This window comes from Ylistrum balloti, unplaced genomic scaffold (assembly GCF_031769215.1).
Source record: "Ylistrum balloti isolate Yb309-2 unplaced genomic scaffold, AGI_CSIRO_Ybal_v1 Utg370126, whole genome shotgun sequence".
Lineage (NCBI taxonomy): Eukaryota > Metazoa > Mollusca > Bivalvia > Pectinida > Pectinidae > Ylistrum > Ylistrum balloti.
Window position 1 is genome coordinate 757,494 of NW_026782140.1, and position 242,739 is coordinate 1,000,232.

Genomic DNA, 242,739 nt, shown 5'->3' on the forward strand with positions numbered 1-242,739 from the left:
ACATAACACAGTCAATCCAAGCAGACACCAAATTACTGGCACAATATGGAAGACAGACATCAGGGCGTGGTCCGATGTGCGCCCTTTAGTCAGATCACAAATAGGATCCATAGCTAAGTGCGTAACTACTTTCCTCTTGCTGAACCAGTTGTCACCAACTTTTGTGGCACCACACAATTTGGGACCACTTGTGGAGACAGAGACATAGGTATATTGCAATGTATGATTATCCTATAGTGCGCCAATCAAGCTCCAACAAAATATGGCAGGGTCTACAGCATCCCCTTACTGGCAAGTCGGTCTTTCTGAAATATACAAACATATCTCTTACATTAGACATATCATAAAGTCATACACATCAGAAAATACACATGTAGTATATATGAACACAATGAGAATGGTCAAAGGTGTCAGTGTTGATCCCTTAACCACAACCCATCACAGGGTTATTCCTGGGGCCTCTGTGGTGAAAATCATGATAACAATTTCTTCATCCAATTATTATACAAAATACATTCAATTTACTCCAGAAAATTTACTGCTATAGCTTAATTTGCCTTTCCATACAGGCCATGAAAGCCCCAGTAAAACTGAAGGATTTATAAATTGCTTTTGCTTTGAAAGTGATATCTTTATCTCTGGTCAGATGCCACAAAACCTGCACACAACTAGAGTGTTCAAATGCAAAATAACCAGGTAGTCAATCATGGAAAATCTGTGCACACACCTGTAGTCAGGTATTATATTACCAGGTAATAAACACACCTGTAGTCAGGTATTATATTACCAGGTAATACACACACCTGTAGTCAGGTATTATATTACCAGGTAATACACACACCTGTAGTCAGGTATTATATTACCAGGTAATAAACACACCTGTAGTCAGGTATTATATTACCAGGTAATACACACACCTGTAGTTAGGTATTATATTACCAGGTAATACACACACCTGTAGTCAGGTATTATATTACCAGGTAATACACACACCTGTAGTCAGGTATTATATTACCAGGTAATACACACACCTGGAGTCAGGTATTATATTACCTTGTAATACACAAACTTGTAGTCAGGTATTATATTACCAGGGAAAACACACACCTGTAGTCAGGTATTATATTACCAGGTAATACACACACCTGTAGTCAGTTATTATATTACCAGGTAATACATACACCTGTAGTCAATTATTATATTACCAGGTAATACACACACCTGTAGTCAGGTATCATATTACCAGGTAATACACACACCTGTAGTTAGGTATTATATTACCTTGTAATACACACACCTGTAGTTAGGTATCATATCACCAGGTAATACACACACCTGTAGTTAGGTATCATATTACCAGGTAATAAACACACCTGTAGTTAGGTATTATATCACCAGGTACTACACACATCTGTAGTCAGTTATTATATTACCAGGTAATACATACACCTGTAGTCAATTATTATGTTACCAGGTAATACACACACCTGTAGTCAGGTATCATATTACCAGGTAATACACACACCTGTAGTTAGGTATTATATTACCTTGTAATACACACACCTGTAGTTAGGTATTATATTACCAGGTAATACACACACCTGTAGTCAGTTATTATATTACCAGATGATACACACACCTGTAGTTAGGTATTATATTACCAGGTAATACACACACCTGTAGTTAGGTATTATATTACCAGGTAATACACACACCTGTAGTCAAATATTATATTACCAGCTAACTATTAATGTTGATGGAAATGATAAGCATGTTAGAAAGTGTTACAACAGCATATTACGTCATCCTAGGCTTCTGTGAATGTGTATGTCTGATTGGATTTATAGGTATAACCCTGGTATTTAATTATAACTAATATCTACTTCTGAGTCTGGCAGCTCAATATGGTTTACTAAGTAACTACAAGAACAAAAACCAGTTACCATTTCAAAATTTTGATTCCTGTCTTAATACTTAGTTTCAGGTGATACAGTTTATCTCAAATAAAGACAGATTTTTAAGGTTTACAACTCGAGATGAGAGGAAATATCATTTATCAGCACAATTCTACAATTCACACTGTTATAACCAAACTAATTACAAGTTGTGTCACTAAAATCAAATAGTAAAAACCATGGCTTTAATTTCTAGACTATCTATACTGATGAAAACATAATTGAAGTATTCCTATTTCATCAACAAGTAATCCTACAGATTAGTTTTAAGGGTTAATGGATGAAAAATTGGAGAAATATTGGCAATAAAAATCTTGTAGAGAAGTGATTACAAACAGCAGGAATACTTCAGTGTTTCCATATGTGTTTAAATGTATCTACAGTAATCAAAAGGCCTGGTTCCGTGGAGGTATGTAGCATTTCCTACGGTGGTACTACATCAAAGCAAGGATTGGCGGCGATATCTGGCCACCAAGTCAACCCATCAGAGAACTAGGTACATTGTGTTGGTGTACTATCCATATTATCACCGCCACGTACAAGTCGGTATGACAGGTATGGTGTGTACCCAGCGAGCCACACAGACACTACACCAGGCAACACTGACAGTAACATTTAAGTCATTAGCTATAATATCTCTTAACATATCTACAACAAACTCTTTGACTCAGGTAAAATTATAAAAGTTGTCTACATCTTTATCTACACTGCCCACCCGGTAAATAGGACAACCCACACAGGGGGCATACTGGTACACTGGAAGTAAACGGACAAGTGGGTATATGTAGAGAATAAACAACACAGAGTACATACTTATACATCTACCCCCCACGGTCTTCATTCTAGTCTTCTTCCCAGTCCCTTCACATCTCACAAACAATTCCTACTGTCTCCAATTATATATCTTACATAGAAAAAACAATCCCTACTGTCTCCATATATATCTTACATAGAAAAAACAAACCCTACTGTCTCCATATATATCTTACAAAGAAAAAACAATCCCTATTGTCTCCATATATATCTTACATAGATAAATCTTACATAGATAAATCCTTACTGTCTCCATATATATCTTACATAGATAAATCCTTACTGTCTCCATATATATCTTACATAGAAAAACAATCCCTACTGTCTCCATATATATCTTACATAGATAAATCCCTACTGTCTCCATATATATCTTACATAGGAAAAACAATCCCTACTGTCTCCATATATATCTTACATAGAAAAAACAATCCCTACTGTCTCCATATATATCTTACATAGAAAAAACAATCAATCCCTACTGTCTCCATATATATCTTACATAGAAAAAACAATCCCTACTGTCTCCATATATATCTTACATAGATAAATCCTTACTGTCTCCATATATATCTTACATAGAAAAACAATCCCTACTGTCTCCATATATATCTTACATAGATAAATCCTTACTGTCTCCATATATATCTTACATAGAAAAAACAATCCCTACTGTCTCCATATATATCTTACATAGAAAAAACAATCCCTACTGTCTCAATATAAATCTTACATAGAAAAACAATCCCTACTGTCTCCATATATATCTTACATAGAAAAAACAATCCCTACTGTCTCCATATATATCTTACATAGATAAATCCTTACTGTCTCCATATATATCTTACATAGAAAAAACAATCCTTACTGTCTCCATATATATCTTACATAGAAAAAACAATCCCTACTGTCTCCATATATATCTTACAAAGAAAAAACAATCCCTATTGTCTCCATATATATCTTACATAGATAAAACCTTACTGTCTCCATATATATCTTACATAGATAAATCCTTACTGTCTCCATATATATCTTACATAGAAAAACTGTCTCCCTATATATATCTTACATAGATAAATCCTTACTGTCTCCATATATATCTTACATAGAAAAAACAATCCTTACTGTCTCCATATATATCTTACATAGAAAAAACAATCCTTACTGTCTCCATATATATCTTACATAGAAAAACAATCCCTACTGTCTCCATATATATTTTACATAGATAAATCCTTACTGTCTCCATATATATCTTACATAGAAAAAACAATCCCTACTGTCTCCATATATATCTTACATAGAAAAAACAATCCTTACTGTCTCCATATATATCTTACATAGAAAAACAATCCCTACTGTCTCCATATATATCTTACATAGATAAATCCTTACTGTCTCCATATATATCTTACATAGAAAAAACAATCCCAATCTGGTACTTTTTACCTAACCCTATACCTCTAACACACAAAACATCAACCCAACTATCACCCTCCTAATACGATATCCCCATACCTCTTATGGACAGAATTGATCCCTACCACTAGTCCTACCCCTCCCCTGTATGTTGTAACCCTTTCTCTATATTTTGGTATTTTCCCCACTCTTGTACACTGATTATTATGTCCTGACCTTTTACCCCCACTCTTGTACACTGATTATTATCCCCTGGCCTTTTACTAAGGAAATTTCTTACTTCATTCTCCTTCTAGCTTATCTCCCTGCCTTTGTCATAAATATGATGTATCCAGGAGATGAAATCTTTTGAGCTATGTTACTTGTAAACATAATGTAGATATGATACAAACCAGAAGTCCAATAGGCCTTATTCCTTCTCACTTACACAATGTAACTCCTTCACCCCAAAAATACTCATTCTTTATCAATTCTGATCACTTACACAAAGAGAAACTAAAAACAACTTCTTTGTAACATACCTTTACCTATTTTTTTATGGCAGTATGACGATTCATCACTTGTATCTATATTACGTGAAGTTCACTCTTCATACAGTGGCTGGTTTGTATATATACAGTTTAACTACAATGTACTAACATCTAAGTGAAGTTCACTCTTCATACAGTGGCTGGTTTGTATATATACAGTTTAACTACAATGTACTAACATCTAAGATGCCACAATCACTACACAGTACCAGCCTGTAAACATTATATACATACCCTCACCAACACACCGCTCACTTGATATGTAACATTATATACATACCCTCACCAACACACTGCTCACTTGATATGTAACATTATATACATACCCTCACCAACACACTGCTCACTTGATATATAACATTATATACATATCCTCACCAACACACTGCTCACTTGATATGTAACATTATATACATACCCTCACCAACACACTGCTCACTTGATATGTAACATTATATACATACCCTCACCAACACACTGCTCACTTGATATATAACATTATATACATACCCTCACCAACACACTGCTCACTTGATATGTAACATTATATACATACCCTCACCAACACACTGCTCACTTGATATATAACATTATATACATACCCTCACCAACACACTGCTCACTTGATATGTAACTCAAAATAGTACAAAAACAACACTCTATGTAGCAAATTTTTATAGAAAATTTCATTGAACTATGCTACCTGTGTGTGACCAGTTGTTTACTTTTGTTATGATATACAAGGTTTAAGATTATACAAATCTACCAAACCATTTCCCAAATGTTCTCTTTTCTTACATTAAATATGATACCCCATCCCATCTTCCTGACATCAATCATGTAGACAAAACCTTGTTTCAAAGAATGGAAAAAGCACTTCCATTATAGATCTTTGTCGTCAATAAAAACTCATTCTTCATGTAGAGACCAAACCAGACTTATAATGCTTATAGATAAGACTAACAGAGAAGGACTCCTCAATATATCCTTAGCAGAAAACACAAAATTTAATTGTTTTCATCTCAAAAAGTCAAAACATTTATCATGTTGACAGCATATTTTCAAGTCTAGCTGATCACCTACATCTGCCTTAAACCACTTGATTGCAACCTGTTAAAGTGTGTATACAATAATTAAGGCTCCATCCCTATCTGCTAGGTGTGGAGGCAATGGTCACATATATTACAATCCTAGCGGACAGGGGAAAATGTTAATCTTGGCGAGAAGGCAGACACTTGCAGAACCCATTGGAAGTGTGTCTGAGATAAACTCTTCAATTTTAAAATGATAGCTATAATGTTAATAGTTTAATCTAAAATTTAAACATGCTGAGACATTAAACACTTAGAATGCAATAAATGTCAAGTGGGGTATAATTATAGAGCCAAAAACTTTCCAAAATATTCTCTCAGTGAACGTAGCCACACTATCAGAACTGTGGCACCGCACAAGGAAATATAGAACAGCCTATAGATAGATTTCTCAGGAACTGCTTCTATTCCTGAGATTTTATGAAGTTTTAATTCTATTTGAAGTTCTCCGTGCAAAGGAAAAGTACAAAAATTCAGCAAACGAAAAGAAAGGTTATCATGAAATAGCATTAATGTACAGTGAGTTGTCTTTTATATCAGATGGAAATAGATGTCTGTTGTGTTGAACATGTACAAAAAATGTAAAATCCCTTCGCTCTAAAGTAAACATAATACCCAATTAATCTGGTCATTACTCTTACACTTGCTAAAACAAGTGCCAGCCTCAGATTTAGTAGAAATGAAAGGTGCGGAGTGATACCATTGGAGCCAGACTGACTGGTCAGGGCCAGCCACTAAAAATTTACTCATTCCTTAACATGGTTAGGGCATGAGTGTATATCTGACGGAGCCCATAGCCCCAGTGTCTGTCCCTTCATTAGGACAAGACAGAGGGTGTAGCCCCATCGGTCCAGCTCCTTACCATCCCTTTGCCAATAAGATTATACTTAAAGTACTCCTGTCTGTAGAGAGGAAGCAACCCAATCAGTTCAACCAGGTAAAGACTCCTGACACCAAATGTAACTAAGTTTGGAGAATGTCTCACAGAGTCACTATGTTTATAAAATACATAATTTAGTCTACATTTGGAGAAGGTCTCACTGAGTCACTATGTTTATAAATACATAATTTAGTCTACATTTGGAGAAGGTCTCACTGAGTCACTATGTTTATAAATACATAATTTAGTCTACATTTGGAGAAGGTCTCACTGAGTCACTATGTTTATAAATACATAATTTAGTCTACGTTTGGAGAAGGTCTCACTGAGTCACTATGTTTATAAATACATAATTTAGTCTACATTTGGAGAAGGTCTCACTGAGTTAAGATTTTCTTATTTCAGTCAATATTTGAAGCGTGTCAAGCTGAAGTTAAGTGTACTTACTAATCCTCCAGGTTTCTTTGAGCGTGTCCTAATTTGTGTGGAGATGGCCACCTTTTTACCCTCCTGCAACTGTCTAACTCTCATCTGGGCATCCTTGATTCTGCAGAAACAAAACAACAATTTGTTGTCATTAACTCTAAAACACAAAGCTCTGGTTCATCTATCTACCTCAATATTTCCTGATTAGCTGTATGTATGTGTTACCTCTCTTTTTGACAGTAAAGTTGCAGCTCAATCCAACTGGTTAAACTTGCGAAGTTTGAAATAGATCTTGCATAGGAAAACCATGCTTGCGCAATCATGTTACAAAATGGCCTCTCTGGCTGCTATATTAAAGTCTAGACACAGTCGAAAAATAACCCTTCGTTTGCTACCTTTCCTTAACATTCTAAACAATTTGTAGCTCAATGGCACCAGCAGAACTTGAAAAGAAGTTTAAAATGTTTTTCAAGATGGTGGCCATGGCAGCCATCTTAGATTTCAGACATGCTCGAAAAATGACAACACTAGATCAGGACCATCCCAGGATAGTTTCATGCAAATTTGAGCTCAATCCCACTGGCAGAACTTGAGGAGAAAGAGAAGTAAAATGGAGTTGTAGTGAAAACAGGACAATGAAGAAAGACCTGTGGTCATCTTCAACTGGATGACCACAGATACAGACAGGGCTATTTGTTAAGTGGGAATTGAATAAATTGGCATTGAAGTCACTTACAAAATTTCTTAACTGTCTCCATTAATTTTCAAAAACAAAATGCACTGGTGTTTGGCAACTGTAAAAAGTTGAAATAAGACATTTTTTTTAATTGCACTAAATGATGACACTGTGGGACAAGAAATGTCATTCCATTCAGACAAAATTTTTGGGGAAATGCTGGTAATATATATTTGAGTTCTTGCTAGTGGAACATCAACAAGAAATCCCAGAGGGATCTTGGCACCCACCATTGTTTGATCTTGGCACCCACCATTGTTTGATCTTGGCACCCATCATTGTTAGATCTTGGCACCCACCATTGTAAGATCTTGGCACCCACCATGGTTAGATCTTGGCACCCACCATTGTTAGATCTTGGCACCCAACATTGTTTGATCTTGGCACCCACCATTGTTAGATCTTGGCACCCACCATGGTTAGATCTTGGCACCCCACCATTGTTTGATCTTGGCACCCACCATTGTTTGATCTTGGCACCCACCATTGTTAGATCTTGGCACCCACCATTGTTTGATCTTGGCACCCACCATTGTTTGATCTTGGCACCCACCATTGTTAGATCTTGGCACCCACCATTGTTAGATCTTGGCACCCACCATGGTTAGATCTTGGCACCCACCATGGTTAGATCTTGGCACCCACCATTGTTAGATCTTGGCACCCACCATTGTTTGATCTTGGCACCCACCATTGTTTGATCTTGGCACCCCACCATTGTTTGATCTTGGCACCCACCATTGTTTGATCTTGGCACCCACCATTGTTAGATCTTGGCACCCACCATTGTTAGATCTTGGCACCCACCATGGTTAGATCTTGGCACCCCACCATGGTTAGATCTTGGCACCCACCATTGTTAGATCTTGGCACCCACCATTGTTTGATCTTGGCACCCACCATTGTTTGATCTTGGCACCCACCATTGTTTGATCTTGGCACCCACCATTGTTTGATCTTGGCACCCAACATTGTTTGATCTTGGCACCCAACATTGTTTGAGCTTGGCACCCAACATTGTTTGATCTTGGCACCCACCATTGTTTGATCTTGGCACCCAACATTGTTTGATCTTGGCACCCACCATTGTTTGATCTTGGTACCCAACATTGTTTGATCTTGGCACCCACCATTGTTTGATCTTGGCACCCAACATTGTTTGATCTTGGCACCCAACATTGTTTGATCTTGGCACCCACCATTGTTTGATCTTGGCACCCACCATTGTTTGATCTTGGCACCCACCATTGTTTGATCTTGGCACCCACCATTGTTTGATCTTGGTACCCACCATTGTTAGATCTTGGCACCCAACATTGTTTGATCTTGGCACCTAACATTGTTTGATCTTGGCACCCACCATTGTTTGATCTTGGCACCCACCATTGTTTGATCTTGGCACCCACCATTGTTTGATCTTGGTACCCACCATTGTTAGATCTTGGCACCCACCATTGTTTGATCTTGGCATCCACCATTGTTTGATCTTGGCACCCACCATTGTTAGATCTTGGCACCCACCATGGTTAGATCTTGGCACCCACCATGGTTAGATCTTGGCACCCACCATTGTTTGATCTTGGCACCCACCATTGTTTGATCTTGGCACCCACCATTGTTAGATCTTGGCACCCAACATTGTTTGATCTTGGTACCCACCATTGTTTGATCTTGGCACCCACCATTGTTTGATCTTGGTACCCACCATTGTTTGATCTTGGTACCCACCATTGTTTGATCTTGGCACCCACCATGGTTAGATCTTGGCACCCACCATTGTTTGATCTTGGCACCCACCATTGTTTGATCTTGGCACCCACCATTGTTTGATCTTGGCACCCACCATTGTTTGATCTTGGTACCCACCATTGTTTGATCTTGGTACCCACCATTGTTAGATCTTGGTACCCACCATTGTTTGACTTTTATTTGCTCTGATTTTGCTCCTAATGATAAGACATCTGAACATTCTATTACAGAAATTGTGATGATAATCTTTACCTGCCAAATCAAAAAGGCCACCTGGAGGCCATTCTGTTTCTTTTGATCAGTCCCAAAATCAAAAGGACACAAGCAGAGACCAAAGGGAATACAGGTATGAAATTTGAGAAATATCCATTTAGTACTTCTTAAGAAATAGGAATAACAATCTTTAGTAGGCGAAATCCAAAATGGGTGTCTGTTGGCCATTTTGTTTTTCTGATCAGTCCTAAATTCAAACAGGCACAACTGGTAACCAAGAGGAACCTATACGTGAAATCTGAGAAAGATCTATACTGTGTTTTTTAAGAAATAGCATTAAGAAACTTTCAAAGTAAAGATCCAAAATGGCTGCTTTTGGGCCCTTTGTTTTTTCTGATCAGTACCAAAATCAAACAGGATCAAGGGAAACATAAACATGAAATTTGAGAAAGATTAATGACAATAAGGACAACATCTTAGAACCTTGGTTAGGAGGTATACTGTTGGAAGTGAAAATCTACTATCTGGCTCTTTGTATTCACTCTATTTTACTTTAATCTTTTAAAATGTTTTGATGCACTGACCCTTATGGGTTTGTTTTAAATCCATTCACAATTCAATTAATTTTTACAGATCTCTTGAAACCTGAAAAATATTTTAACTTTAAGTAAATTTTTTGTTTCAAAGATAACTCGTCAAACATTAGCCTACATCTCAACGTAGTTTGAATTCCTACCACTGTAAAGCTGCAAGAATACCTTAGAAAGCCTTGGTGACATATCACATACTAGAAGCCTTGGTTACATACTCAAAGAATACCTTAGAAAGCCTTGGTTACATACTCAACACTGAAGAATACCTTAGAAAGCCTTGGTTACATACTCAACACTGAAGAATACCTTAGAAAGCCTTGGTTACATACTCAACACTGAAGAATACCTTAGAAAGCCTTGGTTACATACTCAACACTGAAGAATACGTTAGAAAGCCTTGGTTACATACTCAACACTGAAGAATACCTTAGAAAGCCTTGGTTACATACTCAACACTGAAGAATACCTTAGAAAGCCTTGGTTACATACTCAACACTGAAGAATACCTTAGAAAGCCTTGGTGACATACTCAACACTGAAGAATACCTTAGAAGCCTTGGTTACATACTCAACACTGAAGAATACCTTAGAAAGCCTTGGTTACATACTCAACACTGAAGAATACCTTAGAAAGCCTTGGTTACATACTCAACACTGAAGAATACCTTAGAAGCCTTGGTTACATACTCAACACTGAAGAATACATTAGAAAGCCTTGGTCACATACTCAACACTGAAGAATACCTTAGAAAGCCTTGGCTACATACTCAACACTGAAGAATACCTTAGAAGCCTTGGTTACATACTCAACACTGAAGAATACCTTAGAAAGCCTTGGTTACATACTCAACACTGAAGAATACCTTAGAAAGCCAAGGTCACATACTCAACACTGAAGAATACCTTAGAAGCCTTGGTTACATACTCAACACTGAAGAATACTTTAGAAGCCTTGGTTACATACTCAACACTGAAGAATACCTTAGAAAGCCTTGGTTACATACTCAACACTGAAGAATACCTTAGAAAGCCTTGGTTACATACTCAACACTGAAGAATATCTTAGAAAGCCTTGGTTACATACTCAACACTGAAGAATACTTTAAAAAGTCTTGGTTACATACTCAACACTGAAGAATACCTTAGAAAGCCTTGGTTACATACTCAACACTGAAGAATACCTTAGAAAGCCTAGGTCACATACTCAACACTGAAGAATACCTTAGAAGCCTTGGTGACATACTCAACACTGAAGAATACCTTAGAAGCCTTGGTGACATACTCAACACTGAAGAATATCTTAGAAAGCCTTGGTTACATACTCAACACTGAAGAATACCTTAGAAAGCCTTGGTTACATACTCAACACTGAAGAATACCTTAGAAAGCCTTGGTTACATACTCAACACTGAAGAATACTTTAGAAAGTCTTGGTTACATACTCAACACTGAAGAATACGTTAGAAAGCCTTGGTTACATACTCAACAATGAAGAATACCTTAGAAAGCCTTGGTTACATACTCAACACTGAAGAATACCTTAGAAAGCCTAGGTCACATACTCAACACTGAAGAATACCTTAGAAAGTCTTGGTGACATACTCAACACTGAAGAATACCTTAGAAAGCCTTGGTTACATACTCAACACTGAAGAATACCTTAGAAAGCCTTGGTTACATACTCAACACTGAAGAATACCTTAGAAAGCCTTGGTTACATACTCAACACTGAAGAATACCTTAGAAAGCCAAGGTCACATACTCAACACTGAAGAATACCTTAGAAGCCTTGGTTACATACTCAACACTGAAGAATACTTTAGAAGTCTTGGTTACATACTCAACACTGAAGAATACGTTAGAAAGCCTTGGTTACATACTCAACAATGAAGAATACCTTAGAAAGCCTTGGTTACATACTCAACACTGAAGAATACCTTAGAAAGCCTTGGTTAGATACTCAACACAACACTGAAGAATACTTAGAAAGCCTTGGTTACATACTCAACAATGAAGAATACCTTAGAAAGCCTTGGTTACATACTCAACACTGAAGAATACCTTAGAAAGCCTTGGTTACATACTCAACACTGAAGAATACCTTAGAAAGCCTTGGTTACATACTCAACACTGAAGAATACCTTAGAAGCCTTGGTTACATACTCAACACTGAAGAATACCTTAGAAGCCTTGGTTACATACTCAACACTGAAGAATACCTTAGAAAGCCTTGGTTACATACTCAACACTGAAGAATACGTTAGAAAGCCTTGGTTACATACTCAACACTGAAGAATACCTTAGAAAGCCTTGGTTACATACTCAACACTGAAGAATACCTTAGAAGCCTTGGTTACATACTCAACACTGAAGAATACCTTAGAAAGCCTAGGTTACATACTCAACACTGAAGAATACCTTAGAAGCCTTGGTTACATACTCAACACTGAAGAATACCTTAGAAAGCCTTGGTTACATACTCAACACTGAAGAATACCTTAGAAAGCCTTGGTTACATACTCAACACTGAAGAATACCTTAGAAGCCTTGGTTACATACTCAACACTGAAGAATACCTTAGAAAGCCTTGGTTACATACTCAACACTGAAGAATACGTTAGAAAGCCTTGGTTACATAATCAACACTGAAGAATACCTTAGAAAGTCTTGGTTACATACTCAACACTGAAGAATACCTTAGAAAGCCTTGGTTACATACTCAACACTGAAGAATACCTTAGAAAGTCTTGGTGACATACTCAACACTGAAGAATACCTTAGAAGCCTTGGTGACATACTCAACACTGAAGAATACTTTAGAAGCCTTGGTTACATACTCAACACTGAAGAATACCTTAGAAAGCCTTGGTTACATACTCAACACTGAAGAATACCTTAGAAAGCCTTGGTTACATACTCAACACTGAAGAATACCTTAGAAAGCCTTGGTTACATACTCAACACTGAAGAATACCTTAGAAAGCCTTGGTTACATACTCAACACTGAAGAATACCTTAGAAAGCCTTGGTTACATACTCAACACTGAAGAATACCTTAGAAAGCCTAGGTCACATACTCAACACTGAAGAATACCTTAGAAGCCTTGGTTACATACTCAACACTGAAGAATACCTTAGAAAGTCTTGGTTACATACTCAACACTGAAGAATACCTTAGAAAGCCTTGGTTACATACTCAACACTGAAGAATACCTTAGAAAGCCTTGGTTACATACTCAACACTGAAGAATACCTTAGAAAGTCTTGGTTACATACTCAACACTGAAGAATACCTTAGAAAGCCTAGGTTACATACTCAACACTGAAGAATACTTTAGAAGCCTTGGTTACATACTCAACACTGAAGAATACCTTAGAAAGCCTTGGTTACATACTCAACACTGAAGAATACCTTAGAAGCCTTGGTTACATACTCAACACTGAAGAATACCTTAGAAAGTCTTGGTTACATACTCAACACTGAAGAATACCTTAGAAGCCTTGGTTACATACTCAACACTGAAGAATATCTTAGAAGCCTTGGTTACATACTCAACACTGAAGAATACCTTAGAAAGTCTTGGTTACATACTCAACACTGAAGAATACCTTAGAAAGTCTTGGTTACATACTCAACACTGAAGAATACCTTAGAAAGCCTAGGTTACATACTCAACACTGAAGAATACCTTAGAAGCCTTGGTTACATACTCAACACTGAAGAATACCTTAGAAAGCCTTGGTTACATACTCAACACTGAAGAATACCTTAGAAAGCCTTGGTTACATACTCAACACTGAAGAATACCTTAGAAGCCTTGGTTACATACTCAACACTGAAGAATACGTTAGAAAGCCTTGGTTACATACTCAACACTGAAGAATACCTTAGAAAGCCTTGGTTACATACTCAACACTGAAGAAAACCTTAGAAAGCCTTGGTTACATACTCAACACTGAAGAATACCTTAGAAAGCCTTGGTTACATACTCAACACTGAAGAATACCTTAGAAGCCTTGGTTACATACTCAACACTGAAAAATACGTTAGAAGACTTGGTTACATACTCAACACTGAAGAATACGTTAGAAAGCCTTGGTTACATACTCAACACTGAAGAATACCTTAGAAAGCCTTGGTTACATACTCAACACTGAAGAATACCTTAGAAAGCCTTGGTGACATACTCCACACTGAAGAATACCTTAGAAGAATTGGTTAGATACTCAACACTAAAGAATACCTTAGAAAGCCTTGGTTACATACTCAACACTGAAGAATACCTTAGAAAGTCTTGGTTACATACTCAACACTGAAGAATACCTTAGAAGCCTTGGTTACATACTCAACACTGAAGAATACCTTAGAAAGCCTTGGTTACATACTCAACACTGAAGAATACCTTAGAAAGCCTTGGTTACATACTCAACACTGAAGAATACCTTAGAAGCCTTGGTTACATACTCAACACTGAAGAATACCTTAGAAAGCCTTGGTTACATACTCAACACTGAAGAATACCTTAGAAAGCCTTGGTTACATACTCAACACTGAAGAATACCTTAGAAACCTTGGAGACATACGCAACACTGAAGACTACTATAGAAGCCTTGGGTACATACTCAACACTGAAGAATACCTTAGAAGCCTTGGTTACATACTCAACACTGAAGAATACCTTAGAAGCCTTGGTTACATACTCAACACTGAAGAATACCTTAGAAAGCCTTGGTTACATACTCAACACTGAAGAATACCTTAGAAAGCCTTGGTTACATACTCAACACTGAAGAATACCTTAGAAAGCCTTGGTTACATACTCAACACTGAAGAATACTTTAGAAGCCTTGGTTACATACTCAACACTGAAGAATACCTTAGAAAGCCTTGGTTACATACTCAACACTGAAGAATACTTTAGAAGCCTTGGTTACATACTCAACACTGAAGAATACCTTAGAAAGCCTTGGTTACATACTCAACACTGAAGAATACCTTAGAAAGCCTAGGTCACATACTCAACACTGAAGAATACCTTAGAAAGTCTTGGTGACATACTCAACACTGAAGAATACCTTAGAAAGCCTTGGTGATATACTCAACACTGAAGAATACCTTAGAAGCCTTGGTTACATACTCAACACTGAAGAATACCTTAGAAAGCCTTGGTTACATACTCAACACTGAAGAATACCTTAGAAAGCCTAGGTTACATACTCAACACTGAAGAATACCTTAGAAGCCTTGGTTACATACTCAACACTGAAGAATATCTTAGAAAGCCTTGGTTACATACTCAACACTGAAGAATACCTTAGAAGCCTTGGTTACATACTCAACACTGAAGAATACCTTAGAAAGCCTTGGTTACATACTCAACACTGAAGAATACCTTAGAAAGCCTTGGTTACATACTCAACACTGAAGAATACCTTAGAAAGCCTTGGTTACATACTCAACACTGAAGAATACCTTAGAAGCCTTGGTTACATACTCAACACTGAAGAATACCTTAGAAAGCCTTGGTTACATACTCAACACTGAAGAATACCTTAGAAAGCCTTGGTTACATACTCAACACTGAAGAATACCTTAGAAGCCTTGGTGACATACTCAACACTGAAGAATACGTTAGAAAGCCTTGGTTACATACTCAACACTGAAGAATACCTTAGAAAGCCTTGGTTACATACTCAACACTGAAGAATACCTTAGAAGCCTTGGTTACATACTCAACACTGAAGAATACCTTAGAAAGCCTTGGTTACATACTCAACACTGAAGAATATCTTAGAAAGCCTTGGTTACATACTCAACACTGAAGAATACCTTAGAAAGCCTTGGTTACATACTCAACACTGAAGAATACTTTAGAAGCCTTGGTTACATACTCAACACTGAAGAATACCTTAGAAAGCCTTGGTTACATACTCAACACTGAAGAATACCTTAGAAGCCTTGGTTACATACTCAACACTGAAGAATACCTTAGAAAGCCTTGGTTACATACTCAACACTGAAGAATACCTTAGAAAGCCTTGGTTACATACTCAACACTGAAGAATACCTTAGAAGCCTTGGTTACATACTCAACACTGAAGAATACCTTAGAAAGCCTTGGTTACATACTCAACACTGAAGAATACCTTAGAAAGCCTTGGTCACATACTCAACACTGAAGAATACCTTAGAAAGCCTTGGTTACATACTCAACACTGAAGAATACCTTAGAAAGCCTTGGTGACATACTCAACACTGAAGAATACCTTAGAAAGCCTTGGTTACATACTCAACACTGAAGAATACGTTAGAAGACTTGGTTACATACTCAACACTGAAGACCTTCCTTTACATACTCAACACTGTAATGACACTCATGCTTTTTACATACTCAACATGAAGAATACCTTAGTATGATATACTTTACACAGCCTTGGTTACATACTCAACATATCAAATTTAATAGGGTCTCCATTCAAATAATAGGGTGTAACCAGATTGAAAAGACCGTTTAAAAACATCAGCTGTTTAAAATTTTAATTAAAATTCACTGATGGTTTCATATATCTACAAGTGGAACTTAATGATATACATAATTTGGAACAAAAATGTTCAACTTGCCCTTACACTTATACACAAACACAATTTTGATTTTGTATACCTACATTGATAAAATAGTTTATCATATACCTGAAATTCCTTACAGTATATTAAAGAAATTTTACAGGTAATTAAAAGTATCAATCTTTATTTGTTTCTACTTTCAAATCTATCATTCTTAAAGTTGACAAAACAAAAACATAACAAATATAACATCAATATCGAGGTATTCTCCAGATACAGTTATATCTAAAAATCTCTTAAACATGTAGTTGTATTAATGTCATCTCCTAATACTGGTTGATGATTCTCTATAAATAGTCATCAATATGGTGACCTTGACCTTTGAACACTGAACAATTCAGATTAAGTGCCTTGCCCAAACACAAAACCAGGTCAGCACAGACTGGGTATTAATACTATAAATTGGCATATAGCAGTATGGCCGAACAACAAACACATATTTGTCGATGATTGCAAAAATCCCTATCAATTCAATCTCAGACTGATTTTACTGACAGTAGTGAGAGATCTTTTATCTGTGCTAAGTGTTTTTCTGTCTTCCCTACAACATAATACTGCAAGATATGACAAATTATTTGATATGGCCATGATTCCAGCAGACACACTACTTACCACCTACATACTGGCCTGGTACCAACTATAATGAATGAAACTGAACCAACTTTAATCACGGGCGTTTATCTAAATACCTCACACTTGTTGGTGAGAAGTAGCCATGTTTGATGTGAATTTTATCAGGAACTACCCACAGACAGGAAAGAAAATAACTTGCTATCTATTACACCATCCGGGACTCCCTCTACCACACAAAAACACAGGTTAATGCCTTAAAGTGTTCTACTAATTTTACAGAGAACCTTTTTGGCGGTTGAATGAAAGATGTATTAAAAGAAGTATGATATTTGGAACAGAATGATAATGAAGCACTTATACTTACACAGAGGTGCCAGGAAAGACTGTTTACAGATATCTCCTGTGTGTCACCCTGTGGTGGGTCAATCAAAATATCTCCTGAGTGTCACCCTGTGGTGGGTCAGTCCAGATATCCCATGTGTCACCCTGTGGTGGGTCAGTCCAGATATCTCATGTGTCACCCTGTGGTGGGTCAGTCCAGATATCTCATGTGTCACCCTGTGATGGGTTTGTCCAGATATCTTCTGTGTTGAGATTTAGAGAGATGTCTAGATATTATCTGTGTCACACTGTGTTGAGATTTAGAGGGATGTCTAGATACTATCTGTGTCACACTGTTATGGAGATTTAGAGAGATATCTAGATATTATCTGTGTCACTCTGTTGTGGAGATTTAGAGAGATGTCTAGATATTATCTGTGTCACTCTGTTGTGGAGATTTAGAGAGATGTCTAGATATTATCTGAGTCACTCTGTTGTGGAGATTTAGGGGACTGTCTATATATCACCCTGGTTGTCCTGGTTTAACTATAGAGGACTGTCTAGATATGCTGTGCCACCCTGTAATGGAGATTTAGGGGACTGTCTATATATCACCCTGGTTGTCCTGGTTTAACTATAGAGGACTGTCTAGATATGCTGTGCCACCCTGTAATGGAGATTTAGGGGACTGTCTATATATCACCCTTGTTGTCCTGGTTTAACTATAGAGGACTGTCTAGATATGCTGTGCCACCTTGTAATGGAGATTTAGGGGACTGTCTATATATCACCCTTGTTGTCCTGGTTTAACTATAGAGGACTGTCTAGATAACCTGTGCCACCCTGTAATGGAGATTTAGGGGACTGTCTATATATCACCCTGGTTGTCCTGGTTTAACTTTAGAGGACTGTCTATATATCACCCTGGTTGTCCTGGTTTAACTTTAGAGGACTGTCTATATATCACCCTGGTTGTCCTGGTTTAACTTTAGAGGACTGTCTATATATCACCCTGGTTGTCCTGGTGAACTATAGAGGACTGTCTAGATATCCTGTGCCACCCTGTAATGGAGATTTAGGGGACTGTCTATAGATCACCCTTGTTGTCCTGGTTAAACTATAGAGGACTGTCTAGATATGCTGTGCCACCCTGTAATGGAGATTTAGGGGACTGTCTATATATCACCCTTGTTGTCCTGGTTTAACTATAGAGGACTGTCTAGATATCCTGTGCCACCCTGTAATGGAGATTTAGGGGACTGTCTATATATCACCCTGGTTGTCCTGGTTTAACTTTAGAGGACTGTCTATATATCACCCTGGTTGTCCTGGTTTAACTTTAGAGGACTGTCTATATATCACCCTGGTTGTCCTGGTTTAACTTTAGAGGACTGTCTATATATCACCCTGGTTGTCCTGGTGAACTATAGAGGACTGTCTAGATATCCTGTGCCACCCTGTAATGGAGATTTAGGGGACTGTCTATATATCACCCTGGTTGTCCTGGTTTAACTTTAGAGGACTGTCTATATATCACCCTTGTTGTCCTGGTTTAACTATAGAGGACTGTCTAGATATCCTGTGCCACCCTGTAATGGAGATTTAGGGGACTGTCTATATATCACCCTGGTTGTCCTGGTTTAACTTTAGAGGACTGTCTATATATCACCCTGGATGTCCTGGTTTAACTTTAGAGGACTGTCTATATATCACCCTGGTTGTCCTGGTTTAACCTTAGAGGACTGTCTATATATCACCCTGGTTGTCCTGGTGAACTATAGAGGACTGTCTATATATCACCCTGGTTGTCCTGGTGAACTATAGAGGAATGTATTGGACAAAAGGTTCAAGTAACAATACTGGCCATCTGCCAGCACAGGTCAAAATTTGTAATATTTCTTTTGTCCCTAATCAATTGGACTGCCTTAATACCTGGGTTCCTGATTAGAAACTCCCTAATCCTGATTGGTACTGTCTGTCTGTAAACCTGGGTTCCTTATTGGACCCTCCATCCTCCTCCCCCTTAATCCATCTTCCTGTCTGTAAACCTAGATTCCTGATTCCCCCCACTCCCTTAATCCATCTTCCTGTCTGTAAACCTAGGTTCCTGATTTGCCCTCCTCCCCCTCACTCCCTTAATCCATCTTCCTGTCTGTAAACCTGTGTTCCTGATTGGACCATCCACCCACCTCCCCCTCCCCCTTAATCCATCTTCCTGTCTGTTAACCTGTGTTCCTGATTGGACCATCCACCCACCTCCCCCTCCCCCTTAATCCATCTTCCGGTCTGTTAACCTGTGTTCCTGATTGGACCCTTCCCCTCCCTAATTCCAGCTCCATCAATGCGGTAAATGATATTGGACAAGCTAATCTGATGGGAGAAAGGAGAAGGTAGACGACATACTGAGTTGAGTCTTAGCAGCATCCCTCAGAAAATCGGAATAACTCTAAAACTCTGACCCATATCTCATCTGTTTCCTGTATTATGATAAAATTTCAGGATGAAAAATCATACAACTTAACCAAATCAAACACTTAAAATTCTCAGATATTGGAATTCTTACTTCATCCCAATAAAACAAAATAAAATCTCTTTGAACATTTTTATTATCAATGTCATTAAACAAAATAGACACAATTTTGACTTGAAATTAGATAAAATTTGAATTGGATTGAAAAACTAGTGAGAAATATGTTTTAAGAGTGATATTAAGCAGTGTGAGGTAGTGAGATTGACGACAAACAGGAAGCTCCATCAATATACCAACAGCTGTTACCGTGTTCATAAACAACAAAAACAAATCTACATACTTATTATCGTATACATTATTACGTACTCTGAATTAAAGTGTTTCCTGCACTATATCAGGTAAAAAGGGTTCAGTTTCAAACCTTTAAAGCAAACTGATTATACAATACTGATTCTGAGTTAACACTTGGATCGCGTATTAGAGTATTAACACATATACTTGTGATATATACACCTCCTTCACATACATCACTTTCCTGGACTAACCCTAAACATCATGTCTTGTTTCATAACTAGAGTGAATCAAATATTTTTTCTCCTGTGCATTAAGGAGTGCAATGCCCTAATTACAAGTGTCTTACATACATGCATTTCATACATTGTAATCTATACAATACAATGAACCTATTTGATGTAAAACAATGTTGTGAATAACTCTTACCTGGGTAACTACTAACATACGCTATGAATACATATAACAAATGAAGACTGAAGACAGAATATTGCTACAAGTCCTTTACAAAAACAAGCTGACTAGAAACAGGTTTTCCTTCCTCCACAATCAGCTGTAACACACAGACTCATGTTTATTGCATAATAATTCTAACACCTAATATCTGAAAAGTACCTGTGAAATATCAGCATTTATTAGTCACCACACCTGGGCACACATGAAAGTAATTACCGACAGGAGATTAAAACACCTGCCCTATTACACAACAACTAAATCTTATTTCACTTATTCAGATTCAAAAGGATGCAAATCGCTCTACACACAACCTATATTAAATATAGTGTTTCCAGCTGAAAATTTCTTCATCATAAAATGTTATGAGAGCTGGGATTAATTACAGTCAGCATCCCTGAAAGACTTGCTTCATATCCCTGCATCGTGCACAAATCCAAACAACATTATTATTACAGAACAATTCCGCACACTTGATAGCATTAATGGTACACAGTTTATTTTATGTAATGCCTAGTAAGTTAATCCACATCATCACCAAACAGATCTCTTTTTTTTTCACACATTTTATCATCAGAAGCTTTTTCATCTTGCACATAAAAGCCGAAAGCAAAAGTGTGTACTTTGGGGAGAAATGTTATTAAAATGACTACTTAAGTAACGATATCAACTTGGAAGGCACGTTAAAAGTCTAACATTCCCCTCCCCATCCCTGAGAATTACTGACAGAGAAAACTATTTTGATGGAATACCAGGTCATATATACAGCGGTCGTCATTGAAGGCAGTTAAATTCAGCTCACTTATGAAAAGAAATATATCAACATTTAAAATGCTGCTCCAACACATATCTTGCGTCACAAGAGATTTTCTCCAATGGCAAGTAATTCTGTAAGTTAAGTTTTTTGATGAGCTGTAAATTAGAAATGAACTCTAAACAGGACAAGTGTGATGATAATGACTGGCAAATGACCAACACATGGATTTTCTTACGGAGGTATACCCACAACTACTATATAACACACAAAACATTCTCTCAACTCATAAACAACATTTTCACTTACTTATGAATTTTAAAGACACTCAAAATAGCCAGAAATTCCCATACCTGCTTCTTTGAATTCTTACCCATATGTATTTTATTTCATCTTAATTCAAGATAATACAGGAAGTGAAGAAAAAAAAAATGTGGCCACTAATCTCAGTCTGTAGATTCCGTTTCCTTTTCTGAATTAATTTGTAGGGATAGGAACGATTTCTGGCACAGACACAGAACTGATGACGTGAAAAGTGTGAGGTTATTTTTAAAGAAATCCAGTGTAAGATTCAGCTAATTCCTGCTAGTACAGCTCATATACCTGTATATCATATCATCTTCATAGTACATCAGGTATTGGCCTACAAGACTCCTCTATAGTATACCCTATACATAGATTGTCAATTTTGCTGCCCTTCTCACATCAAAATCAAAATTTTTTTTTTTCCAAAAAGGGTTTAGATTTCTTTCTTTTTTAATTTCAATAACCAGGCACTTAAGATTTTTTTACATTCAATGACTAAACAAGAGAACAATTCAGTCTATGGTATTGTGTCAGTACAAATAATCTGTTTTTTAGTTCATTACTTAAAGATCATTCTAAAGGATGAAAGCTAAATTAGTTAAACATAAGAGGAACACAGCAAAAACTGACATAAAAACCAAACTTACCTCTACACCTATATCTGACATTGTTCTTTTGTGAGAGACTGGTTATCATTCCAAAAAGACACATACAGTATGCTCTCAGTTTGTAAATAAAAATTTGGTCACGAACAGCACATGTTTTAATGGGATCTCTGGGATTGTGTATCTTACAGCTTCTTTATTCATAAAATTAGTGTGTCACTCGTGACATCTTTATCTATTCTCGGTTTTTTTTTAACCATCTATGTTTTCCCAAGTACATCTAAATAATGAACAGTACATAGATTTCAAATTTTTAGACTTTGTGATGCTGCAAATTATCAACAGATTGCACAGGCCTCAACACCAGGATTATCTTCCCTTGCATATGATTAACTAAAAATCAATTATATAAATATATATTAACTCAAAACACAATTCTAATTCCACATTTAATGTTTAGTAGTCATCTCAGTCAATAATTCATATTTAGATCTGAATTCACTCTCAGTCAATAATTGATATTAAGTAGTTCTGAATTCACTCTCAGTCAATAATTGATATTAAGTAGTTCTGAATTCACTCTCAGTCAATAATTGATATCAAGTATTTTTGTATTCACCCTAAATTTAAACAATACAGACTGGCCAATACAGAGTGAATACAAAGTCTTGATCATCAACCTGTACACCTCAACGACCTGTCCTACCAAAACAATTCTCAGTGATTTTGTAAATCCTAATATTACTGCCAGTTCACAGATGAAGTCTAACCAACCATAAGTTGTTATGGATAAATGTCCAGATTGACGGTAAAAGTAACGACTTCATTCACCGAACTTTCCTGTCCCCAAAATGCTCGGAGGGCAAACAAGAATCAACATCTTTGCAAATTAAATTCACAGCTATTTAGGAAAATTGTTCAATTTCATTTTCCAATGTTTGACTTCTAAGACGAAAATACAGACTTCAAAATTTTTACACTCGTCGGGTAAAGATTAATGTACATATTGTCCCAGTGGTAGAACAGTGTCTCTGATTGTGAGAACTTCTCACCTAAAAACTGGCTTTACGTCTATCACTTCCATATAATGACAAGTTGATGTTTCTTGTACATCTGATGTTCGGAATTAAACTGTATTGAAAGTAACCCAACAACTCACAAGTATACACTTTCCCTGTAATAACCACAAGGGTCGAACGTCCTTCAACCTCTTATTGCACAACACAAGACCAAACAGATGTTTGCATGCTGAGAATATTTGTCAGTCCTGTCTTGTTGTGTTATGGTTAGAAAATGTTTATATTGATCACTTTCACAATGTCTATAATGCATTTTACATTTTACTCTTAAATTTTGTGAAAGAGAAATACTGGTACGCTCTGCATTAGTTGTGCTAAATTCAGTTACCATGCAGGTAGTATGAAAAGTGAAATCCTATACCAAACTAAGCATTTATTATAACGAGATTTTAGTTCCATCTGCTAACAACAAGGTACATTTTTTTGTTATGTCAGAGAAGCAGGGAACACACTGATCTTGAATCTGTCCATTGATGTTAAACGTACTACCTTATAACTTACTGACAAGGAACCATTGCTACAGAATTCAATGACGAAATGTAAAAGCATTAAGTTCACAAGAGTTTCTCCCCCTTAATGGAATTCTCACCTGAAGGACACTTTTCACTGAGAATAAACACACTAAGTCCAGCTTTATTATTTGCAAGAAAACCTATTCTTTAAACTTTTTTTCAGTAAGATAATAACCAGATTTACTTCCCATGACTAAAAACAGTGAGTCAAAATCTTTTATTTTCTTTCAGATTTATATCCTCTCAACCAAACGTTGCTGCTATCATGCATTTCTCTACAGAGTTATTCCCCCTGAACAAAACCATGCACTTGCTGCACAAAGTCATATACTGACTGAAGAGAACTTACCTTTGTTTTATAACTCGCTGCTGCTCTTTTTTCCAGAAATCTTTGAAATCTTTACAAAACACCAACCACAATGAAAAGAAATAGTCTGGAGTCACTTCTTTCTCCCCACTCTTTGGTTTAACACAGAAAAACATGACAACCTCCTGAAACCTACAAAGAATAAGTCAGGACATTAAAACATGATAACCTCCTGAAACCTACAAAGAATAAGTCAGGACATTAAAACATGATAACCTCCTGAAACCTACAAAGAATAAGTCAGGACATTAAAACATGATAACCTCCTGAAACCTACAAAGAATAAGTCAGGACATTAAAACATGATAACCTCCTGAAACCTACAAAGAATAAGTCAGGACATTAAAACATGATAACCTCCTGAAACCTACAAAGAATAAGTCAGGACATTAAAACATGATAACCTCCTGAAACCTACAAAGAGTAAGTCAGGACATTAAAACATGATAACCTCCTGAAACCTACAAAGAATAAGTCAGGGCATTAAAACATGATAACCTCCTGAAACCTACAAAGAGTAAGTCTACAGAGGTCCACTGTCATTGATAGACTTTTTCTTTGACTTAACAACCTAAACCTTTAGTAAAAACACATTCAGCTTGATGATCAGTCCAATATCACTTTGATTTAGTATTTTTTGTTTTTATATCTTTTAAACTTTATTTTCACTACTCAAAACTCAGTCCCCAAAAAAGATGTAGATGAACTATAGTCAACCAATTAAGGTAAAATTCTATTTCTCAATATATGGATTAATGAGAGTATCTGACTTGACTGATTAAAGACATTTTCCTTTTATTTTCAACTTCAACTTGCTAAGCAAAATTTATAACTAAATACCACATTTATTTTCTTATTTGATTTCTTTTAAAAATGATAAAACGTCTCCATTTTAGGAAGTTACACACTAAAAAAAATAATTTGTTAAACTAAACACTAAATGCTACACTACCACATCATACTTACTTTGCACGACTTTCTTTCAAATTCTCTTCTTGTTCTTTGTATTCACGGCGTCCTATAACATCACACAACCAAAGGCTGAATAAGTCATAGTGACCATAGCAACCAGATAACACAAAAAGAATGAAGAAATCAAATGGCTGAAAAATTTATAACTGAAACTGAAAGTGGTTTGGAGTCATTATTAAGTTTGCCCCTAAATATCATTTATGTTCTGACATTCAATTAGTACAAGAGGCCCATATGTCTTACCACCTGAGCTCTTCAGGTCTTTGGACAGTTTTAGCACCTGAGCTCTTCAGGTCTTTGGACGGTTTTAGCACCTGAGCTCTTCCGGTCTTGCTCTTCAGGTCTTTGGACAGTTTTAGCACCTGAACTCTTCAGGTCTTTGGACAGTTTTAGCACCTGAGCTCTTCAGGTCTTTGGACAGTTTTAGCACCTGAGCTCTTCATGTCTTTGGACGGTTTTAGCACCTGAGCTCTTCAGGTCTTTGGACGGTTTTAGCACCTGAGCTCTTCAGGTCTTTGGATAGTTTTAGCACCTGAGCTCTTCAGGTCTTTGGAGAGTTTTAGCACCTGTGCATAAATCCCAGCATTGGGGCAAGCAGAAAAGAACTGATATATGCATACTTACAAAGTTTTTATTGTTTCTAAGTTTGAGGGCTTCATTTTCAAACAGAACTGATAACATACTCTGTTGTTGTGGTTTAGCATATTTGACCCCTGTGATAAAAGTCAAGGTCATTCATTTCAAAAACTTGATTGCCCTTCCTCCCATCATGTTACAGACCCGAAATCAGCTCTCTTGGTCTTTGGTGTTGAGAAGTCATTTAAAGATTTTGACATATTTTACGCCTGTGACCTTGAAAGAATGTCAAAGTCAATAATATGAAAAAAATTGGAATGGCTGCACATTCATCTTTACAAAGCTGGTAGCCCTTCATCCCAGCATGCTACAGGTCCAATATCAGAACTCTGGGCCTTTTGGTTATTAAGAAGAAGACAAAAAAGTCAATTTTTCACGAATTATGACAATGGACAAAAGGCAATCACAAGTTTCACTTGAGACTTCGTCTCAGGTGACCTAAAAAACAGAGCTGACCTAATCTGAATAAGAGTATATGTCAAGGAAACAAAATCCAACACATACCTCTTTCGAAGAATTCTGTCATGATGTCCTGGAATGGCTGCACACACTCTTGACTAGCTTTAGATTTCATTATTTTCTCAGCACATTTCTCTGCCGCTGAAATCAGTAAAATTCACACAAACATTACAATTCCAGTCTTTGTAATGACAGCTTCAATATGAAACAAAGCTTTTTGTAAAATGGAAGATATTTGGTTTCTATTGATTTACTAGTTTGTTTTTCTATTTCACCTTCAAATGAAAACATAAGGAAAACAAAAATTTGTACCACTAAATCAAAGTTTTGAAAGTCCTCCAAACACAGGTCTGACAGTAGTTTGCAGTGTTTTTGTCCAGTATATTGCAAGGTATTTTTAAAGGAACATTGACCTCCAGTCTGCTACTGAGAAAATATGAAGATCTGACGGCCAACATCTCCAAAATCTAACTTTGGTTGTGGTAACAATTCTTTAAAAGGTTTGTATGTTAAAAAATGTGTGGTATGAATTAACCTATTTTAATTTATCATTCTTATTTTACCTGAAAAGAGGCATTTTCAAAAATAAATCTGCACTGACATGAAAAGTTACTACAAAGATACTAGGATGTTTAAAAAATTTTAGAGGAATATTTTAGCACATTCTCAAAGTTAACTTTTTTAAGACAATAATTTGATAGAAAAATATCAAAGAATACTTTTCCTGATTCAAAAGGAGGGGATTTCATAGTTGGCATTATGTAAAGGCCTTAAGTGATATATTTTGACAGTAAATTACAGCTCCTGTTTAGAGTAACAGTGACCTTCAGTTTGATAACATTTTAACCTTGGATCTATATAGCCTTGTTAGGTCATCTAACCCAAATATAGCCTTGTTAGGTCACCTGACACAAAGAATAGCCTTGTTAGGTCATCTGACACAAATACAGCCTTGTTAGGTCATCTGACACAAATTATAGCCTTGTTAGGTCATCTGACACAAAGAATAGCCTTGTTAGGTCATCTGACACAAAGTATAGTCTTGTTAGGTCATCTGACACAAATATAGCCTTGTTAGGTCATCTGACACAAATATAGCCTTGTTAGGTCATCTGACACAAAGTATAGTCTTGTTAGGTCATCTGACACAAATATAGCCTTGTTAGGTCATCTGACACAAATATAGCCTTGTTAGGCCATCTGAGCCAAATATAGCCTTGTTAGGTCATCTGACACAAAGTATAGTCTTGTTAGGTCATCTGACACAAATACAGCCTTGTTAGGTCATCGGACACAAAGTATAGCCTTGTTAGGTCACCTGATACAAAGTATAGCCTTGTTAGGTCATCTGACACAAATATAGCCTTGTTAGGTCATCTGACACAAAGTATAGCCTTGTTAGGTCACCTGATACAAAGTATAGCCTTGTTAGGTCATCTGACACAAAGTATAGTCTTGTTAGGTCATCTGACACAAATATAGCCTGGTTAGGTCATCTGACACAAATATAGCCTTGTTAGGTCACCTGATACAAAGTATAGTCTTGTTAGGTCATCTGACACAAATATAGCCCTTTTAGGTCATCTGACACAATTATAGCCTTGTTAGGTCATCTGACCCAAATATAGCCCTTTTAGGTCATCTGACCCAAAGTATAGCCTTGTTAGGTCATCTGACCCAAAGTATAGTCTTGTTAGGTCATCTGACACAAAGTACAGTCTTGTTAGGTCATTTGACACAAAGTATAGCCTTGTTAGGTCATCTGACACAAATATAGCCTTGTTAGGTCATCTGACACAAAGCATAGCCTTGTTAGGTCAAAGGGCCAGGATGGTCTTATAGCCATCGTACTTTGTCTGTCAATGTGCGTTAACTCTTCATATTTCAAAATTTCTCTCAAGTTCTATAGGTGGGAAAATTTGCCCAGAGTAATAATGAGATTGTCCTCGTGTGTTGTTATTTTTAGAGTCAATCTGAAATTCGATTTGATCACAATCTTGAAAAACAGAATTAAAATTTCTTCTTAAGATCCACTGGTGCCACCAAGCTGAGAATTTGTGTGGAAGCTGACGTGATGTTATTTTTCGGTCTTGTTTATAAATTTCATATTGTTGATGTTAAACATATCTAACTTTGACGATTAGTTTTGCTTTAGAAAGTTACAAATAACAAAAGAAAGATATGATGGGCTTGATTCTGTTCCTGTTGGCTTTTATGAGTTATTTACATGTGTTATATTCATGCAGAAGCAGCTTACTTCACAAGTCTAGCGTCACTGATCCAACGAAATGAAGGAAAGTAAATCTAATATATCATTATGTCCCCAATAGAAGGCATATATGTTGTTAGCACATTTCTTCACACGACTCCTTAGACACATAGAATACACCTGTGTCAATAAACAACATACCATCAAAATCCTTTTTGATTTTTTTCATTTCCTTTTCGATTTCATCAAATGCCACCAGTTTGGCCTGATTCAGATCACTTGTGTCAGGAATAGGGGCAGTCAGACGGTCGGAGCTGGTGACATCTCTCTCATACATCTTCACATACAAGGTTACAATGTAAGATAGCAAACTTGATCTGTTGTCCTAAAAAAACAAACAAGATATTTACCAATCAAACCTCACATACATAAACAGAAATATCATTGACCTACTTGACAAATCTCAGACCATCTTCGTAAGAACATTCTCCATTACATTTTAATTTGTCTATTTCCTGAATACACTGATATGCTAAGATGCTACATAAAACTGGTTCTGTTCTATGACACAAGTTCCTGCAGACTTTTGACCTCTGACCCTGAAAATCAAAGTGTTTCACATGCTCCTGTTATGAAGAGAACTGTTTCACTGAATTTTGCTGATATATAGAACTTGTTTAGTTAAATACAGCAAATCAACCTTGACCTTTAACATCTGACTCAGGAAATCATTGAGTGAAGGTCAGAACATAACACAAGTTTGAATAACCTCTATGGCAGTTTTCTCCAAATTATGATAACATGTTATGCTCAGCCAAATGGATTTGGCAGAGATGCTTTCAGGGAATATTAAGGAGGGGAAAAAATGTCTTGTAAATCTTGACAGCTATGAAGATACTACATAATCCACTTTTGAAATAATAAAAATCTTTGGGCCTACCTTAGTTTTAACATCCTTTAGATTAGGTAGTATCTCTATACTGAAACCATCAGCTTGTCCCCGATTTCGATTCCCTGTAACAAATAGAAAATTTCTTTAAAATTTTGATTTATGTTCTACAGCAAACAACAGGTACCAATTAATACCAATTAGGAAGTCATGTAATTTTTTAACTGAAAAACATGATCTATTACCCCAAATAAAACAGGTAGAAAGTTACTGTACAGTAATCAAGGAGTACCCAACAAGTGCTTACTCAGGTTTAAACATAACTCAATCTAATCATCATCTAGATACAACCCGTCTTAACCTCATCTAACTTTCAGTCTTAACCTCATCTAACTTTCAGCCTTAACTCATCTAACTTTCAGCCTTAACTCATCTAACTTTCAGCCTTAACTCATCTAACTTTTAGGCTTACCCCCATCTAACTTTCAGTCTTAACTCATCAAACTTTCAGCCTTAACTCATCTAACTTTTAGGCTTACCCCCATCTAACTTTTAGGCTTACCCCCATCTAACTTTTAGGCTTACCCCCATCTAACTTTTAGGCTAACCCCATCTAACTTTTAGGCTTACTCCCATCTAACTTTCAGACTTACCCTCATCTAACTTTCAGCCTTACCCTCATTTAACTTTCAGCCTTATTCCCATCTCACTTTCAGCCTTACCCTCATTTAACTTTCAGCCTTACCCTCATTTAACTTTCAGCCTTACCCTCATCTAACTTTCAGACTTGCCCTCATCTAACTTTCAGCCTTACCCTCATCTCACTTTCAGCCTTACCCTCATTTAACTTTCATCCTTACCCTCATTTAACTTTCAGCCTTACCCTCATCTAACTTTCAGACTTGCCCTCATCTAACTTTCACCCTTAACCCATCTAACTTTCAGCCTTACCCTCATTTAACTTTCAGCCTTACCCTCATTTAACTTTCAGCCTTACCCTCATCTAACTTTCAGACTTGCCCTCATCTAACTTTCAGCCTTAACCTATCTTAACTTTCAGCCTTAACCCCACCTAACCATACCTATTTTCTTACTTCATCCATATAACAATCAGATTTATACCACAAAACTTTCATCAATTAACCTGTCTGAATTAATCTTATAAACTCTCAGAAATAATCACTTTATTGTAAATTTTCAGACTTGCAAAGTGTAAACCTACATACTGACCCCCATTCATATAGTTTCCTATAGCCAAGACAAGACCTCAGTGTATACCTACATACTTACCCCCATTCATATAGTTTCCTATAGCCAAGACAAGACCTAAGTGTATACCTACATACTTACCCCCATTCATATAGTTTCCTATAGCCAAGACAAGACCTAAGTGTAAACCTACATACTTACCCCCATTCATATAGTTTCCTATAGCCAAGACTAGACCTAAGTGTAAACCTACATACTTACCCCCATTCATATAGTTTCCTATAGCCAAGACAAGACCTAAGTGTAAACCTACATACTTACCCCCATTCATATAGTTTCCTATAGCCAAGACAAGACCTAAGTGTAAACCTACATATTTACCCCCATTCATATAGTTTCCTATAGCCAAGACTAGACCTAAGTGTACACCTACATACTTACCCCCATTCATATAGTTTCCTATAGCCAAGACAAGACCTAAGTGTAAACCTACATACTTACCCCCATTCATATAGTTTCCTATAGCCAAGACAAGACCTAAGTGTAAACCTACATACTTACCCCCATTCATATAGTTTCCTATAGCCAAGACTAGACCTAAGTGTAAACCTACATACTTACCCCCATTCATATAGTTTCCTATAGCCAAGACTAGACCTAAGTGTAAACCTACATACTTACCCCCATTCACATAGTTTCCTATAGCCAAGACTAGACCTAAGTGTAAACCTACATACTTACCCCCATTCACATAGTTTCCTATAGCCAAGACTAGACCTAAGTGTAAACCTACATACTTACCCCCATTCATATAGTTTCCTATAGCCAAGACTAGACCTAAGATATTTCGTATTCCTTCATCTCGCATCAGCAGCTGTAAATAAAGCAACAACATAAATAACTAAAATCTTATCCCAAATTTCTTCTTCAGACCTTTTTTCCATTTACAACTCAAAATCAGACCGTTCACTGCTTTCTCCCCATGGAACATATTGTTTCTATAGTAAAAGAAGTGTGAGATGGAGAGTACTGCTAACTACTTAGATATTAGATATTGTAGGTATATTTTGAATCATGTGTATCAAGTAATAGTGAATATAGCTAACAACTCCCAATATTTGAGATATCATGTGATAGTGACTATTGTTAACTAGAAGTAGTTTGGAATAGTTAGCTATAAGTCAGAGAGATTGGGGTCCAATTTACATCAGCAGTAGTAGAGGAGAGCTAGGAGTCTGAGAGAGAGTTAAGTGTCAAACTTACATCAGCAGTAGTAGAAGAGAGCTAGGAGTCTGAGAGAGATTTAAGTGTCAAACTTACATCAGCAGTAGTAGAGGAGAGCTAGGAGTCTGAGAGAGAGTTAAGTGTCTAACTTACATCAGCAGTAGTAGAGGAGAGCTAGAAGTCTGAGAGAGAGTTAAGTGTCAAACTCACATCAGCAGTAGTAGAGGAGAGCTAGAAGTCTGAGAGAGAGTTAAGTGTCAAACTTACATCAGCAGTAGTAGAGGAGAGCTAGAAGTCTGAGAGAGAGTTAAGTGTCAAACTCACATCAGCAGTAGTAGAGGAGAGCTAGAAGTCTGAGAGAGAGTTAAGTGTCAAACTTACATCAGCAGTAGTAGAGGAGAGCTAGGAGTCTGAGAGAAAAGTGTAATACTTACAATCAGCAGTAGTAGAGGAGAGCTAGGAGTCTGAGAGAGAGTTAAGTGTCTAACTTACATCAGCAGTAGTAGAGGAGAGCTAGGAGTCTGAGAGAGGTGTCAAACTTAAATCAGCAGTAGTAGAGGAGAGCTAGGAGTCTGAGAGAGAGTTAAGTGTCAAACTTACATCAGCAGTAGTATAGGAGGAGAGCTAGGAGTCTGAGAGAGAGTTAAGTGTCAAACTTACATCAGCAGTAGTAGAAGAGAGCTAGGAGTCTGAGAGAGATTTAAGTGTCAAACTTACATCAGCAGTAGTAGAGGAGAGCTAGAAGTCTGAGAGAGAGTTAAGTGTCAAACTTACATCAGCAGTAGTAGAGGAGAGCTAGAAGTCTGAGAGAGAGTTAAGTGTCAAACTCACATCAGCAGTAGTAGAGGAGAGCTCGCAGTCTGAGAGAGAGTTAAGTGTCAAACTTACATCAGCAGTAGTAGAGGAGAGCTAGAAGTCTGAGAGAGAGTTAAGTGTCAAACTCACATCAGCAGTAGTAGAGGAGAGCTAGAAGTCTGAGAGAGAGTTAAGTGTCAAACTTACATCAGCAGTAGTAGAGGAGAGCTAGGAGTCTGAGAGAGGTGTCAAACTTAAATCAGCAGTAGTAGAGGAGAGCTAGGAGTCTGAGAGAGAGTTAAGTGTCTAACTTACATCAGCAGTAGTAGAGGAGAGCTAGGAGTCTGAGAGAGGTGTCAAACTTAAATCAGCAGTAGTAGAGGAGAGCTAGAAGTCTGAGAGAGAGTTAAGTGTCAAACTTACATCAGCAGTAGTAGAGGAGAGCTAGGAGTCTGAGAGAGAGTTAAGTGTCAAACTTACATCAGCAGTAGTAGAGGAGAGCTAGGAGTCTGAGAGAGAGTTAAGTGTCTAACTTACATCAGCAGTAGCAGAGGAGAGCTAGGAGTCTGAGAGAGAGTTAAGTGTCTAACTTACATCAGCAGTAGCAGAGGAGAGCTAGGAGTCTGAGAGAGAGTTAAGTGTCAAACTTACATCAGCAGTAGTAGAGGAGAGCTAGGAGTCTGAGAGAGAGTTAAGTGCCAAACTTACATCAGCAGTAGCAGAGGAGAGCTAGGAGTCTGAGAGAGAGTTAAGTGTCTAACTTACATCAGCAGTAGCAGAGGAGAGCTAGGAGTCTGAGAGAGAGTTAAGTGTCAAACTTACATCAGCAGTAGTAGAGGAGAGCTAGGAGTCTGAGAGAGATAAGTGCCAAACTTACATCAGCAGTAGCAGAGGAGAGCTAGGAGTCTGAGAGAGGAGTCAAACTTACATCAGCAGTCATCTTGAGATTGTTGAATTTGTTTTCTATCACAGACATGCACTCCAGGAATGTTTGTTGAAAAATAAAGCAGTGTATTCTATCTACGAAGTCCGGAATCAACGTCAAATCGTACAAAAATCTGAAAACAGATCAGTGTCAGAATCAGGAACATGCTTACAATGTTAATGTTGATATATCACTTATTATGTCACCTGAAACAGGCTTGGGCTGGGTGATATGTTGTCCTAATTACATAACATAACTTATATGTTCAATGAAGCATACAGATATTAGCAAGCACTAGCTCAGATTAAAAAATATCGACAAGGTACTGGACATCAGAGAGCTCTGGACAAGGTACTGGACATCAGAGAGCTCTGGACAAGGTACTGGACATCAGAGAGCTCTGGACAAGGTACTGGACAAAGACAGGTCTGGACACTTACTTGTCTTTATCTACTGGTACATAACTTACTGGTCAAGTTTATCTAGTGGTACATAACTTACTGGTCTGGAATATCTAGTGGTACATAACTAACTGATCAGGTTTATCTAATGGTACATAACTTACTGGTCAGGTTTATCTATTGGTACATAACTTACTGGTCAGGTTTATCCAACGGTACATAACTTACTGGTCTGCAATATCTAGTGGTACATAACTAACTGATCAGGTTTATCTAGTGGTACATATCTAACTGATCAGGTTTATCTAATGGTACATAACTAACTGATCAGGTTTATCTAATGGTACATAACTTACTGGTCAGGTTTATCAAGTGGTACATAACTAACTGATCAGGTTTATCTAATGGTACATAACTTACTGGTCATGTTTATCTAATGGTACATAACTTACTGGTCATGTTTATCTAATGGTACATAACTAACTGATCAGGTTTATCTAATGGTACATAACTTACTGGTCAGGTTTATCTAGTGGTACATAACTTACTGGTCAGGTTTATCTAATGGTACATAACTTACTGGTCAGGTTTATCTAGTGGTACATAACTTACTGGTCAGGTTTATCTAGTGGTACATAACTTACTGATCAGGTTTATCAAGTGGTACATCTGGGTGTTTATCCACATGCTTTTTCAGTTTTTTTATTTCATCTGGTTCTCCTCGCTGTAATATAAAGGTACTGTATGTCACATGAGAAATTCCAACATGATTTCCACCAGTACAGTACTATCTAGTGGTGATAAGAGAACTATTCGCAATAAAATAATAAAACAAGAGGCCCATGGGCCTTAACGGTCATCTGACAAAAAGCAAGCCAAACTCGAACAACAGTGAGTCTGCCGTTAAAACAGTGGGCTTTATTCATTTGAATAAACTTGGTAGCCCTTCCTCCCAGCATCCAACAGGCCCAATATCAGCACTCCGAGCCTTTTGGTTACTGAGAAGAAGTTGTTTACAGATTTTAACATATTTGAACCCTAAGACCTTGAAAGTGGGTCAAGGTCATTCATTTGAACAAATTTAGTAGCATGTCATCCCAGCATCCTACAGGTCCATTATCAGCACTCTTGGACTTTAGCTTATTGAAGAGAAGTTGTTTGTATATTTTAACATATTTGACCCCTGTGACCTAGAAATTGGGTCGAGGTCATTCATTTGAACAAACTTGGTAGCCCTTCATCCGAGCATCCTACAGACCCAATATCAGCATTCTGAGCCTTTTGGTTGTTGAGAAGAAGTTGTTTAAAATTTTTAACATATTTGACCCCTGTGACCTAGAAAGTGGGTCGAGGTCATTTATTTGAACAAACTTTGTAGCCCTTCCTCCAAGCATCCAACAGGCCCAATATCAGCACTCTTGGACTTTTGCTTATCGAGAAGAAGTCGTTTGTATATTTTAACATATTTGACACCTGTGACCTTGAAAGTGGGTCAAGGTCATTCATTTGAACAATCTTGGTAGCCCTTCACCCCAGCATGCTACAGACCCAATATCATCATTCATGGACTTTTGCATATTGAGAAGAAGTCGTTTGTATATTTTAACATATTTGACCCCTGTGACCTTGAAAGTGGGTCAAGGTAATTAATTTGAACAAACTTTGTAGGGCTCCATGCCAGCATGCTATGGGCCAAGTATTAGCCCCCTAGGCCTTTTAGTATTTTTTTGAATGAAAAGTTTATGGACGACGCATGGCGGACGGCGCACGACGGACGAAGACGGACGAAGCACGATGGCTATAGGTCATCTCGACCCTTCGGGAGAATTAAGAGAGTCTCACAGTCAAACAATTATTCTTTTATTTATCAATGTGTATATATAGAAATTTATTTTCAATAACATGTATTTATTCTAATTTTATTCTAACCTGCCACTTCCACTCTGTGGCTTCAGGACTGTAGACTGAGTGTATTCACCATAATTCCATCAACTATGTTTATGTACACAATGAAATCTGTGTACTATCTATGTCAAATCAAAATGTAAACAACATGTGTAATTGCAAGGCAGAGACACTAATATTAAGTCTTATGTTTCTGAATTGTTACACTACAATTATCCTGGTAGATAACATACTTACACTGTCATATATTGCCCTGAGCTTCTCTGCATTCACTACTGAGGTGTCAAAGGTTAAAATTGCTGAAAAAAATCAGATAGAAGTATAGAGAAAATGTATGTTTACAGGCATGTTAAGATTTAAAAAATGTTTTCTTTTTGTTTTTTTGATAAGACTATCTGAGTGAGTAATTATGAAGGGTTCAGAATTGAGAGGGATCAGAGTTGAGTTCAGAATTGAGAGGGGTCAGAGTTAGAAGGGTTCAGAATTGAGAGGGATCAGAGTTGAGTTCAGGGTCAGAGTTAGAAGGGTTCAGAATTGAGAGGGATCAGAGTTGAGTTCAGAATTGAGAGGGGTCAGAGTTGGAAGGGTTCAGAATTGAGAGGGATCAGAGTTGAGTTCAGAATTGAGAGGGATCAGAGTTGAGTTCAGAATTGAGAGGGATCAGAGTTGGGTTCAGAATTGAAAGGGATCGGAAATGGAAGGGTTCAGAATGGAGAGGGATCAGAGTTGTGTTCAGAATGGGGAGGGATCAGAGTTGGAAGGGTTCAGAATTGAGAGGGATCAGAGATGGAAGGGTTCAGAATTGAGAGGGATCAGAGTTGGAAGGGTTCAGAATTGAGAGGGATCAGAGATGGAAGGGTTCAGAATTGAGAGGGATCAGAGATGGAAGGGTTCAGAATTGAGAGGGATTGGAGATGGAAGCGTTCAGAATTGAGAGGGGTCAGAGTTGGAAGGGTTCAGAATTGAGAGGGATCAGAGATGGAAGCGTTCAGAATTGAAAGGGATCGGAAATGGAAGGGTTCAGAATTGAGAGGGATCAGAGTTGGAAGGGTTTAGAATTGAGAGGGGTCAGAGTTGGAAGGGTTGTTATTACTTTAAGAAAGAAGACTCTGTTCTGTACATTGCCATTTTGTTTGATTTCTAGAGGTGATCAGTACTGAGAAGGTTTGGAGAACACACTGTTAGACTAAGTTGAGAATATGTACCATGTTCTATTTCGGTCATTTCCATCCTCAGACTGGACAGAAGGATGCCCACCACCTGTGCTCGCTTGGGCTCAATCACCTTAGCTGCCTGTAAAATGAAACAGTGTAGACAATAAATAACAAAACAACAAACCTTACTGCAATCTTCCTATAAATGTAGGAATTTACAATCCTCTCACAGTCAAAAATCTACAACCCATATACTCAAATTATAGCTTACATACATTCAGTGAGGTACCTAGTAATTAAATCATGTCAACATATCCTTAAATTTTACTACAGTTATAAGTAAACATACTTACTATATACCTATAGTTTTACTTACTATATACCTACAGTTTTACTTGCTATATACCTACAGTTTTACTTACTATATACCTATAGTTTTACTTACTATATACCTATAGTTTTACTTACTATATACCTACAGTTTTACTTACTATATACCTACAGTTTTACTTACTATATACCTATAGTCTTACTTACTATATACCTACATACTTACTATATACCTATAGTTTTACTTACTATATACCTATAGTTTTACTTACTATATACCTACAGTTATATACTTACTATATACCTACAGTTTTACTTACTATATACCTATAGTTTTACTTACTATATACCTATAGTTTTACTTACTATATACCTACAGTTTTACTTACTATATATCTACAGTTTTACTTTCTATTACATACAGTTTTACCTAACCCTATATGGACTGTCAACAGAGAGGTATTCTTTACCTGTTAATTAAAGATCTGTGATGATAATTAAATGCTGTTTACCTGTTGTTGTATGGATTTTCTGCGATGAAGATTGGTTCGATGGTTGGTGTTGAGCTGCTGTTTGGAGAAGAGAGAATCCACTTCCATGAAGTCCAACCCACTGGCCTCATTCAACTCATCCCACACTAGACGTGCGTTTGCCAGACTGTAACAACAGGATTACAACCGACTTTTTCTTATTTCATATTTCCTTTTCATTACAAAAACAGTTTTTACCACAATTGGAATTCTGTTACTGACACAATTTTTATTACAGGACAACTTCTACATCAGTGAAATTAAACCTTTATACTATGTTGTTTTTAAGTTTTTTTACAAGACCACTGATGAAGTAAAATCTTGTTTTGTGTTTGGAGAAAACCAATGTGTTATCAGTGGGGTAACAATTAATCAGACATCACCCGAATAGGTCACACATCATCTCCTGTCACAAGTGTGTCTTGATCCCATGTTCTAGGGGAAACAACTCATCAGGACACACAGACCACAACAGACCACAACACAACAGACCACAGCAGACCACAACAGGCCACAACAGACCATACAGACCATACAGACCACAACAGGCCACAACAGACCATACAGACCATACAGACCACACAGACCACAACAGACCACATAGACCATACAGACCATACAGACCACAACAGACCACAACAGACCACATAGACCATACAGACCACACAGACCACAACAGACCACAACAGACCACATAGACCATACAGACCACAACAGACCAAACAGACCACAACAGGCCACAAAAGACCATACAGACCACAACAGACCATACAGACCACAACAGACCACAACAGACCATACAGAACACAACAGACCATACAGAACATACAGACCACAACAGACCACACAGACCACAACAGACCACATAGACCACAACAGACCACACAGACCATACAGACCACAACAGACCACATAGACCACAACAGACCACACAGAACATACAGACCACAACAGACCACACAGACCATACAGACCACAACAGACCATACAGAACATACAGACCACAACAGACCACACAGACCACAACAGACCACATAGACCACAACAGATCACACAGACGATACAGAACATACAGACCACAACAGACCACACAGACCACAACAGACCATACAGACCACAACAGACCACACAGACCATACAGAACACAACAGACCATACAGACGATACAGACCACAACAGACCATACAGACCACAACAGACCACACAGACAGCAACAGACCACACAGAACATACAGACCACAACAGACCACACAGACCACAACAGACCATACAGACCACAACAGACCACACAGACAGCAACAGACCACACAGACCACAACAGAAAGGTGCTACTTACTCTTTATTTTTTGAATGTTTGATATCATGTAACTGGATCCTCTGCCAAAACAATGGTTTCATGGGGGACTTGGGATTGATGGGAGATTTGGAGGGTCCTGAAACAGCCAATATGTGTATCTTAAAGCTGGACTCAAAGTAAAATAAGCTTAAAACCTCAAACTTAATCAATGATGAAGAAGTTCAACAGGTATATAACTAATTAACAAAATATCAATTTCTACCAGAGCTGTCCTTCCTTAACAGTTACAACACACCCTGGCTTCAATTAAGTTGTTGATAAAGCTAGAATGGAATGACTAATACTTACTTCTACTGCTCTGTAGTCCCAGCATGCCTGGAGCAGGAGGAGGTGGAGGAGGTGGGGGTCCACCCATAAAAGGGGGAGGTGGAGGAGGTGGGGGCCCACCCATAAAAGGGGGAGGCGGTGGTGGAGGTGGAGGAGGGGGAGCTGGGGGGTCTGGCCGGAGCTCTGCAGGCACAGCCGGCGTGCCCATACTATCTCCATTCTCTCGTAGAATGTTCACAGGGAACTTGCCTGTCACACATTCAGGTGTGACAGCAGGTGTGTGATACTCTGAGTTAGACGGTGTGGACTGTGGTGTTGCAGTGACTGCAATGATTCTTGACCCGTCTGGTGCATAAATATGTCCATTAATTAGATCCTTGCCAGCAGCCTCTGCTTCAGCTAGAGCCTCCTGGGTATATTCTTCAATGCCTGCTAAAGCCTTGTACTTTTCTACTTCTCTCTGCAGGTTTGCGATACGCTCAGCATACTGTTGAACACTTTTTTCATGCTCCTCACGGAACTTGTTCAGCACAGCCTGATGCTCATCCTGAAGCAAAGTACAAAATTACCATAATCTAAACTTTTTAACTTAATTAAAGTTTAGGTATTTTCCAACATGAATTTAACAGAAAGAAGAACCTACAGTAACATGGTGATATTGCATTTTAATGTTGATACCTACTTTTTAACTTAATTAAAGTTTAGGTACTTTCCAACATGAATTTAACAGAAAGAAGAACCTACAGTAACATGGTGATATTGCATTTTAATGTTGATATTCCAAGCATGGCCTTACATGCATTCAATTACACCTCAGTAAAAATATGAATATCACACTTCAAAAGGAAGAGGTTCAGGAGACCTGTACCACTCATTCATATTTCCATTTTTGGGGTTTATATTCTCTTACTACCTATAAGTTATAACAAGATTTCCCAAAAAACTAGGCCTTCCTTTGTCCCACGAGGATAATCAAGTCAACTGTTATGAAACAGTTTATGAGAAGTCATGACAAGTATACAGAGGATGGAGGCTACACCATGGTATATCATCTACCACTGAGACAGGTGAGTAAACATACCTTCAGTTTTCTTACATCCTCTTGATACTCATGTCGTAAAGTGACCATAGCTGCCTGGTGATCTGAAAACATATGTAGTATATCAATGAATATTGGAACCTGATTTATACATAACGACAATATTTGAAACCATACAGTGTGGGTGTATATTGAGGTAGTTTATGTAACAAAGAGGTCTGGCCATGAAACCATATACAGTGTGGGTGTATATTGAGATAGTTTATGTAACAAAGAGGTCTGGCCATGAAACCATATACAGTGTGGGTGTATATTGAGGTAGTTTATGTAACAAAGAGGTCTGGCCATGAAACCATATACAGTGTGGGTGTATATTGAGGTAGTTTATGTAACAAAGAGGTCTGGCCATGAAACCATATACAGTGTGGGTGTATATTGAGGTAGTTTATGTAACAAAGAGGTCTGGCCATGAAACCATATACAGTGTGGGTGTATATTGAGGTAGTTTATGTAACAAAGAGGTCTGGCCATGAAACCATATACAGTGTGGGTGTATATTGAGGTAGTTTATGTAACAAAGAGGTCTGGCCATGAAACCATATACAGTGTGGGTGTATATTGAGGTAGTTTATGTAACAAAGAGGTCTGGCCATGAAACCATATACAGTGTGGGTGTATATTGAGGTAGTTTATGTAACAAAGAGGTCTGGCCATAATCAATATTACTACCTAAAACAATATCACTACCTGTACAGGTGAATAGTATAAACAGTAATACAGGGCTGGCCTTAATCATTACTACCACCTCCATTATTAAACTTTTGTCAGATTTTACATCATTCTTCCGAAACCTGTTGCTATGGCACATGTAAACATAGTAAGTCAGTCTACACACTCTCTAACTTTAATCAATACTTTTAAGATATTTTAAAATTTAGAAAAAAATAATGCTTTTCTTTTGAAAGTTGAATGATGTCAAGACATTTTACATTGGTATTAAATTGTCTTATACACACATCAAGTTATTTCATCATGATGATGTGGGTTTGATTATTAGGATAACCTTCAACATGAAACCTTTATACATTGTTATTATGACATCAAAAGTTCACAATCTTCTCAGAATATAAAGTCAAACAGAAGGTCATAATCTTATAATTAAATAAATGTCATCATGTCCTCTTAATGTCATCATGTTAACTGAATGTCATTGTATGTTAACTGAATGTCATTATCTACACTAAATGTCATTGAATGTCATTATCTACACTGAATGTCAGTATGTTAATTCAATGTCAGTGTGTTAACCCAATGTCATTGTGTTAAATAAATGTCAGTGTGTTAACTGAATGTCAGTGTGTTAACTGAATGTCTTTGTGTTAACTAAATGTATTTGTGTTAACTAAATGTCATTGTGTTAACTGAATTTCATTATGTTAACTAAATGTCATTGTGTTAAATGTTACCTCAATGTCATTGTGTTAATGTTACCTCAATGTCATTGTGTTAATGTTACCTCAATGTCATTGTGTTAATGTTACCTCCATGTCATTGTGTTAATGTTACCTCAATGTCATTGTGTTAAATGTTACCTCGATGTCATTGTGTTAATGTTACCTCAATGTCATTGTGTTAAATGTTACCTCAATGTCATTGTGTTAATGTTACCTCAATGTCATTGTGTTAATGTTACCTCAATGTCATTGTGTTAATGTTACCTCAATGTCATTGTGTTAATGTTACCTCCATGTCATTGTGTTAATGTTACCTCAATGTCATTGTGTTAAATGTTACCTCAATGTCATTGTGTTAATGTTACCTCCATGTCATTGTGTTAATGTTACCTCAATGTCATTGTGTTAAATGTTACCTCAATGTCATTGTGTTAAATGTTACCTCAATGTCATTGTGTTAATGTTACCTCAATGTCATTGTGTTAATGTTACCTCAATGTCATTGTGTTAAATGTTACCTCAATGTCATTGTGTTAATGTTACCTCGATGTCATTGTGTTAATGTTACCTCGATGTCATTGTGTTAATGTTACCTCCATGTCATTGTGTTAATGTTACCTCCATGTCATTGTGTTAATGTTACCTCAATGTCATTGTGTTAAATGTTACCTCAATGTCATTGTGTTAATGTTACCTCCATGTCATTGTGTAAATGTTACCTCAATGTCATTGTGTTAATGTTACCTCAATGTCATTGTGTTAATGTTACCTCGATGTCATTGTGTTAATGTTACCTCAATGTCATTGTGTTAATGTTACCTCAATGTCATTGTGTTAATGTTACCTCAATGTCATTGTGTTAATGTTACCTCCATGTCATTGTGTTAAATGTTACCTCCATGTCATTGTGTTAATGTTACCTCAATGTCATTGTGTTAATGTTACCTCCATGTCATTGTGTTAATGTTACCTCGATGTCATTGTGTTAATGTTACCTCAATGTCATTGTGTTAATGTTACCTCAATGTCATTGTGTTAATGTTACCTCAATGTCATTGTATGTTAACTGAACATGAATGGTCACTAGAAAGGTGTATACAAAGCAAAAAAACAGAGACTGAGATGATATAAATGACTTTGTTTTGGCACAACAAAGCAGGTGATGATGAAATGATTGAAACTATCCACTACAGAATTTCTAGTATAAAATATCCTTCTTATTGTGCTCTTAATTTGACTGCTGTGTCGGTCCATTGTGGAGTAAGAATGTGAAGGACTTTAACAGTAGTTATAGTTGTTTATTTCATTATAACCAAGTACTTACCAACATCATGCTACCTTTCTAATGTCTACATAACCAGATTTATACCACTGTGTATAAAGGTTAGTTCATAGTTCAGTTTTATTTGTAGAATATCCTTAATTGCATGACGATACTGTAACATTCAAAATCCAAACTTAAATGGAAGTTGTCATCATTTTTTTTAATCAAAATTTCTACAATGTGAATATGAGACAACACACTGCAGCTGTAAATGTATGAGGTAAAATAAACATATACAAAAATGTATATATTTACAACTGTTAGAGGTCAAAAGATATATACACTGAAAAAATGTTTCAGTTTAACAAACCCAAACTCATCTCTAAATCACGCAAGCAAAATTAGACACTTGTCTCCCTAACATCATTAAAACATACATCATATAAACACCTCCAACCCAAACTACCCAGTTAGATACTTGTCTCCCTAACATCATATAAACACCTCCAACCCAAACTACCAAGTTAGATACTTGTCTCCCTAACATCATTAACTACCAAGTTAGATACTTGTCTCCCTAACATCATTAACTACCAAGTTAGATACTTGTCTCCCTAACATCATATAAACACCTCCAACCCAAACTACCAAGTTAGATACTTGTCTCCCTAACATCATATAAACACCTCCAACCCAAACTACCAAGTTAGATACTTGTCTCCCTAACATCATATAAACACCTCCAACCCAAACTACCAAGTTAGATACTTGTCTCCCTAACATCATATAAACACCTATAGATACCTAACATCATATAAACACCTCCAACCCAAACTACCAAGTTAGATACTTGTCTCCCTAACATCATATAAACACCTCCAACCCAAACTACCAAGTTAGATACTTGTCTCCCTAACATCATATAAACCAACTTAGATACCAGTTAGAAACATACCATAAAATCATATACTACCAAGTTAGATACTTGTCTCCCTAACATCATATAAACACCTCCAACCCAAACTACCAAGTTAGATACTTGTCTCCCTAACATCATTAACTACCAAGTTAGATACTTGTCTCCCTAACATCATATAAACACCTCCAACGCAAACTACCAAGTTAGATACTTGTCTCCCTAACATCATATAAACACTTCCAACCCAAACTACCAAGTTAGATACTTGTCTCCCTAACATCATATAAACACCTCCAACCCAAACTACCAAGTTAGATACTTGTCTCCCTAACATCAAACACCTCCAACCCAAACTACCACACCTAACTACCAAGTTAGATACTTGTCTCCCCATATAACATCAAACTACCAAGTTAGATACTTGTCTCCCTAACATCATATAAACACCTCCAACCCAAACTACCCAGTTAGATACTTGTCTCTCTAACATCATATAAACACCTCCAACCCAAACTACCAAGTTAGATACTTGTCTCCCTAACATCATTAACTACCAAGTTAGATACTTGTCTCCCTAACATCATATAAACACCTCCAACCCCTCCAACCCAAACTACCAAGTTAGATACTTGTCTCCCTAACATCATTAACTACCAAGTTAGATACTTGTCTCCCTAACATCATATAAACACCTCCAACCCAAACTACCAAGTTAGATACTTGTCTCCCTAACATCATTAACTACCAAGTTAGATACTTGTCTCCCTAATATCATTAACTACCAAGTTAGATACTTGTCTCCCTAACATCATATAAACACCTCCAACCCAAACTACCAAGTTAGATACTTGTCTCCTTAACATCATATAAACACCTCCAACCCAAACTACCCAGTTAGATACTTGTCTCTCTAACATCATATAAACACCTCCAATGCAAACTACCAAGTTAGATACTTGTCTCCCTAACATCATTAACTACCAAGTTAGATACTTGTCTCCCTAACATCATTAACTACCAAGTTAGATACTTGTCTCCCTAACATCATTAACTACCAAGTTAGATACTTGTCTCCCTAACATCATATAAACACCTCCAACCCAAACTACCAAGTTAGATACTTGTCTCCCTAACATCATTAACTACCAAGTTAGATACTTGTCTCCCTAACATCATTAACTACCAAGTTAGATACTTGTCTCCCTAACATCATATAAACACCTCCAACCCAAACTACCAAGTTAGATACTTGTCTCCCTAACATCATTAAAACACACATCATATAAACACCTCCAACCCAAACTACCAAGTTAGATACTTGTCTCCCTAACATCATATAAACACCTCCAACCCAAACTACCAAGTTAGATACTTGTCTCCCTAACATCATTAAAACACACATCATATAAACACCTCCAACCCAAACTACCAAGTTAGATACTTGTCTCCCTAACATCATATAAACACCTCCAACCCAAACTACCAAGTTAGATACTTGTCTCCCTAACATCATATAAACACCTCCAACCCAAACTACCAAGTTAGATACTTGTCTCCCTAACATCATATAAACACCTCCAACGCAAACTACCAAGTTAGATACTTGTCTCCCTAACATCATATAAACACCTCCAACCCAAACTACCAAGTTAGATACTTGTCTCCCTAACATCATATAAACACCTCCAACCCAAACTACCCAGTTAGATACTTGTCTCCCTAACATCATTAACTACCAAGTTAGATACTTGTCTCCCTAACATCATTGATCAAGATTAAAAATCTCCAAACAAAACAAAATTTTTTAAAAAGTCAGATTTTAAATCCATGCTCTATTTCTAATTTTTATCAATAATTCAATCTGAAATTTTCTCTCCAGGTAAACAATAGAATGTAAGTGAACAAAGGGCCATTACTCTGTTTTTGTTTTGGCCTTAAGACCATTGCTAATTCACACTATGAATTCCTAACATTTACTAACATATGTCTATAACCACTTGTGTCTTGTTTGGTATGGAATACAAACTACATATATCCCTCTGTAGTAATTAGGGACACTACGCAGTACAATAATACAGACATGCTAATTACGTAATAAACCATTATAAATATGATTAATATTGTATGTTGGTTTGGTTACATACACAGTAAGTAAAAGCAAGCTTATGATGAAGCAAAGACTGAACTATTCAATGTTTTTACTGTATGACACAAGGGTTATTATGGCTGATGGTAATTATAATGTACAGACTTGTATCTCACAAAACTATTACAACACTTACGCATATGATTTTTATGTTTGCCATGTAATCGTGCTGAAAAAACACCAAACAATAGTGTAGAAACACTCAAGTTTTGTAAAGTACCACATTTTTCTGCTTTTGACACTTATCTGAACTTAATTAATAAAACCTCAATCTAAAATTTAAAATCCAATAGATACGATATGAATAGAAAATGACTAGAAATATGCCATGAACATGGTCGTTTAATAGACTACCCTAAGTCTGCAATGTGTTAATGGTATTTTAACGCATCATTGGTCCAATGACTCATCTTAAATAGTAAGGTCATGACCTTTAGAAATCATCATTTACACTTGGAAATGGCCTAGGCAGGGCAGACACATTATACAGGAATGTGTATTGGTGTGGGGGAGTGGATCATTCACTCTGGATATATAGACAAACTGCTCTGATTTCACACCGGATATGGCCAACATGCTTTCATTCATCATCCTTAGAGTAAATCAGCCTCATTTCTATAATCTTCTTATTCTGACTGACATACAGTATGTACCCTTGTAATGACCCAGCATTGTATAAAGGATACAGAGTCAGGTTAAGTATACACAGTCGTACATGCCAGGAAAAACATTGTCTCCTCAAATAGAGAGTCAAATTAAGTTTAGACAGTCGTACACACCAGGTAAACTTTGTCTCCTCAAAAAGAGAGTCAAATTAAGTTTAGACAGAGTCGTACACACCAGGTAAACTTTGTCTCCTCAAAAAGAGAGTCAAATTAAGTTTAGACAGAGTCGTACACACCAGGTAAACTTTGTCTCCTCAAATAGAGAGTCAAATTAAGTTTAGACAGAGTCGTACACACCAGGTAAACTTTGTCTCCTCAAATAGAGAGTCAAATTAAGTTTAGACAGAGTCGTACACACCAGGTAAACTTTGTCTCCTCAAATAGAGAGTCAAATTAAGTTTAGACAGAGTCGTACACACCAGGTAAACTTTGTCTCCTCAAATAGAGAGTCAAATTAAGTTTAGACAGAGTCGTACACACCAGGTAAACTTTGTCTCCTCAAATAGAGAGTCAAATTAAGTTTAGACAGAGTCGTACACACCAGGTAAACTTTGTCTCCTCAAATAGAGAGTCAAATTAAGTTTAGACAGAGTCGTACACACCAGGTAAACTTTGTCTCCTCAAATAGAAAGTCAAATTAAGTTCAGAGTCGTACACACCAGGTAAACTTTACTTCCCATCAATGTCAGTATTTGTACATTCTGTCTTGGCTGTAATGATATTCCAAATCAACTGTTTATCAGAGTCTGTAGATAATCTTCATAATCTAAATATCAGATCCTTAACAGTGAACAACTCTGCAATGCTCTGGCATTTATACAGTAATGACTGACATGAGAACACTGAGCGGCATTTCCTACTTGGACAACAGCAATCTGAAATCAGGTCTTTGACATTCATTAATACAATATACAGATAAGCAGAACATGGCAGTCTTATCAGGGTAGTTGTACCTGCTTCTGTGTACTTAAGTCCATGTTGACTGTCCTGATTGGGCAGGTTGGGTGGCCACATGGGCGTCAGCTTGCCAATATCAGCATTTTGTTTGGCCACTGGGTTCTCGGTGTGGGTCCAGTAGTACATACAATCCGTCTACAACATACAAAGCCCTTGTTAGTCTTGCTACTAAACAGGTATATACATCTTGTCTGATAGTTTCTGTACTGACACATTTAATGTCTGATATTAATACACATCTTGATGGTGATTACCTTACACCTCACTAACACGTCAATGTAACAAAATAAGTGTCATCATGCAATATATAATTCACAAAGAACATCTTCAATTTATATTTACCGTGTAATTTTAGATCAGTCATTGTGTTTATCATGATCTTTCTTATACTTGTTCGTATGTAGGGTTTTTCTTGCTCACATATAAGATAGACCTCAGGATTCCTCAATCACAAATCAAAAATATTTTCTAGTACTGGAGTGGAGTGCAAGTTCAAATTGCAAGACTGAATAAGAACAAACTGACTGCCAACCAGTAAGATTTGTATCCCAGTAGTACATTTTTACACCTCACAAGATGTCCTATCTAGATGATATGTGACATTTCACACAACATAATCATTTTAAACATATCATTTATGGCTCATGTCACAACAGTATATAAGTTAATGTTTACAATAACTTGTTCAGTTCCAATCTAAAAACTGGCATCAAGAAAGCAGAGTCATTCAGGTCAATAATCTGCCAAACATTTGTTTTTACCTGTTGCACGGATGGACTGCTGTTTATGGCAGAAAAATTTTCACTGAAGTTTTCAGTAAAATCCAACATAAGGAATTGTTTTACAGATTCCACCACAAAAAGTACATGTATATCCGATAGGGTGATTGTACACACATCCAGAAGTTATCAGAGATTTCTACTCCTAATATACTGCAGGAGTTATCCCTAATTCAGGCTAACACATGGATCACACAGAGCACACGGAGACAGTAACCGTGGCAAAGAGCTTCCCTGTCACGTTTACCGTAAATGTCACACTACATAATATCGTCCTACAAATCTGGGCAAGTCTCCAGCACCAAATATTTCCACTTTTATGAATGAAATTTAAATACTTTGACACAAGATGTAAATATGACTGGAATTTCATTTTAAATACCAATGCCAGTCTGTACAGAAAATGACTGTACACAATGATTACTATGATTATATCTGTGTAAGATGGCCCTAAGGCATCAGTCTTTCTTTGTGACAGTGTCTATTTGTATTTCATGCTTGGCCAATATGAAAATGATTGATTTAATCATCACCAGTAATGTTACCCTCGTGTGTATTATACCGTATCACGATCTTAACTCTCCTACCGTTATTTATACGGTGAATTCATCAACCTCATTTTTCATTTTTAAAAAGACCCTGCACACCTATGTACACATATAGTATGCTACTTCATCAGAAACAGTAGATAAATTGTTTACACAACATATATAAAATATCTAATGTATGAGAGGATAAATCCTATTCATTTTGTATAGACTGTATAAATTATACCGGAGAGAGATAAGAATTCCACAACCTGTATCAGTAGTATTAATTACCTTATACATGTGTAAGTGAAATCGAGGTACATGAAAGCAGAAATGTTGTTCCTTATATTTCAACAAAGCTGAAGTCTTGTTAGCCTAAAAATGTTGATGTGACGGTCAGATGCTGTTTTGAGGAATAAATACTTGGTTGATTTAAAGGTGAAAAGTTTACATCTACTGGTGATATTGTTCTTTAATCCCTTCAAACGATGAAAAATTATGACACAATTGCTGATAATTAATAACTTCAATCCACAATAAAATCTAATAAACAAGCTTTAATAAAGGATGTGTGTTTAAGAGATACAGGCATAGAACAGTACTTATTAAAGGATTTCACTGTTACAAGTGTTGAGGAGATTTATAACTTAGGTAGAGATATAACAGGTAAGGTGTTTTATAACATTTTTCATTCATGATTAATGAATTACTGTCTGAGATATAGATACATAATTGTATTTAATTAAGTTGGATATGATACACCTGTATGCTATAAAAGTATCAGACAATCTGGTGATTCAACTTACTGCACTCTTACAGGGTACTGAATATGAAGTCATCAAGCTAAATAGCACTATCACCTGCTTCAAAATCATCTATCTAATCTGTTTCTAAATTTGCTGTCAATAATCAATAAACTTAACAGAAAGTATCAATATTTTTCTATGTCAATTTTTTTTCAAATGAAGATGATAAAATTCTCCACTACTCATCAGGACAATCATTTGTACATACCTTGATACTTCAACACTAGGAACAGGTATAAAACATGTTTCTGTAACCCTCTAATGATCTCCGTGGACCTCATCATACGACAACCTCCATTAAACCACAGCCTCAACAGAACTGATTCTCACCCCTTCCATAATGGGCTGTGTATACTATATATAGATAATCTATAACTACCTGACCAACAATCTTAAACGTGGTCAAATAATTTCTGTTTCTACCTGTAGGTATAGAGAGATCAAACGGCCGCTTGGTCGTATGTGGATACATGTTAATCCTGTGGTCTGTATCTATCCTATGAGATGACAGAAGACTGTGGCCAAGACCAATACACATACTAGGACTGTATCAGGACCATCAATTTTACTGTAGGTTGACAAGTTTTGGAACTTTATCTTTGCCCGTAAAGAAATCTAAAGTCTTGGTAGAATCAGCAAGCAGTATAATGATGAAAGCACACATCTAAGCTGGTAAGTGATATTTGTAAATTGTTAAATGAGTTCTGTCTTCAAATTTCTAACCTTCAACCTAGTAATCTTCTTTTTTTCAGATCTTAGTGACTTTTTGAAATAGTTTTATACAAAGATCTTAGTAATACTGCAGACAGATCTTTATAACATTGTTAAATAATTCTACAGACAGATCTTTGTCACATTGTTAAATAATTCTACAGACAGATCTTTGTCACATTGTTAAATAATTCTACAGACAGATCTTTGTAATATTGTTAAATAATTCTACAGACAGATCTTTGTAATATTGTTAAATAATTCTACAGACAGATCTTTGTAATATTGTTAAATAATTCTACAGACAGATCTTTGTAATATTGTTAAATAATTCTACAGACAGATCTTTGTAATATTGTTAAATAATTCTACAGACAGATCTTTGTAATATTGTTAAATAATTCTACAGACAGATCTTTGTAATATTGTTAAATAATTCTACAGACAGATCTTTGTCACATTGTTAAATAATTCTACAGACAGATCTTTGTAATATTGTTAAATAATTCTACAGACAGATCTTTGTCACATTGTTAAATAATTCTACAGACAGATCTTTGTAATATTGTTAAATAATTCTACAGACAGATCTTTGTAACATTGTTAAATAATTCTACAGACAGATCTTTGTCACATTTTGAAATAATTCTACGGACAGATCTTTGTCACATTGTGAAATAATTCTACGGACAGATCTTTGTAACATTGTTAAATTGTGTCACATTGTTAAATAATTCTACAGACAGATCTTTGTAACATTGTTAAATAATTCTACAGACAGATCTTTGTAATATTGTTAAATAATTCTACAGACAGATCTTTGTCACATTGTTAAATAATACAGACAGATCTTTGTCACATTGTTAAATAATTCTACAGACAGATCTTTGTCACATTGTTAAATAATTCTACAGACAGATCTTTGTCACATTGTTAAATAATTCTACAGACAGATCTTTGTCATATTGTTAAATAATTCTACAGACAGATCTTTGTCACATTGTTAAATAATTCTACATTGTTAAATAACAGATCTTTGTCACATTGTTAAATAATTCTACAGACAGATCTTTGTCACATTGTTAAATAACATTGTTAAATAATTCTACAGACAGATCTTTGTCACATTGTTAAATAATTCTACAGACAGATCTTTGTCACATTGTTAAATAATTCTACAGACAGATCTTTGTCACATTGTTAAATATCTTTGTCACATTGTTAAATAATTCTACAGACAGATCTTTGTCACATTTGTAATATTGTTAAATAAATAATTCTACAGACAGATCTTTGTAATATTGTTAAATAATTCTACAGACAGATCTTTGTCACATTGTTAAATAATTCTACAGACAGATCTTTGTCACATTGTTAAATAATTCTACAGACAGATCTTTGTCACATTGTTAAATAATTCTACAGACAGATCTTTGTCACATTGTTAAATAATTCTACAGACAGATCTTTGTAACATTGTTAAATAATTCTACAGACAGATCTTTGTCACATTGTTAAATAATTCTACAGACAGATCTTTGTCACATTGTTAAATAATTCTACAGACAGATCTTTGTCACATTGTTAAATAATTCTACAGACAGATCTTTGTCACATTGTTAAATAATTCTACAGACAGATCTTTGTCACATTGTTAAATAATTCTACAGACAGATCTTTGTCACATTGTTAAATAATTCTACAGACAGATCTTTGTAACATTGTTAAATAATTCTACAGACAGATCTTTGTCACATTGTTAAATAATTCTACAGACAGATCTTTGTAACATTGTTAAATAATTCTACAGACAGATCTTTGTAATATTGTGAAATAATTCTACAGACAGATCTTTGTAATATTGTTAAATAATTCTACAGACAGATCTTTGTAATATTGTTAAATAATTCTACAGACAGATCTTTGTAATATTGTTAAATAATTCTACAGACAGATCTTTGTCACATTGTTAAATAATTCTACAGACAGATCTTTGTCACATTGTTAAATAATTCTACAGACAGATCTTTGTCACATTGTTAAATAATTCTACAGACAGATCTTTGTAATATTGTTAAATAATTCTACAGACAGATCTTTGTAATATTGTTAAATAATTCTACAGACAGATCTTTGTAATATTGTTAAATAATTCTACAGACAGATCTTTGTAATATTGTTAAATAATTCTACAGACAGATCTTTGTCACATTGTTAAATAATTCTACAGACAGATCTTTGTAATATTGTTAAATAATTCTACAGACAGATCTTTGTAATATTGTGAAATATAATTCTACAGACAGATCTTTGTCACATTGTTAAATAATTCTACAGACAGATCTTTGTAATATTGTGAAATAATTCTACAGACAGATCTTTGTAATATTGTTAAATAATTCTACAGACAGATCTTTGTAATATTGTTAAATAATTCTACAGACAGATCTTTGTCACATTGTTAAATAATTCTACAGACAGATCTTTGTCACATTGTTAAATAATTCTACAGACAGATCTTTGTAATATTGTGAAATAATTCTACAGACAGATCTTTGTAATATTGTTAAATAATTCTTGTAATATTGTTAAATAATTCTACAGACAGATCTTTGTCACATTGTTAAATAATTCTACAGACAGATCTTTGTAATATTGTGAAATAATTCTACAGACAGATCTTTGTAATATTGTGAAATAATTCTACAGAAATAATATTGTTAAATAATACAGATCTTTGTAATATTGTGAAATAATTCTACAGACAGATCTTTGTAATATTGTGAAATAATTCTACAGACAGATCTTTGTAATTGTTAAATAATTCTACAGACAGATCTTTGTAATATTGTTAAATAATTCTACAGATCTTTGTAATATTGTGAAATAAAGATCTTTGTAATATTGTGAAATAATTCTACAGACAGATCTTTGTAATATTGTTAAATAATTCTACAGATCTTTGACAGATCTTTGTAATATTGTGAAATAATTCTACAGACAGATCTTTGTAACATTGTTAAATAATTCTACAGACAGATCTTTGTAATATTGTGAAATAATTCTACAGACAGATCTTTGTCACATTGTTAAATAATTCTACAGACAGATCTTTGTCACATTGTTAAATAATTCTACAGACAGATCTTTGTAATATTGTGAAATAATTCTACAGACAGATCTTTGTAATATTGTGAAATAATTCTACAGACAGATCTTTGTAATATTGTGAAATAATTCTACAGACAGATCTTTGTAATATTGTGAAATAATTCTACAGACAGATCTTTGTCACATTGTTAAATAATTCTACAGACAGATCTTTGTAATATTGTGAAATAATTCTACAGACAGATCTTTGTAATATTGTGAATTAATTCTACAGACAGATCTACAGACAGATCTTTGTAATATTGTGAAATAATTCTACAGACAGATCTTTGTAAGATTGTGAAATAATTCTACAGACAGATCTTTGTAATATTGTTAAAAATAACAGACAGATCTTTGTAATATTGTGAAATAATTCACAGACAGATCTTTGTAATATTGTGAAATAATTCTAAGACATTCTTTGTAATATAAATAATTCTACAGACAGATCTTTGTAATATTGTGAAATAATTCTACAGACAGATCTTTGTAATATTGTTAAATAATTCTACAGACAGATCTTTGTCACATTGTTAAATAATTCTACAGACAGATCTTTGTAATATTGTTAAATAATTCTACAGACAGATCTTTGTAATATTGTGAAATAATTCTACAGACAGATCTTTGTAATAGATCTTTGTAACTTTGTGAATAATCTATAAATTATTGTTAAATAATTCCATGTTTTATATCTGATATATTTCTACAGACAAATTATTTCCTCCATGTTTTATCTGAATTCAACATTTAAAAAACACTAATTCTAAGAACCTTTGGCTACAATTAGACTAGAGGGAACATTGACACATTTAAATATTTTATATATTTGTCAATTTCTCATGCAAATAATATTCCAAGCTTTATGTGATTTGTAAATTTTTACATCTTAATTCCAAGCTTTATGAGTAAGTATTTCTTTGAGAATTTGACGATTAATTCTGTTAAACAGTTCCTGGTTTATACATCGAGGTATATTCACTCATTAAAGCTGACTTCTCCTTTACCACACACTTAGTAATGGCTGGTGTTGTTACCCTGGTAAACCATTCCTTACCACACACTAAGTAATGGCTGGTGTTGTTACCCTGGTAAACCATTCCTTACCACACACTAAGTAATGGCTGGTGTTGTTACCCTGGTAAACCATTCCTTACCACACACTAAGTAATGGCTGGTGTTGTTACCCTGGTAAACCATTCCTTACCACACACTTAGTAATGGCTGGTGTTGTTACCCTGGTAAACCATTCCTTACCACACACTAAGTAATGGCTGGTGTTGTTACCCTGGTAAACCATTCCTTACCACACACTAAGTAATGGCTGGTGTTGTTACCCTGGTAAACCATTCCTTACCACACACTAAGTAATGGCTGGTGTTGTTACCCTGGTAAACCATTCCTTACCACACACTTAGTAATGGCTGGTGTTGTTACCCTGATAAACCATTCCTTACCACACACTAAGTAATGGCTGGTGTTGTTACCCTGGTAAACCATTCCTTACCACACACTTAGTAATGGCTGGTGTTGTTACCCTGGTAAACCATTCCTTACCACACACTTAGTAATGGCTGGTGTTGCTACCCTGGTAAACCATTCCTTACCACACACTAAGTAATGGCTGGTGTTGTTACCCTGGTAAACCGTTAATTACCACACACTTAGTAATGGCTGGTGTTGTTACCCTGGTAAACCATTCCTTACCACACACTTAGTAATGGCTGGTGTTGTTACCCTGGTAAACCATTCCTTACCACACACTTAGTAATGGATGGTGTTCTTACCCTGGTAAACCATTCCTTACCACACACTTAGTAATGGCTGGTGTTCTTACCCTAGTAAACGTTCCTTACCACACACTAAGTAATGGCTGGTGTTGTTACCCTGGTAAACCATTCCTTACCACACACTAAGTAATGGCTGGTGTTGTTACCCTGGTAAACCATTCCTTACCACACACTTAGTAATGGCTGGTGTTGTTACCCTGGTAAACCATTCCTTACCACACACTAAGTAATGGCTGGTGTTCTTACTGCGGTAAACCATTCCTTACCACACACTTAGTAATGGCTGGTGTTGTTACCCTGGTAAACCATTCCTTACCACACACTTAGTAATGGCTGGTGTTGTTACCCTGGTAAACCATTCCTTACCACACACTAAGTAATGGCTGGTGTTGTTACCCTGGTAAACCATTCCTTACCACACACTTAGTAATGGCTGGTGTTGTTACCCTGGTAAACCATTCCTTACCACACACTTAGTAATGGCTGGTGTTGTTACCCTGGTAAACCATTCCTTACCACACACTTAGTAATGGCTGGTGTTGTTACCCTGGTAAACCATTCCTTACCACACACTAAGTAATGGCTGGTGTTGTTACCCTGGTAAACCGTTCATTACCACACACTTAGTAATGGCTGGTGTTGTTACCCTGGTAAACCGTTCCTTACCACACACTTAGTAATGGCTGGTGTTGTTACCCTGGTAAACCATTCCTTACCACACACTTAGTAATGGCTGGTGTTCTTACCCTGGTAAACCATCCCTGTGTCATTAAACTTCAAATCTGTACTTTATAACAATATAAATCCCCGATGAAAATAACATTGAACCTTGTAAATGGTTGTTTGTTTAAGTCTGTGATTTAATAAAGTATTGGGATCAAATGCAGCTGCTATATCTATAGGAAATACACTTAACTTATCCTTTCCCTAAAAAGGTAAGATGTGTATGTTTTATTGCCGCAGGAGTGAAATGTGGGTTAGCTGAGATTAATTGTGGAGTATACACCTGATATGACGTAAACAGGGAGGGAGGTACAGTAAGGACATAACCTAGTCTCCCAGGCACCAAACCTTCTAATATACATAACAACATATACACATCTCAACATGCTCATGCACACATACTGATGCTTAGTCACCAAGGCATGAATTGCCCTCATCTCTTCCCAGAGCCTTAATTCAAAGCTTACTGTGATCATCCTCTTTAAAAATAGGCCTAACAGCTTAGAGTGGTCATCACCTCTACCTACAGCCCTCATAGCTTACTGGGGTCACCATCTCTACCTACAGCCCTCACAACTTACAGAGGTCATCACCTCTACCTACAGCCCTCATAGCTTACTGGGGTCACCATCTCTACCCATAGCCCTCACAACTTACAGAGGTCATCACCACTACCCATAGCCTTCACAGCTTACCAGGGTCATCATCTCTAGCTACACTCAGCCCTCACAGTTTACAGATGACATCATCTCTACCCATAGCCTTCACAACTTACAGAGGTCATCACCTCTACCCATAGCCTTCACAGCTTACCGGGGTCATCATCTCTAGCTACACTCAGCCCTCACAGTTTACAGATGACATCATCTCTACCCATAGCCTTCACAACTTACAGAGGTCATCACCTCTACCCATAGCCTTCACAGCTTACCGGGGTCATCATCTCTAGCTACACTCAGCCCTCACAGTTTACAGATGACATCATCTCTACCCACACTCTCACTTCAAACAGAGTTCACTATTTTCCCAGCAATCCAGATAACAGATGCTTCACAGATTTCAAGGGTCATCCTCTCTATACCCATAGCCCTTGTTGCTGATTTTTTCTGGAATTATTTTGTTTACAACTCTGTATATTAGATGAACACCTATTATGTATATATCTGGTGATTTCCAGGTATAATTATATAAAAGGCTAGCTCACAACACCACGAGATGGATGTCAACTCTCACTGATGCTCTAGGACTTGATAGGTATCTAAACAAATTGTCATGACAACAGAAGCCATATATAGACTACAATAGTTCACATTTCCTAGTACTATACATGCCACAGCTTTTGTTTGTTATTAGTCTAAAGGTACACATGACAGTGTGTAATATAACAAGACTGATGTCCATATCAGCCTAGTTAATGTAATATATTCCACAAATAGGTCACTTCTGTACAGTAATTATATCCATGAAAACAAACAAATAGTAATAAATATTGCACAATACTAAGGAATTACATTTCATGACATTGTATGAGAGAATTTGGGACATTTCCTTTGTAAGATGTAATTTGAAGAAAAACAAGAGGCCGTGGGCCTTCAGGGTCATCAGACTATAAACACCTGTATATGAAAGAAGTCAGATAGGCCTAAAATAACTACACTACAGCTTATATAGAAGACACTGGTTGGTTCATCAAGACATTTTCTGCAAACCTGAAATCATATTCTTTATACATGCACTACAAAATGCCATTACTCTGGACATATTGCTTGTTGAAAAAAAAGCAAGCTACAGGCACAGTATCAAGACCCTTAGCTTTTTGGTTATTGAAAAGTTGATTATGCATTTCAACACATTTGACCCCTGTGACTTTGACAGTAGGTCAAGGTGAACAAACTTGGTAGCCCTTCATCCCAGCATGTTAAAGGCCCAGTATCAGTACAATGAAACTTTTGGTTATTGATAAGATTTCATTGAAATTTTTGACATATCTGACATCTTTGACCCCGAAAGTATGTCATGGTCAACACTATTAAAATTAGTAGCCCTTTATCCAAGTATGCTATGGGCCAAATATCAGCAACTTTTGGCTTTTTGGTCAATAAAAAGATTTTGACATATTTGACTCCTGTGATCTTGAAAGTGGACCAAGGTCATTTACATTAACAAACTTGTAGCACTTCATCCCATCACCCTAAAGGGCCAATATATGCACCCTAGGTGTTCAGGTTATTGAGAAGTTGTTTAAACATATTTGATTCCTTTGCCCCCATGCCCTCCCTTTATTTTGGTATTTCCTTGTCATTACCCAATCCTTTCTACATTTTGTGCAATATTTCCTGGTCATGTGAAGTACAGTGAATCATAGTACAAAGATTATATAGAAAGTCATTTAATCTGAACATGTGAAGGTCAAAACAGCTGTAGTGCCACATATAGGCACTAGTTATTATCATCTATAGGGTAAGGAAATCAACCAAAACAACAGTTTATCAGCTAGGATGAAGTACAATAGCACGGTAAGCTATTAATCAATGAGTAAGTCCATTAGACCACTGTCTGAGATACATATCCTCTAACTCCCTCTTTATACAGTAAGACCACTGTCATACGTGTCCTCTAACTCTCCTCTATATACAGTAAGACCACTCACTGTCATACATGTCCTCTAACTCCCCTCTATATACAGTAACACCACTGTCATACATGTCCTCTAACTCCCCTCTATATACAGTAACACCACTGTCATACATGTCCTCTAACTCCTTCTATATACAGTAAGACCACTGTCATACCTGTCCTCTAACTCCTTCTATATACAGTAAGACCACTGTCATACATGTCTTCTAACTCCCCTCTATATACAGTAAGACCACTGTCATACATGTCCTCTAACTCCCCTCTATATACAGTAAGACCACTGTCATACATGTCCTCTAACTCCCCTCTATATACAGTAAGACCACTGTCATACATGTCCTCTAACTCCCCTCTATATACAGTAACACCACTGTCATACATGTCCTCTAACTCCCCTCTATATACAGTAAGACCACTGTCATACGTGTCCTCTAACTCCCCTCTATATACAGTAACACCACTGTCATACGTGTCCTCTAACTCCCTTCTATATACAGTAAGACCACTGTCATACATGTCCTCTAACTCCCTCTATATACAGTAAGACCACTGTCATACATGTCCTCTAACTCCCTCTATATACAGTAACACCGCTGTTATACATGTCCTCTAACTCCTCTCTATATACAGTAACACCGCTGTCATACACGTCCTCTAACTCCCCTCTATATACAGTAACACCACTGTCATACACGTCCTCTAACTCCCCTCTATATACAGTAACACCGCTGTCATACATGTCCTCTAACTCCCCTCTATATACAGTAACACCACTGTCATACACGTCCTCTAACTCCCCTCTATATACAGTAAGACCACTGTCATACATGTCCTCTAACTCCCCTCTATATACAGTAAGACCACTGTCATACACGTCCTCTAACTCCCCTCTATATACAGTAAGACCACTGTCATACATGTCCTCTAACTCCCCTCTATATACAGTAAGACCACTGTCATACATGTCCTCTAACTCCCCTCTATATACAGTAAGACCACTGTCATACATGACCTCTAACTCCCTCTATATACAGTAACACCGCTGTCATACATGTCCTCTAACTCCTCTCTATATACAGTAACACCGCTGTCATACATGTCCTCTAACTCCCCTCTATATACAGTAACACCACTGTCATACACGTCCTCTAACTCCCCTCTATATACAGTAACACCGCTGTCATACATGTCCTCTAACTCCCCTCTATATACAGTAACACCACTGTCATACACGTCCTCTAACTCCCCTCTATATACAGTAAGACCACTGTCATACGTGTCCTCTAACTCCCCTCTATATACAGTAAGACCACTGTCATACATGTCCTCTAACTCCCCTCTATATACAGTAAGACCACTGTCATACATGTCCTCTAACTCCCCTCTATATACAGTAACACCACTGTCATACACGTCCTCTAACTCCTCTCTATATACAGTAACACCGCTGTCATACATGTCCTCTAACTCCCCTCTATATACAGTAACACCACTGTCATACACGTCCTCTAACTCCCCTCTATATACAGTAACACCGCTGTCATACATGTCCTCTAACTCCCCTCTATATACAGTAAGACCACTGTCATACATGACCTCTAACTCCCCTCTATATACAGTAACACCACTGTCATACACGTCCTCTAACTCCCCTCTATATATAGTAAGACCACTGTCATACATGTCCTCTAACTCCCCTCTATATACAGTAAGACCACTGTCATACATGTCCTCTAACTCCCCTCTATATACAGTAAGACCACTGTCATACATGACCTCTAACTCCCTCTATATACAGTAACACCGCTGTCATACATGTCCTCTAACTCCTCTCTATATACAGTAACACCGCTGTCATACATGTCCTCTAACTCCCCTCTATATACAGTAACACCACTGTCATACACGTCCTCTAACTCCCCTCTATATACAGTAAGACCACTGTCATACATGACCTCTAACTCCCCTCTATATACAGTAACACCGCTGTCATACATGTCCTCTAACTCCCCTCTATATACAGTAACACCGCTGTCATACATGTCCTCTAACTCCCCTCTATATACAGTAACACCACTGTCATATATGTCTTCTAACTCCCCTCTATATACAGTAAGACCACTGTCATACATGTCCTCTAACTCCCCTCTATATACAGTAAGACCACTGTCATACGTGTCCTCCTGTATACATTCCCTATTCCTTACTTGTCCTGAGTTTGTATGTAAAGATGACACTGTGACCTTGACATTTAAGTGAATGTCATACAAACATTGCTATTTAAATAGACTATAGTTGTACATACATACGTTATCTTCAAAGTATCAAAGAAGGTTTGAACACATGAATGATTTAACAAAACCTTGACGTTAGGATGAGAAATGGTAATGCTATACAATGTTTCTTTTAAAACATTTAAAATGGTGTGATAAATACATTTTTCAGAAATTGGAGGGAGAACCTGGGTGATACAGGCTAGTCAACCTACCTCTCCCATGGACTGATCTTCCATACATACAAGTGAGATAGTCAAAGATGTCCCCGACTTCACCTTGTATGGCATTTGGAGTCACAGAAGTATGTGCTGTATCAGAATGACCAACCAATACTAGATTTAGCACATATACGGTAGTTGCCTTAGTACTCTATATTTGTGTGTGATGTCTGACTAAAACCAAACTTCCACACCATTGAATTCTGACAGATGACACCACACATTAAATGCCTTATTACAGGCAGTCCAAGGCATTAGTCAGAAAACTCCAAAACACTATTCTGATCTGTATATAATATAGAGGGATACACTGGCAACATTTACTTAATAATTATCATCATCTACTGCCGTAGTGCATTTTAAGCCCAATTATATTGCCACAATTACCACAATAGCAGACAGCCGATTTACAACACGATGCCTGGTGGCAAAATCTCTTGTAGAAAATCCGGTTTAGAAACAGTAGGAGTGACTATCCTCAGGTGTGGAACTTTCCCTGTATCAGAAGATTATTTCTGATAAAGCTTGGTAACCATGGTTTGGGCTTCAGGTGAAATGAGACCTGCGACCAAGGGAATGAACACCAACAATGAAGGAATAGTGAATGTTGATGATGGTGCCCTGTCGTGTAGTGAACCAACAAGGACAGTATATACCTAGGTCATACCTGTGTACCTATATACCTGACAGGTGAGTAGATACAACCAGCCTATCACTCTTGGTTTGGGTGATAATATCTCAGACTTTTGCGTGACAAAGAGATAGCATCATTATATTAGGGTTGATGTGATATTGTTGTAGTATACTGTACTATATCATATCAGATGCAGTAATAACTCTACAATATCTTAGGTATGTCACCATTACCTAGATCACAAATAAGGGCGTAGCTACGTTTATGTCTAAACCAGGTTACTGGTTCAAAATGGGTGTAGACTTTAAAAATGACTATCTAATATAATGTTTTTTCAGTGTATTACAGACACTAGTTTCTCTTTTGACCCAAAGATGATGTAGGCCAAATCTGCTCAGTTGTTAATGAGTAATAGTGATTTTTAGAACAATATAGGCCGAGCGACCTTGATGAACACCAAAGATAAGCAATATCGAATACAAAGGTTATCGGGTAAGTAGCTTTCAGGTGTCAATAAACAAACATTTCGACATTAATGATAGTAAGGCTTCAGTAGTATGTTTTAAGTCCTTGAGGGTCAGCCAGTGTCAATATATGCGTACTGTCATCCTATACTAATAATTCTTAAAAAAGTTATTTCCAATGAAAATAAAAAACTTTATTCTCAAAAATCCAATTTTTCTATGTAAACTAAAGTAAACTTCAATTCCTCTCTACGGGCAAATTCGAGACCCTGGGGTCAGGACATTTCCAATTTCGGTAAAGCGCCTGGACACTCTTCCATCCATGAAGAGCATTTAATGCTGCAATATCTGGGTGTTGAGAAAAGTTTTGAAATTTGAGTCAACATGACTCCTTTTGGCCCCACCTATCAGCCCCCGTGGGTCATCCAGGATACCATCAATCTGTCACCTTTGCTTATAACTTAAACCAAGTTTGAAATAATACCAATAGAAATGTAACAAATTAGGTTCAAAAATCTATTATCCTAAATAACATATAGTAAACTTTACCTCCTCCCCAGGGAAAATGGGAGATCCTAGGGTCATGACATTCACAATTTTGGTAAAGTACCAAAAGACCTTTCCATTCAAGAAAAGCATTTAAATCTACCATCTCTAGATGATGAAAAAGAGCCTTTTTAAATTTGATCCCTTTTGGCTCTGCCCCCCATACTCCTGGGGAATGGGAACTATATCGTTCCTCACAGGCCAGGGAAGGTTTCTGTAAAATTTCATTGAAATTGGTTCAGGAGCTTTTGAGAAGAAGTCGAAAATGTTAAAAGTTTACCGACCCACCGCGCATGAGATTGTGTCCTAGGTGACCTAAAAAGGTTGACAGAGCTATAGATTTCTTGTTCAGAACCAGGCCTCCATGTATTTCTTGTATGTCAGATATATATACAGAAACATCTCAATTTGATACAGATTATTTTATTAACATAGCTATATTTTTTAAAGATGAAAGAGACATAATGACATGGAAAATTGATTTCTTAAATTGAAAACCCACATAAAAGTTAGATTTGGCCTGACTGTTCAGTAACAGTATATAAGACAGATTTATACTGCTCTCAATTGAGTACCTCAAATTTAATATTATTTTTTTGATATGGCAAAATTTATTTGTCAAATCATTACAATAACCTTTTACAGACAAAATTATTGTCCAAAATGTACATCTTGGCTGATGTTGTACTTTTAGTCAGGACTATAACCTGGGTGAGATGGTTACAGACAAAATTATTGTCCGAAATGTACATCTTGGCTGATGTTGTACTTTTAGTCAGGACTATAACCTAGGTGAGATGGTTACAGACAAAATTATTGTCCGAAATGTACATCTTGGCTGATGTTGTACTTTTAATCAGGACTATAACCTGGGTGAGATGGTTACAGACAAAATTATTGTCAGAAATGTACATCTTGGCTGATGTTGTACTTTTAGTCAGGACTCTAACCTGGGTGAGATGGTTACAGACAAAATTATTGTCAGAAATGTACATCTTGGCTGATGTTGTACTTTTAGTCAGGACTCTAACCTGGGTGAGATGGTTACAGACAAGATAAACTATGAGATACATCACAAAAGTGGACAGGGCTAAATACATCTTCATTACACTCAAAATAATGTTCTCATTTATCGCATAACTACATTGCCATCTGAGTAATAACACCCATTACATATTTTTTGTTATGACACACATGTTATATGACCTATTGGAGCATTGATTGGCTAAAATTTCCAGTTATTGTTTTCATAAATTAGTGATGATATACACTGATCCATCACCACAGACGGAGAAAGAATATCATCAATTCTGATTTTGTTTAAGTCTAATAAATTCCTGTTTTCACAAATATTTGCAAAATTATCTGACCTATTAATGAAAATAAACTTACAAGATATTCCATTTCAGATGTGATTCATGAGTCATTTACCTCGCCAGATTATCAGTAAAAATGAACATTTCTAAGACTTGTTTCATTTTTACCAAATATGAATGTAAACTTCTGGAAGATGTTTTATTGTTGATATGGATTAGATACTAAGATGACTAAATAAAAATGTACATATCTACATGTTTATATATACTGTACATGTCCACAAGATGTTGTCTTGATGATGTAACACCAGTATATGTCCACAAGACATTGTCTTTACGATGTAACACCAGTATATGTCCACAAGACATTGTCTTTACGATGTAATACCTCTCCACGTACTAGCATCTGAACTCTAATTTGGCTTCTTTTCAAAGCCATAACTTTTTAACACATTAATTTTAAATCTGCCAAAAGTTTAACTGTCATATATCATGTATTTATGTTTGAAATTTGAACAACTTAAAAAAAATTATAATACCAGATACTTAAGTGAACTTCTGAAAGCAATTATATGATGTATGTATGATATGCTTCATTCCTTCAACCCCAGTAATATATTGATGTTTTCCCCATTAAATGTTAATTTGAATTACCAGTACTATTAAAACTTATATCATTCATGTATTCATAGTTTCAAATAATAATCCGCTATAAAGAATAGCTAATTATGTTGTTTTTAAGGTTGATATAAATTTGTAAGAAATAGGTCAGTTAACATGCCTTGGATTTCTTTGTGTGAAGTCTTGTTCATGGAAATATCAAAGGTTTTTCATATGATTTATGAAGCAAATTAACAAATGTTTCATTAATTAATGAATGGAAAACATGGTAGACTCAGCATTGCTGAAAACTGTTCACATACACTACTTCAACCTAGTCATTGTAAAGCAATCACAGTTGTCTCCCTTCTCACATACAAAAATATAACTGTCCTTGTACCGTCAGAAAAACAGTGTAAGTGATATATCCCATTTTTTTCAGGAGAAACAAAAAAAATGGCATGAAAGATATTTGTTTCCTTCCAAAATTGAAATTGTCCTTTTTAACATTTGTAACTGACCAGAGATCTGTGATTAAAAATTCTTTGTTATACTGCATCCTCTACTTCAGTTAACAATCAAGTGATGTATAAACTATGTTTGTTTATGTCATTGTTTACGCTTAATACAGTTAGTTCACTGTTGCTATCACCAGGATTAGAAAAACTCCATGCAATCATATACATGTAATATTTGTAGTACATACTCTGAAGACAAACTGGCCCTCCCTCTGCTCCAGCTCCTTGATGATACCAGTGGCTATCAGACAGGTCACCACCTGAGAAATGACTACCTGGAGATCATGTGATGTCAGAATCAGACGTAAGTAGTGGTTCTCGTCTATCGAAGAACACAGAAACTGCAGTAGCATCTTCCCTGTGTTAAAGTGAAGTCAGCAATGTTACATGATAAATCAGGTTGGCAGTATTTTCTCTACTATAATGTATTAACTCCAGCCCCAACTTGATTTGGGTCTGAATATATGTTGTCCCCAACAGCTATCACATGATAATTACTGCGATGCACAATTCAGTATATTAAAACGATGTACAATTTTTTAAATTCCTGAACATATATCAATTTAGTAGGGTGAAGGCACTATGTCGCTCAAATTATATATTTGATAAAATTTGTCCAGAATCTGTGACGGATTATAGGGATATACAGAGTCTTCAACTTACTGTACAAATAGATTCTTAGAGTTTTATCTTACCTTCAAATACATCTAAATGCCTGAAGTCTAATCTTTCTGGTACAGATTCGGGCCATTTAACAGCATCATCTAGATTGACTTGTGGTCTGTACGAGTCATCCATAGTTTTCTGTCTTTCCTTCACCTTTTTAATATTTGGTCTCTCCAGTAAAGAGGAGTCCGACCCTGTCCTTTGTCTGTGGGAAGCTACTTTTTCCTGTAATTTTTGATAGTTGTCCCGCAGTGACGTAAGTAGTTTTCCACTTGATGAGGCAGTACTCCCAGTCATTGGTATTGTTGCTTTGGTTGGTGTTCTGTATTTACTGGGGGTCACAGTTTCAGCATCTAAATCTGTCTCCATCACCCCATCATCCCCTTGTGACCCCATTATACCTCCACTCACCTTCTCTATCTTGTCTCCATGTTCTGACTTTCCTTCATTCTTAAACAATCTATGTAGTCTCTCCTGATCCATCTGTTGCATGGCTTTGTCCAGGTCTGTAACAAGTGCTGTCCTTTTTAACGATGAAGAACCTTTAAATGCATTCTGTTCATTAAAGTCCATAGACTTACTAGTTTTAGAGGAAGATGGTGGATCTCTCTTCCTGTCAGACATCTCCTCAGCACTTTGTGACTTAACAGGTGTTGACCCAGACCCATGTCGAGATCTGCCACCCATCTGGACTAGACTAGGACTTTGTCTTGCCTCCCCATCTGATCTGACAGATGGCGAGACTGGTCTAGTATCCTGGCGAGGACTGGAAGGAAAGGAGGATACAGGTTGTACAGTTGTGTTTGTTGGCCAAGGTGAGAATGTTGGAGAAGATCCTTCAGCATCGTGTTTTCCAGGAGGACTATATGGCTTCGGAGAAAGGTTCTGCATCTTGTGTTTGTAGGAAGGACTAAGTGGAGCATTAGATGAGGAAGTATTGCTAGTATCAATTATTTGTCTCTGAAACTCATTTCCTTCCTGACTGTCTCCATTCATATCGTGACTTGACTGATATATTAACGTAACATTTTTCTGACCTGCTTCTAAGGGTAAAGTGTTATCAGCAGTCTGCTTTGAATTTTGAACATGTAAATTATGCTTTGGACTTTGAGAACTTGAAATAGCATCACTCCCTGATAATCGCCTCTCTCTTCTATCTTCCCTGGGTGTCCTCAAAAGTTTATATTTTGTCTGCCCTGAAGACTCATCGTTACTTTGATAACCAGATGATACTGACTGAGCAGTAACAACCTCAGAGTTTTTAATCACAGGAACATGAATATCACCAACACTACTGTCTTGTGAAACACTAGAAGACTGACCATCAGATGAATTAGCTTGCATATTGTTTAAATTGTCACCAAGTTTATTGCCAGTTGGAACAGTTGTGGCCTTGACCTCTGGTAGAATATCTGGCTCTGGAGAGACGAGAGGAGCTGTTCCCATTCTGGCTCTCCGTTCAGCACTAAGTTCACGCCTTCTTTGTCTCCGTCTCTGTAGGTCCTCAGCCTTACTAAGAGATGAAGATGCCACCTCAGGTTGTGGTGTTTTGTCAACTACTTTGACAGGTAATGACACAGGGGGCGATGCTGTTCCCTCTGTATCAGCTGGTTTCCTTATCTGTCGACTCCGAGGAAGTTTAGTGGAATCAAGTACAGGCACAACAACAGGAGGTACAGTGGAGGGTACAGCTGTACTGCTGGTGTTCTCTCCTTCATCAGCATCTCTTGTAATAAACCGTCTTCGTCTGGATTTTTGACTATTTATTTCACTTTCCACTGATTTTGTATCCTCCCCATTGGTTCGTTCTCTGGAGGATTCTCTAGATCTCGCCCTTTCCTGCCTTCGTTGTCGACGTCTTTCCTCTCGAGAAAGCTCCACACCAACTGTCTCAGAGTCAGACTGCACTTGTCCCTGGACAGTACCTTTGCTTGCCCCTTGAGTTCTCCCAAATACATTGCCCTGCTTGTCTTGGTCACTACTGACCTGCTGTTGCTGCACATTTTCAACACAATTGTCGTCACAATCTGCCATTTTGGGATAGTTTAGATTTGTTTATAAATACCTAACAAGCCATCTTTGCAATATCTTCCCTCTATCACCAATGAAGCCTGCGGAGGGAAAAGTTCTGTGTATTATATATGTCACAGATCAATTTGTTATCTCCATCCATTCCACATCATTAACACTAGCTGTGTGTATAGGAAAGCAGTGTGATGATCCTGATCAAACATTACACATGACTGACCACCTGAAATCAAGCAAAACAAAGGTATTTCAACCGGTAACACAATTTATATAATCAATCCTTATCACATCCTGATGAGCTATCAATCCACAAAATAAACAGGACTGACCTCCTTATTCAGGATAATGAATATGTATAATAATAAATGTGAGACAAGAGAATCAGTGAAACTGATGAATGCTCCACACAAGACTTTATTGGACATGAAATTTTAACAAAGGGCAATAAGTCTGTAATTAAGGGGTTGCAGGCCCTATACACTGCACATCCTCTTAGTATGATCAGTGTTTACACCAAATTTCATTATCCTAGTTTTGATGCAAGCAAAGTTATGCTCCTGACAAGAAATTTTTAACAAATCAAAGTTATGCTCCAGACAAGAAATTTTTAACAAAGGAAAATAACTAATACAATTGAGAGGTCAAGGGCTCTACATCTGGTATAATGTACATCATCTTAGTATGATTAATGAATACACCAAGTTTCATTATCCTTATTTAACTATGGGCAAAGTTATGCTCTGGACAGGAAAGGATGGACGGACGGACGGACGGACGGACGGACGGAGGGACAGACAAGGCAGTGACTTCTTGCTCCCAACAAAAAAAATTTTGGGGAGCATAAAAAATGAGGGGGGAAACCCAACAATTTCTCTAAATATTATGTACACTCTACATGGTCATACACCAATATATATAATGTTATTATTTACCTAGATACATAACACTGGTATAACACATGTGACACCTGTAATACTTGAAATTTACTGGACTTAACTATATACAGGTAGTACAAGGATTCATTAGTGTGTACCTGTACAATGAATTATTATTGATGAGCGTTAATTTTGATTTAGAGAAAAACAATAAAAATATTTCAATACATTTGTATTTTTAACAACAGCTATATATATAGCATGTGGTTGAGAGAGGATGTATAGGTCAAAGGCATTGTAACCTACATACCTGTATATCTTACTTCTAATACTGATAATAAAGACAGATAATCCAGACAAGTTTCCATGAAGCACAACTCTATCGTACAATGAAAAACCTAATCATATTAAGCATTATCATTCATCATATACAGGGCTCTCGATCTGCCAGATTTGGGGCCGATATTCCCAATGCAAAATAGTATCTTTTTTTCCCAATTTAGACCCCAAGTTTTCCCAATTCTAAGGAAAACGCCGCTATTTTCCCAATTCTAAGGGCCCCAAGCCCCGGGCCCCAGTCCCAAAATGGGATGTGAGAGCCCTGATATATGTCTGTTGGGATCAATTTTTGTGATATTTTGTTAAAAAATCACTATTTCATTGTTGAAACTTGTTTTTATTGACAACTATAGGTAAATAAATCTATTTACTTTACCAGTTTGTGGACATAACAATAATAGATATAGTTTTATTTCTCTTCTTGGATTATTACTTTTGTAAACGTCTTTGTGCAAAATTTACATTTATCCAAACTGAAATTGTTAAGTTTAAATCTTGTTTCTTTACTTAGTATCAAAATATTACTATCTAATATATTTATAATACATTACTAGTATATTCAATATATTCAAACTGACAATAAGACAGTACCTATTTTGGATTTAAATTTGGTGTACTCAGTATGTCATTGTTCTATCTATAATAATCACTTGATGGTGTACTCTGTATGTCATTGTTCTATCTATAATAATCTCTTGATGGTGTACCCTGTATGTCATTGTTCTATCTATAATAATCACTTGATGGTGTACCCAGTATGTCATTGTTCTATCTATAATAATCACTTGATGGTGTACCCTGTATGTCATTGTTCTATCTATAAGATTCACTTGATGGTGTACCCTGTATGTCATTGTTCTATCTATAATAATCACTTGATGGTGTACCCTGTATGTCATTGTTCTATCTATCTATAATCACTTGATGGTGTACTCAGTATGTCATTGTTCTATCTATAATAATCTCTTGATGGTGTACCCTGTATGTCATTGTTCTATCTATAATAATCACTTGATGGTGTACCCAGTATGTCATTGTTCTATCTATAATAATCTCTTGATGGTGTACCCTGTATGTCATTGTTCTATCTATAATAATCACTTGATGGTGTACCCTGTATGTCATTGTTCTATCTATAATAATCACTTGATGGTGTACCCAGTATGTCATTGTTCTATCTATAATAATCACTTGATGGTGTACCCTGTATGTCATTGTTCTATCTATAATAATCTCTTGATGGTGTACCCTGTATGTCATTGTTCTATCTATAATAATCTCTTGATGGTGTACCCTGTATGTCATTGTTCTATCTATAATAATCACTTGATGGTGTACCCTGTATGTCATTGTTCTATCTATAATAATCACTTGATGGTGTACCCAGTATGTCATTGTTCTATCTTATAATGTCATTGTTCTATCTATAATAATCACTTGATGGTGTACCCTGTATGTCATTGTTCTATCTATAATAATCACTTGATGGTGTACCCTGTATGTCATTGTTCTATCTATAATAATCACTTGATGGTGTACCCTGTATGTCATTGTTCTATCTATAAGATTCACTTGATGGTGTACTCAGTATGTCATTGTTCTATATATAAGATTCACTTGATGGTGTACCCTGTATGTCATTGTTCTATCTATAAGATTCACTTGATGGTGTACCCAGTATGTCATTGTTCTATCTATAATAATTTGATGGTGTATGTCATTGTTCTATCTATAATCACTTGATGGTGTACTCAGTATGTCATTGTTCTATATATAAGATTCACTTGATGGTGTACCCTGTATGTCATTGTTCTATCTATAAGATTCACTTGATGGTGTACCCTGTATGTCATTGTTCTATCTATAATAATCACTTGATGGTGTACTCAGTATGTCATTGTTCTATCTATAATCACTTGATGGTGTACTCAGTATGTCATTGTTCTATCTATAATAATCACTTGATGGTGTACCCTGTATGTCATTGTTCTATTGTTCTATATATAATAATCACTTGATGGTGTACCCTGTATGTCATTGTTCTATCTATAATAATCACTTGATGGTGTACCCTGTATGTCATTGTTCTATCTATAATAATCACTTGATGGTGTACTCAGTATGTCATTGTTCTATCTATAATCACTTGATGGTGTACTCAGTATGTCATTGTTCTATATATAAGATTCACTTGATGGTGTACCCTGTATGTCATTGTTCTATCTATAAGATTCACTTGATGGTGTACCCAGTATGTCATTGTACCCAGTATGTCATTGTTCTATCTATAATCACTTGATGGTGTACTCAGTATGTCATTGTTCTATCTATAATAATCACTTGATGGTGTACCCTGTATGTCATTGTTCTATCTATAATAATCACTTGATGGTGTACCCTGTATGTCATTGTTCTATCTATAAGATTCACTTGATGGTGTACCCTGTATGTCATTGTTCTATCTATAATAATCACTTGATGGTGTACCCAGTATGTCATTGTTCTATCTATAATAATCAATCACTTGATGGTGTACGCTGTATGTCATTGTTCTATCTATAATAATCACTTGATGGTGTACCCTGTATGTCATTGTTCTATCTATAATAATCACTTGATGGTGTACTTGATGGTGTACCCAGTATGTCATTGTTCTATCTATAATAATCACTTGATGGTGTACCCTGTATGTCATTGTTCTATCTATAATAATCACTTGATGGTGTACTCAGTATGTCATTGTTCTATCTATAATAATCACTTGATGGTGTACCCTGTATGGTGTTCTATTGTTCTATATAATCACTTGATGGTGTACCCTGTATGTCATTGTTCTGTATGTATAATAATCACTTGATGGTGTACCCATTGTTCTATCTATGTATGTCATGATGGTTCTGTATGTCATTGTTCTATCTATAAGATTCACTTGATGGTGTACTCAGTATGTCATTGTTCTATCTATAATAATCACTTGATGGTGTACCCTGTATGTCATTGTTCTATCTATAATAATCACTTGATGGTGTACCCAGTATGTCATTGTTCTATCTATAATAATCACTTGATGGTGTACCCTGTATGTCATTGTTCTATCTATAATAATCACTTGATGGTGTACCCTGTATGTCATTGTTCTATCTATAATAATCACTTGATGGTGTACCCAGTATGTCATTGTTCTATCTATAATGATTCACTTGATTGTGTACCCTGTATGTCATTGTTCTATCTATAATAATCACTTGATGGTGTACCCTGTATGTCATTGTTCTATCTATAATAATCACTTGATGGTGTACCCTGTCATTGTGTATGGTGTACCCTGTATGTCATTGTTCTATCTATAATAATCACTGTATGTCATTGTTCTATCTATAATAATCACTTGATGGTGTACCCTGTATGTCATTGTTCTATCTATATAATAATCACTTGATGGTGTACCCTGTATGTCATTGTTCTATCTATATCTATAATCACTTGATGGTGTACCCTGTATGTCATTGTTCTATCTATAATAATCACTTGATGGTGTACCCTGTATGTCATTGTTCTATCTATAATAATCACTTGATGGTGTACCCTGTATGTCATTGTTCTATCTATATAATCACTTGATGGTGTACCCTGTATGTCATTGTTCTATCTATAATAATCACTTGATGGTGTACCCAGTATGTCATTGTTCTATCTATAATAATCACTTGATGGTGTACCCTGTATGTCATTGTTCTATCTATAATAATCACTTGATGGTGTACCCTGTATGTCATTGTTCTATCTATAATAATCACTTGATGGTGTACCCTGTATGTCATTGTTCTATCTATAATAATCACTTGATGGTGTACCCTGTATGTCATTGTTCTATCTATAATAATCACTTGATGGTGTACCCTGTATGTCATTGTTCTATCTATAATAATCACTTGATGGTGTACCCTGTATGTCATTGTTCTATCTATAATAATCACTTGATGGTGTACCTTGATGGTGTACCCTGTATGTCATGTCATTGTTCTATCTATAATAATCACTTGATGGTGTACCCTGTATGTCATTGTTCTATCTATAATAATCACTTGATGGTGTACCCTGTATGTCATTGTTCTATCTATAATAATCACTTGATGGTGTACTCAGTATGTCATTGTTCTATCTATAATAATCACTTGATGGTGTACCCTGTATGTCATTGTTCTATCTATAATAATCACTTGATGGTGTACCCTGTATGTCATTGTTCTATCTATAATAATCACTTGATGGTGTACCCTGTATGTCATTGTTCTATCTATAATAATCACTTGATGGTGTACCCTGTATGTCATTGTTCTATCTATAATAATCACTTGATGGTGTACCCAGTATGTCATTGTTCTATCTATAATAATCACTTGATGGTGTACCCTGTATGTCATTGTTCTATCTATAATAATCACTTGATGGTGTACCCTGTATGTCATTGTTCTATCTATAATAATTTGATGGTGTATGTCAGTGTTCTAGCTATAATAAATATTATGGTGTACTAAGTATGTCATTGTTCTATATATAATAATCACTTGATGGTGTACACTGTATGTCATTTTTCTATATATAATAAACACTTGATGGTGTACCCAGTATGTCATTGTTCTATCTATAATAATCACTTGATGGTGTACCCTGTATGTCATTGTTCTATCTATAATAATCACTTGATGTGTGTCTATAATAATCACTTGATGGTGTACCCTGTATGTCATTGTTCTATCTATAATAATCTCTTGTTGGTGTACCCTGTTTGTCATTGTTCTATCTATAATAATCACTTGATGGTGTACCCTGTATGTCATTGTTCTATCTATAATAATCACTTGATGGTGTACCCTGTATGTCATTGTTCTATCTATAATAATCACTTGATGGTGTACCCTGTATGTCATTGTTCTATCTATAATAATCACTTGATGGTGTACCCTGTATGTAATTGTTCTATCTATAATAATCATTTGATGGTGTACCCTGTATGTCATTGTTCTATCTATAATAATCACTTGATGGTGTACCCAGTATGTCATTGTTCTATCTATAATAATCACTTGATGGTGTACCCTGTATGTCATTGTTCTATCTATAATAATCACTTGATGGTGTACCCTGTATGTCATTGTTCTATCTATAATAATCACTTGATGGTGTACCCTGTATGTCATTGTTCTATCTATAATATCACTTGATGGTGTACTATAATAATCCTCTTGATGGTGTACCCTGTATGTCATTGTTCTATCTATAATAATCACTTGATGGTGTACCCTGTATGTCATTGTTCTATCTATAATAATCACTTGATGGTGTACCCTGTATGTATAATCACTTGATGGTGTACCCTGTATGTCATTGTTCTATCTATAATAATCACTTGATGGTGTACCCTGTATGTCATTGTTCTATCTATAAATAATCACTTGATGGTGTACCCTGTATGTCATTGTTCTATCTATAATAATCACTTGATGGTGTACCCTGTATGTCATTGTTCTATCTATAATAATCACTTGATGGTGTACCCAGTATGTCATTGTTCTATCTATAATAATCACTTGATGGTGTATTGTTCTATCCCTGTATGTCATTGTTCTATCTAATAATCACTTGATGGTGTACCCTGTATGTCATTGTTCTATCTATAATAATCACTTGATGGTGTACCCTGTATGTCATTGTTCTATCTATAATAATCACTTGATGGTGTACTCAGTATGTCATTGTTCTATCTATAATAATCACTTGATGGTGTACCCAGTACTATTATTATTCTATCTTTGAAATATGTAACAGATGCCTAAGCAATATGAATGATAACTTGATGATTTTGCTACAATGTGTTCATATATTTGAGTCACTTAAGAAATGTTTATCACTTAAAATACCACTTTTTTCAAAGTAAAGAGCAAGCTTAACTTATATACAAAGCCTTTCCCTTTAAGCACAAAATAATGTTATTAAATCTCCAATATAAACTTACTAAACCAGTAAAAGGCAGCACATTTAATCATTTAAGTAACACCTAACCCAAAGGCTCAACATGAACAGGCAAATATCTGATAGGAATACTTCTATACTAGTTAATTACAAAAAGTTAATATTATTATATAGAAATTTTAAGACTCACTCAATTCATTATAATATTTACTAAAGCTGACAATTAAAGTAACATGCATGTATTCTAAAAAACATTCTTGGAAGTTAAAAAATGGAAAACTTATGAACATTTTGCAGCTAAATTGTAATAAGCACATATTGATTAAATGTTATAGAAATTCTACTTATCATATAACGAAATACATATCCATTATTTTTTAATCACATATCTATATTTCATACTCTTGTTTACATTATATATAAAATTTGATTTAAAGTGCAATAAATATAAAACTAATTGTTACTGTACCCTACTATAATCCTCAACATAACTACAGATACATGCTCATTATGGTACAACATACAGACAAATGTTTGACACATGACCCCTTTTAAATCGATGTCACTCTTTGTACATGTCACCATAAAACAAGAGCACTACCAACTATACAAAAAACTCACCTCACATTGTTTACCAATAAACCACAACCAAAGCATTATGGGGTGCATTCACCTACTATACCCTAATATACAACATATTGTACACCCTGACTTTTTCTTTTTGAAAAATTTTTTATAAAGACTTTTGGAAGTAATAAATAACATCCCTAGCACACTTAAAAGGAGTTAACTGATGCTTTTCAACACTTGCACCAAAAACTTAACATTTAAAAAACAATGCAAGTCAAGTCAACCCTAATACTGAGGTGTCAACATAAACTCCTGTCTCCGCAAGGTGAGCTAAAATTGTGATACTTAAAAGGATATTCCGCACAAGTTAAAAATTTCAGGCTGTTCTGTACCATTTAAGAACTCATTCCAATGACTTTTGAAACCATTGTTAGCATCAAATATCTCTTCTGTAGTCAGTTTGGACAAGCAAAATTGGTGGGAATATTCCCTGCCAAACTAAGCATCTATAGTGCATCAGGAAATCCACAACTGAATGGTCACTGGAGCAGAGATTTTATGCAGAGTATTGGTTAAATGTTAAAGTGTGTTTGCTGTTCACTGAGATTTATGCTGGGGTTACAATTTTATTACTTCACTGGGTTTATCTTCTTTTGATGTTATGATTTACACAAATTCTCATTCTGTTTGCTTTAATACAGTGCAAACCTGTTACGACACAATCAGGGACCAAATGAACTAAAACACACAATTTCAAAATATGAAATTTTGTCTCTGAGTATGCCGTGGTCAAATTAAATCAAACCCAACCAGTCTATCTCAGAAATGATTTTGAAAGACTTTGGCTGAAAGCAGCCAATGGCAGTTTTATTTTGAACATAGCCATCACATTCACAGATAAGAGAGTTTGTTTTTTATATACATATACAGAGTATAATTTACTTAAAAAAATAGTTTTATCATGTAATTACAATTTATGATCATTGTTCCCATGTTTAGTATATTTGGTAAATTTTGTGTTGTCTTGATTGCCACTGAAATTCCATTATTACTCCTCTCTCTAAGATATAGATATACTGAAAATATGCAAAGTGCAGCATAATGTTTTTATAACAAATTAAAACATAGATTGCACACATTAGCAACAAATGTGCATTTTATACCTATAAATAGTGTATGCAGGGACGTATATATCATACGTCCCTGGTTTATGTAGTTATTTGCTTGTTATATTATACATAAACTCATCAAGTAAAGAAGAGTGTGGTAGCGTCCATCCGGGATAAAAAAATAGTCATGTGCTTCCACAATGATTTCAAATCAAGTGTGCAGGTTAAAATTTCAATTATCTAAACTACACCTGTTTCAGTAGTAAGCCTAGTTTCCGATAAACCAAGTTTCTACACCTGGCTTGGACTAGCTACTGATATTACACCTTAGCTACTTAGGCAATATCAGCAAGGTCCTATTATAATAATCAGCTGATAGTACCATACTACCTTACAATAATTGATACCGGAATAATTTCTAGTAGGATCACAATATTAATCAATTATCATTGGCCTCTTTTCTAGATAAGGGAAATGGAAGTCTTCGATAGAATGCTCTAAATCTGAAACTACAAGAAGTTATAGAATGTATGGAAAGTAAACGACACACTGGTTGATAAAACGATAAGCGGGTAGGTCCTGGTTCCGATTAATTTCTTCCGCGACAAACTAGTAAAACTAAATGAGTGTTTGGGTTCATGTCAAACCCGTACTGTGCCGACATGACTGATGTTCACTGTGTATCACATGTATGGAGTGTGTAAATTAATAATACTTAATGCACTCACCATCCATGTTATCATGCTTAACACTCCGTATCAGAGAATGAAAATCAGAATTTTGGAATGTCAGACATGTCAATTTCGGTAAACCAAACAAACACACTTCCGGTAATATGGCGCCCTCTGGTATCGTGGAAAGATTTATCTATTTCACCAATTTAGTAGCAATTCGTCTTAACGTTTTTGCAAATAGTAGGAGTTATTCCGTATCATAGAACTGTCTTTGGAAGGAAAATGTGACATGAACCGGAAATTAAACCATTTAAAATTATTGTCAGAGTGCCTTTGAATTCTGGCGGGCAGATAAGAGTGCTGATAATTGTCAGAGTGGTCCCCCTTCCTTTGTTTACGGAAGAGTTGCAATGTCAGCGTGTTGACAAGCCCGTCGACAGGTAAATCAAGGTAATTGACAGTTACTGTCTTGTCGAAGAAAGCTGACAGTGGGTGACAAACACAGGTGCTTTCTTGATTCTATACATTCTAACGTGGTATCATTAAGTGTCATTTGCTGCTTAAGTTATAAGAACGGTAAATAATGAAGTTATTTCGTATTGGCTGATCATGACATACTATGGTGTACATATAACAATCAGAATATCGTCAGAACCTGCTGTGCGAACAGATTGTCTGCTTATTGTTGTCATAATGTACAACAAACAGGTGAAACCTCACTATTAAGACCACCGGAGGACCGGATATAAGGAATTAATAGTCTATTTGATAATTACGGAAGTGTATCGGTGATTATGAAAATTCATTTTGATAGTAAATAAGTTTTATAGTTCACATCGTCAGTTTTTGCCTTCTGCATACCAAAGTTAATAAAAAGAAAAAACGATCAATTAATTTCTAACACTGGATAAAGACATAGCAGCACGGATGTAGATATATATTTATTTACATCTAATCAGTGATGGTAGGTATACTTCAATAATTTGCTAAGTAACGAAATGCTGAAAAACAAAATAACAATTTAAACCATTTGCTAAGTATATATGACATACTTTTTGTGGTATGTTGATATTTTGTTAAAATCATATGTGGACATATTCCATGTGTTGTTGCTACCAACAACATCCCATCAAAGTAGAATGACAATTCATGTATATGTTATTTTTGTGCTGGACTTGACGTTATCTTTTGTTATAAGCTAAAAGAAATGAGCTCCTGTGCTTGGATTTACTCTGATGTACTCAACTCAATTACAAAAAAACAAAAACAGCTGTCATGGTTGGATCATCTGTGAAGTATAAAATCATAGTTGAGCTTCCCAAGAGCAACTTGGAGCTACTTAGTTGCTCAGTTTAAAAAATAAACCACCATTGCAGAATGATGAAATTTTAAGAAATTTTTAGCAGTAGTCAAAAAATGTCAAAACAGATCTAAGTACACAAACATCTCTAATTTCAAGGGTGACCAATCATTGAATACCATAAACATGCCTTCTGGTTGAAAATTTTTAACGTATGTGTCACTCATTACATTATGGTGTCATTGTTGGAACTTTAATTTGATATCGTCATTTTTCATAAAAGAAACTCAGATTTATCATGTCTGTCCTCCTGATGCCTCAAATGTCTAGAATGACAACATTATATCATTTTATAAATGTATGTACTTGAGTAATATGGTTTGGTTATCAATACCATCCTGTTAATGTGATTCAACTAAGGTTCAGTTTGGCTTATGTTTTCATGAAGTAAATGGCACGCATATCGCTGGAAATAAATGATTTCCAGTAAGGTTTTATTGACAAATCACAAATATATATATATATATCATGAAAATTTACAGCACAAAGAGCAAAACCAATTAAAACAATCCAAACTTACATGACCTTACACAATGGTAGATATTTAGGGAGTTACAATAAGCTTTCTTGCCTGTCTAAATGGAAAAGTATATCAGCCGCTTAAAAAATTCAATCCTGTTACACAATGGTTAGGTCTGTTATTGTTTGAATTAGTATTAATCTATTTCTTACCAATAAACATAAACATTTATTGTTGTTCCTTTTGTCATTTTTAGAGAAATGGATGAGCTCTCTGACCATGATGACATACCTGCTAAAAAATTACGCCTGAGTGAAGGAGATGAGTTTACCGCAGAAAGTGATCCAATTGGCAAGAACAATGCTGAAAAGAAAACAGAGAGCCAAAGCACAGTGGAGTACAGTATGGGATCTGATTTGGACTCCCTGGGGCTTGACCAAGGTGATGCAAGTCTACTGGAGGTCAGCAAACAGAAAAATGGTACGGTGGAAGTAGATCAGATTAGTGTTCTAGATGACGCAGAATCGCAACAGAAGATACCAACATTGATGAAAATCGAATCTGTCTTTAAAGATGCAAAGTTGATAGCCAGTATCATCCATGATAGAGAAGTTGAAAAGATATATGAAAGTTTGAAGAGGAAAAGAAGAAATCCAAATAGAGTGGATGTTGTAATGAATGAGATTCTTCAAGAGACAAGAAGTGTAGAACAGGAGGACACAAGTTCATTGTTACTGGCAGATTTTGTTAATTTGATAGATAAAGCTATGGCTAACATGGAATCCTTACCATTAACAGCTGAAGAAATTCAAGGCTTACTACGTCAGGAAGGGAACCGACCAGACCGTGTCGACAGAGTATTCACTAAAGTTCTTCGACTGGTTTATCATCCGAAACCATTCTCACTGGAGGAGGATGTAAGGATGGTTATTACACAAATGCCAGAGGCAAATCCCGATGAGGTGAGAAGACTGATGTCAGATGCCCAAGGTCAAGGTCAAGAAGATAGAGTGAAGCATGTTGTAAGCATTCTTAAAAATGATACTAGGGCTTATCTCAAGAAAGATGATTCTATCCCTCAAGACCCCACAGTCAGCAATGATCCATTGTTTAAGGACATGCGAATTGTGAAGAAAGTGCTTCCACATAAGGATCCTAATGAGATCTATGCCTTCTTAGAAGCTCACTATGATAAAAAGAACCGGATTAAAGTAGTAATAGAGGAGCTCATGAATGATATGGCAGACCCTGATGATACCGAGCATGATGGGAGTGAGGTCAGGGACACAGGGTCAAAGATACTTTCCATACCAGGTGTGGGAGAACTGCAGAAGGAATTACAAGAATTGAAAGATATATTCCCAGACTGTGATCCAAACTATCTGTACAGTGCTCTGGAGGACAGGAAGGATGAAAAGGATCGGGTTAAAAATCTGGCAATATCAATGCTTGAGAAAAAAGACTACCCAAAGTTGAAAGAAGTGTTAGATAATGAGAGAAAGCTCAAAAGGAGACAGAATATTGTTACGGCAACATTTGATTTGAAAGAATTTTTGGCAAAGTTTTCAGATCCAGAGTTGTTTTTTTGTGATAAGGAAAAAGTAGTATCAAAAAATTACAAAAATCATGTTTCTGTTCAACTTCAGAATGACTTCAGAGAATTATCTGAGGAATACTTGCAGCAGATACTGGAAGCAAATAACTTTTGTCTGACTCTTTGTAAAAGAACAGTGCTTACCAACATCAGTGACCTTGGAGGTAAGTCGTTCAATGTTACTGATGGTAGCTGTCACCTTATTTATTTATATTGGTGCAATTGATCAATATTAGTGATTGGAGAAAAATTGTGGGCCTAAATGTTTAGGTACGTGTGTACTACTGAAAATGTAAACAATAGAAATATCACACATAAATGTTTGTGACCTTCGTGCAGCTATTTTTGGCCATTGAAACATCATTCACCTTGAAATGAAAACGGTGTATAAATTAATACACATATGTACAGTCTGTGATCTAGCTGGAATATGTTTGATGGAGTGTTCGGCAATTATTATTGTCCTTGAAGATAGTATGATTAAAATGTATGACCTTGATGTGATTAATACCACTGACCGGTATCTGTGATCTTGACGTGAGTATTACCACTGACCAGTATCTGTGACCTTGATGTGAGTATTACCGCTGACCAGTATCTGTGACCTTGATGTGAGTATTACCACTGACCGGTATCTGTGACCTTGATGTATTACCACTGACCGGTATCTGTGACCTTGATATGAGTATTACCACTGACCGGTATCTGTGACCTTGATGTATTACCACTGACTGGTATCTGTGACCTTGATATGAGTATTACCACTGACCGGTATCTGTGACCTTGATGTATTACCACTGACCGGTATCTGTTTTAGGAACTAATGATCGTTGTTCTCATCATTGTTTAAGAAACAATCACTGTTGAGTTGTGGTCTAGTGTTGATTACAGATATTACAGTAAATTCTGACACAGTTAAATTGTTTTGGTTTCAGATTTTATGTCAGAACTGTTCCTTCCAACACAGAGACCTTTACTCCCCCTCCCAGAGGAACCAGAAGAACTCTTCTTCAACGAGATGCTTTACTTACAACACCAAGAAGAAATCCAAAGTACTAACATATTTGTTAGAGTCTTTTGGTGTAGATGTCTGTACTGTAAGGATTTGTTGTGTGGATGTCTGTACTGTAAGGATTTGTAGTGTGGATGTCTGTACTGTGAGGATTTGTAGTGTGGATGTCTGTACTGTAAGGATTTGTTGTGTGGATGTCTGTACTGTAAGGATTTGTTGTGTAGATGTCTGTACTGTGAGGATTTGTAGTGTGGATGTCTGTACTGTAAGGATTTGTTGTGTGGATGTCTGTACTGTAAGGATTTGTTGTGTGGATGTCTGTACTGTGAGGATTTGTTGTGTAGATGTCTGTACTGTGAGGATTTGTAGTGTGGATGTCTGTACTGTAAGGATTTGTTGTGTGGATGTCTGTACTGTAAGGATTTGTAGTGTGGATGTCTGTACTGTGAGGATTTGTAGTGTGGATGTCTGTACTGTAAGGATTTGTTGTGTAGATGTCTGTACTGTAAGGATTTGTAGTGTGGATGTCTGTACTGTGAGGATTTGTAGTGTGGATGTCTGTACTGTAAGGATTTGTTGTGTAGATGTCTGTACTGTGAGGATTTGTTGTGTGGATGTCTGTACTGTAAGGATTTGTTGTGTGGATGTTTGTACTGTAAGGATTTGTTGTGTGGATGTCTGTACTGTAAGGATTTGTAGTGTGGATGTCTGTACTGATTTGTTGTGTGGATGTCTGTACTGTAAGGATTTGTTCTGTGGATGTCGGTATTGATTTGTTGTGTGGATGTCTGTACTGTAAAGATTTGTTGTGTGGATGTCTGTACTGTAAGGATTTGTTGTGTGGATGTCTGTACTGTAAGGATTTGTTGTGTGGATGTCTGTACTGTAAGGATTTGTTGTGTGGATGTCTGTACTGTAAGAATCTGTTGTGTGGATGTCTGTACTGTAAGGATTTGTTGTGTGGATGTCTGTACTGTAAGGATTTGTTGTGTGGATGTCTGTACTGTGAGGATTTGTTGTGTGGATGTCTGTACTGTAAGGATTTGTTGTGTGGATGTCTGTACTGTGAGGATTTGTTGTGTGGATGTCTGTACTGTAAGGATTTGTTGTGTGGATGTCTGTACTGTGAGGATTTGTTGTGTGGATGTCTGTACTGTGAGGATTTGTTGTGTGGATGTCTGTACTGTAAGGATTTGTTGTGTGGATGTCTGTACTGTAAGGATTTGTTGTGTGGATGTCTGTACTGTAGGGATTTGTTGTGTGAATGTCTGTACTGTAAGGATTTGTTGTGTGGATGTCTGTACTGTGAGGATTTGTTGTGTGGATGTCTGTACTGTGAGGATTTGTTGTGTGGATGTCTGTACTGTAAGGATTTGTTGTGTGGATGTTTGTACTGTAAGGATTTGTTGTGTGGATATCTGTACTGTAAGGATTTGTAGTGTGGATGTCTGTACTGATTTGTTGTGTGGATGTCTGTACTGTAAGGATTTGTTGTGTGGATGTCTGTACTGATTTGTTGTGTGAATGTCTGTACTGTAAGGATTTGTTGTGTGGATGTCTGTACTGTGAGGATTTGTTGTGTGGATGTCTGTACTGTGAGGATTTGTTGTGTGGATGTTTGTACTGTAAGAATTTGTTGTGTGGATGTCTGTACTGTAGGGATTTGATGTGTGGATGTCTGTACTGTAAGGATTTGTTGTGTGGATGTCTGTACTGTGAGGATTTGTTGTGTGGATGTCTGTACTGTGAGGATTTGTTGTGTGGATGTCTGTACTGTAAGGATTTGTTGTGTGGATGTCTGTACTGTAAGGATTTGTTGTGTTGATGTCTGTACTGTAGGGATTTGTTGTGTGAATGTCTGTACTGTAAGGATTTGTTGTGTGGATGTCTGTACTGTGAGGATTTGTTGTGTGGATGTCTGTACTGTGAGGATTTGTTGTGTGGATGTCTGTACTGTAAGGATTTGTTGTGTGGATGTTTGTACTGTAAGGATTTGTTGTGTGGATATCTGTACTGTAAGGATTTGTAGTGTGGATGTCTGTACTGATTTGTTGTGTGGATGTCTGTACTGTAAGGATTTGTTGTGTGGATGTCTGTACTGATTTGTTGTGTGAATGTCTGTACTGTAAGGATTTGTTGTGTGGATGTCTGTACTGTGAGGATTTGTTGTGTGGATGTCTGTACTGTGAGGATTTGTTGTGTGGATGTTTGTACTGTAAGAATTTGTTGTGTGGATGTCTGTACTGTAGGGATTTGATGTGTGGATGTCTGTACTGTAAGGATTTGTAGTGTGGATGTCTGTACTGTAAGGATTTGTTGTGTGTATGTCTGTACTGTAAGGATTTGTTGTGTGGATGTCTGTACTGATTTGTTGTGTGGATGTCTGTACTGATTTGTTGTGTGGATGTCTGTACTGTGAGGATTTGTTGTGTGGATGTCTGTACTGTAAGGATTTGTTGTGTGTATGTCTGTACTGTAAGGATTTGTTGTGTGGATGTCTGTACTGTAAGGATTTGTTGTGTGGATGTCTGTACTGATTTGTTGTGTGGATGTCTGTACTGTGAGGATTTGTTGTGTGGATGTCTACTGTGAGGATTTGTTGTGTGGATGTCTGTACTGTAAGGATTTGTTGTGTGTATGTCTGTACTGTAAGGATTTGTTGTGTGGATGTCTGTACTGATTTGTTGTGTGGATGTCTGTACTGTGAGGATTTGTTGTGTGGATGTCTGTACTGTAAGGATTTGTTGTGTGGATGTCTGTACTGTAAGAATCTGTTGTGTGGATGTCTGTACTGATTTGTTGTGTGGATGTCTGTACTGTAAGGATTTGTTGTGTGGATGTCTGTACTGTAAGGATTTGTTGTGTGGATGTCTGTACTGTAAGGATTTGTTGTGTGGATGTCTGTACTGTAAGGATTTGTTGTGTGGATGTCTGTACTGTGAGGATTTGTAGTGTGGATGTCTGTACTGTAAGGATTTGTGTGGATGTCTGTACTGTAAGGATTTGTTGTGTGGATGTTTGTACTGTAAGAATTTGTTGTGTGGATGTCTGTACTGTAAGGATTTGTTGTGTGGATGTCTGTACTGTAAGGATTTGTTGTGTTGATGTCTGTACTGTAAGGATTTGTTGTGTGGATGTTTGTACTGTAAGAATTTGTTGTGTGGATGTCTGTACTGTAAGGATTTGTTGTGTGGATGTCTGTACTGTAAGAATTTGTTGTGTGGATGTCTGTACTGTAAGAATTTGTTGTGTGGTAGTCTAGATGAGGTGAATCTATAAAATACATATGATTTATAACAGTTGATAGTCTTGAGGTGTTTTGAATGGCTTCATCAAGGTTTTATTTTAACTGTTAATTAGTAATTGATATGCTGTTGAATGTAAACTCATATGTCACAATGGTAGTGATTCTCTAATGGTACATTACTATTACAGATCACCTGAAGGAACAGAAGATGTTGAGGGAGTTAAGACTAGAAGAGGCTAAAGCCAATGACGAGCTGCTTTCTTGTGAATGCTGTTTTGATGATGAATGTCTGTTTGAGGACATGACATCTTGTCAGGATGGCCACCTTTTCTGTAAGGAGTGTGTGAGGAGATCATCTGAAGTGGTTATAGGAGATGGGAAATCTTCTTTTCCATGTTTATCAGATAATTGTGTTTATCATTTCCCACTTCCTGTACTACAGGCTGTCATGTCTCCAAACATGTTCTCCATCTTGTTGAGGAGAATGCAGGAAGAGGAGGTCAAACAGGCAGCCATACCAGACCTGGTTAGCTGTCCATTCTGTAGCTTTGCTACTATCATCTCTAATCCTGATGATAAAGTTTTCAAGTGTCTTAATCCAGAGTGTCTAAAGGAATCCTGTAGGTAAGTGTCTTAATTCTAAGTGTCTGAAGTAATCCTGTAGGTGTCTTAATCCAGAATGTCTAAAGGAATCTGTAGGTAAATGTCTTAATTCTAAGTGTCTGAAGAAATCCTGTAGGTGTCTTAACCCGGAATGTCCAAAAGAATCCTGTAGGTAAGTGTCTTAATTCAAAGTGTCTGAAGAAATCCTGTAGATTCAGAATGTTTCAAGAAATTATGTAGTATTGATGTTAAAATTGCCTTTTCTATAGCGTTTCAATGAGATCTGTAGTGTCTTATACCTATGTGGTCTGAAAAATTCCTCAAGCATAATGTTTAATTGTGTATTTCTCAAGCATTTTTTAATTTTGTATATGATTGCCATATCAGTTTCTCGATAATGTTTATAGAAATCTTGCCTCCCAAATTGAGTTACCCTCCCCTTCTTCAGAATTATGGCTGATGTAATGTCCTCTACCACAATAAAGAATGTACTTTCACTTTCCGACCGTTCTGTAAATGCTCTGATGGTTGGATAAATGTATGATACATTTGTATACACAACTAGTAGTTTATGACCTTCCAGTCTTTTGATTGGTTGAGAACTATAACTGATGTCACTAGTCAGTTTTTCCTTAGAACAGCTCTTTTATTGTGGTAGAAGCAGGTCATACAAAGTCATGGTTGTTATATTGGTACTTCTTTTACTCTCTTTAGTTGGTTTTCAAAAATTACAAAAAAACACCCACTGAAGCTCGAATTTTTTGTAAAGTTTGAAAAAAATATTTAGGAGAGTGAAAGAAATACCATTTACATCGACCAATTGTTGTGTTACCTCAATTTATACATGTTATTTTCAGTGATAGAATCAGCATGTGCTCATTTATATATAACTTTTTCTGTAGATTGTGTGGTGAGCCAAGTCATATTCCCCTGCGTTGTAATGAGGTGGAGAAGCAGGGTGAGACTGACATGAGGACATACATCGAGACACGTGTCACAGAGGCAATGCTGAGGAAGTGTCATAGGTGTCACAAGAGGTTCATCAAGGAGGCAGGCTGTAACAAAATGACATGCACCTGTGGTGCCACTCAGTGTTATGTTTGTCGGGCAGAGGATATCGACTACTACCATTTCAACAGAACGTAAGTGGAATTAACTGTGAACCATTAGAAATCTGACAAATGACTTATAGTCTTTATAAACCAAGTGTATGAAGACGAGAAAGGTTGCAGAAATTATCCACACAATATCCATGAAAGAATGCCAACTCCATTCATCCAACCACTTAAAAGCTTAATGAAAGTGGCAAATTTAGGTACCCACACACCCTGGACTACCAGTTTGTGTCTTTCTCTACAGCCCTATGGATGTTTGTCTATACATCATACCAATATATCATTATCCCACAGGTGAGAAATCTTTATTACTGAACATGAAGGGATATAAAATCTCACCACGTTCCTTTTTAGTGACTGTGATAATCATGAAGAGGCTGCAGTACTACATGTTAAGGAAATGGAGGCAGCCGCCAATGAAGCCAGGAAACAGTATCTGAAGGATCATCCTGAGGCCAAGGATATGGTCCTCAAATACGACCCTGTTAAACATATACAGGATGGTAGGTCTCAGTATTACCATATAGAAGTAACATAGATTGTAAAAATACAGTAGTAGATCCTGTCATGTTAGGACTGTTGTATGTTAAAGATCCTTCTATGATTTTTTGATGAAGAGGAGGTGTGATGTCACTGTTACAGAGGTAAGGCTTGTGATTTTTTGATGAAGAGTATGTATGATGTCACTGTTACAAAGGTAAGGCTTGTGTTTATTATGATGAAGAGTACGTGTGATGTCACTGTTACAGAGGTACGACTTGTGAATTTTTGATGAAGAGTAGGTGTGACGTCACTGTTACAGAGGTAAGCCTTGTGATTTTTTGATGAAGAGTATGTATGATGTCACTGTTACAAAGGTAAGGCTTGTGTTTATTATGATGAAGAATACGTGTGATGTCACTGTTACAGAGGTAAGACTTGTGAATTTTTGATGAAGAGTAGGTGTGACGTCACTGTTACAGAGGTAAGCCTTGTGATTTTTTGATGAAGAGTATGTATGATGTCACTGTTACAAAGGTAAGGCTTGTGTTTATTATGATGAAGAATACGTATGATGTCACTGTTACAGAGGTAAGACTTGTGAATTTTTGATGAAGAGTAGGTGTGACGTCACTGTTACAGAGGTAAGCCTTGTGATTTTTTGATGAAGAGTATGTATGATGTCACTGTTACGAAGGTAAGGCTTGTGTTTATTATGATGAAGAGTAGGTGTGACGTCACTGTTACAGAGGTAAGCCTTGTGATTTTTTGATGAAGAGTAGGTGTGACGTCACTGTTACAGAGGTAAGCCTTGTGATTTTTTGATGAAGAGTACGTGTGATGTCACTGTTACAGAGGTAAGACTTATAGAGTCAAGTTAAAAGAAGCTTTATTAGTCTTCATACATACTTCTATATTTTAGGATTTAAGTGTAAAACAAAGTTCCTGGAAGATAGGACATTATATACAGCATCTAAGCTCTTGATAGGATGATTAGGTTTGAGTACCAGAGTATTCAATACACAGACTTCTTTGCAGTTTCGTAGGGCGGTGTCCTCCTCGTGCCACCAGAACACAGATTGTGGTCAGGTCTAGATCTCAGTAACACACAGGATACAGGTACTCCGTAACACACAGGATACAGGTACTCAGTAACACACAGGGTACAGGTACTCTGTAACACACAGGATACAGGTACTCAGTAACACACAGGGTACAGGTACTCTGTAACACACAGGATACAGGTACTCAGTAACACACAGGTACAGGTATTCAGTAACACACAGGATACAGGTACTCAGTAACACACAGGATACAGGTACTCAGTAACACAAAGGGTACAGGTACTCTGTAACACACAGGATACAGGTACTCAGTAACACACAGGGTACAGGTACTCTGTAACACACAGGATACAGGTACTCAGTAACACACAGGGTACAGGTACTCAGTAACACACAGGATACAGGTACTCAGTAACACACAGGATACAGGTACTCAGTAACACACAGGATACAGGTACTCAATAACACACAGGATACAGGTACTCAATAACACACAGGATACATGATCATTTCTCAGGAATTACTTAATGTGGTGTTTGAATGTACTTTTACCAGCTGTATAAAATATAGAGTACATCAGAACTTTTTCTGTTCCAGTGAAGAAAAATCATCTCTACACACCAGGGGATAGCGAGAATGAAAATGAATTCAATGACAGTGACTATGAATACTTCGAGAATGGCAATGAATACACTGATTCAGAGTGATGGTATTACATTAGGACAAGACGCAGGAGAAATACTCTGGGCATTACAAATTTAATATCTCAATAAGTTGGTGTTGATGTTATGGTAGTCAGACGACCCCTGATGTTATGGTGGTCAGACAACCCCTGATGGTTTGGTGGTTAGACGACCCCTGATGTTGTGGTTGTTAGACGACCCCTGATGTTATGGCGGTCAGACAACCCCTGATGTTATGGTGGTCAGACGACCCCTGATGGTTTGGTGGTCAGACAACCCCTGATGTTATGGTTGTTAGACGACCCCTGATGTTATGGCGGTCAGACGACCCCTGATGTTATGGTTGTTAGACGACCCCTGATGTAATGGTTGTTAGACGACCCCTGATGTTATGGTGGTCAGACGACCCCTGATGTTATGGTTGTTAGACGACCCCTGATGTTATAGTGGTCAGTCGACCGCTTATGTTATGGTGGTCAGCTGATGGTGGTTGGCACCGTTGTTTCCTATATATATGAAAATAATGTAGTATGTCTCATGACTGTTGTTGTTTAAATAATTTGAAACTGTTATAAATTTTAAGGGTATAAATGAATGTAATGAGAGATGAAGAAATCTGTGAGAAACAAAGGCAGCAGCTCATTATAATGTTTATTTTAGATTTAGATTTTTTAGATTTTTTAATTTGGTAAAACACAATATTAAAATACATACAAACATGTAAAGTAACAATTTTGTTGAACCAGGATAACACAGTAAAGTCCGAAGACTTATTTCCACTGTGGTCCCTATATATATACGTTTATATACGTCTGTAGAGAAACACTTGTACACATGTATTGTTAACACTTATTATCTTACAGACTTGTTATAATTAAAGTCTAGTGGTTGTAAGATGATTTAAATCTACATGTATTTATTTAATTTATTTTAATTATTTATTTGTGGTTGTGATTTCCATGTGGTAGTCAGTGTAGAAGGATTTGTTCATGAAATGAAAGTGTGTGTAGATCATGATGTCTTGTGAATTTGTAGTGATAAAGTCTCTATGAGAGGGTGAAACACTTTGACAGAATAAACTCAACCAAATCACTTACTGGTAATAATTATGTTTTGAGTAATTCACTTTATCACCAGTAAAAGCGAAACCACTTACTGTTAATAATTATATTTCACTTATAATTCACTCTTCATAGATCATAATTTGTACCTGTCATCACCAGTAAGAGAGATAGCTTGATGTATCAAGAGGAGTTATCAAAATCCATGATTATAAGTCAAAAGCAGGGATTTACAGGGAAATCATTGACAAGATGCCCATAGGGCCTGTATTGCTTACCTAGGAATTTAAAGAATTTGTTCTAATTTTACCTTATTCAGCCAATGCCATCCTTGTAAACTTGGTTTTAGTAAAAATATCTACAACTTTTCAATATTTGAAACTTTAATAAATAAAACACATCAGAGATAAAGGAGACTGTGTTGCTGTATAATTGATTTACATTTTCATATAGATATGTACGACCTCATCATCATCTAGGATATGTACACTCCTCATCATCATCTCAGATATGTACACTCCTCATCATCATCTAGGATATGTAGACTCCTCATCACCATCTAGGATATGTACACTCCTCATCATGATCAAGGATATGTACACTCCTCATCATCATCTAGGATATGTACACTCCTCATCATGATCAAGGATATGTACACTCCTCATCATGATCAAGGATATGTACACTCCTCATCATGATCAAGGATATGTACACTTCTCATCATCAACTAGGATATGTACACTCCTCATCATGATCAAGGATATGTACACTCCTCATCATCATCTAGGATATGTACACTCCTCATCATCATCTAGGATATGTACACTCCTCATCATGATCAAGGATATGTACACTCCTCATCATGATCAAGGATATGTACACTCCTCATCATGATCAAGGATATGTACACTCCTCATCATGATCAAGGATATGTACACTCCTCATCATCATCTAGGATATGTACACCCCTCATCATGATCAAGGATATGTACACTCCTCATCATGATCAAGGATATGTACACTCCTCATCATGATCAAGGATATGTACACTCCTCATCATGATCAAGGATATGTACACTCCTCATCATGATCAAGGATATGTACACTCCTCATCATCATCTAGGATATGTACACTCCTCATCATCATCTAGGATATGTACACTCCTCATGTATAAACATTTGTCTAGAACTCCAAAAGAAGTGATTTGTGGAACAAAGAACTACAAACTGAAGTGTCTCTGTCTGCTATCTTTGATGACCAATAGTCATGTTGTTAGGCTCATTCAAGAAGGTCAATGTTACACATTTCTTAATCTCACAACTTTAAATGAAATTATAAAAAGCAAATAACATTTCCCTTCTTGGCTTTAATAGTTGCATGATTTCTCATACAGTGTTACACAAGAGGTATCTATACAAGATTGATTCTGTAACCAACTTTCCTTAACATACTGTAATAAAGGCACCATTCCAAAAACAACACAAGAAAAAAAACATGAGGCCCAGAGGCTCTGTGCATATGTTCCACATTTAACACATTTGACCCATGTGACCATGACTATGGGTCAAGGTCATTTCTGTTACTTTCTTGGACTTCATAAAGGAATATACTGGCCAAATATAATGATTCTAGGCTTTTCGATATTTCAGAAGAATTTGTTTAAACCTTTTAACATATTTGACTCCTATGACCTTGAAGATTGGTTAAGGTCATTTCTTTTAGCAAACTTTGTAGGACACCATAGAGGAACATAGTAGCCTAATATAATGATTCTAGGCCTTCTGGTATTTTGATAGAAGTCGCTTAAATTTTTAAAAATACATTTGACCTCAGTGACCTTGAATATGGGTCAAGGTTATTTTTTTTCGCAAACTTTGTTAAGCTTCATCAAAGGAACCTTCCAGCCAAATAAAATGATTCTAGGCCTTCTGGTATTTTGGAAGAAGTCGTTTAAAGGTTTTAACACATTTGACCTCTGTGACCTTGAATATGGAACAAGGTCATTTATCTTTGCAAACTTTGTTTGGCTTCATCAAGGGAACATTCCAGCCAAATATGATAACTCTACGCCTTTCGGTATTTCAGAAGAAGTTGTGTAAATGAAAAGTTGACGGACGCCGGACAGACGGACGCCACGCTATTTTTAGAGTAAAATGACTAAATTATTATGCTGAAATATTAACCATGAACGTGTCTTCATGGCCACCGTGGACAATGGATACAAGTTTTTGTTATCAAAAATATAAACTTTCATTAGGGGTTATCATTGACTGGGACTATCAAAGTCCATTGGTTTGTATATTTTCACTACTTGACTGAATTCTAATTTTTAAGTTGACCAAACAAAGTTATTTTTTTTAATCAAAAAGGAAATTATCTGATTTCTGAAATAATTAAAACAATTCAATCTTTAACTTCCAAAAAATTGCTCTGTTGGGTCTGGTGGATTCTGAATACAAAATACAATACACAGCATCGCAGCATTTCTCTTAGTGTAACAAAAGAATATCACATCGCTTTTAATCAAAACTGATTTTATGTACATCACAAACATCTGACATCAAATCAATCAAAATGGTAGGAAAGTAATAAACAAAACATCATATTCCTTCTACATGGAATGTCAAACACGTCACTTACTACTAAAACTCATGGTCCGGGTTTAAAGTGTTACCTTTGCCGTAAGAATCTAACAAGTACAAAATGTAATGTTTCCTGTTCTCTTCCGTTTTCTTGAAAACACTAATTCTGTAAATATATCAATACTCTAGTATGTGTGTTGTTGCATGCTAGAAACACATCACAATGATCAGAACATGCACTAGAGTACCTCAAGCAAACACGAAGTAACCATGTTCTCCTGACTTAATCCTTAATCGTCTCTTGCATTGAGTTTGTGACATCATACTACAACTATCAAGTTCTCTATATCATTATGATAATATCATCTGGCTATGAAGTCCTCCACATCCTGGTGAGGATGTCCTCTATTCACCTCCTCTAGTCATGAAGTCTACCACATCCTAGTGACGATATCCTCTATATATCCTCACTAGCCATGAAATCCTCCACATCCTTGTGACATATCCTCTAAATACCTCCTCTAGCCATGATGTCGTCTACCTTTTCATGATTCAAATCTTTGACCTCCTCTAGCCATGATGTTGTCTACCTCGTCATGATTCAAACCCATCACCTCCTCTAGTCATGATGTCGTCTACCTTTTCATGACTCCAACCGGTGACCTCCTCTAGCCATGATGTCGTCTAGTCGTCTACCTTTTCATGACTCAAACTAGTGACCTCATCTAGCCATGATGTTGTCTACCTTTTCATGATTCAAATCTGTCACCTCCTCTAGCCATGATGTTGTCTACCTCGTCATGATTCAAATCTGTCACCTCCTCTAGCCATGATGCCGTCTACCTCGTCATGATTCAAACCTGTGACATTCATGTATATTTTGATGAGCATCTCTGGCAACATCACTTTCATCACATAATCAAGAAACTGAAACAAAGACAAAATGTCATAAGGATTTGAAAAACTATGGCATGGAAGAGGCACACTACGATGTCAAACTTAATGTAAATGTATTGTATGGCTGTGATGGTGGCCATCTTCCATCTGATGCGTGAACATTTCTGTAGGGCCATCTGTAAACCATACACTCATTAGTGAAAGTTCTGTCTTAAATACAACAATTCTTTTAGCAGAAGAGAAGAATATTTTCAAGATGGCAACCATCTAGAAAATAATGGTATTTAATTGATTTTCTATTAAGTGGTTATGGGCTTGTAAGCGGCGTTAAGGTGACCTTGACTTAAAACGTTAAAAACAAGTTAGTGGTATGTTGGTGATATTCCATTCAGTTTGTCTACTTTTGTCAATAAAATGCCAGGAACTATGATCATCTGATTAATGAAAGTGACCTTGACCTTGTACATGGAGACCTGAGGGTTGTGTAAAACTTTATAATTGGCTGATCTATTGAAGTGACCTTGACCTTTTACTTGGAGACCTGAGGGTTGTGTAAAACTTTATCATTGGCTGACCTATTGAAGTGACCTTGACCTTTTACTTGGAGACCTGAGGGTTGTGTAAAACTTTATCATTGGCTGATCTACTGAAGTGACCTTGACCTTTTACATGGAGACCTGTGATCATTGATGGAGACTTAAACTCCTACTCACCCCATGATCCTTTTTACAAAATATTGACATCAATGCTTCCATGACAATGTCCTGTTGTTCATCTGTGAAGAGACTCAGATAAACTTGGTAGTTGAGACGGACTGTAAACAATAAAATTCTCGATGAGAAGATATACACTGAGTACGGTACTAAACCTTAAATAAACTGAATGAAGTGAATCAATCATTTGTCTTGATGGACCTATACAAACTGCTGGAGTATCTCCAAATGTCGGTCTACAAAGCAGGGAAATCAACAGCATGACACTATATTGAAGATTATGTTACAATTAGAAGAATGACAATTTAAATCAGATTTATAAAATTCCATTGTTTTTATTTGCATTCAGAACAATGTTAATTGGAATCAGCTACTGTATAAAAATCTATGGTTTTTATCTATTATTTTCACCCAGAACACAGTGCTAATTTAAATTGGCTACTGCGTAAAATTGGCCATTTTCTTTAATAAATTCTGTCACTTTCTAAATAGCTTTCTGGTTGGAATCTTATATGTACAAATGTTGTAGCGATACTTTTATCAACTACTGTACAGGAAATTGTGTTCAAAGCATTAAATAAAAAGCAGCATTTTGATTGGTCAATAGCAAAACAGTTACATTATGATATAAGATTTTTTAAATTACCACCACTGATAGGTAGCAGATGTTTAATGATTTCCCATTGAATATAATATCTATGTCACAATCATGACAGAATATCAATATTTTTCACAAAAAGGAAAACCGTTGAATTTTAATGCAGTGAATGGAAAGGATTTTTAGAGTTGGTCACAACAGAAAAAGTATCAGTTGTCATAGAAACAATTTAAGGATTCTGAAATCATCACCACAGAGAGGATTGCTATTTTTTTTTTTTTATCATACTAATAATTTCTTTTTAGTTCTGACAAAAATGTGATAAAAGCTTTATAAAATCTGACAATTTCTGATGAGTTCTACAATAATCACTGATTCTGATACCTACATCTAGCTCTGCCACCTTGCTTGAACTGCTTGTGTCTTTCACAAGGAATCTGTATATAAAGACAAAATCAGCTGTTATCAACATCTTGAGTGAAATACCCTTAGACCTGAGACAAACAAACTGCAGACTATGTGTAATTGACAAGTTTAGAAAATCATCATCTTGACTTCTATTTGATAATGGGACATGATGTTGACATTTAAGACACATTCACCATGTGTTAGGTCCAATTTAAACTTGGTATTCTATTTGAAATGCTCTCACCTTCCCCTCAAAGATGTTTCTCAGGTATTTCTTATTGTCTTGGACAAGGAACCACATGTGCTGTTCATTTAAATCCTTTACGCTTCTGAGAAAAAAACAACAAACAAATTAACATCTCAAAATAAACATCAATTGACATCTATATAGCACCACCACAACACTCCATCAGATAATTATAGAACATCTACATAGCACCAACACAACACTCCATCAGATAATTATACAACATCTACATAGCACCAACACAACACTCCATCAGATAATTATACAACATCTACATAGCACCAACACAACACTCCATCAGATAATTATACAACATCTACATAGCACCAACACAACACTCCAGATAATTATAGAACATCTACATAGCACCAACACAACACTCCATCAGATAATTATAGAACATCTACATAGCACCAACACAACGCTCCATCAGATAATTATACAACATCTACATAGCACCAACACAACACTCCATCAGATAATTATACAACATCTACATAGCACCAACACAACACTCCATCAGATAATTATACAACATCTACATAGCACCAACACAACACTCCATCAGATAATTATACAACATCTACATAGCACCAACACAACACTCCATCAGATAATTATACAACATCTACATAGCACCAACACAACACTCCATCAGATGATTATAGAACATCTACATAGCACCAACACAACGCTCCATCAGATAATTATACAACATCTACATAGCACCAACACAACACTCCATCAGATAATTATACAACATCTACATAGCACCAACACAACACTCCATCAGATAATTATACAACATCTACATAGCACCAACACAACACTCCAGATAATTATACAACATCTACATAGCACCAACACAACACTCCATCAGATAATTATACAACATCTACATAGTACCAACACAACACTCCATCAGATAATTATAGAACATCTACATAGCACCAACACAACACTCCATCAGATAATTATACAACATCTACATAGCACCAACACAACACTCCATCAGATAATTATAGAACATCTACATAGCACCAACACAACACTCCATCAGATAATTATACAACATCTACATAGCACCAACACAACACTCCATCAGATAATTATACAACATCTACATAGCACCAACACAACACTCCATCAGATAATTATAGAACATCTACATAGCACCAACACAACACTCCATCAGATAATTATAGAACATCTAACTTTATAGATATAAAATGTTAAAATACTATCCTGACAGGATAATACAACGTTCTACTACAGTTATACAACATCCCTCAATAATACAACATTCTACTACAGTTGTACAACATCCCTCAATAACACAACATTCTACTACAGTTATACAATATCCCCCAATAATACAACATTCTACTAGTTGTACAACATCCCTCAATAATACAACATCCTACTACAGTTATACAACATCCCTCAATAATACAACATTCTACTACAGTTATACAACATCCCTCAATAATACAACATTCTACTACAGTTATACAACATCCCTCAATAATACAACATTCTACTACAGTTATACAACATCCCTCAATAATACAACATTCTACTACAGTTATACAACATCCCTCAATAATACAATATTCTACTACAGTTATACAACATCCCTCAATAATACAACATTCTACTACAGTTATACAACATCCCTCAATAATACTACATTCTACTTGTTATACAACATCCCTCAATAATACAACATTGTACTACAGTTATACAACATCCCTCAATAATACAACATTCTACTACAGTTATACAGCATCCCTCAATAATACAACATTCTACTACAGTTATACAACATCCCTCAATAATACAACATTCTACTACAGTTATACAACATCCCTCAATAATACAACATTCTACTACAGTTATACAACATCCCTCAATAATACTACATTCTACTTGTTATACAACATCCCTCAATAATACAACATTGTACTACAGTTATACAACATCCCTCAATAATACAACATTGTACTACAGTTATACAACATCCCTCAATAATACAACATTGTACTACAGTTATACAACATCCCTCAATAATACAACATTCTACTACAGTTATACAACATCCCTCAATAATACAACATTGTACTACAGTTATACAACATCCCTCAATAATACAACATTCTACTACAGTTATACAACATCCCTCAATAATACAACATCCTACTACAGTTATACAACATCCCTCAATAATACTACATATAATACTACAACAATAGTTAGAAAATGTATACTCACTCTGCATGTATTATTTCCTGTTTGAGGTCAGATCGTAAATGTTTCAATCCTTCATCATAAATCATCATACATTGCTCCGCCTCCTGTTGAGATAGAGAAGGCTGGGGATCATGTGACTTGGTGATGGACAGACTCCCACCATTTAATTCCAGTGTAGTCTGTTTTAGTTTCTGTGGAGACCTCCTTCTACTACATGACAAAGAGGGTAATTCTATAACTGATGATGATTTAAAAGTATTTGTTGTTTCAGGGTGAAATAATTCCTTTTCTGGTTTTGAAGATTTTCCTCCAGTAATATACTTTTGTTTTTTATGTGGGACTTCTTCATCAGATATATCTTCTTCTGGGAACTTTGGTAGAACTCTTTTTCTACTCATTCGTCGCTTCAAAGCTATGAGACAGTCCTCACTATCTGAATCTATCACAGGTATGTCTAGTATGTCTTCAGTATCCAGCCCCTTAAACACCTTACACGGTGATTTTCTTCTCCATGTACTGGACAATAATGGCAGATTATCATCACTGGCAGAGTCCAAATCACTGACAATGAATCTAAGGTTATCAAAGTCTGGATGTGTAGGACTAAACTGATCACCATCACTGTCTGACATCTTGTCACTATTATACTCCTCACTTTTCTGTTGTATGAAACTACAGGAGGGTAATATACTGTCATTGGAGTCGTCATCCTGTCCAGGATCTTCATCTGAGGGATTGGAGGTAGTTACCAAAGGTTCAGTCCTCTTCACTAGGACGGAGGTATTAGAGAAGGAGTTACATGGTATCACTGTTAAATTGAGCTCTTGTATCTGTTCAGCACTGTCCGCAGTAAGAGAAGGTTCATTGGTAGAAGATGAAGACACATCACAATGTGTAATAGTACCACCAGAACAAGAAGAAGTTATCAGGAGTCCTGAGGATGCTTCTCTCGTCTCTGCTGACGTTGTGAGTTCAGGCTGTTTGTGGTGAGAAGTATCTGACGTTGTGAGTTCAGGCTGTTTGTGGTGAGAAGTATCTGATGTTAAGAGTTCCGACTGTTTGTGGTGAGAAGTATCTGACGTTGTGAGTTCAGGCTGTTTGTGGTGAGAAGTATCTGACGTTGTGAGTTCCAGCTGTTTGTGGTGAGAAGTATCTGATGTTGTGAGTTCTGGCTGTTTGTGGTGAGAAGTATCTGATGTTGTGAGTTCCGGCTGTTTGTGGTGAGAAGTATCTGATGTTGTGAGTTCAGGCTGTTTGTGGTGAGAAGTATCTGATGTTGTGAGTTCCGGCTGTTTGTGGTGAGAAGTATCTGCTGTTATCAGTTCCGGCTGTTTGTGGTGAGAAGTATCTGATGTTATCAGTTCCTGCTGTTTGAGTTTCGACCGTTCCTCTTTCCTTCTGTCCACTGACTTCATTTTCTTTTTGTGTTTTGACATTTTACCACGTTTTATTCTGTCAAAATTAAAGAAATGATTTCAATTATGTACTTAATTTAAGATAAGCATTTTTGAGAACTAAATGAATATATTCAAATCTTTTATAACTAAAAAGACAACAAGCACATTTAAAGGTAAAATTCTAAGACATTGGAAGGATGCTGTGGGCCATCTACACTCTCTATGATCAAACTTAATACAAAGATAAATCTGGCTATTAACACATTATCTAGTGAGGCATACTTCAGTACCAGGTCGATGAAACTCGCACATCCACATACTTCTGTTTAAATAATATTTTACATATTTTAAAGGGGGTTAGTGGATTAGAGTGAAAGTGGGATTATTACAGGTCAGAATGAAATTCTGCTGCAATGTCAAATTTTTATACCAATAGTAAATGTCTGTGGAGACAACTACAGCAGTTAAAATTAGCAAACAATTGACTACAAAAGTATGAACTAAGACGACACTTGACAGACAACAGTATGAACTAAGAAGACAATGGACAGACAGCAGTATGAACTAAGAAGACAATGGACAGACAGCAGTATGAACTAAGAAGACAATCAACAGACAGCAGTATGAACTAAGAAGACAATGGACAAACAGCAGTATGAACTAAGAAGACAATGGACAGACAGCAGTATGAACTAAGAAGACAATGGACAGACAGCAGTATGAACTAAGAAGACAATGGACTACAGCAGTATGAACTAAGAAGACAATGGACAGACAGCAGTATGAACTAAGAAGACAATGGACAGACAGCAGTATGAACTAAGAAGACAATGGACTACAGCAGTATGAACTAAGAAGACCATGGACAGACAGATGTATGAACTAAGAAGACAATGGACAGAAAGCAGTATGAACTAAGAAGACAATGGACAGACAGCAGTATGAACTAAGAAGACAATGGACAGACAGCAGTATGAACTAAGAAGACAATGGACAAACAGCAGTATGAACTAAGAAGACAATGGACAGACAGCAGTATGAACTAAGAAGACAATGGACTACAGCAGTATGAACTAAGAAGACAATCAACAGACAGCAGTATGAACTAAGAAGACAATGGACAGACAGCAGTATGAACTAAGAAGACAATGGACTACAGCAGTATGAACTAAGAAGACAATCAACAGACAGCAGTATGAACTAAGAAGACAATGGACAGACAGCAGTATGAACTAAGAAGACAATGGACTACAGCAGTATGAACTAAGAAGACCATGGACAGACAGCAGTATGAACTAAGAAGACAATGGACAGACAGCAGTATGAACTAAGAAGACAATGGACAGACAGCAGTATGAACTATGAAGACAATGGACTACAGCAGTATGAACTAAGAAGACAATGGACAGACAGCAGTATGAACTAAGAAGACCATGGACTACAGCAGTATGAACTAAGAAGACCATGGACTACAGCAGTATGAACTAAGAAGACAATGGACAGACAGCAGTATGAACTAAGAAGACAATGGACTACAGCAGTATGAACTAAGAAGACCATGGACAGACAGCAGTATGAACTAAGAAGACAATGGACTACAGCAGTATGAACTAAGAAGACAATGGACAGACAGCAGTATGAACTAAGAAGACAATGGACTACAGCAGTATGAACTAAGAAGACAATGGACAGACAGCAGTATGAACTAAGAAGACCATGGACAGACAGCAGTATGAACTAAGAAGACAATGGACTACAGCAGTATGAACTAAGAAGACCATGGACAGACAGCAGTATGAACTAAGAAGACAATGGACAGACAGCAGTATGAACTAAGAAGACAATGGACAGACAGCAGTATGAACTAAGAAGACAATGGACAGACAGCAGTATGAACTAAGAAGACAATGGACTACAGCAGTATGAACTAAGAAGACAATGGACAGACAGCAGTATGAACTAAGAAGACAATGGACAGACAGCAGTATGAACTAAGAAGACAATGGACTACAGCAGTATGAACTAAGAAGACAATGGACAGACAGCAGTATGAACTAAGAAGACAATGGACAGACAGCAGTATGAACTAAGAAGACAATGGACTACAGCAGTATGAACTAAGAAGACCATGGACAGACAGCAGTATGAACTAAGAAGACAATGGACTACAGCAGTATGAACTAAGAAGACAATGGACAGACAGCAGTATGAACTAAGAAGACAATGGACTACAGCAGTATGAACTAAGAAGACCATGGACAGACAGCAGTATGAACTAAGAAGACAATGGACTACAGCAGTATGAACTAAGAAGACCATGGACAGACAGCAGTATGAACTAAGAAGACAATGGACAGACAGCAGTATGAACTAAGAAGACAATCAACAGACAGCAGTATGAACTAAGAAGACAATGGACTACAGCAGTATGAACTAAGAAGACCATGGACAGACAGCAGTATGAACTAAGAAGACAATGGACAGACAGCAGTATGAACTAAGAAGACAATGGACAGACAGCAGTATGAACTAAGAAGACAATGGACAGACAGCAGTATGAACTAAGAAGACAATGGACAAACAGCAGTATCAACTAGGAAGACAATCAACAGCAGCAGTATGAATTAAGAAGACAATGGACAGACAGTAGTATGAACTAAGAAGACAATGGACAGACAGCAGTATGAACTAAGAAGACCATGGACAGACAGCAGTATGAACTAAGAAGACAATGGACAGACAGCAGTATGAACTAAGAAGACAATGGACAGACAGCAGTATGAACTAAGAAGACAATGGACTACAGCAGTATGAACTAAGATGACAATGGACAGACAGCAGTATGAACTAAGAAGACAATCAACAGACAGCAGTATGAACTAAGAAGAAAATTGACTACAGCAGTATGAACTAAGAAGACAATGGACAGACAGCAGTATGAACTAAGAAGACAATCAACAGACAGCAGTATGAACTAAGAAGACAATGGACAGACAGTAGTATGAACTAAGAAGAAAATTGACTACAGCAGTATGAACTAAGAAGACAATGGACAGACAGCAGTATGAACTAAGAAGACAATGGACAGACAGAAGTATGAACTAAGAAGACAATCAACAGACAGCAGTATGAACTAAGAAGACAATCAACAGACAGCAGTATGAACTAAGAAGACAATGGACTACAGCAGTATGAACTAAGAAGACAATGGACTACAGCAGTATGAACTAAGAAGACAATCAACAGACAGCAGTATGAACTAAGAAGACAATGGACAGACAGTAGTATGAACTAAGAAGAAAATTGACTACAGCAGTATGAACTAAGAAGACAATGGACTACAGCAGTATGAACTAAGAAGACAATCAACAGACAGCAGTATGAACTAAGAAGACAATGGACAGACAGTAGTATGAACTAAGAAGACACTTGACTATAGCAGGAAGAACAAACATATTGTCTGTAGCTTTCTTTTAAGAACTAAAAATTAGTCAGTTATTAGAGGGGTCACATATCAATAGAACAGATCTTACATGTTTTTTATGACATCTTTCTGGTTGTGGGATGTGGAGGAAGAGGACGTAGAGGAGGAAGTGGCTCCAGTAGCAAGACCACTGCCAAGAGTGCCACTCCCACCAGTTTTACTGAAGTAAGTGCTGATCTTCACTATCTTACCACTACTGTCTCCACGCGCCATCACTTTGTACAGCTGTAGGGGAAAATATCACATAATTAATATACCTAGCAGTCAGTAACATCACAACCAGTCTCCCCGTGCCATCACTTAGTCTCCCCGCGCCATCACTTTGTACAGCTGTAGGGGAAAATATCACATAATTAATGTCAGTAATATAACAACCAGTCTCCCCGCGCCATCACTTAGTCTCCCCGTGCCATCACTTTGTCTCCCTGTGCCATCACTTTGTCTCCCCGAGCCATCACTTAGTCTCCCCGTGCCATCACTTTGTCTCATGAATCAAAAGTAAATTGTACATGAAATAGAGATAATTGTCAATAAATTTACAGTGGTAATGAGAGTTCTGCTGCAACAATGTGTACTACTTATGAGATATACTATAACAATGTGTACCCCTTATGAGGTGTGCTGCAACAATGTGTACTACTTATGAGATATACTATAACAACGTGAACCCATTATGAGATGTGCTGTAACAATGTGTACCCATTATGAGATGTTATGAGATGTGCTGTAACAATGTGTACTACTAATGAGATGTACTGTAACAATGTGTACCCATTATGAGATGTGCTGTAACAATGTGTACCCCTTATGAGATGTGCTGTACCAATGTGTACCCATTATGAGATATGCTGTAACAATGTGTACCCCTTATGAGATGTGCTGTAACAATGTGTACCCCTTATGAGATATACTATAACAATGTGTACCCCTTATGAGATGTACTGTAACAATGTGTACCCCTCATGAGATGTACTGTAACAATGTGTACCCCTCATGAGTTGTACTGTAACAATGTGTACCCCTTATGAGATGTACTGTAACAATGTGTACCCCTCATGAGTTGTACTGTAACAATGTGTACCCCTTATGAGATGTACTGTAACAATGTGTACCCATTATGAGATGTACTGTAACAATGTGTACCCCTTATGAGATGTGCTGTACCAATGTGTACCCATTATGAGATGTGCTGTAACAATGTGTACCCCTTATGAGATATACTATAACAATGTGTACCCCTTATGAGATGTACTGTAACAATGTGTACCCCTCATGAGATGTACTGTAACAATGTGTACCCCTCATGAGTTGTACTGTAACAATGTGTACCCCTTATGAGATGTACTGTAACAATGTGTACCCCTTATGAGATGTACTGTAACAATGTGTACCCATTATGAGATGTACTGTAACAATGTGTACTACTAATGAGATGTACTGTAACAATGTGTACCCATTATGAGATGTGCTGTAACAACGTGTACCCATCATGAGATGTGCTGTAACAATGTGTACCCCTTATGAGATGTACTGTAACAATGTGTACTACTAATGAGATGTACTGTAACAATGTGTACCCATTATGAGATGTGCTGTAACAACGTGTACCCATTATGAGATGTGCTGTAACAATGTGTACCCCTTATGAGATGTACTGTAACAATGTGTACCCCTTATGAGATGTACTGTAACAATGTGTACCCCTCATGAGATGTACAGTAACAAAGCTTGCCCCTTATGAGAACTACTATGACAATGTGTACCTGTAATATCAATAGTACATAGGACTAACAAGTATGAGCCTTTGTTACCTCGGATCCACTGCTGGGACTGCCTTGTTCGTTAGGACACACATACACTATCAACTTCTGTCCGTATAACGATCGGAACACAGATTCTGGAAAACACAAGGTTACACACCATATTGGTATTCTGAACAAGGTAACTATTAACTTCTAGTGGAACATTAAATCTTTAAATGTTTCTCTACATATGTATAAATACAGAGGTATTTATCAGCTCCGAGACTTAGAGGTATTGATCAGCTCTGAGACGTGTAGAGTTATGTACCGCAGACAGTATACAGAGGTGAACTTACCGGTATTTATCAGGTTAGAGACTTGTAGATTTATGTACCACAGACAGTATACAGGGGTGAACTTAGAGGTACTTATCAGCACCCAGACTTGTATATTTATGTACCACAGACAGTATACAGGGGTGAACTTAGAGGTACTTATCAGCACCCAGACTTGTATATTTATGTACCACAGACAGTATACAGGGGTGAACTTAGAGGTACTTATCAGGGTAGAGACTTATAGATTTATGTACCACAGACAGTATACAAGGGTGAACTTAGAGGTATTCAGACTACAGACAGGTATTAACAGATCTTACATACCACTGGCAGAATAGTCTATAAGGTGTAGTTGTTACCTACCATCATCACTGCCTTCTTTTACGACATATTGAATTACCGTTAATTTCCGTGTATAGTGCGCACTTTTTCAGCTAAAACTGTCATGTCAGAAAGAGGGTGCGCATTACAGCCGAGTGCGCACTATACCTGCAAATTTACGGTATCGTTCCCATCACATATTGAATTATCATTGCTGATTTTACCTGTCTATAAGGTATAGTCGTTACCTACCATCGTCACTGCCTTCTTCTATCAGAAGATCATTGGCATTAGACCTCTGTCTGAACACACATCCTAATAGCACAGTGTTTCCTTAAAATGAACACATGAAACTGAATTATTACTGGCCAAAAAAGTACAAAAAAAAACACAGAAGTAAATCCTTCATTTCAAAACAATTTTAGCATTAACTACAACATAATACAAAAATCCAATTTGTATCGCACACCTGTTGCTCAAATGACTCTAGAGACATCTTATTATGTACTAACATATTGGTAGATTGGTCTTCAGGTTTAGGTAAGTATATGTGCTTCACATACTTCAAAATAAAAAAAACAAAATGTCTACACCTTCACGGAAAAAAAGAAATATAAAAACTCTACATGTAAATGAACACCAACCAAGTGATGAACACATCTCCATCCTAGATACTGACCCTAGTTACTAACAAACACATCCCCATCCTAGATACTGACCCTAGTTACTGATAAACACATCCCCATCCTAGGTACTGACCCTAGTTACTGATAAACACATCCCCATCCTAGGTACTGACCCTAGTTACTGACAAACACATCCCCATCCTAGATACTGACCCTAGTTACTGGCAAACACATCCCCATCCTAGATACAGACCCTAGTTACTGACAAATACATCCCCATCCTAGGTACTGACCATAGTTACTGAGAAATACATCCCCATCCTAGATACTGACCCTCGTTACTGACAAACACACCCCTATCCTAGGTAGTGTCCCTAGTAACTGACAAACATATCCCCATCCTAGATACTGACCCTAGTTACTGACAAACACACCCCTATCCTAGGTAGTGTCCCTAGTAACTGACAAACATATCCCCATCCTAGATACTGACCCTAGTTACTGACAAACATATCCCCATCCTAGATACTGACCCTAGTTACTAACAAACACATCCCCATCCTAGATACTGACCCTAGTTACTGACAAACACATTCCCATCCTAGGTACTGACCCTAGTTACTGACAAATACATCCCCATCCCAGGTACTGACTCTAGTTACTGACAAACACATTCCCATCCTAGGTACTGACCCTAGTTACTAACAAACACATCCCCATCCTAGATACTGACCCTAGTTACTGACAAACACATTCCCATCCTAGGTACTGACCCTAGTTACTGACAAACACATTCCCATCCTAGGTACTGACCCTAGTTACTGACAAATACATCCCTATCCTAGGTACTGACTCTAGTTACTGACAAATACATCCCTATCCTAGGTACTGACTCTAGTTACTGACAAATACATCCCCATCCCAGGTACTGACTCTAGTTACTGACAAACACATTCCCATCCTAGGTACTGACCCTAGTTACTGACAAACACATCCCTATCCTAGATACTGACCCTACTTACTGACAAACACATCCCCATCCTAGATACTGACCCTAGTTACTGACAAACATATCCCCATCCTGGGTACTGACCCTAGTTACTGACAAATAAATCCCCATCCTAGGTACTGACCATAGTAACTGACAAACATATCCCCATCCTAATTACTGACCCTAGTTACTGACAAACACACCCCTATCCTAGGTAGTGTCCCTAGTAACTGACAAACATATCCCCATCCTAGGTACTGACCATAGTAACTGACAAACATATCCCCATCCTAATTACTGACCCTAGTTACTGACAAACACACCCCTATCCTAGGTAGTGTCCCTAGTAACTGACAAACATATCCCCATCCTAGGTACTGACCATAGTAACTGACAAACATATCCCCATCCTAATTACTGACCCTAGTTACTGACAAACACACCCCTATCCTAGGTAGTGTCCCTAGTAACTGACAAACATATCCCCATCCTAGATACTGACCCTAGTTACTGACAAACATATCCCCATCCTAGATACTGACCCTAGTTACTAACAAACATATCCCCATCCTAAATACTGATGTGTATCACTGATTAACACATCTACCTCCTAGCTACTGACCCGAGTAACAGACAAACACCTCCTCCTAGTTACTGATGTGTGTCACTTACTGACACACCTGTCACCCTTGTTACTGACCTGTTATAATCTGATTGGATCTTTTAGATTTCTTCTCCGACTTTCCTATGTCACTCACAAACTGCTTTATTAAATCATGCAATAGATTTTGTATTTCCTGCAAAAAACGAAAGAAACAATATGTCCAGTTTAGCGTGACATCAGTTCAATCAACATTCAAAAGAACAAAAAATTTTGATTCTCAGATCTTAGAATCTCTTCTGTTTTTGCTCTTAATGATAAGAAATTTGAAAATTAATCTTTTGCAGCAATAGTGTAAACTAGAACTGTCACCAGAATGGGTGACTGATACCCCCACTCCCAAATTAGCAATAGTTTATGAGGGATTGTCCGAACAAGATTCATCCAAGAGGTCTTCATTTGGTCGCCATGGCAACCAAATGGAAACAATTTTTTTTTCAATGATTCATTGTATTTTTCATCCCACTAAATCTTTTTATACAAATTTTCTACTTAATCTGATAACATCCATCTGAAGCCTCCAAAGTATTTCCATGATAACGGTTTTGGAACATCTTATATGTCAAATTATAAGTTATAATCAGCTGTAGCATTGATCAAGTTTAAATGAAAAGTGAAAGGTACAACTATATATCATAGGGATGTGGCATGTCGACTATATATCATAGGGATGTGGCATGTCGACTATATATCATAGGGATGTGGCATGTCGACTATATAGCATAGGGATGTAGCATGTCGACTATATATCATAGGGATGTGGCATGTCGACTATATATCATAGGGATGTAGAATGTCAACTATATATCATAGGGATGTAGCATGTCAACTATATATCATAGGGATGTAGAATGTCAACTATATATCATAGGGATGTGGCATGTCAACTATATATCATAGGGATGTGGCATGTTAACTATATATCATAGGGATGTGGCATGTCAACTATATATCATAGGGATGTGGCATGTCAACTAAATATCATAGGGATGTGGCATGTCGACTATACATCATAGGGATGTAGAATGTCAACTATATATCAAAGGGATGTAGAATGTCAACTATATATCATAGGGATGTGGCATGTCAACTATATTTCATAGGATGTGGCATGTCAACTATATATTATAGGGATGTAGAATGTCAACTATATATCATAGGGATGTAGAATGTCAACTATATATCATAGAGATGTAGAATGTCAACTATATATCATAGGGATGTAGAATGTCAATTATATATCATAGAGATGTGGCATGTCGACTATATATCATAGGGATGTAGAATGTCAACTATATATCATAGAGATGTAGAATGTCAACTATATATCATAGGGATGTGGCATGTCAACTATATATTATAGGGATGTAGCATGAATGTGGCATGTTGACTTTATATATATATCTATATATTATAGGGATGTAGAATGTCAACTATATATCATAGGGATGTAGAATGTCAACTATATATCATAGAGATGTAGAATGTCGACTATATATCATAGGGATGTGGCATGTCGACTATATATCATAGGCATGTAGAATGTCAACTATATATCATAGGGATGTGGCATGTCAACTATATATCATAGGGATGTGGCATGTCAACTATATATTATAGGGATGTAGAATGTCAACTATATATCATAGGGATGTAGAATGTCAACTATATATCATAGAGATGTAGAATGTCAACTATATATCATAGGGATGTAGAATGTCAACTATATATCATAGGGATGTGGCATGTCGACTATATATCATAGGGATGTAGAATGTCAATTATATATCATAGGGATGTGGCAAGTTGACTTTATATCATAGGGATGTGGCATGTCAACTATATATCATAGGGATGTAGCATGTCAACTATATATCATAGGGATGTGGCATGTTGACTTTATATCATAGGGATGTAGAATGTCAACTATATATTATAGGGATGTGGCATGTCAACTGTATATCATAGGGATGTAGAATGTCAATTATATATCATAGGGATGTGGCATGTCAACTATATATTATAGGGATGTAAAATGTCAACTATATATCACAGGGATGTAGCATGTCAACTATATATCATAGGGATGTGGCATGTCAACTATATATAATAGGGATGTAGCATGTCGACTATATATCATAGGGATGTAGCATGTCGATTATATATCATAGGGATGTGGCATGTTGACTATACATCATAGGGATGTAGCATGTCGACTATACATCATAGGGATGTGGCATGTCGACTTTATATCATAGAGATGTGGCATGTCGACTATATATCATAGGGATGCAGCATGTCGACTATATATCATAGGGATGCGGCATGTCGACTATATATCATAGGGATGTGGCATGTCGACTATATATCATAGGGATGTAGCATGTCGTGTTGACTTTATATCATAGAGATGTGGCATGTTGACTATATATCATAGGGATGTGGCATGTCGACTATATATCATAGGGATGCAGCATGTCGACTATATATCATAGGGATGTGGCATGTCGACTATATATCATAGGGATGTAGCATGTCGACTATATATCATAGGGATGTGGCATGTTGACTTTATATCATAGAGATGTGGCATGTCGACTATATATCATAGGGATGTGGCATGTCGACTTTATATTATAGAGATGTGGCATGTCGACTATATATCATAGGGATGTGGCATGTCGACTATATATCATAGGGATGTAGAATGTCAACTATATATCATAGGGATGTAGAATGTCAACTATATATCATAGGGATGTGGCATGTCGACTATATATCATAGGGATGTAGCATGTTGACTATATATCATAGGGATGTGGCATGTCAACTATACATCATAGGGATGTAGCATGTCAACTATATATCATAAGGATGTGGCATGTCAACTATATATCATAAGGATGTGGCATGTCAACTATATATCATAGGGATGTAGCATGACCTGGATTTCGGGATGTGAATAGTGGACATGTTTTAGTTTTCATTGCTGCAGTGAGCAATCTCTTGTCAAATTACATCTGGTCAGGACCTTCAAAATCAAGGGTAAGTGGTTGTTTTAAAGGTCATCAAGTCAAAACCTCCTGATCAATTGTATAGTTAGCACATCCTATGTATTCGGATGATGTTCTATGTTACATCTGAACATTATTTTGTATAAATTTGATTTTTAAATACTAATCAAAATTAACAAAACTTCAGGTGAGTCTCCAATTTTTCTGACAAAATCTTTTGAGCCGATTATAAAGATCTTTTTAACACAATTGAAATGTTTCTAAACCTGTGCATCACTTCTTACCAACAATGTATCATTTTGTAACCACTTCTTTGGGCCTGGTTTGATGTTAGAACCTATTGGATGGAAGTCTACCTGAAGGGCTCTTTTCTCATCCAACTGGAAAAACAAGATATCTCCAATTATTGTAGGTATCTATCAAGGTCTCAAATAAGGCCTTACAACATGTATGATCAACAGAGCATTCATAATCAAAACAGAGCTTGAAGAATTTAGTTGTGACACAAAAGTAATAAGGAAAAATCTACAGTAACCCTACATTACTGGTTGTGATGAATGGTAACATTACTACTTTCTGCTGAGCAATTGTTTTGTATATATGTTTCTCTCAACCACACAGTAATGATTATGTGTATAATCTTATTTTATTAAGTTATCATTTAATTATTTACATATGTATCATAAAATAAAACCGATTTTCTCCGAATAAAGGATAAAGTCTGATTATATATTTCTGCTGTCTTGTTTTTTTCTCAAAGAACTAGAAAAAACCGAAAGCATACAATTAGGCTATATAACTGTTCAAGGTGCAGGTTGTTGTGGCTTGAACATACATTTCTGTTACTAACAGAGTTTGCTTCTTTGACTTTGTTGGCAAAACAGATTGATTATCACACCAGGGTTTGATCCCTGGTCAGGGCACTCATCAGGGATAGATATTTTCCAAGCAGTTTCACATATCGTATAGATCTGTAGCAGAACTGGACAGCGAGCACTTAGCTCAGTAGGCAGACCATCCGTCTAGAGTTGGGAAGGTCCAAGGTTCGAACCCTGGTCTGCCGGCACCTCTTTCTGCACCTGTTTCATTTGGTGCCATGACTTAACCTTGTTTCAACTTCAAGCATGATATACAAGAGGATACCTGAACCTTGGTTATTAGATGTGATGTCTTCGGGGGGCGAAGACTAAAGGTAAGGGGGGAGGAGTCTAGCGTAAGTAGAGCACCTGACTAGAGTTCTGAAGGTCGCGGGTTCGAACCGTTCTACTGGTAAACCCGATAAACTAATCCCTTCGTGGATTACTTCTTCTGGGCTCATTGATATATAGATATTAGCTATAAATGTGTACCACGGAGGAATTACGTACGGGATTACCGATAAATATCTACATGTTGATATTAATTGTGCAGTTATTGCACACAGTTGCTTAGGGTTAAATCGACACTAATATTGGGAAAATCGGCGGATCCGTTCCGAGCATTACAAGATCACATAAAATACCTGAAAGAACTTTGTGATTATCCTGTTTAAAACCATAACTTCGAACTGTTCACTTTTGAGTCAAATTTCGGCGGTAACATGTTCGGAATATTTCGGATATCATAATAACGTCAGAGAACCCCGATTACCGATCATGAGCAAACAGACGCTCTATCAGAAAGCCGGACCAAATTAAGCTTCTATGCAACGCAGTAAACATCAAGCGAGTTCGACAGGCGTTCATTCAAGGTGAGAAAACCAAAGAGGTGAAACAAATAACGCCGGGTTTCCTCTTTACTTTGAAGTGAGACAATTGTTTCTCAAGGTTTAAATTTGTACCTATAAAAAAATCTTTGAAAAATTACAGACTTTATCACCTACATTGCTTTTGATGTGCAAAATTAGACATGGATAAATTCATACTCACTTAAAATGCACTGATTGGACTCGTGTGAATAGTTATACAATGTGGTCATTAGACATTGGAGGACAAAGTCAGTGATAGTCATATAAATTGTCATTTTAGCAACTAAGATTGATAAATAACATTTCTAGAAATGCATATCTCTGATGCTAATATACAAATATATACAGTGTCACAATGGCTATTGGGCCATATTAAAAAGATGACACGTTTTTGTTTCACCTGATCTTCGGTCTGCATAAGGTATTTAAGCTTCTAGACCACTTTGATTCTTCAAGTTCATTCTTAATTTCATCGTTGGTTGCACACGACAATATCTGAACTAGTCTGTGTTTTTTTTACAGCATGTATTTGAAAATAAAACTCTTCATTGATGTCAATGTCCGCTTTTAAAATCTATTACATATGTATACTTTCTTGACTCTAATTCTCCTATTAGCTAGCTCCATACCATTAACAATATGCATTTAGCGTTCTTGCACTAATAACTTCATTCAGTAAACGGTTCATGTCTCTGTCGAATGAGTGCCTCCTACAGTGTAGTCTTGAGTGTTTCTGCTGGATTTTGAAGTTATGCCTCCTTGTTCTGTTGTTGTTAATACTTGCAAACATTCCTTTGCCTTTTTCTTCAATTCCATTGAGGAAACTATAGACTTAAATAACAAGGGACATCTTTCTCCTATATTGTAAGGTTGGGAGTCCAAGTTATAGTAGTCTGTCTTTTAAAGATTGAACAAGCTTAGCGGCTCTTCTTTGCATGTTTCAGTTGCTCCAACATCTTTCTTTAACAATGGACTCTACACAGGTACAACATACTCCAGATGTGGTCTAATGAGGGCCAGTGTAATGAACATTTCTTTGTCCAAGGATGTGAATGACCTCTTCAATAGCCCTACCAGTCTATTTGCCTTTTTCACACTACTTGCTACATGTATGCTGAACTACTATTCAGTTTCAAATGTGACTCCTAGATCTTTGTCCTGATCTCCTTGTAGTATTTCCTCACCATTCATAGTGTATCTGTACCATTTGTTGCTGTATCCATAGTAAAAACGTTGTCCTTCTGGAGTTGACCTATTCTGTTATTGTTGTTACTTGTTCCATATATCTTTGTATCATCTGGGAACAATTTTGTGATGGATTTGGTCATTTTGGGTAGGTCATTGATGTATATTGATAATTACACAGGTCCTAGGACACTCCCCTGCGGGACCCCACTGGTTATATTTTCCCAATTTGATGTTTTACCATTGATAAGTACTCGTTGTTCCTGGTTACTTAGGAAAGATGCTATTCAAGTTGACACTTTATTTTGTTACAAATATTTAAAAGAACTAATATGATATTATAATTACAAAGTATTTCCTGTTCGAGTAATAAATTTGTTACTCTAAGCAGATAACTGTCACTTAAATGCAGGACTACTACCCATATATGGGGTTATGCCCAATCTGCTGTGGGCCTAATGAAAGTGTGCAGTAGAACTCTATTGCATCCTCACAAATCCAAGGATGTTCTCTATCAAAGCAAACTGTGTTGGACTTATTTGAAGATTACATAATCTATCTAAATGAAATTATGTTTAGATTACTTTTTAAAAGACTTGTACTAGCTAGAGCATGTATTGAGTGTACGAAATCCGTATAAAAACACAGAAGACATCAATTTCATAGAGAACAGAGGCAAGACACCAAGCTTTTTCTAATAAAGTTATTGACAAATGCTTACAGTAGCTTTCAAAATCATTAGCATATAAGAGGGGATCTGATGAACACTTTAAAAATTGTCACTAAATATAAAGAAATGTAACACTAGCCTGAGTGAGATCTTATCTACCGACTACATTATAGAACAGTATGACTTGTCTAATGTTAAACATTTTGAAACAAGATTAGATGAACACAGAAACATATATATGATAACATTTCAATACTCAGTGAATAGCTTTTATTGAGAGAAAACAGTTCATTAGTACTGTCTAGGACCAGTATTTACTTTCAAGTAACGCAGGATTTCAAATTAATCAATTTCAAATTAAATGAGGTGAAAATACTGACATTTTGATGGGGATTATTTTTTATTTCAAATTAACTAGTTTTTCAATATAACTGAGTTCAAATTAAATAGGTTCGACTGTACATGTATGTAAATCAATACCTTTTTGCTATCACTGTTTTATATTATTTCACTGATATGTATGAATAGAGTTGCTATTTTGTCTAGCAAAGATATATATTTTTTTTATCAGAATGATCACACAACACAACCCCATACGGACACATTTTTATATAATACGGTCAACTGTAACAATAAGACAAGTTGTGCTTGTTAGATCCCTTCAGACTAGTTACACATTTGTGACCAAGTGGCTGATGTTTTTGTGATTATACATTATATAAAGAATACTGTCACTTTGGGGAGTGTCACCTTTAGCTTGATGGGTAGACATACTAATGTGTGGCGACGGGCATGGAATAATGATGGGTAGACATACTAATGTGTGGCGACGGGCATGGAATAATGATGGGTAGACATACTAATGTGTGGCGACGGGCATGGAATAATGATGGGTAGACATACTAATGTGTGGCGACGGGCATGGAATAATAGATCATTAAGACAATCAGGTAACACTGACTAGATGGATACCTATGTAATATTTGCTGTTACTAATTACGGTCGGTTTTGTCTATAATTCTGGCTTTGGGGTTTAGTGTAACATTAACTAAGGAGGTAAAATTGACAACAGAACACATTTAGAAGTCCTGACGATTATCCTATATTTCTATTTCCTTAATTTGCAGAATTGTGGAGACAGATGGTCAGAAGATTCCACTATGACAAAGATACCATTATTTAAACGGATGCTAGATAAGGGAATTCACCCAATGGCAGTATATGGTGTAGTGACAAGTGGATGTCTTTATGTTATGTATCTTAAAGGCGAAGATTGGTTTGGGACGCCAAAAGAATTTCATGAAATAGTAGAATTACAGAAGAGAGTTGATGCTAAAAGAAGGAAAGAACGTCAAGAAGAAGCAGAGCGCAGATTGTAAATAGATGAACGTAGAATTATTGTAAGTAAATTTTCATTTCAGGATGATCAAAGTTGTTGTCACTTGGTTACCATAGACCACTCCTGTTTGGTTAACGAAGAACATCTTTGTTTTGGTTAAACTAAACCATCTTTGTTTTAGTTAACCTGAACCATCATTGCTTTGGTTAACCTAAATCATCATTGCTTTGGTTAACCTAAATCATCATTGCTTTGGTTAACCAAAACCATCTTTGACGATCAAGATGGTTAGATTAACCAAAACAAAGATTGTTTAGGTTAACCAAAACAATCTACACAAAAACCGTCATTGTTTTGGTTAACCAAAACCATCACTGCTTTGGTTAACTTAAACCATCATTGCAAGTGATACAGGATTGTATTTCTCTCATGCTTGTTTTCATAGGTGACATCAGTCTTACTGTTGTCCTACTTTCTCTTTTGACAGGTTACATGAATGAGTGAGAATGTGAGTGACTGAAATCATACACATCTGATCCTGTTTATACGTCACACAGTGGGTAAAGCAGATCAGTCCTTACTGGGATCAGAAATGCAGTCTAATTTGAAGGGAAAGACCCGTTTGGATTCCAAGGCAGAGTCTCCTATAAACTGCCTTACACTGGAGAATGACTGCATATTGAAGGCTTTGATACTGATGGAGCAGATTACGTCTTCTTCACGAGGACCTGGTGGTAAAATTAAAATCGTACAGAACTCACTTGGAGGTCATTTAACCTTGACCTCTACTTCAACAAGGCTACTCAATGCCATGTCATTTACCAACCCAATGGTAAAACTGATTACAAGCTCTGCACAGGGACATTTGAAAAAATTTAATGATGCTGGACATTTGATGATGTCAGTCAGCTTGAATTTGATCTTACAGTCCTTAAAGCTTGGCACAAGTAGAAGGATCCTGACTGATTTATATGAAATCTTCCTGGGGATGTGTGCAGACTATATCCAATGTAAAACAAGCAGTCCTATTAAGATAGATGTCATGTTCTCTGATTTGAAACAAATGTCTTCCATTGTAAAAAGTATACTTATATCTAAACCCCTCTGCCAGTTTGCTGTAAGGAACTTGAAGTTGTGTAGTGATTTGTTACTGGAGACTTTCCTGATGTCACTCCCTAACTGTGAAACTGTGACACGGGTGTCAGACTCTGTCAATGTCGTAGCTTTACAGGGGCAACCAATAGAGAAATCCAACGTTCTTCAGGGACTCCTCCTGCAGTGCCCAGAAATTGTGTCTCATTCCAATCAAATCTTGAATGTTAATACAGTGGAGAATGAAGACAGTACCTTTCACTGCCTAGTTGCCTTGGTAACAGCCTCCATGTCGGGAGATTCAGAAGAAGTAGGCAGTATGCAGTATGAATCAGATATTTCTGTGGACACTGACTACTGTATACTGGGCATTTTAGAGGACTTCTGTGACAAACTGACTGCTGCTAATGTAGGGCTGTTACTTTGTCAACGAGTGGTTCATCCTCGACTCAAATATAGGCTCCAACAACAGTCCATTGTAGTAGTGGAGAGACTGGGAGTTACCATGACACCTTACATCCAGGATGTTTCAGGTAGAAAAGAAGAATTGACACAGTTTAAAACATAGGGATAATGCTCTGCTCACTCAGATAATAAAAAGATATGTGAGCAAAAGTTGCTGAAACCTCATATTTTTCTTCAGTAAATAAGGAAAAAACTGAGCAGAAGTTGATAACAACACTTTTTATTTACATCATCCTTATATTCAAGTCAACAGTAAAATATGATACTATTCAGACTATTCACAACATTGTTAAAGAGATGTTATCTTTGTATGATATTATATGACAGGGCGGTTATCTTTGTATGATATTATATGACAGGGCCTTTATCTTGTTATGTTATTATATGACAGGGCTCTTATCTTTGTATGATATTATATGACAGGGCGGTTATCTTTGTATGATATTATATGACAGGGCGGTTATCTTTGTATGATATTATATGACAGGGCCGTTATCTTTGTATGATATTATATGACAGGGCGGTTATCTTTGTATGATATTATACGACAGGGCTGTTATCTTTGTATGATATTATATGACAGGGCCGTTATCTTTGTATGATATTATATGACAGGGCGGATATCTTTGTATGATATTATACGACAGGGCCGTTATCTTTGTATGATATTATATGACAGGGCGGTTATCTTTGTATGATATTATATGACAGGTCTGTTATCTTTGTATGATATTATATGACAGGGCCGTTATCTTTGTATGATATTATATGACAGGGCCATTATCTTTGTATGATATTATATGACAGGGCCGTTATCTTAGTATATACCATTACAGGGGCTGACTATAATTATAAAATAACCCTGTGGTACATACCATTACATGGGCTGACTATGATTATAAAATAACCCTGTAGTACATACCATTACATGGGCTGACTATAATTATAAAATAACCTGCTAGTATATACCATTACAGGGGCTGACTATAATTATAAAATAACCCTGTGGTACATACCATTACAGGGGATGACTATAATTACAAAATAACCTGCTTGTATATACCATTACAGGGGCTGACTATAATTATAAATAACCCTGTAGTACATACCATTAAAGGGAATGACTATAATTATCAAATATCCCGCTAGTATATACCATTACAGGGACTGTCTAGAGTTGTATTTGTATCCTATTTTGTACTAATCAATGACTGGCTGTGTATCACTTATTCCTATCACCATTTACAGGTGCTGTTCCTATAAGATCTTTTCACAATCTGGATACTGAGGTACTAGGAAAAGTTGCATCAGTTGAACATCAGATTTTTCTTGGAAAGAGTTATATGCTCCTGTCACCATTACAAGACAAGTGTGTTGTAAGTTTGGTCCTGTACAGCCAAGAAGAGGAACAGCTGTCTGAGCTGAAGGTAAGACTACATTCTGTATAGTGGGGAGGAGGAACAGCTGTCTGAGGTGTAGGTTAGACTAGGTCCTGTATAGTGGGGAGGAGGAACAGCTGTCTGAGGTGTAGGTTAGACTAGGTCCTGTATAGTGGGGAGGAGGAACAGCTGTCTGAGGTGTAGGTTAGACTAGGTCCTGTATAGTGGGGAGGAGGAACAGCTGTCAGAACTGTAGGTTAGACTAGGTCCTGTATAGTGGGGAGGAGGAACAGCTGTCAGAACTGTAGGTTAGACTAGATCCTGTATAGTGGGGAGGAGGAACAGCTGTCAGAACTGTAGGTTAGACTAGATCCTGTATAGTGGGGAGGAGGAACAGCTGTCAGAACTGTAGGTTAGACTAGATCCTGTATAGTGGGGAGGAGGAACAGCTGTCAGAACTGTAGGTTAGACTAGATCCTGTATAGTGGGGAGGAGGAACAGCTGTCTGAACTGTAGGTTAGACTAGGTCCTGTATAGTGGGGAGGAGGAACAGCTGTCAGAACTGTAGGTTAGACTAGGTCCTGTATAGTGGGGAGGAGGAACAGCTGTCAGAACTGTAGGTTAGACTAGATCCTGTATAGTGGGGAGGAGGAACAGCTGTCAGAACTGTAGGTTAGACTAGATCCTGTATAGTGGGGAGGAGGAACAGCTGTCTGAGCTGTAGGTTAGACTAGGTCCTGTATAGTGGGGAGGAGGAACAGCTGTCTGAGCTGTAGGTTAGACTAGGTCCTGTATAGTGGGGAGGAGGAACAGCTGTCAGAACTGTAGGTTAGACTAGGTCCTGTATAGTGGGGAGGAGGAACAGCTGTCAGAACTGTAGGTTAGACTAGATCCTGTATAGTGGGGAGGAGGAACAGCTGTCTGAGTAGTAGGTTAGACTAGATCCTGTATAGTGGGGAGGAGGAACAGCTGTCTGAGCTGTAGGTTAGACTAGATCCTGTATAGTGGGGAGGAGGAACAGCTGTCTGAGCTGTAGGTTAGACTAGGTCCTGTATAGTGGGGAGGAGGAACAGCTGTCTGAGGTGTAGGTTAGACTAGGTCCTGTATAGTGGGGAGGAGGAACAGCTGTCTGAACTGTAGGTTAGACTAGGTCCTGTATAGTGGGGAGGAGGAACAGCTGTCTGAACTGTAGGTTAGACTAGGTCCTGTATAGTGGGGAGGAGGAACAGCTGTCTGAGGTGTAGGTTAGACTAGGTCCTGTATAGTGGGGAGGAGGAACAGCTGTCAGAACTGTAGGTTAGACTAGATCCTGTATAGTGGGGAGGAGGAACAGCTGTCAGAACTGTAGGTTAGACTAGGTCCTGTATAGTGGGGAGGAGGAACAGCTGTCTGAGGTGTAGGTTAGACTAGGTCCTGTATAGTGGGGAGGAGGAACAGCTGTCAGAACTGTAGGTTAGACTAGATCCTGTATAGTGGGGAGGAGGAACAGCTGTCAGAACTGTAGGTTAGACTAGATCCTGTATAGTGGGGAGGAGGAACAGCTGTCAGAACTGTAGGTTAGACTAGGTCCTGTATAGTGGGGAGGAGGAACAGCTGTCAGAACTGTAGGTTAGACTAGATCCTGTATAGTGGGGAGGAGGAACAGCTGTCAGAACTGTAGGTTAGACTAGATCCTGTATAGTGGGGAGGAGGAACAGCTGTCAGAACTGTAGGTTAGACTAGATCCTGTATAGTGGGGAGGAGGAACAGCTGTCAGAACTGTAGGTTAGACTAGGTCCTGTATAGTGGGGAGGAGGAACAGCTGTCAGAACTGTAGGTTAGACTAGATCCTGTATAGTGGGGAGGAGGAACAGCTGTCAGAACTGTAGGTTAGACTAGGTCCTGTATAGTGGGGAGGAGGAACAGCTGTCAGAACTGTAGGTTAGACTAGATCCTGTATAGTGGGGAGGAGGAACAGCTGTCTGAACTGTAGGTTAGACTAGATCCTGTATAGTGGGGAGGAGGAACAGCTGTCTGAACTGTAGGTTAGACTAGGTCCTGTATAGTGGGGAGGAGGAACAGCTGTCAGAACTGTAGGTTAGACTAGATCCTGTATAGTGGGGAGGAGGAACAGCTGTCTGAACTGTAGGTTAGACTAGATCCTGTATAGTGGGGAGGAGGAACAGCTGTCAGAACTGTAGGTTAGACTACATTCTGTATAGTGGGGAGGAGGAACAGCTGTCAGAACTGTAGGTTAGACTACATTCTGTATAGTGGGGAGGAGGAACAGCTGTCTGAACTGTAGGTTAGACTAGATCCTGTATAGTGGGGAGGAGGAACAGCTGTCTGAACTGTAGGTTAGACTAGATCCTGTATAGTGGGGAGGAGGAACAGCTGTCTGAACTGTAGGTTAGACTAGATCCTGTATAGTGGGGAGGAGGAAAAGCTGTCAGAACTGTACGTTAGACTAGGTCCTGTATAGTGGGGAGGAGGAACAGCTGTCTGAACTGTAGGTTAGACTAGATCCTGTATAGTGGGGAGGAGGAACAGCTGTCTGAACTGTAGGTTAGACTAGATCCTGTATAGTGGGGAGGAGGAACAGCTGTCTGAACTGTAGGTTAGACTAGATCCTGTATAGTGGGGAGGAGGAACAGCTGTCTGAGGTGTAGGTTAGACTAGATCCTGTATAGTGGGGAGGAGGAACAGCTGTCTGAGCTGTAGGTTAGACTACATTCTGTATAGTGGGGAGGAGGAACAGCTGTCTTAGGTGTAGGTTAGACTAGATCCTGTATAGTGGGGAGGAGGAACAGCTGTCAGAACTGTAGGTTAGACTACATTCTGTATAGTAGGGAGGAGGAACAGCTGTCTTAGGTGTAGGTTAGACTAGATCCTGTATAGTGGGGAGGAGGAACAGCTGTCTGAGCTGTAGGTTAGACTACATTCTGTATAGTAGGGAGGAGGAACAGCTGTCTTAGGTGTAGGTTAGACTAGATCCTGTATAGTGGGGAGGAGGAACAGCTGTCAGAACTGTAGGTTAGACTACATTCTGTATAGTGGGGAGGAGGAACAGCTGTCAGAACTGTAGGTTAGACTAGATCCTGTATAGTGGGGAGGAGGAACAGCTGTCAGAACTGTAGGTTAGACTAGATCCTGTATAGTGGGGAGGAGGAACAGCTGTCAGAACTGTAGGTTAGACTAGATCCTGTATAGTGGGGAGGAGGAACAGCTGTCAGAACTGTAGGTTAGACTAGATCCTGTATAGTGGGGAGGAGGAACAGCTGTCTGAGGTGTAGGTTAGACTAGATCCTGTATAGTGGGGAGTAGGAACAGCTGTCTGAGGTGTAGGTTAGACTAGATCCTGTATAGTGGGGAGTAGGAACAGCTGTCTGAGGTGTAGGTTAGACTAGATCCTGTATAGTGGGGAGGAGGAACAGCTGTCTGAGGTGTAGGTTAGACTAGATCCTGTATAGTGGGGAGTAGGAACAGCTGTCTGAGGTGTAGGTTAGACTAGATCCTGTATAGTGGGGAGTAGGAACAGCTGTCTGAGGTGTAGGTTAGACTAGATCCTGTATAGTGGGGAGGAGGAACAGCTGTCTGAACTGTAGGTTAGACTAGGTCCTGTATAGTGGGGAGGAGGAACAGCTGTCTGAGTAGTAGGTTAGACTAGATCCTGTATAGTGGGGAGGAGGAACAGCTGTCAGAACTGTAGGTTAGACTAGATCCTGTATAGTGGGGAGGAGGAACAGCTGTCTGAACTGTAGGTTAGACTAGATCCTGTATAGTGGGGAGGAGGAACAGCTGTCAGAACTGTAGGTTAGACTAGATCCTGTATAGTGGGGAGGAGGAACAGCTGTCAGAACTGTAGGTTAGACTAGATCCTGTATAGTGGGGAGGAGGAACAGCTGTCTGAACTGTAGGTTAGACTAGATCCTGTATAGTGGGGAGGAGGAACAGCTGTCAGAACTGTAGGTTAGACTAGATCCTGTATAGTGGGGAGGAGGAACAGCTGTCAGAACTGTAGGTTAGACTACATTCTGTATAGTGGGGAGGAGGAACAGCTGTCAGAACTGTAGGTTAGACTAGGTCCTGTATAGTGGGGAGGAGGAACAGCTGTCTGAGGTGTAGGTTAGACTAGATCCTGTATAGTGGGGAGTAGGAACAGCTGTCTGAGGTGTAGGTTAGACTAGATCCTGTATAGTGGGGAGGAGGAACAGCTGTCTGAACTGTAGGTTAGACTAGGTCCTGTATAGTGGGGAGGAGGAACAGCTGTCTGAGTAGTAGGTTAGACTAGATCCTGTATAGTGGGGAGGAGGAACAGCTGTCTGAACTGTAGGTTAGACTAGATCCTGTATAGTGGGGAGGAGGAACAGCTGTCAGAACTGTAGGTTAGACTAGATCCTGTATAGTGGGGAGGAGGAACAGCTGTCTGAACTGTAGGTTAGACTAGGTCCTGTATAGTGGGGAGGAGGAACAGCTGTCTGAGAAGTAGGTTAGACTAGATCCTGTATAGTGGGGAGGAGGAACAGCTGTCTGAGCTGTAGGTTAGACTAGGTCCTGTATAGTGGGGAGGAGGAACAGCTGTCAGAACTGTAGGTTAGACTAGGTCCTGTATAGTGGGGAGGAGGAAAAGCTGTCAGAACTGTAGGTTAGACTAGGTCCTGTATAGTGGGGAGGAGGAACAGCTGTCTGAACTGTAGGTTAGACTAGATCCTGTATAGTGGGGAGGAGGAACAGCTGTCTGAGGTGTAGGTTAGACTAGATCCTGTATAGTGGGGAGTAGGAACAGCTGTCTGAGCTGAAGGTTAGACTAGATCCTGTATAGTGGGGAGTAGGAACAGCTGTCTGAGGTGTAGGTTAGACTAGACTGAGAATATGGTTAGTTTAGCCATTACTAATAAATGTATATCCTTGCCTACAGATGTTGTGTTCTACCTGTCTGTTGTCTCTACGCCAACTGGTCCAGTCACCACATGCCTTGCTAGGAGCTGGCTGCTGGCAAACACACCTTGCTGCCATGCTGAACAGAAAGGTACATTGAACTTAATATTGATATAATACTGGTACAAAAGTTTTGTTCAGTTCTTAATTTAAATGGTCCTTCAGGGTATAACTCATTAAAATGTTTGAAGTCAGCAGAAGAAATACCTCTTATTATGTTGTATCTTGTCAACAAACATAATGAAACCATGTGTCATGACATTTTGTTACCCACTGGATAATGATTTTAATGTGCAAATATTTTGGGCATTCAAAAAAATATATTGGATATTTCTGTAGAAAGCTGAAAATCATTGAGGATAAAATTTGAGATATTGTAATGTCAGAAATACCCATTGTTTATTATTCCTGTTCTCGTATTATCAATACAGGTAAACTGGTAAGAAATGGGCCATGGCCCTTAACGGTCATCTGACAATACATGCATGAATGAACAAACCATAGAACTGCAGAAGATAGTCTGACAAATCTGATGAATTCCCATGATGATATTTCAGGCGTTAGGCAGGAGTAGTGTTATAAAACAAAAGGTTACGGACAACAAACAGCAAACACAATGACGGACAATGATAGCACTAAAAGTGAAAGTATTAAATAATCATTTTTCAAAGGGGAGTGTAAATTGTTGTATCAATTTTATACATATACTAGCAGTAAAAAAGAAATGCAAGTTCAGTTATTGTAATTTAACTTTTAGACACATGGACAAAATTTAATTAAATTTGACACTGAGCTACCTCCATGCACTGTGAAAATGTCCTTCAATTAAAATTTAGCCCATGACCCCACACAATGCTGCTTGCTTTCAGCAGATTTTTCAAGAAAGCATGCATGCAAGACACTTCTGCACTGTATGTGCTGGTAAATCATTACAAATTGAACATTGGAACAGCTGCACAACATTTGAAGTGAAGTCGATTGGGGAAGGGCAATTTCTCTGATAATGCAGGGGTAATCCCAATTTCATGTATCCCAGCAATGTTGTATACGAGAGACAACAATATTCTGTTTAGTTGGGCATCTCAGATCCACAAGGAGATAGGGTGACTGTCAAAGGAGTGGACGCCTGCGGCTTGTGACATGTGGCACATGCCTCTTGCAACTCTGTAACCAATTTCAGACAGTGACAGGACAGCACACCAAGTTGTCAGCACTCATCTCTATACCTAGCGGCAGTTAAAATACCCGCTACCACAACCAGTGGTTATTTAACTCCATGTGAGATTCCTTCCCACACCATAACCGATCCACCTACAAACCTATCCATCTCTATTACACAGCAGTTGACTAAACGTTCTCCACAACGTCAGTATACATAACGTCCAACACCTGCTTGAAACAAGGTGAACGCTGACACATCAGTAAACCAGACCCGCCTCCACTGCCTCATTGGGAATTTTCTGGGGGCAAGTGCCACAACCAAAGCCATACAATGCTAACGACGAGAAGCAGTAAGGGGCAGACCTACAAACAGGTCACGTGCCTGCAGACCAACTTTCCCCAATCGTTTCCTTACAGTTTTGGCATGGATAGAACAGTTATGAATACCTATGGTATGAAGGGCAGTAAGGTGACAATTGCGCAAATGCACGAGACATATAAACCTGCCCTGACATTGTGACATCACAAGCAGATACCTAGACCTAGGTCTGTCAGCAACTGGCCCTGTTTCCCTTAGACGTCTAACGACATTCTTTAGTTCAAATATGGACACTGAATGTCTGGCAACCTGTATTTGCATTTGACTTTGCATAATCACTGCAATGACCTGACCTATGTGAACCTCCATCAGCCGTGCCATTGTTTAAAGCTATCAGAAATTAATGAAAATATCAGAAAATAATGTCTCTATGAAGACAACCTAATGGTATGATGAGCAGTGTAAATCAATGTCACAGCACTGTTTTCCCGTTTCATGCTTTCTCTGGAAGACATTGTCACACAATACACTAATGCAACATTCTATACAGGACCACATACACTATAACCTAGAGAGTTGCTTGACCAATTCTCATTGTTTTTGGCCAACGCTTTCACAAAATATTGTAAATAATCTTAACCTGTGTTTCTTTATTCTTTATATATGATTACATCACAACAAGAGTTCTAATGGGCCTGCATCGCTCACCTGGTAATTAATGATTTCATAAATACAGTAACAATTCACATGATTGGTATTTTAAGTATTGGCTATTATGAGTAAATGCTGTTTGAAATTTAAACTTTTTTGACCTCAGTGACCTTTAAAATGTCATTCATTTCTTTGTTGGGCTTCCTTCTGTATCATTACTCCTTGTCTTGGGTTATTCATGAGAAGTGGTTTAAATAGGAGAGTTGATGTTGGACATATGGGTGAAGGATGCTGCATCAAAGCATGAGCTCTCTTAGCTAGGCGATCTGACACAAAGTATCTATCATTTATGACCAGAATCATCAGTGTCCTAGAAACCATTGGAGTATGGTACCCGTTAGTATTAAATGATTTCATAGATCTTTTATTGTTTTGTCATATTTGGTTTTTTTAGATAAAAATCTATTAAATTAGGATTCTAATTGTGGTGTCTAATATTACTTGTGGTTTTAGGTCAAAGCCAACCAAGTAGACATCATCAGACGGACAGGCTGTACAGTGAAGTGTCTGACTCAAGCTTGTAAAGTCTTCACCAACACTCTACAAAAGATTGCTGCCATGGGAACAGGGCATGACAGACAAGATCATATGTCAGACTTGGAACATGGCCATCTTTGGCGCCTACCAAAGGGCAGTAGGCCTGACCCTGATGCTGTCCTCAGGTGTTCCTGTGGAGCTGTCAAACAAAGGATTTCTAAACTTTTCTATCTAAGTGAAACTCCTGATATTGTTGAACAGAAAAAACTTGACCAAACTGGACATTCCAAACTTCACACAGCAGATACAGATGTGATTTTAGATTTGTCTGCACCATGTGTGGCAGCGCTAACATCAGGTGTTCTTACAGCTAATACTGTCCTGTCCATCGGGCAGTTTATACAGGATATTAACTAGGTATATTTTGTACAATTTACACAGGGTACCAACTAGAAATATTTTGGACAGTTGATGCAGGACTTCAACTGGGTATATTTTGACAGTTTATAAGGGACATTAACTAATCATGGGACATTATCTAATGACATGGATGTTACAGAGAACTACAATTTTCCTACATTCTGTAGATGTCTTAGTCATTCTTCAGTGAAAGTCATTTGGAATTCAGAAATACATAACTAAAATCATTGTGTGCAAAGTAATAAAACCTTGTGTTGTAATCAGTCTTTTGTTTTGTGTTAACATATTATGTTCAGTCAATGGCCAACAACAACCTGAGTCAGATTTGTAGCTTGTCACCACCACAATGAGCAGAATGTGGACTGTCCATCACATCCAAAACTACTGGGGTAAAGTGACTGACAGAGGAGTATGTGATCTTATCCTTCTGAGAAAGAAAATAAGTATAAACCAAGAAGGGAGGGAATTTCACACCTCTGTCTTCAGGTTAAAACATTCTAGGACCTTTGTTTCTAAATGGATTAGAGTCTTGGGTGCAAATGTCAAAGTTAATATTTATGTCCATAGTTTACCATTGTTAACCATGGAGACCCTTGAATGAATAAGCTTGAAGATGTTTAACACAGAATTACAGAATGTTGATTTTCTCTTTTTGTCATGTACAGATGTGCATGAACCTTGTAATCTTTCAAGTTCAGTGGACCAGTATCAATTTGTCTATACCATAATACCAAAATTGCATGACAGACATCAGTATGCTTCATAAAATTTTGAATGGGATTTTTTGTATTGAACACAAATCTTAAGATTTTAGCTCATGTTCAAATAATTTGGGCCACGATGCTGGTGTCCTGTACTTTGTTTTATTGTGCCAATTGCACTCAAATTTTACCCAATGCTTCCTTGCATAGGAGAAATTTCTGGTCTTGTTTGGATCATCACACTTGCATACTTTCCATATAGCTCCTTCACAGGAAGTGCTAGCTCTCAAAGGTCAAGGTCACCAATATTATAGATTGAAATGGAAATGTTGAATGTTACTAGTACCATAATTTACATAAATAAATTACTTACGACATAATGAAGCAGAATCTAGTAAAATGAGAAGTTGTCCAACTTCAGGTTAAAGCAAAGGTCAAATTTGAAATAATTTATGGCAGATATTTAATTTATCAAAATGAAGTGTTATTTACCGAAATCAAATGAATAGTCAAACAAATACATTTAAGTTTATCTGGTCAATGTTGAAATATTTCACAAACATTTTACGGCAAATTTGAATTTTTTAAGTTGTAAGTATTTTTTCATCTGACACAATAGAGCAGTATTTGCTGAAATTAAATGAGAAGTTGCACGACTTCAAGTCAAGGTCACCAGGTCAGTGATGAAGGCCATATCTGAAATATCTTTATTTCACAGTTAAATTGTGTCCATCAATATAACACTGGTTTAGAGTCTGACACATGCGGGCCCTTCCAGATTTATGTAAGTACTCTAGTTATAATGGTAAACAGATCAACATATTGTGTTGATATCACAAGCAAAGCAAAGCTGCTACAAAGAAATTAACTGATCAATGTCACAAATTTGGTATCACTTAAATTAACTGGTAAATACTTTCTGACATTTATAGAAAAGTTGGTTGCATTGATTGAAATATACCCGAGTAGGTCAAAATTACCTCTGGTCAAAGGATGTATTTTTAAGCTAAGTTGGTTGCAATTAAAAACAAAAATGCTATCTGCCAAATTTCTTCCAATACTGATATATTCTTATATGAAGAAAAAACGAGTTTCAACTATACCCGATTTTCCTCACTGTTAAGGTCCAACACCGAGCTGAGGACACTTTCTGGCATACCAAAATTATACTTCCTAAATCTGAAGACCATCAAGGACCGGATAATGCCAAGAATAAGGAGTCAAGGAGACTGAAAACCTATAACCAAGGAACAAGAATCAAAGTTAAGCACAAGTTCTTTGTTAAAAATCCACAACTCTGAAGCTGTGAAGAATTCCAGCAGGTTACCTCAGTGTATGTCTTCCTAGTATAGTGACAAGTTTATTCAAGTCAACTCCATGGTTGTGGGGTCCTAACCTGGAGCTTGTCATGTGGCTAAAATGGTCACACATACTATGTACCTAAAAATCTTTTCAAAACATTATTAAACTTAAGACCTTAATTTCCCTTACCAACAGTTTGTGGGGAAAAATCTAAATTGCCAAAGTGTGTTTGATGTTAAATATTCTGATTCTATAAATCTTTTGGATGACAATGGAGAAAAGACTGAGCCTTGAGCTGGTTGAATAAGAAAATTACACCCTTGCAATGATGAATGAGGGAACTAAAAGTGAAAACAAGGGTTGTATTATCAAGTTTTGATAGTTCACCACTTGAATAAAACATTTACCAGCAGTGTTTTGGAGTATTTTCCCATTTTGTATCATTATAAACCAAACCACAAACTATCTTGATATCAGTGAAGTAACAGTAATAAGTAAAGTAAGCAATAAGTAAATAATGGACGCAAAAACATTTCACTATTTTCAAGTTGAAATGACATTAAACTTTATATACTGAAGGAAATAGGCATGTGTTACATAATCCTTCGTTTCATTGTTTTCTTTCTGCTTCGCAATGTGTCAAGTCGTTTCTTATTTGTTGACTATGATTTCTTATTTTTCTGATATCTTTAAAGATTCCTTTCTTTGGTTGTTGCGACTCAAAACGAACCAGAATAGGCCGGCTGTTATTGGTTATGTCACTGGAACTGGATTCGTATAATTTTTCTAGGCCTATCTTTTTTAACACACATTACATTTCCTACACTTTAGTTGTCCAAATGTCTCTTTTCGTTGTGATGGGTAATCCAAATAAAATAAAATTTCAGCAACTATTTCGACTTTGCTTTGATTTCTCAGATTTCAAGTTCATTTCCAGTTTAGAGATTAACCCTTTTACCTCTCTTTCAAGTTCTGCAAATATACATTTGCCTACACCTCTCTTCTATTTTTCTGTCCTGAGAATATTCTTTTCGACTGTCATTCTGCATGGTGGACAAAACCACATTGTATCTGATTTTAATAGGATGTCATATTTCTTTGAGTCAAAATCCAGACATCTGATGCAGAAAAGGTCCTGGCATCGATCACACTTCATGTATCGAATAATGTTGCAGTTATACTGTTCCTCCATAGCGTCGTTTTATCTGTTAGTATATTTTTTCCATGAATTCACACTAAATCTTGGCCGATCACTTCCATACTATATGTATTGATAATTACCTCTTTATCGGCAAATTATCGACGTATATTACCCTGTTGGCTACGAAGCATCTTCAAGTACAACTGTATCCATGGCATGATGTCACAATCCCCCAAAAGGGGATTTGAAAGGTGAAAGGTCCCATTTGTAAAATACCTGTCAAAATGTCCAACAGACACAAGAGGGCTTATACAAATTCATCTTGATATACTGAGAAAATGCTTTTTTTCTGCAATTTATTTTAATTATTTACTATTTATTACAAAAAGTAAGGAACACATGTTAGGGATAAATATGTGTGCATCTTCTCCTCCTTCCACACTAAAGCTATCTTTAAGTCTCTGGACAAACTTCTCTAAATCATCCAATTAAAATTGGAGAAACTCAACAAGACATATTTAAGAAATGTCCCATTACTTGCTTGTATTTTTTTTGGAGGAAAATATCATGACATTTGTAGATAAACCATTTATAATTACAGCATGTACACTATACAGGCACAACCAAGCTAATCAGGATTACTCCCTATACACTGTAATGCTAAACAGTGACATAGTTGTAATAGGGTCGTTTTTATTAATTCTGTGTCGCCGTTATTGATGCGTCGCGTCGTTTTTTTTTTTTTCGCATCATCTTCTTAACCACTTGTGCATGTATATATGTTGTGTATGCATGTCCAGTTTACCTATGCAAAGTTATATGTATATGTGTGTCCAGGTATTGTCTCGTTCTTGTTTGGTGGTCTTTGTTTGTCATTGGCAGGGTTTTTAGTGGACAATAGCCCTTTCATGGGTACGGACAGAAAAATATTGGTATAAGACCATAGGGACCTTTGACCCATTGTCAGGGTAGGTAGCTATTGTTTCAATAAGATTTACATATGTGGAGTTAATTCAAATTATACATTAAATATTGTATCTGTCTACTAGGATACTCGGAGTAGAATTCATGTTTTTAACACTGTAGGAAATACATGTGTTTAAGTATTTTATTCTTTGTATTGTAGGGTCTTTGACTAAATCTAGATGCAAATAAAGATAATGTGAAACTGGATAAAAGTGATCGCCCCTTTTTACACCATTATTACAGTTGTCCACCACGAGTAATAAAAAAAAAATTTGAGCTGATTGATACTGCTGATGAGTGATAATTTCTCCAAATATACATGTAACCCTGGTAAATACTAGCTGCGATATACCACTCGGCTAAACAGAACATCATGGAGGCAATGAAATAGATAATAACCTGTTACATACAATTCTACACTTCATGACATACTTTCTTCATTTGTCAATTTTTACAAAACATGAAGAGATGTCAACTCAACTCTACTGAACATTATAAGTATTTTAATTGATCATTGTTCTCTTTCATTATAACTTGGAACACCAAATTTCCTCTGTAATTGAATGTGGTCATAGTCTCAGTACGAGGTCATTTCAATGCAAATTATAGCATTATTTAACACCCATGAACATTCAATCAACTAATGTATTGTACACAACTTACACCTGTAAACTGAAACATCCAATTTACATGCGACATGGTTATCCTATAACGTGTCGCTATCGTGGTTGTGTTCTGGTCTTCATCATGCACATATTTACGCGAGTCTGAAGGTTTGTCGGACACGTTCCTGTCTAACATATCTGTTTGGAAGTCGTATACAACTGCGAACAGCACACGAATACCAAACACACGGACTAGTTTGTCAACAAATGTTCTTGTTTGGGTACGTGAGTGTTCATATTATGTCAATATTTCTCAAGGACCGTCCAACGTTCCTTCCAAAAACGAATAGGAATCCCTGGTATCTATCACAGTGTCTAAATCTTTGCGCTGTAGCGTTTTCCTTTTACTCTGCATGGTACTGGTGATGGCATCCTTGGACAACATTTGTATAAACATTTCGGTAGCTTTAGCCAACGCCACCACAGCTTCCGAACTGGCCAGAGAAACGTCGGGATCACTCTTCATTATCGCCTTGACTCTAGACATCGGGAGTTTGACCGCTCGTTCATTTGAATTGGATTCTTGAGCTAAAGAATCAGGGTCTTGATTTGGTGTGTCGTCAGCATTTTCTTCGGTGTTCTCCATATCAGTATTATCACCTTCTCCCGCCATTTTTGTACAAATTACACTTCCGGAATAGAGTTATCTCCTCATAGCAAGGCCACACAAAAAAGGCTACACCAACTCTTTACCCGATTCAAGACATACTACCAATTCTCATTGCAAGCCTTAAGTGATTAAAACACAATATTTTGAAAGTGGACAGAAGAAAACACAATTTGCATACACTGGTTAACACGGGCTTAAATACATCATATTAAATGATTTAAATGTTAAACAGCAAATTATGGCAAGCCAGTGAGAAAAAAAGTAAACCTATTTATACATACCCATATTTATTCATCAATATCCATAAATAATTTTTGAATGTCCTTAAACAATACCCATACTTTGATTTATGGATATTCATAATTACGCTGGACTTTCTTGTATCCATAAATCATTTGTAAATATCCATAGACAAATTATTGATATCCATAGTGACTATTTTCCACTTTGGTTTGCCATACCATAGGGGAAATGGAACACATTCTTAATCAAAGTACTGAAATTACTGAGAGGCTAAACGTATTGAAAAATGTTCACAAATAACCGCTAAGCTATATTACTTTCCCCATACTCCTACACTTTGGAATGCAAAAATTACTAAAATAAGAAAACCAGAGGCTATTTTTCTTAATTTTAAGCGATTTTATATCTTCTTTAATTCTTATTTCAAATTTGACGGCAATAATGTGAATAAATCAAAATAGGTAAAAAAAATAACAAAATACACACAACCATATTTATCACCAATAAGCCAAATGATAAATAGCTCTATGATGTAGTTTACTAAATAAAACCTTTGAAATACCCAAGATGTTGCAATTACTATCCTATCAATATGAGGAGTTAAACAAATCGAAAGGACTTTATACCTACTTCTTTATTTTGAATGTATTGCAAAGTAAAAGCCCTTACTTATTATAATTATATTTGTAATTGAGGAAAGTAGATAAGGTATACACAGCATTTCAGTTAGATAAAAGTGTAAGTAATTACATTAAATGTATTTACATGCCTATCTTCCTTGAAGTATCATGGTTAAAATTTTCTTCCAGTAATTATGTCCATAAAAGCATAGTTCTATTACATTAAACCTGACATCCATATATATACAAAATTTACAATATTTTCACTATAACTACTACTATTTCTGATCTCCAATGCATTAGATAATGTCACCATGACACGCTAAATGAATAAATATGTTATGAAAATATTTCGTTTTAGTTAATTGATAATTATAAACATGAATATTTTGGTTTTTTTTTATACGTGCGTTGTTTGAAGGAATATTTTCATTTCAAGGAACTTTGATACACATTAACAAACATAGAGAAATCAGCACAATCAACCTTCATCAAATAAAACTAAAAGACAAAAATATAAGTTATAACAAAGTCAACATCATGGTCAGTACTGTATTAAAAATATATAATTCATAAATCATGAGCACCAAATTTGTGATCTTCAAAAACTTGAAAAAGTGTCATGGCAGTGGAAGAAAAAGTGATCGGCGGGTGTGTTATATATGAGGTAAAGTGATGACGATCTAGCCACAACGACGAGGATTAAAGCAAAATTGATGTTCTGTTTGTAAGTTTTGTTTGTTTATATGTGCTGTTAGTTGATAATTCAAACCAAGCCCCCAGACTAGCTTCTTATCATGGCGCCAAATATATAGAGTATATATATACATAGAGTAATCGTATTGTTATTAAAAAAAATAAACTAATTTTGGATGCTTTTAAAATAGCGATTTGAAAAATCGCGGCATTATTTATGTAGAAAATTGCCGCTAGAGGGCTCTAACTCTTTTCAATATTTCAGCCAATGAGAAGGCCAGGATCGGTAAATTTTGTCTGAAAGGCCGTCGCAATAGGCTATGCATACCGATTACGTTTAGCCTAAAAATCATACTTCATCGGTAGGAATATCTTAGTTTGAACTGAACTCAACAAGATGTCCCATCACTAGTCATGTTTTAGTATTGGATACAACGGAACGTCCCATTACTTGTCATGTTTCACTATCAGATACAACAGGACGTCCTATTTCTAGTCATGTTTCAGTATCCGATACAACAGGACGTCCCATCACTAGTCATGTTTCAGTATCCGATACAACAGAACGTCCCATCTCTAGTCATGTTTCAGTATCAGATACAACAGGACGTCCCATCACTAGTTATGTTTCAGTATCAGATACAACAGGACGTCCCATCACTAGTCATGTTTCAGTATCAGATACAACAGTACGTCCCATCATTAGTCATGTTTCAGTATCAGATACAACAGGACGTCCTATCACTAGTCATGTTTCACTATCTGATACAATAGGACGTCCCATCACTAGTCATGTTTAAGTATCTGATACAATAGGATGTCCCATCACTAGTCATGTTTAAGTATCTGATACAATAGGACGTTCCATCACTAGTCATGTTTCACTATCAGATACAACAGGACATCCCATCTCTAGTCATGTTTCAGTATCCGATACAGTAGGATGTCTTGTCAAAACAGGATCATCACAGCACTGATCTTACATTAATGCATGTAATTGTTGAAGCTTTACCATTGTTTCTCAGGAAGCTAAGTAATGGACTATTCTGTACTGTTGTGGTTATGTCCTAAGCCCAGACACTTGACCCTGATGCCCTGATGGGACAGGCTTCCAGACGTGAAATCAGATAGCTAAGGACACCAGAACTGTTGATGAGGAGATACACATGTTTTGTGTTTCTTCTCACAAACCTGATCTGTTTTAGGGTTCTCATTTACCAACACCAAAATAAAAACAAACACATATATATGACCAAATGTAGTTTAATAAATTAATCAATGGAATTGTGTGTTTTCCATTCAACCATACACACAGCTATGATTGGCAGTTGGTGACAAAAAAGACTGGCTAGAATAAGAATTGTTCGTTTATATTCCTTTCATTAATACACAGAGGTAGAAAGCCGGCAACTGAAACTTACAAACAACTCAATCATACCATCAACAAAAAATAGCAACCCATTAAAACTGTGGTAGTATTTACAAGCTTACAACCAATCAGATCGGTTCTAAAAATAAAAAACGGAAGTATTGTGGGAAGCTAGATCAGTTCACATGCAGTGAAGGCTCATTACCACTGATGATTACACCACACACAGCGTGTATGTATGCCATTTTTTTTCTTCTATTAGATATAAAATATTTCACAAGACATACATCATCACCTTTTGAAACTACTTTGATAATCTAACCTGTGTTATTCTGATATACAGTGTTTTGTATGATGATGCTATTAAAATCTTTAGGTGCAAATTTGTCATACAAGTTATTTATAGATATGTGATATTGCATATAGGACTTAACCACTTCATGTAAGTTACACACATATTGCATTAGATGCATTGTACAACTATATATACACATAGATGTTGTGTTCATTTATGTAAAGCACTTGGAAACTAGATTCTGTACCAAGATTTCTTTATTTGTTACCTTGAAAATCAGAAAGAAAGCAGGGACATCCAGAAGACAACGTAGATCAAGCAGATCATTTGGTTTTATTCTTTTGTTGCGACGGTAATTCATGCTTCAAGTGGTGATTAAAGAAGTAAACCGAGATTTAAAGCCGAGATCAAAACTGAACATAATTAACGAAAATATCCCACAACAACAAAAAAATGAATAAAATGCGAGGTGATATACACGTTTCAGGTTTTATTGTGAAGCTCTTTCAACTGCTTTAGATTTCCAAAGCACATCATTGACATGTTTTAATAATATACACCACACATAATAACATGATTCAACACCAAAGCAACGATCAACATTTTCTCTTCATCAAGGAATTCTGAATAGTTTCTATAATTTGTTCTATCCTTGAAAAGGAATACTATTATTATCACAATGACAAAAATCACCAGCACTTTAAAGTATGTTACAACTTTCATAACAAAACATACACAAAGTTTATAATTGCATTAAATTGTATATATATCTCCTTTCACTCACACAATCAGACTTACACACATACTTACAACTGATCTTAAGCCTGAGCATGGACTACTGTGTGTAATGAAATCGAGAAGGAAAGTGTTCTGATCCCGAACTTGTCTCAATACTTCTCTTATCTACGAAATACAATGTAGTTTAACTAGGGCAGTCAACTTCTCCCTTCATGTAACCTTTCCAACTGATATCTTTTATCACCTATCTATTCATGAACAGCCAGCGAAACTTAGCCTCTCTGTCCCTATACTATCCTGAAAATGGTGACCATGAATGAGAGTGCCATAACTGCACTAAACATCAGAGAACAGTTTCAGAAGATAAACATGTACAAACATCAGATATAAAATGATGTCATGGAAAAAATGTAAAAATTGTCACTTAAAGCTGGAACCTAATCCCCATAATAATCCATTCATCTTCTCTAACAACTTTTAAACCTTATGTTTCCATGACAACAAATAAACAGTCCTCTCCCTCTTTTTCATTTCCAAAATAAAAAAGTTTTTTTCTATGTTTTATCACTGTCATGAGAAACCACCAATGGAGACTCAAATAATCTACTCAAAGCAACACTTATGCATGTATATATGTGAAAAACAAAATTCTGGCAATATTTTAATGTATCAAGGGAATCAATGATTTAAATGCCCTAAATTTCCTAAAACTTCACTAGTGTCAATTTCAGATGATGGACGCCAGTCTGTATACTTCAAAGATAACACAGTACTTAATTGAAAACAACTTCTGTACAAGTTTCAGAACCTAACTGAAAGCTGGTCTGCTTACAAGTAGCACACCGTTATTATACTGTATGAGGTTCAGAACTTACATGTAACTGAAGCCTGGTTGGTACACAAGTAGCACACCGTTATTATACTGTATCAGGTTCAGAACTTAACTGATAGCTGGTCGGCTTACAAGTAGCACACCGTTATTATACTGTATGAGGTTCAGAATTTACATGTAACTGAAGCCTGGTTGGTACGCAAGTAGCACACCTTAATTATAAATGCATGTATGATAAAACTATACAGACCTCAACAAATCCATGACAAACTTGTCAAGTCTACTAAAACAGCCTGAAGGGCCTTATGCTTCACTTGTATTGCACTAATGTGAAGATGAAATGAGGCAGTCATCACAACTCTCAGACAAACCAATCAGACTGTGCATCCGTGGTTAACATTACAGGGATGTCTATCAACTCTGTATTTGGTTTACTTTCTCTATGTTTGACAAAAGAGTTGGCAAATATATTATACCCAGTGACCTTTCCTCCACATCTCACCTGTGTCCTAACAGGGTCTAAATGACCAGAGGTTGATACCAGCAGTATGCTAAATTTGACCAAACCTTTCCACTTCACCAATCTTTGGATAAAGTCAAAGCATCAGAACGCAATACCATACCAATCAAAGGACAATTTATCAGAAAAAAATCATTTAAGAAATATTAAAAGTTTTAGACAGTCAGGACACGTTTATGTAAGTACTGAGGAAAGGTTACTGTGCTGTTAGGTGAAAAATTAAGTAGAAAAAGACACCTTTCCCTATTCACCATAATGAAGTACCTACGTACTCAAGTTCAACAAGATGGTATAGAATGTGCTAGAACCAAAGAGCATATAACAAACTTATCATCCAGCATTGTAGAGTTTCCTGTGATGGATTCCAACCATTTGAACATGCACACCAATGTTTACAAATCAAGTTTGGAATGTTCTTTTTTCAACATTTTGTTTTGTTTCTGTTAATTCACTGTTTATAAAAATCAGTATAGCATTTCCGAAAATATTTCATTCCTTGTGTAGACTGAACTGCCATCACACCTCAGTGTTGAGCTCTAAATGTAGACAGGCCCATGTCTACTATGACATAGACACTGTTATAATAGGTTAGTTATCCTATACATCCCCCACCCTGCTATACAGTTACATTAATACTCATGTAAGACATTGTAATACCACTTTAGGAAACAATAATATAATACTAAGCACCCAGAGGACAGGTGATAATGTGATAGAGATGTGCTGTAGTACAAAGTCAGTATGATATAGATAGTTATTTGCTATAATAAATACATTGTATTTTTTCTACAGTAGTTATATCACTATTGCTATACAATGTTTTACATTGTAATGTGATGACCACCAAGTAAGAATACACTGTAAAAACTGGTGCACAGATGGGTGTGACAAGTAGTATACATCAGATAAATCGGTACAAAAACAGCACGGCAAGAGAAGACAACTGCGATGGCCACAAAACAGCAAGCCTTGAAGCCAACAATAACTATGAGACCAGAGTGTGTGATGAAGATGACACGTTTGATGTTGACAATGATAAAATGGAGGATGCAATGTACATTGTTTTTAAGTGTTGTTTAAGAATAATTAACATCAAAATGGTCGACTGGTCAGCTGGTCGGAGCTGGCTGTCCGTCCACGCGTACTTAAGTCTCCATAGGAACGCCGACTTTCCTGTAACAACATGTAAACAAGTAGTAAGTATTTAATTACTGATATCCATACATCAATAGTGTGTGACATATATATTTATATATATATATAGTTGTGGTCAATTCTCTGTGTCCAGCTAGTACAGAAGTTAGAAGACTGAAAACCCCAACAAGTTGTAAAACATACATGCTTTCATATTTATATATACAGGAACAACTGACTATCGATACTTCATCAATCTTTATACTGATCTGGTATGTCACAAGGAAATAATGGAAACCATCACCTATCACAGCTTCATCATGGCTTTGCAGGTCATGTTACACATGTATGATAACAAAATATATGTACTGGTGTTATTAGACTGATAACAGAATTGTTAGGTGAGGAGTTTAATTTACGCTGATTACAGGGATAGAAACATCTGACAGATACCAAAAGTCACCACTGTCATTATCTAGTCAAGAAAATCCCACTTCGGGCATCTGCATATCTAAGCTACAATGTAAGATGTTGATCTCTTAGAATTTGACAGGATCCGTTATGCTGTGACATTGAAACAAATCACATAGATTTACCTTGTACACAGCTGTCGAGGAATACATACTTACACCAGGAGCACATACTTATACAAGAAACACATACTTATACAAGGAACACATACTTATACAAGAAACACACACTTATACCAGGAACACATACTTATACAAGGAACACATACTTATACAAGGAACACAGGGACACATACTTATACCAGGAACACATACTTATACCAAGAACACATACTTATACCAGGAACACATACTTATACCAAGAACACATACTTATACCAGGAACACATACTTATACCGAGAACACATACTTATACCAGGAACATAAGGAACACATACTTATACCAGGAATACCAGAAATACATACTTATACCAGGAACACAGGAACACATACAAGGAACATATACTTATACCAGGAACATATACTCATACCAGGAACACATACTCATACCAAGAACACATACTCATACCAGGAACACATACTCATACCAGGAACACATACTTACGCTCAGTTTATCTTCTCTACTGTTTAAGCTGTTGAGAACCGACAAGGAGCTTGCCCTTTTCATACTAAAAAATATAAGAATAAAAAAGTACAGCATGTTTGTGTGAACATTACACAAAATGATGTAACCTAGCCGGAGTGCATTGTTTTCAAATAATCAGTAAGCACAATTTGCTTTTTAAAAATCTTGAATTTTTCATGATGAAACAATTCTTTGCATTCTGATATATATTTATCCTTCCATACAATACTATACAACAATATTAACATGTTTATATCAACAGTACAAAAAATAGAGCTATCACTGTATCAGTAATACTCTCACCAATAAAAATATCTTCATAAAACTGTTCATTATCCACAGTTAACAAGAAAAACGATACACTAATATGATGATCTGGGGTGCACATTATGATAATGGTAGCAGTATGAAATACATGAAACAAGCAGTAATGACTTTTTACATGGTGGCATGATGACCTCAAATGAAGTCTTTCCTGTCTGTGGTAAATATCTTCCCCACAGACACTCTACATTACACAGCTTTTCATGTCTGTGGTAAATATCTCCCATACAGACACTCTACATTACACAGCCTTTCGTGTCTTTGGTAAATATCTCCCCTACAGACACTGTATAATACTATACAGCCTTTCCTGTCTGTGGTAAATATCTCCCCTACAGACACTGTATAATACTATACAGCCTTTCCTGTCTGTGGTAAATATCTTCCCTCCAGACACTCTACATTATACAGCCTTTCGTGTCTTTGGTAAATATCTCCCCTACAGACACTCTACATTATACAGTCTTTCCTGTCTGTGGTAAATATCTCCCCTACAGACACTCTACATTATACAGCCTTTCGTGTCTGTGGTAAATATCTCCCCTACAGACACTCTACATTATACAGCCTTTCGTGTCTGTGGTAAATATCTCCCCTACAGACACTCTACATTATACAGCCTTTCGTGTCTGTGGTAAATATCTCCCCTACAGACACTCTACATTATACAGCCTTTCCTGTCTGTGGTAAATATCTCCCCTACAGACACTCTACATTATACAGACTTTCGTGTTGTATAATATCTATACAGACACTCTACATTATACAGCCTTTCCTGTCTGTGGTAAATATCTCCCCTACAGACACTCTACATTATACAGTCTTTCCTGTCTGTGGTAAATATCTCCCCTACAGACACTCTACATTATACAGCCTTTCGTGTCTGTGGTAAATATCTCCCCTACAGACACTCTACATTATACAGCCTTTCCTGTCTGTGGTAAATATCGTCCCTACAGACACTCTACATTACACAGCCTTTCGTGTCTGTGGTAAATATCTCCCCTACAGACACTGTATAATACTATACAGCCTTTCCTGTCTGTGGTAAATATCTCCCCTACAGACACTCTACATTACACAGCCTTTCGTGTCTGTGGTAAATATCTCCCCTACAGACACTGTATAATACTATACAGCCTTTCCTGTCTGTGGTAAATATCTCCCCTACCTCCCCTACAGACACTGTATAATACTATACAGCCTTTCCTGTCTGTGGTAAATATCTCCCCTACAGACACTCTACATTACACAGCCTTTCGTGTCTGTGGTAAATATCTCCCCTACAGACACTGTATAATACTATACAGCCTTTCCTGTCTGTGGTAAATTTCTCCCCTAGAGACACTGTACATTACACAGCCTTTCATGTCTGTGGTAAATATCTCCCTACAGACACTGTATAATACTATACAGCCTTTCCTGTCTGTGGTAAATATCTCCCATACAGACACTGTACATTATACAGCCTTTCATGTCTGTGGTAAATATCTTCCCTACAGACACTCTACATTATACAGCCTTTCATGTCTGTGGTAAATATCTTCCCCACAGACACTCTACATTACACAGCTTTTCATGTCTGTGGTAAATATCTTCCCCACAGACACTCTACATTACACAGCTTTTCATGTCTGTGGTAAATATCTCCCCTACAGACATTGTATAATACTATACAGCCTTTCCTGTCTGTGGTAAATATCTCCCTACAGACACTGTATAATACTATACAGCCTTTCCTGTCTGTGGTAAATATCTTCCTACAGACACTATATAATACTATACAGCCTTTCCTGTCTGTGGTAAATATCTTCCCTACAGACACTGTACATTATACAGCCTTTCCTGTCTGTGGTAAATATCTTCCCTACAGACACTGTATAATACTATACAGCCTTTCCTGTCTGTGGTAAATATCTTCCCTACAGACACTGTACATTATACAGCCTTTCATGTCTGTGGTAAATATCTTCCCTACAGACACTGTATAATACTATACAGCTTTTCATGTCTGTGGTAAATATCTCCCTACAGACACTGTATAATACTATACAGCCTTTCCTGTCTGTGGTAAATATCTCCCATACAGACACTGTATAATACTATACAGCCTTTCCTGTCTGTGGTAAATATCTCCCCTACAGACACTGTACATTATACAGCCTCTCATGTCTGTGGTAAATATCTCGCCTACACACATAGTATATTACACAGCCTTTCGTGTCTGTGGTAAATATCTTCCTACAGACACTATATAATACTATACAGCCTTTCCTGTCTGTGGTAAATATCTTCCCTACAGACACTCTACATTATACAGCCTTTCCTGTCTGTTGTAAATATCTCCCCTACAGACATTGTATAATACTATACAGCCTTTCCTGTCTGTGGTAAATATCTCCCCTACAGACACTGTATAATACTATACAGCCTTTCCTGTCTGTGGTAAATATCTTCCCTACAGACACTCTACATTACACAGCCTTTCGTGTCTGTAGTAAATATCTCCCCTACAGACACTGTATAATACTATACAGCCTTTCCTGTCTGTGGTAAATATCTCCCCTACAGACACTGTATAATACTATACAGCCTTTCCTGTCTGTGGTAAATATCTCCCCTACAGACACTCTACATTATACAGCCTTTCCTGTCTGTGGTAAATATCTCCCATACAGACACTGTACATTATACAGCCTTTCCTGTCTGTGGTAAATATCTTCCCTACAGACAATGTACATTACACAGCCTTTACTGTCTTTATTAAATATCTCCCCTGCAGACACCGTATAATACTATACAGCCTTTCCTGTCTGTGGTAAATATCTCCCCTGCAGACACCATATAATACTATACAGCCTTTCCTGTCTGTGGTAAATACTTCCCCCAGTGCAGTAGATACTGTACATTCACTATACTGCCTTTCTTGTTAAGGGTAAATATTTCCTCCAACAGCAATGGACACTCCATTTTGTCATCAAAAATATTTCAGTCTCAAAGTATACAATACTGTTCACATTTCACCATGTAATTACAACCTTTTATCAGCATTATACATTTTAAGTGGTTTTTTTTTTCTTGTTGACAACAAGGATGAATATCAACTTGTGGTATCTCTTTATGATTACAGAATGGAGAGCGAGTGAAGGAACAAAAATACAGTCTAATTTTTACTTCTTCAACCAAAACACGAACAAATGATCTAAGAACAACGAAGCAAGAGAGCAACATTAATCTAGCCATTATGTTTTTGCTCCTTTGTTTTGTGTTTACCCCCATTTGCCTTTTTATCGTCACATATTTGCTTTAAGTCTAAGTAGAGAGGGGAGATAATTTGTTAATCTTACAGGAACTTGATTTTCAAAGTATAAGTTTACAGCATCATTGTCAAAAAATAGCCCGAATACATGAGGTCTGCGAGGAAAGATTATATTAATGAGACAAATTTGATTGTTGGAATAATGTTTATTTAGAAATCTAATTGTATGTACTGATAAGATAATACATATTCAATGACTATCTTGCGAGTCTGATTGTGGCAGGATAATGGTAATTTGGTGAGTCTAATTGTGGCAGGATAATGGTATTTTGGTGAGTCTGATTGTGGCAGGATAATGGTAATTTGGTGAGTCTAATTGTAGCAGGATAATGGTAATTTGGTGAGTCTGATTGTGGCAGGATAATGGTAATTTGGTGAGTCTGATTGTGGCAGGATAATGGTAATTTGGTGAGTCTGATTGTGGCAGGATAATGGTAATTTGGTGAGTCTGATTGTGGCAGGATAATGGTAATTTGGTGAGTCTGATTGTGGCAGGATAATGGTAATTTGGTGAGTCTGATTGTGGCAGGATAATGGTAATTTGGTGATTCTGATTGTGGCAGGATAATAGTAATTTAGCAAGTCTGATTGTGGCAGGATAATGGTAATTTGGCGAGTCTAATTGTGGCAGGATGATGGTAATTTGGTAGGTTTGATTGTGGCAGGATAATAGTAATTTGGCAAGTCTGATTGTGGCAGGATAATGGTAATTTGGTGAGTCTGATTGTGGCAGGATAATGGTAATTTGGTGAGTCTGATTGTGGCAGGATAATGGTAATTTGGTGAGTCTGATTGTGGCAGGATAATGGTAATTTGGTGAGTCTGATTGTGGCAGGATAATGGTAATTTGGTGAGTCTAATTGTGGCAGGATAATGGTAATTTGGTGAGTCTGATTGTGGCAGGATGATGGTAATTTGGTGAGTCTGATTGTGGCAGGATAATAGTAATTTAGCAAGTCTGTTTGTGGCAGGATAATGGTAATTTGGTGAGTCTGATTGTGGCAGGATAATGGTAATTTGGTGAGTCTGATTGTGGCAGGATAATGGTAATTTGGCGAGTCTAATTGTGGCAGGATGATGGTAATTTGGTAGGTTTGATTGTGGCAGGATAATAGTAATTTGGCAAGTCTGATTGTGGCAGGATAATGGTAATTTGGTGAGTCTGATTGTGGCAGGATAATGGTAATTTGGTGAGTCTGATTGTGGATGGATGTCAGAGTATATAACTTGACGAGTCTGATTGTGGGTTGATAATGGTAAATTGATTCGTCTGTACAGGAGTATTAGACAGGACACAAACCTTGACCCGGATGGATTCCAGTAATGGGGAATGGGTGTGTCAAACCAACTGTAGTGGCAAAAAAAATGTAGAAAAAGCAAGCAAAATAAGGAGACAAGATCCAAACAAACAGGAATCAAATATCAAAGTAAGGAAAAAAGTAAGACAAGAAATTAAGGAGAGAAATAATTAGCTCCTTGCCTTGCTAGTATTGATGTTGTGAAACATCTGGCTGTTTTGTATGAAACATTTCACAATGTGTTATGTATATAGTAGCATTTATATTAACACATTAAATTATACATTTCTACGATAAATTATTTCAATTCACTATCAAGGATCAGAAAGATAATGAAAATTATATAAAATGAAATCAAACCTAAATCTCATGACTCTTGTTCAGCTGGTATGTTGGTACTAGTGATATATTCCCTCGTTGTAATTTGTGAAACCAAGTTTCCAGGCGTGAAATTTGAATACAAGTGTACTATATTTCTCCGATAATAAGTTCATGTCTGGTAATTTGTGAAACCAAAGTCTCATGCAGAGATGCATAAATAATGTATTTTTTCAGTAAAAAGTCCTTGGCTGGTAATAAACCTTTTCCATTCTAAAGTTTCAGCAGAAACACCAGATTCAGTGTGGTGAGACATGTCTATGTGGTATATTTACTGCTTTTGTTGTAGGATGTGTGTGTAAGAGAAAATTTAGTGTTGTCGATCATTGATTTTATTTGACATTGTGTGTAATGCTTTGGCAGTTATGGTATAGACAAGTATATATATACTGAATATAGTAATCATGTGAATATGTACAGTATAAGTTCTTCATCGCAATTGGTTAATAATATAAAAAAAAATCACAACACTAAGAACAAGCAGAAAATTGAATATTCATGACATTTTGTATGTATCTGATGGTTAGCTATTTTGACTTCTCTTGCAATAATCGTGTATCAACAGAACATTGCACTGTTACTGAAATTTCTAAAAAAAAAAAAAAAAAAGAAAAAAGAAAAGGCCAACACTTCGGCTGGAGTGTGTTCCAAGTTTGGTAATGATTTTCTGGCCTTTAACCTTGATGTCCAGGTCATCACATCAGCTTTAGGTGATAAAAGTGTACACCAACTTTCATTTAGATATCTTAGTTTAAATGTTATTTCCTGGACAAGAATTTATTGAAAAATTCACACTTGTTTGACATTGGACCTTGGATAATAATGAAGTACAGCAACTTTCATTAAAAATATCTTTGTTTTAATGTTTTAATCTTATTTCTTGCGCGAGATATTAATAGAACAGGAACAGAAACAATCTGTGTTGCTCACTCGAGGGAGACATGTAACACTACATCCATGTCCTTTGAGAAAGAGATAATCAGCTGCCCCTAGGACTAATTACAGGATAAATATGGTTATTTTCAAATCAGAAATGAGAGTCAATGATTCATCACTCCAAACCACAACAAATCTTGATACTGGATGTAACAGTTCTGATTTAATTAGCATACAGTTTATGTATCAGGATTACTTATAATGGTACAAAGTAATGCCTGGTGTAAATCAAGCAGGTTATGCTCAGTAATATCCCATACCCACAAATTCTTGTACAGTAAAATATACAGGTCACAAGATGTCCTGCTGTATACAAACTGTCATACAATATATGTATATCAACACATTACCTACAATATAAGCAAGGCAAGGCTAGGCAAAGTTCTAACACCAAGAGACGTTTCTGCGACCCAGGTTTGCAATGACACCCACAAGGTGAGAATGCACTTCCTCGGGAAGTGGTAACAAAGTCGCTTACCTTCCAGAATTTTCTTCCCCTGGACCTTTTCCTTTCAATTTCTGCACCAATTTGGCACTGCTTCGTCTTATGGAAGCTCTCAGTTTGGAAAATGAGCCACTGCGCTTTAATTTCCCCTTGAGAGGAAATTTCAAACAGGTGAGTTTTACAGAAATGGCATGAGAACCCACTAGCAAGGACAGGCAACATTCTACTGACTCTTTACAGCTTTGGATTTTCCTCATTCTTTTAAATTACATTTTTACCAGATTTTATTGAAGATTTATTAAAATAAAAATAAATCTTTTATCGGAAGGCGATAAAAATACAACACTGCTCCCAAGGCCACTCTAACAATTTGTACAACCTGTTTAAACATTTCTTATGACTAAGTAGATCTTTCCCAGGTCATCACTCAGTCTGCAATAATATCAACAATTTTCAAATTTTCAGCTAATCACTAAGAAAATTTGTATTGCAGTTTCAAAATTTAGCAGAACTCCCAAGGCAAGATAAACAGGATATCAAATGGTTATTGAAGTCTTGGTGGCAGTTTGGAAAGTAAAAAGGAAAAAAAATTGAAACTTACATCAAAGTGAAGGATGCCGTTCGAAAATCGAAACAGAAATAAAACAAAAATATTAGAACTTATACATGGCATATAAGGAGAAGTGTAGAGATTTGTGAACTTATAAGCACATAGCGAGTTACAACAATCCATTAGAGCTACATAGACCAACAACACTGATGATTCAGAGAACTGGATGGTCATGCAAGAAAGCCTGCAGTTATTAGTGCTCAACTATATAGGTATGACCACACCCACTATAGAAAACATTCTCTACTTTTTTTACAGGAAAAATTACAGAGACATGACAACATCATACTAGACTACCATCAGCATTATGCTTCAAATTTACAACTAGTTCCAAAACTATCACCCATATTTATTGAACAAACTATCCATCAATTTACTAGTGTGAAAATATTACAGCCAATTTTATTGGTCTTAGAAAAAGACAATTTCAAACAATCTTGTAAAGCTCTACACAAGAGGTTAACAGCGTACTGAACAAATTTCCATCCATCTTATCAAAGATGGTTGTAACTATTTCATTGAGAAGTGAATTCTATGTTTATGTTGCGGAATGCCACCGTCATATTGGTAAATGTTTATTGGCAGCCTAAATGTGTGGAGTCTGTTAAGGTTATGCTGATGGTAATCTTGTCCTAGTTTACAAAGTGCTTAGTAAGAATGGGGTTGTGAGGCAGGTAAGCTAAAGTGACAGGTACGGGGTTCAGATTGGAAGTGCAAAAATTGGGTCTGTCTATAGGACATCAAAGCAGGTCAGTCAAAACAGTGTTTGGCTCTAGGTCAGATGGAGGCAAGTAATACACAGCCATGTTCACCCGAAGTATGTCTATCACTAATCAAAACAATCAATTTGGTTTTATCTTTGAAACAGCAAGCAATTATTTAGACTGAAGAAATAGCAGTAGGAAATTGGTTATGTAATTGTTCTTCATGCCAATCCCAAATCCCAATCAAAAGCATGCTTTGTTACTAAGTTGTAATCAAAATGAGTATCGCCCAGCATTGTGCAAATCTAAAGCTTTGTGTGTTGCATAGATTTTCATTTAAACAGTCTATATCAATTAGTTAACAGAACTTTGGTATTGTTACTTCTTGTGCATATCATAAATTTTACATATATATATATATATCTCCATGTATCTTAATCACTACCCACAAATGATCAAATCTGATATTCAAAATGACTGAAGGAAATCAAAGGAAAAATACCATGATCTGTAAAAGTTTTCAGAGAAAAATGTCAATACCAAAATATCCCACACAATATTATGTTAGAGAAAAAAAACATGCTGCCAATCAAGCTATGGGAACTTCAAGGTTTCTTTTCGTGTAAATGCAACTAATGGGCATCTGGTCAAGCAAAGAAAAGTTAGGGTCAGCTAGAAATGGAGGTATTCCTACTACCAAGATATCATTCCAAGGAAAGCACAGGAATAGACAAAGATGGGAATAAGCCTACAGATGGAGTTTAGATATGTAACAGCCCTCACTTTATTACTGATGTTTTGTAGATTTATTTGTGAAATAAATGGGAAATAGATCCAACTTTTCTAATTTCCATTTCATATTTAAATACAACCATGTTAACAAAAGGAGAAACATATCTGAAGTCCCAATGCCAATACGTTCAATCATGCATGTTACATTATTAGTATAATTTTATTTATTTTGTTCAAGCATTTAGTAGTGAATTTTTTTTTTAAGAATTCATCGTGTTGGAGGCCTATTTCACAAAGGACACTGGCTGTGAATTACTTGATAAATGGCCCTACTTGGAGCCCCTCCCTGACCATCAGAGACCTATACTCACATCTTCACCATCACCATTATCAATGCTATCCACGGGGTCCCGACGGGGAATTCGGTCCCTGCTGTTAGAGCGTCGTCTATACCCCTGGATCTGATTGTTTGGTGGGTGTTCCTTATAGTCACTGCCTAGAACTTCGGCAATTTTGGTCTGTTTAACTACATCCAGAGCCTAGCGTAAAACCAAAACAAGCCGCGTCAAAGCCAGACAGGGGCAAAAACGTACAGAAGTAACGTAAAAATTTCAACTAAAAAAAATCTTTGGGGGAATTATATATGTTGATACATAGGATAAATGGCATACACAAATATAATAATGAATATACTGAACTAGTGTTTTAAATGTAACTGATTTTGAAAGGAAAACGTCCCGACTGAGAATTCATTCCTTACTGGTGAAGTTGCTTCTGTTTCACTTGCTCAGCCTTGCCTTGCCTTGTCACATATTTATAAACAATAATGGACTTGAGGGTGAATACCACCCAATATCTAGGAGGAGTGACAGCTGTACAGAAACCCTCCTACAAGCAGTGATCCTACAATGCCTGCTGTTATAGTTAGCCACACAAATCCAAAGCTATTAGCTACCAGACCCGCAGCCTTCCTGGTGATTTTGTATCCCGGCTGCAGTAAGACACGCGAGTCTGCACACAGGCAGTTAGCATGTCATTGTCTACAGTACTTACATAGCTGTGTTTGTCCAGGGCCCGCTGTAGGGGCACCGGCGACAGGATAATGGAGTCCTGTTAGGACCATACAGGTTAAAATAAAGTCTCTCACCTGTGGTTCTTTATTAACTACAAAATAGGTCTACGCTAAATTGTACACCTAATGGAAGTCACATCCACACTTAATGAACTATATAGACAAAACAAAGATATTCTGATGAAATAAGGAATTTCCGAATAAGTTTTTAAAATATTTGTCAGTATTTTCCCTCTATACAGCTCACAACATTATTTAATGTTGAGAAACCTTAAAATATGCAAGATCAAAACCCTTCCAATTACTTGGCTGATGTGACTTCCAGTTGTTGGATTGTCCAAGTATGAAAGGTTGGGGTATATAGCCAGTTTGAAGAGTATAGCATGCAACAATAAAACACTCACATTTCTCTTGGACCTCATGGCACACTCCTCTAGTGTCTCCGCGGCCTCATACTTTCCTTGTCTTCTATAAAGTGCACCAAGGTTCTTCAAGGTTGTCGTCACTGTGGGGCTGTGGAAAAGAATGTTCGTAAATCACTTATCTCAGCTGTAGTTACATCTTAATACTTTTATTTCAAAGTATACCTAAATGGTCAAATTATGAATTGGTTTTTAGCTAGCTGTACCTTTCAATAAAATATGGTTAATGAGAAAGTTTAAGACATGTTTTAGTTCATTCAATATGTATCTAAGCATGTATAAGGGAATCCTCAACCTAGAAACTTTTGCCATAACACTAAATTCACAAAAGTATGTGTTCTTATCTATCTAAGCCTAACTCATTATTTTCATTTTTCTATTTCACCAGTTTTAATCCTGCCTTTGTATTCTTACCTGTCTATTTTAGCAGCTTTATGCTAGTCTCTGTATTCTTACCCGTCTACTTTAGCAGCTTTATGCCAGTCTCTGTATTCTTACCTGTCTATTTTAGCAGCTTTATGCCAGTCTCTGTATTCGTACCTGTCTATTTTAGCAGCTTTATGCCAGTCTCTGTATTCTTACCTGTCTACTTTAGCAGCTTTATGCTAGTCTCTGTATTCTTACCTGTCTATTTTAGCAGCTTTATGCTAGTCTCTGTATTCGTACCTGTCTATTTTAGCAGCTTTATGCCAGCCTGTATTCTTACCTGTCTATTTTATCAGTTTTATGCCAGTCTGTATTCGTACCTGTCTATTTTAACAGCTTTATGCCAGCCTGTATTCGTACCGGTCTCCTTTAGCAGCTTTATGCCAGCCTGTATTCTTACCTGTCTATTTTAGCAGTTTTATGCTAGTCTCTGTATTCTTACCTGTCTACTTTAGCAGCTTTATGCCAGCCTCCATATTCAGGCATTGGGGTCCCATCTTTGTATTTACCCTGAAACATGGAATCAATAGATTATTCTTTTAACCACCGATAGGTATCAGCTATGCCTCTAAGGAATCACTTTGATTCCAATAAAGAGAGATTTATTAATCTTAATTACTCAAACACTTGTCTTCACATTAGGCCTAATCAACTGTGTTCAGAGATACAAGTCATTATCTACCTATTATTGACCAATTCAGGTAAATATGATCTCCGCAAGTGAAGTTTTCTTTCATGTCTCCCTGTTACAAGCTGACCGAAGTTGAGGCCCACACTCTGTATATGCAAACAATCGGTACATGGAGCACCGAATGGAAATGCACTGAATGTACTGTAGGCATGCATATGTATATTGTCAAATGAAGAAAGGTGTACCATTACACATTTTGGTAAAATTGTCAAATTTATTCCTTTGTTATTATTTGATGTATAGCTAATATTCTTAAACATCATTAAGATTTTTAATAAGTATTAAAATTTAAGATTTTTAATAAGTATTGAATTAAATCCATAGTCCAATGATAAGGCTCAATCGACACTCCGCATACATATATGTTAACGACATCTGTCATTATACATGAAAACAAACCATATGCTCACAGCTTTTGGTTTGTCGTGATATCAGACTAGAAGGAGAATTAAATGAAACCTGTCAATTTCTTAAGAGCTGAACATGCAAGTGTTTCAAAATATAATTATATTGTAAGAGACATATTTTTCTATGTCACGAACAAGGCACTGTCTTTGCTGATCTCTAGTTTTGCCTTGCTAGTTGCTATTATGCTTAAAAACATTTCATCCCAATTTTGCATGATGTTGACTCTGATATAATATATACATTAATTATCTTATTTATCATTGTTGTTCATAACCAAATTGTCAAATCCCGTTTGTCAGTTTTGAGTAACAGATATTACCGACAATCAATGTTGGCAGCTGCACAGAATCTTTGATTTTTCGATGAAAAAAAAAGCTGGAAAATCCTATAGCTATGTAATATGAGCACCCCAAACTTTGGATATTTATTTTCTGAAAAATAAAAAAACTGTGCACACTACATAGGAATGTATAATTTGTAACTGTGTCTCATACCGGTACAGCCTTGTTTATATTGCCCAGGTTAAAACCTATTTTATTGAACCAACACTATAGCCTATCAGTGACAGTACAAACTTCAGTCTCAGTGTCAGTAAATTGGTTAGTGAGGTCAATTAAGGATCTGAAGTGTTAATACAGGGGTCATGCTAAGACTGTTTACTTAAACAGGTGAAAGGCAAGGTATATATATATAACAAGAACTGCAAGCACTCCATAATACCCTACATCTAGACTAAGTCATACGAAAACTCATCACAGAGCCATAACTCTCTAGTATAGGTATACAGATATGTACCAGCAGTAGGACAGGGAATCAGAGCATGAAATACTCACCATTCTAAAATATTTACATATAATGTTTGACATTGTTACAGGACATGGTTTAAATGATTTGTATTGGATCAAATGACACAAACTGAACAAAAGGCCTTCAGTACACTGAATGTAAGACTCCATCAATCCATTTGGTAGTGGTAGATGATGTGTTAAAACATGTATGTATTGGATGAAATTACACAAAGTGAACAAAGGGCCTTAACTCTATATAGTCAGAGGCAGAGAGCAATGCCTTATGCCTCTTTACAAAGCCAGTGAGTGGTGATCTAATTGTTCTGAATGTTTTAATCTGATGATTTCATTTTGATATGTTGAAACTTTTAAACTCCACCTCACTTTTTCAGGATACACAGAAGGGAAATACATATCTAGTCAACATGATATTATAAAAGACTGGATATGGTACAACAGTATCACTACAGGACACAGATTTTATATAGGAAACTGTAATCTTGTTTAACAGAATTTCTAAGCACCAACTCTTTTTTTAATATACTATTTTGAAGTTGGGAAGTAAGAATTGAATAGGAGATTCATACATAAAGGTAAGTTGAAAACATTCCAAATTGGAGAAAGGATGAAAGGCAGCTCGACAGACAAGTTTGGGAATGCAAGATGTTCCTTGCAGTAATATAGATGCCAAGCATGTTTCTATAAGTACCAACAACTGGTATCCCAGCACCTACCTTTTTTACCTGGTAAAAGAAATTTCACTATCATTACACAAGGCATGAACCAGCACAACTAATGCTATAACACTGGTAACTTTTAATTTCCAATATATTGTAGAAAACCTGTCTCTCCATGCTCAAATATAACTGTTTACCTTTAATTTCTAATATATTGTAGAAAACCTGTCTCTCCATGCACAAATATAACTGTTTACCTTTAATTTCCAATATATTGCAGAAAACCTGTCTCTCCATGCTCAAATATAACTATTTACCTTTAATTTCCAATATATTGTATAAAACCTGTCTCTCCATACACAGAAATAACTGGCTACTTTCAATTTCCCACTAATATAAAACCTGTCTCTCCATACACAGAAATAACTGGTTACTTTCAATTTCCCACTAATATAAAACCTGTCTCTCCATACACAGAAATAACTGGCTACTTTCAATTTCCCACTAATATAAAACCTGTCTCTCCATACACAGAAATAACTGGTTACTTTCAATTTCCCACTAATATAAAACCTGTCTCTCCATACACAGAAATAACTGGTTACTTTCAATTTCCCACTAATATAAAACCTGTCTCTCCATACACAGAAATAACTGGTTACTTTCAATTTCCCACTAATATAAAACCTGTCTCTCCATACACAGAAATAACTGGTTACTTTCAATTTCCCACTAATATAAAACCTGTCTCTCCATACACAGAAATAACTGGTTACTTTCAATTTCCCACTGATATAAAACCTGTCTCTCCATACACAGAAATAACTGGTTACTTTCAATTTCCCACTAATATAAAACCTGTCTCTCCATACACAGAAATAACTGGTTACTTTCAATTTCCCACTAATATAAAACCTGTCTCTCCATACACAGAAATAACTGGTTACTTTCAATTTCCCACTAATATAAAACCTGTCTCTCCATACACAGAAATAACTGGTTACTTTCAATTTCCCACTAATATAAAACCTGTCTCTCCATACACAGAAATAACTGGCTACTTTCAATTTCCCACTAATATAAAACCTGTCTCTCCATACACAGAAATAACTGGTTACTTTCAATTTCCCACTAATATAAAACCTGTCTCTCCATACACAGAAATAACTGGTTACTTTCAATTTCCCACTAATATAAAACCTGTCTCTCCATACACAGAAATAACTAGCTACTTTCAATTTCCCACTAATATAAAACCTGTCTCTCCATACACAGAAATAACTGGCTACTTTCAATTTCCCACTAATATAAAACCTGTCTCTCCATACACAGAAATAACTGGTTACTTTCAATTTCCCACTAATATAAAACCTGTCTCTCCATACACAGAAATAACTGGTTACTTTCAATTTCCCACTAATATAAAACCTGTCTCTCCATACACAGAAATAACTGGTTACTTTCAATTTCCCACTAATATAAAACCTGTCTCTCCATACACAGAAATAACTGGTTACTTTCAATTTCCCACTAATATAAAACCTGTCTCTCCATACACAGAAATAACTGGCTACTTTTAATTTCCCATTAATTTTAGAGAATTATAATCAGAACCTAGTTTATTCTGGTCACATCACAACAATGGAAATCTACTTTGCAAATGCTATTTGGATGGGATGACACAACACAGTATACAAATTAACGCTTGGTTGATTTTTCATTTCTAATGAAATTTACTTTAACACACGGTACCAAGCATACCCGAATCAAGCATGGTGCGACAATAAAGGATGTCCATGTTTAGTTGATATGTAGACATACTGATCAACTCGTTGAAGAAACAACCAAACAGCCCTTCTCCACTGAGAATTAGGGTTTCATTAAGACTGATTAAGTTATGAGAAAGATTACTTTACCAGCATTGATGAATTTTGCATATCTCATATCTCTTTTTAATGATATACCCCTCATTTCCTGAACAGTAACTAAAGTCAATGCATATCTAGCACCTGTACAAGGTTAATGATTTGGATCTTGGATAGCAGGTGCCACACAGAGTCAACCTGTTGGGTGTCACACATATAGTTGGCATGCTGCGGTGGAACACACAGTTGACATGCCACATAGTTTTTGTATACCTTGTTCTCTTCTCGCTCCTCAGCCTGCATCCAAATAGGTTTGTTCTCTCCTGTAATACAATATTATACATTAGTAAGACTGTTCATTTTCTTACATAATTTATTGAGATAACTACATTTCTTACTTCACATGCAAAGAGCAAAAGCCATCAGTTACAAGCTAATATCAACATAGATTAGCCAAATTTTGACTTTGTCCTTTAAAATATACCATTTTGGGTGTCAGATTACCAACTAGTTACTATAAGGCCTTCTTTTACTGTATATAAGTAAACTTTCCATAGTTTTTACTTTTGCTTTGTATCACCCTTCAGTACTGCTGACAAATATCATAACAAGCAGGTTAACATATCTCCGTAAAGGTCTACTTACCATCAACTTTACCAAACTCTTTTTCATGTGCTCTGGTAAGCACCTCCTTATACAAAGCTTCGGCCTGTTTGTATTTGCCTTGTTTTAAGTATGCAGATGCCTTTAAATAAAACAGTAAGAGGTTCACAACACAAAACTCAAGTTGATTATCATATCATTATCAGATTTCTTTGAAATATTTGAAGTTGATCAAAGGAGATGGCTGGTTTAAGATTGATGAAATAGCAAGGCTTGTTGAAGTCTTAACACGATAAAAGCTTTATGAACAATATTGGTGAGCAACACCTTTGTTGAGTTTTAAAAACATGTATCATTCAACATGTATAGAATTAATGGTCTTCTTAAATCAAATATCTATAACATCTGGGTTTTTTTTAATTCATAATATTTAACATGTCGCAGTAATAAATGATATTTCTCTAAATCTCTTGTTTGAGATAATCACTGTGCCAACATGGATGATATTTCTAGATAATTCATAATAACAAGATTTAAATAAACAATGGCTACTGAATCAAGATAAACAATGATACTCATAACCTAGATACTCCATGATTACAGAATCTAGATGCTCCATGATTACAGAATCTAGATACTCCATGATTACAGAATCTAGATACTCCATGATTACAGAATCTAGATACTCATAATCACAGAATCTAGATACTCCATGATTACAGAATCTAGATACTCCATGATTACAGAATCTAGATACTCCATGATTACAGAATCTAGATACTCATAATCACAGAATCTAGATACTCCATGATTACAGAATCTAGATACTCCATGATTACAGAATCTAGATACTCATAATCACAGAATCTAGATACTCCATGATTACAGAATCTAGATACTCCATGATTACAGAATCTAGATACTCCATGATTACAGAATCTAGATACTCCATGATTACAGAATCTAGATACTCCATGATTACAGAATCTAGATACTCCATGGTTACAGAATCTAGATACTCCATGATTACAGAATCTAGATACTCCATGATTACAGAATCTAGATACTCCATGATTACAGAATCTAGATACTCCATGATTACAGAATCTAGATACTCCATGATTACAGAATCTAGATACTCCATGATTACAGAATCTAGATACTCCGTGATTACAGAATCCAGATACTCCGTAATCACAAAATCTAGATACTCATAATTACAGAATCTAGATACTCCATGATTACAGAATCTAGATACTCCATGATTACAGAATCTAGATACTCAATGATTATAGAATCTAGATACTCCATGATTACAGAATCTAGATACTCCATGATTACAGAATCTAGATACTCCATGATTACAGAATCTAGATACTCCATGATTACAGAATCTAGATACTCCATGATTACAGAATCTAGATACTCTATGATAATGAAAGTATACATCAATCTATAATATAACAGAGAAATAACAATAGAAAAGACATGCATATTGACAACCTAGCACGACCAGTAACCGACAAACATCAAATGTGCAATACAAAAGTGTTATCCTGGTATAGCAGACAGTATTATTGCTTTCCTTCAAAACAATACTTCTAATATGATTTAGATCTAAATAATTTTGTTTTCATTACTTATTTTAGGCCATTGATGGTGTCATTGAACATTCTTCCTCTTTTCCTGTGATTAAAATTGAAATGTTACTTAATGATTGGTTTCCCCATAAGTGTTCATGAAATGGAAATGTGTTTTTTGAATGTGTGCACCACCACAAATACCATACTCTATTTATATCACCTGATGGTGATGAAATCAAACTGGATTAAGCTTATACAGGCTTTTGTGCCCAACCTTACCAGATTATTTTTGGTTTTGGCTACATTGGGATCATCTGTGCCAAGTCGTTTCAGATATATATCTAATGCTCTTCTATAATAGTGTTCCACCTGCAAATTACAAGCAATGACACAAGACCAGAGTCAGACATGCATGCAGTATCTTAGAGCTAAATAATAAACACCAGAAGCAGCCCCCAAAATCAAACCAGGGAGTCGTACCTACACGCCAGAAAGTCTGAGAAAACATATTAGATTGTATGTGGGTTTAGTTTCTTTTTCTTCTCATTTTCCATTTCTCCTTCAACATTTCAAACATACAAAGCTTAATATCCTATAACATAATGGGTTTTACACCAGCTCACATTTTTTCATGACAACTGTGGTGAATATGGGACATTTATTATTTTTTTCATCAAATGTCACATGAATTTTAAATTGACTTTCTGAACAGTAGATATGAAGTTTCACTGCAAAGAAAAATGAAATAAATTGGCAATGACTTTAAGGCAAAACAAAAATATGGCTGCTATCAACCTTCCTGGAACAGAACAACAGGCAAACAATACAACATCAGAGGTTGTAAATAAGCAGTGCATACAAAACGGAGGAAAGAAATGACTACACCGTCTAGAGAGATTCCATGCTGACGATATTAACACAAGGAGGTTTGTTCTCTTACCAAATTATTCTTTGTCTTAGCAACATTAGGGTCATCGGGGCCCAGTTTACCTTCGTAAATATCCAGGGCCCTTTGGTAGTACTGTTCCACCTGGGACAGTATGAGCAGGGAGAGACAAGTTTATATATAGACCACTCGGTCCAAAATTCATCACTGTATTTGTCAACAATTGTGAAGATTTATTTACCATAATCTCCAATGAATATCATGCTATAAACAAGAGAATATTGACAGATAATCGTAAGAATGTTGGTACAAAGTCACAACCAATTACAACTGATATTTTACTTTCCTAATTACATCATGAACATTCAAGGTATAAATTATCAACATTCCTGTCTGTATTGCTTCATTAAATCCAGAATAATCTCGTATTATATACCTCTTCAAATTTTGCCTAATTTTGACACCACGAAACTATAAGTTATTTATATTTTACATACCTCCTCATATTTGCCCTGATTTTGACACAATAGAGCTAAATTATTAAGTTGCTTGGCTACATCTGGATGGTCTTTTCCAAGAACCTGAAAAAAAATATTTAACATTATCATTATCAAACAAAATATAAAACAAATCTACACAAGTCACAAATATTAATGGCACAAAATACTGTTTCCTTGTTGTGCCAACAATGCAGATTGGCGTGTTGCATTGTCTGAGGTTGGTGCAGTGTGTCTAGACAGTTAAAACTGCAGCAAGTTTGCGAATCAATATCTCTCATACCACTAACACACCATTTTACCTGACAGTAACAATTGTTCAGTGTCATACCGACATCTTGTTTGAGATCAAATTCTCATCTTATATGTAACTTCGTTACTTTCAATTATGTTTAATTAAAATTATGTTTTAAAACCATCTCTGACAAAGTATATAAAAACAAACATTTTGGAACTTTTGGTCTCCTCACCTTTTCCCTAATTTCCAGAGCCCTCTTGCAGAGGGGCTCAGCCTCTTTGTATTTGCCTCTTTTTCCGTATAATACAGCTAAGTTGTTCAGTGTGGCTGCTACCTACAAGGCAGTAAAATCATTATTATTAAGATTCAACCAAAACATATTGACAATTGCATATTTCAGATCCTAATAAATGATTCAGAAACAAATTTATCAAGTTTTTAACCTTTTAGGTGTATTGTGTATGTAAATACGGAACAAATTCATCATTTTCCTCATGTATCAATTTGTACAACATTTATATATATATAGTTGATTTATTTATCCTACCATCACAATTATATTACAAATATACAATGACAAATTTACAGCTGAACAGGCCAAAGTTATACAAACATTTCAAATGACATCTACAAATCTTGAATTTCTATCTGTCTGAAAAATTCAGCAAATGTTATCAAAATAGGTAAATAATTCATTGTTTGGCTCTACTGTATCTAACTCCAAGTTTGTATTCAAAGGTGCTTTTCAGTTGTGTGTCCCTTGTACAATCTTTTTCACAAGTTACAACAAAATTTAGTCACAAAATCTATAGTCATTTGGTGTATAAAAGGTCTATTCTATGGACAGTACTAAAGAATTGTCAATTCAAAGGGCAAGCCTTTAGACAGAGAGTCTGTCAAGTTCTTAGACAGAGAGTTATGCCCTTTGACAGAGGATCAGGTTCTTCGACGGGGGTCAGGTCCTTAGACAGCGGTTCCAGCCATTAGAGGGTCAAGTCCTTAAGACAGAGGGTCATGTCCATCGATAGAAGGTCAAGTCTTTAAGAGAGAAGGTTATGTCCTTAGGGGTTGGATCCTTACATATAAAGTCTGGCCCTTAGACAGGTGGTCAATTCCTTAAAACAGAGGGTCATGTCCTTAACACAGAGGGTCAAGTCCTTAGAAAAGGAGTTAAAGTGTACCCTGAGAGGTCAGCTATGTTGACCTTAAAAAAAGTTCTGCACATAAAATACACATTGCCGAAAACGAGAATGCCGCGAAATGTTCCATTACTGAGAAATTGCAACTTTTCTGAAAAACACACCTTTGGCTGAGAGGCGTTGACCTCATTTTCGGGCATCCAAACCTGTAACGTCATAAGTTCAACGCTTTTGCTGATGCAGCCATATTGTCTTTACTGTGCTACATGTGATTGTGATCTATTTTGGGATTTTCCAGAGTAATTTCTTTGTTTATTTACATGAAAGTACTTCACATCTTCGCAATATTTAAGGTAGTGAACGAGGGGTCAGCGAATTAGTGCTTAAATCTGCTAAAATGGCTTCCTATCAAGGAGGGAAGCAGTGTGTAGTATACGGTTGTCCTAACACTAACACGGATGGGGTGTCGATGCATGCCGTTGATAAATTAAACTGATTGTTGATTAAATAAAAGTATATTTGTTAGTTTGATATTTTGTTATTAATTCTACAACTAAACACAAAATTGATAGGCTAGTCTATGGCGTGGGCGGTCATTGGAATATTATTCCTTCGTAATCGTGAACGCCTAATACACAGAGTAGGCCTAGTAGTGAATATATGCATAGTCTTGCACAAACGCGATTTCCCGACGTCAGAAATTGTTGATAGAGAATTAAAGATAGTAAAATTAGTCCAAAAACACACACAATTTTATTTTGTTTCTTTGAAACGACGATTCACTGTTCAATGCATGCATTCACGACTACTGGTGAGACCCAGTGAAGTACGTGCCAATCTATGTTGCCCAAGCGATTGTCACTTTCCAAAGGGTTATTTTCCTCCTCACTGGATACATCGTCTTGTAATTCCAGTTCAAATCGGTAGGGCTGGATTCCGTCTTCAGAAATATCATCCACACCATAATCAGACTCCTCAAAACTCATGTTCAAATTGCTATCAGGTGCAGTGTCGTAACTGTCAGTCATGTTGGCTGCCATTTCTGTTGAACTTATGACGTCACGAGTAGAAGCGCCTCGATTCCGCGGAAATGATGATTACGCTGATTAGGTCCGAGCGGACAGGTGAAAATCGACAACTTTGAGCTTTAATAACTCGACACTGGGGCGATGGATTTTGACGGGGTTTTGGTTATTATTTTTACCGCATTCTTAACATTATATCTGAATATATAATTACACTCAGGGTACAGTTTAAGTCCTTAAGACAGAGAATCTGGTCTTTAGACAGCTGGTCAGGTCAATAGAAACAGAGTCAAGTCCTTAGAGATAGTAAAAACCCTAGGTCCAAGGACGACATCTTTAGAAAGTAAAGCTTGCTTAGCATATTATTGCTTTACATCCTATTAACAGGGTCATTTAAGGATATGTCATGTTTGCATGGTGAATGAAAGCAGGAGCTCCTCAAGAAGAAAAAACCTGCAAATGGTCACTGTTCTACATAGGCCTCAATAACCGAGAGGTGAAGGGTTAGTGATAAAGACAGTCTGATGCCTTAACCCCTTGACCACTGTGCCCCCAGAAAATAAAGCCGTTAGACCAAGGTAAAGTCTTACATAAACAGTCATCTTTGAAAAATGGTCATTAATGGACTAAATAGCCATTGTTGGACTAAATGGTCATTATTGGACTAAATGGCCACAAATGGTCATCACTGGACTAAATGGTCATTGTTGGACTAAATGGTCATTATTGGACTAAATGGTCATAAATGGTCATCATTGGACTAAATGGTCATTGTTGGACTAAATGGTCATTATTGGACTAAATGGTCATAAATGGTCATCATTGGACTAAATGGTCATTGTTGGACTAAATTGTCATTGTTGGACTAAATGGTCATTATTGGACTAAATGGTCATAAATGGTCATCATTGGACTAAATGGTCATTATTGGACTAATGGTCATCATTGGACTAAATGGTCATTATTGGACTAATGGTCATTATTGGACTAATGGTCATTATTGGACTAAATGGTCAATATTGGACTAATGGTCATCATTGGACTAAATGGTCATTATTGGACTAAATGGTCATAAATGGTCATCATTGGACTAAATGGTCATTATTGGACTAAATGGTCATAAATGGTCATCATTGGACTAAATGGTCATTATTGGACTAATGGTCATCATTGGACTAAATGGTCATTATTGGACTAATGGTCATTATTGGACTAAATGGTCAATATTGGACTAATGGTCATCATTGGACTAAATGGTCATTATTGGACTAAATGGTCATTATTGGACTAATGGTCATTATTGGACTAAATGGTCAATATTGGACTAATGGTCATCATTGGACTAAATGGTCATTATTGGACTAAATGGTCAATATTGGACAGAGATTGGACAAGTGAAGGTAAACACACCTCTACCTATAAAAGTTCTCAAATCTTCATTTAGATGATGTAACACAACAAATCTACTCTAAATCCAAACAGAAAAAAAAGTGGACACATAAAAATCTACTCGAAATCCAAACAGAAAAAAAGTGGACACATAAAAATCTATTCTAGATACAAACAGAAAATACAGTGGACACATAAAAATCTATTCTAGATACAAACAGAAAATACAGTGGACACATAAAAATCTATTCTAGATACAAACAGAAAATACAGTGGACACATAAAAATCTGTTCTAAATACAAACAAGACGAAACAATGGACAAAAAATCCACACTAAAATCACATAGAAACCAGACACTAAATCTACACTATATATATTACACACAAATCACACACATCATCAGATGAAAGGAAATATAGGAATAGTGGATTATTTCAAAAGCAAACATTAATATGCTAAGCATCACACCAATGTTAAGGAGTTTTTGTCCCTTCCCTCCTCCCCCCATAATTTGGTGAACTTTTTTAAGAAATTGTAATCAAAACTTTCAACATTCAACACATTTTTCATCAAAAACAAGGCTTTCTCTGACAAAAATTAAAGTGACATTCAAAAACTTAAATGAAAATAAATGATAGAGTTTTTTTGTGTTTGCATGCAGTGACAACATAACGATCAATACTAGGATGATTAGACTCACTGCAGGGTGGTCATATCCCAGGGTTTTCTCTCGGATGCCTAAGGCATCATTCAGTAGGTTTGCAGCCTCTTTGTATTTCCCTTGGTCTCTGAAAATGTTAAAACAACCTTACAGATCTACCTTACAGTTAGATTTGTGTTAGTGCCTTGGACCAAGCCTGGTTGCTGCCAACAGCATCTCCATAATTTGCCAGATTTCAACCACAAAGGATGTCTTTAGATACCAAATGATGAATTTATATATAAGGTTTATGTTGGATGAACAAAACCATTTACTAGTATGCATTGTTCGGAAATTTAAGGTTCAAACTTGGCAAACTATGAAAAGACAGTTTTGAAGTAAAAGTATCATAACTTAAAAATAGCCAAATAGAAGCCATTTGAGACTTGAGACTTTGGGTAAAACTTTGCATTGCAACTGACATGAATCTACTTTGTACTTCAAAACCATAATGTTAGATCATGCACACTGGTAGCACAACAGATGTTGCAGGGTCAGAAACAGAGCACAAACTAGACACTCACTGCAGGGTGATCAGCGCCCAGAGTTTTTTCTCTGATTTTTAATGCATCATGTAAAAGATTACCCGCTTCTTTGTATTTGCCTTGATCTCTGGAATGATAAAATTAACATGCAGTGCACATGCATGGGAACAAGACAGTGACAGAAAGGGAGGTAACTCAAGGAAAGAGGCTCTCTATATGATGATATGTGAATGAAAGGAAGGTAACTTTAGAAAAGGGAAAGGACACTTTTTAAGATGAGGAGTGATGGAGTGGTAGGTAACTCAACGAAGAGGCATTTTACAAGATGAAGAGTAAAGGAAAGGAAGATTATTCTAGGGAGGAGACATTTCTATAAGATGAAGAGTGTTGGAAAGATAGGTAAATGATGAAAGTGGGAAGGGGGGACCTTAAAAGATGAAGAGTGATGGAAAGATAGGTAAATGATGAAAGTGGGAAGGGGGGACCTTTACAGATGAAGAGTGATGGAAGGAAGGTAAATTGATGAAACTAGGGAAGGGGGACCTTTACAGATGAAGAGTGATGGAAGGAAGGTAAATTGATGAAAGTAGGGAAGGGGGACCTTTACAGATGAAGAGTGATGGAAGGAAGGTAAATTGATGAAAGTAGGGAAGGGGGGACCTTAAAAGATGAAGAGTGATGGAAGGAAGGTAAATTGATGAAAGTAGGGAAGGGGGACCTTTACAGATGAAGAGTGATGGAAGGAAGGTAAATTGATGAAAGTGGGAAGGGGGACCTTTACAGATGAAGAGTGATGGAAGGAAGGTAAATTGATGAAAGTAGGGAAGGGGGACCTTTACAGATGAAGAGTGATGGAAGGAAGGTAAATTGATGAAAGTAGGGAAGGGGGGCCTTTACAGATGAAGAGTGATGGAAGGAAGGTAAATTGATGAAAGTAGGGAAGGGGGACCTTTACAGATGAAGAGTGATGGAAGGAAGGTAAATTGATGAAAGTGGGAAGGGGGACCTTTACAGATGAAGAGTGATGGAATAACTTGAGCTGAGAGACAAGAGCAACATTAAGGGAAAAAACTCGTTATAAAGAGCAATAGCAAGGGAGATGAAACATTGATGAATGACATCAAGGGAGATGATCCAAGAGTATTGACGATAATGCCAATCTGATGACATCATGAAGTGTAAGAGTGATGTTGGGAAGGCAGCATTTGACTCTTGTCTAATTCTACTCATTCAAATTTGTCACATATTGAAGTTATATGTGCATTTGACATGAATATAGAAAGCAAAGTAAACAGCTGTCACCTCCCAGCACTTGGTTATCACTATTATGCCACTATTCACATCCAAAATCAATAACTTTCTCTAAATAAACAAGTCAATGTCACCAGCTGAAATCTATAAACGACACATAACATGACAACATTCAAGTTTAAGCTCCAAAAGAATGTTGATCTGATGGATCTGTACAACAACTAAACACTGATCACATACATGTGTAGACTACATACATTGACATTTGATGATTGTGTCTACAATATGATAGAGGCTCAAGTTGTCTATTCTTACCACTGACTTCTCTGAATCTATAACTAGTGAGTATAAAACGAATAGCTTTCTTTGACAACATGGGCTTCGGTGTCAGGAAAGGAAAAACAATAACAATATATAAAAAATGATTTTAAGCTATATAATCCTGAAAATCAGAATACTTTCTTACCATCTCCAGTAAATTTGTATCTATAAGCAGGGTAAACCAGTTACATGGTCACAACATGGGGAACAAATACCACACAGTAGCAGTGTTACAAACTGATATTGTCTGAGGAAGAGAAAGCTGGTGCATATCCCTTTCACACTACGTCATGTGAATTCTTACAGACAGGGAAAAAAATCAACACACAAATGATCATGTTTCATGTTCTTCATCTTTCTACTACGTAAACACTGTACACCTGAAATAATTTCTGACAACAATATATACTGCAAAATCATTAATTTTCATGGGGAATTAATTTTATTGATAATCTGACTCTATTGATGTCTATAAACATGTAAAATATAGTATAAGGAGATTTAATGAGCTATATTTATAAACAAAATTCAATCTTAAGGAAAAAGTCTTTTTTATTATTCATTTTTCATATTTTTTTTTGAAAAACCATGAAAATTGACCCCCTCGTAAATATATGACTTTTCAGTATGATGTTACACAATTCATTTATCAGTCAGTAAACAATGGAATGCCTTTACATTGTAACTGTTTACTGCCATCATACATATCTGAAGTTAAATAAAGTTGATGTCCCTGTTCCAACAGACTGGTGTTTCTTACCTGTATACAAGTGCAAGTATATTTAACATTGTGGCTACATCTGGATGATCATGTCCACTCGTCTTTTCCAAGTCCTCTAGTGCCTGTTTACATAGTGGCACTGCAACCTCATACCGGCCCTGGGAGGCGTACTGTATGACTAGATTATGAAGGGTGCGTAACCGTGCAGGAATTTCGTAACCCCCGCTGGCCGCCTGAGCCATTGCACTGGGTTGGGAGGGGGAAAGAACTGAAATATGGAGTTTCCAGATATCACATTTTAATCTTTATGTTAACCATTAATGTAGTGTTTCTTTTATACATCTTAATGATTCACACTATAATTCTCCAAAAGGAAAAATGTTCTGTCAGTGTAGTTAACATTTTAAATGTAGAAACAAGACTTTCAGAATTTTAGATGTAGAAACTAACCTTCAGGTTGAGGGGAGTCCTCGTCATCATCAGGAAACCCAAGTTCTAGAGACTGTGTTGACTGGTCCTGTTCTTTCTCTTCTGTCACTTGGTGCTGTAACAGAGAAATCAAATGCTTGTTTAAGGATAAGTTACAATGACAGCGATTCAAAATGTTCACTTGACACCTGGAATGGAGAATGTAAACTGATCATCAATATCTATCTGTCAGTAAACATTAATGTTTTACAAGTATTGTAAATTACATATTTTGCAGAAACTTTTATATCGTTTAGAAATAAGACAATTTAGAGTACACTGTGTTTCCTTTGATGTGCATGCTATTTTCAGTATATCACGGTATAGATCACCTGTCACAGTAAACACACTGTAAAACAAAGGGTTGATTATAAATACTTTGATCAAAGGGTCAGTCTGATTGTTGTGAAATCACATTCTAAAATTTAATTCCAGTTTTGATATGAGTAATATGAGCGAAGAAATCTGAAATTGAAGTTAAAGATTCAGAAGAGAAAACCCTAGTTAAAGACTATACCAGCATTCCAACATCTGTTAGAAGAGAAGTTACCATTCATGAATATTAAACGTCTCCCAAATGTATTAGTCTATCAGAGAAAAGATATAACAGAAAGAGCTGCAAAAAACAGAAAGTCAAATCTATTACATTCACATGAAGAGAACCCTCGGCTAGATCACCAGAATCCCTTTGTTATGAAATTTCAAACTCCTTTCACTAACAGATATCTATAATCACAGATGGACTTTTATTTCAGCTAGTTCTTGAATATTCTCCAGGTTATATCACCTGCTACAGTGTCACTTTTCATTTTATGCCCATCTTCAATGAAATCCCTTAAAAGGGAGTCTGCCACACAAATGATGCTGAAGTAGTGATTTGAGTGAATGACACACAGAATATCAGAAAATGACTTTGCTAATATCAACCAATTAAATAAATACAGTATTTCCCAATCAGTTGGTTGAAGCAGGTAATGTAAACATTTTTCTTATAATGCATCATGAAGAATGTATCTTTTTACGAAATCTATGTTTTTTCTCATGGACACAAAATGAATCTTCAGAATGATTTTACATTGTTATGAATTAAATAAATCCACAGTCTTTGATATACATGTGAAAGCAAAGCTTGAATTTGTATGTTGGTGCAATTGAAGAGCGCCACACAGTGTTAGTAGAATAGTAACCAAACTCTATCCTTCTACCCAACAACCCAGTGTGTAGAGATCACCGGGTCCAACCACTTACCACTGAGCCAACAACCCCTCCTGCTGAGCGTGGTAATGACTGACAAAGAAAAACGCCATTCAAGTACAGCTGCATACTGTTTTCAACAAGCTTATGGCAGAAAATCAACTAAAAAGGCTTAGAGGCAGAAATCAGTGTCATTTCACATCAAAATAGCTTTAATTTTATAAAACAGTGAAGTAGAGGAATTTATCAATTTGTTTAAGTAAAAATATTTCCAATGAGATGGAAATTTTTGTGGTTTTGACCAATCAGCGGTGTGCTTTCTAGTCACTCATGAAATTTGCTGCTTATCCTGTTTCGATGCAAAGGAAGGTTGAATACACTGGTTTTCCATCAAATTTTGTTTTTTTGTGTATGCTTTGTGTTTTCTCTTAGTTCATATTTAAATCAGTTTTGTAAGTGATTCTTATCAGATAGCAGTATAAATATTGTACCACATTACGCAGCCAATAACATCAAACTATCGGATATACAAGAATCTGCTGACTTTTTCTGAAGTGTTTTGATCAATCATTTTTTTTTTTTTTTTAGTTGGATTGGGTTTTTTCTTTATTTGTTTCATTCAAAAAAGTGATATAAAAACTGTTTATAGATTCCCATTTAACATCGCATACAAATTCCCTACACTGATCTTTCTCAAAACGAATCGTCTCTTGAAACCAAATGAAATGGCCATATACAAAATGGTGTCTTCTGTAGTACTGAAATAAAAAAATGTCCCATACCAATCCAACTTAATTTTGAATTCTGTATCAATTTTATGTTCGAATTGATTAAAACACATAGAATTAACTCCTGTAGACCACCCTTACCTTACCAAGACATAAGTACCAACACTGGTCTAAGAAATCAACATAAGCTGACAGTCGTAGGGTTTGTGCCTCTGGCGCAGGTGAGTTATTAGGTGCCGACATTTCCGGGCAATGCATAATTTTTTTTTTTGAGTTAAGTTATATATTGTATAAGTATGTGAAGTGTTTATGCTCAAAGCAAGTGGAATAGATAATGTAATATACAGAACAGAATTTGAGCAATTAAATCTGAGTTGATACCAGTCAACTTCACTCACTCAGCAAACTGAACCCTTCCTAAACCGTCAAATTTTCATATGACATGCATGGAGAAGTTCCTCTGTATTTGTAATAAGTATGACAGAATATACATATTTTTCAAATATAGATATTTTCTTTAATACAATTGAAAAAAAATATTAGGTTACACAGGAAACTATTTAATATCCTCTATAGCAAACATGATGTCTTTGTGACCCTAGAAATATATGTCTATGTGACAGTAAGTATTTGTGATTTACTCAGGTGTGCTAAGTGGTGAAGAAAACTTTACAAGGGATGGCTCTCTACTTACCACACTGGTCTGCTGTGGATCTGATGAATCATACTTTTTCATTTCATTCATAAATTCCAAATGTTTCTTCTCTTCTTCAATAGTTGCTACTTTCTGTTCACTCATTTGTAGTTTCTGTTGTGTATTTGCTAGTTCATCTCTTAGCCAAGCATTTTCCTGACACAACCTTCTCACTTGTGCACGTAGCTTTTGTTTTTCTGCTTCCACGTGTTGTAAATGATTTGAAAGCGCCATCATTACCTGAAAACCAAATACATTCTTTGTCAAACAAATTTTCCCGAAAGCTCTCTGAACGATGGTAACACTATCATCTTTGCCAACCATCACAAAGCTCTTTACACAACAGTAACTTTGTCAGTAGTCACCAAGCTCTCTTAACAATCATTAACTCTTTGTCAATCACAATCTTGAGATTTCCTATGTTCTTTCTCTCTTTCGTCTTTGTCAATCACAATCTTGAGATTTCCTATGTTCTTTCTCTCTTTCGTCTTCGTCAATCACAATCTTGAGATTTCCTATGTTCTTTCTCTCTTTCGTCTTCGTCAATCACAATCTTGAGATTTCCTATGTTCTTTCTCTCTTTCGTCTTCGTCAATCACAATCTTGAGATTTCCTATGTTCTTTCTCTCTTTCGTCTTCGTCAATCACAATCTTGAGATTTCCTATGTTCTTTCTCTCTTTCGTCTTCGACAATCACAATCTTGAGATTTCCTATGTTCTTTCTCTCTTTCGTCTTCGTCAATCACAATCTTGAGATTTCCTATGTTCTTTCTAAGTTTCAATACAGTGTTGGCACTAGCGAAAAAAACTATCATACTATTGTCATGTTCCAGAGGAACTTTTAATCTTTATTATACAAGCTGTATTTGTTGTTACATGGTAAATGTGGACAGCAATTTACACCAGGACTGTAAGGATGATTAAGGTCATGTATAATTTGTTACACGACGATATCCCCAGAATTCTGCGATAGGATTTGAAAATTCTATTTTATTTCAACCTGTAAACGTCCAATTTAAAAAATAATTCAATCACTATTCCATTGTAAAATGTCTGTTTATAAATGTTTGAGGGTGTAGTAGAGATGGTCTGGTTTAACTTCTGTTTATCATTTTGTAGGAATTCTAATAATATTCATAGCCTGTGGGGACCAATATTGTTTCCAATCAAGACACAATTCACTTACCTGTGCTTCACTAAGCCCTAGTTCTATTGTTTCCAGTGACTTTTTCAGTCTGTTTGTTTTTTCCTCCATGAGGTTAGTGTCTCCATTTTCCCGTTTGATTGTCTTCATGGAAGACAGCAATCCATTAAGTATCTGATGATGCTCATTCTTCAGAGTATCAAGGCCCTGTATAATGGTCTTGGTGTTACAGAATATCTCCTCCTGGGAAAGGGCAGTCATCTTGCCAATCTCTTCTATCTTTTTTCTGGATAAAAAAAAAAACAAATTATTTTTTATCGTCTGAATGTTTTCATTTCTCTTAATATTATTAATGTTGATAAATTTTAACTAAACATGCAGATCACACATTTGTGATGTCACACAACATTCACACAACAGTAGTAATGTCATACAACATTCACACAACAGTAGAAATGTCACACAACATTCATACAACAGTAGTAATGTCACACAACATTCACACAATATTAGTAATGTCACACACCATTCATACAACAGTAGTAATGTCACACACCATTCACACAACAGTAGTAATGTCACACAACTGTCACATAACAGTAGTTATGTCACACAACATTCATACAACATTAGTGATGTCACACAACATTCACACAACAGTAGCAATGTCACACAACATTCATACAACAGTAGTAATGCCACACAACTGTCACATAACAGTAGTTATGTCACACAACATTCACACAACAGTAGTAATGTCACACACCATTCACACAACAGTAGTAATGTCACACAACATTCACACAACAGTAGTAATGTCACACAACATTCACACAACAGTAGTAATGTCATACAACATTCATACAACAGTAATGTCACACAACATTCACACAACAGTAGTAATGTCACACAACATTCATACAACAGTAGTAATGTCATACAACACCCACACAACAGTAGTAATGTCATACAACATTCACACAACAGTAGTAATGTCACACAACATTCACACAACAGTAGTAATGTCACACAACATTCACACAACAGTAGTTATGTCATACAACATTCACACAACAGTAGTAATGTCACACAACATTCACACAACATTTACACAACAGTAGTAATGTCATACAACACCCACACAACAGTAGTAATGTCATATAGCATTCACACAACAGTAGTAATGTCACACAACAGTAGTTATGTCATACAACATCATTAATGACAGGAGGGAAGTGCACATAAATATCCATCACACAAAAGGGTTGGGACAAACTGAAGAATAATACAGGTTGTAACTGACAGTGGATTGCAAATGTCAGTCCAGACAAAAAATGTATAGAGAATATTGATTGGTATGTAAGACTGTTCTAAACCTCTTGACCAAGTCTACAGCCAGGTACAGCTATTATAAATCTGGACCAGCACATAAATATTGTGTAATTCTACAGTCATTTCCTGTCTAAGCTGATGTTTTGCAAAGAATCTACAGTGCAGTAAATGTGTGACAGCATGCTAAAAACCAATCTCTTACATCACAGATCAATATCACCAAACACTGTACTGGCACTGCGTAGCAGATTAATGATCAGGTTTTGGTAATCAATGAAATTTCACTTTGATGAAAAAAGCGTTTCACATTCACAACTCTAAAAACATTTCTAATACGGCTGTGGTTATATATGCATACTGTATGAGTAGATCTCAGAAAGGAACACAGAATTTTGTCATGCATATAACTATACAAGCGCCAAGATAGATGTCATTTTACTGACAGCCAAGACTAGAGATCAGAATCGACAAGCTTATGTAAGGTAAACTGATAGACATGCATGTGTACACTTTCCACTATAAAGTTTTCTTATTAATTTGCTCAAGTGTGAAATATATGTGATCTAGGATTGGATATTCCATCCAGGTACATACCTGGATAAACCTGCAATTACTGCTGATGTACATTACAGTAGTTATCTATTAACAAACACAAAGTATGTGCTGACAACATCTTCAAATGTCACTTCCCTTTCTTATGTTTTTGTAATATCTGGTTTTCAATATCTATTGAACAAGCGGTTTTTGATTTTTAAATCAATCAATTTTTGGAAACAAAATATTCCATAAACTATGGAATATTAGAACATAATGATCAGAAACTAGTCTTGGGTATTGAATTCTGTTGGTCTGCGTGTGATAACATACTTCTCGGACAGTTCCAACATCCTGAAGTAGGATTACTCATTGATTGTGATGAAGACAAACATGACAATGTAGTAGGTTTATCAACTAAAAACAGAACAGTCTAGATATAGCAGTAGCTGTAGAAATCAATAGTTTGTTTCCAAGCTACAGTACTGATGGGAGACCCGAGGTTCCAGTCAATGGCCAGTAATCAGCACACAGTCCAACAAACAAAACTGATACAAGAAACTGTATTGTATTGTTGAAACTATCAAGGAAAACACTTCAAATATACTTTAAAACAACTGTCTTTGTTTCTTAAATGAAAATAGAATATGTTATATTAATTTTTCATTTTTTTTTTTTGAGGAGGAGGAGGAGGAGTCATGATATTATTGAGAAACTGCTGAGAATTAAGCTTATTCATATTATTATTTATGACCTGAAATTTTACAATTGTGAAGAAAGTTATAAAATCAATTTCAGTCTCCCAACATCAACTTCTCACAAGCCACAGAAGGAAACTAACGGGACTGGATGATGGGACAATTTATAAGTGGTCTTTTAGTCTTCTAACTTTCAATTATTACAAACCACAAAAGAAAACCTTCCATATGAAGTCTAACAGAACTGGGTGATGAGACAAGTCATTAGTCTTCTTTTGGTCTCCCTTACATTCATAATTTAAAGCCACAGAGGAAACCCCTGATGGGAAGTCTAACAGAACTGGGTGATGGGACAAGTGGTCTTTTGGTCTGCTTTACATTCACTTATTACAAGCCACAGAGAAAACCCCTGATGTTAAGTCCAAATAAGATAGATACTGCTCTACGATCTTGTCAGTAGAAACCATTTCACAGAAACTGTACAGCTTTTTCTCAGAAATTGAAAGAATATTATTATGCATAAAGCAGTATAGACATAGATACAGACTGAAGACAGAAAGCTTGTTAAATAGTTTACATCTGTTTTTCTTCACAATCATGACTAACCATATCAAACTACCTACTAGTGTGGAAAACAAGTTTCAGAGATCCAATTCTGAATGCTAGCATCCGTCAAAACACTCCTTAGGTTAAAGTCATAATTCCACTTCTCGACCACTTCCTCCATATATGATATTTAATGAGATCGTTGTGGGGAATTTTAGTCTGCATTAGTTAGTATCAAAAGTCAACTGAAGGACAATGTTCCCAATATCACTGTGATGAGTATTATCATGTGTGTGTTAGTGTATATATATATTATCATAACTCTACTTATAGACCATATTCCAATACATAACATTTAATTAGATTGCTATGGGGTACTTTAGTCAGTGTGTGTTAGTCTCACAATCCTATCAATAGCTACTGGACCAGGTTCCCTGTATAACATAAAACACTATGATGATTATTAGTCAGTGTGTGTTAGTCTAACAATCCTATCAATAGCTACTGGACCAGGTTCCCTGTATAACATAAAACACTATGATGATTATTAGTCAGTGTTTGTTAGTCTCACAACTACAATTATTTGTGGTATAACATATATCACTGTGGGGAATATTATTCTGTGTGTCTTAATCTCATGCTACAATTATTTGTCATATGACATATATCATTTTTGGGATTATTTGACTGTGTGAGTTAGTCTCACAGTTATAATTATTGGTCATATTCCCCTTACATTATAACATACCATTTGACAAACACTTCTAGGCCTATGAACCATTGCCTGTTCCTATGTCTCTGTTACACAAAGCTGTGCACACAGAGATCTGGTGGACTTACCTGAGATGTATATTTGATGATCAAACTTTGGTTTGAAGTTATGATTAAATATTAGTATTTCAAGAACTGTGTTTCCTCAAAAGTTGATCAGAAGTATTACACAAGCACAAACATTCCTGGTATTATCCATGAAAAATGTTTAGATAGGGGATTTAGTCCATTCTGGAGAGAGCATGTAAATGAGAGAGCCAACCTTATCACGGTCAGCAGAGCAGGGAGATAGTGTTACAAGGAGGAAAGATTCAGTAACTATTTGGATGTATATCAAATCTGCAAGCAAACTTAAATTTTTGTTGAAAGAACTATAATGAAGATTGTCATGTACATCCACATGTTGAAGGTGATTTAAAAGCCCATTTTTACCATGTGTCAGAATATGATGCGCATGAATGACCCTTCAAAAGTGTAAAACAAATTCAAGCCTATTTTTATAACACAGAGGGTTGTTGTGTTAGGTAGAAGAAATTATCACACCACCTCTAGCTAATACAGATAATGCAGCCTGAAAAAGAAACCACATCACAGCCAACAGGACACTTTTTATAAATTATGCTGATTTACAGTTATCTGATGTGGTCATTTCTTTTATAGGGTAATACCCTGTCAGCTGGTCAGGAAAAAAACATGCAATTCTGATTACTCTGACAGTTCAAGCAAAGAATATGATTGGTTAACTTTAACACTTCTATGACAACCCAATACAACTGATATTTACATTTTATTGCAGTTAATCTAAACAAGTAAAAATCTGTTTCAATAAACTGCAGCAACCCAAGCCATGGTTATATATATGATGGTGACTCAACAATAGCTCTGGGTCATACCATAGGGAGACTATATAACACACCTTACCAGCTGGTCGTGGGCAGGTAAGACATGTGTACAAATAGGGGACAAAGCTGATGGCTCATTAATGTGTCCACACAACACAACATATTCTGTATATCTTAATAGAGACAAGTTTTAAAAGACCAATAAAAAGTAGTTGTTTCTGAATCAGATCACAAATTGTTATCATTTTCACTCAATCTATCCACTATTATATGCACAAAGCAGATCATCGTGGTTTATGTCCAACAAAGAAAGTAATAAACATATCTTGTCATAATCACATTTCATTACATACCTACACAGGTACCACAAAAACACATATCTAACATATCACTTGTAAAAGATGATCACCATGATCCTGTGTGTTCATAGTCAGCGACAAATTATTCCATGGCTGATTATGCACGATTCAGCCTCGACAGAGGAGAATGAACTGAAAGCGTTCTAAAGACAATCACTCAACAGTGAGAGGTAAAGAAAACATCTAAGCAGACTCAACTTACATTCGGTAGGCCTTAACAGTTTCTGTCTCCATGACGCGAGGTAAAGTTAACTGTAATATTGTCCCTACGTCCTTAGGATCCAGCAGATAGCCACCATGGCAGAAACAGTCCACAAGAACATAGGACATCCCAATCTCACACTTATCAAGGGGTAACAAGTTGTCGAACCGTCAATAAACATCAACAGTTGTGGTTAGGTCTATCTCTAGAATCTACTAAAGTATACAAGATATTGTTTGCTTCTCATTAAAAATGAGTTTTGGTACTGCAGTTTTATTAAAAGCAGGTAAGAAAAGCTGTTGTTAGTGTATGTCTCCTCTGTTGTGAATGGTCTATGCCCTGCCATCCCTGAGCTTGTAGCAAGCCAGTCACATATTATAATGCTCTCTGTACATCCAGAAGCTGGCTATTGATTTTTGTTCTATACAACACAGAGTATTGATCCCAGCAGCCAGGCAGACTCTGTACAGGGGTATGATGTCACCAAGTGAATTATTTATGTTTATTGACTAAGTATATGTTGGCATTTCACTTATTGTGTCACTCAAGCTCGTCAAGTCATCTTCATTATCATTTCAATCATCAATGTACATCTCTATACAATAACACAGCTACTATTATCTCTGAATTGTCTATATCTAGTCAATGTATATCTCTATACAATAACACAGCTACTATTATCTCTTTATTGTCACCATCTAGTCAATGTACATCTCTATACAATAACACAGCTACTATTATCTCTTTATTGTCACCATCTAGTCAATGTACATCTCTATACAATAACACAGCTACTATTATCTCTTTATTGTCACCATCTCTTCAATGTACATCTCTATACCATAACACAGCTACTATTATCTCTGACTTGTCACCATCTCTTCAATGTACATCTCTATACCATAACACAGCTATTATTATCTCTGAACTGTCAGCATGTTTGATTTGTTTCAGTGACATAAAAAAGATATTGGAATGCTGAAAAATACCTGAAAAACATCTTTAGACAGAGAAAGACCTGCCATCTAAAAGCAGCTTCTTAAAGCAACATAATGAACAGGATATTTCAATTAAATGTCAGACTGATAATGAAAATAAGAAATAACTAATCTAAATATGCTTGATGATAATGGTGACTGCAGACTTATCAGACCTACATATATAACAGGATAAGAACATTCAAACCGTACCATACCGAAACAATATAAAGCAAACCCCTACACTCCAACATCAATCAATTTATTCACTGCATCCAACACAAAATGTAAATGTATTCAGTCTGCAACCAGAAAATGCAAAGGCAATGTGCCACTGCTACCATTGATCGCAGTCCTAAGTTCAATACCCTACGTCTATTGTGTAAACAAATCAACCATCCATATACAAACCAAGGTCTACAAGACTGTAGTTATCTCTGTACATACACACAGATCTGTCAGTATCTCTGTACATACACACAGATCTGTCAGTATCTCTGTACATACACACAGGTATGTCAGTATCTCTGTACATACACACAGATCTGTCAGTATCTCTGTACATACACACAAATCTGTCAGTATCTCTGTACATACACACAGATCTGTCAGTATCTCTGTACATACACACAGGTATGTAAGTATCTGTACATGTACACAGGTATGTCAGTATCTCTGTACATACACGCAGGTCTGTCAGTATCTCTGTACATACACACAGATCTGTCAGTATCTCTGTACATACACACAGGTATGTAAGTATCTCTGTACATACACACAGGTATGTCAGTATCTCTGTACATACACACAGGTCTGTCAGTATCTCTGTACATACACGCAGGTCTGTCAGTATCTCTGTACATACACACAGGTCTGTAAGTATCTCTGTACATACACACAGATCTGTCAGTATCTCTGTACATAAACTCAGGTCTGTCAGTATCTCTGTACATACACACAGATCTGTCAGTATCTCTGTACATACACACAGGTCTGTCAGTATCTCTGTACATACACGCAGGTCTGTCAGTATCTCTGTACATACACGCAGGTCTGTCAGTATCTCTGTACATACACACAGGTCTGTCAGTATCTCTGTACATACACACAGGTATGTCAGTATCTCTGTACATACACAGAGGTATGTCAGTATATCTGTACATACACGCAGAACTGTCAGTATATCTGTACACACACGCAGGTCTGTCAGTATCTCTGTACATACACGCAGGTCTGTCAGTATCTCTGTACATACACACAGGTATGTCAGTATCTCTGTACATTCACGCAGGTCTGTCAGTATCTCTGTACATACACCCAGATCTGAGAGTATATCTGTACATACACACAGGTCTGTCAATATCTCTGTACATACACGCAGGTCTGTCAGTACCTCTGTACATACACACAGGTCTGTAAGTATCTCTGTACATACACACAGGTCTGTAAGTATCTCTGTACATACACACAGGTATGTCAGTATCTCTGTACATACACACAGGTATGTCAGTATCTCTACATACACACAGGTCTGTAAGTATCTCTGTACATACACACAGGTCTGTCAGTATCTCTGTACATACACACAGGTCTGTCAGTATCTCTGTACATACACACAGGTCTGTCAATATCTCTGTACATACACACAGGTCTGTCAATATCTCTGTACATACACACAGGTCTGTCAGTACCTCTGTACATACACACAGGTCTGTAAGTATCTCTGTACATACACACAGGTCTGTCAGTATCTCTGTACATACACACAGGTCTGTAAGTATCTCTGTACATACACACAGATCTGTCAGTATCTCTGTACATACACACAGGTCTGTCAGTATCTCTGTACATACACACAGGTCTGTCAGTACCTCTGTACATACACACAGGTCTGTAAGTATCTCTGTACATACACACAGGTCTGTCAGTATCTCTGTACATACACACAGGTCTGTCAGTATCTCTGTACATACACACAGGTCTGTCAATATCTCTGTACATACACACAGGTCTGTCAATATCTCTGTACATACACACAGGTCTGTCAGTACCTCTGTACATACACACAGGTATGTCAGTATCTCTACATACACTCAGGTCTGTAAGTATCTCTCTACATACACACAGGTCTGTCCGTATCTCTGTACATACAGACAGGTCTGGCAGTATCTCTGTACCTACACATAGATCTGTTACTATCTTTTTACTATATATCTTTGCAGTATACACACAGGTCTTTGTACTTTACACACAGGTAGTCAATATCTTTTTACTGTCAGTTTCTTTTGTCTAATGTACACAAAGGTCTGTTAGTATCTTTGTACTATCACACAGGTCTGTCACTATCTTTATATTTTACACATAGGTCTGCCAATATCTTTGTACTACAATACACATAGGTCTGCAAAATCTTTGTACTACAATACACATAGGTCAGTATCTTTGTACTACAATACACACAGGTCAGTATCTTTGTATTTTACACACAGGTCTGCCAATATCTTTGTACTACAAAACACACAGGTCAGTATCTTTGTAAATAAATCATATGTGTGCTAAGGCATATACATACAGGTTAGTCAGATGACCTGGAAATATGTGTCTATGTTGTATATTCTTGTGTCAACAAGAAACTCTTAATATATAACATTGCTAATCATAGTCATTAAGTAACTGCTGGAGATAATCTCAATGCCAACTGTTACAAATGTATGTGTTGTTTTATCACAAGACTACCATGCTATGCAAAGCATATATCCAGGACAGCACCTTACTTCATGCAGTTACACCAGGGCTGGTTTTTATTTATTTGGAACAGCATTTGAATAGCTTTAAAATTATAAAACCCTTATCAATAGGAATTATCTAGGTTTAGCTAGTGATAGTTTCTCTTTGATGGTAATGAACTGTTTAAAGCTGACTGTGGATGATATAAAGCTATCAAATTAAGACTGAAAAATAAAAAATTGGAATTTTCAGAATGCTTCCGAAGTGTGCGCTGCTACAATAGTATCTTCTGGTCATGTCAGGAAGTGTGCGCTGCTACAATAGTATCTTCTGGTCATGTCAGGAAGTGTGCGCTGCTACAATAGTATCTTCTGGTCATGTCAGGAAGTGTGCGCTGCTACAATAGTATCTTCTGGTCATGCTATGTCAGGAAGTGTGCGCTGCTACAATAGTATCTTCTGGTCATGCTATGTCAGGAAGTGTGCGCTGCTACAATAGTATCTTCTGGTCATGCTATGTCAGGAAGTGTGCGCTGCTACAATAGTATCTTCTGGTCATGCTATGTCAGGAAGTGTGCGCTGCTACAATAGTATCTTCTGGTCATGCTATGTCAGGAAGTGTGCACTGCTACAATAGTATCTTCTGGTCATGTCAGGAAGTGTGCGCTGCTACAATAGTATCTTCTGGTCATGCTATGTCAGGAAGTGTGCGCTGCTACAATAGTATCTTCTGGTCATGTCAGGAAGTGTGCGCTGCTACAATAGTATCTTCTGGTCATGTCAGGAAGTATCTTCTGGTCATGTCAGGAAGTGTGCACTGCTACAATAGTATCTTCTGGTCATGTCAGGAAGTGTGCGCTGCTACAATAGTATCTTCTGGTCATGCTATGTCAGGAAGTGTGCGCTGCTACAATAGTATCTTCTGGTCATGCTATGTCAGGAAGTGTGCGCTGCTACAATAGTATCTTCTGGTCATGCTATGTCAGGAAGTGTGCGAAGTGTGCGCTGCTACAATAGTATCTTCTGGTCATGCTATGTCAGGAAGTGTGCGCTGCTACAATAGTATCTTCTGGTCACGCTATGTCAGGAAGTGTGCGCTGCTACAATAGTATCTTCTGGTCATGCTATGTCAGGAAGTGTGCGCTGCTACAATAGTATCTTCTGGTCATGCTATGTCAGGAAGTGTGCGCTGCTACAATAGTATCTTCTGGTCACGCTATGTCAGGAAGTGCACACATTTGAAGTGTGCGCTGCTACAATAGTATCTTCTGGTCATGCTATGTCAGGAAGTGCACACATTTGAAGTGTGCGCTGCTACAATAGTATCTTCTGGTCATGCTATGTCAGGAAGTGCACACATTTGAAGTGTGCGCTGCTACAATAGTATCTTCTGGTCACGCTATGTCAGGAAGTGCACACATTTGAAGTGTGCGCTGCTACAATAGTATCTTCTGGTCACGCTATGTCAGGAAGTGCACACATTTGAAGTGTGCGCTGCTACAATAGTATCTTCTGGTCACGCTATGTCAGGAAGTGCACACATTTGAAGTGTGCGCTGCTACAATAGTATCTTCTGGTCACGCTATGTCAGGAAGTGCACACATTTGAAGTGTGCGCTGCTACAATAGTATCTTCTGGTCACGCTATGTCAGGAAGTGCACACATTTGAAGTGTGCGCTGCTACAATAGTATCTTCTGGTCACGTCAGGAAGTGCACACATTTGAAGTGTGCGCTGCTACAATAGTATCTTCTGGTCACGTCAGGAAGTGTGCGCTGCTACAATAGTATCTTCTGGTCATGCTATGTCAGGAAGTGTGCGCTGCTACAATAGTATCTTCTGGTCATGCTATGTCAGGAAGTGTGCGCTGCTACAATAGTATCTTCTGGTCACGCTATGTCAGGAAGTGCACACATTTGAAGTGTGCGCTGCTACAATAGTATCTTCTGGTCACGCTATGTCAGGAAGTGCACACATTTGAAGTGTGCGCTGCTACAATAGTATCTTCTGGTCACGCTATGTCAGGAAGTGCACACATTTGAAGTGTGCGCTGCTACAATAGTATCTTCTGGTCACGCTATGTCAGGAAGTGCACACATTTGAAGTGTGCGCTGCTACAATAGTATCTTCTGGTCACGCTATGTCAGGAAGTGCACACATTTGAAGTGTGCGCTGCTACAATAGTATCTTCTGGTCACGCTATGTCAGGAAGTGCAGACATTTGAAGTGTCTGCTGCTACAATAGTATCTTCTGGTCATGCTATGTCAGGAAGTGCAGACATTTGAAGTGTGCGCTGCTACAATAGTATCTTCTGGTCATGCTATGTCAGGAAGTGTGCGCTGCTACAATAGTATCTTCTGGTCATGCTATGTCAGGAAGTGCAGACATTTGAAGTGTGCGCTGCTACAATAGTATCTTCTGGTCATGCTATGTCAGGAAGTGCAGACATTTGAAGTGTGCGCTGCTACAATAGTATCTTCTGGTCACGCTATGTCAGGAAGTGCAGACATTTGAAGTGTCTGCTGCTACAATAGTATCTTCTGGTCATGCTATGTCAGGAAGTGCAGACATTTGAAGTGTCTGCTGCTACAATAGTATCTTCTGGTCACGCTATGTCAGGAAGTGCAGACATTTGAAGTGTCTGCTGCTACAATAGTATCTTCTGGTCATGCTATGTCAGGAAGTGCAGACATTTGAAGTGTGCGCTGCTACAATAGTATCTTCTGGTCACGCTATGTCAGGAAGTGCAGACATTTGAAGTGTCTGTCTTCCTCAGCTTAGACACAGGTGTGTGTATCTCTGGGTATAAAAGTCACATAACTAGTAAAACCGGTTATCATTGTTCAATGATAGAGAAATATGACACAACTATATACATGAACATGCATGTCATTCAATATATTCATTTTTTCAATTTCCTCAATTTCTAAGAACAGAATTCAATATGAAAAATGAAAAAATGGAGACAAATATCAGCATCATTTACAGGATACAGTAATGTTATCTGGTGATAAAGCAAATACTGTTGTGTATCAAAAAATGTAAGCCCTACCTTTGCATTACATTCAAACTGTATGCCTTATGATATGGAGTTAAAGTAATCTGTTGATGTGTGATGAGAAAATAAAGAATTTCTTTATGATTTTCATAAATACCATGATTTATTTGTGAAACATCTACATGATCAGGAGTTGGCATATGTACCATTTATGACCCCTTGTGATCTACCTTGTATACGTATGTCAGAAAAGTACCATTTGGGACCCCTTGTGATACCTTGTATATGTATGTCAGAAAAGTACCATTTGGGACCCCTTGTGATACCTTGTATACGTATGTCAGAAAAGTACCATTTGGGACCCCTTGTGATACCTTGTATACGTATGTCAGAAAAGTACCATTTGGGACCCCTTGTGATACCTTGTATACGTATGTCAGAAAAGTACCATTTGGGACCCCTTGTGATACCTTGTATACGTATGTCAGAAAAGTACCATTTGGGACCCCTTGTGATACCTTGTATATGTATGTCAGAAGACCAATGACTTGTAATTTGAATGTTTTCCATTTTATTTCCACTACTTATGTTTGCATACAAAAAGAAAGGAGCATCATTGATTAAAGAGACCATCTCTACGTCATCGATACATAATAACCAGTGTGGCAGATTATGTATCTGTTATACCCAGATACCAATAACCGTTTCCAAACGAAAATGATTCAAAAATGTCAGCATTTCCTAATTAGGTTGTGCCATCTCGGTATCAGTCTACAAACTGGAGCTTTGTTCATTATATCTGTTAAACAGTTTTACAAGTTAACAGTCAGCATTGAGATCCAGAGATAGATCAATAATTTGAACCCCATTGAAATCAGGATACCTGGTCCTTTTTATCTTCCCATAACATGGCTAGGCAAACTGAAGAAGACCCCTAATTCAAGGCTAACAGTTCAGTGAGACACCTTGATTATAAATACCTTTTACTTTTTTCAGGTTATCACTATTTACAAAGATAACAAATCTGTTCAATTTTTTTAATTAAAATTTGCAAAACTAATGTTCACCAGATTGACGGATAGGCACATTCAACATTGCAAGAATGAGAATCAGTTTACGACAAAAGGATAACAAATAAGATGACTACTTCAATACTAGTCTTACCTTAGGGAAAAAATTGCTAAGAAAAGATGGCAGGGAACCATGACAAGCTACACATCAGTAAAGTTACATGCCATATAGCTTGTAACATGCAGTTCATGGATCTCTCTTTTATAGACAAGATTTTCTACAGGGAGTGTTGCCCACTATTGCTTGATCATTATTTCTCATAAAAAAATGGATCTTTACCCTTCTTTTCATTTATTTGCTTTTTTTTATTCATATTTAAATGCAATCTTTTACAGTCTAATCCAAAATGGCTACTTGTTAGATGTTTTGTTTTCTGATAAGTCCCAAAATCATTAGAGAACAGCTATGGAGCAAGGGAAACCTACTTATGATTGAAAAGGGTCCATCCAGTGCTTCTTAACAAATAGTAATAACAAAACTTTCATAGTAGAAATCCAAGATGGCTACCAGTCAGATGTTTTTCTGATCAGTCCCAAAATCCCAAGGGTCGGTGAGGAACAACAGGGAACCTTCATTCAAGATTTGGGAAAGAGTGACAACAAACTTTCATTGTCAAAATCCAAGATGGCCATCTGTCAGTCATTTTATTTATCTGATCAGTCCTAAAATAACAATGACAAACTTGGACTGTCAATAACTACCCAGTAAAATGGCTGCCGCTTAACCAGCTCATTTTTTTCTATCAGTCCAAAAAGGTCTACTCAAAACTAGATAGCAATGTGAACCTACATATGAAATTATGATGATCTGTCAAAAACTTCTCCAAAAAGGGCAATAACAAGATAGCAGTGTGCTAAATAAAAAAAGATTAGTTTTTACCTATTTTCTTCAGACATCCCTGCAGACTGTGAGCTGTCCATGCTTTCAGGTTAGAGAAGGCAGGTATACATGGCCTGAAAATGCAGGATACACATCATGCAATAATATCCAAACACCAAAATAAATAAATATATATATACATCAAGGTCAATACAATAAACTCAAGCAAAATGAATTCAAACAAAAGCAAATATTGATTACAATATTGATAACACACCTCAACACAAGACTTTTTAGGACATTTTGGACACACTGACAATAATAAAATTACCTGTAATAAGGTTAAACTACTGTCCTCCTCAATGAAGATCTCAATCAGATTATAAGGTTACACTACAACATGTCCCCCTGAATGTAGATATCAATCAGATTATAAGGTTACACTACAACATGTCCCCCTGAATGTAGATATCAATCAGATTATAAGGTTACACTACAACATGTCTCCCTGAATGTAGATATCAATCAGATTATAAGGTTACACTACAACATGTCCTCCTGAATGTAGATATCAATCAGATTATAAGGTTACACTACAACATGTCCTCCTGAATGTAGATATCAATCAGATTATAAGGTTACACTACAACATGTCCCCCTGAATGTAGATATCAATCAGATTATAAGGTTACACTACAACATGTCCCCCTGAATGTAGATATCAATCAGATTATAAGGTTACACTACAACATGTCCCCCTGAATGTAGATATCAATCAGATTATAAGGTTACACTACAACATGTCCCCATGAATGTAGATATCAATCAGATTATAAGGTTACACTACAACATGTCCCCCTGAATGTAGATATCAATCAGATTATAAGGTTACACTACAACATGTCCCCCTGAATGTAGATATCAATCAGATTATAAGGTTACACTACAACATGTCCCCCTGAATGTAGATATCAATCAGATTATAAGGTTACACTACAACATGTCCCCCTGAATGTAGATATCAATCAGATTATAAGGTTACACTACAACATGTCCTCCTGAATGTAGATATCAATCAGATTATAAGGTTACACTACAACATGTCCCCCTGAATGTAGATATCAATCAGATTATAAGGTTACACTACAACATATCCCCCTGAATGTAGATATCAATCAGATTATAAGGTTACACTACAACATGTCTCCCTGAATGTAGATATCAATCAGATTATAAGGTTACACTACAACATGTCCCCCTGAATGTAGATATCAATCAGATTATAAGGTTACACTACAACATGTCCCCCTGAATGTAGATATCAATCAGATTATAAGGTTACACTACAACATGTCCCCCTGAATGTAGATGTCAATCAGATTATAAGGTTACACTACAACATGTCTCCCTGAATGTAGATATCAATCAGATTATAAGGTTACACTACAACATGTCCCCCTGAATGTAGATATCAATCAGATTATAAGGTTACACTACAACATGTCCCCCTGAATGTAGATATCAATCAGATTATAAGGTTACACTACAACATGTCTCCCTGAATGTAGATATCAATCAGATTATAAGGTTACACTACAACATGTCCCCCTGAATGTAGATATCAATCAGATTATAAGGTTACACTACAACATGTCCCCCTGAATGTAGATATCAATCAGATTATAAGGTTACACTACAACATGTCTCCCTGAATGTAGATATCAATCAGATTATAAGGTTACACTACAACATGTCCCCCTGAATGTAGATATCAATCAGATTATAAGGTTACACTACAACATGTCCCCCTGAATGTAGATATCAATCAGATTATAAGGTTACACTACAACATGTCCCCCTGAATGTAGATATCAATCAGATTATAAGGTTACACTACAACATGTCCTCCTGAATGTAGATATCAATCAGATTATAAGGTTACACAACAACATGTCTCCCTGAATGTAGATATCAATCAGATTATAAGGTTACACTACAACATGTCCCCCTGAATGTAGATATCAATCAGATTATAAGGTATAACTACAACATGTCTCCCTGAATGTAGATATCAATCAGATTATAAGGTTACACTACAACATGTCTCCCTGAATGTAGATATCAATCAGATTATAAGGTTACACTACAACATGTCCCCATGAATGTAGATATCAATCAGATTATAAGGTATAACTACAACATGTCCCCCTGAATGTAGATATCAATCAGATTATAAGGTATAACTACAACATGTCCCCCTGAATGTAGATATCAATCAGATTATAAGGTATAACTACAACATGTCCTCATTTGGTCTAACAGACTTATGTTGGTAGTTGCTTATCATTATCCATCACCTTCCTATTTAATTGATATAAAAGGAAAAGACAAGTAATCATCAGGGCAAACCCAGGTTAACTTGTACAGGCAGACATAACAGAGGCATTTCCACATGCAATAATAGTTCACAATAAAAGCATTGATACTAAATCAGGCATTAATTCAGCTGAGAGACTAGGTATTAGCCCCTGAAAACAGAAAAGGTTTAACAAGGAATTGAAAGACATTACCATTATGGATGCATGTTTGAATCTTGAGAATGCACAAAACCATTAATTTGGATATAAGAAATATGACATATTATCACATACCATCATATCAAGACAGATTACAATTTCACATGCATTGCTGGATGTTTGTCAGGAGAGAATATTGTAAAGATGTTATTATAAGTAACCTGCTTATAAGAATGGTGAAATGATAGCAAGGCAAGCACTGTCTTTGAAGAGACACTGTATGAAATCTGAGTGGCATCGGCCAGATAGAGCTAGAGATATTGTGTGGCAATTTTTAATCATAATAAGTTTGACCTCTGGAACTGAAAAGCACTCTCAAGAAAGTACAAGAAACATTTTCTATTCATAGTATTCAATAAATACAGTGAGCATTAACCTCAGATCTGATAGACAAGTAAATTTAATCAAGTACCTTCTTTCAGGAAGCGATAAGTATAAGACGAGTGAAATCAGCAGAGCAAAACTTGAGATATCATAAAGAAACCATTCTCTAAAGATGACCTCGACATTTGAAGCCTGAACCTCATGCAAGAATTTTACGTCAGGGATGGGATCCTACTCATGATGTGCAAAAAGCAATCCAAAGCAAGTCTTAGATTAAGTCCAGGTGGGACAAGGCAGATGGATATCCCCCAGAGTTACAATTTGGTCTATCATTCTAGTTTATAGTTTTCATCAATGAATCATGACCTAATCCAATGAATGTCTATCATAAGTTTGAATTGCATTTAACACTCAATGCTATCTCAAAATTAATGGAGGACTGAATATTTACATGGTGACCCACTATTGGTTCACTTGTGTCTTAACTTGTATCACCTGTAAAATAAAGAAATTACGCTGTCATGTCAGCTAACTTGCTTGTGTTACCATACAGCTTAGAGTGGAGCATTGTAAAATAACCACATCTGTCAAATTGTAAATTTGACAAAGAGTTTTCAAGATCATGCCTAAATTATCAGTTCTTGTAACCAACAGTACTACATGGTAGTGAATGATGGTGTAGACCCTCTAAAGATAAAATGTAACCAACAGTACTACATGGTAGTGCATGGTGAAGACCCTCTAAAGATAAAATGTAACCAACAGTACTATGTGGTACAGCATGGTGTAGACCCTCTAAAGATAAAATGTAACTCACAGTACTATGTGGTACAACATGGTGTAGACCCTCTAAAGATAAAATGTAACCAACAGTACTATGTGGTACCTCTAAAGATAAAATGTAACTCACAGTACTATGTGGTACAACATGGTGTAGACCCTCTAAAGATAAAATGTAACCAACAGTACTATGTGGTGCAGCATGGTGTAGACCCTCTAAAGATAAAATGTAACCAACAGTACTATGTGGTACAGCATGGTGTATACTCTCTAATGATGTAATCAATGTAAGGTTAGTGCAGCTTCATCACTATTGAAAACTCAACACATTCAGGGCTCTCACACCCCATTTTGGGACTAGGGCCTGGGGCCCTTTGAATTGGGAAAAATAATGGTGTTTTCCTTAGAATTGGGAAAACTTGGGGTCTAAATTGGGAAAAAAGTTACTATTTTGCATTGGGAATGGCCCCAAATCTGGCAGCAGATCGAGAGCTCTGACACTATTGGTAATAGTTATCATATTTACAATGATGTATAGATACATCCCCTCTATGTAACACTGCAACTTAATATAAAGATTTCAAAAGAGAGATCTCCACAGAATCTTCAAGATATGTAATTGCTAGTACTGTTGGTTTTGTTATAAAAAAAATATGATTACATGTGCAAGTACTACAGATTTTGTTCTGTGTGTCTCAAGCTAGGACAGAGGCATCTAAAAATGGGGAGAAACTGAGGAAGATGGTGAAGACATTGCTTATAAATGATAAATATAAAGTTTATTGATTGATGACAGTGATATGATAATGTTGATATTATAATGACAATTATGATGACAACAAGGATTAATGATGTATATTTAGTCTCTAAATTGATGTGTGGTTAGTCTGCTAATTGATGTGTCAATCTTGTAAATGATATTATATAATAATGATAAATAATGATAATTAATCTATATATTAAGTTTACTACCTGACATATATGTAAGTTATTGATACAATGTATATACTGATCTTCAAAATAGATTGAATTTCTGTTGGTACTGTGTAAAACACCTATACACTACACTGATATCAATAACCACTAATTAAGAAAGATTATTGTCATATTGATCTGGTCTATATCACATTGAATAAAATATTTCCATTGAAAAAAATGGGGAGAAAATTGTGTAGTACTTTGAACACATCCTCATCAGAACCTTGAAAAAAACATGATAGCAAACATCACAAACTAGGTACACATAAAAATTTGCATGAATTTTAGTTCATTGATGGCATCATGTTACAGATTCTGCTACATGCCTAGCTGAAACTTTATAACATGCATTACTCTCATACATGAATCTAGATTCTTAATCTTGAGAGTTTGCAACTCTAAGCTCTAAAATCCAAAGGAGTCAAAGCAAGATCCCTAAGTCAAAATATCAAAAGGGTCAAATATATTACAATGGATGAAATTCTATTTGTTAATTTCATTTTATGTGTGTTGATTTGTGATATCAATTAACCTTAAAAGAAATTGAATTTCATCAATTTCAAACTTGTCTTAGCCAGGGACATATAATACTAATATTATACATCCCCATTCTAACGACTGCCCTATATGGATTCTCTCTTCGCTTGTCCTTGTAAACCTACCAAATCTACCAATCGTAAGAGAGTTTACTTTTCAGTAGGCTTACAAGCACAATTACAGAGACATTCTGTTATGTGGTGGCCATCGTAAATATGCTGGAAAGTGAAGTTATTGGGAAAAATGAGTGAAAACTAGTGTACAACATTTAATTGCTTTAGGCAAGTTAATAGAAAAATGATGTGTATGATTTGTAACGTTTGTTCTTTTGTACAATATACAGCATCATTTTTTAATATTCATTTAAATATGCGACATGATAGGAATTGAGGACACCATGTGCTTCGTTTATTCGCCAAATACCCAATTACACCTCATTCCGCAACTGGAACTGGCGATTTGAATGACTGCACGAGTTACCGGTTTTCAGGGATCGGGATTAGGATCGAAGTGCACCTGTTTGCAAAAATATTAATAAAACCTAAAGGACACGTATTGATATACTGTGAAACTAAAAAATGAAGGAATGGTTGGCTAACAATTTTCTATTCAACCCACCTATGCTGTCAAAAACAAAAGGAGACAAAGGTGACTTGGGATTTGATAAACAAATCTGGTGATGAGGTGGGCAACAATCTGTCAAAAACACTTTTCCGTAAGGAGTTGTCTTTTTTCGTATTTATATTGACAGATCATTGACCTGGACGATCCACACACGAAAGCACATAACATCTGCGATTTCTCAAACCACATCGCACATTTTTAAGTCTGCATTTCAGATAACTGGAATGATCTCGTCGAGCTTCCTTACTCCCCCTCACCGTGTGACCATCCTGGCAATATGGCGGAATGTATTAAATCTCGCATTTTATCGCGGAACTTTAATTCTCTCGAGAACGAAGTCTACATCCGGGATCTCGTGACCAGCACAAGTTGGAATTCTTGGGTGAGTGACGGACGTGTCCGCAAAATTATACTGAATTTAGACGTAACAGTTATTTATGTTGCGAAAGGATAATATTGATATATAATTCGAAATTTTACAACTTTATTTTATCTTTTTATAGCTTTTGACGAAATCTCTTGGCTCCGTCGGGGCGTTTTACATCGACATATTGGGACAAGTCCCAAGCAACCTGCGTAGGCAGTACCTCGACTCCGGATATATATTTTTTTTTCATAACACCACTTTGACAACCTTTTTTATGACGTTTTTGAGTATAGACGGTAAGTATTTTTTAACAATTTCAAACTTATCAGCATAAAAACGAAGAATAACTTGATTTTATGTTAGAATATTTCCTCTCATTATAGATCCAGTTCAAGGTTACTTTGTCGCGACAAAGTGGCCATATTGAAAACACGTGGACGTGGGATTGGCTCATATGGCCTTAAATTTCGTCACGATTTGTCTTAACACGTCCTAAATATATAATCAGTTCAGATAAATATCACGTACGAATCGTATGATTTAATAATGGATGAAGTTTGGCATTTTCTTTAAAGAGGAAGTGTGGGGATTTTTGGCGCGTTTCCAGAGACCATTGGCTGTCGATAAAATATGCCGAACGGAACTTATTATGTTGACTTGATATTTACGTCATCAATGGAAATTCTTATTTTAGACATGACATCCGATTACTATTAAGCCTTTAAAACAGTACCCTTTGAATGAAGCTTTGCCACATAATAGTTTCAAGGCTCATACAATTTGGGAAAATAGAGATGTCAATGTAATTTATATCAATGTGTGTTTCACGTATAATACAGTATTATACGTCCCAGGTTTCACTAGGATTTTAAACTTGTGAATTCCTTTTAATCAATAATGAGAAAAGGACTCTATATCTTGTATCAAAACTTATTTTAACACACTCATGCACATATAAAGTTGCTTCATATCATGTACAAAGTGATGAACTGTTAATGCAACAGAGACAAATGTAGAAAAATATGGAGCTTGAACCAATGACTGATATTATAGATGTTACACTGTCAATTCACCTAACTGAAATTATTAAGGCCTCCTGTACTGAAGCCACATAAACTGTTGGTAATCTAGTCATTATATATTGTACCAGTACTTTCATTTTGTTTTTACTTTCTTTCAGGGCCATTGCCGTGGCACAAAAGAAAAATTGCTTCCACACATTCGGATCAAACTATAGACCCTTTAATTAGTTTTATGAATTTCCAAAGGTATTGTTGCCATTTGTTTTGTACGGGCAGTGGAATTCATAGAAAGCACAGGTCTACCACAAGTACTTCGCAATGGCTAGCCTCAACATCAATAGTGAGGTTACCGACCCCTTCTACAGGTACAAGATGCCTCGTCTCCTAGCTAAGGTAATAATATCTTAGGGAATAAAAAAAGTAGTTTACATAACATTTTCAATACTAATAGTTTATCTTTGAATGTACACCCTGTGATGGTACTAGATATGATTCCACACTGACAGCACAAAATACATACTCTGTCACATGTTTCTCAATTATTATTTAAGTTTATTATGAAATTGTCATTAATTGAAATATCAAAATTGTTTTAGGTTCAGATTTTGTGTTAAGATATTTGGTGTGTAGATGTCTTAAGTACATTTGTATGTCTAATTTCTGTTTGAAATATATATTTAAAACAGGTTGAAGGCAAGGGCAATGGAATTAAAACAGTCATTGTTAATATGGTTGAGGTCGCCAAAGCATTGGATCGGCCACCAACATGTAAGTATACTTACAAAAGTGAAAATTTTGATTTCACTGTAAAATGCCTGTGAATGTTCACGTTTATTTTATGATCACTTTGTATTTAATCTAGCCTAAATTATGGATACAGAAACACTGAATCCTTTATTTTCCAGATCCCACCAAATATTTTGGCTGTGAACTTGGAGCTCAAACTCAATTTGATTTCAAGAATGAGCGATACATTGTAAATGGTTCACATGATGCCCAAAAGCTTCAGTCACTTCTAGATGGATTCATTAAAAGATTTGTGCTTTGTCCAGAATGTTCTAATCCTGAAACTAAATTTGTAAGTATTTTGTGCAAAGTTAGCATGCATACATGCTAGCTATTAAAGATAGTTTAAGAATGAAAATAATTAATACATGAGACAGTGTTGAACTTGATTGGTATACCCTTTCCATTTCCATTTTAATGCCTCTGGTAGAATTTAAGCTCAATATCCCTAGCTTACTAGTGCGACACTCAACTAATCAAGCTAGTGCAATTCTTACATACTGTAAATAACTTATAGTTCATGTGTTTTTGTTTGGTGTGTGTGAAAATATGCAAGCAGAGTCAATCAAGAATTCAAATTCTTTGCAATTACTTGTACGAAAATAATGGCATTCATGTTGATTTGGTTACCAATACAGAGTCTTGTAGGGTCATGTTTTCTATTACCTCATCATTCGCAAATTTAAAGTCTTTTCTCGATCATTGTTTGCGAAATCATGTATTCCCAAATAGTCTGAAGAAGATTATTTACAGTACCCCCTCTTTAAGGAATTACTAGCTCTTAAGTTTCCAGGGGTTACAATAATGAAAGCATTGTTAAGTATTATTCTGGAATCCCTACATGGACACCAATATAACAGAGGTCATAATTTATTTCACTGTCTACTAGTATTTGAAGCTTGGACCTTTGGCTTACTAAACAACCGATTGAGCCAAAGAGAAATTCTCTGTAGCAGAACAGTATATTGCAGTTGGAATTTTACCAGCATTACAAATTAGTCATCATAAGGGATGTGCAACAAAAGTTAGAAATGCTTAGGGATTCAAATCTTGATATATTGATATTAAATGTTTTTGTCTGGCTAACATTTTAGCAATCATTGATCTACAAGCAACCTGTACTGTAGCAGACTAGCAAGCATGTCGAAGTACAAGTAGTATAACAATGTTGTCCTTTTGTTCCAAATGGCTAAGAAATGTTTGCTTGAAGTTTAAATTGAATAAATGATGAAAGCTTCATGGGAAAAGGAACATACTACATTAAAAAGTAGTAAAATTGAGTAAATTTTAACATAGTTTTGAGCCATTTCAATATGATGATTGTATGTGTTGCCACATATTTGTTACAGACGGTGAAGAAGACAACAATTGCCCAGCGATGCATTGCATGTGGTTTTTCAGGCCAAGTTGACATGAGGCATAAACTGACAACTTTTATCTTGAAGAACCCTCCAGATTTTGTATGTATACATAAAAAAGAAAATTTGGTTTCAAAGCAATTTATAAGATTTTCTTGTCAACTTTTTTGTAAATGAGTGTTGGCAAATCATATCATAGTTTACTGTATAATTGATAAAATTCTTGGATGTTTATCCAATGAATTAAAAGAATTGTAATATAAGTTGTTTAGATGGTGTTGGAGGTGATTTAAGTTTGAAAGAAGTGCAATGGGTTATTGTAGGATCCGTCGGCTGCAACTCCAACTAAAGGGGGTAAGAAAAGTAAGAAAGAGAAGTCCAACAAGAAACATGTTAATGGAGATAGTGAGGACAGGGATCGCGCCAGTCCTGAGGCAAATGCTCAGGAACAGATGGCTGCTCAGCGTGCCAGCGGTGGTGTAGTGGATGCCCCACCTGAAGTTGTTAGTACTGCTTTAATTGTCATTAACATATCATTTTTTAAGGTTTACAACAGCATATTAGGTCTATAGAACTAAATTGCCAAACATTACAGTCGGCAGGAATAATGCAAAAAAGTGTCCATGAAGTAATGACTAGACTGCCAATATGAAATAGTACATGAAATAATGAGACGTATGAAAAAAAGGATATTGATCTTTTCACATTATCATGCACAATTTTTTCATGCTAGGTCAACATGAAAATATTCTTATTTGCATAACTATTTAATAGATTGAAAATTACACATCCAAATATGATTAAATACCTAAAACCTTTCACCACCAAAGATTTCAGTGTAAATAATATATATAAAATTTCATATTGAATCCACTCTCAAATACAAGTCTACAGTGTAGTCAGAATTGATATTGTAAAGTCTCTTGCATCTTCTTTTTTTTAACAAGAATAAACATGTACACTTAGTTTCTGAGTGTAGACGCTTTAAAGCACTAGTTCAAGCAATTTAAATGCATATATAAAATAGAGTTTTGCCATTGCACTAAAGGATAACCAAGATGATGACGGTGAGGACTGGATTCCTGATGAAGCAGTTACAGCAGATGCCATAAAGCAAAGAATGGAAGAACTTAGTGATGCAGCAAAGATCATGGCCTTGTCTGATGACCTGGAAAAATCTCAAGATGACCGACTGGAAATGTTTTACCAGTTTGTGAAGGTAAGAAAAGCAGATTCCAGACGATTTGTATTTTTCTGAATGGAAAAATCGCAAAACAATGACCTGAAATTACCTGTTAGCAAAGTAAAGAAAAACAGGAATCAGGTGAAATTAACTTTTGATTAATGACATCGGGGTATGATGAAATATCATTTGGATTCCCCTACAGAATCCCATGATTGACTAATCCTTTTCTGACCTGATGAAATTATTCATTTTGTTCATTGTGCATTAAGTAATGATACAGGGAATCTGAAGTTGTTCATTGGTATTTCACAAAACACAGATTTAGTATAAGATACAGTCTATGTCCTTTGACTTGTCAATGATGCAAGGAGGTGCTTCATTTCCTCATTTCAGAAGTCAGATAAATATGTATACCTTTCAGGGTTTTGAAATCGCTAACCAATACATTGTATTTAGACATTCCATAGCAATTCAAAAGGAGGTTGATGCTGTATGTAGGTTTTAGACCACTTTCATGATGGTGGTCGTTTCAAATCACTAATCTGCTATCAATCCACAAACAGTTCTTGCTATCACTGCTTGTGGATTGATCTTTCTCATGCCCTTCCGAGCTTGGGACTGATCAGAGCAAAACATGATAAAACAGAAGGTGATAATAGTGTTTTATTTGACAGATATTATTTGATTGGGGAGGGGGGAGGGAGAGGAAGAATGTTTTCAAACAAACTTAGACACTGTGTGTATATATGCAGTGATACAAGGATCCTCGGCTATCCATTGGTTGAATTGATACAATTGTTATGTTCTATAGTGGAACGACTTCAAATCCCAGGAAATGAAAGAGAGGCTTTGCTAATTTGATGTAGATAGTGTAACATCAGGGTATGATGAAATATCATTTGGATTCCCCTACAGAATCCCATGATTGACTAATCCTTTTCTGACCTGATGACACTTGGCTGTTGCCTCTGGAATTATAGGTGTAGGAAACCCAGGCTTTCGTTAAAGATGATTGCTTTACACAACATATCCTTTGACAACACATGGAATTTTTGTATATACATCATCATATCTCATTTTATGCAATACCTTTTCTTTTTTTAGTCGAAGTGTGACAGTAACAATATGGCTGCTGTGGAGAAGGACATCGTGGCAGAGGCAGAGAGGCTGGAAGTGAAGGACAAGGGCACTCTGGTTTTAGTGGAGTTGTTGTTTGACACCAAGATTCTCAGTCAAATTAAACAGCATCGCCGTCTTTTCTTAAGGGTAAGGGAAAGCACTGCTACTCTTCAAGAGAATGTTTAGAAACCTGTTTAGAAATGTTACAAGCTTTCATTATTCGACTGATTGAACTGTAGGATATTAAAATTTGGCTAGAATTTGAAGGTGTTGATGTTGTATTCCATTGATGTTGTCATGTACATTATTGCCATAGGGTTGTTTCAAACTATGAATTCTTACATCAGTAACATTTGGCAATGAACATCTGACTTTCTGGTATGAATAAATTTTATTATCTAATTTGCAGTTTTGCCATGAGAATCATAAAGCACAAAAATATCTTATGGGAGGAATGGAGCAATTGGTGGGGAAAGTGCATGCTGGATCATTACTACCCAAAATGCCACATATTCTGAAGGCCCTGTACGACTCGGATATTCTGGAGGAAGAAGTTATCCTAGACTGGGATAAGAAGGTAATTGTCAGTTTTAGTTAATGACCAATTTCACAACTTCAAATGTGTAATCTACCAAAGTTCTGATGCCAAGAGAAAAGAGATTTCATGTGAAGACTTATGAAATTTGGCAGTATTAATGATGTTAAAGCTCTGTTTGCAGGCTAGTTCTCCCAACCTCCCTGGTTCTGTAGCTTTGAGGTTTAAGAACTTGCACAGAATTAATTTTTAATTCCTAATTACTAATTTCTTGGAAAATATAGTAAAAGCCATATTATGGACGTCGCCCATAAAACTTTGAATATCATAATGATGCAACAAATCTGCTAACATCTTTAGAAAAAATTTTTTTTTTTTTTATTATTATTTATGACTACCTGATGACATGGAACATTAATTTTGGTACAAACATAACATTATAACATGATTAACAGGTTTCCAAGAAGTATGTACAGGACAAGAAAGTGGTTCAGGAAATTCATGAGAAAGCTGCACCTTTCATTAAATGGCTGAAGGAAGCTGAGGAGGAGGATAGTGAAAGTGAGGAGGAGGATGAGAATATTGAGGTATGTTTCCTTGTGTATTTATTGCCAACATATACAGTATGTGTTGTATGTTAAGTGTAGATGAAGCCCATAAGATATCTAAATTGATAATCTGTACAAATAACTCTATTCTGATTAACGCTTCTTTCTGCAGCTTGCTTCTAATTTCCAAGATAAATGATCAAATTCTGTGTATATGTGAGAAAGTGGATAACTTGAACTGATGATACTTTTGTTTTGTTTACAGGTTGTGTATTCAACCACAGGAAGGGTTGGACAGCAGGTAGAAACACCTGCTGCTCCGGTAGATACTGGGCCAGATATTGATATTGATGCCATTTAAACTTTATAGAGTTTTATTTTATTATTCTTTGTATACATATTACTGACTCTGGCTATTCTTGTTTTACTTTTTTCTGAAGGAGGCCTTCTTAAATTTACTGTGATGGAACATGATGTGAACGACTTTTAAAGCTCATAAGGATGTGATATTTACTAGACACGGACTATTACACATGTGTCTGTGGAAGTCTGTATAGGGCAATTCACAATTCATCATCTGTAGTACTGCTGTAAAGTCATAACATTGATATTGCATGTGGTCATGATCAGTTGTAAATAGATCAAAATCATTACATTTTGGAATTGGTAAAGTACTGTCACAGTGTGTACTGGTGGTGTTGTAAACCGATTTGTGCTATTATTACTTAGAAATTATACAGATGATATAAATTTTGTGCTAGCAAGTGCTTATACGCTTCGGATTGTAAAGATCAACTTGTAACATAATGATTCCATCAATTTTTTCTCTTTCTTAAAAGTTCTTTGATCTTCTTTACAGAAATTGTAATTTTGGTTGCATTGGTGTTAATAAAAAGTACTGACAATGCTGTTGTTTTAGTATATGTTTAACAAGAATGACATGTACTTGTCACTAGTTGACAAAGATAAGCATTAGGGAATGGCATTTGCATTGTTACTTTTTCCATCTAAATCGAAGAGATTGGAATAACGGTAGATCTCGCACTGAAATTAACACACAATAAACTCGCAATGAAAAGTTCATACTGCTTAAGTTGTTTATAATAAAGAATGTTAGTAACAGATTGCTGGTGCTTTGATTATCTAAGAAAATCTAGAAGGAAAGTTGGAATTGAAAATGACCTAATAAATTTGAATAGAAGAAACCTGAAATGTCATTGATTTGATGAACAATTTAGGCTGTGTTTTCAGTAGGGATTCCATATTGATATACAAGCAATAAGTTAAAGAATGATGGTCCAGCGCCAAACCAGTATCAGCTCTCTAAAGTACATTGAATCATACGTGTTCATTACAAGATGTTGATGTTACCAATTGTGGTATTGTCAATCCATCCGTTATAAAATTTGAAATGTCCAGAGGTCCCCCACACTTTTCAACCAATCCGATTCAAACTTTGTAAGTTTGATTTGACATGAAGTTGTGTTTGCCAACACATCGTCTAGATTTGAGATGGACTAGTGTTTACCTTAATGGCTATGTGAATTTACTAATTTGGGAAGAGTTATTGCCCCTTGTTTTTAGCCCACCATCATCAGATGGTGAGCTGTTCAAATCGCCCTGCGTTCGTCGTCCGTAAACAATTTTTATCGCTATTTCTTGAGAAGTACTGGCTGAACCTTTCTCAGAGTGCATATGTAGACTCCTCTTGGTCCTTAGTTGTGCCTGGTTGAGTTTGTGATTGATAAAAAAAAACATGATGGCCAACTTGGATTTTGATTTCACAAGTTTGTTATCGCTATTTCTTGAGAAGTTCTGGATGGATCTCTCTCAAATTTCATATGAGGGTTCCCCTTGGTCCCTAATTGGTGGGTTATATCGACGGGTTCATGTTTATGACTATATATAGTTGATGATACAATATTTCTACCTGAACAAACAATAAATACCAAAACACAAGTTTAAACGAAAATATACATTTTTTATCTCTAAACAAAACCACTTCCATTCATGAAGAAAACGAAACTTTAAATAGAAAACAATCGATCCTTCATGCCACACAGTATATGCATTTTACGGATCGATTTTTAATGAAACGACGCGCATCATTAAAGTGGTCTTCACATGTAACAGTAATTATTTAAAGACTAATACATAAACGCCATAGGAAGCATAGAAAGCAAATTAATATCATAATGTATTGTGTCCAGTATTGGGACTGAGCTCAAACTTACATGAAATGATCCTGAGATGGCACTGCCCAAGTGTTGTTATTTTTTGGGTTCGTCTGTAATCCAATATGGCCGCCATCTTGAAAAACATGTGTTAAACTTCTCCAGTTCCACTGGTGCCATTGAGCTAAACATCGGTGGGAATGTTAAGGAAAGGTAGTCAATAAAGTGTTGTTCTTTTTCGACCTTGTCAAAACTTCGATACGGCCGCCAGGGAGGCCATTTTGTATCATGATTGCGCAATCATGCTTGTCCTGTGCAATTTTTTTTTTCAAACTTCTCTAGTTTCACCAGTTGGATTGAGCTCCAACATTACAGTTTCCCACTCCTCACCGAAACTACCATCTGCATCATGGAAAACAGCCTATTAGTAAGATTTCATTCAAAGTAGAAAAAACACTTCTCCCTGCTGAAAGTTTTGGTAGTCAGAAGACCGTTAAGGCCCATGGGCCGCTTGTTTTCAATCGCAGACAAACTCGCTCAGGATTACTAGGGATGTAATATTTCTTAATTGTCTTCTTGTTCTTTGTTAATTAGCCCTGTATATATTGAGGATTATGATATTGAGTAAGGACATGGTGGCGGTGATCGATTCTCTGACAAAAATACTGTGTTCCGTTACAAATTTAATATTAAAGTAAGTTTAAACTGTACACTAACCCGAGTTATCTCCCTTCAAACATAAGACAATATTATACGGCACGTTACTCTGTTCTTCATGAGTGGTATTCCATTAAAGATAACACGGGATCTCGCTCTCATCAAGAGGGTGGCAATGTTACCCTTCCGGGGTTACAGACGATGGTTCGAACTGAACATTACCTGATAATGCAAACAGGTCGAGAAGTGAATGTCAAGGTCGTCGGTGTTAAAATCTAAGAGAACATAAATTATACGGAGCACCGTTTTAATATTTATCTATAAAATGTGACATCACTCATTGAAATTATTCATATCAATACTTGGAATTAGTGTTATCAACAATTCTGGACATTTCGGAATAATATTCGTATTAGTAATATCAACACTGCATTTATCTTATATCAAGAATTCGAATTAATGACAGCGATGTATGAATCAGTGATGTCTCTCATTCGATTTAGTGATATCAATAAATGTTTGATAATTAATATTTTGAAAACAAATTCGAATTACTAATATCATTAATAAGGAATTATTGTTATCAGTAGTCCGAATATTGATAGCACATTTTGAAAATTTTATTCATCTACAAAATGTGATTTCACTAATTTTGATAAACCTCAGCTGAGTATCTAGGTTGTCGATGGTAGAGTATTCGACAGCATCAGTTGAATGTCAAGGTCGTTGATGGTAATAACGCTACGGATATTGAGTGAATGTCAAGGTCGTCGATGGTAAAAACGCCAAGAATATTGAGTGAATGTCAAGGTCGTCGATGGTAATGACGCTACGGATATTGAGTGAATGTCAAGGTCGTCGATGGTAAAGACGCTACGGATATTGAGTGAATATCAAGGTCGTCGATGGTAAAGACGCTACGGATATTGAGTGAATGTCAAGGTCGTCGATGGTAAAGTTTCCGACAACCTTAGGTTGATGTTAAAACAAAATTAGTTTGGATCTTAAAAAAGGAAATAGGAAAAAAACTGACTATGCTGTAGTTTATGATGAACATTTTTTTAAAACATTATACAGAATGTGACGAGATGTGAAGCTGTATTACTGTGCTGACACATTTCTGTCTGGCGAACTAGTACACACTTTAATAACCACTACAAATGACAGACAATCTGAAGCCTAATCAATCGAGTGCTTTGTTACTGTAAACATGATATTGGGACAGCTAATTACCTGTCTCCTGGAAATAGCTGGTGTGTGGCGCGGACATATTACCGACACATCACACCCCGGGGAGGACCACACCACGTGTCAACCAATTCCCTCGGGGCGTGCACGAGGTCGCATGACTGTGTAGGGACGTGTTGTCTGTATCTACTGACCATTTGGCCATCATTATCTATACCAATCAAGGTAATGGTGTTTGCATTGTCGAGATATCATGATCATGTTGATTAATCAGCCAACAAAGCGGCCATATTGATTCTCGTCTCTGGTTACTGATATGTTCACAATATGTCAACGATTAAGGATGAATGATTCTCCTTACATGATGCAATTATACAACGCCAACCAAATACCAGACATTCCTAACCCGATATAATTCTTTACCACAGATGAAATACCAGACATTCCTAACCCGATATAATTCTTTACCACAGATGAAATACCAAGCATTCCTAACCCGATACAATCCCTAACTACAGATAAAATACCAAGCATTCCTAACCCGATACCATCCCTTACCACAGATAAAATACCAGACATTCCTAACCCGATATAATTCTTTACCACAGATGAAATACCAGACATTCCTAACCCGATATAATTCTTTACCACAGATGAAATACCAAGCATTCCTAACCCGATACAATCCCTAACTACAGATAAAATACCAAGCATTCCTAACCCGATACCATCCCTTACCACAGATAAAATACCAGACATTCCTAACCCGATATAATTCTTTACCACAGATAAAATACCAAACATTCCTAACCCGATATAACTCTTTACCACAGATGAAATACCAAGCATTCCTAACCCGATATAATTCTTTACCACAGATAAAATACCAAACATTCCTAACCCGATACCATCCTTTACCACAGATGAAATACCAAGCATTCCTAACCCGATACAATCCCTTACCACAGATGAAATACCAGACATTCCTAACCCGATATAATTCTTTACCACAGATAAAATACCAAATATTCCTAACCTGATACTATCCTTTACCACGGATACAATACATACATTCATAACCCGATAGAATTCTTTACCACAGATAAAATACCAAATATTTCTAACCCGATATAATTTTTTACCACAGATAAAATACCAAACATTCCTAACCCGATATAATTCTTTACCACAGATAAAATACCAAACATTCTTAACCCGATATAATTCTTTACCACAGATAAAATACCAAACATTTCTAACCCGATACAATCCCTTACCACAGATAAAATACCAAGCATTCCTAACCCGATATAATTCTTTACCACAGATAAAATACCAAACATTCTTAACCCGATATAATTCTTTACCACAGATAAAATACCAAACATTTCTAACCCGATACAATCCCTTACCACAGATGAAATACCAAGCATTCCTAACCCAATACAATCTCTTACCACAGATAAAATACCAAACATTCCTAACCCGATACAATCCCTTACCACAGTGAAATACCAAACATAGCCATGAGTAGGACAGAAGCTTCCTGGTAATTGTTACTCTCATTAACATAAGTAGGGCTGAAGCTTCTTGGTAATGGCGACTCTCATTAACAGGAATAGGACTGAAACGTCCTGGTAATGGCGACTCTCATTAACAGGAATAGGACTGATACGTCCTGGTGTTGGTGGCTCTCATTAACAGGAATAGGACTGAAGCGTCCTGGTAATGGTGGCTCTCGTTAACATGAATAGGTGTGAGGCGTCCTGGTGATGGTGAATCTCATTAAAATAAGTAGGAGTGAAACGTCCTGGTGACGGTGACTCTCATTAACATAAGTAGGAGTGAAACGTCCTGGTGACGGTGACTCTCATTAACATGAATAGGTGTGAGGCGTCCTGGTGATGGTGACTCTCATTAACAGGAATAGGACTGAAGCGTCCTGGTAATGGTGACTCTCATCATCATGAGCAAGAGTGAGGCGTCCTGGAGATGGTGACTCTCATTATCATGAGTAGGAGCGAAACGTCCTGCTGACGGTGACTCTCATTTACATAAGTAGAATGAAACGTCCTGGTGACGGTGACTCTCATTATCATGAGCATGAGTGAGGCGTCCTGGAGATGGTGACTCTCATTATCATGAGCAAGAGTGAGGCGTCCTGGAGATGGTGACTCTCATTATCATGAGTAGGAGTGAAACGTCCTGGTGACGGTGACTCTCATTAACATGAATAGGAGTGAAACGTCCTAGTGACGGTGACTCTCATTATCATGAGTAGGAGTGTAGCGTCCTGGTAATTGTGACTCTCATTAACATGGGTAGGAGTGAAACGTCCTGGTGATGGTGACTCTCATTAACATGGGCAAGAGTGAGGCGTCGTGGAGATGGTGACTCTCATTAACATGAGTAGTAGTGAGGTGTGCTGATAATGATGACATGTGTAAACTCTGGCTAAGCATCTCCAACTGTAAAACGGTATTAAAACAGACATTTTAGGTAGTGGGACTACTATAGCGAGATGTCGATCACGACACAGATTCATCTGAACATCGTCATTCGGACATTGGTCTCTCAGGTGGCAGGGAATAAATCCAATCAAAGACAGGTGTTGCTGATGACAGGTGCTATTACATTCGGCTTACTTTAATGGCAAGGGACATAACAAGGCGACAAATTTCTCGTAACAGAATTCCAAGGATGGTTCATTGTCGACAGCTATTTCGGTTCCAGTAAGGAAATTAATCCTAGCACTATCGGAAACTGGCCACACTTTTATCACAAATACACGACACCTCCTGCCCCCAAGACAATAACACTATTTAATCAGGAGACATAAACCAACACACATCATATCAGAGAGATTATACGGTCCATATATGGTCAAATGTGTTTCTAGGATAGAACGATACATATACTTCATCTTGAAATCTTACATGCTAAGTGATACACATTGATTATGTGTAAAGAGTAAACACATTTTTTATTTCTTACAGAGAAACAGACAGACTGACCGACAAACAGACAGACAGACAGTTTATACCTATAACAAAAGCCAACACAGAGAAGATGACGTGTTGATTTATTCGTTTGTGTACATTGATTTACAAAACTTCATATATACATTAATTGCCTTCTAGAAATAAATATTTTTTCGATGAAAAAGTATCCATTTAAGTATCTTTTTTTAATTTTACAACATTGCCACTAATGTATATTGTGATTAACATGACGATAAGGACGTGTGGTTTTATTGTCGTCACGAGGTAGGATGGGTTTCGTGCATTGAGGAGATGCACGCCCTTTACCGTAAACTCAACTCATATTCATTAATAATGTTAGTACAAATCTCTCAACAATTTACGTACATACTGAAGCAATTAGCTGACGCCCAGATAAGGCATTGGGGGTTTTCTTTTTAATTGAAAATGTTAACCATTTGATAAATATTTATTTGTGTACTTTGTTGCCACGACATCGGCCAGCGTGAGGGAGACCCGTGGGTACAGAGGAGAGGGATTTGGACTGATACTCGCACCGCTAATCTACTTGCATGGACCACATAAAAGCATATTTCTGTTTACCGGCAACGTAAATCCTACAGGGTATAGATTTATGAGATGCCATGTTGGTTAAAGAGGGGGTTAGTGTGGTGAGGGCCCCGGGGTGGAGGCTATTTTGGAAGCTGTAGCGGTCCGTTCGCACGCGATGACTTAGCCACCGGTTATTGTAGATTCGGGTGATACTTATACCTTAGCTGGAACGAAAGGAGAAAATCATACTGGCTTTAGTATGTTTTGTTAAAGAATAAGGGCTTTTTCTCACATCTTCTAACATGTCTGTTCTTGTTTCCTCCAGTTTTTATCATATGTATGCTATCTTATATAGCTCCCGTACTATCGAAGCCTGTCATAATTTCCTTCTGTGGATATGGGGTATATATAGGGCGTGAAGAACGACTTTCAAATGCAGCAACAAATGATAAATAGACCCACAATTTAATTGTTCTAGTCTGCCGCTCCAAATATCCCTACCGAGTTGTCCTCAAGAAGAAGTATTTAGATACGGTACTTAGCTCACAAGTAGTTCGATATCATGTCTGTAAGACAAGCAATGTACCGGCTATCATACATCAATCTCTCTCATCGTCACGCGCCCCACTGCTGATTGATGACGGTGCGAACTAAATACCAAATTCTTGTTGAAATTAATTCCCACCGTTTTTGATAGTCGAAGTAACCGTAAATAACAGACTTTCTCAGAAACATGACAGCTAAAATAAACGATAAAATAAATTCTTACGGATTTGAGTGATAGGCAAAGTGCAACACTACAAATATAGATCTCTGTGTAGAGTGGTATGAGTGATTAAGGAAATTAGCTGAAATATGTATAGCTTCCGGCACTTGGACGATTTCATTTTAATACTTAGTTTTATGTACCGTGTCTCTATTTGGAAACACTCGCTCATAAACAATAAGTATCCACTCTCTTTAGCAGAGAGATGATAATATTGACAAGGAGACCAGTGCAGGTGGCGTCCTGAAATCTTCCTGTTTCTACACAAATGAGACTAATTTCGAGGAAAAATCGGCAAATCACACACACCAAAAAATATATATTGATTGAAAGTCAATAAATAAAAAAAGAATGTTTCACTCCTAACTGTACTTTGCAAATAATGACTAAGCTGTGTATTGGTGACATCGCCCGCCTACCGATATCACGTGATTTGTGTATTGATGCCATCGATCAGATACCAATATCACATGATATATGTATTGATGACGTCACTCAGGTAACAATATCACATGATTTGTGTATTGATGCCATCGCTAAGATACCAATATCACGTGATATGTGTATTGATGACGTCACTCAGGTAACAATATCAGTGATTTGTGTATTGATGACGTCACTCAGGTAACAATATCAGTGATTTATGTGTTGATAACGTCACTCAGGTATCAATATCATGTTATTTGTGTATTGATGACGTCACAGGTAACAATATCAGTGATTTGTGTATTGATGTCATTGTACTGGCACCAGTCTCACTAGATCGAAAATTTCTGCCTATAAAATGTTCATTTCATGCTTATTTTTACGTCTATTTACTAACGTTTTATTGATCATCTTGGTGATATTTTAGAATTTTTTGGTCTACGTGACACCGTCTAAATATCAGCTGTTGATATCTTTGTACCATCAATAAATTGTTTATATTGCATTTCAATCACATGCTTGTTAAATTTTCAAATATAGCAACATACGACAGGATAACAATAGTGGCGCGTTGTCCCTACGGTCGAGCGACAGGTATCAGATTCAGAATGTCCTCACAGTTTACCACAATCTGAAATGCTGTGATCTGATTGGTCAAAAATGAGCGGAAACTTGAAACCTTGTTGTTATCAGTCACTGAAAACATCACTTCTTTCCGTACATCTTATATTTCAATGTGAACAAAAGTAATCAATTATGGTGCTCTGCGTTGATGCTAGGATGTATTTGACGCTTTGGGGAAAAGCACGTTGTTTCCGGTTTCCCGACCGTCCTTACTTTTTGCTATCGATCCATTTTCAACATTGAAATCAATTCTTTTATAGTCTTTGTTGATTTTGATGATATGTTGTTTTGCGAGCCCTATATATACTAGTACGTCGAGGCAAATTCTCTTCGATGTTTCACATTAACTATTTATACAAACAGATGTCATCAGTCTCTCGGCACCTCTCTGAGAAGACTAAACCAACATATACAATGACTGTCACTATACGAAATCTCTCTGGAATTGTCTTTTTAAACCTACCCAAGAGTAAACTCTTATTGAATCGGCGAACGGTAGGTTTACAAGGACAAGTCTAGAGAGAATCCGTGTAGTGGTGACCATTGTAAATATGCTGGAAAGTAAAGTTGGAGGGGAAATTGAATGTGAACTACTCAGTTTACAACATTTTATTGCTTTTACACATCTCCAAGTTAGTAGAAAATGTTTAATCATTCCATCTATGTGTGATTCATAACTATCGCTCTGTTGTAAACTATATTAACTATTGTTTGAATGCCGATCCATACACGGTCGCCAAAATTTTGTGTTTTTATCATGAGAGGAATTCTGACTATCGAATACAACCAAGATATTTATTTTATTTTCATTTTTATTTTAACGGATTTTAAGGTCCAATATGACGGCCTTTCGCCTTTATAGGACAAAACTTGAGAAAGACCAAGACAAAACTCGCGGACAGATAGTCAGAAAACTACGGACTAAATAAACACGTCACAATACACACACACGACACTAGCTATTCCCTTAGTAACATGTGGTTTTGTGTTGACGTTGTGGTAAATTTTGTTACTAACTTATGTCGCCTTGGTGTGTTTTGTCGTTTGGTAGTTGTATATTTTTTCGTGAAAATAATTATATTAACGTGTTATGCATATGTTAACCCCATATCTTTACGTTTTCGTATTTATCGTGAGCTGACTCTATGACAGTGCCCCATCTGACCAGCAGACACAGCCAAGGGCCTGGATGAAGTCTGCAATACAAACACCCATTGGTAGGAAGGTAGATAAGAATTTGATCGGTTAGGTTTGTTATTGATCATCCTCGTACCTATTTAATACCTGTAAAATATTTCCCATTAAACACACCTATGAGTATTGATGGGTAATAACAAATTACGTTCCTAGTTAGTATTCATGACAAGTAGGCGCCGTGCTTGTCGGTTATGTTTAGGTAATGATGATAACAATATGCTCTGGGCACATTAATAGATATCAAAATGAAAAAAGAAAACCACCTTTCCCTTGAAAAATATAGCGGAATCAACACAAAAGTACATAAGGACAAAATATAGTCAACACAATAATTTACTAAGGTATCAACATAACAGGGAAAAATATACCAAGGTGTCTATACACAAGGACAAAACATACCAAGGCGTCTACACACAAGGACAAAACATACCAAGGCGTCTACACACAAGGACAAAACATACCAAGGCGTCTACACACAAGGACAAAACATACCAAGGTGTCTACACACAAGGACAAAACATACCAAGGTGTCTACACACAAAGACAAAACATATCAAGGTGTCTACACACAAGGACAAAACATACCAAGGTGTCTACACACAAGGACAAAACATACCAAGGTTTCTACACACAACGGCAGAATGTCATAAATGTCTCGATTTCCCCCATATTCTCATTGGATGTTCTAATTAAGGCATTTTATTTGTTAAAATCTTATCTGCTTATGCTTCTGCCTAGTAATAGCCACCTTCAACAGCTTGAAGATTCTGCTATATATTGTGTGAACACATGGTGAAGGAAGGACAAACAGTTAAGATGTAGGAGTTTAAAACACGATGAAAAAAAATGCAAGGCTTCAGAGTCGTGACACTCCAGCCTTGAAGGCACTCGGATTATCTGCATGGATTTCTGGCGGTAATGCTTTCCAACCTTTAATTGTCCTTATTCAGAGTATCTGCATGGTTGATGTTTTGCGTTGAGGCATCCCAATCTCTAACTGTCCTAGGGAAGGAGGACATCTTCCTGGCATCAATCTGACTGACTCAGAAGTTGATATGACCTGACATGCATGGTTCTGCCAAGTCTACCTGGTGGTAACAGACCTTTTCTTATCGAGACTAGTTCTCTGTCAATCTTGTACAACATGAACAGTCGAGATTTCCATGCAAATTGATCAAGCACATGCGAGATACGGGAGACGTTTCTTTGGCGACTGGTGCCATCGCGCTGCCCGTCTCTGGATCTGCTTTGCGGTTGATGTTGTCTCGTGGGGAGGAGTCCCATACTGTACAGGCTTACTATAGCAGAAGTCTTTTTAGTCCAAAGTACGCCATGGATTTGATCTTTGTGGCGGAGATTCCAATGGTCCTAGTAATAAGCCCAGGGTCCTATTAGCCTTGCTAGCTATCTTTCCGATGATGGCATACCACACGATGTTGTTTGATATAGTGACACCGAAGGAGACGGCTAACTGGGCCTCCAGCAAAATGTGACCGTGGTAGTCGATTACGATGGGATTGGTGAACCTCAGTACATATCATTTATCTCGATGAAACCTCATACACCAGCGTTATTCTTATGTTGCCAGCTTGTCAAGATCCTCTTGTAGGGCCTTTATACTGATGTTATTGTGAGGTAAGCAATGATGTCATCATCGACTAGGCGGATGGAGGAGATTTTCCTGCAGGTTGTTGATGTAGAAAAGAATGAGACCTGGACAGAGGACCTGTTTCTGTGGGACTTCAATAACACCAATGACATGGCTTCTATTTGTTGGCAAATTCTGACTCCAGTTGTTAAGTGAACTATGGTTTCATAACCTGTATATAAGGTTGGTGTCCAGACTAAAGGTCGTTGGTGAGGAATTGTACGGAGTTGATGCGCTTTCACATGATCGCCCTTTCTAAAACCTTGTTGTAGGTCAAAGAGTATGTTATAGTCTCGGCGTTGGACATGAAGACAGAGGTTATGATATGGACCATAACTTTACAACACACCGACGTGAGGAATATTGTTCTATAATTTACAGCGACATCCATCTGGAAGATCAGGATGTTGACGTTGTCAGCTGTTTTAGAATATAGTTTACCCTGATGTTTACTGATGAGATGCCAAATTTGTTCTTCCGCTTGTGTTTGCTGAATGTTTAAAACCTCTTGAAATCCCTTGAAAATGTATTCTCCTCCTGTGGTGAAATTGGTTTTAATGAGGAAGTCTCTGATCACTCTGGTTAACACGCTTTACCGCTCGGCAGTCCCCGAGGAGTCCCTTGACAATCTACCGGGTCCTTAAATTTTATATAACAATTGTGATGCCTACGATGAGTATATTGAGAAATGTTCTTATCTTGAAATTGAACGTTGTGGCAAATACATGATAACCAACAAATCAGTGTGTAAGCAGATTATAGAAATGTTTAAATATTCAAAATTTCAAGGGTGGGTAGGTGGTGGCAGGGGATATACCAAACCGTCAACATTCAAGGGTAGGTAGGTGGTGGCAGGGGATATACCAAACCGTCAACATTCAAAGGTGGGTAGGTGGTGGCAGGGGATATACTAAAACGTCGAAATTCAAAGGTGGGTAGGTGGTGGCAGGGGATATACCAAAACGTCAACATTCAAAGGTGGGTAGGTGGTGGCAGGGGATATACCAAAGCGTCGAAATTCAAGGGTAGGTAGGTGGTGGCAGGGGATATACCAAAACGTCAACATTCAAAGGTGGGTAGTTGGTGGCAGGGGATATACCAAAGCGTCGAAATTCAAAGGTAGGTAAGTGGTGGCAGGGGATATACCAAAACGTCAACATTCAAAGGTGGGTAGGTGGTGGCAGGGGATATACCAAAACGTCAACATTCAAAGGTGGGTAGGTGGTGGCAGGGGATATACCAAAACGTCAACATTCAAAGGTGGGTAGGTGGTGGCAGGGGTACCAAAACGTCAACAGGGGATATACCAAAACGTCAACATTCAAAGGTGGGTAGGTGGTGGCAGGGGATATACCAAAACGTCAACATTCAAGGGTGGGTAGGTGGTGGCAGGGGATATACCAAAACGTCAACATTCAAAGGTGGGTAGGTGGTGGCAGGGGATATACCAAAACGTCAACATTCAAAGGTGGGTAGGTGGTGGCAGGGGATATACCAAAACGTCAACATTCAAAGGTGGGTAGGTGGTGGCAGGGGATATACCAAAACGTCAACATTCAAAGGAGGGTAGGTGGTGGCAGGGATATTCGAGTAGTAATCGAGCATTCAACATTCAAGGGTGGGTAGGTGGTGGCAGGGTATATACCAAAACGTCAACATTCAAAGGTGGGTAGGTGGTGGCAGGGATATACCAAAGCGTCGAAATTCAGGGGTAGGTAGGTGGTGGCAGGGGATATACCAAAGCGTCAACATTCAAGGGAGGGTAGGTGGTGGCAGGGAATATTCGAGTAGTAATCGAGCATTCAACATTCAAGGGTGGGTAGGTGGTGGCAGGGAATATTCGAGTAGTAATCGAGCATTCAACATTCAAGGATGGGTAGGTGGTGGCAGGGGAATATACCAAAACGTCAACATTCAAGGGTGGGTAGGTGGTGGCAGGGGAATATTCCAAAGCGTCAACATTCCAGAGATGATAGGTGGTGGCAGAAAATATTCGAGTAGTAAACGAGCACGCTGAAAGAATAATAAACGAGCACACTGAAAGAGTAGTGAACGAGCACACTGAAAGACTAGTTAACGAGCACACTGAAAGACTAGTTAACGAGCACACTGAAAGAGTAGTAAATTATCTACACCTGGCTAATGAAGCGTTTGTTTTACATATTAAACAACAGTTTAGAAATGTATCTCACCTCAACAAATACACCGTCATTTTCGTGGCGGAGAAAAATAATGGATGAACTAAACATCTATGGGTCTGCTAGTATTATCTGTAGTCTATTTACAACTGCAGGCCATCGTCCACAGGGTGTAAATATATATCAAGATCTCGAACATTATTCAACAATAACTTACTTGTCAAGTATGACAACGTTTTTAAAAATAAAGTACTAATATATTGTCAGTATGTGAGCAAAAGATGCCACTTAAACGGAACGTCACTAGTCCCACACCGAAATATTCTATATTGGGACATCAATTAAACGGAACGTCATTAGTCCCACACCGAAATATTCTATATTGGGACATCAATTAAACGGAACGTCATTAGTCCCACACCGAAATATTCTATATTGGGACATCAATTAAACGGAACGTCATTAGTCCCACACCGTAATATTCTATATTGGGTACATCAATAAAAACGGAACATTAGTCCCACACCGAAATATTCTATATTGGGACATCAATTAAACGGAACGTCATTAGTCCCACACCGTAATATTCTATATTGGGTACATCAATAAAAACGGAACGTCATTAGTCCCACACCGAAATATTCTATATTGGGACATCAATTAAACGGAACGTCATTAGTCCCACACCGTAATATTCTATATTGGGTACATCAATAAAAACGGAACGTCATTAGTCCCACACCGAAATATTCTATATTGGGACATCAATTAAACGGAACGTCATTAGTCCCACACCGAAATATTCTATATTGGGACATCAATTAAACGGAACGTCATTAGTCCCACACCGTAATATTCTATATTGGGACATCAATTAAACGGAACGTCATTAGTCCCACACCGAAATATTCTATATCGGGTACATCAATAAAAACGGAACGTCATTAGTCCCACACCGTAATATTCTATATTGGGTACATCAATAAAAACGGAACGTCATTAGTCCCACACCGTAATATTCTATATTGGGTACATCAATAAAAACGGAACGTCATTAGTCCCACACCGTAATATTCTATATTGGGACATCAATTAAACGGAACGTCATTAGTCCCACACCGAAATATTCTATATTGGGTACATCAATAAAAACGGAACGTCATTAGTCCCACACCGTAATATTCTATATTGGGTACATCAATAAAAACGGAACGTCATTAGTTCCACACCGTAATATTCTATATTGGGTACATCAATAAAAACGGAACGTCATTAGTCCCACACCGTAATATTCTATATTGGGACATCAATTAAACGGAACGTCATTAGTCCCACACCGTAATATTCTATATTGGGTACATCAATAAAAACGGAACGTCATTAGTCCCACACCGTAATATTCTATATTGGGTACATCAATAAAAACGGAACGTCATTAGTCCCACACCGAAATATTCTATATTGGGTACATCAATAAAAACGGAACGTCATTAGTCCCACACCGAAATATTCTATATTGGGTACATCAATAAAAACGGAACGTCATTAGTCCCACACCGAAATATTCTATATTGGGTACATCAATAAAAACGGAACGTCATTAGTCCCACACCGTAATATTCTATATTGGGTACATCAATAAAAACGGAACGTCATTAGTCCCACACACATCAATTAATATTCGTAATATTCTATATTGGGTACATCAATAAAAACGGAACGTCATTAGTCCCACACCGTAATATTCTATATTGGGTACATCAATAAAAACGGAACGTCATTAGTCCCACACCGAAATATTCTATATTGGGTACATCAATAAAAACGGAACGTCATTAGTCCCACACCGAAATATTCTATATTGGGTACATCAATAAAAACGGAACGTCATTAGTCCCACACCGAAATATTCTATATTGGGTACATCAATAAAAACGGAACGTCATTAGTCCCACACCGTAATATTCTATATTGGGTACATCAATTAAACGGAACGTTATTAGTCCCACACCGAAATATTCTATATTGGGACATCAATTAAACGGAACGTTACTAGTCCCACACCGAAATATTCTATATTGGGTACATCAATAAAAACGGAACGTCATTAGTCCCACACCGAAATATTCTATATTGGGTACATCAATAAAAACGGAACGTCATTAGTCCCACACCGTAATATTCTATATTGGGACATCAATTAAACGGAACGTCATTAGTCCCACACCGAAATATTCTATATTGGGTACATCAATAAAAACGGAACGTCATTAGTCCCACACCGTAATATTCTATATTGGGTACATCAATAAAACCTGTTTAACACTCTGGAATTCCTCCAATTAATTCAGCTGAGATCATATCACAACAAATCGCTGACATTTTGGTATAATCCGAGGTTTATTAACCAATTTGAAGTTTGTCTCCATTAATCTATTTTGTTTTGAAAGACTCATTAAACAACAAATGTAACGTCCCCCTTGTAGTGGTTACCTAGAAAAACACCGTAATCTGAATGACCTTTCCTACACAAATCACCATATAGCCCATAAACCGTTTGTATGATAACCGCTGAATTTGAGTTTAAACAAGGACAGATCATCTGACATTTCCATGATGCTAACGTGTTTGTAACAAGGAAACAATCTAATGAACCTTACAGGAGAGACCAAAATCGTTATTGTAGTTGACATGAAGGTCGCGACCTCTGACGACATGTTGTTACATACGTGTATACGTCTTTTCCTGGAATTGAACAAAAGTAGACTTTGGCATTTTTATCCTGGAACTAAAACTAGTAAATGTCGCTATTTCGATTAGATACAATTTATCTTGAGTGACCTTGGTAGAGCCGTTTTGTAATTTATCACTGTTCAGACGGACGAGGATTTATTTATTCTATCAAGGACGTACATGTAATTAGCTACAACTTTTTACAGGGACATTTTAGGTCAGTTCTCCTTTATACAAGTTAATACGTCTGTCCCCACAAGATCAGCAATGTAGTCCGGCTGTTATAATACATCCAGGACTTACAACATTTTACAGGGACATTTCAGGTCAGTTCTCCTGTATACAAGTTTATACGTCTCTCCCCACAAGATCAGTAATGTAGTCCGGCTGTTATAATACATCCGGGTCTTTATGTCACGTTCGCTATGATGTCAGGGTAGTCAGAATTCCGCAAACCGTTATTTATGTCTCTCCATTCAGACACCAATAAAAACTAGATTGGAAAGTGTTAACCTGTCCATTTAACATAGAAACACGTATCATCTCCAGCTAAATTGTCAAGCATATCTATTTCAGACATGTCGAAAAGTTTGCTCACAATAACAGCCTGGTGCTGCCAAAAATAATTACTGATTGGTTTCGTGACTGTTGTAAGGCATGATAACGTCCTTAGTGACAATCTATGTACACTTCCATCCCTTCCATTTCCTGCACGTGCATCATTCTTAGCCTAATTATCGCCCTAAGTAAAGTTTTTTCTAGTACACAGCACAGTGTTTGTGCTGGAGGAACTTGATTTCTACCTATATTACACATACATATTGCCTCCTAAATTTTTTTTTATTATTAACGCTTATATATTATCATGCCGGTCTAATATATAAATGTGTTCCATAACATCAACGCAATTTACATATTATTTTCATTATTGCCGAGAAAACTCTTTCCGTTATTGAAATCCTCTGAATGCATAAAACTTCCGAAAAGCTTAATAAGGTATGAAGAAAACGTTGATCTACATTGACAACACTAAGACGATTGGTTGGAACAAGGATAGAACTTGTCAACACCAGTGTATAGAAACTCGAACCAATTCTGTTCATCTTTACTACTTCAGTATCTAACTAGCCTACGCCACTGTCTGATGGCTGTGTATTTAACGTAAATAATTAATACAACAGTAATTATGGTTTCCTTTGCACGACACTGGTCAAAACTGTGATACCACTTCCGGTATAGAGGTGCTATGTTATTTCCGGTTTACAGAGATTGATGCTTGTAGTTAAAACAGACCAAAGAAACATATGACCATCGACGATCAAACATTTCATTAAGAATTTATTACGACAAATGGTGCATTTAAGCACAAAGAGGCACATTTGTTACACGATGTACAAATGTAATTCAGTACAGTTGGTGATGTCATTTCCGGTGAAGAGAGAGTGACGCATCTAATGGCCCATTAAAGATTCAATTTAGTAGAGTATGGTCGAAAGCTTGCCAAGTTTGTAAGGCCACAAATAAATGCATGCGCTGCTGATATTTATTTTGTGGATGTAATGGTCATACGACTGGACAATTTAGTTCTAGACGACCAATCCATCACTAAATAGTCGAACAGATACACGGGAACGTTTTACTCATCTATCGACCAATCATGGACAGGAGGATTAGAATATTTGTCGTTATACCTAGACTTCCACTAAAATATCGCTCAGAAAAAAAATGATCATGTTAGTTACATTTGTCTACGTCTTAATGATGTGATTCATCATACTAGGATGCAGATAGAGAGTTGAAGGCAAGACACGCCCCAACTTTTACTGGTATTTCTGATATTTCAAACACGTTAATTTCTTTAAGGGTGGTAAAACAAATGTGTTGCTTTCCTCAAGTGACATACTTAAGTACTATATGTAGCTTAAGTAATCATTTGGGTTACTTTAGCACTTGAGAGGGTAATAATAACACAGAAGAGAAAATCCGAATCATTTATAGTCTTGAAAGTAATTGGTTTACACTTAAGAGTTTAGGAGTGTGTGTCTTTGGAGGTTGGATCGTGTCACGTGATGTCAATGAGTAATTGCAAATTGCTTTTTGTTACAAAAGATATCGAATATGCTGCAGAGGTTCACATAGCATCTCAATATTATTTCAATTATCTTTGGTCATATATTTGTCTACTCTCAGATAAAACAACATTAAGCTCGTTATGTTATCGTATTGTTTGAAATTGAAATAATAAGGTAAGCAATCAAGAAAAGTATAAACAAACCAAGAAACAAATCATCGAAATGATGGATTAATTAACGGTATAAAGAATACCATGACTGAGTGAAACATCAGAGAACTGCACATGAAGTCGTGTACACTCACTGGCTTTGTTACAGTACATCTACATGATGGTAAACAGTACTTAATTGCTGTTAAAAACACAGACGTTAAATATTGATTCTGTTTGGCTTCAACAACGCGACAGTCAAGATGTTGAGGAAGAAATTGGGAACAGCACATTTCTTAAAAGCGTCACAGTTGAATAAATCCAATGAGATATCATAAGTTAACAAAATTCAGAAGATAAATCGGCCACTTTTATGGTTATCAAATGTGTGATCGAAGCCTTAACGAGACACCTGAAAATAAACAGAAGGCGAAGCAATAGACAACAGACGCCGGATATATTATCTGATTATCGTATTCTGATACATATCAAATACTGGAAAAACAATGAGAAAAGTAGTCTTGATTGAGATGAATCATCTTATTTATAGATAGAAACATTTTCAACGATAAAGAAAAGAGAGAGAAAATCTCGACATGTCAACAGAAACCATTTAAAACAAAGACTATTGAAACCATGTGTTCCCAAGGACAAGCGTGTACTGCTTCATCGACCACAACCGCTATGAAACCATTGTTAACAACACTGCCAGAAACTCGCCATGAAACCTTTGTTAACAACACTGCCAGACACTCGCCATGAAACCCTTGTCAACAACACTGCCAGACACTCGCCATGAAACCTTTGTCAACAACACTGCCAGACACCCGCCATGAATCCTTTGTCAACAACACTGCCAGACACTCGCCATGAAACCCTTGTCAACAACAATGCCGGACACTCGCCATGAAACCTTTGTCAACAGCACTGCCAGACGCTCGACATGAAACCTTTGTCAACAACACTGCCAGACACTCGCCATGAAACCTTTGTCAACAACACTGCCAGACACTCGCCATGAAACCTTTGTCAACAACACTGCCGGACACTCGCCATGAAACCTTTGTCAACAACACTGCCGGACACTCGCCATGAAACCTTTGTCAACAACACTGCCAGAAACTCGCCATGAAACCTTTGTCAACAACACTGCCGGACACTCGCCATGAAACCTTTGTCAACAACACTGCCGGACACTCGCCATGAAACCTTTGTCAACAACACTGTCGGACACTCGCCATGAAACCTTTGTCAACAACACTGCCGGACACTCGCCATGAAACCTTTGTCAACAACACTGTCGGACACTCGCCATGAAACCTTTGTCAACAACACTGTCGGACACTCGCCATGAAACCTTTGTCAACAACACTGCCAGACACTCGCCATGAAACCTTTGTCAACAACACTGCCGGACACTCGCCATGAAACCTTTGTCAACAACACTGCCGGACACTCGCCATGAAACCTTTGTCAACAACACTGCCAGAAACTCGCCATGAAACCTTTGTCAACAACACTGCCAGACACTCGCCATGAAACCTTTGTCAACAACACTGCCAGACACCCGCCATGAAACCTTTGTCAACAACGCTGCCAGACACCCGCCATAAAACCTTTCTTAACAACACTGCCAGATATTCTGAAGAGCATCGAATGCATTTATCTTATATATATTCATAAAATATTTCCTAATAAGATGATGTTCACGACCACAAATCTTCTCACTAACCTTCATCAACCTGCATCGTTCGAACTTCAGGTTTATGACTTATCTGTCCGCTGTCGACATCTTGCACGCAACTTGTGACGTTGGGAACAAGCCATTGAAACGCAAAATTAACTATAGAATTATACAGCGAGTTGTCTCTGTTGTTTTCCACTTCCGGGTTAGTAGTTGATGGAAAGCATTCTATGGTTACCTTGATAAACAATATTCGGGGAACATTTCTTGTTATCAAAGACATCATCAATATATCTGACAGAGAAAATAGGACTTCGCACAGTATTTGTGACCGATTCTGAGAAGCTCTTGGTAATTTCAGCCTTGTTCGAAAACAAAAAATGTCAATCGAGACAAGAATAGTTTGTTCGTTCCCATAGGTACGCCAATAATCTGCTTGAATTACTTACCACCAAGCTCCATAAAGATATGGTCGACCAGAATTCAGTAATATTCACGATCTCATTTTCAGAATTACGATACTGCGTAGTTCACAGGTATATATCTGTACTGCCGTTCACCTTTGAAAAGGAAGTTACTTGGCTTTAGACGTCTTTTCCCCCGAAATACGCTTCAGCATAGTTCTTGGCTATGTGAAAGAAACCTACAATAAAATGAGAATAATATATTGAAATATGGTATAGTAGTGCACAGAATCGAAAGTATGTTATAAGGAAATGGTGTTCCAGCTTACATTTCGGATGTAAATTATCAGTAACTGAGATGGACCATGGAGGCGGAGCAAGAATATAGAAGTCACTCTTCTGTCTCCTATATCCAGCTGTTGCAGCATTTATTCGTAATTAAAAACCAGGAAATGACAGAGGCAGTGTTCTAGTGTATATTACTAGTGTTTATACCATATACTCTATTATATCTTGTTTGCAAACACGACTTGCGATAATGAAGAGTTGTCGGTGTATAGCATACTACAATACACAAATAAACACAAAAACAACCAACGGATGTCAGGTATGGTGATGACACAAAAAAAAACCCTATCATTAAAGCATTATTATTACAGCCTTAACGGCCCGTCAACACATAAAAGGTCATTAAGGTCATCAACCGGTGAAACACACAGCGATCCAAAAGGGAATAACATCAAACAAACTAAAAGGTAAAAGACAAATGCTAAAAATCTTAAATGGTTATATTATCATAAAATATTAAAATGTCATAGTCTGACATATAGACTAACATCTTTCAGATATCATATAATTTTATAAATCTCAACAGTTTCAAAAAGGGTTTTTAGACTTGTAACGTTACGATAAAACATTTCTCGAGTAGACGGAAGGTAAATGCAGTCCAATACAAAATGTTTAACAGTGAATGGCTCATCACATCCTATGCACCGAGGATTATCTTCGCCTTTCAACATATATGAATATGTAAGGTATGTATGACTCATCCGAAGACAGGCAAGGACAACTTCGTCTCGGTGATTGTCTCTATAACATGGAGACCATTCACCGATGATGATAGGTTTTACGGAGTGCAATTTATTATTGGTATATTGATTCCATTCCTCCTGCTACTGTGCTGTTAAAAATTGTTTAATAAATGGTTTAAAATCGGTAAAATGAAGTTTAAGAACAACAGTTGGTAGCGATAAAGCTTCCTTTGCGGCACGGTCTGCTTTTTCATTGCCTGGTATTCCCATGTGCCCAGGAACCCAACAAAGAGGCAATACGAACGTTTATGGTAAGTTTATAATATAATATTAATTTATTACGAATAAAAATATTTTCGATATTTCTATTGCTAAGATGTAGTACAGAAAGAGAATTTGAATAGATAACATGTCTCATTATTTTGTTTGAATATGTTCTAGGGCGAGGAAGATAATTTTTAAAGATTTGAACACTGTACTAATAAAGTTCAAATGCCAAGTCCAAGGAATTGAGCGTTGTATTTCTGAAAGTCTCGTTTTCATGATCTAAAGGTTTAAAAATCTACTTTTTAAAATATCATTTCTCTTAAAGTAATTGTGCTAGAACGAATTTCAGCCCAAATTAGTAAATTTTAAAAATTTATTTCTGAATCGCTATGATCGCAATAATCATGTGTTTCTAAAAATACTAAAACCACTACGGTTCAACTATTCCTTTAACTACTGTGATCGTTATAGCTGTAACTAAGACCACTACGGTTCAACTATTCCTTTAACTACTGTGATTACGGTTCAACTATTCCTTTAACTACTGTGATCGTTATAGCTGTAACTAAGACCACTACGGTTCAACTATTCCTTTAACTACTGTGATCGTTATAGCTGTAACTAAGACCACTACGGTTCAACTATTCCTTTAACTACTGTGATCGTTATAGCTGTAACTAAGACCACTACGGTTCAACTATTCCTTTAACTACTGTGATCGTTATAGCTGTAACTAAGACCACTACGGTTCAACTATTCCTTTAACTACTGTGATCGTTATAGTTGTAACTAAGACCACTACGGTTCAACTATTCCTTTAACTACTGTGATCGTTATAGCTGTAACTAAGACCACTACGGTTCAACTATTCCTTTAACTACTGTGATCGTTATAGCTGTAACTAAGACCACTACGGTTCAACTATTCCTTTAACTACTGTGATCGTTATAGCTGTAACTAAGACCACTACGGTTCAACTATTCCTTTAACTACTGTGATCGTTATAGCTGTAACTAAGACCACTACGGTTCAACTATTCCTTTAACTACTGTGATCGTTATGTTTGTAGAAATACTAAGACCACTATTTTTGCAAGAAATATTTACACAGCTGTGCACTTAAATTGCACAGAAATGTTAAGATGGTTTTAGAGATGAGCTTAGCATATAAAAATGATCCTCGCAGTGGTATCGACAGCTCTGTTTTGTACTTATATTTACCAATACATAGGTCATCTCTAGGATTTAGTTACAGTCACATGCATGCAGATTAATCATCAACTGTCGCCTCATTTAGCTTTGTTGTTAATTGGGTATGACAAGACAATAAAACTACTAGTGTCTTCTTTGTTCGGGATTTTGTCGACATGTTGGTGAAAGTGTGACGAGTGTACGATGTAACATTAAGATCCCATAACGATAATTAAAGCACGGGCTGGTGTTGAATTGCTGTTGAGCTCAAGAATGACCGGATTCATTTGTAACGAGGGGAACAGTGGAGAACACCTGTATGATTAATTACAGGGCTCGAATAACTTCAGTTCCCCGTGTGACAGGAATCCTCTTTACCATTCACAAAAATCTAAAAATTACGGCTTCCGAATAATTTCTCTCTCGATTTGATAAATAAAGTGTGCCAGACATATTCTAGGCATTTGCTTGCTGTTCTACCACTGTTAACGTCCAGATGTCAGGGGAGATCTGGCGTGAGAGTTTTATCGTTTAGTATAGCTGTAGGAGGCACGGCACTACCAAGGACAAATGACAAAATAAAAACTCAGTTAAGTTGACTGGTGCAGCCACTTATCAGTGACTGATTTCCGGAACTCTCGCGATAGAAAGTTAAATCGTTTCGACTAGAGACGATTACCTTCTCAACATTTCTATCCCTGGTGTTCATTTTTATTGTCCTATCACGTGTGTTACAGGTCCTACAGTTTACAGATCACCCACATGTGTTGTGCTGTGTTGATAATGGAACTACTTCCGGAAGTAGCGTGATGGTAAAGAATGATTGCGATGCAGTTTGTGTCCGATATGTGAATACAAGTCACAGCGGGGACGTAAACACGCATTTTCAAAGGAACTTCACGTATATCACGACTAAATATGAAATTAATGACGTTATCAATATGTTGGGGAAACTGTTAAGGGGCCATATTTAATGCCACTCTACCAAACCGCTCTCAATCTGAAAATAATTGTACAGCGTAATGATTACGTCATCAGCGGTAACATTACGTCATTCTGATGTCATCAAAATAAATAGTACATGGTGCATTTAAGAATTTGTACATTTCACATTGTCCGATTATTCTGTAAAAAAATCTGGCGTGATGTCATCTCAGTTTACATTGATCGATATGTGTTAACACTACCTATGGACTTTCAGCAGTTCACATATTTAGATATTTAGATATGGGATCGATAAGAGATGGGTCGACCTCGAAGGTTAAAACAACATTTTGTCAGCTCTTTTTTTTTGTCAAAGATAACGCCATGAAAGATTTTGACGTAAGAGATATTAGAGATGTGACATCATCTAAAACAAATCGATATCCTTGTTTATTGATCAAGCATGTCATTGAAAACGCCCAAGATTTAAATCTCTTTACTCTTAAATCTTAATCTTTACCATTTATCTTGTTGTATATCTCTCAGCAAATAACAGTCCGGTGCCGCATCCTCTAGGCCCACTTCTACAGCAAATAACAGTCGGGATTCGGCCCGTCTGATAAGTTAGGCCCACTTCTACAGCAAATAACAGTCGGGATTCGGCCCGTCTGATAAGTTAGGCCCACTTCTACAGCAAATAACAGTCGGGATTCGGCCCGTCTGATAAGTTAGGCCCACTTCTACAGCAAATAACGGATTCCGTCTGATAAGTTAGGCCCACTTCTACAGCAAATAACAGTCGGGATTCGGCCCGTCTGATAAGTTAGGCCCACTTCTACAGCAAATAACAGTCGGGATTCGGGCCGTCTGATCAGTAAGGCCCACTTCTACAGCAAATAACAGTCGGGATTCGGCCCGTCTGATAAGTTAGGCCCACTTCTACAGCAAATAACAGTCGGGATTCGGCCCGTCTGATAAGTTAGGCCCACTTCTACAGCAAATAACAGTCGGGATTCGGCCCGTCTGATAAGTTAGGCCCACTTCTACAGCAAATAACAGTCGGGATTCGGCCCGTCTGATAAGTTAGGCCCACTTCTACAGCAAATAACAGTCGGGATTCGGCCCGTCTGATAAGTTAGGCCCACTTCTACAGCAAATAACAGTCGGGATTCGGCCCGTCTGATAAGTTAGGCCCACTTCTACAGCAAATAACAGTCGGGATTCGGCCCGTCTGATAAGTTAGGCCCACTTCTACAGCAAATAACAGTCGGGATTCGGCCCGTCTGATAAGTTAGGCCCACTTCTACAGCAAATAACAGTCGGGATTCGGTTCGTCTGATAAGTTAGGCCCACTTCTACAGCAAATAACAGTCGGGATTCGGCCCGTCTGATAAGTTAGGCCCACTTCTACAGCAAATAACAGTCGGGATTCGGCCCGTCTGATAAGTTAGGCCCACTTCTACAGCAAATAACAGTCGGGATTCGGCCCGTCTGATAAGTTAGGCCCACTTCTACAGCAAATAACAGTCGGGATTCGGCCCGTCTGATAAGTTAGGCCCACTTCTACAGCAAATAACAGTCGGGATTCGGCCCGTCTGATAAGTTAGGCCCACTTCTACAGCAAATAACAGTCGGGATTCGGCCCGTCTGATAAGTTAGGCCCACCTCTACAGCAAATAACAGTCGGGATTCGGCCCGTCTGATAAGTTAGGCCCACTTCTACAGCAAATAACAGTCGGGATTCGGCCCGTCTGATAAGTTAGGCCCACTTCTACAGCAAATAACAGTCGGGATTCGGTCTGTCTGATAAGTTAGGCCCACTTCTACAGCAAATAACAGTCGGGATTCGGCCCGTCTGATAAGTTAGGCCCACTTCTACAGCAAATAACAGTCGGGATTCGGCCCGTCTGATAAGTTAGGCCCACTTCTACAGCAAATAACAGTCGGGATTCGGCCCGTCTGATAAGTTAGGCCCACTTCTACAGCAAATAACAGTCGGGATTCGGCCCGTCTGATAAGTTAGGCCCACTTCTACAGCAAATAACAGTCGGGATTCGGCCCGTCTGATAAGTTAGGCCCACTTCTACAGCAAATAACAGTCGGGATTCGGCCCGTCTGATAAGTTAGGCCCACTTCTACAGCAAATAACAGTCGGGATTCGGCCCGTCTGATAAGTTAGGCCCACTTCTACAGCAAATAACAGTCGGCCCACTTCTACAGCAAATAACGGCCCGTCTGATAAGTTAGGCCCACTTCTACAGCAAATAACAGTCGGGATTCGGCCCGTCTGATAAGTTAGGCCCACTTCTACAGCAAATAACAGTCGGGATTTAGGCCCACTTCTACAGCAAATAACAGTCTGATAAGTTAGGCCCACTTCTACAGCAAATAACAGTCGGGATTCGGCCCGTCTGATAAGTTAGGCCCACTTCTACAGCAAATAACAGTCGGGATTCGGCCCGTCTGATAAGTTAGGCCCACTTCTACAGCAAATAACAGTCGGGATTCGGCCCGTCTGATAAGTTAGGCCCACTTCTACAGCAAATAACAGTCGGGATTCGGCCCGTCTGTTATATAAGGCCCACTTCTATAGCAAATAACAGTCGGGATTCGGTCTGTCTGATAAGTTAGGCCCACTTCTACAGCAAATAACAGTCGGGATTCGGCCCGTCTGATAAGTTAGGCCCACTTCTACAGCAAATAACAGTCGGGATTCGGCCCGTCTGATAAGTTAGGCCCACTTCTACAGCAAATAACAGTCGATAAGTTAGGCCCACTTCTACAGCAAATAACAGTCGGGATTCGGCCCGTCTGATAAGTTAGGCCCACTTCTACAGCAAATAACAGTCGGGATTCGGCCCGTCTGATAAGTTAGGCCCACTTCTACAGCAAATAACAGTCGGGATTCGGCCCGTCTGATAAGTTAGGCCCACTTCTACAGCAAATAACAGTCGGGATTCGGCCCGTCTGATAAGTTAGGCCCACTTCTACAGCAAATAACAGTCGGGATTCGGCCCGTCTGATAAGTTAGGCCCACTTCTACAGCAAATAACAGTCGGGATTCGGCCCGTCTGATAAGTTAGGCCCATGTCTACAGCAAATAACAGTCGGGAATCGGCCCGTCTGATAAGTTAGGCCCACTTCTACAGCAAATAACAGTCGGGATTCGGCCCGTCTGATAAGTTAGGCCCACTTCTACAGCAAATAACAGTCGGGATTCGGCCCGTCTGATAAGTTAGGCCCACTTCTACAGCAAATAACAGTCGGGATTCGGCCCGTCTGATAAGTTAGGCCCACTTCTACAGCAAATAACAGTCGGGATTCGGCCCGTCTGATAAGTTAGGCCCACTTCTACAGCAAATAACAGTCGGGATTCGGCCCGTCTGATAAGTTAGGCCCACTTCTACAGCAAATAACAGTCGGGCCCACTTCTACAGCAAATAACGGCCCGTCTGATAAGTTAGGCCCACTTCTACAGCAAATAACAGTCGGGATTCGGCCCGTCTGATAAGTTAGGCCCACTTCTACAGCAAATAACAGTCGGGATTCGGCCCGTCTGATAAGTTAGGCCCACTTCTACAGCAAATAACAGTCGGGATTCGGCCCGTCTGATAAGTTAGGCCCACTTCTACAGCAAATAACAGTCGGGATTCGGCCCGTCTGATAAGTTAGGCCCATGTCTACAGCAAATAACAGTCGGGAATCGGCCCGTCTGATAAGTTAGGCCCACTTCAACAGCAAATAACAGTCGGGATTCAGTCCGTCTGATAAGTTAGGCCCACTTCTACAGCAAATAACAGTCGGGATTCGGCCCGTCTGATAAGTTAGGCCCACTTCTACAGCAAATAACAGTCGGGATTCGGCCCGTCTGATAAGTTAGGCCCACTTCTACAGCAAATAACAGTCGGGATTCGGGCCGTCTGATCAGTAAGGCCCACTTCTACAGCAAATAACAGTAATGCGGCCCGTCTCATTACTGACGGTTCTACACGCAAATAACAGTCGGGTGGGTCTAATGTTAGGCCCACTTCTACAGCAAATAACAGTTTATACCACGGCCTCTTTGGTTTTGACACCATAACCTGAGTGAATGTCCGGCAAGTTTTAACGACGTCATTGATCACGTGGGTGTTGTTATGACGATGTGACGGAGTATCAAAATACTATATAAAGTCTCGTGATCGGAATCTCTTGGGAAGACACTCCTCACACGATAACCAAACCTCGTCCATAAAATCTACACACCATACCACACAAAGAAAATCAAATTCTTTCTGAATTCTTACAGATTTCAAAATCAGATGAATAATCGAGAGAAATCATGTGACGTAGCGAGCAGACGAAATCTTGACAGATGAGTCTGGCTGAATTATGTGTCAGTATCCCCATGTCGGGTCTCAAGAGACCATGTTTTTTTAAGACATTTATACCATCTTCGCAAAAGTACTAGTATCTATTTTTGTTTCATGCAAAACAATGGAATATAAAGGTTAAACCCTAGAAACACTACACTAGATATGTTAATAATCTTACCTGCATGCCACGTTTTAATTCATTCAAATAGTGACACGGTTCTAGATATACCAATGTATTTGTCCTAAAATTATCTGATATAAGAAAAGCTACGAAATTTATCTATTTATCTGGCTTCTGCACATCTCCTTCTAAATATTGACTTCTCCTGCGATCACTTGAGATTTTTCTAAGTCGCCTACTATGCTTCATAGTTTAGGTTCTTAGCACCACTGAGGAACACTAGATGGACGAAGCAGCTGTATGATACAGTTTAATTTATAGTTTAGCTCTAACGTATCTAACTCTTAATTATTAATAGGTGCTTTTCACTTGTGTGTTTTTGCACAAACTCGTTAACATCAACAAAAAGCCCACATGTACATTAAATAAATCGTCATGATAGCTAACGGTGTTTCATCTTAACTACTACAAAGGTATAACTTTACCTAAAATTGTTGTAAAATCGTTTCATTCTTGCTTAATTTCGTGATGAAATGCTCACAAAATCCACAACAATTAAAACCTACGTCACCTTGTTTCCGGTTAATATTTCGCGGACATATAAATTCGAGGCTTTATAGTACTGAAGAATTCTATGAAAATTAACTCCCCTCAAAAATCTGTGATTTTTTTTACAATTCACAATTGTTAACCCAAATAACAGTTACAGTGATAAGCAGTAGTATATAAGTGGTAATATATAGATACATGTCCACCATGTGTTTTGTATATCACTACAGACCAAAAAGCATCAGTACTGAATAAGTTTGGGTTTACCACGGAAGTATACCTGTTTATATAAGCTTAATAAATTGTTTCTTAAAAGAAATATAAATCCTACTCCAATAAGAGCTTACTTGTCGAAGACAGAATAACCGAACACTCTAAAGAAATATTATAAAGCGTGTTTTGTCAATGATAGCAATACTGATCCAGAATAAGACCTCCCAGTAGCCTCTTATACCAGTTTTCACAAACTGTGTCCCCATCATGGCGGTCTTGATTTTGTTTTTATGCAAGGCTGATCTATCAAACTCACGAAGACAGATAACCTTGCCAAATGCTTCAATTTCACACTTAGATACACCAGCTTTTCATCCGGACAATTGCCTCTTGTTGATTATCTGTAGTATACCTAGTGTTGTGTGTCTTGTTCCTATTTGTGAATGTGCCATTATTTACTTGAATTGCAAAGATTTATATGGCGAAGATAAAAAACTTACAAGGCGAAATTTGAATAGAATTAAGATTCTATTTACGTGTTGGTATTTTATGTAGAAATGTAGAATTACTGGTCTGATGAAGGTGACCATGTAGTCATCGAAACGTCACACTCTCATCTTCTACTTGGTGTGTTATAAGATAAAGGTGACTGTGTGTTTCATGAAACATCACACTTTATCTTCTATTGGTTGTGTTATAAGATAAAGGTGACTGTGTAGTCATCGAAACATCACACTAATCTTCTACTGGTTGTGTTATAAGATGAAGGTGACCGTGTAGTCATCGAAACATCACACTCTAATCTTCTACTGGTTGTGTTATAAGATAAAGGTGACTGTGTAGTCATCGAAACATCACACTCTAATCTTCTACTGGTTGTGTTATAAGATGAAGGTGACCGTGTATTATAAGATGAAGGTGACCGTGTAGTCATCGAAACGTCACACTCTAATCTTCTATTGGTTGTGTTATAAGATGAAGGTGACCTTGTTGTCATCGAAACGTCACACTCTAATCTTCTACTGGTTGTGTTATAAGATGAAGGTGACCGTGTAGTCATCGAAACGTCACACTCTAATCTTCTATTGGTTGTGTTATAAGATGAAGGTGACCGTGTTGTCATCGAAACACCACACTCTAATCTTCTACTGGTTGTGTTATAAGATGAAGGTGACCGTGTAGTCATCGAAACACCACACTCTAATCTTCTACTGGTTGTGTTATAAGATGAAGGTGACCGTGTAGTCATCGAAACACCACACTCTAATCTTCTACTGGTTGTGTTATAAGATGAAGGTGACCGTGTAGTCATCGAAACGTCACACTCTAATCTTCTACTGGTTGTGTTATAAGATGAAGGTGACCGTGTAGTCATCGAAACGTCACACTCTAATCTTCTACTGGTTGTGTTATAAGATGAAGGTGACGGTGTAGTCATCGAAATATCACACTATAATCATGTTATTTGTTGTATTATAAGAACTTCTATTCTATTGACATTACCAACCTGAAGGAAATAATCCGATATCGCGGGATGTCGAGACAAGCGGGTTTGTGCAGCTTGATACACTTGGATTTGTTTGTTGATATATAATCCTTCTGTCATCGATTTTGAGTCTGAATTGCGAGTGTTTTAACACGTCGTATGTTTTCGCTACTCACACATAATATATAAATCTTCTTTTTTGTCAAACCTTCCAATATTTATAGTTTTGGTAAGGAAAACGATTTATGGTAGAATATGACTTTCAAATATTGTCAACGAGTATAAGATCAGGGGCGTAGCTAGCACAGTAGAAATGTATAAGCCCAGGCGAGGTGTCTGAATTTCATGATTTCAAAGATGTTTTGAATCATTTTCTGAGACAGTTTTTTTATTTATTTAACAACAAACTTCAACCCCTGATATTTATTTTCAACCTTAGTTTTGTAATTTTGTCCGACATACTCTATGCATGGATTTTTTATGTGTAAGCCCGGGCTTTTTCTTTCTATGGAAGCTGAAAATTTCTGAATTAAGATAGAAAATTATTTAACTACCTAATCATTACCGGTTCGTGTCACGCGATTCAATATCGGATGTGACTGGAGACATTAATGATAAATTCTATTGCTGGTTCTCGTATATTTTTGCAGATTCATCGAGGGAAAACCAGTGATTAATATTGCTGCATGATGTTGCAATGAGTAGTGAAGTCTGTGTCATCAATGTATGACCAGTAAAGTGTACAAGGAGAGCAAATTATTGGCGGAAATATCCGGGTAACACAACGTGTTAGCCATGGAGGAAGTAGCTTGTGATCGATCTAAAGCAAACAAAAACCAGTTATATGCGTCAATTATTCCCATCTGTTTGTACAGGTAGCTGTAAAGTTTAACTACTTTTAATTAAAATCACGAAAATAAATGCTGAGTTACTTTGGTGAATATTTATTTAAAGAAAGAAATAATAGTGACGTTTATAGCCATTCCAGTCGCTCTTTACCATATCAAGTAGAATGCTTACCTGTTTCAAGAAAGATTTACACCAAGATAATTGTTTAAGTACAAGGATATGTTTAGGAAGAGTAAATTTCTTCTGTCCCATCGACGACGTCCGCCATTTAAATTATCTAAAACCATCTAAAACTGTGTCAATCCATGTGAATAATGTCAAGTTCTCAAAAATAAGAACAAGGTATATAACAACGGAACCAACAGACAACTAAGTAACAAGTCCAGTTTCCTTTATTGTTGTCCGTTTGCCATTTATTTCGTATCATTTCTTCTTCTTCAAAGAAAAAATAAAGAGTAAGAATATGTGGTATGTGTGTTCCTTTTTTTCCCTTCAGTACCTGTCTTCTCTTGTGACAGCAAGTGATGGTGTTTTTACTAATGTAGAATTTGTTGTAAACAAAACTCTTTGTAAATAATTGAATGATGAACCATATATTGATTGAGTGACAGAACGAATGAGTTAATTACAAATTGAATGAATGAATAACAGAATGAAGAATGAATTACTTAATGAATAGATTACAGAATGAACGAATGAATTATAGAATGAATGAACTACAGCAAGAATGAATTACAGAAGGAATGAATGAAAAAAACAGCAGAAATATCAAATGAGCGTATTCTTTGAGTGGATGGATGAATAAATGATGGATGAATGGATAAACAAATATAAGGATGTTGAATGAGAGCCCTCTTATACGAGGACACATTTGTACAGATGTTGAATCTGGGGCCCCAACCCCGGCAGTATTTATATGTTTATATGTCCTGGGCAATAAAAAAAAAGAATATGTGGTATGACAACATTTTCTACACGGATATAAGGAACTGATCGTTAAAGAGACTGGGACATCAAACTATATAAAGTAAAAACATGACACTAAAGTACATATTTAAGTCCGCCAAGGCAAGTGAGGCACGTATCATTTTCATCTTGTTTCTTGCTATCATTTCCTTAATTCAAGTCTCGTAACTGCGGTAAAAAAATAAATGGTGAAGAATTTTGTCCAATGTTGAACTAATCTGAGAGCACCTTAATATAAAGTAACAAAAAAATGGTTCACGTCTGAAAGTGCAAATGAACTTGAGTTATTTGACAGAAATGGAAAATAAATTCTTTGTTTTTTTTTTAAATCCTGTAACATTAGTTCATTGATTAAAACATAATATCAGATTTGGTTGAAATCGGATTAAACAGGGGAAACTACCTTCCTGATCCCGTAATTCTGACGATTGTTGACCAGTGCCTTAATCCTCTAAGATTCTTTTTGAAATGGAAAAAAATACTACAACAAGAAATTAAGTTATATACTGAAACAAAGCAATGACGTATTTCATCGGTTTAAAGTTCCGTAACTCTGTCAATTACTGACGGGCTTTGACCGATATCGCACTCCGAGGTTTTATTGATATAAAGCAATACACTAAATTTTGTTGAAATCTGAAGAAAATATTCAAGTTTTTCGACGGAGACTTTAAGACAGACAGGCGGACACACAAATAGACAGAAAGACAAACAGACAAACAGACGACACGTCAAAGATTTTCAACCTCGATGGCATAAAAACTGAAACAAAAGAATTGACAAAATACAACAGAGCACCTTAAAGTATTGTGAAACATCCATCAAAGATCATGTCAAACCGCAAAGTTACCTTACTGACAAGGGAACAGAACTGCGCAGAGTTACCTTACAGACAAGGGAACAGAACTGCGCAAAGTCACCTTACAGACAAGGGAACAGAACTGCGCAAAGTTACCTTACTGACAAGGAAAACGAACTGTGCAAAGTTATCTTACTGACAAGGGAACAGAACTGCGCAAAGTCACATTACTGACAAGGGAACAGAACTGCGCAAAGTCACATCACTGACAAGGGAACAGAACTACGCAAAGTCACATTACTGACAAAGGAACAGAACTGCGCAAAGTCACATCACCGACAAGGGAACAGAACTACGCAAAGTCACATTACTGACACGGAGAAAAAGAACTGCGCAAAGTTACCTTACAGACAAGGAACAGAACTGCGCAACGTCACATTACTGACAAGGGAACAGAACTACGCAAAGTTACCTTACTGACAAAGAAAACGAACTGTAGTTTACTCAATGGTCATGTGACCGATGACCAGATCATCAAACCTTTAACATGCTGCTCTATAGGATCCTGAATTCAATAACATTGATTTAATTGTTTTTAAACATATTTCATTTTAAGAGAGAGAGGGAGAGACAGAGAGAGAGGGAGAGAGACAGAGAGAGACAGAGAGAGAATCACATTCTATCAAATCCCTATTTTACTATTTTTGCAATTAAGAGATATCATCATCTTTGCTTAATTGCTGATCGCCATATATGAGTAAATTTGATTCAATTCTCAAACATTGGTTGTAACTGTCTTATTAACAGATTTCGATTATTAATGGATTGCTGCATCTACATTCAGCTGTATTACCTCTTGTTCTTAAAGAAATCGTAATTAAGAGATCTGGCAGGATTTCTCAAACGGAAATGAAGTATGTTTAAATTACTTAAATCTCATACCTAAAAGCATCTGTCATGTATTATTTCTGTCTTACTGATAATTGATTTAAATGTATTGAGAGAAGGAGAGTTCCTTATAGAAATATCTATGTCATACCTTGAAGAAACAAAGTAACTATTCGCTAATTTTTTTCTATAAGTGTACGTTAAATGTCGTACGACAGATAACGTGCTTTACACTGTAAGATGACGCCTGCAGTATTTGTTTCACATTGTCTATTAGTAATGTATAATATAATATATTGGAATCAAACAATGATTACTGGTTAGTCATATATCAGTCAATGAAAAATAAACAAGTTCATTGTAACATTTTACTGCGTTGCGATGATAAAACCTTGAAAAAGTGAAAAGGTAATAGTTAAGTCCGCTTTTCTCGATATTCCAATCACCAGCAAATTTTAATCGAATTCTCTAGTCCCTGTTGATTATTTAGATAATAAGTAGATCTTGATCAAGCATCATTCGACAATATCGGGAAAATCCAATTTGCATATTCAAATAACTCATTGAAATATGTTGTCGAATTTGGACATAGTGACGTTTAAAATCCCCCTTTTTACAGCAAAGAGACGCCCACCTTCCTCCCTTTGGTGCACTTCTTATGTTGGTGTCATGGCGTCGTCTATGTGGTTTTAAAGTCATTTGCATACACGGTGCTCTTTCACTTAAAATTCAATGCAACGAATAAAATCAACCTGTTAGGAAGTATTCGTGTTTAAAATAACCAACTACGTAGCAATATTTTCGCGAAAAACTGAAATATGGTGAGATTTTGAAGCTATTATGCTCTGGTGTTGCGGGTCTCTTTCACATACGTTCTATATACGTTACATATCCCGTAATACCTAATGTTAGCATGTAAAAATAATTGAAATAAAATCAGTTAAAGGGAGGTGAAGACCGAAATTCATTACCACAATTTACAAAATACAATGCCCGACATTAGTTCACTGTCTGATTTCATTGGTATTCTGAAATCAGTGCATTTGAAATGAATAGTTTTGAAACACCGCGATTAAGATTTGTCCTGTTGTATATATACATAATACAAGAGCGTGTTAAGCACGTCTTCAAAAAGAAGCCAAGTGTGATTTTCCTGTCAAGCAAGGGTTGTCACATGAACAAAGCTCCCTGAAAGAGTGCTCCGCTTCTGCCCATTCCTAATCGCTTCTATTAATGCGGTCTTGCCATGTGCAGTACGGTATACTGAGGTTTTGTAAACTGTTACGGTTTCTTGTGAGCACCGTGTCTTTATTTTATGGTATTTATGAATGAATTTCCATAATTGTCTGTGCAAAAAGTATATCTATATGAAGATGCTTGATTACAAAAGGAGAGAGAGAATTTCATGTAAATCAGTCTCTCCTAGCCAGACAACACTAGTTTAAGGTACAATGTACACTTTTCAATACTTTTGATTATTCTAAAGATATATACACTGATAACGCTATACTACAACTAAAGCCATCATCGATTGGTTAAAACCACAGAAGTAAGGGACCCAGTGTATTTGTTTATTTTACGTATCTGTCCAATAGCAGTTGGTTTTTGTTGATACAGTTGTAACAAAACATAACCTTTATTAATGGGACAAATGCATTGATTTTACTGCTTCTAAACCAAATATTTTTACTGAGTTTTTCATCTCATACCGGTGATAAAAGCGTAGAAAACTTCAATATTTCCACGGCAAAGAAAATATTTAAAGTTGTCTATTCCCAAAAAAAACCATTGACCATACAAATACCAATTTTTGAGACCTGGTATAAAAGAAAATACCGGAGCCAACTCAATATAGTGAGAAACCCAGGATAGCAGATCAAACAATAACAAAGGAGGGTTGTACATTAAAACCACTGAGATAAGACAATATATAAGTGACATGTCAACAACATCATGATCTACACGTAAATATCGGTTTGATGAGGGCAAAATATCAATAAAAGAAAACATTTTATGGTGATCATTGTGCATTAATCCGAGTGATACCACGTTCTCAAATGAGAACCAATGAACTATCTAGGTATACTAACAGGCATCGAGAACATCTAACATCCAAAACGACATAAAATACTTCCCAATGAGATCATGATAGCGACAATAAAATATCACTTCAGTGTCCATCAATCTGCATCTCTATAAATCCTGTGTTGCAGGTTTGTCATTTAGCTATCAACATCTTTAATTGAAATCGTGGTAAGGAAAAAAACCCTCCAATGACTATTGAATCAAACTGGGACATGTAAACACCATCTAAAATTGAAAATTGAAATAATTACATTTATGATTTGGCTTGCAGTATGTAAACACCATCTGAAATTGAAAATTGAAATTATTACATATATGATGTGACTTGCAGTATGTAAACACCATCTAAAATTGAAAATTGAAATAATTACATTTTTGATTTGGCTTGCAGTATGTAAACACCATATGAAATTGAAAATTGAAATTATTACATATATGATGTGACTTGCAGTATGTAAACACCATCTGAAATTGAAATAATTACATTTTTGATATGGCTTTAAGGAAAACTTCCGTGTTTGTTACGCGGAATACATAATGATGCTGGTAAATTAAAACATCCACGATTGTCTGTCTATATATAGTAATAAAATAGCAATAGAAGAACACACCCTTCGTGTCTGTAAAAGTGATGACACCATTATAGGACGTTAAGTCGTTAAACGTCTGGTCAGTGGTGGTATAGAACTACCAATAACGACTGATGTCAGAGGTACCCGGTCACAGTTAGACTTGGTAAGGTACCCGTGGTGGTTTAGTACTACCAATTACTACTGACGTCAGAGGTATTCGGTCACAGTTAGACTTGGTAAAGTACCTGTGGTGGTTTAGTACTACCAATAACTACTGACGTCAGAGGTACTCGGTCACAGTTAGACTTGATAAAGTACCCGTGGTGGTTTAGTACTACCAATAACTACTGACGTCAGAGATACTCGGTCACAGTTAGACTTGGTAAGGTACCCGTGGTGGTTTAGTACTACCAATAACTACTGACGTCACAGGTACTCGGTCACAGTTAGACTTGGTAAGGTACCCGTGGTGGTTTAGTACTACCAATAACTACTGACGTCAACGGTACTCGGTCACAGTTAGACTTGGTAAGGTACCCGTGGTGGTTTAGTACTACCAATAACTACTGACGTCAGAGGTACTCGGTCACAGTTAGACTTGATAAAGTACCCGTGGTGGTTTAGTACTACCAATAACTACTGACGTCAGAGATACTCGGTCACAGTTAGACTTGGTAAGGTACCCGTGGTGGTTTAGTACTACCAATAACTACTGACGTCACAGGTACTCGGTCACAGTTAGACTTGGTAAAGTACCCGTGGTGGTTTAGTACTACCAATAACTACTGACGTCAGAGGTACTCGGTCACAGTTAGACTTGGTAGAGTACTCGTGGTGGTTTAGTACTACCAATAACTACTGACGTCAGAGGTACTCGGTCACAGTTAGACTTGGTAGAGTACTCGTGGTGGTTTAGTACTACCAATAACTACTGACGTCAGATGTACTCGGTCACAGTTAGACTTAGTAAAGTACTCATGGTGGTATAGAACTACCAATAACTACTGACGTCAGAGGTACTCGGTCACAGTTAGATTTGGTAAGGTACCCGTGGTGGTTTAGTACTACCAATAACTACTGACGTCAGAGGTACTCGGTCACAGTTAGACTTGGTAAGGTACCCGTGGTGGTTTAGTACTACCAATAACTACTGACGTCAGAGGTACTCGGTCACAGTTAGACTTGGTAAGGTACCCGTGGTGGTTTAGTACTACCAATAACTACTGACGTCAGAGGTACTCGGTCACAGTTAGACTTGGTAAAGTACCCGTGGTTGTTTAGTACTAACAATAACTGCTGACGCCAGAGGTACTCGGTCACAGTTAGACTTGGTAAAGTACCCGTGGTGGTTTAGTACTACCAATAACTACTGACGTCAGAGGTACTCGGTCACAGTTAGACTTGGTAAGGTACCCGTGGTGGTTTAGTACTACCAATAACTACTGACGTCAGAGGTACTCGGTCACAGTTAGACTTGGTAAAGTACCCGTGGTGGTTTAGTACTAACAATAACTGCTGACGCCAGAGGTACTCGGTCACAGTTAGACTTGGTAAAGTACCCGTGGTGGTTTAGTACTACCAATGACTACTGACGTCAGAGGTACCCGGTCACAGTTAGACTTGGTAAAGTAGAGAAGATAGCTGTCTACACAACTAATAAACAACTCTGGTATGTTTTATATCAATGTTTCGGCAGTCACGTGTCTACGTTTTAGGTTGAGGATAAGACTTTAAATTATTGGGCGATAATATAACGACACTGAAATAAAGATTTTACAATGTTGGGCGATAATATAACGACACTGAAATAAAGATTTTACAATGTTGGGCGATAATATAACGACACTGAAATAAAGATTTTACAATGTTGGGCGATAATATAACGACACTGAAATAAAGATTTTACAATGTTGGGCGATAATATAACGACACTGAAATAAAGATTTTACAATGTTGGGCGATAATATAACGACACTGAAATAAAGATTTTACAATGTTGGGCGATAATATAACGACACTGAAATAAAGATTTTACAATGTTGGGCGATGAAATAAAGATAACGACACTGAAATAAAGATTTTACAATGTTGGGCGATAATATAACGACACTGAAATAAAGATTTTACAATGTTGGGCGATAATATAACGACACTGAAATAAAGATTTTACAATGTTGGGCGATAATATAACGACACTGAAATAAAGATTTTACAATGTTGGGCGATAATATAACGACACTGAATGTTTACAAACACAACGAAATATGAACTACTTACTGTAATTTTCGAATTTGCACAAGTAATATCCACTGAAAACAATTGTTTCTGATTCGCGAATTGAATACAATGTTGGGCGATAATATAACGACACTGAAATAAAGCATATCGTGAAATATTAACACTCCCGCGAAAAAAACGTTCTTTTACTTGTCAAGTTAATTCCTGTGGTACAAACAGAAAAAATTGGAAGCAAAAAGAGAAAATTCTAAAGTTTTTATTTTTTTCGTCAAAAATCCACGAATTGACTACAACGCTAAAGCATGATAGGAGCCCGCTCAAGCCGAATTCGTCGCCCGGACGTAGACACAGTTTCATGTTATTCGTAAGATCTTTCTCGTTTATTGTGAAGTAACTGTACCGTTTTTATACCAAGAAATTATTCAAAACTCATATGCGCTCATATTTTAGCATGCGAAGCTCTGGATTTGTCGTGACAAATACCGGGGTAAGAAATTCCCTTTGTTGGAATTTCCCGACTCTAAAGTAGATCGAAATGACGACATTTGCTTTATTCAAGCGATTTCATTGGTTGGTATAATAAGATGATGGATAATCGTTCTACGTCATTTTAAAAGTAATATGCGATTGGCTGAGAAAAGGAAAAGTTATAAACGCGAAACCAGGGAACCCCTGCAAGGCGTACTCTCGGTATACAGTCACGGACTATCTCCTGACTTCACGATAACCTTTTTTTGACGGTGAAATTCCGTTTGCTTTTAAATTAGAAATTAATTGTACACTTTCATGAATACTTCAACTATAATTCGCCGAAAGTAATAGAGTTAATTTTCATCGAACAACGGACGGAAAACTCAACAAACTCGGGCTTTCATGCACAAGAAACTGTTCACTCGCCAAGAACAGTAACTCTGTATATATCTCAAAGGACAAGTATTTCCCGCTATGTTTGATACTATTATAATATCACGACACAGAAATAAAGATTTTACTCTGTTGGGCGATAATATCACGACACAGAAATAAAGATTTGATACTATTAAGCGATAATATCACGACACAGAAATAAAGATTTTACACTGTTGGGCGATAATATCACGACACAGAAATATGACAACTATATACTGTAGGATTTATATAGATATTTAAGGTAAGTAGACTATATATTGTATGACTTTGATATTTAAGGTAAGTAGACTATATATTGTATGACTTTGATATTTAAGGTAAGTAGACTATATATTGTATGACTTTGATATTTAAGGTAAGTAGACTATATATTGTATGACTTTGATATTTAAGGTAAGTAGACTATATATTGTATGACTTTGATATTTAAGGTAAGTAGACTATATATTGTATGACTTTGATATTTAAGGTAAGTAGACTATATATTGTATGACTTTGATATTTAAGGTAAGTAGACTATATATTGTATGACTTTGATATTTAAGGTAAGTAGACTATATATTGTATGACTTTGATATTTAAGGTAAGTAGACTATATATATCTCCTTCCATATGTAAATTGTGGTTGTACAGATGATGCACAAATACTGTTCTCAGAGATTAACTGCAGATGTTGAAGCCAGAAATCACTGACCACGTGTTAAACTCTGGAGAACTATACTGAGAAGGCAACTGATAGGAAATATATCGGCGCACATAGCTTTCACTACTAGTACAAAAACAAAACTTTAATTGTAACACATTCTCCAAAAAATTTAAAATCTTGTAGCGATTGAAATAATGATGTGAAATGACATCATTGTTTTATCAATACAGCGTGCAGTATGACAGTATAAACACGAGGTCACTGAGTAAGCCTATGTTGTTGCGTGCTGTCGGAGCAGGAACCGATTACTACTGGGACAAATCCGCTGCTGTAGAAAAACGTCCGAATTTAAGACGTGAGATTAATACTACGACCTGAAAAATAACCCGTGTTACATCAGAGCGAGTTTCATGGGCTTCCGTTCTGACCGTGCCACGCCAATAACTACACACAATACATTTGCAAGTATTTCATCAGATATAGATATAACACCATGTGACTCTACACGTTTACAGTAACAATACTTCCAGTCCCAGGCCACACCACTGATTTCCACGTATTTCCACGCCTCGAAGGCACGTGCAACTGGTCAGAACGACAGCTTTTTGATTTCACGTAATAAATTCTGCACTAGATTTGTCTAAACTACCATTGTTGTATGGTATTAACCGACCCTTTAAATTTTACATTTCTTTAATAGTAAAACAGCAGTTTTAACATGCACGCGCTTGAACTACACTTGTATCTTTGTCTATACACACTGAAGTTTTCTCCCGATGACTTCACCACTGGTAAACTGATAACAGGCTGACTTTTAAGATAAATCCTATCAACTCCGATGAGAACGCTACGGTCAGTTTAAGACAGTGTTATGCTGTTCCAACAGTGACGCATCAACAACACGGAAGGTCACGCGCGTGAAATCATAGGAAAGAAAACCCAATTTGTCCTGGTAGAAATTGCGGAAATTGAGCTTAAGGATAAGCTCTCCATGTTTAATAGCAGATAGAAAACTAGGTTCACAAGACAAAGAACACCGCAAAAGGTGTCGAGAAAATTAATTACTATTTCTTTTGATAACATTTTTAGATAGGCTGTTAGTTCAGCAATGGAACATTATAATTTAGATTTTCTCCCCGGATCAATGGTTTAACCTTGTGGTACTGATATCTTCCGATCGTTAGCGAGACCTTGATGAAAAAGTCTAATAATTGCCTGCTGGAGAATTTTGCTGGAGAATTTCTGAAGCTTTAAGAATCTTCAACACTTTCATTTTACTATTATATACTATAATATATAGGATGCACTAATGATGTATTGTCTTTGAAGAAAATTATTGACCATAGTTATCACCAGAATTCTAATCTAGGTTTGTAAAAACTATGAAGGCATTATGGAAATGCATTATTTCCGCGTGCAGTGTGAAGTTAGATATAAACATGGGTCTCAAATAATAAAATCCTTTTGAATTAGCCTTTTACTGGATAGGTCGTTGATGGGGAGTAATACTGGAGTCAAAAAATGGATGAAATATCTACTATAACCTGCCGTATATTTGAACCGGAAGTGAAGCTAATAGACATGAATTATTTAGCTCTGTTCTGTAAAACGTACTAGAGTACATCTACATACGCAAGGTTTCTTGTTTTTTTTTTTTTGTGGTCACGACATCGCAATAAAGTACAAAAAATCACAAGTACAACATTCTTAGTTAAGATCTTAACTATTGGATGAAGGACATTCTGCTACTCCTGACGGCACCGTTGAACTGATAGCCGTCACAGACTCGGACACGCGTCTAATAAATGGTCCGGCTGCGACAAGAGAGCCGGATTTAGCAGCCGTATGGATGAAGCCCGTGGTTTATACTTAAAACGACCTGTCATCCCCGTTATTACTCTATTTGCTTACTCGGTATCAATGTAACATGGCCTGTAACGGTTAACATTGCATCAAAATTTATTTCTTAAACAAAAAACACATCTTGAATGAATGCCGTGTTTTAGAAGACGATGCAAAACTATTACTGTGCAATATCAACCTGAACTACGTCATCAAGTTTAGTGTAATAATGTAATGTTCGTATACATCTGGTTTACTGAGGTTGATAAGTCGGACCACTTTTACTTTAACCGATAACAAATTATATTTATTTAAAAAAAGTAATTTGGGGAGTTGTTAATGTGATTTAAGGGACTGAGTTTTGATCGTGTTTTTCGTTCTGATCTGTACGGGGTAAATTAAAATGTCTTCACACGGCGTGTCATTCAGTGGGTGGAGACTGGTACTTCTTGGCATCTGGTGAATTTCTGCAGCATTTTCAAACAGGATTACAAAGCAAAGCAATTAGGATTATTGAATCCAATTCTATAACTCTAGGCATGGTGGTTTTAATTGGTCTGTCATTATTTGGTAGTGTTTATGTCAGATGTGTAATTGTTGAGTGAAGAGTGTTCAGCCATCGACTGTAACAAACGGGAGGGAGTTATTCAGTCATAACATATTGGGACTATTTCAACCCTCTTCTGACGTCACAGAGGACACTCTGAACAGGATGATTGTGTTTCACCTATTATCATAAACAGTCACAGAACAACGTAGACACACTGTTCTTTATCGTTTGACGGCCTGGTTTGTGGAACAATGTTTTAGATGGTTTACCCTCTGAAATGATATTTGTAAAACAAAAATAAGAAATGATAAAAATAAATATTTATGAAATATAACAGAATACAGCGGTGAATAACATGACCTCCTTTAGTGAAAAATTAACAGTAATATTGGTATAATTAATGGCCAATGTTATCACACAAATGATACGCTGATTTTAGCCGAAACATTCTTCATACGATGTAAGATTCTTTACTGTAGTACACTGATAAATGAGATTTAATTTAAATACTGAAAAGAAATAAAGAAATGATCTTTAGAAATGGTAGAAAATGAAGAAGATAGATGATATGATAATGGCTTTGAGCTAGACATTGTGAGCAGTTATAATCACTTCGGAAGGATGTTAAATCGGTAAATGTACTGAGCAAGTTGTTGATAAATGGACTGAGCGAGTTGTTAATAAAAACAGGGAGCGAGATGCTGATAAATGTATTGAGCAAGTTGTTGATAAATGGACTGAGCGAGTTGTTAATAAAAACAGGGAGCGAGATGCTGATAAATGTATTGAGCGATTTGTTGATAAAAACACGGAGCGAGTTGTTGATAAATGTATTGAGCGAGATGTTGATAAATACACGAAGCGAGATGTTGATAAATGTATTGAGCGATTTGTTGATAAATGGACTGAGCGATTTGTTGATAAATACACGGAACGAGTTGTTGATAAATGTACTGAGCGAGTTTGTTTTATAAATGTACTGAGCACATTGTCGATAAATATACAGGGCATATAGTTAATAAATGTAATGGGCGAGCTGCTGAAAAAGTATTTATGTGAGTTTTAAACAATTGTAACGTGAACGTTGAACACGATGGTGAGTAGAATATACAAAGCTGGAGGTAAGTTGTGAATGTATTTTGTATTGTTTTGATTTGTTGGTAGTGTAAATATTCACTACTGATAAACCAATTTATTTCAAGTATAAAAAACACAGAATGTCGTATCACATTCGACGCCATGAACGTCAGTGTTTTGGCGACGCCTCACCTGTAAACGCTCTCGTACCTTACGTCACAAGAAGAATATTAAGTACAGTGTCGTCAGTCAGGCATACAGCGGTTTCGTCCAAATACCTTAGATATACACCTGTCATCTTGTATCAACAACTATCGTGGTATTCACCGAAGCGTGGTAACATCATTTTATCACATCTCGAGGCTTATGATCTTGGTCCACAAAACCAGAATTACGTCGACTATCTGTCTCCATAATGTTTACAGTATCACCACAAACGTAGGTCATAACGATGTTCAAAAGGGGGTGATTAAACGGTGTGACATGGTTGAGGAAACGATCTCCATATTGATATGTACTAGCATTAATATAATATATATAATATTTATACATAATCTCATACAATGTTTTATTATATCTGCTCCAGTCACTGACAAATCGATATAATATTTATACATAATGTCATACAATGTTTTATTATATCTGCTCCAGTGACTGACCAATCGATGTAATATTTATACATAATGTCATACAATGTTTTATTATATCTGCTCCAGTGACTGACAAATCGATATAATATTTATACATAATGTCATACAATGTTTTATTATATCTGCTCCAGTCACTGACCAGTGACTGACCAATCGCTATAATATTTATACATAACATCATACAATGTTTTATTATATCTGCTCCAGTCACTGACCAA

General features: G+C 36.8%; 7 protein-coding genes across 12 annotated transcripts; 3 read left to right on the top strand and 4 right to left on the bottom strand.

Moving 5' to 3' along the window:
- Positions 1–238: 238 nt before the first annotated feature.
- On the bottom strand, positions 239–68,871 carry LOC132550484 (protein cappuccino-like). Its single transcript, XM_060214554.1, has 19 exons — positions 66,867–68,871; positions 66,360–66,529; positions 48,467–48,605; positions 41,108–41,169; positions 40,048–40,573; positions 39,739–39,835; positions 38,385–38,529; positions 37,594–37,681; positions 36,626–36,687; positions 35,128–35,207; positions 34,086–34,215; positions 31,940–32,012; positions 29,981–30,054; positions 29,242–29,425; positions 26,877–26,972; positions 25,731–25,782; positions 24,747–24,896; positions 7,139–7,238; positions 239–305 (listed from the first exon to the last, which is right to left on the bottom strand). Exons 1-19 carry the CDS (start codon positions 68,869–68,871, stop codon positions 273–275), a joined length of 4,266 nt encoding a protein of 1,421 aa, XP_060070537.1. The 3' UTR covers positions 239–272.
- On the top strand, positions 62,710–90,171 carry LOC132550525 (uncharacterized). Of its 3 annotated transcripts, XM_060214608.1 has the most exons (8): positions 62,710–62,783; positions 66,353–66,475; positions 80,482–81,983; positions 82,755–82,871; positions 86,267–86,702; positions 87,584–87,823; positions 88,151–88,299; positions 89,938–90,171. In XM_060214608.1, the coding sequence occupies exons 3-8, from the start codon at positions 80,486–80,488 to the stop codon at positions 90,045–90,047; spliced, it is 2,550 nt and encodes an 849-aa protein (XP_060070591.1). In that variant the 5' UTR covers positions 62,710–62,783; positions 66,353–66,475; positions 80,482–80,485; the 3' UTR covers positions 90,048–90,171. The 3 variants fall into 3 exon arrangements, with proteins under 3 accessions (XP_060070591.1, XP_060070594.1, XP_060070592.1); XM_060214611.1 differs by lacking the exons at positions 62,710–62,783; positions 66,353–66,475 and adding an exon at positions 78,812–78,855; XM_060214609.1 differs by lacking the exons at positions 62,710–62,783; positions 66,353–66,475 and adding an exon at positions 78,867–78,910.
- A 4,294-nt stretch (positions 90,172–94,465) lies between these two features.
- Positions 94,466–112,891, bottom strand: LOC132550485 (uncharacterized). The gene is made up of 11 exons (XM_060214555.1): positions 112,856–112,891; positions 111,639–111,734; positions 108,380–108,476; positions 106,315–106,395; positions 105,473–105,558; positions 103,711–103,886; positions 98,802–100,232; positions 96,528–96,612; positions 96,264–96,312; positions 95,278–95,378; positions 94,466–94,594 (listed from the first exon to the last, which is right to left on the bottom strand). Exons 1-11 carry the CDS (start codon positions 112,889–112,891, stop codon positions 94,466–94,468), a joined length of 2,367 nt encoding a protein of 788 aa, XP_060070538.1.
- Positions 112,892–113,058: 167 nt separating this feature from the next.
- On the top strand, positions 113,059–127,475 carry LOC132550502 (molecular chaperone MKKS-like). Its single transcript, XM_060214571.1, has 6 exons — positions 113,059–113,083; positions 116,063–116,335; positions 116,762–117,899; positions 119,080–119,258; positions 124,108–124,218; positions 126,772–127,475. The coding sequence occupies exons 3-6, from the start codon at positions 116,867–116,869 to the stop codon at positions 127,210–127,212; spliced, it is 1,764 nt and encodes a 587-aa protein (XP_060070554.1). The 5' UTR covers positions 113,059–113,083; positions 116,063–116,335; positions 116,762–116,866; the 3' UTR covers positions 127,213–127,475.
- A 4,333-nt stretch (positions 127,476–131,808) lies between these two features.
- LOC132550486 (DNA polymerase epsilon subunit 4-like) lies at positions 131,809–132,961 on the bottom strand. The gene is made up of 2 exons (XM_060214556.1): positions 132,942–132,961; positions 131,809–132,619 (listed from the first exon to the last, which is right to left on the bottom strand). The coding sequence occupies exons 1-2, from the start codon at positions 132,959–132,961 to the stop codon at positions 132,244–132,246; spliced, it is 396 nt and encodes a 131-aa protein (XP_060070539.1). The 3' UTR covers positions 131,809–132,243.
- A 2,445-nt stretch (positions 132,962–135,406) lies between these two features.
- Positions 135,407–190,269, bottom strand: LOC132550532 (kinesin light chain-like). 4 transcript variants are annotated; one of them, XM_060214622.1, is made up of 18 exons: positions 189,995–190,269; positions 184,242–184,315; positions 170,349–170,592; positions 169,163–169,402; positions 166,529–166,622; positions 166,118–166,346; positions 163,301–163,388; positions 159,278–159,379; positions 158,808–158,891; positions 158,365–158,454; positions 155,884–155,983; positions 155,512–155,561; positions 151,252–151,319; positions 150,366–150,474; positions 149,261–149,428; positions 146,877–146,980; positions 140,123–140,186; positions 135,407–139,086 (listed from the first exon to the last, which is right to left on the bottom strand). In XM_060214622.1, the coding sequence occupies exons 2-18, from the start codon at positions 184,280–184,282 to the stop codon at positions 139,006–139,008; spliced, it is 1,956 nt and encodes a 651-aa protein (XP_060070605.1). In that variant the 5' UTR covers positions 184,283–184,315; positions 189,995–190,269; the 3' UTR covers positions 135,407–139,005. The 4 variants fall into 4 exon arrangements, with proteins under 4 accessions (XP_060070605.1, XP_060070604.1, XP_060070607.1 ...); XM_060214621.1 differs by having other exon boundaries at positions 146,877–146,992; XM_060214624.1 differs by lacking the exon at positions 184,242–184,315 and having other exon boundaries at positions 146,877–146,992.
- A 91-nt stretch (positions 190,270–190,360) lies between these two features.
- LOC132550467 (eukaryotic translation initiation factor 5-like) lies at positions 190,361–197,826 on the top strand. The gene is made up of 12 exons (XM_060214535.1): positions 190,361–190,382; positions 190,504–190,663; positions 191,548–191,782; positions 192,076–192,157; positions 192,295–192,467; positions 193,525–193,635; positions 193,857–194,036; positions 194,582–194,752; positions 195,824–195,985; positions 196,248–196,415; positions 196,829–196,960; positions 197,187–197,826. Exons 3-12 carry the CDS (start codon positions 191,708–191,710, stop codon positions 197,280–197,282), a joined length of 1,350 nt encoding a protein of 449 aa, XP_060070518.1. The 5' UTR covers positions 190,361–190,382; positions 190,504–190,663; positions 191,548–191,707; the 3' UTR covers positions 197,283–197,826.
- Positions 197,827–242,739: the final 44,913 nt, after the last annotated feature.

What these genes read in the sequence shown, in the direction of transcription:
- LOC132550484 (XM_060214554.1), bottom strand. Translation starts at nt 68,871, where the DNA reads ATGGCAGATTGTGACGACAATTGTGTTGAAAATGTGCAGCAACAGCAG. An exon ending in ATCTCAAGATGACTGCTGAT is followed by an intron (nt 32,013 to 34,085) that starts GTAAGTTTGACT and finishes CTTTATTTACAG; the next exon opens with CTGCTGATGCGAGATGAAGG. An exon ending in GACAGAATTCTTCGAAAGAG is followed by an intron (nt 25,783 to 26,876) that starts GTATGTGTTGGA and finishes GTGATGTTATAG; the next exon opens with GACGCCGTGAATACAAAGAA.
- LOC132550525 (XM_060214608.1), top strand. Translation starts at nt 80,486, where the DNA reads ATGGATGAGCTCTCTGACCATGATGACATACCTGCTAAAAAATTACGC. An exon ending in TACTACCATTTCAACAGAAC is followed by an intron (nt 87,824 to 88,150) that starts GTAAGTGGAATT and finishes GTTCCTTTTTAG; the next exon opens with TGACTGTGATAATCATGAAG. An exon ending in TGTTAAACATATACAGGATG is followed by an intron (nt 88,300 to 89,937) that starts GTAGGTCTCAGT and finishes TTTCTGTTCCAG; the next exon opens with TGAAGAAAAATCATCTCTAC.
- LOC132550485 (XM_060214555.1), bottom strand. Translation starts at nt 112,891, where the DNA reads ATGGTTTTAAACAGGATAATCACAAAGTTCTTTCAG. An exon ending in AAAGATGTCATAAAAAACAT is followed by an intron (nt 100,233 to 103,710) that starts GTAAGATCTGTT and finishes TAATTTTGACAG; the next exon opens with AATAAAACGTGGTAAAATGT. An exon ending in GCAAGGTGGCAGAGCTAGAT is followed by an intron (nt 95,379 to 96,263) that starts GTAGGTATCAGA and finishes TATTGTTTACAG; the next exon opens with TCCGTCTCAACTACCAAGTT.
- LOC132550502 (XM_060214571.1), top strand. Translation starts at nt 116,867, where the DNA reads ATGCAGTCTAATTTGAAGGGAAAGACCCGTTTGGATTCCAAGGCAGAG. An exon ending in AACAGCTGTCTGAGCTGAAG is followed by an intron (nt 119,259 to 124,107) that starts GTAAGACTACAT and finishes CCTTGCCTACAG; the next exon opens with ATGTTGTGTTCTACCTGTCT. An exon ending in CTGCCATGCTGAACAGAAAG is followed by an intron (nt 124,219 to 126,771) that starts GTACATTGAACT and finishes TTGTGGTTTTAG; the next exon opens with GTCAAAGCCAACCAAGTAGA.
- LOC132550486 (XM_060214556.1), bottom strand. Translation starts at nt 132,961, where the DNA reads ATGAATATCCATAAATCAAA. An exon ending in ATGAATATCCATAAATCAAA is followed by an intron (nt 132,620 to 132,941) that starts GTATGGGTATTG and finishes CTATTCCGGAAG; the next exon opens with TGTAATTTGTACAAAAATGG.
- LOC132550532 (XM_060214621.1), bottom strand. Translation starts at nt 184,282, where the DNA reads ATGGACAGCTCACAGTCTGCAGGGATGTCTGAAGAAAATAG. An exon ending in GGGATGTCTGAAGAAAATAG is followed by an intron (nt 170,593 to 184,241) that starts GTAAAAACTAAT and finishes TTTTTTATCCAG; the next exon opens with AAAAAAGATAGAAGAGATTG. An exon ending in GGGGAAGAAAATTCTGGAAG is followed by an intron (nt 140,187 to 146,876) that starts GTAAGCGACTTT and finishes TATATTTTTTAG; the next exon opens with TATGAAAAGGGCAAGCTCCT.
- LOC132550467 (XM_060214535.1), top strand. Translation starts at nt 191,708, where the DNA reads ATGGCTAGCCTCAACATCAATAGTGAGGTTACCGACCCCTTCTACAGG. An exon ending in TGTTTTACCAGTTTGTGAAG is followed by an intron (nt 194,753 to 195,823) that starts GTAAGAAAAGCA and finishes TTCTTTTTTTAG; the next exon opens with TCGAAGTGTGACAGTAACAA. An exon ending in ATCGCCGTCTTTTCTTAAGG is followed by an intron (nt 195,986 to 196,247) that starts GTAAGGGAAAGC and finishes TCTAATTTGCAG; the next exon opens with TTTTGCCATGAGAATCATAA.